Here is a 288,358-nt window from a genome sequence, read left to right on the forward strand (position 1 = left end):
TCGTTGTGCTGTGTTCTGTTTTGACTTTTGGTGTAGAACAGCAAAACAATATCTGTTTATTAAATTATTTTTACAGCTATGTTTATTTGGTATTTATAATAATTCTCTTCAAAATCCACTTTATCTTATTTATTTGATAAAAATATGTTGAAGTCATCACATAGGATGGCAGTCATGATCCCTTTGGAATCAAGTAGACCAGGGTTCAGAATAATGACTCAATCAATAACTTACTCATTGATTGACTTAAACTATCTCAGCCTTAATTTCCTTATCAATAAAATAGGTGTAATATAAGCTACCTTCGCATAACTGTGGTGAGCACCAAACACAAAATATGTAAATAGTCTTGCTCAATGCCGGAGATATAATGTATATGCCATAAATGATGACTACTATTATTTTATTTTCAAATAGGTATTTTCATGATAAATAGCATAGATGCTAATCAAATAAATCAATGACATAAATATATACTTTAATTTTAACGGCTATTTTGAGATGTAATTCACATACCATAAAACACAATCTTTTAACGTATACAATTCTATAGTGTTCAGAATATTCAGATTTGTTTAAGCATTGTCACTACCCAATTTTAGAACATTTTTATCACCCCAGGAAGAAAACCTATACCCGGTAGTAGTCACTCCCTACCCTACTCCCACCCCATTTCCCAGGCAACGACTAATCTACTTGCTATCTCAGTGAGAATTTGCTACTCTGGATGTTTCATAATAATGGGACCATACAACATATAGCTTTTTGTGTCTGGCTTCTTTCATTTAGCACAATGTTTTCATGGTTCCTCCATGGTGTAACATGTATCAGTGCTTCATTTATTGTTAAATAATATTCCAGTGTATAGTTCTACCACATTTGTTTATCCATTGATTTGTTGGTGGACATTTTTATAGTTTTCACCTTTTGGCTATTATGGAAAAGCTGCTGTGAGCACTCATGTTCAAGTTTCTGTGTGTGTATATGTTTTCCACTCTCTTGGGTGTGCACCTAGAAGTGGAGTCGCTGGGCCATACGGTAACTCCACAGGCAACGTTCTGATAAATTGCCACAACATCTTCCAATGTGGTTGCACCATTTTACAAGCCCACCAGTATCATATGAGGGCTCCATTCTCTCCATATCCTTACAAACATTTATTATTTGCCTGTCTTTTTTACTTGGGTGTGAAGTGGTATCTCATTGTGGTTTTGATTTGCATTTCCTCACTGAATGATGATATTAAAACATCTTTTCACGTGCTTATACAACACTTGTGTATCTACTTTGGAGAAATGTCTTTTCAAATCCTTGGCCAGTTTAAAAAATCACATTATTTGTCATTTTTTTGTTAGAGTTTCAAGTGTTCTTTATATATTCTGGATACAAGTTCCTTATCTGATATGATTTACAAGTACTTTGTCCCATTTTTTTTTCACTTTCTTGATGGTGTCCTTTGCACATATTTGTGCTTTCTGTTTTTTTTTAATTTTGATGAAGTCTAATTAATCTTTTTTTTTTTTTTCATCTGTTGCTTGTGCTTCTGATGCCATATCTAAGAAATCATTGGCTAATCCAAGGTCATGAAGATTTTCTTCTATTTTTTCTTCTAAGGGTTTAATAGCTTCAACTCTTACATTTAATTATATGGTGCAATTTAATTATTGTACATGGTGTGGGGTAGGCATCCATATTCGTTTCTTATACACTGATATCCAGTTTTCCTAGTATCGTTTATTGAAAAGACTTTTTCCTCATTGAGTTGTCTTGGAACCCTTTGTTGTAAATCAGTTACCCCATTGTAAGTATTCATTTCTGGGATCTCAATTTTAGTTCATTGATGTATATTATCTATCCTTTTGCCAGAACCATACTGTCTTGATTACTATAACTTTGTAGTCAGTTTTGAAATCAGGAGTTGTGAGTCCTCCAACTTAGTTTTTCAAGATTGTTTGATTATACTGGGTCCCTTCCATTTCCATATAAATTTTAGGATCATCTTGTAAATTTTAATCCCATGTTTTGTTTTGTTTTGTTAATATCTCTTCTGTCAATCTGTGTCTTTTGATTGAAAAGGTTAATTCATCTACATTTAAAGTAATTACTGACAAGGAAAAGCTTTCTTTTGCAATTTACTACGTATTTTCTGTGTCTTATACTTTTTTGTCCCTCATTTCCTTCAAAACTGCCTTCCTTTTTGTTTAATTCATTTTTTGTGGTGATCCGTTTTGATTCCCTTTTCATTTCATTTTATATATATGTTTTTAGATATTTTCTTTGTTGTTACCACGAGGATTATACTTGACATTCTAAGTGTATAATAATCTACTTTGAATTGAAACCAACCTATTTCAATAGCATACTTGCTCTTATACAGCTCTGTATCCTCCTCATTTTTTGGTCACAAATTACATATTCATATATTGTGTGCCCAATGGCACAAATTTGTAACTATTTTTTATACATTTGTCTTTTAAATCATGCAGGACATAACGAGTAGATTTTCATACCAAAAATATATTAAAAACTGACCTTTACATTTGCCCATGAAATTACTTTTACCAGAGATCTGTATTTCTTCACAGGACTTTCACAGGCTTTTTAGTGTCCTTTCATTTCAACCTGAAGGGTTTCCTTTAGCATTTTCTTTAGGGCCAGTCTCATGGTAATGTACTCACTCAGCTTTTGTTTATCTGGAAATGCCTTCAGTTTGCCCCCAGTTTTGAAGGGCAGTTTTCCCAGATATACAATTATGGGTTGACCTGTTTTTCTTTTAGCACTTTAAGTATGTCATCCTACTGCCTTCTGACCTCCTTGGTTTCTGAGAAGAATACACTGCTTAATCTTAGTAAAGATGATTCTCTTCTGTTTTGCTACTTTCAAATTTCTCAATTTATCTTCGGTTTTTGAGAACCAAAAAAACCAAACCCAGTGCCATCGAGTCAATTCTGACACCTAGTGACCCTATGGGACAGAGTAGAACTGCCCTGTAGAGTTTCAAGGAACGCCTGGTGGATTCAACTGTGGACCTTTTGGTTAGCAGCTGGAGCACTTAACCACTACACTTCTAGGGTTTCCTGGTTTTTGAGAGCTTGATTATAATTCATTTTGGTGTAGAACTCTTTGGGTTTATCCTATTTGGAGTTTGTAGAGCTTCTTACATGTGTATACTTACATCTTTTGTCAAGTTTGGAAAGTTTTCAGCTGTTATTTCTTCAAGTATTTCTTTTAACTATTTCTCTGTCTTTACTTTTTCTGGGACAACCATAATGCATGTATTGGTCCCTGTGATAGTGTCCCATAAATCTCTTAGGCTTTGTTCACTTTCCTCATTCTTTTTTTTTAATTTTTGTGGCTTAGACTAAAAAATGTAAATTATCTTATCTTCAAGTTTGCAGATTCTTTCATCTTTCTGCTCAAATCTGCTGTGGAACCCCTGTAGTGAATTTTTCATTTTAGTTACTATATTTTTCGGCTCCATTATTTCTGTTTGGTTTCTTTTTATAATTTCTATCTCTTTATGAATATTCTTATTTTATTCATGCATTGTTTTCCTGGTTTTCTCTAGCTTTTTGTCAGTGTTTTCCTTTAGGTCTTTAAATACACTTAATACTGTTCTTTTAAAATCTTTACACAGTAAGTTCATTATCTGGGCTTCCACAGAGACCATTTCTGTCAGTTTATTTTACTCTTTTGAGTGGGGTATCTCTTCCTGTTTCTTTGTATACCTTGTAATTTTTGTTGAAAACTGGATATTTGACTATTATAATGTAGTAACTCTGAAAATCAGAATTTTCCACTTCTCCAGGGTTTCTTGTTTTTTAATTGTTAAGACTATAGTATCTCATTTGTTTAGTGACTTCCCCAAGTCACTTTTGCAATGACTCCTTTCTAGTGGAGCCTGGGTGAAGCAGTGGTTAAGAGCTCAACTGCTAACCAAAAGGTCAGCAGTTCAAATTCACTAGCCACTCCTTGGAAACTTGATAGGGTAATTCTACTCTGTCCTATAGGGTCACTATGATTTGAAATTGACTCGATGGTACAGGTTTTGTTTTTTGGACCTTCCTGGTCATGCATGAATATTGAAGTCTTTGTTCTTTATTTTGCATTCAGGTAATGTTCACAGAGATTTCTTTGAATGGCAGAAAAAGCAAAACTAAACAAAACCTCTCTGAGTCTCTGCAGGTTGGCTTTATCCCAGGTCACTCCTTCAACATTTAGCCAGGTTTCCATTGAGTCTAGGGATGAGCCTCAAGTGAAACCATAGAGCCTTCTCAGATATTTTGTGAGTATGCGTTTTGTCTTGGACATGCATGTGATTTTCTAAATTTCCCCATTTAGATGCATGTTTTGTATGCATTAATTTCCCAAAGAAACTCTCTCCTTGGCCTCTCCTTCTAATCTGTAGGCTTTGATTGTATGCCTCATTCTCAATCCTTAGTCCATGGGAGCGAGAGGTAGATAAAGTTTTCAAGCATTGTCTGCTAACTTTGCACCCTGCCTGAGCTCTGAAATAGGTCAAACAGAGAAGAGCACTTTGCATCAGTCCTTCAGGCAATCTTCCAGACAGGTTAGAATAGAAACACACAATAATTTGTTAATAAAGTCTGTTCTGCTCCCTCTGGAGCTGGAGATCGGTGTTCAGCTCTGGGAATGTGGGTTGATGCAACTTTGAAGCAGCCACCAAGTTGGGGAGCTGAAGGGGCATGGGCATGTAGAAAACCAAAGATTTCCTACCAATTTGACTTTGCCCTTTCCTTGATTGAGCATTTCCTTAGTTGCTGTCAATCTTTGACTGTTTTCCAGATTCTGAAAAGAAATTTTCAGTTTCTCCTTTGTGTATGTGTGTGTGTATTTCTGTTGTGGGGAAGGGTGCATGGAACTGCTTACACTGCCATCTTGTTCCAGAGTCCCCAATTTATGACTTCTTTCTAACTTAATGATTTTTAAAAACAAACCTCAGTGAAACATCAGAAGTGCCAAAGTTAAACATACTTAGATTTAACACGCTCCACTGAAGAATGTAGATATGGCTAATAAATAATGAGATTAGCTAAGTAAGATGGCCTGATGTTCTATCCATAAATTTTATTCAAACTCTACACCATTCTTTAGAGTGTAAACAGACATTTAGCATCTTCCTGACTCTAACGAATGACTTATTGCTACATTTTCCTTGGCTCATTATTAGATATAAAATTGTAAACTAAAATTAGATGCTGTCGTATTAATATCAGCCTAGTACATGGGAAAACCAGGTGGCGTAGTGGTTAAGTGCTACGGCTGCTAACCAAAAGGTCAGCAGTTTGAATCCACCAGGCGCTCCTTGGAAACTCTACAGGGCAGTTCTACTCTGTCCTATAGGGTCGCTATGAGTAGGAATCGACTTGACAGCACTGGGTTTGTTTTTTTTTTACCATAATTTATCTAATCCAATATCTTTATTCTATAGATGAAACTGGGGGGCCGATGAATCAAATTCATTTCTGTAAGGTCATAAAAAGTTATTCCTAAAGTGAAAATGAGAACTCAATTTCCTCCCTATCTGTATAGCATTTTTGGACCTCATCAAACTGACCTCCACCTAATTCCTCACTACTCTATTGCTAATCATACACACACACACACGCACGCACTCACACACTCACAAAGTCAGGATGAATATATGCATACCCACATATTAGAGCTGAGGTGAATAACAGCTTAAGATCTAAGTTATTGTGAGGGCTTCCTAATATTTAGTTTGAAACAAAAGGCCACAACATTCTCACTTAAGGTTAGCACACAGCAGTTGGCTATTGTACTTTCTGATGAAATCACAAAATCCAACCATGTATATCTCAAAGACAGGCATTTTGTGTATTTCAATTCATACAGCACATTAAACAATTGCTAAGCATCAGCTCTGGAGCCCTGCTGGTGTAATGGTTAAGAGTTCAGCTGCTAACCAAAAATGGGCAGTTCAAATCCACCTGCCACTCCTTGGAAACCCTATGGGGCAGTTCTACAATAGGGTCACAATGACTCAGAATCAGACTTGACAGCAATGGGTTGTGTTTTTTTTTAATGGGTTTAAGCATCAACTATATCATAAATATTTTACTTTCAATTTTATATGTACACATTTTTGTGTTTGATTGTTATTTCTTTCCTAAGAAATCTTGAAATAATGGAGTGAATGATGTAAATTAAAAATTTATTTTTTTACTGAGATATAATTCACATATCATAAAATCCATCTTTTTAAAGGGTACAGTGGTTTTCAGTATATTCACAAAGCTTTGGTACCATCACCACTAATTAAAAAACATTTTCATGATCCTCAAAAGAAAACCCACACCCATGAATAGTCAGTCATTCTCTAGTTGCCCTTTCTACATCTGCTAACAACCATGTAATATACACATACATGCATACATATATATTACAGTCGTTTTAACTCTATGTATTTATCTATTTTGGACATTTCCTATAAATTGAATCATACAATATATAGCCTTTCATGTCTGCCTTCTTTCATTTTGCATGATGTTTGTGCTTGCTTATTGAAATCTTCTTTCATAGCTTTATGATTTCTTTAGCATTTTTAGTATCATTACCTTTTAGTATATTAGAGAAAGTGTCTTTCAATCACTATAATCAATGTTTTTAATTTGCTAGATGTTTTATTTACTATAATCTCAAATTTTAAATACAAGGAAACCTGTGAATGCCGGAACACAACAGGGCTGACTTGTTTCTCTGTGTCTCGCACTTTTTCCGCCTTTGACTGGGTACAGTCTTCCACCTTTCCTGCACTCTCTATTAGTGGAAGATATCTGAGCTTTCCTTCTCTGACAGCTTTCTGTCTTACATAGGTTCTGGCTTTCGCGGGTTTTACTGTGTTATGGTTTTATCCTTATAGTATGTTATATTGAGAAAAAGAAGTGGGCTATCAAATAGAAAAATCAAGAGAAATAGGGAAGTGTAATTAGACCTATTTCCTCAAATCTGTATTTGTTCTCTGTATTGGAATATATATATGTACATATGTATGAATTTTTATTTTAACGAATTGAATTTTTTTTTAATTAGGATATTATCAAGTCACTGTCCTTTTGAAAAGATTCCTCAGTTTCCTTAATATTTATACTCAGTTTTGTCAGTAAATTTGAATTTAGAAGGAAAAATACAGAGTTAAAACAGTTTTGTTTTTTTTTTTCATTAAGGCTTTAGGTGGGGTGGTTTTACTAGATGTTTAAAAAAAGGAGTAATTAAAGTTAGCAGGGCTAATAATCCCTCATCATTTCATAAAATTGAATATAAAGTTTTAAACACAAATTTTGCATCTAAATAAGATAGAATTCCATTTTTAAACAAAGCATGGAATCAATCCAAATTATACTGTTCTCTTTTCTATTTTAAAATGTTTATTGAACTATGCCCATAGCGCTACAAATTCAACCTGAAATCAAGTCAACAAATGAAATCTCTGTATGCAAATAAGTTGCAAAATAGCATTTGCTTATACAACAAAAACATTATTACAACAGTGTTGTGTCGTCCTGTGTTGTGGCTCATTGATTCGGCTCCCTGCTCGTTGTGATGCACACATCTGCTGACAAGAGATTTATCACCCACCCTGTAATTAAACTGGTGAAGAATGATGCAGGAGTCATGATTGCGGGAATAACGATTGCCTCCTATTCTCTTTTTTGGCAAATTTTAGGAGATTTTTAAAACTTTTGGAGATAGAACCCTAATTGAAACTTACTAAAGATTTTAAAGATATTACCATCTTTTTATATAAATCCCAGAATTACATTTCACGTCATCAGCTTTTTTGTGGTTCCTTGCTGTGTTATGGCTATGTAGGAAACCCTGGTGTCTGAGTGGTTAAGAGCTATAGATGCTAACCAAAAAGATGGCAGTTCAAGTCCACTAGCTGCTATGAGTCTGAAACAACTTGACAGCAATGGATTTCATAGTTCTAGGAGGAGCTATATCTACCATTAAAGGCAATCAGATACCTCTCCTATTTTTAAATGTTTTTATGCATGAAAAATCTCTAGGTTTTTTTTTTTAAATAGCCTCTTCCAATATGGAAATCCTGGTGGTATACTGATTAAGTGTTATGGCTGCTAACCAAAAGGTCAGCAGTTCAATTCACCAGGCACTCCTTGGAAACTCTCTGGGACAGTTGTACTTTGTCTTATACGGTTGCTATGAGTCGGAATCGACTCCATGGCAATGGTTTTTTTTTTTTTTTGGTTTATCCAAGATGGAGGTTTCTGGGTGGTGCAAACAGTTTGCTATCAGCCAAAATGTTGGTGGTTCAAATCATCCAGTAGTGCTGTGAACAAAAGGCTTGATGATCTGCTACCATCAAGATTATAGCCAAGAAAACCCTGTGGAGCACAGTTCTACTCTCAAACACAGGATCACCATAAGATGGAATCAACTGCATAGCAATGTGTCTGCTTGCTTTTTATTCCAATATGGAATAACATCAATGGCAGGTTGTTATAGTGGAAATGTTGCCATTGAAGTCCATGTATAAGATGATAGGGATCATTTATTAGGGTTTCAGGAGTTTGAAGCTGGGTGGTGGGGAGCAAATGGGGTACCATTAAGGGAAACAGGGTACTTAGCAAAGTTTTAGGAAAAGAGATAAAATATCTATAATGATGACAAGTCACCATTTGTTCATCTGCATTATAATTTATTGCCCTCTCGATTCAGACTCATAGCGACCCTACGGGACAGAGTAGAACTGCCCCATAGAGTTCCCAAGGCTGCCATCTTCACATTCCTCGGGGTGCCTGGTGGATTCCAATTGCAAACCTTTGGGTTGGCAGCCAAGCACTTAACTACCAGGACTCTTTTCTAGCACATAAATACTTTCGATGATATTTAGTATAATTTAAGTATTAAATGTACTTTTATCACATTAGAATTTTTAACTCTGTGAATTCATAAGTAAAACTCATGAAACATTTAAAAAAACAATTTGAGTAATTAGTTAGAATTCTCCATTTTCAACCACACCAGGCAATCAAACGTTTACTATAATTTCACATTGATATACATTATGGGCTGCTGTTTCATGTATGATAAAGAAAATATAGTTCTTGTTGATTTAAAATTGTCACTTCATACATTATTAACCCCTTTCTGTGTGAAACGTGAATGCCCCTGAAGTTTGCTTTATTTTCAACTAGAAAGACACTGCACATTTACCAAGTACTGCTACTTGGAAACAAGGGCAATATCATTGGACAAAACAAATCCCTGACTTAAAATGCCTTTTCTCTCATTTTTAAACATTCCATTTACATGACTCTTTCTACATCCCATATTCATTTTTACATACTTACTAATGAATAATGTTTTAGTAAAAATATCACTGTAGATTAAACCCCATTAATATCTTGATATACTGTACTTAAAATTAGAGTATCTTGGTTAAGTCATGGTTTTAGCCCAGAGAAATGTCCTTGGACTTATTTCTTACAAACAAATTTATACTCTTAAAGAGATGATGAGCTCTTGCAGGAAACTGGCTGGATTTGTCATAAGATTGTACCAATAAAAGTTAATGACTGATTATAATTTCAATTAAATACTTAATTTTGTTAACGTGAAAAAACCACATACTTCGTTAGCTCACCATTTGTAGTGGTTTAAAAAAGAACTATGCATCATTTCCTCCCTCAAAAACAACAAGTTTAAAATGAACACTTATTCAGTGAAATGAAATTAGTGGCATATGAAAACAAGTATATGAGTTACTTCACCAATGAGTTATAGGAGATAAATTAGGAACAAAGCCATGTACTTGGAGATTCAGTAACTAGCTTACTCATTAATTTGAAAAGGTGAAAGCCCCATATAACTAAAAAAAAAAAAGAGATAATTGAAAGGAAAGTAAAAATCAGTTAAATTGGTCACCTGTACCCTAATAAATTACAGCATTTTTAAATCATGAAAATCACCAACAAAAGTACACTTGTTAAGCATTCCGTAGCAACCTCTCATTTGTCTGAGCTCAGACGATTTGTCTGGCCCGATAAGAAAACAGGATAGTGAAATTATCTCTTCTGTTCACCTGGCTTCATAGCTTCCTTCCCATGGTTTTCCTGGCACCGTAGAACACTTCAATTATTTTCAGAATCTTGGAGATACTCTCTACACACTCCTGTGACCCTCTTGGATTCTTTTCTTATTTAAAAAATCGTCGCAGATCACTTGAATTAAATAGCTTTCATCGTTTGTCCCTATCCTTACCACGCTTCTACATAACTTCACTAAGACCGTTAGATTTTCTTAGAGAGTCTAGGAAAATGCTGAATGCATCCTGCCAAGAAGCAGCCAGATTTTGGAACTTTGACCTCCAAGCGTCTGATCTAGCAGGAGAAAATAATGCCCTTCCTCTTTCTCCCCACGTCGACCCTCACCCCCAATTCCTTGAGGTGATGTTTCTTGGCCCTAACCTATGCTCTGCTAGCCTCTCCAGCTACATGAAAAATGCTGAACGAACAAGTGAAATACCGTTTGTTTGAGATAATCGAATGTTCAACGCCACCAAGTAACATGCTGGTGGTTGTTTTTGAAAACATCCCAAACACAAACAGATTCTAAAAAGTAATCGCACAGGTGTATACTCCTTAGTACTATAATTCCATATAGTAAATCCTTTACTAGACTATTCCTTAATACTGCGTTTCAAAAACAAATTAATTCATCATGACTTGGATAGAACTTCTAGGGCACAAATCACACAATAACAAAGAGGTCATAAACAAAGGATTTCTATAAATGCCACTAAATTATAAGAAAAAAAGAAAACGACCTGCTTTAATACTAAGGGAGTGATGTTAGATTGAGGTTTAACGATATTATTAAAAATAATTTAATTACTGTTGATGGCATGGAAATAGCACTTCAAGATTTCAGGTATTTATTAAGATACAGTTTAAAAATAATTCAATAAAATGTTTCATAATATAGAAAAATCACATTATAGAATATTCTGGAATACGCATTACAGAAAATTTGTTTTAAATAGCCAACTGTTTAAAGGATGGCTAAGCATTTCCACTAGTGGTTTTCAAGCTGCATTTTTTTGGAGCTCTAGGGATTTTTCCAGAAACACTGGTGGCGTAGTGGATAAGAGCTATGGCTGCTAACCAAAATGTTGGCAGTTTGAATTTACCAAATGCTCCCTGGAAACCCTGTGGGGCAGTTCTACTCTGTCTTTTAGGGTTTCTATGAGTCGGAATCAGCTCGACGGTAACAGGATTGGTTTGTTTGTCTTTTAGGGGTTTCCCCCATACAATTGGCTCTGTAGAATACATATCAGCATCTATAGAATGGTTTTACGCTCCTGTATTATATCATATACACCTATACACTCTTGCTCCCTGGTAATCTATTCTCCACACAGCGGTTAGAGGGAAACATTGAAAAACTGAACTTTGCCACCAATCTGCTCTCTGCTCCAGAGGAAACATGCTGGCTATCTGTGTGTTTTCTTAGATTAGGACTATGACGATTTAGTTTTACCCAAAGTAAGGTGGTCTTTGTCCTGGGTTCCTGAGAAATAACCCTTGGAGTAACTGGGATACCTTGGTCTGGGATACAGGATGTCTTAGTTATCTAGTGCTGCTGTATCAGAAATACCACGAGTGGATGGCTTTAACAAAGAGAAATTTATTTCCTCACAGTACAGTAGGCTAGAAGTCCAAACTCAGGGCGACAGCTCCAGGGGAAGGTTTTCTCCCTTTGTGGGCTCTGGAGGAAGGTTCTTGTCCTCAATCCTCCTCTGGTAGAGGAGCTTGTCAGGCACAGGGACGCCGGGTCCAAAGGACACACTCTGCTCCTGATGCTGCTTTCTCGGGGGTATAAGGTCACCCCTCTCTGTTAGCTTCCCTTTCCTTTTATCTCTTGAGAGATAAACGGTGGTGCAGGCCACACCCCAGGGAAACTCCCTTTATATTGGATGAGGAACGTGACTTGGTAAAGGAGTTACAATCCCACCCTAATCCTCTTTAACATAAAATTATGATCACAAAATGGAGGACAATCGCAGAATACTGTGGATCATGGCCTAACCAAGTTGATACACACATTTTTGCAGGGACATAATTCAATCTATGACATTCCAAAAACCCTTCGGCCTCCACCAAATCACACCCTTGCAACATGCAAAACATATTAACCCCATCATATCATAGCAAAAGTCTTAACTCCAAGTCCAAAATTCAAAAATTCCTCCTCATCTGTCAAATCTAGAACAGAAGTTATCTGCTTCCAAGGGTACAACGGCAGAACAGGCACAAGCTAGATATTTCCATTACAAATAGGAGAAACTGGAGGGAAAGAAGACATAAAAGACACCAAGCAAGTCAGCAGAACACATTACATTAGCCCCCAAGGCTTGAAAATAATCCTCTGTTCTCTGAGACAATTTACACAATAACGCTGCCCTCCAAGAAACTCACTTCCGTAGAGTTGATTCCAACTCACAGCGACGCTATAGGACAGAGTAGAACTGCCCCATAGAGTTTCCAAGGAGCGCCTGGCGGATTCGAACAGCTGACCTCTTAGTTAGGAGCAGTAGCACTTAACCACTATGCCACCAGGTTTTCCAAACTCTAGGTATTGGCCACACTCTCCTGATTCTCAGTGGAGGCCCCTCGGCCCTGGGCATCTGCTCCGCCTTCCAGGCCCACTGCGACAGCAACTCCGCGCAACTCCGCTCCCTCGGCTTTAGGCCACCATTCTCCTAGTCCATCTGAGTGGTAACTCCACCCTTAGAAACACCAGAGGCCATGGCTCCACCCTTTGAAACCCCTGAGGTCATGGCCTTACCTTATGAGACTGAGGCAGCTCGGTTTCTTGTGTTCCTTGTCTCCTCAGCTTCTATTTCCTGGTTTCTTGGCCTCTCGGCTCCCGGATCTCATGCTCACATCTGCCCTGTTGGGGCAAGTGTTCCAAAGCTCTGTAGCTCCACCAACAAGTACCTGGAAGCACCTTACTCTGTCAGGAAGCCTCCTGCACACAGGCCCTCAGCTCGCTCTGTGGGTCGGCTCCAGCGTGTTTCACACTCATCTCCTGGTTCTGCGGCTGCCGCTTCTCTACAACTGCTGCTCCAGTCAGTTTCAAAACCGCTTCCACATTGTAGGTATCTGTTAGAGCAACTCCCCACTCTCTCAGTACCAAATTCTGTCGTAGTCATTTAGTGCTGCTATAACAGAAATACCACAGTGGATGGCTTTAACAAAGAGAAATTTATTTCCTCACAGCACAGTAGGCTAAAAGTCCAAATTTGGCGCTTCAGCTCTGGAGGAAGGCTTTTCTCTCTGTCGGCTCTGGAGGAAGGTCCTTGACCTCAATCTTGCCCAGGTTGAGGAGTTTCTCAGATGCAGGGACCCTAAGTCCGAAGGATACGCTCAGCCTCTGCTGCTGCTTTCCTGGTGGTAGGAGTTCCCCCTCTCTGGTAGCTTCCCTTTCCACACTCCAGTGAAACTCTTTCAACACGGGATAGGCTTGGTTCTAGGTTTAAAGAGTGTCTCAGGGCGATAGTCTTGGGAAGTCTATCTGGGATGTAGTAGAACTGCCACGAAAGGACTTCTAGGCTGTAATCTATGCTGGAGCAGATCGTCAGGGCTTTTCTCCAACGGAGCTGCTGGGTGGGTTCGAACTACCAACCTTTCGGCTGGTGAGCACTTTAACTGTTGTGCCACCAGATGTATTCATATCACAGTACGGTTGTTGCTGATATCTTGCAATATTGCTTATAATCCCCATTACTTTAAAATTACCATATTTATTAGAGCTGATGTTAGACATGCTGCTAGATTGCAAGGGATGCCAGAATTTTTCTAGAGCCTTCATGCCACTTAGTTGGCCAGATAACCTCGCAACCCTGTGCCTCCTGGGTAATCATAAGCCCACTGTAAAGCTGAAGCGGGCAGAGGGTTATTGACCATCCCATAATAGTTGTTTTTCAGAAAAGTCTACTCTTGTTACAGTTCTGTTACAACTTTTACAACACCTCACCATGATTGGTCGATTCCCCAGGTTTCCTCTTTTCCCCTGGCAGAAGGCCGAGGGGCAGGGCACCAACTCCAAATTTATAGGCTATATGACCTTCCTGGGTTGGCAGAAGCCAGCGGTCCCATTTTTTTAGGGCTGTGCGCAGTATTTTTAGAGCTGTGTGCAAAAACTCACTCACAAAAATTATGCGGACTGTGCACGCATAGCAGGCCTGAAGAGCCTCCCCTCACTGTTCATGCCTGTGTATGTCACTCCCTATATAAGGAGCAAATCTGCCTTAGTTCAGGGAGCTGGCAGCCTTAGGTCACGAGACCCTGCCTGCCTCCCAGTTTGCAAACTGAATAAAAGTTTTTGTTCTTCCAACCCCACGTCTGGCTGACTTCAATTTGCTAGTCTGCTGGGCAAGAACCTATTAGTTGTTGACTTCAAAGTTGCACGTTTATATGTTGGTTCTGACATCTTCGTTGTTTTCTTCTTGTTGTTAGGTGCTATAGAGTTGGTTCTGACTCACAGCGAGCCCACAGAACTTACTAATGAATAATGTTTTAATAAAAATATCACTGTAGATTAAACCCCATTAATATCTTGATATACTGTACTTAAAATTAGAGTATCTTGGTTAAGTCATGGTTTTAGCCCAGAGAAATGTCCTTTGACATATTTCTTAAAAACAAATTTATACCCCATAGGACTTCCAAGGAGTGGCTGATGGATTTGAACTACTGACTTTTTGGTTAGCAGCCAAGCTCTTAACCACTACATCACCAGGATTCCTCCTTTGTTTTCTAGTATTCCCAAAATACAACCGTTCGCCGATTAACATGTGAAATGAAGTTTGTTGTTTTTTTTTTTTTTGGATAATGGCATTTTGTTATAATTAATCTAATCTAGTCTGGCACATTTAATTTTATGCGTTTTGAAATCCTATCCTAAGGAGGGGTCCATAGGCTCCAACAGACTGTCAAAGTGTTCATGGCACAAATAAGTGAAGAAATCTTTGGGTAGAGGAATAAAACCGTACATATGAAACACTAGATTCTGGCCTATGTGAAATGTTCAATGAACAGTCAGCTGTTATTCTTAAAATGTGGGCTTTCAGAGAGCAGGAATCAAATCCTTCCCATTTCTGCATTCACAGTGCCCAATACAATGGTCTGTTGCTCAGTGCACGCTAAATGAACTGAGCGGTGTCTGGGTTGGCTTCTCAGGCCCCCAGTTAGGTCTGAAAGGAACAGCTGTGAAGTTGCGGGGTGGCATCTCAGCATCCAGGAGCCTATGGGGGTAACTGTTAGAACCTTTTAGAGTGCTCAATATGCAACACATAGCAGTGTTGCTAAAAATGTCCTAGTGGAATAGAGATTGCCAGTATCCAGAGGGATCAGGTCTTTAGTTATTTCTCAAAGCTTTCCCCATCTTCTAACAAGGCAATTAGGTCTGTCCAAAGCTCCAGGTAGTGGTAGAATAACAGGGCCCTTCGAGGCACAGTGGTTGAGAGATACGGCTGCTAGCCAAAAAATCAGCGGTTCAAATCCACCAGCAGCTCCTTGGAAACACTATGGGGTAGTTCTACTTCTGTCCTCCTGGCTTGCTTTGAGTCAGAATTGACTCAGTGGCAATGGATTTGGGTTTTTATAGGGTCTCTATGAGTCAGAACTGACTCCACTACAAAGGGTTTGGTTTGGCTTGGTTTTGGGTTTAGTATATCAGAGAGCCCTGGTGGTGTAGTGGTTAAGCGTTTGTCTGCTAACCAAAAGGTTTGCAACTCAAATCCACCAGCTGCTTCTTGGAAACCTTATGGGGCAGTGATACCCTGTTCTGTAGTGTCAGAATGAGTTGGGATGGACCCCACGGCAACACCTTTGGCTTCAGTTTTTTTGGTATAGGGTTGGTATGAGTTGGAATAGACCAGAGGTCAACAGTTTGGGTTTTTTTTTTTGTTTGTTTTTCCTGAGTTGTTTTAGTATATTTTCAAGGAGCCCTGGTGTCCCAGTGGTGAAGCTCTCCGCTGCTAACCAAAAGGCCTGTGGTTCAAACTCAGCACCCGCTCTGCAAGAGAAAGGTGTGATAGTCTGCTTCAGTAAAGATTACAACCTTGGGAACCCCGTGGGGCAGGTCTACCCTTTCCCATATGGTCACTGAGTCGTAATTAACTCAATGGCACTAGGTTTTTGTTTGGTTTTAGTACATTCCTAGGAGCTAGCAGTGATATGAAGTAGCCCTGATGGCGCAGTGGTTAATCCATCAAGTGCTAGCCAAAAGGTCGATGGTTTGAAGCCACCAGCGCTCCGCGGGAGAAAGACCTGGCAGGCTGCTTGCACAGAGATTGGCGTCCGGGGAACCCTAGGAGGTCCCTGTAAATTGGCACGGACTCAGCGCAGACAGCAGCCCAACCCGCGCGCACCAGCCCGGACCCGACGCCCGCAGGTCCGGGCGCAGCGCTGCGCGCACCGGCCCGCGCCCTCGCCACGCCCACTTCCTGCGCGGTCCCGGGCCTTTCCAGGACCCTCCGCCGGGGAACCGGATGCGCCGCCAGGCTCCTCCTCCGCCAGGCTCCTCCTCCGCGTCCTCGACCGCCGCCCGGGCTCCTCGCGAAACTGCTGCCAGCCGGCGGGCCCCGCGGGTCGCGACGCCGGGAGGAGCTGGGCGCGCACGGCTACCGCGCGTGGAGGAGACACGGCCCCGCGGCGATGGGGGCCGGGGGCGCTCCTTCACGCCGCAGGCAGGCGGCACGGCGGCCGCGGGCCCTGCCCACCGGGAGCTTCCCCTTCCTCCTCCTCCTGCTCCTCCTGTGCATCCAGCTCGGGGGAGGACAGAAGAAGAAGGAGGTAGAGCGCAGCCCCTGGCCTTTCCCTGCGGTCCCTGCGGTCGGGCGGCCGGGCGGGCCCCGTTGCTAGGCAGCGCGGGGCGTTGCTAGGCAGCGGGCGGCGAGCGTGGGCGGCGTGGCCGGGCGGGAGGCGAGCTGGTGGGCGGCCGTGGGGCGAGGTGGCCGTGGGTCGAGGTGGCCGTGGGCGCGCACCCCAGCCTCGGGTGTGCGGTCACCCCGCGCTTGCTGAACCACAGCGAGGCCCCCCCTTGTCCCCGCACTGTCACATCTCGGGGCGCTTCCTACGCAGAGCAGGAGGCTGCGCCCTGGGCACCTTGTGTCACCAGAGGGGGTGTGTTGGATGTGAAAATACCCTTCCAAGAATTCGTAAATCTTCAGGAAATTGGTCCCTTATCTCCATTGCTCTGCCCCCTGAGTTGTCTATTTGCAGAGGCTGCGAGCATGTTGAGAAGGTGCTTTTTTATTCTCTGTTCTTAATTATGCATTAAAAAAAAAAAGGTACATTTTTCTTTGGGTTGAACTGAGGGGATAATTGTGAGGAAAACCTTGTTTATCGAATGCACATTTATTTATGAAATTCAGATCATCTGATTTCAATCTTAGTCCTCTAGCACGTTGGTGAAGACTGAGTTTTAACGTGAATGACCAAATTATTTAAAGTAGTTGTAAAGTTATTTTTGGATTTCAGTTAGGCATCATTACTGGGATGGTTGATCAGCAGCATTCGGAAAAAAAGTTATTTTGGAAATGTGACTCAAGTGTGGTAAGAGTACTGTCCTCTGTTTATGGATTTCAAGATAGGTCTTTTTCCTGGTGAGACTGTACACCCACACATGGCTCCCAACCTGAATGGTGTAAAAATATTACCACAACTTTTTGAATAACTGGGTAAACCAAAAAAACCAAACCCATTGTCACAGAGTGGATTCTGATTCAGAGAGACCCTGTAGGACAGGGTACAACTGCCCCATAGGGTTTCCAAGGAGCAGCTGGTGGATTTGAACTGTTGACCCTAACACTAACCGCTGACCTTTTGGTTAGCAGTCCTAGCTCTTAACCACTGTACCGCCAGGGCTCCAGTAGCTGGGTAGAGATAGTGAAAGGGAAAAGATAGCCTCGCATGCAGAGTAATTCCGACTGTCTTTCTCTTTCATCTTCATCCACCTGGGTCAACCCTGCACTCAGTATGAACTCCTTCCCTTTACCTTTTTTATTGTCTTGAAGGGCAGCCCGTGTAAAATCCTTAAAGTTTTGGTAAGAGATTAGCAAAGGCCTGCTGTTAAATTAATTTTATTTACGAATATAAATTAAAAATATATTTCTTAGACCTTGGTATTTATATGTCACCTCCCAAGAATTTTAGATACCATAGTTATTTGTGAAAGAGGTAAGAGATGGAAAAGTGGTCAGTTTTTTGTGGATTACCAGAGCAGAGAGCAATAAAAAATGATGAGAAACTCCACGGCAGTTCTGATGTTTTATTTTCTAGAAGGATCACTGTGACCACACTAACTTTCAGTTAAAGGAAATACTGTCCTAAAATGTGTACATGTGCATAGCATATCCAAGTGTAACGCTGTTTTAACATGTGAAAACGTTTGTTAATTCAGTGTAATTAAATATAGATTATAACACCTGTTTCTATTAAAACTTTTTTGACAGAAAAGATTTAAAAAATGGAAAACTAAGGAAAATATTGAGGATTCAAAAAAGAATGTCTTCCAAAACTACTTTTATCTCTCATAAACAGTTGAACCTACTACTAAAAATAACATTTTAAATAGTTGAAGATTTGACACTTTACTCAATTAGCCCGTTTAACCTCTGAGCGTAGGCCAGTTCTGTGTTTTTGGTACTCAGTTCAAAAACGGTGATCTCTTCCAGTACTGGAAGAAAAACATCCTGTATTGGAAATACTGAGAAGTGGTTGGTCACCACTTCTCTAGGGTCTGTTTAGAGGGTGGAGCCCTGGTGGTGCAGTGGTTAAGAGCTCAGTTGCTAACCAAAATGTTAGCAGTTGGAATCCACCAGCTGCTCCTTGGAAACCCCATGGGGCAGTTTTACCCTGCCCTATAGGGTTGCTGTGAGTCTGGATCAACTCGATGGCAACTGGTTTGGTTTTTTGGTTTATTTAGGGCGTTGTTTTGACCATATTTAGAGCCCTGGTGGCACAGCGGTTAAAGTGCTTGACCGCTAACCAAAAGGTTGGTAGTTCGAACCCACCAGCCGTTCCATGGGAGAGAGATGTGGCAGTCTGCTTCCATAAAGCTTTACAGCCTTGGAAACTATATGGAACATTACTCTGTCATATTGGGTGGCTGTGAGTCGGAATCAACTCGGTGACAGTGGGTTGGTTTGGTTTTTGAGTTGGAATTGACTCAGTGACTAGTGGGTTGGTTTGGTTTTTGAGTTGGAATCGACTCAGTGACAGTGGGTTGGTTTGGTTTTTGACTGTATATGGTTTGTTTCTTCCTTCCTAATTTTAGAATGTGATGCCTAGTATAAGATTTGGCATCATCGTACCAAAAAGTATAGCAGTCAGAACTTAATTTACCACAGTAAATACTACTGAGACATATACCAGCGTGGTTGAGTTGGCAAGAACAGTGTAGTCTTTCCTTATGGGAAAGCCAAATTGAAGGTGAGCCTGGAATCTAGAGTGGACATGAGTTGCTTTTAAAGAAGTAACGGTTATGATGGTAATAGTTACCACCATGAATTCAGATGATCTGATTACAGGTTCCAAGCTAAAAACCCAAACCTGTTGTTGTCGATTCCAACACTTGGCAACCCCTTAGGACAGAGGAGAACTGCCCCCATAGGGTTTCCAAGCAGCAGCTGGTGGTTTCAAACTGGCGACCTTTTGGTTCGCAACCAAGCGCTTAACCGCGGCACCACCAGGGATCCAGATACGGGTTAGCCTCTGTCTGGTTGTATGGCCTTGGGCAAACCATTTAACCTCTTTCGAAATTTAGTTTCCTTGTTTTAGCTTTGTGCAGTGTGTAGAACCTAACACATGCTCAGTAATTGGTAGATACGTGTGTATTTGTATGTTATACGTGTGGTTTATGGGCTTGTTTATATGTATGTGTGTGTATGTGCTTGTTTATGAAGACGTTCTCATTCATTAAATGTAATTTTGTCATATTCTCTGTTTAAGGATATAGTCAAGAGAATTAGTTAAGTGCTAGACAAAGAAGATTGACAGGAAATTTTTTAGTCACTTTTCTTAATTATATTGAAAGCAATCATTAAAAACTAATTTTCGAACCCTCCCTCATGTTAAATGATGTGAATTTATCGGTGACTTTGCCTTCTTTGATGTATATCACCTGCATTCTAGGGCATCATGTGTTTTCTTTATTTTGGTGGTTTCTTATTTCATTAACACTTATTAGTTAATCAGCTCCATTTAGAATTATTTTAATTTTTAATGACCTTTTTCCTGGTAATGTAAAAGAGCTCAGATTCTATAACGATGAGCAGTAGATTTATTCACTTCATGGCATCATCCAAAGCAGCTGTCCTGTTCTCGTAGAATAATTTACCCTATCTGCGAGGAAAATTATTAGTTAGAAGGCCATGACATGTAGGTAACAGTGAGCATGCAGAATTTTGGGGAAAACTGAGAAGCTCATAAACGTTTTTAAGAAAGAAGTAAAATGTTTGCCTAAATGAAACATATGCCTCTGATATAACTTCCATGTGTCATTAATGCTTTCTAAGCACATTTTACGCCAGGATGTATAGATCCAAGTGTTTTTAGTGGCACGGTCATGAGCTTTTACAATCTTAGCAAATGATTAAAAGAGAGAAGATGAAGGTGAGCAGTGGAGCTTAGATGAAAGAGAATGTTTGCAAACGAATGAACACAACTTTAAGAAATGCACAGTGATTTTACAGTGATATCTGTACACATACACACTGATTGTGCTGGTGTCGGGCAGCTGTCTCATCCAGGTTAGGTTAGAAGTATGAGATCTTGAAGAGTGATTGGAAGTGACAAGCTTTAAGTACAATGGCCAGAGCTGCTTGTGAAGAACCATGACGGGTTAGCCTGCCGCGGTTTCACAGGTAATGAGGGGAGGATCTCCTCTGTGTCAGAGGTAAAGGCAGTTGATTACGCACAGCGGTAGAATTGTCAGCGTGTCAGCATTCACACTGGTTCCTTGATCTTCAGTTCCCACAGGGCAGCATGAAGAGGGCCAGATGATACCTGTATACCTAGCAAGTTGTGTACCAGGGGAGGAACCTCAAGCTTAGGGAACCCAAACCTTTTATATTGGGCAGTAAGCTTGTCTGACCTTTGCCCCATAGGGAGAAATTATTAAACTAGAAAGTAAACAAACCTACCCCTTGTTCTGGTGGGGGGTACTGTCTTCCAGGGGTGTGTGCTGTGCAGACATCCTTGAAAAGATGATCGGAACAAAGTCAGTCAGGACCTCTGTCTACAGGATGCACAGAAACCGTGAAGAACTGTCTCCCTAAGTAAGAGAGTAACTTTCCCAAAAGAGAACATTTTCAGGATATTTTCTGTCAAACACCAGCAGCACGTTCAGTCCCATATATGTGCTCTGTTCTACCTGTAAGACACAGAAGGGGAAAGAGCAGGAACAGGTAACTCGAGCCACACTGGTCCACAGATTCATTGGTTTTTAACATTTTGCCACATTTACTACATTTTTTTCTCTCTAGGCCTAAGTACTCAGTGATTTTAGGTGTGTGTGTGACCTGAATGCCTGTGATGGTTACCTTCCTTACTGGTCTCGGGGGTTTGTTTAGTGTATCAGACTATCTCGTGACTGCTTCTTGACCTAAGAATCCCTCCTGCAGCATTGTATTAATTCCAACAAAACAGAAGACTTGTGTTTTGATTAAGTATAGGAATAGCTGTGTTTCCCTGCTAGAAAAGAGGCAGGTGATGAATAAATGTATGTTTGTTATATAATAACGTATATGCTTGTGTGCCACAAATGGCTAAGATTTCTGCCAGTCTCCACCCAGTTTCTATTTCTATCTATTGGGCAGCATTTCAGCAGCTTTTCAAATTGAGCATATCTAAAAGGGATCTCAATCCTTCCCTCTGCCCATCTGGTCCATCTGTTTTCTTACTTTGTTAACAGTGCTATTTTATAGGGAACACATTTTAACATCCTACAACCTCATTTTGTATGTAATCATTTGCCAGCGTAATATATCTTGTAGCTCTTATCCTCATCTTGATGTGTGAATTAATAACCTTCCTTATTGTTTAAAACATTTAGTTTTTTTTATTTTTTGGTATCTGAAAGCATCCTACTAGGGATGATCTTGTTGGTTTACAGGTTTTGTTCACAGTTGTACAGTTTGTAAGTTTACAGCCTGCTCCAGAGTCCTCCTCCTTCTACTTTATGTTTTAATAACTTCCAAATAACTTCGCTAATATCTGCCCTATTTGCGGATTAGATGTTAAATGTTAGTAGAATACTGTTCAGGTTTCATCTAACTCTCGAATATCAGTGTAAGTGCTAAGTCTGTGTGTTGGGAAGTAAATTTTCTGTGTATTTCTTTTATTGAAATAATTTTGTTTTAATTGTATGAATGGGAGGTCTCTATCTAAATGTTGTATAAACCGAAAGATTGGGAATAAATTTAACATGTGCCTTAAAAGCTGTTAGCCCAAGAAAGGAGTGGAAAATACGTTATACCCCAGGTATCCTCTATGTTGTCTGCTTTCTACATGAATGCTTATTTGTTTACTTTTCTTTTTTTTGGTGTGTGTAATATCCTGGTAGGTGGTTTCATTTTAAAGGCATATCAAAAAAATACAGTACATGTAATTCTTATTTTTGAAATGATCATATCTTAATTTTTTTGGTTAACATTGGAGTTAGGAGAAGCAAAAGAAAAATTGGGACTTGTGTCAAGGAGAAGGGTAATGAGCAGTGCTGATTGGTTTGTGGGTTTTAGAGTTGGAGCTTTGAAAGCGAATGAAAGGCCTTTCTCATACTTGTGGAACTGGAGTGGCTGTACCATGTCTTGTCATTGTTTCCTGTATATTTTTCCCTTTGGAGCCTTTATGGGGAGGGAGGGTGGCCGAGTCAAGGTCTGACACCATCATAATGGTACTCGAATTCAGCTTAGCTTCCCACTGATAGCCACACGAATCACACGCTTTGACGCTTTAGCACGTTGCAGGTCATAAGAGAATAAATAACCGTATCCTGTGGTTCTTTAAAAACTGCATCATAGAGTATTAGAGCTGGAAAATCAGACTTCAAGCTAAACAGCAAAGCTGGGACTAAATATTAGGTGTCCTTACTCCGGGGTTTATATTTCCATGCTCAGTTATTGAGAATTTGCGACATCATTTTTTCTTATTTAATTTCTTTTCATTTTCATTACACTGTTCATTCTCTGTGTTTTCGTAGTTGATCTTTTATGTAGTGCTGATTAAACACCACTCTGTATAGGATGAAGCAGCCCTGGTGGTGCAGTGGTTAAAGCAATCAACTGCTAACTGAAAGGTCGGTGGTTCAAAATCACCATGGGCTCCATGGGAGAAAGATGTGGCAGTCTGCCTCCGTGGAGATTTACAGCCTTGGAAACCCTATAGGGTTGCTCTGAGTCAGAATCAACCTGAAGGCAGTGGGTTTGGTTTTGGGGTGTATAGGATGCAGTGCAGAGTTTAAATGCTGTTCAGTGATGTTTTTGAGTGAGCATCTTTCTGCCTGTCTTCTGTTCTATAGCTTACCACTTTTACATGCTTCCTTCTGGTCTCAAGTTGGGCCAGCCACCTCCTCCTTCATCTTGGACTGGGTACTCCTCTCTGTCTTTAATAGTTGGGTCTCTCTGCTTATTTCTTACAGCACTTCTGTGACTTGCTCTCTGTCATTCCCATTATTCTGTAAGCTCTTTGAGGAGGGGTTTTTTTTTTTTTTTTAATATCTTTATTCTCATGTTCAAATATACTGCTTTTGCGCTTGGCAAATGCTTAAAATTACTTCAGTCAGGTTACTGCTGTAAGCCTCATTTTCCTCATCTGTAAAGTGGAGATAGTCTGTTAGTAGCTACTGTGTAGAAGTTTGACTGTTAAATGGGATGATCCTGTAAAATACGTGGCATGGTGCCTGAAACATAGTGTGTGCTTTAGTGGTGATATTGGTGAGTGAATTCTCGGGAGGGGTAGTGTATGTTATTTTTCATATTTTTGAAGTGATTTTTCAGAAGTAGCACAAATTGATTTGGCATCATGAAATATTTTAAAAAATACTGCATTTGATATGCATAATTTTTAGTGAAATAACTTCATCCTGTTTGACAAGTTCTGCCATTGAATTGGCTCTTGATAAGTTCAGCAGTGATTTTCTCATTACCAGACTGTCTCAGTCATCTAGTGCTGCCATAACAGAAATACCACAAGTGGATGGCTTTAACAAAGAGAAATTTATTTCCTCACAGTAAAGTAGGCTGAAAGTCCAAATTCAAGGCGTCAGCTCCTTTCTGAGGTCAGTTTTCTCAAATGTAAAATGAGGGGGTTGGAGAAGATCAGGAGTTCTTGATCTTGGAGGTGATGGGATGAAGTGTTGCTGTAGAAGGCTTGCTCCTGCTGTGCTATGGAGAATAGCTTAGAAGACAGGGAAGCAAGCTTGGAGTAAGGGTGACGGCGTACTCAAGAGGTTACTGCAGAAATCAAGGTCAGAAGTAGTAATTACTTGAAATCGGTTGTGGCAGTTGAAAATGAAGAAAAATAGCCGTAGTTCTGAGCTGTTTAGGAGCCAGACTAGACAGTACTTGGTAATTGTGTGTGCTATGAGGGAAAAGGAGACAAGAATGATAACTGTCTTTCTTGGAAAAAGGGGAGTTTTATCTACTGGACTGGGAAACTTGGGGAAGGAAAGGATTTTGGAAGGAAGGTCATGTGTTCTCGTTTGAGAACGTGGAAGATCCCATGTGAAATCTGAACTGAGATGTTTGATGGGCAGTAGAATGTATGGGTATGGAGCTTTAATCTGGGCTGAGGAGGAAATGAATTTGCAGATCATTACTGTAAATGGTAATTGAATTTATGGTGGTGGATAAAAATCACTCAGCCAGAGAATGTGCAGTGAAAAGAGGACACAATGCAAAACCCTTAGTGATACTAACATTTCAGTGTTCTACAGCGAACAAGTTTGCCAAAGGTACACCAGAAAGCTGGAAAGAAAGAAACCTAGAAGATCTTGGATGTCACAGGAGGAAAATGTGTTAAGGGAGGTCTACCAAGAGGTCAGATAAGAACTGTGGGGCCCTTTGGATTTAGCAATAAAGGGGTCAGCATTGATGTGGGCCAGAGCAGCTCCACTGCAGTGCTAGGGTGGAAGCTAGAATGTAGTAGGTTCACAAATGGGTGGGCTCTAAGAAGTGGAAACAGCCAACTCCTGTTTTTAAGCAAGTTTGCTGAGAATGGAAGGAGAGAGTTGAGCAGGGTGGTAAATGGAGAAGAGGTTGAAATGAAGAGTGAAAACTGATGGAGCGCCAGGTGACTGAAAAGGTGGGAGGAAAGAAGGGAATCCGAGGACAGCTGGTGGGTTTAGCCTTATCCAAGCATGTGGTAGTTCTTAGCGGGCCTGCAGCCAGTTCAGTCAGGTTTGACCCCCTGCTGCGAATTTGCATCCAAACAAGTTCCCAGAAAGTCATACATGAGAATCACCTGTTTGAAGCCTTGGTTCTTAGGGTGTTCACAGGTAATTGGTTTTCGTGCCTGGGCAGGATAAGCATTATATCCCCTGGTGGCACAGTGGTTAAGAGCTCGGCTGCTAACCAAAATGTTGGCAGTTTGAATCTACCAGCTGCTCCTTGGAAACCTTATGATGCCACTCTACTTTGTCCTGTAGGGTCGCTATGAGTCGGAATTGACTCCGTGGCGATGGGTTTGGTTTTTTAAAATAAATGTTGGAATTCTAACCCCTATACCTGTGCATGTAATTTCGTTGGGGAATGGTGTCTTCCTTGTTATATTATGAGGCCCTGTCAGTGCGGGGTGTATCCTAAACCTAATCATTTCTGAGTTCTAAAAGAGCAGATTAGACCAGGGCTTTGAACTGGTTCCTTCTGGTTCAAACCTCTGCTGAGAATTTGCATTTCTAACAAGCTCACAGGCGATGCTGATGCTGCTGGCTAGGGACCACTTCTGAGAACTTCTAGTAGAGCAGTGGTTCTCAAATTTATTATACATCAGAATCACCTGGGGGTCTTGTTAAACTAGATTCTGATTCAGTATCTCTGGGAGTAGAAATGTAAATTCTCAGCAGGGGTTCAAATGGAAATGAACTGTTTTGAAGCCCTGGATTAGACACAGAAGCAGGCACAAACGGGGAAAGATAGACACCGTGTCCAGTTCACCAAGGACCCAGGAAGACTTCAGAAGAGACAAGATCGCCCCCCAGAGTGCGCAGAGAGAGCCTTTCTCTAGAGCCGGTGCCCTGAATTCGGACTTGACCTCCTGGGATCACTATGAGTCGATATTGGCTCTGTGGCCCTTAACAATAACAAGCCTCCTGAACTTAAGAACACAAATTTCTGTTCTTTAAAGCCACTCGCTTGCATTTCTGTTACGGTAGCGCTATGTAACTAAGGCCACAGGATTGCACTTTCCTATGTTTGTGGACTCGGGCATGGCCGTATGACTCACTCCGGCCCGTGAGATGTGAGCAATGTGTTGTGTGGTACTTCTGATTCTAAGCGGAAGCTTTAAGGGTCAGTACATGCTTTGCCATATCCTCTTTTTTTGGCACGGTGGTGGAATATTTGAGATGGTGGATGTGCCATCAGCCTGGACCTTGGAATGACAAGGATGAGGACTCTCTCTGTCAACCTGTGAAAAAAAAATGCATCTTAATTTTTTTTTTTTAATACTGACATTTGTAGCTGTTAGTGCGCCATAATCTACGGGTGTAGGTAGAGGTAGATTTGTAGGTTTGTTGGCAGAAACCCATGTTTTCTCTATAATATGAAAGGTCAGCAGAGAATGGAGGATAAGCTGGTAGGATGGGGAGGTTTAAAACAGTGAATAAAATTTGAAATAGCTACTGAGAAAATAGATAATTTGACTCAGGAAACCAACCAAACCAAACCCACTGCCGTCAAGTCGATTGCGACTCATAACAAGGCTATAGGACCGAGTAGAACTGCCCGCATATGGTTTCCAAGGAGTACCTGGTGGATTCGAACTGTTGACCTTTTGGTTAGCAGCTGTAGCTCTTAACCACTACGCCACCAGGGTTTCCAGGAAACAAAGAAACATTGCTTAGTCACAGGAATGGCCAATTAAGTTTGGAAATCATGTCTTTAATATAACCTTTATTTGATTTTTTTTTTTTCCTCCAGCGTAGTTCAGAAGGAGACCCACAGGGGCAGGAAGCATGTGTAGTTGGACTGATTCAGAGTTGGAGGTTTTCAGGTGGGTCAGATAGAAAGGAGAGTTTCGGATATCCAGTAGAGCAAATGAAACCAAACCAAAACCAAACCCGTTGCCGTCGAGTTGATACCGACTCACAGCGACCCTACAGGACAGAGTAGAACTGCCCCCTAGAGTTTCCAGGGAGTGCTTGGTGGATTTGAACTGCCGACATTTTGGTTAGCAGCTGTAGCACTTAACCACTATGCAACCAGGGTTTCCAGAGCAAATGAAGAGGAAAATAAAGACTATTAGGTGCTGACTGGGAGAAAGAAGAAAGGCCCCAGTGAGATTAGAGGACAGGTTCATTGTGGGGAGAACAGTAGTGAAAGAGCTAGAAGAATAGGTTTTTGTCACTAGTAATTGGCATTGTTTTATCATTTCAGATGAAACAGCACCAGGTGAGACCATGAGAGCTGAAGTGGGGTGGAGAGTAAAGTCACTGGGAATGATGAGGACAAGGAATTGAAAAGCTAGAGTGTCAGACTGTCTGCAAGGGCTTTATTCACTTCCCAGAATAATGGGAGGATGAAGGGTCGTGACAGGGGTTCCTGACATGACAGTGACTAAGGAGGGCAGAGAATGCTGTACTTTGAAGGTGGGATTCATGAAGGAGCTGGTGTTTTTATGTGAGTGTTAGGGGACAGCCCTAGCAAGGAAAGACCCTCACCGTAAGTCCTGGCAGATAATCCGAGGAACTGACACGTAGCCCTTTCCAGATTCATGAGTATATTCAGGGGAACTTTCTGACATGGGCAACCAGCTGCTTTCCAGTGGCAGCTGGCTGGAGTGTTTTCCGCAACCACCTAGCAAGGGACCCAAGTTTATATACCATTCTAGCTGGGACTAAGGCTCATTTTTTTTCTCCCACGTCCTTGGGCAGTCAGTATTCCCAGGGACTTCACATCTAGGCCCAGATGTTTTCCTTCTTGTTTCTAATGCATTCCTCGACCTTGGCCGCTGGCCCAGTCATGCCATTTCTGGCCTTCTACGTTAGCCTGAGTCCATCCCGAATTCATCCCCAGCATGCTTCAGGGAAGAGCAAAGCTGATTCCATTAGGGAGGGTATGCATGTAGCTGAATAGCATTACCCTACAATGAGGATGCAGAACTGAGATGCTAACTCCATCCCTGTCCCCAAGTGAAGTTTGGTACAGTGTATGATTTCCGTTTCAGCAGCTCTGGGAGTGCTAGCAAAGAGATGAAGGGTGGTAAAACCCAGGTGGAATTGTTCACTACAGATTAGTAAGTAAACACAAGTCAGCTCGTGCCTCCCTTGCTTACTGGTGTATTAGTTTTCTGTTGCGCATAACCAGCAACACATCAGTTTCTTCGTTTCTGTACACACACGTCTGCACATGGCGTAGCTGGTTCTCTGCTTAGGATCTCAAGGCAGGAATTAAGGGGCAGCCATATTCCAGTCTGGAACTCTGAGTGCTCTTCCCAGCACTCAGAATTCAGTTCCTTGCTGTTGTAGGACTGAATTCCTTGTTTTCTTGCTGGCAGTCAGTTGGTTGGGGGTTGATCTCAGCTCTTTGAGGCCACCCTCAGGTCCTGGCCACCTGGTCCCTTCTGTAGGCAGTTCACAACACAGCTGCCTGTATTCTTCCAGGCCAGCAGGAGTACCTTGCTGACACTTTGTCCTTTAACGGCTCACCTGATTAGGTCAGGTTCACCCAGGATACTCTCCCTTTTGAGTAACTCAGAGACAGCTGATCAGGAACTTTAAGTACATACACAAACCTTTGTCACATAAGGTAACATAATTATGGGAGTTTATAAATCTAGTGAAAATGAGGAGTGGTATTTTATAGTACTGAAAAAAAGAACTTTGCATTTCTTGATATTAAATTGAGCCACATTATAAAAATTAATTTATCATATTCTTAAAATTTAGGCTTTAATCGCAAGTAGTCACGATTTGTTAGAATGAGCAAAGAATGGGTAATTTTTTTGGTGTGTTTTTTTTCCCAGTAAAATTATTTGATAGTATGGTTGATATCAAGTCATGTTTGCTTTTGGAGCAAGATTCTAGAGGTCGTTTTTACGGAAACGTTTGAAGCTTCCCCATTTTCTCAGGGGCTTCTCTCAATTCGCTGGCATTCATGTTCGTTTTTGAAGCACCTCCTGTCATCCTTGTCGGTTTTCTCTTTTCATATGTTAATAGTTATAATTCTGACAGACCCTCGTTTGTCAGTGGCCTTGCATGTAATTTGAGCAGTTCACCTGCATCAATTTTTTAAAATCAACTTGATGAAGTCCTTTGCCATTTGCAAGATTTGCAGTCCAAGAATGAGAATGATTAAAAATAAAAAAAACAGCGTGGCATGATGGATTAGGATGGATGCCAGGGTCCAGTGAGGTTGAGTGTCTGTACAAGAACTACTTTTGTAAGTGGTTGTTTCATTGGTAAATATAACACCATAGCTCTTGCCTTTCTCTGCAGGTTTGTATTTTCTGAGCACATTAAATACTTCAGAGAGGATCTCCCCTAGCATCTGCAGGACTGACGGCCACTGTGAAACTGTTGAGATGAATAACTTGTTCATGCTTAGGTTGCTGGTAAAGAAGCCCACAGTTAGGGTTATCATAAGGTGTAGTACCTATTATGTCTGCCCTTCTGTAGGCCTCCCCTCCTCTTCCTCCTCTTTGCCTTCATCTTAACAACTCCCTCCATCATGACCAGCAGATAAAACTATGGCCACAGGAGGCTACTTGTACTACTCATCCCACTTGCGACAGTGATGGCATAGGGCTGGGCAAAGGACTTACGAGTCCTGCCCTGGAATGTCTTCTGAATGGAGCTAGCAGGGATTACCTTGCTAATTGGCTTATGAAATTGGAAGGGTGTAATTTTAGGTTAAAATCCCTGGGTGGTGCAAACAGTTAAGCACTCGACTACTAGGTAAAAGGTTGGTGGTTCGAACCTACCCAGAGGCGCCTCAGAAGACAGGCCTGGTGATCCGCTTCTGAAAGGGCACAGCCTTGAAAACCCTATTGAGCAGTTCTACTTTGCGCACATGGGGTCTCCGTGGGTGGGAATCGACTCCACAGCAACCAACGACAACAATTTTAGGTTGCCTGTCACTTCTGGCGCTAAAAACTCTGGTGTACAGAAGCTAAGCAGATACACAAAGAGAAGGGATATTCATTGATTTCAACAAATTTTTGAACATTTTGAAATTTTAACTTTGTGCCAGGCTTTGTTCCAGTTGCCACAGATACAGAAATAAAACATACAAAAAATACCGCCCTCGTGGAGGTTCTACGGCTTGAGGGTATACTGAGACCACTAATTAAATTCTTGGATCTAGTTATCCTGAAGCCAGATTTATCTCCATCCTTCCTTGGGTGGGGTAAAGTCCTTTTTTGCACAAACTAGATTGAATTAGGCTTATGTCATTTTCAAATTAAAGGCTCGTTGATGAATATGAAAGATGTTTACAATTTCTTTTACCTTGCATTAAGAAGATAACCACAGATTCAGAAATATATAAATTCGCTTTGGTGAATTTAGATAAACTTTGTCATGTATTTTTGGTAAGTGGAGATTACCTTATCCTTTATTTTCCTAAACCTCACATTTAATTCTAGGCTTTCACCGCGTGGTTTTCTGGTTGACTTCTTTAGTAGCCAAATAGACTGCTGTTACACAACTATTATTAGGTACTGTTACGTCACCAATGTACTATTACTACATTTATGTAATAAATGTAACTATTTGTTTAGTAAATATGTTGCCAAACAGACCTGCTTTAGGCTCCATAGATTTTCAGTAAATCATTGTTGAAGACTATTATTTGATTGCTTATCTAACGAATGAGCAAATTCTGAGAACTCATAAAGAATTAATACCTTAATTTCTTTTATTACTATTATATATGGCTAAGACTATGTGAAGTAGAAGCTTATTTATACTCTTAAAATTATACCATTAAAATATCTTTGAACCAGATGCTTCACAGTACCATAAGATAGATAAGCAACTTAATTATTTTAGTCACTCATCTGTTGCACTAGCTTACATCCATTTATATAGTTTTTTTTTCTTTTTAGTACCTGCTGGGAAATATATGGGCAATTTCTTTTCGTAGAAAATATAAACTCCTTAAATTTAGACTAATCGAGGTGTGAATCAGAAAATCTCCCCATATGAATTGAAGTAACAAATTATAGCATGGTAATGAAGTTACATTATACATAAAACAAAAAGTTTACTTAAACTGTCTTAGAATATCTGTATAATATCCTGATATCTGTGCCAGGACACAGGTAATAGCATCTGGCAAGAAGAAGCTAGATGTTTAGAAGTAGGATGGCCATGTAATTTATCATCTGAGCCAAACAATACTTGGGAGTGAAAACAAAAAAAACCCATTGCCGTCAAGTCCGACTCATAGCGACCCCATAGGACAGAGTAGAACTGCCCCTTAGAGTTTCCAAGGAGTGCCTGGTGGATTCAATCCGCTGACCTTTTGGTTAGCAGCTGCGGGTCTTAACCACCTGACCACCAGGGTTTTCCACCTTGGGAGTGAAAGGAGGTGCAATTAGAAATTTTGCTGAGATAATGGGAGCCAGCTGGGATTGGCCCGGGCTACCCAGGACATGTGGTCACCTTTTTTAGAGGTAGAGTGGAAGAGTTTTAAAATGGATACACGATGTCTAATACATTTTTATTAAAACAATATTTTATGTATATATGTTTATATCTGCATATATACATATTAACCTGCTTATTGATTGTTGAAACATATCTATTGAATGTTAAGTGATCTTAACGATATTTGATAGAAATTGGTTAAAAGATTGTATTCTTTGGTTCGAAATATTCTGCAACTATATAGCATATGAAACTACATAAATTCAAGAAAAAAAAAAAAAAAACCCATTGCCGTTGAGTCAATTCCGACTCATAGCGACCCTATAGGACAGAATAGAACTGCCCAATAGAGTTTCCAGGGAGCGCCTGGTGGATTCGAACTGCAGACCTTTTGGTTAGCAGCTGTACCACTTAACCACTACGCCACCAGGGTTTCCTAGGGGTCTTTTTTTTCTCCCTTCTTTTGTTAATCTAAAGAAAACTCAGTTTTTGTTTTTTTTTTTTTTTAATTGAGCAGCAACTACCAATAGTTTTGATCCTGGAAGAAGAAATTTGGAAATACTCTTAAAAGCATTTAATTAAATCAGGCACTAATATTTGTACTTTGTTGATATGATTAAACATAGTTATAATAAACTAATGATAATGGCTGCTATTGGTTGAATTCCTGCTATGTGTCATGCTCATTTAAGTACCACAACCTGGTAAAATTTTATTATATCCTTTTCAAAACCAAACCCACAGCTGTGGAGTTGATTCCAACTCATACCGACCTATAGGACAGAGTAGAACTGCCCATAGCGTTTCCAAGTCTGTAAATCTTTGCAGGCTGCCGTATCGTTCTCCCATGGAACGGCTGGTGGGTTCGAACTGCCAACTTATTTGAGTTCGCGTCCCTCCCTCCTGCTCTTGTCCCCACTTCAAGATCTATAGAGATTTAACCTGCTGCATTCTTCATTGCTGGTACCGAAATTATACAGTTAAAAGCCTGTTACCGTCGAGTCAATTCTGCCTCATAGCCACTCTGTGGGACAGAGTAGAACTGCCCCATAGGGTTTCCAAGGAGCCCCTGCTGGATTCAAACTTCTGAACTCTTGAGCTCTTAACCACTGCAGCACCAGGACTCCAGTTATACAATTATATGTATAAGAAAATATCATAACCAAAAACAAACCAAACCCATTGCCGTCGTGTCTATTCTGACTCATAAAATGTCAACACTGGTTACGTAATGTAGGTTATAAAACTGCCTTTATTCAGTGTTCAACTTTTTTGTTATCATCCCACTCTCCTTTATTCCATAGGATAGCTACAGTTGATCAGACTCTCTTGCTTTTTCCTATTACTGGAAGGTTCATTTTTACTTCTAGCTGGTAGTTAATGGTAGGCCTGGACAAGAGGTGTGGTTTAGTAAAACAGCTGCCTCTTAACTCCATGAGTAATGTATATGTTGGTAATTCTGCTGATGGCTTTAGGGTTTTTACCCATATTTATTTCCACGAGAACTGGAGTTCTCTTTATAACTAACGTTGTCTTATTCCTCTTGAGAATTTGGGAAAGTTTATACCACCTTAGAGAAATGGGTCAATCAAACATTATTATAAGCTGGATGTTCCGGTTTGTGTTCAGATGGGCTTTCATCTAGGTGTAAATCACTTGGAAAACATTTATAGGGATCAGCCAGTTAGAACTGAGTAAGCATGTTCACTTTATGCTTTCAGTTATAAGGAATGTCACCTGCTGTGGAACTAACTAGCCTAGGGTTATTATATTTTAAGGTTATTTTGAAGAAAAGATAGTCTGAACTTTGGGTATGGTTCTTTTTCTGTGGAGCCCTTTTTATTTAAGTTTTTTTTTTTTTTTTGAATTTGCTATTTGGAAAATTTTATATCTACTGGAAGCCTATGTATCAAAACCAATTGATGGTTTTTTGGAATGCAGCACATTGTTATTAAAATGTACATTTTATGGGGCATATTCAATCAGATATATTTTGGGGTAGCTACACAAACTTTTTTTGGTATTTAATCATATACTTATAAATAAGAAATTTTTAAAGTTCATTTTTGTGTTTGACTTTGTTTTAAAAATGGCTGCCTTGTAAAGTGGCTAATGTGGCATAAAAAGGAGTTGCCAGAGATTGTGGTTAAGCCTCCAGAGCGGCAAGTCCTCCACTAAAGGCTGGCAGTGTGAACACACCCAGTGGTCCTGGGAAGAAGAGGCCTGGCGATCTGCCTCTATTGAGATTACAGCCAGGAATACCTTGTGGAGCAGTTCTACCGTGTAACACATGGAGTTGCCTTGGGTTGGAATCGACTGGACAGAAACTAAAAAAACAACAGCTAGTATCTAATCGTTTCTCTAAAATCGCATTGTTTTCCACAGTGCCTTAGGCAATGCCATGTGGCTGCCAGTTTTCCCGTTTTGTCTCTTTTCTTAGACAGAACCTCTGTTCTCCTGTCCTGGAGCTGGGGATGGGGGAGGTAATGGCCTTCTCATGGGATAACACCTCCACACTATGCGTAGAACTGGAAGGGAGTGCTAGCCTGTGGTCTTTTCAGCTTGCCCCTCCAGTGTGCCACCACTCGCCTGTCAGTTTGTCCTACTGTGATGGCTGGCGTGTTGCTGTGACGCCGGAAGCCATACCACTGGCATATCAAGTGCCAGCAGGATCACCCATGGTGGACAGGTTTCAGCGGAGCTTCCAGACTAAGATAGACTAGGAAGAAGGACCTGGTGGTCTGCTTCTGAAAAAATTGGCCAGTGAAACCTTATGAATAGTGGCTGAACATTGTCTGATACAGTGATGGAAGATGAGCCCCTCAGGTCGGAAGGCACTCAGAATACTACGGAGGGAAGAGCTGCCTCCTCAGAGTAGAGTCGACCTTAATAACATGGATGGAGTAAAGCTTTTGGGACCTTCGTTTGCTGATGTGGCACGATTCAAAATGAGAAGAAACAGCTGCAGACATCCATTAATAAGCGGAACATGGAACGTATGAAGTATGAATCTAGGAAAATTGGAAGTTGTCAGAAATGAAATGGAATGTATAAGGATAGATATCCTAGGCATTAGTGAGCTGAAATGAGTTGGTATTGGCCATTTTGAACAGGGCAATCATATGATCTACTATGCTGAGAATGACACCTTGAAGAGGAATGGCGTCACATTCATCATCGAAAAGAACATTTGAAGATTTATCCTGAAGTACAGTGCTGTCATTGATAGGATAATGTCCATACAGCCAGAAACCAAAGGCAACTAGTCTGGTTTTTTATACTAGCAGACATCTCGTGTGTAATAATAGATATATGTAGACATGCACACATAGGTATGTACATACATATATTCACATACACATTAAAGATTTAATTGTCACAAAAACTGTTACCATCCCATTTACAAAGATTAGGCAGTTTCCCCAAGATTGCAAAGATAGCCACTTGTGCCTGTCTGAGTGCAAACCCAATGCCACTTATCTTAGACCAGTGCATTGCTTCCTCATTCCACCCTAAGATACTGTCTTTTCACAAGTAGGTGTAAAATGTGAAGATGGAAAAGATACAACCCCTAGGACAAATTGTTAATATAAATGTCATATATTCTGCGCTAGAATCCACAGGAAATAAGCATTTGCGTGTGAACAACAAGCAACAAAAAACAATGAACTGCTAGAAAATGAAATCCCACACAACACAAGGTGTAATGTAAAAGTAAACGCTGGTACTGTATTTCAGTTAATTCTGGAAACGAAAAAGACAAATCACAATGTACCTAACCACTATATAAAATAAATCTGAATAAATTTAAGGCAATTCAAATTCTAAATTGATTAATAGGGGGAAAATACCTTTAGTTAGTAATATGTATTGTTTTTAGATGTTATCACAAAAACCTGTTGCCATCGAGTTGATTCCTTCTCATTGTGACCCTATAGGACAGTCCCATAGAGCTTCCAAGGAGCAGCTGGTGGATTCGAACTGCCAGCCTTCATGGTTAGCAGCCAAACGCTTAACCACTCCACCACCAGGGCTCCTTTTACATAATACCCAAACCAAACCCAGTGCCATCGAGTCGATTCCGACTCATAGCAACCCTGTAGGACAGAGTAGAACTGCCCCATAGAGTTTCCAAGGAGCGCCTGGTGGATTCGAACTGCCGACCTCTTGGTTAGCAGCTGTAGCACTTAACCACTACGCCACCAGGGTTTCCCTAGTAAATGTTTATTTGTATATATGTATATTGTATGTATATATATATATACATATATTTGCATATATATACACATAATAAACCAAAACGAAACCCTGTCGAGTGAATTCCGAGTCATAGTGACCCTATAGAACAGCGTAGAACTGCCCCATAGAGTTTCCGAGGAGCGGCTGGAAGCTTTGAATTGCCGACCTTTTGGTTAGCAGACGAGCGCTTAACCAGTGTGCCACCAGGGCTCCACTGTACATGCATATGTACTCCTTGTGTGGCCCAGCACTGGTATTTTAGGAATGCTTTTCATATAAGGTGGTTTTTTTCTTGGTTCCAGCATAAATAATCTCTGAGCCTCTGAGATGTATGGACAGAACAGCCCCAACAATGGAATGAAACATGTTGCAGGACCAGGCACCTTTTCATTCTGTCATACATAAGGCTGATTGAATGGCAGCTAACAACAACATACATGTCTTTGTGTAAACAGTAACTAGCAACAGTGTATGTGTCTTTGTATAAATACATATTTTAAAGATGATATTTTCATCTGAGTTGGAGAGAAGAGAATAAGATGGGATAAAACAAAGTTCAGTTGTATCTGTAATGTTTTCATTGTTTTTATTTAAAAAACCTGAAAAAAAACAGACCTGACTCACTGATAATTATCGTTTCTGTGTGGTGGCTATATGAGTGTTTTATTATTTTTATTTTTCTGCATTAAAACAGTTCCCCAAGTTCTTAAAATAATGACAGGTATTTTATATAGTTATTATAAATAAATGTAATAAAAAAAGCGATGGTCCAAAGATAGAGTCAGAAGTGGAAAAAGGATTAGTTTCTGTTTATTTCAGGTACGGGTTTGGGGTATAGGCTACTCAGGTATATAATTACGAACTGATGTTTAAAATTCATCTAAGGGTTTGTTTGCTTTCTGATTTTTTTGTTTAGGCTGTTTAAGGGTAAGCCTTTGAACAGTGGTTGATGTTCATGGTAGCAGAATGTAAGCTCCCTCTGTGAAGGTGGTTAGGACTGTAGTACTCTGCAGTAACTTAATAGTTTAAATTTGTCTGTTTCTGGCATCTTTATCACCAGAAAGCTCCAGCCTTTATCATACTAAACCCAAGAAAATGGTTTTATTTGGGGGGGTTTATATTGGTTTCTTGTATCTCCTGTCTCTTAATCGTTCGCTAAATTAGATTTGAAATATCTGGGATAGGTTTTTTAGTAAAGAGCTACATAAAAGTCTGGTTATTGAAGAACTTTTGATATCTACTCCCGGTCATTTTTACTCAAACGGACTAAAATGTTCATCAACAAAGATGAATGTAGTAGTAACCGTGCAAGTTAGACTATGATGAAATGTTCTTATTTTCTCAGATAATAAGCTGACCCCAAAATAAGGATTAGATTGAAGGGGGAGTGTAGCTTCTGAGAGAGAGTGGAATCAATCAGTAGATATAGGAAGGTTATTGTAAGAATAGCAAAGAAGTATACAGTAACTGATTTAACACCTGGCTTGTTTCAGATTACTTCTTAGAGGAATCAGAATTTCTTGTCTTTTGTTGTTGTTGTTAGGTGCCATTGAGTTGGGTCTGACTCATAGTGACCCTGTACACAACAGAACGAAACACTGCCGGGTCCTGTGCCACGCTCACGATCCTTGCTATACTTAAGCCCATCATTGCAGCCGCTGTGTCAGTCCATCTCATTGAGGGTCTTCCTTTATTTTACTGACTCTCTACATCACCAAGCATGATATCCTTCTCCAGGGACTGATCCCTCCTGACAACATGTTTTAAGTGTATGAGAAGTAATCTCGCCGTTCTTGCTTCCAAGGAGCATTCTGGTCATACTTTTCCAATAAAGATTTGTTCTTTTGGCAGTTTATGGTATATTCAATATTCTTCTCCAGCACCACAATTCAAAGGCATCAGTTCTTCTTTGGTCTTCTTTATCGATTGTCCAGCTTTCACATGCATATGAGGTGATTGAAAACACCATGGCTTGGGTCAGATGCACCTTAGTCTTCAAGGTGACACCTTTGCTTTTCAACACTTCAATGAGGTCTTTTGTAGCAGATTTGTCCAGTGCAGTGTGTCCTTTGATTTCTTGACTGCTGCTTCCATGGGTGTTGATTGTGGATCCAAGTAAAATGAAATCCTTGACAACATCAGTCTTTGCCCCATTTATCATGATGTTGCTTTTTGGTCCAGTTGTGAGGATTTTTGTTTTCTTTATGTTGAGGTATGTGTTGAAGGCTGTGGTCATTTACCTTCATCATTAAGTGCTTCAGGTCCTATTCAGTTTCTGCAAGCAAGGTTGTGTCATCTGCATAACACAGGTTGTTAATGAGTCTTCCTCTAATCCTGATGCCCTATTCTTCATATAGTCCAGCTCTTGTCTTTTAGGTACTCTTTTGGATATCGAGTTCACTGTCTCTTTTCAACTGACAATGATTGTTGTTACGTTTATAAAGTAATATGGATAAAATGTCAAGCAATGTAGAAATTTATGAAGTAGAAATAGACATATGCCTGTAATCTCCTCCAGAAATAAAGTATTATCAATTTGCTATAGATCCTCCCATATATTTAATATGTAAAATAAATTAATGAAGGACTACACATATGTATTTTTAAAATATGAAATAGTACTTTAGACAGTGTTTTGATGGAGTTCCTGGGCAGTGCAAAGAGTTAAGCCCTCGACTACTAGCCAAATGGTTGGCCATTCAAACCCACCCCGAGGCACCTCGGAAGACAGGCCTGGTGATCTGCTTTTCAGAGGTCAGCTCTGCTCTACACACGTGGGGACGTCGTGAGATGGAATTGACTTGACAGCAACTAACAACAAAGATTGTACCAACGTGTCTCCATATTGTGTTCTTTAATATGGTTTTAATTTACATTTTATAGTGATTCATTTCATATATTTGTATATAAAACGAAGTAGATGTTTTTACTGAATGAATAAGAACACTAAATACTTTATATGTAGTCTACTTCCTAGTTTTCATGACCAGCTTTCACCCAGGGTGCTCTCTCGTCATAATAGCAAATGTTTTGCACACTCCTGCGACAAGTGGGGAAACCCTGAGGGTGTAGTGGTTAGCTGTTACAGCTGCTAACCAAGAGGTGAGCAGTTTGAATCCAACAGGCACACGTTGGGAACTCTGTGGGGCAGTTCTACTCTGAGTCAGTATGAGTGGGAATCAACTCGACCGCAGTGGGTTTGGTTTTTCGGTTTTGACCACAAGTGGGTAGGGAGAGATGGTGTGATGTTCCCTCTGTAAATAGAGATTGGTTAAAACAATTTTAGGGTGTCTAGCCCTTTCACCTCTGACAGAGCCATGTTAATTCCGTGTCTACATCTCCAGTAAATTGTTTCATTAATTAACTAAGTATTACTTAAGTAACTGATGATGAACTAATTAAGTAATTAATATACAAGTATTTATGAGACAGTCACTGGGCTGGGATTAGGGACAGAGTGATGAATAAGACATGGTTTGGGGCTTTACGGCGTTTCTAATTTAGTACTAGACGGTAAAAGTAACTGATAATATTCAACTCTTTTTAAAAACTACAACCGTAGTTTTAAAAGAATACGTGTTAATAAAGAGCAAAATAGAAATGTTCAAAGATAAGGGTAAAATGAAAAACCCACTAAAAAGCTCATCACTCAAAAGCAGTTGTCAGTAACATTAGATGAGCTTTATTTTTTTTCTCAACGTTTTATTATGAATATTTTCAAACATACAGAAAAGTTGGAAATGATTTTACACTGAGTACTCAAATACTGACCAGCTAGGTTCACCAGTTAACATTTTACCATACTTGTCTCGTCACGTATCTGTTCATCTTACCTGTCATTCATCAGTCCATCTTTTTAGATGTATTTGCAAGTGAGTTGCAGACATCAGTATCCTTCCTCCCCTTCAACACGTGTATCACTATTTTTTAAACAATGGTATATTTTTATTAAAGCCTGTATTGATTGACTGTATACTATAAAAACCAAAAAACCAAACCCACTGCTGTCAAGTCAGTTTCGACTCACAGTGACCCTGTAGGACAGAGTAAAACTCCCCACAGAGTTTCCAAGAAGCGCCTGGCGGATTTGAACTGCCGACCTCTTGATTAGGAGCCGTAGCATTTAACCACTACACCAACAGGGTTTCGTGTATACTATAAAGGATTCAGAAATCTTGTACTCTTCACATTTCTTCCCTAATTCTCTTCCCCATCTCTAAATATTTGGTAAATTAATGTCAGTGTTTTAAGTCTTGAGTAGCCATATAACATCCATTTTTAAGAGAGAAAGGGACTACTAGGCAAACCGTTATGGTCAGACTTATTCTATAACCATAATTGCTAGAGTTGTTTAGTCTTAGCTTTACCTTAAAATGTATTTACATTCAGTAGATTAAATACTATACTCACCATTTAGTCTTTTACCATAACTGCTGTTTTCGTGAATTCTTTATTTTGATTCATCTCTTGGTTGTATTTTCAAGTAGTTTCCCTCCTTCTCCATGAGGGTCTGTTTTTACTGAATTCCTTAATTTTTTGTTTGCTTTTTTACTTTACAGTATCTTTGTTCTTTTTATAAACAATAAATTTCAACATTGTTACGGATTGAATTGTGTCTCCCAGAATGATATCCTGACGTCTTAATGCCGGTAACTGTGAATGTGACCCTGTTTGGAAATTGGGTCTTTTTGACATGAGGTCACACTGGAGTGGGGTGGGTGCTGGTCCAGCCTGGGTGGTGTCTTTACTAAAGAGAAGACAGAGATGGACAGAAGGGAGACGGTCATGGGGAGATCGAGGCAGAGAGGCAGTTATGCTGCAGCTGAAGCCTAGAAACGCCTGGAGCCACCAGACGCTGGGGAGACAAGAAAGGACCCTCCCCTAGAGCTTCCAGAGAGCACGGGGACCCTGCTGTCACCCTGAATTCTGACTTCTAGTCTCCTGCTGTGAGACAATATATTTTTGGTTTTTTAGGCCCCCCACCTTGTGGTACTTCATTACAGGAACCCTAAGGAAGTAATGCAAATAAAATGCCGGTTGCCTTGGAGCCGGTTCCAACTCGTGGGGACCCCGTGTGCTGTAGAATAGGACTGTGCTCCGTGGGGTTTTCAGTGGCTGACTTTCTGGAAGTAAATCGCCAGGTGTTTCTTTCGAGGCACCTGTGGGTGGCCTTGAACCTCCAGTCTTTTGGTTAGCAGCCAAGTGAGTTAACCACTCAAGAACTCCAAATAAATTATGGTAAGTTGTTTTATAGGGATAAACATGACACTGGGGACATCTCACTCTCCTTCAGGGCCCGAGGTTAGAATATTGCCTCACATATTACTCAATTTCTTCCACACAAAGCCACACATAAGTTTTTCTGGCAATTTCGGTGACCCTCAACCTTAGAGGTCAGTAATACAGATACCAGGAGTAATATTTTAATAGTATGTCTTTTATACAGAATAACCAAAGGAAACGTTTTGTTCTTAAAAAACTTGACTTTTTCTTGCCATTTGAAAGTAACTTGGTAGGCCAAGTCTTATTTAAATGTTGATGAAAAAGGTGGTAGAAAACTTTTAGAGTACATTTAATGCTGTGCTCTTGGCTTTTTTTCTGTTGGATTCTATTTAAATTTTCTTGGTTTTAATAATCCAACCATCAGTGATTTACTGATTTGTTGTGTGGCTTAAGAGTGAACTTGCTGAAAAAATGGTCTCTCCATTTTGCAGTTTATGGATAGTTAATGTTCTTGCTTTTCCGTATTCTTGCGGTGAATTTTTACTTCAGGTGTAGCGCATAGTATGTTGCTGTAAACAGTGAAGGGTTATATACGTTGACTTCTGGAGCAGTGCGGATTATTTTATGATATAGTGTATTATGATAATAGGGTCCCTGCTATACTCGTTCACACTGGTCACGGCCCTCTGGCCTGGATCCGTGCTCCCAAGGGAGGAAAGCCAGATGGCCCTGTACGGTGGCAAGTAGATTCTCCTCTCTGCTGTTACTTATAGCTGGGGGGATTCTTTGTATCGGCACCTGTTTGAAAATGAGATATTTGTTTATACAGTAATACATATCCAGTAGAGATATGAAAGAGTTTGAGAAAGATAGTGACAGAACCTATTGTAGTAGTGGAATAGAAATGAGGTGCTCATTTAGCCCATTCTGTGATTGTCCCTTATTAAATGACTTCATAGTTTAATCCTTTAGAGAAAATACTGGGGCCCCCATTCTGATGCTGTTGTCTGTTGACAGGAGGGTGTTGTGTATAAACAGTTCTGAAGTCTGGCTATTAAAATTTCAGTCGTTCTCCAGTTTATAATCTCAGTCTCAGGGCTTCCTTCCTTCTTCATCTACACCTTTAAAAGTTATATCTGATTCTAGCATTAAGTGGTGCCCTGGGTGGTACACGTAGTTAAGGGTTTTGCTGATAACTGAAAGGCTACACCCAGTAGCACCTTGGAAGGAAGGCCGGGCAACCTGCTTCTGACAGGTCTCAGCCACGAAAACACTGTAAGGCACAGTTCTGCCCTGCAACGCATGGGGGCCACCATGAGTTGGAATTGACTCCATGGCAACTGGTTTGGTTTTGCTTTTTAATGACTAGTGATGTTGAACATCTTTTCATGAGCTTGTCAGCACTTGTATATCTTTTTTTGAGAAATGTCCATTCAAATCCTTTGTCTAATTTTTAATCAGGTTGTATTTTTTGTTATTCAGTTTTGGGTTCTTCATATATTTTGGACACTAGACGCTTATCACATACATGGTTTGCAATTTTTTTTTTTCTCTCATTCTGGAGGTTGTCTCTTCACTTTGTTTCTGAAGTCCTTTGGCGCAATTTATTTTTCTTTTTTTGCTGGTGTGTTGGTGCCATATTTAAGAATCCATTGTGAAATCCATAGTAGTAAAGATTGATAACGTATGTTTTCTTCTAGGAGTTTTATAGTTTAGCTCTAATACATAGGTTGATGATCCGTTTTGAGTTAATTTTTGTACGTAGTGTAAGTTAGGAGTCCACCTCCGTTCCTCCACACGTGGGTGCCTAATTATCCCAGCACGATTTTTGGAAGAGAACGTTTTATTCCCATTGAATGGTTTTGACACCCTTGTCGAAAATCAATTAGCACAAATACAGGCTTATTCCTCTGCTCTATATTCTGTTACATTGGTCTGTAGTCTATGTTTATGCAAATACCACACTGTTTTAATTACTGTAGCTTTTCAGGAGGTTTTGAAATCAAGAAGTGTGCATCTCCCAAACTTGTTCTGTTTTTTCCCAAGATTGCTTGTGTCGTCCTGACAATTTCATATGAATTTGAAGAACGGCTTTTCCTTATCTGTAAAAGGGCCGTTGGAATCTTTATAGGAGTCACATGGGATCTTTAGATTGCTTCGGGTGGTATTGCTATCTTAACAGTATTAACTCTTCTTATCCGTGAACAGGAATTTTTTTTTTTTTTTTAATTTAGGTCTTTAATAATCTTTCAGCAGTGTCTTTCACCTCCTTGGTTAAGTTTATTCACAGATAGTTTATTCTTCCAGCTGCTTTGGTAAATGGAATTGTTTTATTATTTTCCTTTTTGGAAATTACACTATGTCAAATAATTTTTGGTATGATTTTTTTTAATGTGTTTTAAATCTCTCGCTTTCACACCTTTGAATAAAATAATGGTTAAAGTTTCCTGACACTGGGTGGATTACGTTTCTGTAACAATACCGTGATTTGCAGAATTCTTAATTAACTCCTTGTTTGAATCTTTGCGCTTAGTATGGTGTACGTATACTAAACCCGAATATGTATACTGTGCGTTTTATAATTTTGGTAAAAATGGTCTATTTTTCCTATTTGTTGTGTAGCTCGTTGTCATCTTCTGGGTTTTCCCAAACTATTGGTGATCTTTGCTTTAGTGAACAATCAGGCCATAAAGTAGATGAGGTGGTTTAGTGTTTAACCACTGATATTTTGGTTTCTAGAAGCTTTAATTGTCCTTTACATTTTATTTTTATTCAATGTTCACATTCACTCAGGAGTCCCGTTTCTGCCAGAATCTATGAAACTTACTTGATAGCTTGCAAGTAGGGTAAAATCTTTGACCCTTCACCGTTATTTTGTGATTTGATAAATGCATATTAATGTAATGTAATTATCTAAACAAGAAAAAATAGAGTAAGATTATTGTAGGAATTCAAAGAGTAAGTAAAAAGAAACTGTATTTTTTTGTGTGTATTTAATGAGAAAAGTATACTAAAATATCCTAGTGTTTTTCTTTGTTTTTCTGCCTTTTTTATTTGATTCGTAGGTTTTGTATATAATCTGGATACAAGTCCTTTGTCAGATTAAGTATTGCAAATAATTTCCGACTGTTCGAGAAACCACAGCAGGTTCCACTTGACAAGCGTCACAGCCCAGTAAGGTCCTTGACCTTGACCCATGACTCTGCTGTTCTTCCTGATGGAGGTAGAATGTGGGATGTGTTTGCGTGCACACACGTGTGTGAAGATTTACATGAGCCCCATAAACCGGGAAAACCAAACCTGTTACCATCAAGTCAATTCCGACTCATAGCGACCCTATAGGACAGAGTAGAACTGCTCCATAGGGTTTCCAAGGAGCTCCTGGTGGACTTGAACTGGCGACCTTTTGGTTAGCAGCCGAAGCTCTTAACCACTGTGCCACCTAGTTTCTAATACAACCCTGGCAGCATTGCCTCATTACTGTCCCCTTGTGGCTCCCACTGACATGGCACGATGAGAGAGAGGGCCCCATTGCTGCTTCTCCCATGGCTGTTTCTGACAGCACCCTAGTGGGGAGGGGGAGTGTGGAAATCCAGGCCTCCTCCGCTGACACCGTGTGGGCTGGGATGAAAGTCCTGGCCCCCAGCTCAGGGAGGGCAGGCGTCGAAGCCCCCGACGCAGCCTTCCCTTCTGAGTCTGGAGGGGAGGAAGGGGGCTGCAGTTTTGTCCCCTGATGTTTGACTGGAGTAGAGCCGTTACTGTGTAAAAGTTTTTTTTTTTTTAATCTTGCTTTGCTGCCCTTTCCTTACCCCGTGGGGAGACAGTAGGCTGTCCTTAGGGCCTAGTGTCTGCTTTCATTGGCGGTCTTGGATCTGCCAGCTCCTGCAAGAACCAGTCAGGGCAGTACCAGGCAAGAGGACACCCAGGGAGCCTACTGCTGTGTGCTTCCCCAGGCCCTGCAGTCCTAGCCAGTGCGCCGCCTCCTCTCCACCTTTCAGAGTGAATGATAGAATTTTAAGCTGCATTTAGTGGAAGGATTGGAAAGCCCGGTGGCATAGCGGTTAAGTGCTGCGGCTGCCAACCAAAGGGTCGGTAGTTCAGATCCACCAGGCAATCCTTGGAAACCCTGTGAGGGCAGTTCTACTCTGTCCTGTAGGGTCGCTGTGAGTTAGAATTGACTCGACAGCAATGCGGTTGGTTTTTAGTTTTAGTGGGAGAATTAGGGAAAAGTACATCTATTCCATCTTTCTGGAAGTCAAAATAATTTTTTACTTTTCATATCCGTTTTATAAACCTTTGAAATAATTAGGAAAAATACTTTTTAATGCATATTTGGTCACTTAACAATGAGTATTGTATGCATATATGGTCACTTAACAATGAACATGTTCACCACCATGGACTTTTCACAGAAATTCATTTTGGGTAAAATAAAACTACATCATTTTGTTTATATGAAATACAAACTAAAGGACTTTAACCGTATGTTTAATTTCAGAACCTTTTAGCTGAAAAAGTGGAGCAGCTGATGGACTGGAGTTCCAGACGTTCCATCTTCCGAATGAATGGCGATAAATTCCGGAAATTTATAAAGACGCCCCCGCGAAACTATTCCATGATTGTCATGTTCACTGCTCTTCAGCCTCAGCGGCAGTGTTCTGTGTGCAGGTAACTTATGTATTTTTTAACTTTTAGAAATTATTATCCTAGACTTATATATGTTTATTTTAAGATACATATGTGTAAGAAAAACAATTATTTGGTGGTGTACTCAGGTATAACTATGTGCCTTTAAAAGTAAGCTTAAAATCAGTGTATTCTAGAAAGTGGCTTTAGTTGGCTAATATTCTTTTATTGAGAACATGTAAAATGTTTATTGACCAGTTACACATATAATTATGAAAACAAAGTTATGCTATCTTTATATCCTGTATAAAGGTAAAATATGTGATTCAGGCAGTGCCTTGTGGCTCACCTAATTATATCCGATGGGAAAGGAAATACCCACCCCCACCCCCACCCGCACCCAAATATCTTGTATGTTAACAGTTTAGTAGAGAGGATCACTTCTATTCAGGGAAGTCCATTTACTGAGTTTTCTTTGTGTATTCTATATACTAGTCCTTTGTCAGGTATGTTGTTTGCAAATATTTTCTCTCCGTCTGTAGCTTGTCTTTTCATCCTTTTAACAGGGTCTTTTACACAGAATATTTTCTCTGCCTCCCCCCTTTTAAGACAACATTTCATGCAGTAAAAGGTACTAATCTGAGGCCAACCCCCAAATCCAGATATAGAACAGCTCAGTCACCCCTGAAAGTTCCCTTATTGCTCACATCCAATCCAAGGCCATACCGTGTAGGCAACCAGTGCTCTGACCTTTATCACCATGGATTAGTTTTGCCTGTTGCTGAATTTTTTATCAGTGGAACCATAGAGTTGTTTCTCTCAACTTAGTGTTTTCACGACTCATCTAGGTTGGATACATCAGTAGTTACTCTTTTTTGTTGTTGTTGCAGAGAAATTTTCCCCTGTACGAATATACTAGTTTTTTATTCATTCTTCTGTCGATGGGCATTTGGCTTGTTTTTGACTACAATGAATAATGATCTTTTAAATGTTTGTGCACAGATCTTTTAGGCACATAATGTCTTTCTTCTTTGGGTAAATATCTAGGAGTAGCATTGTTAGTTCATAAGGGAGGTAGTTATTTACATGAAATTGGCACCATTTTCCACAGTCAGATGTATGTATTATAAATATTTTCTCTGAGAGCATTTTTGAAGAATTCTTTAATTATGATAGAGTCTAGTTTATCAAATTTTTGTTACGGTTAGTGGTTTTTGAATCCTAATAAATCTTTGCCTGTGCTTAGGATATGAAGTTACCCTCTCATGTTTTCTTCTAGCAGTTTGTTGTTTAGCATTTGCATTTCGGCCTTATCCATCTCTAATTAATTTTTGTGTATTGTTTAAGGTGTGGGTTAAGGTTCATTTTTTTCCTCATATGTTTATTCTGTTGTTACAGCACCATTGTTAAAAAGACTCCCTTTTCTCATTTAATTGTCTTTACTACTTTAAAAAAAAAAATAGTTGGCTGTCTATGCATGGGCCTATTTCTAGTGTTGATAAAAACAATCCAGGCTTAGTAAAGAAAGACTTTATTTGAAAGGATTATAGCAAGGGGCTAAAAGGGAGTATTGCAGTCAAGGGAGGGACCAGTGCAGTAGGGAGAACACACTGACCATAACATCAGCAAGCTTCTCAAGAGCTGGACAAAAAGGGTTTTTCTTTTATAGAGGAGCGAATAGAAGACAACACCTTCATATAAGGGTGATGCGGGGGAAGGAGCACAAACAAAGGTGATTAAGGTGAATTAGGGGAGAGCCAGTAAATAAATTCAGATGAAGAGAGCCTCAAGAATAAAGAATTTCTTGATTATGTCCATACTCAAGAGAACCCAGTTAGAATTAGAACTAATGAGAGACCACTGAGTTGGACAGTTAAAGGTAGCATCAAGGATGGACACCTTCAAGATTAGGCTTAGAAGCTAAGACTATGCTATTAGAAGGGTAGGTGGAGAAAGAAGAAATAGAGATGCTGAGTATGGACTAGATGATGAAGACTGACTACAATTTTAAGCATTCCCTGTCTTTTAAGAGGGAAGGAGAGATGCAGGATGAATAGGTTTTGGGGGAAGATGACATCTTTTTGATACGTAGGCCTTAAGTTGTTCTGCTGAGGTGGGGGTATCGGTAGAGAGAGAGAAAGAGATTGGAGAGATCAGACAAGGTGAGATCCAGTTAAGCTAGATTTTCACAAGGGTGAAGAACATGTTTTATATAAAAGTAGGAAGGATTGAAAATTAGGATGTTTTGTAAACGGTTTGTTATTTAATAAATGAGTGAATTACTGACGTGAATGCTGATGGAATAGAGAAGCTTGAGGAACTTGGAAGCTGTTACTGGAACTGGAGAGGAATAATGTAAGTGAGCTGATGCCTTGGAGTTGTTAGATGAGGTAACATTACATTACAGTTGGTACAAATTACAAAGTAGAATCTGTTAAATAATTGTCATTGAGCAGAAAGCATACTAACCTCATCCTGTGACCCGTACAGTAGTTGGCAGAGTAGATCAAAGAGAGTTCTTAGGTGGTAGCAGAGATGAAAAGGGAGAGAGAAGTTTCAAGAAAAAGAATTCAATTTATATTCCTGTATTGATTTTAAAACAAGTGTCAAGGGAAATTGTAGATGCATTGAGAAAGACACCCTATTTTCTTTTCTTTTTTTTTTAACATGAATTAAATTCTGCTGTGTCCTTCTGTGTCCAAGTAATTTTGGAGCCTTTCTATACTAGGAAACCCTGGTGGTGTAATGGTTAAGCGCTACGGCTGCTAACCAAAGGGTGGGCAGTTCGAATCCACCAGGTGCTCCTTGGAAACTCTGTGGGGCAGTTCTGCTCTGTCCTGTAGGGTCGCTATGAGTCGGAATCGACTCGATGGCGCTGGGTTTGGGTTTGTTTTGATTTCTATACTATGTAATCTTTTATTATTCTACAGACTCATTGAAAAGCTCATAGCCATAACTTAAAACTCTTAGTTGTTTTCTTTGTAAGACTTTTCTGCTTCTTTAAGAAAAATTGAAATTTTCTTCTCGGATTAGCTCACACTTAGATTTTCCAGTTACTGTGTTTGCTGAGAGGCTGGTGAACGGGCTATTGGCTTTCTTTTAATTCTCTTTAGCAAACCACTCCTTTCTTTCTTCCCACAGTCAATTTATTCACAAATTTCGGAATTCAATTCTCACTTCTCTCAGTGCTAACATCAAACTCCTTGGCCGAATGAAGTTGTTAATTAAGAGTACTCAATACAATTCTCACCTCCTTGAAGTGCTAACTCCGAACTTCCTTTATTAAATTGTCCTGTAGGGAATATTCCCCATAAGGGCTACATCCTTTAGATGTACTCTTTCTCAGAGTCACCTGTCTCTTCCAGAATTCACTAAAAATCCTAAAAAAAATATTGGCTATTGCTATGGATCAGTAGATTTAAGAAAAAATTTCTGATGAAGGAAATTTAAAAACTTTATGTAGACTCTAGTAGGGTGCATGTATAACCAAAGTTTTAGAGATTTGTGGGAGACGAATATATTATTGGACTCCAAAGGAATGAAGAAAATGAGTAACCCTAGAGACATTTTGAATAAATGGTGAATAAAATATTACATTAACATATTAAATATTAACTGGCTAAAACTCTTCTCTCCCCCGCTAAATAAAATTGTTAACATTGTAAATGGTAAAGCATTGGCGGTCTTAAGTCATTTATATATCTTTATTTCATGTAATTTTTACCACTCTGTGAGGTAGGTTTGAAAAATCTAATTTTATGGACCAAAGGTAATAATATAATGGATCCATAGTCACAGAGCTAATGCCTGCCAGGGTTGGGATTTGTGACTCCTGACCCGTTAGAGCTTAATGCTTCCCTTAAGTGCAGGTATTTATCATTTCCTTACCCTGTGAGCTGCAATTTGCATATTGCTTGTGCATTCCCAACTAAGATTATTGGTCTTTTAGGGCACAGACCCATCAGCCAATATGTCCTGAACTTATTAGACCATGAAAATCTTTTACTCAAAGTAGCACCTCATAGTAACAGGGACTGGCCAGTTGGAGAAATAGCTGGCTAAAGTCATGTGGGGAGAGTTTGTCACACTTTCCATTCATTACAGTGAGGGCACATTTCTCATGGGGTTAGAGTCTTAAGGTGAACAATGTGTATAAATAAAATTACCCCTGTATATCACATAAACCACCTGTCAGCATGTTACTGTACACAGGTAGTACCTGACTTATGTATTATCCTAGTTACGATGAGCCGCACTTACTTTTTTTTTTTTTTTTGGTGTGTGTGTACATCTTATCGTTAGTAATATGTACTGCATACGGTGTTGTAGCATGTAACTTGCTGATGTTATCATTCTCGTGCCAACCCCCAAAGACAAATGAAGATTGGGTTTATAAAGATACTGAAAATAAAAGGCAATAATAATGAAAAAAAATGAGGTATTTGACTTATGTCAGAACTGACTTAGGACAGAATTGTCGAGTTGTTGGAATGGAACCCCGTCATAAGTAATTGGTTTTGGAACTACAACCTTTATCATTTCCTCCTTTCCTTAGATAATATTTCTCTTCGGTCCGGAATTCTTCAGTTTCCATTATTTCTTGGTTAGCTGAGCAAGATATTTCACATCTTGGCCGGAGACTGGGGAATTCTCCTATCATTCACACCTTGTTTGCCTGGCTTGACTGATAACACAGGAACTGTTCCCGGCTTGATTGACAGCATTGCTGGTTTAATATCAATGATGCTCTAGGCTAGTGTTGAGCTCTCTGTCTAGGGTAATTTCTTTCTGTTGAAGGCATATGATGTAACCCCACTGTCTTAAATTTCTTCCTAGATGTCTCTTCCTCAAATGATTATCCCAGCTATTTTACTGTATTCGGGAATTTTCATTATACATGTGACATTGTATCCCTTGCTGAGCTGTTTCTACTTTCTCTATTTTTTAAAGTTTAGCTTTAGAACAGTGGGATGCAGACTTCAAATTCTCATAAAAAGACCAAACTTAATGGTCTGACTGAGACTAGAAGGACCCTGGAGGTCTTGGTCCCCAGACCTTCTGTTTGCCCAAGACAGGAACCATTCCCAAAGCCAACTCTTCAGACAGGGATTGGACTGGACTATGGGATAGAAAACGATACTGGTGAAGAGTGAGCTTCTTGGATCGAGTAGACACATGAGACTATGTGGGCAGCTCCTGTCTGGAGGGGAGATGAGAGGGCAGAGGAGGTCAGAAGCTGGCTGAATGGACAGAAAAATGTAGCATGGAGAGAAGGAGTGTGCTGTCTCATTAGAGTAACTAGGAGTACGTAGCAAGGTGTATATGAATTTTTGTATGAGAGACTTATTTGTAAATTTTTACTTAAAGCACAATAAAAAAAAAAAAAAAGTCCAGCTTTAATCCCCCTTCTTTTTACTCTCAAACCTACAGAAAGCTGAAGTAGTAGTACAGTGAGCATGTCTACCGTTTGCCACTTTCACAGATTTCTGACATTTTGCCACATTTGATTCCATTCTCTCTCAGGCCTAGGTCAGATATCAGCCAATGTGCTTATAGGTTGTAGGCATCATGAGGTATTACCCCAAAATCTTTCAGTATGCATCCTTTAAGAATAAGGACGTTCTTACGTAATCAGGGTACCATTATCACTCGTAGGTGGGTTAATGTTAGTTCAGGGATGTTTTATTGTAACATTTAATTTTCATATTTACATTTTATAACTATTTCTCAAATGTCTTTTATAGCCTCTTTTTTTACACGTATTGGAGCTGCAGTCAGGGTCTACACATTTGATTGTTAATTTATTTGTTACTACTCTTTACTGTCTTAATAGACAACATTCTTATACTTACTAAAATTTCTTTTTGCTTAAATGACATTAGACTGCCCTTTTCTTTTTAGGAATCCGTGCCACTTGCCTTGCATCGTGTCTCACACTCTGAACTTGTCTGACTGTTTCCTCTTGGTTAGATTCAGGTATTTATTTTGGGCAAGAGTGCTGTAGGAGTTATGTGTGTACTTCTTACTGCATCGTATCAGGAGGCGGATAATTGATTGTCTGCAGAGCGAGGCTGATCACTCGATTAAGGTGGTATGTGCGGGGTCTCCATTTAAAGATAGCTCTTTGTTGTAAGAAGTATTTGGAAGGGAGGTTGGTGGAACTGAGAGAAGAATTACTTTGAGATCATGTGACTATCCTGTTCTCTACCGTTTTTTTTACCCAGTGATTGTAGCATCCATTGATAATCCTTGCCTGAATTTGATACTAGTGACTGTGAAGTAGTGATTTTTAAACTTGATCACGTCTTCTGCATTCATAACTTGATGTCCTTCTGTAAAGGAGAGCTTTTCCTACTTCACTTCCCTTTTATTTTGAGTATCTCAACTCAAGGATTCTTTTGTCATTCAGTGTGTTATAATCCATTACTGTGATTATTCTTCTTGATGTTCAGATGACCCTAAAGTTGATCTGTGGTAACCGGCTGCTGTGTCATCTCTGACATACCTTCATTAGTCTTTGATTAGTAACTTGCATTCTGGTACAGCCAAGTACTGTTAACTTCCGTCTCACTTCCCCGGCCATGGACCTGCAGTCAGTACTTTTTTCAAGGAGCCCTCTCTCCTATTAGTGGGAAACAGTATTTATAAAGCTAGAGCAGGGCTATATGTATACTTCACGACTAGATAGCACCTTGGTTATCTAGTGCTTCTATAACAGAAATACCAAAGTGGGTGGCTTTTTAAGAAACAAATTGATTTTCTCACAGTTTAGGAGGCAAGAAGTCCTAATTTAGGGTACTGACTTGAGGGGAAGTCTTCTCTCTCTCTGGGCTCTAGAAGAAGGTCCTTGACTCTTTGAGCTTCTGCTCCTGGGCGATCTTCATGTGGCTTGGCATCTGTCTTACCCCATCTCTCTCCTGCTCACTTGTCCCATTAATCTATTTTATATGGAACTTTGGTGGCGCAGTGGTTAAGAGCTCGGCTGTGAACCAAAAAAGATCAGCAGTTCAAGTCCACCAGCAACTCCTTGGAAACCCTATGGGGCAGTTCTGCTCTGTCCTACGAAGTCTTTATGAGTCGAAATCAACTCCATGGCAATGGTTTTGTTTTTTTTAGTATCTCAAAAGAGATTGGCCCGATATACCCTATACTAATCTTGGCTTATTAACATAACAAAGACAGCCCATTCCCAAATGAGATTATAACCACAGGCATACAAACAACAACAAAAAAACCATTGCTGTCTAGTCAGTTTCTCCCCATAGTCACCCTATAGGACAGAGTAGAACTGCCCCATAGGGTTTTCAAGGAACAGCTGGTGGATTTGAACTGCTAACCTTTTAGCTAGCAGCCGAGTTCTTTCTTAACCACTGCGCCACCAGGGCTCCACGACCATGGGTGTAGAGGTTAGGATTTACAGCACATATTATTGGAGGCTGTAATTCAGTCCACAGCAGATTGTTTCATTGCTTTCAGGTTGTTTTAGTAGACAGAGCTAGGAAATAACGTGTATGTATAATTATGAGTTTAACTAGATATCTGTAATTTCAGTCTAACAGTACAAGGTCTTCCTCGCTTTTCCTCATTCTGTATTTTTATTTCCTTTCTTTCAAAATGGACATCTGAATCCCAGCAATATTGATATATTGGCTCATTTGCTCTGTCTTGCAGTGTACATAAAATAGAATGGTATCAGCGACACTTCTGACAATAAGCCTATTAACCAAAATTCTGTTATTTTTTTTAATCTTAGGAAATGTAAATGCACACTGGATTATGGTGTTTAAAAGTTATTTGAATTAATTCTTTTCTCTGCTGGTTATGTTTTTGCTTTGATATATGTTATTGTTGTGTGCCGTCGAGTCAATTCCGACTCACGGCAACCCTATAGGACAGAGTAGATCTGCCCCATAGGGTTTCCCAGGCAACATAAAGAAAACAAAAATCCTCACAACTGGACCAATGAGCAACATCATCATAAGTGAAGAAAAGATTGATATTGTCAAGGATTTCATTTTTCTTGGATCCACAATCAACAGCCATGGAAGCAACAGTCAAGAAATCAAAAGATGTATTCCGTTGGGAAAATCTGCTGTAAAAGACCTCTTTAAAGTGTTAAAAAGCCAAGATGTCACGTTGAAGACTAAGGTGTGCTCGACCTAAGCCACGGTGTTTTCATTTGCCTCATATGTGTGCAAAAGCTGGACAACGAATAAGGGAGACTGAAGAATTGACACCTTTGAATTGTGGCATTGGCAGAGAATATTGAGTATACCATGGACTGCCAGAAGAAGGAACAAATCTGTCTTGGAACAAGTACAACCAGAACGCTCCTTGGAAGCGAGGGTGGCGAGACTATGTTTCACATACTTTGGACATGTTGTCAGGAGAGGTCAGTCCCTGGAGAAGGACATCATTATTGGTAAAGTAGAGGCTCAGTGAAAAAGAAGACCCTCAATGGGATGGATTGACACAGTGGCTGCAACGATGGGCTTAAGCATAACAGCAATTGTGAGGATGGCGCAGGACTGGGCAGTGTTTCGTTCTGTTGTACGTAGGGTTGCTCTCAGTCAGAACCGACTCAGCAGCACCTAACAACAATCTGTATGGGAGCAGATCACCGGGTCTTCTGTGGAGCTGCCGGGTTGGTTCGAACCATCTACCTTCAGGTTGGCAGCCAAGCACTTAACCACCGCGCCACCAGGGCTCCTATTGATATATACTTGGGTTTATTTGTCTCTTTCTGTATTCAGTTTTGGGTTTGTTATGTTTATACTTGCTAATTTGATTTTACCATTGAATATGTAATTTTATCTTTTAAACGTACATCACTTATGTTGTACATATGTATGTATACATATATATACGTATACACGTACACGTGTATGTAAAGTCAGAGAGATATAAATATCTTCACGAAAGGGACATGTGCCTTCTACGTTTGCTTGCCAACCACGCCCTCCTCCTGTGAGGTATTTTTGTAAGCACACTATGCTTTTTTTTTTTTTTTTTTACTGCAACATTAAAAAATTGGCATAGAGGCACTTAAGGAAATACCTCGTGGGGGCCAGTGCCGTTGGCAAACACACGTAGGAGGTGTGTGTGATTTGCGTAAAAGTATGGTACTGAGGGAAATGTAACTTCAACCTCTTCCCTCTCCCCCATGCACACCCGTCCCCGTTAAACCTGTTGCTGTCGAGTCGATTCTGACTCATAACGACCCTCTTCGGTAACCACTTAATTAAACCAAAAACCAGTTTCAGTCGGGCGGATTCTGACTCACGGTGACCCCATGTGTGTCAGAGTAAAGCTGTGCTCTGTAGGGTGTCCAGTGACTGCTTTTCTGGAAGTGGATCACCAGGCCTTTTTCCCGAGGCACCTCTGGTTGGACTTCAGTCTTCACCCTTTCAGTTAGCAGCCAATCACGTTAACCTGTGGCACCACCCGGGGACTCAGACGTTCAGTGAGCATCTGGTCCATCCATTCTGAATATGTCGTAGTTTATCAGTTTCCAGCGGATGAGTGTTCAGGTGGTTTTCCATATTCTGCTTTACAGAGATGCCACAGTAAATAACCTTGTGCATATGTTGTTTTATATTTGTGGAGACGTATAGATGTCGGTTAGCTGCTTCACGAAGCCAGCGCGTGTGTAGATGAATTAGGGATTGTCTGCTTCCCTTCCAGAGGGTGGTTCTCCCCCAGCGGTGTGTGAGAGTGCCTGTTCTTTCTGTAGCCTGGCCAAGAGTGTGTGGCTGAGCTGTGGAATTCTTGCTAATCTAATAGGTGAGAAATGATATCTTAGTGTAATTTTATTTTGCATCTCTTATGACGTTCACCAGTTCTCATGTCTTTAGAGGCCATGTGTGTATCTTTTTCTTTTTTTTGTTAAGTGTCTGTCAGTGTCTTTTGCTCATTTTTTATTGTTCCCCCCTCAACTGTCATGAGTTTTTATATGTTAAAGAGATTTGCCCTTTATCTGTGGTATAAATTTCATGTATTTTCTCCTAGCTTGTCATTTGTCTTTTGAGTTTATGTTTTTTTTTTTGTCATTGTTGTTTCTTTGTTTTGTTAAGGAAAAGTTTTTTTTTTCTTTTAATTTTTATTTTAAGCGAAGTTGAATTTATCAGTTTTTTATTTTGTAGCTTTTGGATATTAAGTTACTATTGGCAAAGTTTTTCCAACACCTTGTTTGTAGAGAATTTTGAAGACAAAACAGAAAAAAAAAAAACAACTATAAAATATTGCATTAATACTTTTATATTAGTACATATTGAAATAATATTTTGGATATATTGGGTTAAATAAAATAAGTACTATTAAAATAAATTTCACCTTTTTAATTTTACTTTTGCTCATGTACCTGCTAAAAAATTAAAAATTGCCTGTATGACTCACATTGTTTACCTGTCAGACAGCAGTTTTATATAGAAGACATCCAGTTTTCTTACGATATTTTCGTATTAGTTTTCTCTTGCTGCTGTAACAAATTACCACAAACTTAGCAACTTAAAAAGAAAATTATTATTGTACAGTTCTGGAGGTAAGAATTACAAAATCCATCTCAGTGGGTTAAAATCAAGATATTAGTAGGACTGCATCCCTTCTGGAGTCCCTGTAGGAGAATTGGCTTCCTGGCTTTTTCTAGCTTCTGGTGGCTGCCCATAGTCATTGACTCATGGCCCATTTTCCATCTTTAAAGCCAGCATCTCCATATTTCTCCCTCTCTGACCTCTGCCTTTGTTGCCATTACACCTTCTCTGACCCTGTAGATTCCCTTTTCTTAGGAACCCTGTGTCTTAGTCATCTAGTGCTGCTATAACAGAAATACCACAAGTAGATGGCTTTAACAAACAAATTTATTCTTTCACAGTTTGGGAGGCTAGAAGTCAGAATTCAGGACATTGGCTCCAGGGGAAGGCCTTCTCTCTTTGTCGGCTCTGGGGGAAGGTCCTTGTCATCAATCTTCCAGGGGATCTAGGAGTTTCTCAGCACAGGAACCCTGGGTCCAAAGGATGCACTCTTCTCCTGGCTCTTCTTTCTTGGTGGTATGAGGTTTCTCTCCTCTCTGCTTGATTTTTTTATATCGCAAGAGATTAACTCAAGATACAACTGAATCCTGTATATTGAGTCCTGCTTCATTAACATCACAGAGATTGGAATTTACAACTCATGGGATGATCACGTCAGATCACGGAATGGTGGACAACCACACAATACTGGGAATCATGGCCTAGCCAAATTGATACACGTCGGGGGGATACAATTCAGTCCGTAACACCCTGTGATTTTATTGGGCCAATTTAATAATTTAAGATAATTCTCATCTCAGGATCCTTAATCACATCTGCAAATTCCTTTTTGTCATGCAAGGTAAAATATTCACAGGTTCTTGGAATTAAGACATACACAGTTTTGGGGGTCAAGTCAATAATTCAACCTATCATGGTTTATAAGGTTGCATTTGTGTTGCAGATCGTAACAAATTGTGGATAGCGCTAAAATAAATGGGAATTCTAGAACATTTATTTGTGCTGATGCGGAACTGGTATACAGATGGAGGCAGTCATTCGAACAGAACAAATGTATACTGCATGGTTTAATATTGGAAAAGGGTTGTGGCAAGGTTGTATTTTATTCAGTCTGTATACTTGACAGATAACCTGTGAAATTGGACTATATGAAAGACACGGCATCAGAATTATAGGAAGACTCATTAACAACTTATGATATGCAGATGATATAACCTGGCTTGCTGAAAATGAAGATGACTTGAAGTACTTACTGATGAAGGTCAAAAACTATAGCCTTCAGTATGGATTACTCTTGAACGTGAAGAAAATGACAGTCCTTACAACTAGACAGATAAACATCATGATAAATAAGAAAAAATTGAAGTTGTCGATGATTTCATTCTATGTGGATCAACGATAAATGCCTCTGGAAGCAGCAGTCAGGAAATCGAATGACGTATTCCATTGGGCAAACCTGCTGCAAAAGACCTCTTCAAAGTGTTGAAAAGCAAACATGTCACTTTGATGGCTAAGGTGTGTCTGACCCAAGCTGTGGTGTTTTCAGTCCCCTCAAGTGCATAGAGGAGCTGATGCATTTCATTGTAGTGTTGTTGAACATTGACTATATCGTGAACTGAAGAACGAACAAACCCACCTTAAAAAAAAAAAAAAGTCCAGAATGAAGACTAGTTTACTGTAGGAAGTAAACAAAGACTTTTGGGCCTGATACGGAGAGGGACCCTGAGAGGGAAATTAGCGTGGAGATGAGATTTGCAATAGATTTGGGTAGATTTTAAGCAAGGTGCTGAACGCACTGCGATTTACGTAACCTTTGCCATTTACAAAAGACTTTGGTGTGCCTCATGCTTTTAACCTCTTGACAGCTGCTGAGGGAAGAATTATTGTTATGCTAAAAAGGGGAAATAGAAAGTATATGTGACCTTTCCATGTACTTTATCAATTGCAAAGCCAGCACACAAGCCCAGGATTTTGAGAATTCAGATGTATGTATGTGGTTTCTGCTTGGCCCCAGTGGTGGTAATCAGAGCAGTATTAAACGTTGTTTGGAAGTCATATTACTAGTATTATGATTAGTTTTATATTTGTCTTATTTTGTACTATATAGTTATACTTTCATACATGGCTTTTCTTTTGAACATAGACTAATACCTTTTACTTGGGGGAAGAAGCCTACTCCAAGATTGTATGAAATCACTTCATCTAGGAAGCCTTGCCTTTTTTTCTTAGCTTCTTTTATACCAGCCTTTCTCATACTTCTGTGTGTACTTGGAAAACTGGGTAAGTATACATTCCTGGGACTCATTCTTAAAAGAATCTGACTAATGTAACATGATGAGTACTTAAGGGCCCAAGTGATTTTTGATCCAAGTGGACTGGGGACAACACTTGGAGAATTGAGCCTGCGTCTCTGTTTTTGTCTGTAGCTGTAGCTGTAGGCCTAACCCGTCTCTTACTGTCTGAGTTTGAATCCTGCTGGCTGCACTAATCCCTGGCTGTGAGACATGTACACGCTGCTTAACTTCCGTGCTTCAGATTCCTCATCTATGAAATGGCGGTAAAACTAGCGCGGGTAAGGCTTGTGAAGATTAGATATGTTTAAAGACGTAGAAAAGGTTCCTGGCCCACAGTACACCTTGACAGATGTCACCAACGATGGTGATGGTGTCACTTGGGCAGAAAGCACCCAGTATCCGTCTCACAGAACACAGCCTCACTAACCTCGTGCCTGTCCGTTTGCTTCGTCACGATGAAGTTCTTCCAAGTTTACAAATATTCTTCACTGCATTTAAAAGGTGGTAAAGGGTAGAATCGTGAGGAGTCTGCAGGATTTAAGGTCTGAATTAATGGTTTCTTAATTTCAACTTGTTGGGTTGTAAAAAATTAATTCATTTATTTAACAAATATTTTTCGAATATCGTGGTAGTTCTTGGGATTGCTGTCATAAACAAGACTTCCATTGTTTTGAACTTGTTCATTTGTTGTTTTGTATTTATCATTTACCATTGTACATATTTCTCTAATGGATTACATGTGTCCTGAAGCGGTGGCCTGTGGCATACACTTTCTGCTCGTTTTTCCCCTTGTAAACGTTGTATTCATTCATTCATATATTCATTCATCTGGGAAGTGTTTGTCCTTAGTTCCACAAATACTTGTCAAGTGCGTGCTCTAGTCCCCCGTCTATCGTATGTTTTTATAATAGGTGAGGAGACTTGGTAAAATGCATAGTGGACTATAGGTCGCTCTTCTTGGCGTAGAATATTTAAGCATTTTTATGTTAGCAATATTTAGCTTTTTTTTTTAAGAGAACTAAAACCTTTCGACTCTTATAAACTGAAGGCTAACTGTGTATGTTGCCTACAGTTCAATATATTTGATGTTCATATGCATTTTTGCCTGAGGGTATGTGTTTGAGTCAGACATACTATGTTAAGGGTTTTTTTCCAAGGAAAGGATATCTCCTTAGGTTTGATAAAGGAAAAGTAGACACAGAAATAAAAACTAAAACAAAAACCACATAGAGCTTTAATAGATGCAGCTTCTTTAATTTGTTATCTTACCAAGCATTGAATGATGTGCAGTCATTTAGATGTGGCATTGAATAACTCTTGATTCTTGAGCTCCTCGGAGGCATCGGGTGTGCTTACTGTATTTCCGTATATTCTGCAGAGTGTTGGGTATGTATAGCACAGTCAGAGAGAAATCACCCTGTGATAAAATCTTTGTGCACAGTGCCATTTGGCGGCTTTATTTTTCCTACTCAAGATACCAGAACCTTAAGTAGCAGGTGAGTGTGCTCACTCCAGGTATCTGTCTGTGTATAACACTATTTATAAAAATTCTTTAATTTTGGATTTTTTGAAGGCACACTTTGGAATAACTATGTAATATGCATGTGTATATAGGAAACCCTGGTGGCATAGTGGTTAAGTGCTACGGCTGCTAACCAAAAGGTCGGCAGTTCGAATCTGCCAGGCGCTTCTTGGAAACTCTGTGGGGCAGTTCTGCTCTGCCCTGTAGGGTCGCTATGAGTCGGAATCGACTCGACGGCACTGGGTTTTTCAGTTTTGGTATAAATTTAATCATAAATATGTGATTGTAAAAGGGATGCATTGGTAATCTTATATGAACTTGTTACCTTATAGGAAGTTGATTAAAATTAAAGAGACAAACCACACTTCTTAAAAATCCCCTCAGAGAACATTAAACATCAACATTTTGCTAATCATGGGCAATATATTGTTAATAATCCTTTTTAGTTTTACATAATCTTTTACAAATGATTATGATATAAAAAGTATAGGATTTGGGTGAAGTCATGACTTTTCTTGTTCAGAAAACAGAAAATGAAGACGACTTAACAGAACAGATTGAACAGAGTAGCACCCCGCAGTGACTGCCGAAGGCTTCGGGAAGACGTCTGACGCGGCTTGACTGCCCTCTTCAGGGTGCACGTGGAAAAATTAGAACAATTTACCATGTTCCCTAAATTCATAAACTTAGGCCTCTAATTCGCCTACGAACGGCCAAAACAGAAGGATTTTTTAGTTAGAAGTGTTGGAGATGTACTTACTTGAGTTAAATTTTTTGTGCATGTGTGGTTTTCAGCTTTCAATTTCATATGGCCATGAAGCCTGAAGTCAGCTGAGCACTAGTGATGCCTGACTTTGCGCAGTAGCATAAACTGATGTAAGTGTATGCAGGAATCCACTGAATGTCTTTACCTGCGATTAGTTAAAATTTCCCTCTCCCCTGTTCAGCATTAAACCCATTGCCGTCGAGTTGATTCCGACTCATAGCAACCCTATAGGACAGAGGAGAACTGCCCCATAGGGTTTCCAAGGAGTGTCTGGTGGGTTTGAACTGCCGACCTTTTGGTTAACAGCCATAGCTCTTAACCACTACGCCACCAGGGTTTCCTATTCAGCATCAAGAGACTGTAATATGGAAGAGGGGGGTAAGTACTGAAAGAATGGTCTGTGCTATTGGGGCTCCTTCCTTCGGCTCAGTTTTTTGTGCTCTGAATAGACATTATCGACATTGAAATACTTATTTCTCAGGTCCATTGAATTATTTTTAGAGACACACAGGTCTGTTTTCTGATCTAATTTTTACTGACTAACAACAAAGCCCTTATTTACCTTGTCAGTACTGGATTTCTTTTAAGTAATTTGTTTGTGCTGAGAAAAATTTGTCTCATTTGCTTTGGCTCCCCTGGAGTTCCTTATTCCACCTAAATATATTCATAAGTAAAAGTAGCTGGTCTAGAAAATTTTACTGGGTAATATGGCCCTGTAGATCCCAAAGGAGAGTTTGCATAAATAACTCATATCTTCAGCTATAGTATTTTAATAGCTTCTTACGTTTTCCCAACTGTACCACTGTAGTCATAGTCTAAGTGGATTCAAAACATCCGTTTTCTCCTACTTCCGTAAGTTAAACACACTTGCCAGATACAGCTTTTCTCATTAGTGTTTTGCGTAGTTCACATCTTTCAGAAGCACCCTTACTTGTTCACTGGTTATAGAGTCAAGGTCCTATTTGTCTTTCTCCCTCTTCTAGGCCCTCCATTCTCCATTCTCCATTCTGCCCCAATCCCCCCTGCCATTTTCTAACCTGAAGCTTGTATCCTAGTCTTTGAACATATAATACGCATATCAGAGTCTTGTTATTCTCTTTGTCACCTTAATATTCCCCCCATCTTTTCTTGCTTATTATACTTTTAGTTCTTCCAGACATTATTGTGGTTGTTATCGTTAGGTACCATTGAGTTGGTCTGACTCATAGTGACGCTACGTATAACAGAACGAAACACTGCCCAGTCCTGAGCCATCATCACAGTAGTTGCTATGTTTGAGTCTATTGATGGAGCCACTGTGTACGTCCATCCCGTTGAGGATCTCCTTCTTTGTTGCTGACCCTTTACCAAGCATGATGTCCTTCTCCAGGGACGGGTCCCTCCTGATAACATGTCTCATACTCACTTCTAAGGAGCATTCTGGTTGTACTTCTTCCCAGACACATTTGTTCCTTCTGGCAGTCCATGGTATATTCAGTGTTCTTTGCCAGAACCATAATTCAGAGGCATTAGTTCTTCTCCGGTCTTCCTTATTCATTGTCCTCCTCTGAACCTGGCTTGAATTTATGGCATTCTCTGTCCATGTACTGCTGCAAATGTTTTTGAAAGATCTTCAGCAAAATTTTACTTGCGTGTGATGTTAATAATATTGTTTGATAATTTCCGTCTGCATTGGATCACATTTCTTTGGACTAGGCATGTGTATGGATCTCTTCCAGTCAGTTGACTAGGTAGCTCTCTTCCAAATTTCTTGGCATAGATGAGTGAGTGTTTCCAGTATTTCATCCATTTGTTGAAACATCTCAACTGGTATTCCATCAATTCCTGGAGTTTTGTTTTTTGCCAATGCATTCAGTGCATTTTGGACTTCTTCCTTCAGTACCATCAATTTCTAATCACATGCTACTTTGTGAAATGGTTGGATGTCGACCAATTCTTTTTGGTACAGTGACTCTGTATATTCCTCCATCTTCTTTTGATGCTTTCTGCACCCTTCAATATTTTGTCCATAGAATCCTTCACAATTGCAGCTTGAGGCTTAAAATTCTTCTTCATTTCTTTCAGCTTGAGAAAGCCAGCCTTGTTCTTCCCTTTTGGTTTTCTGACTCCAGGTTTTTTTATATTAGAATACTTTACTTTGTCTTCTCTAGCTGCCCTTTGAAATCTTCTGTTCAGTTCTTTTACTTCATCATTTCTTCCTTTTGTTTTAGCTACTGTGCATTCAAAAGCAAGTTTCAGAGTCTCTTCTGATATCCATTTTGGTCTTTTTTTTTTTCCTTTTCTGTGTTTTTGATGATCTTGCTTTCTCCAAGTATGGTATCCTTGATGTCTTCCCACAACTTGACTGGTCTTCAGTCATTAGGGTTCTGGAATTCTTGCGATGGTCTCTAAATCTGTTCTTGCATGGTTTCTAAATTCAGGTAGGATATACTGAAGGTTATATTTTGGGTCTCATGAACTTGTTTTAATTTTCTTCAGCTTTAGCTTGAACTTGGATATGAGTAATTGATGGTCTGTTCCACAGTTAGCCCCTGGCCTTGTTCTGGCTGATGATATTGAGCTTCTCCATTGTCCCTTTCCACAGATGTAGTCAATTTTATTCCTGTGTATTCCATCTGGTGAGTTCCACATGTATAGTTGCTGTTTATGTTGTTGAAAAAAGATATTTTCAATGAATAGGTCATTGGTCTTGGAAAATTCTATCGTGTGATCTCCCACATTGTTTGTATCACCAAGGGCATATTTTCCAGCTATTGATCCTCCTTCTTTGCTTCCAACTTTCACATTCCAATCACCATTAATTGTCAGTGCATCTTGAATGCTTGTTTGATCAATTTCAGACTGCACAATTTGGTAAAAATCTTTAATTTCTTCATCTCTGGCATTAGTGGTTGGTGCATAAATTTGAATAATAGTCGTATTAACTGGTCTTCCTTGTAGGCATATGGATATTATCCTATCACTGACAGTATTTCAGGGTAGATCTTGAAATGTTCTTTTTGACAATGAATGTGACACCCTTCCTCTTCAGTTTGTTGTTCCTGGCATAGTAGACAATATGATTGTCTGATTCAAAATGGCTAATACCAGTCCATTTTAGTTTACTAATGCCTAGGATATTGATCTTCAGGTGTTCCAATTCGTTGTTCTTACGTTCCTATAGACATAGATTATGCATGTAAGTTGTTGCCAGAGCATGGAGGACCTTGACTTGTGTTCTGCCCATTGTTTTCACTATAGAGACAGGGGGGAACTTCTTAGGATTTTGGAGCAGAAGGTGGAATCTACAAAGTGATTATGGAGAAAATAAATCTGAACAATGGAATGAAGTAGAGTACAGAGTTTGAAGGCAAACTGAATTTACCCTCTTTGACTCTCATTGCTTCATCACATTTTCTTGTTTTATTTTCTTCAGAGTACTCATGATTATATGAAGTTATGTGTTTACTTGTATGAGGTCTCTCTTTCACAGTAGAATATAAGGTCCTCAAGAGCCAGGGACCTTGCACATATTTTTCACTGCTGATTACCTGATTTATTGTCAGTGTTAATTTGTATTTATGGGATGGATAAATGAGTGCAGGAACATAGGCATGGGAGACTGTAGTAGGTCTGAACTTCTGTACCAGTAGCAGTATGAGGGAAAGAAATTGAACATATCCTTGTGTTGTGTCATTCTACAGGAAACGGCGTATAGTTGTTGAATACTAACATATGACTGTCTTTGTTGCTTATTTTTTAGAATGAAGAATTTTCATTTCTTATACTATCACTGTCAGAAAAATGTCCATTTTCGCTGATTCACTAAGTTTTGTTTTAAAGTCAAATATTCTTTTCTGTAAAATACTTCAATAATGGAATTTTGTCTGGTATACTGTTTTTTTTTTTTTAAACTGGATTGCTACCTGTTTCATTATTTTTTTTAAAAAAGTAGCATTGGTTTCTTTAGGTTTATTAGTTTGCGGTGATGTTCAGATCTACCTAATTGTTGGTGCCAATTTACCGTGTAAAGTTAATAGACATTTTTTTTCTTTTAAAATCAATGATGAACATTTTGTTATATTAGATATGACAAAAATCTAAGTTTTAGGGCTCATATTGATTTTTAGCTCTGTTTTATTGTGGGATTGGCAGAGGAGCAGTGAGGTGCTGTTTTAAATAGATGAGGGAGAATATTGGCTGTGTATTCTGTGTGTGTGTGTCCTTTAATAGACAGAGAGCAAACGTGTACCTTTATATCACAGCTTCTGTCGGAAACCCTGGTGACGTAGTGGTTAAACGCTGTGGCTGTTAACCAAGAGGTCGGCAGTTTGGAATCTGCCAGCTGCTCCTTGGAAACTCTATGGGGCAGTTCTACTCTGTCCTATAGGGTCACTGTGAGTCAGAATTGACTTGACGGCAGTGGGTTTGGTTTTTTTTTTTGTTTTCAGTCTGCCAGTATCTTAAGTTCTTTCCTTCGTTAGCCCTTTGTGCTTGCTATTTCTGCTACCTGATATGTTCATTCCCTTGCCTTTTTCAGTGATGGTTCTTTCTCATCCTTGGAATTTGACTTTTCATGTCGCTTCATCCGCGAAGACTTTTTTGACCATACCGTTTAAGTAGTTCCTCTATTATTTTCTGTAATATCCCATACCATTTATTTTTTCTCAGCATGTATCTTAGTCTTTATTTTTTTATTTTACTTGTTTATTATTTGTCTTTTCTCTAAAACGTCAACTTGTGAGAGCAGAAACCTTGGCGATTAGCTTTTACTTCTTGCTATATGATAAGGTTCTCAGTAAACAGTTTTTGAGTGAATTAAATCTTCTTTTTCTTTTTTTAAATTTTTATTGTGCTTTAAGTGAAAGTTTATAAATCAAGTCAGCCTCTCATACAAAAATTTGTATACACCGTGCTATATACTCCTAATTGCTCTCCCTTTAATGAGACAGCCTGCTCTGTTCTTCCACTCTCTCTTTCATGTCCTTTCTGCCAGCTTTTCACCCCCTCTACCCTCTCACCTCCCCTCCAGATAGGAGATGCCAACGTAGTCTCAAGTGTCTACTTGATTCAAGAAGCTTATTCTTCACCAGCATCTTTTTCTATCCCATTGCCCAGTCCAGTCCCTGTCTGGTGAGTTGGCTTTGGGAATGTTTCCTGTCCTGGGCCAACAGAAGGTCTGGGGGCCATAACCACCATGGTCCTTCTAGTCTCAGTCAGACCATTAAGTCTGGTCTTTTTACGAGAATTTGGGGTCTGCATCCCACTGCCCTCCTGCTCTCTCAGGGGTTAAGAGTGATTAAATCTTATTTAACCACAAAGGCTTTAAAAGTTTGTAACTATTTTCATTTTAAGTGTTCTAAAAATATACTCTGTAGTTTCTTGCCATGCTGATCATTACGGTGATTAGTTTTTGTGCTGTGCTGTAATAAAATGATGCCCTTATGATCTTTGTGTTATTCTGAAAGGCCTCAGATTATAGTGGTGTTCATATATAGCTCTCTTAAAAATATATTTTAATCATGGCAATATTATGTCCTTCTTGTTAACAAGAAAACAGGAACCTAAAAGGAAGAAGTATAGTTCTTGGCCCCTGCGTGCTTCTGTTTGCAGATTTATGGTTCAGAGGTAATTACACACTCCTCACTTATCAACATGGTTAGATTCAAAAGACCAGGTTGTTATGTGACAATATGTGTTATGCACAATGGAGGATGACCACATCGGATCACAAAATGGAGGATGACTATATCAGATCACAAAATGGAGGATGACTACATCCATACATAACTGCCAAACCACTGAGAATCATGTTCCAGCCAAGGTGACACACAACCGTCACCTCCAGCCAGCGTTTCTCTCACCTCGCACTTCAGCACTCGTTACCATCAGATGTATGTTATCAATGCACAAAGTGGCTGGATAGTAGGTTTTTTACTATTGCTGTAAATGTCAAATGTCAGATAACGAGGTAGTCAGATGAGTGAGGAATAGGTATACTACTCATTCCTTTGTGTTTACTACTTTTGGTAATTTCTTCAAATTTCTAAATGTTATTCTCGTAACAGTGTTCCCTAATTTATTGACAGTGCCCTTCATCTTTTCATTCTTGATAGGCTATGTGCACATTTAAGTGATGTCACCCCTAGTTTTCGTCACTTTTACTTCTTTCATTTTTATAAAAGTAAATACCATCTTTGTGTTTCTTGTCTGTTGACTGTAGATGCTGTTTCTTGGTTCCTTAATTTACCATGAAGATTAGCTGACCCTCCCCTTCACCTCTTCTTTACTTGTACCTGCCAGCTCCTGTTAACTGTATTTCTATATTGTCGTGGTTGATAGCATTTACATTCATACTGTAACCGTAATTGTACCTTCAGGTTAATTTAGAAAGTTGAAAGCCAATAAGCAGCATTATGTTATTATTTCCACACAAATAATACCCGCTGCAAAGTAGTAGGTCGTGACTGTGGTTCCTTCTCTCCAGTCAGGTCGTTACGACCCCTGTGCCACTCAAAAAAAAATCTTAAAACAATTAACCTTTCTCATAACCAATTGATCAAAATTATGATACATTTTAATTTGCTTCTTGTCTGGACCTGGCCTTTGTGTTCTTTTTTTTTGGTCTTTTTTCCTGTTGTGAGAACAAATACGTCTCAGTATTTTCCAACTGAATGTCTTCCAACTCTTCTGAATTAGCCATTGCTTAGAGTCTATTCTCTTCACCTTGAAGTGTAGTTAAATTCTTGTTCTGATTTGTACTAGATGCTTCGTAGCTTCAGAGTTGGACTACAGCTTTCTCATACCTCCTCATCTATTCCTGCCTTTTCAGATTGCTAGTTGCCTTTCTCCTCTCTTGTAGTACCTCTGTCATAATCTCAGATTTTCTCGTTTTTTTATTCTTATCACTTATTCTGTCAGTTATATCTTTAGGTAATTTCCTACCAATGTTAGTTTCAGATTCCTTGTATTTCTGAGAACGAATTTTTTAAAGATTGATTGCATGAGTCAATGTAGAATTCTAAGTTGAAAATAATATTCCCTCAGATCTTTGAAGGAGTTGTTCTGTTACCTGCCAGTGTGTAGCATTGCTAATGACCAATCCTGTACCAATCTCAGGGATATCACTGCTGATGTGAGATGGATCCTGGCGAAAAGTAGAGAATACCACAAAGACGTTTACCTGTGTTTTATTGCCTACGTAGAGGCATTCGATTGCGTGGATCATAACAAAATATGAATAACTTTGCAAAGAATGGGAATTCCAGAACGCTTAATTGTGCTCATGAGGAACCTGTACATAGACCAAGAGGCAGTCGTTAGAACAGAACAAGGGGATGCTGTGTGGTTTAAAGTCAAGAAGGGTGTGCATCAGGGTTGTATCCTTTCATACTTATTCAATCTGTGTGCCGAGAAAATAATCCAAGAAACTAGACTATATGAAGAAAAATGGCATCAGGATTGGAGGAAGACTCATTAACAACCTGTGTTATGCAGATGATACAATGTTTCTTGCTGCAAGAGAAGAGAATTTGGAGCACTTACTGATGAAGATCAAAGACTACAGCCTTTAGTATGTATTACACCTCAACATAAAGAAAACAAAAATCCTCACAATTGCACCAATAAACAACATCATGATAAACAGAGAAAAGATTGAAGTTGTCAAGAATTTTGTTTACTTGGGTCCACAATCAACAGCCATGGAAGCAGCAGTCAAGAAATCAAAAGACATTGCGTTGGGCAAACCTGGTGCAAAAGACCTCTTTAAAGTGTTAAAAAGCAAAGGTGTCACCTTGAAGACTCAGGTGGCCTGACCCAAGCCATGGTATTTTCAGTGGCCTCATGTGCACGCAAAAGCCAGACAAGGAATAAGGAAGACCAGAGAAGAGTTGACGCCTTTGAATGGTGGTGTTGGCAAAGAACGTTGAACATATCTGGACTGCCAAAAGAAGGAACGAATCTGTCTTGGAAGAAGTACAGCCAGAATGTTCCTTAGAAGCAAGAATGGCGCTTATTTTGGACATGTCATCAGGAGGGATCAGTCCCTGGAGAAGGCTACCACGCTTGGTAAAGTAGAGGGTCAGTGAAAAAGAGGAAGACCCTCAACGAGATGAATTAACGCAGTGGCTGCAGCTGTGGGCTCAAGCATAACAAAGGATGGTGCAGGACCAGGCAGTGTTTCATTCTGTTGTGCACGGGGTCACTGTGAGTTGGAACTGACTCGACAGCACCTAACAACAACAACAACAACGTCAGTCTCATTATTCTCACTTGAGTAATAATTCTTTTATTCTCTGTAAACTTTTAAGGTCTTCTTTTTATCTATAGTGTTCTGAAATAGCATGTCTAGGTGTTAGTCTTTGCTAATTCCTCCAATTCAGAACCTGGAGAATACTTTTAATTTGAAGCCTTAGTCTACTTTAATAATATCTCTACACATTTCCCCTGTTTTACTTCTCTTCTGTTTCTGGGACTGCTTCTGAAAGTTGGACTTGACTATTTCTCTCAGTCCATTTCTCCCCCACCCCCATATGTTCCAGCTTTTTGTTGTTGTTGTTCTGTGATTTTAATTCACTTTATCTTCTAATAGTGGTATATAGTATAAACAATCATTTTAAATTTATAAGTGCGCTCTCTCTCTTTCGTTTTTATATGGTATCATCCTTTTTTGTGAATACTCTTGGTAGAAACAGCCTGCTGTGAGCCTTGAGCATCCCTGCGTGTTCTTGCTGAGTGTGCTAACAGTGTAAGGGCCTGAATGCTCTTAAACTGTGCCGTTTCTCAGCACTGTTTGTGCAGGGAGCAGCCTTAAGGGAAGAGATAATGTCTCCCACCAGACAAAGCACAGGCTTGTTATCAGTTTTCTATCAAAACAGTGAATTCCCCAAGCTCACTGTTCCTGTCCTGTAACACAGTCCGTCGTGCGTGCAGGCATTCATACAGGATCCCTTGTGGCACCCTTGAGACTTGGGCCATGGTGGACTGAGGCAAACGAAGTAATCACGTCCTTTGTCTCTGACCCAGCGGTCTCATGTCTCCTGCCAGCATCCAGGAAACAGTGATAGCCTAGCTTGTTAGCGTGTGTATAAGGTAAAATCTCAGATCCTGCACAGTTCTTGAGAAACCTGTCTTTGTGACTCTTTTCTAAGTGTTTTAGTTAAAGTCTCTTCCTGTATCAAAACTCTTATGCTAGCTTTGTTTTGCAGAAGCTTGTTGAAGTACCTCTTCTGCTGTCGATTCTGCTCCGAGTCTTTTTATTTTATGGGGTTTTCGTTTTTTTTGTTTGTTCGTTTTATTCCCTTTTTATTTCTTTACTGCCACTTTTGGAAGAGAGAGGAGGTTAAACTCCTGTGAATAGTCAACTATATGGAAGAAGCACTCTGAGAGTTTTTCCACTTGTTTTAACCTTTATTTATTCCTTCTTGGTTTTATTATTTTGCTCACATCCTTTCAGCAACATCATTTCCCCATCTGTACTCTGTCCCTACACTTAAATATAAAGTTTTATCATCTGGAGAATGAGCAAAATGTCCATTAGAAGTAGGTGTAAAATAAGAGGAGGGTTTGTTAGCCTTTCCGGGGGGGTATAATGCATGAAATCGGGTAAATAGGTTTCGTGGGGTTTAGTGCTCCGAGAAATTTCTGCTTACTTTAGCTTTGAGTGCAGGCGTGTTTTTAGATAAATGGAATATATTAAGGTGCATTATATTTGCAATTTTGAAACTGAAATTTTTGCATGGTTTTTGTTTCTCTATTAAAGTAAACTGCCAGTATTTTAAAAAATTGCTCCATGCCCTTTACTAAAAAACCATTGGCGGATCTAAGTTATATGTATTACCATAAAAACTGCTTCAAAAGTTTTTTTATCTTAGAACAAGCATTACCAGACTTTTTAAAGGTCCAGGTCCACGGACCATACAGACTCCGTTGTAACTACTTAACTTTACCCTTACAGCGCAAAAGTAGCCATAAGCAATACATAAATGACCCAGTGCAGTTGTGTTGCAGTAAAACTTCATGGATGCTAAAACTTGAATTTCATATCATTTAATGTGCCTTGAAATGTTTATTCTTTTAATTTTTTTTACAACTATTTAAAACTGTAAAACCATTCTTAGCTTGTTGTTCCTACAAACACCAGCAGTGAGCTGAATGTGACCCAGAGGCCACAGTTGGCCAACTCTTGCCCTAGAATTACCTGTTTTATTAACAGCTTCGTTACTGCTGCAGTATTGATATGTTCCTACTCTGCCCCGTTGTCTTCATCAGGCAGGCCAACGAAGAGTATCAAATACTGGCTAACTCCTGGCGCTATTCATCTGCTTTTTGCAACAAACTGTTCTTCAGCATGGTGGACTATGACGAGGGGACAGATGTTTTTCAACAGGTAAACCTGCTGTGTTTTATTTTGGTAATGTATTTAACAGTTGGCTATGGTTGATAGCTTTTTTTTTGCTTTGCCAGATAAAAATGCAGCTCATTGAATAAGTTAATACAGTAAATATCATAAATTCTGTGATGTAATTAAAATAATTACAGCTAATGTTAACTTTATCGTGGCTTGTACAATTTTGCCGTTAGTCAGTACGCTGAGCATATTCCAACTTTTGCATTGTCGAGGAAATGTGTTTTTTCAGCATGCATTGGGAGTTTGCATTTATTAATGTTATTTTAGTGTTATATGTGCCTTAGGTGGTATCTTTCCCAAATTTCTAAAATTTTGTATAAAACTCTACCCAAGTTTAACGTAACCTTTATTCCTTCCAGTGTGGTAGATTGAGAGAATTTTACCAGTAAAGTATTAAAATACGAATTTAAAAGCGCTGGCTGTCATTGACGCAGCCTCTTCTGTGGAACAGAGTGCGTGTTGAATTGCGGCGTAGGCTTACTGGTTTCCATCAGTGTTGCCGCCGTGGTCCAGCCCTCGTCACTGATGTTGAGAGCTTTTGTGCCAGGCGCTGGTCTCAGAATTTCCCATGTACTCTTTCATTTGTCTTCACAACAGTCCAATGACGAGAAGTAAGTGATGTTTTCTCCATTTCCCACATGAGGAAACCAGGGTATGGAAAGGTTAAGTCCCTTGTCCAGCACTGCAGAGTTGGTATAACATGGAGGTAGACTTTGAATCCAGCAGTTGGGTCCCCAGAGCTCTAGGTCTTCACCATGTCGTTACTTGCAGTTATTCATTTTTACATTGTCACTACTTAATCAGTGCCTTTCAGATGCAAAAAGTTATTGCAGTACCTGAGACTCATGGCTTTGGGTATCTTGTTTTATTTATCTCACATGTGAGACTGTTTGGCACAGTGCCGTACCAGATCACGGAAAAGCGTTTAATTCTGGGAAGAATCTAGCTCACTAATTATAAATTGGCCATTAGTGTGTATCTCTGCTTATTTGCTTTGAAATTGGTTATTCATTCATCTTTGCCAGTTTCTGAGTAAGAGAAATTCTCTCTTTTTGCCTTCAGCTCCCCTTGCCCTTGGTCTTTCCTATTGCTGTTCACTCATTTCTTCTCTCATAAGTTTATTTTACCTTTACTGGATATCTCTTTATATTTATCGATTCAGTAAATATGCTGATGATGAAAATGGTGATTCAGCAAGTATAGTAATGGTGGTGGTGATAATAGTAATATAAAAACCCATAAATAGTAATATAGTAAGGACAAACACATAAATACCCCATCTCAGGTGACCTTATAAAGGAAAATTACGGTGCTGTAAGAACCAAAGAATTCATAGGTCCCTATAGAATTGCAGGACAAGTAGCTTTAGAGATCACCTGATGAACGTGTTCTTCATTTTATAAATATCTACTTGAATTCTCTGGACCGTATTACCAAATAGTTAACCAGATCCAGCCTGACCGTGCTAGCTCAGAGGCTTCAAGCCCAGTTACCTACTCTGGCCAGACTACCCAAAAGACTAAATGAAGAAAGCAGATTGGGTTAGTTTCCTTGTGGTATCTCCGTTTATATACATACTTAGTATATTCATATGTTAGCTCTTTACTTGCTCCAATAAATAGGCTTTCTCTAATTTTTATTGAAACAAAGTCTTTCTTGGTCTTTCTAAAAATCTGGGATAGAAACACTCATGGTTCAGTTTTCTCCTGACTACTTTAAGAAATAAAGCCGTCAGAGCGTCGTGGCAGCTGACACTTGGTCTCATTGTTGAGTAAAGAGCATGGTGTGGTATGTGTGGCAAACTGGAGAGGGTGTGCTTGGCCTCAGTGAGAGAAATACATCTCAGTACTAGCTCTTCCCAGGGAAGGGACACCACATGCAGCCAGATATGTTTCAAGAAAAGACTCAAATGTGGGTATTTTTACTGAATTTTTTCTGTCTTTAAATTTTTGGCAGCTAATTCAGATTAAAAAAATAAAAAAAACTTCATGAGACAAATTAATTCTACCTTTGGGTTATTACTGACTATATGGCCAGTATATAGCCGTATAGCTATGTGCATGGTTAGATATAACCGTGGAATCCTTTTATATAGTTTAGACATAAAATTTTAAGAAAACATTTGGCAGAGGTAGTTTTCAAGGGAATATTTCCTCAGGTTAATTTTGATTCAGCAGAATTCTAAATATAGAATTGATTTTTCTTTTCCAGAACCTAGCCCCTGGCTTAGCAATAAGTTTTCATCTCAGTATGCAGATATGCATAAAAGTACAGCAGTTAATGGTTTTTATGGGAAATTAGAATCTACAGAAACAGGGAAATATGTATTTTGCCTTCCTGGCCTTACGTAAGGATCTTTAATGCTTACGCTGTTTTTCCCCTCTAACTATCGAATCATATTTTGTTGAAGTACTCTCTAAATGACATTTGAAAGCCCTGTCAGCAGTAGTGTGGTGTCTAAAGATAACATTAGTAACAAGCGTGGAAACTTGGTGATTCCCATCTCATTAGAGACCTGTCGGGAAAGGAACATTAAACCTGAGTCCCTTGTGGGTGGCTGGTGTGGAGTCCCTGACACAGGCCGGTGCGTTAACGCCTATGATGTTTTGGAAGGAGCACTGACCAGGAGTCAGGTTTATCTTGTAGCCTGCTTTCTCTCACCTTGGGGTATTTGTACATTTTAATTAAGAGACGTCCTTGCAATTGTAATTTTTTTTAAACTTTAAAATTCCAGGATGTTAAGCTTTTATATGTATTTGCCCCCTTTTCATCTTGGGTTACATGTTGATTGTAACTGTTTTTTATGCATCCATCAGCGAAACACACATGATCAAAATCTGGAGTGGGGAAAGCACGGGACAGAAAGGAACTGGTAACTGAGTGTTTCATTCAGTTTAACTAACGTTTACTAAATGTCCATAACATGCCAGCCCATCTCTGGGAACTGGAAAAAGACAGACTTCTGTTGTACAGAGGCATATTGTTACAGGCTGTGTGCTTTTGTAATTTGGTCTTTCAATGAACTAGTTCTAGATTGTATAAAAAATTGCCTATGACAAAAATATTAAACTTTTATTCAAAGGGTTCAAAAATGTTAAACGGTATACAGTAATGAAGTATCTAGAGTCAGAAGACTCTAGCTCACCTTCCATCTTTGTCTCTTCATAGCTTGTGACCTTCATAAATGGCCTAATCTTTCTATACTTACGTCTCCTCATCTGTGAGGGAAAATAGTAATGCCTTTCTCACGGGATGATTAAATGAGAGTTAATGTAGGTATAATGCTTAGCTCTGTGCCTGGCACGTAAATGTTTAGTAAGTGTTTACTTATTGTCGTTAGTTGCCGTTGAGTCAATTCCAACTCAAGGCGACCCCAAGATTACAGCCTTGGAAACCCTGTGGGGCAGGTCCACTCTGCCCTGTAGGGTTTCTATACGTTGACGTTGACTCGATGGCAGTGGGTTTTTGAGAATCTTTACAGAAGCCGACTGCCACATTTTTCTCCCACGGAGTGGCTGGTGGGTTCTATCTGCCAGCCTTTCAGTTAACAGCCAAGCCTGTAACCTGTGTACCACCAGAGCTCCTTTATTTTTTGTTATTATTGTTGGCAGTATTATATGATATTAGCAATAGTACTGGCATTCAGCCTTCTTTTTTCCCCCTACAGCTACTTTCCTTTAGCTGAAATTGGTTAAATCTATGTTCTTTATGGAAAGGTAAAGGAATGAGGACCAAACGGGGGGAGAATGTACAATAGTATTCTCTTGGAGAGAGTCATTACTTACACATGTTTAAAGAGTGTTCGTGTATAGATAGCCTGTAAGTGAATAATGGGAATTTAATTACATTTGCAATACTAAAAATGAAAAAGTTCTTGATGGAGACACATTTTTGGGGGGTCTTCAGCTCTTTTGTGCTAAGTGTATAAAGCTTTATAGAATGATTTGGAGCTGTCCTCTAAATGTGACAGCTATAGTCAGAGTTCATTATGGAACAGGAGCTGTTTGCGTCCTGACTGTGATACCTTGTTATTAGTGGTAGCTGATCTTTACTGCTGTGTCCTTACTTCCACATCAGTTGTCATCTTATGTGTGTGTTATTTGATGTGATTTTGCTTTTCATTCTCATTACTGGGAAACGCTGAACTATTGCAAGTCAAGGGCCAACAATCTCTTGGCCTTAAGACGTTTTTCATAATGGATTTTTACATCTGGGCAACAGGAATTTAATGTATATATGTACTTTTACAGTGTGCTTTGCAAGGCAGGTTCACCTGATATATGTTTTTGTATATTGTTAATAAAAAAAAAAAAAAAGAAACCTGTTCCTGTCGAGTTGATTCTGACTCATAGCGACCCTGTAAGACAGTACAACTGCCCCATAGAGTTCCCAAGGAGCACCTGGTGGATTCGAACTGCCGACCCTTTAGGTTAGCAGCCATAGCACTTAACCACCACACCACCAGGGTTTCCATATTGTTAATTCCATTTAATTAATAACACAAAATGGAAATCACCTATAGAAAATAATTAATTCTGTGGTGTAGCTATTTTAAAACAGTTGAAATAATTAAGGACTTGAGCAGAAAGACTATCGCTATGAATTTGTCCTCCAGTTGTTGGTAAATTTGTTTAGAGTTGTACCATATCGGAGTCATCATCATTAAAAAAAAAAGGCCTTTAAATTCTTAATAGGGAATTCAGCCTACTTATATATATATGTATCAATCCCATAATGTACTTTTTTAAAAAAATCAAGATACCGGTACTTTACTAACTGCTGTTAACAAGTGAAATACTCCATAACTGCAAATTGCAACGTTTATTTTTTGAACTTGTAGCAACTTTATTCTTATCACAGAGTTCTAGAAAGAAAAAGAACGAAGTAGCTGGTAAAATACAGAGGATACATCTGAAAATATGAACAATGCATATTAAAACAGTTCAGAGAACCTAGATTCACAAGTTCTTTTCATTCAATAGATAGTGTATTGAGATGAAAAAAACAATAATTAAACTCTGAAAAGCCACTTGGATTTTCATACTAAATGCTATCTTTCCAAAATTCATGAAGACAAAATAAAAAAAAGGTTAAGTTAATGACATGTATACAATGCTGGGATGATTTTAGCACTTTCTAATCTCGTGTTTTTTTTTTCTTTTAATCTCGTGTTTTACAGCTCAATATGAACTCTGCTCCTACATTCATGCATTTTCCTCCGAAAGGCAGACCCAAAAGAGCTGACACGTTTGACCTTCAAAGAATCGGATTCGCAGCTGAGCAACTAGCGAAGTGGATAGCTGACAGAACGGATGTTCACGTATGTTTTTATTGCTCGTGGCTTTAATCATAGGCTGATTAACTGGTTTGTTAGAGCAGCGTAATAAGGCCACAGGTGTATGCATGTGTGTGTGTGTATATATATATATATATATACATATTTTTTTTTTTTATTTCTTTGTGGACCATTTTTCCTTGCTTAGAGAAAACCGTGTTTGATAGCTATAAGATGTAAATTGATCTTTGAGTTAGGTGAACACAGAGAGCTTTCTGAATTATTGTCGTGAGGTGCCATTGAGTTGGTTCCGACTAATAGCAACGCCATGCACAACAGAACAAAGCACTGCTCAGTCCTGTGCCATCCTCACAGTCATTGCTATGTTGGAGCCCATTGTTGCAACCACTGTGTTAATCTGTCCCATTGAGGGTCTTCTTCTTTTTTGCTGACCCTTTGCTTTACCAGGCATGATGTCCTTCTCCAGGGACTGGTCCCTCCTGATAATGTGTCCAAAGTACACCATCCTTGCTTTTAAGGAGCATTCTGGCCATACTTCTTCCAAGACAGATTTGTTCATTCTTCCGGCAGTTTGTGGTATATTCAGTATTCTTCGCCAACACCATATCAAAAGGATCAGTTGTTTTTCAGTTTTCATTATTCATCATCCAGCTTTCACATGCATAGGAGGTGAATGAAAACACCATGGATCGGATCGGGCACACCTTCGTCTTCAAGGTGACATTTTTGCCTTTTAACACTTTCAAGAGGTCTTTTACAGCAGATTTGCCCAACTCTGTACGTTGTCTCATTTCTTGATTCTGCTTCCATGGACGTTGATTTTGGATCCAAGTAAAATGAGACCTTGACAACTTCAATCTTTTTCACGTTTCTCTGGATGTTGTTTATTGGTCTAGTTCTTTATGTTGAGGTGTCATCCATACCGAAGACTGTGGTCTTTGATCTTCATGAGTAAGGGCTTCAAGTCCTCTTCGCTTTCAGCAAGCAAGGTTGCGTCATCTGCATAACGCAAGTTGTTAATGAGTCTTCCTCCAATCCTGATGCCGCGTTCTTTTTCATATAGTCCGGCTTCTCGATATATTTGCTCAGCGCATAGATTGAATAAGTGTGGTGAAAGAATACAACCCCGATGCATACCTTTCTTGATTTTAAACCCTGTAATGTCCCCTTGTTCTGTTCCAACAGCCTTTGCGTAGTCAATAAAACACAGGTAAGCATTTTTCTGGTATTCTTTGCTTTCAGCCAAGATCCATGTGACATCAGCAATGATACTACATTCTTTTCTGAATCTGGCTTGATCTTCTGACAGTTCCCTGTCAATGTACTGCTGCAACCATTTTTGACTCATCTTCAGCAAAATTGTACTTGGGTGTCATGTTAATGATATTGTTTGATAATTGTCCACATTCCGTTGGATTACCTTTCTTTGGAATGGGCATGAATATGGATCTCTTCCAGTCGGTTAGGTAGGTAGCTGTCTTCCAGATTTTTTGGCATAGATGAGTGAGCACTTCCAGCGTTGCATCTTCTTGTCAAAACATTTCAATTGGTATTCCATCAATTCCTGGAGCCTTCTTTTTCGCCAGTGCTTCCAGTGCAACTTGGACTTCTTCTTTCAGTACCGTAGGTTCCTGATCACATGCTACCTCCTGAAATGGTTGAACGTTGATCAGTTCTTTTTGGAACAGTACCTCTGCGTATTCCTTTCATCTCCTTTTGACGCTTCTGGCATCATTCAATTTTGGGCCCATAGAATCCTTCAAAATTGAACCTGGAGACTTGAATTTTTTCTTCAGTTGTTTCAGCTTGAGAGATGCCCAGTGTGTTCTTCCCTTTTGGTTTTCTCACTCTGGATCTTTGCACATTTCATCATGATACTTTGTCTTCTGGAACCGCTCTTTGAAATCTTCTATTCAGGTCTTTTCATTTATTTTTTCCTTTCACTTTAGCTACTCTGCATTCAAGAGGAAGTTTCAGAGTCTCTTCTGACATCCATTTTGGTCTTTTTTTTCTTTTCTGTCTTTTTAATAGCCTTTTGCTTTCTTCATATATGATATCCTTGATGTCATCCCACAACTCATCTGGTCTTCAGTCATTAGTGTTCAGTATGTCAAATCTATTCTTGACATGGTCTGTAAATTCAGGTGTATATACTTAAAGTCTTACTTTAGTTTTCACAGACTTGTTTTTGTTTTCATCAGCTTCAACTTGAGCTTGCGTGTAATACTTTTATTTTAAGCTGCTATTCATTTTCCAAGTGTGTAAGTTGACCTGATAGTGTCCGTATTAGTTTCCCAGGGCTACTTAACAAAATACCACAAATTAGTTGGCTTCAGGATGGTAGCAGTTTCATGTTCTCTCCGGAGGCTCTATGGAAGCTGGGAGATCAAATTTAATTACCTTTCAAGATTTGAAAATAATTCTCTGTCCATTAGATCCACCCTGGCAGCATTCCTACCCTAGGTCCCAGGTGGTGGCCCCATCCCTCAGTCCTAACTGGCTGGCTGCTCCCCCTGCACCAACTCCTGGGTAGTGGCTTTACACACCTGGCCTGGGCAGTGGTGCTGTTCTCCTTGCCCACCAGGGCAGTTACCTCTCTTGCCTGCTGGGGCTATGGCCCGATGCCTTGCAACCAAGGTTGTGTCCATGCCCTCTGAAACCGTAGAGGTGACCCTAATTTCTGGAACTGAAGAGGCAAAAACCCTGCTTCCTGGGTCATGCCGTCTGAACCCATGGTGGCGGCAGCAACCCCAGCAATCTCAGAGCCACCCTCAGAGTTAGTGCTCCCTTTTCTTGAAGGACAACAGATATTCACAGCCAGGCAGCTCCATCGGCCCATTTCCTGCCTATAGAATCCCAATAGTCTTACGACCTTACTTCATTTCATCCCACCTCTGCCCTGCAGTCTAAGCCGGCAGCTTTTTTGGTTGATCGGTCCCTTAAGTCACATGCCTGATCTCTTTAGCAAACAGTTTTCCAGCCATTCCTTTGGTATTCTGTCCATCAGCACGCTTTTTCAGTTTTTACAATATGGATAGGCTGAGAATTTTCTAAATATTTAAGTCCTAGTTACTTTTTGCTCAACAGTTCATTTTTTAATTTATCTCTTTCCTCTCATATTTTACTATAAGCAGTAAAAACAGGCTGCATCTTCCACAGTTTGCTTAGAAATGTCTTTGGCTAAATATCTAAGTTCATCACTTATAAGTTCTGCTTTCCACAAAACATTCTAACATAATTCAGCAAAGCTCTTTGCCATTTTGTAACAAGGATCACCTTTCCTTCAGCGTCCAATAACGTCCATCATTTCCATGTAAGTCCTCACCAGAAGCACATATAATGTCACCATTTATAGTAGCATTCTGATCATGATGAAGGAAGTTTCTCTACAGCTCTCCTTCCTTCTTTCTGAGCTCTCACTAGAATCACTTTTAATGTCCATAATTCTACCAACAGTCTTTTCAAGGCATTAAGCTTTTACTATCCAGTGACTCAAAACTCTTCCAGCCCCTGCTCTTTACCCAATTCCAGAGCTACTTCCACGTTCTTAGGTATGTGTTACCACAGCATCTCACTCCCCAGTACTACATGCTATACGAGTCTCTAGGGCTGCTGTAACAAAGTACCACAAGCCGGGTGGCTTTAGGAGCAGAAGTTTGTCTTCTCACAGTTGTGAAGGCTGGTTGTCCAAGTTCAGGTATTGACAGGGCCATATTCTCTTAGAAGCTCTAGGAGGAGGTCTCTGTTTGTCTCTCCCAGCTTCTGGTAGCCCCTGGTATTCCTTGTAGCTTGTAGCTGCATTATAACTCTATCATCACATGGCTGTCTTCCCTCTGTCTGGCTCTCTGTGCCTGCTTTCTTTGATAAGGACACAGCTCAGATTGGGTTAGGACTTAACATATCTGTCTTAGCTGGGTTCTCTAGAGAAGCAAAACCAGTGAAACGTCTGTTTGTGTATATATACATATAGAGAGATATCAAGGAAATGGCTCATGTGGCTGTAGAGGCTGGAAAGTCCCAAATCCATGGGTCAGACTCACATAGCTGCAGAGGCTGGTGGGCCCAAGATCCGGACTGTGGAGGCTGACGGACCCAAAGACTGGCAGGCAAGCTACTAGCTCACGTCCAAAGAACTGGAGGTCAGATGAACAGGAGCCAGGTGTAGAATCCAGAGAGAACAAAAGCCAATTAGCCTTGCCAGAAATTCCACCTATATTGAATGCAGGCCACACCCTGAAGGAAACTCCCTTTCCACTGATTGGTTACTCGCAGTAGATCCCATCTTGAAGGTGATCCCATCATATCAGATCTCATCATGGAGGTAATTACATCATTATATGACTGCCAACCTACATTATAACTGCCAAACCACTGAGAATCGTGGCCCAGCCAAGTTGACACACAAGCTTAGCCATCACAGTATCTAACTATCTTAACTAAACCAACTTAACTGCTAACATCTTCAAAGATAGTATTTCCAAACAAGGTCATGTTTATAGGCACCTGTGATTAGGACTTCAACATGCTTATTTGTGGGGACACGACTCAATCCATAACTGTGTCCTTTATAGTATTTCCCGCTTTCAGTACAAGATCCAGTCTAGAATTAGTTATTGCATTTAGTTGTCGTGTCATTTTAGCCTCTTTTAATCAAGAACATTTCCATAGCCTTTGTCCTTTAAATACATTGACATTTTTAAGAATATTGTATTTTCCTCAATTTTAAATAAAATGTTCCTCATTTGGTTTGCATGATGTTTACTCATGATTGGACTCACTAACGCATTCTTGGCCAGAATACTGTACAGGTCCTGCTTTGTGCTTCTCACATTTAGAGTCAGATGTTGTCCGTTTTTTCCGCATTGGTGATGGTAATTTTGACTGTCTGATCAAGGTGTTACCCCTGCTTCTCCCTTGTATAATTATTGTTGTTTTTCCTCCTTGTAAGGCGTTGGTGTGGAGACACCATAACATCATGCAAGTATCCCACTCCTCGTGAAAATCTTCCCCTAAATTTGCCACCCATTGATGATGCTTACCTAATGCAGTCTTTGCCATGATGGGTGAAAATGGATGATAATCCAGTCCTCGCATCCCCTGCATTTCTCTGTGGCCTTCAGCATTCTACTGTGAGCAAGACCCCTTCCCTTCTCCCTCTCTTTCTTACACACAGACACACACAAACACACACACACACACAGTATTGACTCATGAAGTTCATCTTTTCATTGGTTTATAATTCATTACTATACTTAGTCATTTTAGTGCTGAAATGATTCTAGATTTGGCCAGTAGGAGCCCCTTCATGCTGGCTCCTTTGTCCTTGTGACATACCTCCATCACTTTTTAATGAATTTTCTTGCTTTCTGGCATAAGAATGTATCCCAGCCCTGTCTTGTATTTACCCTGTCCCAGCCCTTAAGTTGTCATTCCCCCAAGAGTCCTAGTTTCTTTTGGTGGGAGACCTTATTAAAGACCAAGTTCTGTACATCTTTTATAAAAGCTCTCACCAGTTAGATCTACCTTTTAAAAGTAGCCTTTAAAATAAATGTTCGAATATGAAATAATACAAATATTGCACCCCTCTCTTACCCCTACCATTTTCTAGTTTATCCCATGTTCCATGCTTGAACCAGAACAGCTCTGGGTTGAGCTATATAAGAAGGGTTTGCACGTGCTAAAGTATTCACTTAAATGAAGAGCAGTCTTTTTACAAAGGATATTTTCTTTTTTAACAACTATAATTATATCTTAATTATATATATTGAGATATAATTCACATACTAAACCATTCACCCATTTAAATTGTACAGTTCATTGGTTTTTACTATATAACATATGTGTGTAACCATTGTCCCGGTCAATTTTAGAGTATTTCCACCACCTCAGAAAAAAGCCCTGTACCCTTTAGCTATCACCCTAATATCACACTGTATCTGCCTCCAGCTCAAAGCAACCACTAATTTACTTTGTATAGATTCACCTATTCTGGACGTTTCATAAGAATGGAAGCATATAACATGTGGTCTTTTTATAACTAGCTTCTTCACTCAGCATAATGCTTTCAAGGTGTATCCATGTTGTAGCATGTAGGAAAGCCATCGTGTGTTAAGGCTTTTTAACAACTTTTAGAATAAAGAAGTGTTAGTGCCAGGTATGAAAAGTAGGATGTCACAATTCTGAGTTCTTTGTATTGAAGAATGGAAGAACTAGAATATGATCAAGGGAAAAATTTAATACTATTTTTCTTGTACTAAAAATATTTTCTTTGTATTTTGTAGGTTCGGGTCTTCAGACCACCCAACTACTCTGGCACCATTGCTTTGGCCTTGCTAGTGTCTCTTGTTGGAGGTTTGCTCTACTTAAGAAGGAATAACCTGGAGTTCATCTATAACAAGACTGGTTGGGCCATGGTGTCTCTGGTATGTCGTGACATTGGACTTTTTGTCTCATGTTTCTTACGTTTCATAGAAGAGTATATGTTGATAATATTAAGACAATGAGCCAGAACTTTACTATAGTAGAAATCAAGTCCTAATGGGAAGAATTAACTCTTTAGGACTTAGAAGATACAGTTTGGTTTCTCGACTGCAACTCCCTCCAGGAGACCGTATAGCACTGATCGTGCACCAAGCCTGGTGAGGCCATGTGAATGAGCAGCAAATAGAATTTAAGACAAAATGAAAGTTGTTAGAGAGATAAAGAGTTATGATGTAGTGGTTCAGGTTACTAAAAAACATACTGTGCATCTAAGAAACTTGGTTTGAAATATATTAAGCGAAAATTGAGAGTATTACAAGTAGAAATTGAAAGAGTCAGCAACCATTATGGAGTACACCTCTATCCGCAACTGATCAGTAGAGAAGACCAAAAAAATACTAAGGAAATGAACATCGTGAAGTTACATCTTTTATATGTTGGCATGTCTTTACACTAAACAAATAAATATTATGTATTTTTTCAAGCACATATGGAGTGTTTACAAAATTGATCATGAAATTCGTCATGAAGAAAAGGTACACAAATTTCAACAATTGATATATAGATTCTGTATTATATTTTGTGTTATTAATGTAGTTAATTTAGAAATTAGCAATACAATACATGAATGAAAAACAAAACCACATTTGTAAGCTAAAAAAGCACTTCTAAATAACTAGGAACTAAAAGTATAATAAAAAGTAAACAATGGAAATTGTGACGTGCACAGAGCTCAAACATCAATGAAAGTAGAATGTATTACAGCTTCTGAGATACTGCTAAAGTGCATAGCTAGGCTTTCAGGCAGTCATAGGTGCATAAATGCGTTTATTAAAAACACGGAGTTCCATTTAAGATAATATAAAATAATAAAATATAAAATTAAGGATGAAAAATATTTTAATGAAATAGAGGGTGCTTTATAAAAAGCCACCTCCATGAAATCAGTAATAGAATATGCATAATTAGTAAGGCCAACGAAGGGGAAAAAAAGAGAAATCACAAATAAGATTAAAATAAAAAATACACATACCTCTACAAACAGTCTTCAAGATTCAAAGAATGTCGTATGTTAACAATCTAAAAATATGTATATAAAGAACAGGTGTCTTGAAAAATATAACAAAAATTATTTCAAGAAGAACTACGAAGAACCGTATTAAACCGGTACACATTTAATAAATATAGTCACAAATTTCAGGTCATCCTTAAGAAAGTAAACAGACCCAATAGTTCTTTGAGTCATCTTTAAACAAATGTTCACGAAGGGATTATCCCTGTGTTAGGCTCTTTCAGGAAATAATAAAGGAGAAAACTCCCTCAACTTGGTTTACGAGGTTATTGTATCCTTCATATTAAAGTTTTTCTTCGGAGCATGGTTCAAAGCAGGCTTTCAGAACTACTTTAGTTCTGAAATTTTCCTCTCGGAAATTAAGAACAAGGCAAAGAACAACTGCAAAACCACTGCAAAGTTAATTTCCAAATAACTGGAAGACAAGAAAATGACATACTCCGAAATTTACTCCTGCAAATTTCGCCGGCAGCAGCTGAAACCAGCAGAGCCAGTGTAAGGAGCTCCCTTTTGGAAGGGACCTTTGTCACTGAGAAGAGCAGGGAATGCCAACAGGCCTAGTGTTACCTAGCGAGATGGCAAAGCATGGCCAGACAGTGCTGAGAAGCCTAGAGGTGGCAGGACTCAGAAAATACAAAGATTAAGTCACTAATAGGAGTGGCTTACTTTGGAAGGTAGTGATTGCATCTCTTGGTGGTAGTGCCTCACAACAAAATCAGAGGACTGAAGATTTTGTGGTAGAAGCCCACCTCAACTGGGTTAAGTTCTGTGAGAAAAAGGTGGGATGGCTTACATGGAGGTGTTATATTTTAAAGAAAGTTTCTGTATCAACTAAAAAGAATGACTAGAGATGTGAAATCTACTCTTGACCCTTAACAGTCAGTCTCTTTGCTAATAAAAAAAAAAAAAAATAGTCCAGGAAAAATGGACCTGATTTTAAGTATGAGCAATGAGTACAGGAGCCAAAAAAGGTTTTAGCTATCTGCACATAGCTACTATTGTGTTGAATTACGGAGTTGGCAAAGAGTATTGAATATACTATGGACTGCCAGAAGAACAAACAAATCCATTTCGGAAGAAGTACAGCCAGAATGGTCCTAAGAAGTGAGGATGTCAAGACTTAGTCTCAAGTACTTAGGATGTGTTATCAGGAGTGACCGATCCCTGGAGAGGGACATCATGCTTGGTAAAGTAGAGGGTCAGCAGAAAAGAGGAAGAACCTCAAAGAGATGGATTGACACAGTGGCTTCAACAGCGGGCTCAAGCATAGCAATGATTATGAGGATGGTGCAGGACTGGGCAGTATTTCGTTCTGTTGTACATAGGGCCTCTCGCTATGAATCAAAACTGACTCAACGGCACCTAAGAACGACACACAGCTACTGTAAGAAAATAATTTGTGAACAAGAGCAGCATATTCCTACAGATAAAGAAAACTTACCAGAAAAAGTTGCCACAAAGTTGATGAAAATTGTAAAAATATTCTTCCATGAATAGTGAAATGTTTACAGCTATCAAGAAAGATCTCAAGGCCCAAATATGAGAATTGAGAGAAGAAATGGCCAGAAAATAAAAGGAAGTGATATGGCACCTAGCAAATCTTGTTTATGAACATGGAAGCAAAAATTTGAAGAAAAGGTGTATTGCCAAACTGAATTTAGCAGTGTATGTAAGAAAAAAATAATGTTTGTCCCAAGGTTATAGGGATGGTTTAGCATTAGGATAAGTATAAGTGAATATAAACCATCACATTAATGGTGTAAAGAGGAAATGTTACATGACTATGACACTAGATGCCATAGAAATTAGTTAAAATTCATCATTCACGTTTTTTTAAATATCAGCGTACTATAAGTGCAAGTGAACTTCCTTAAAGAGTATCTGTTCCACCATGTGGCTGTCAAATATACTTAGCACTGAAAATTTAGAATGTTGGCCACAATCACCTACTCTAGCGGTCTTAGCCAAGGCATAAGACCAGAATAAGTAATGCAGGGAATACAAATTACAAAGGCGGTAACGTATGATCATTTACATATGGTATGATCTGCCTATGATACGATTTTCTACATGGAATATTCAGGGCAATCTGTAGAGAACTAATAGTAGAACAAATGTTAGACTTCAGAGGCTTTCCTAAATTCAAAGTGGGTATCTAAAAATCATTAGGACTTTTGTATACTAAATAATTTCGCAATTAAAAGAAAAATTCTAGTAAAGTTAAGTTTAAATTTAAGGAGTTTATTTGGTTTTAACAAAGATTCATGAATCAGGCAGTGTGGTCCCGTTTAAAATAGGAGGTACTCCTCCAAACAAAGAAAAATGACGTAGAAAACAAAACACAAAGCAAAGCACTTTTCATATACTTAGAGTGTTATTTTATCATACATTCAGGTCATGCAGGGAGCAAGATGTATAGGACACATAAAATCTAAGCCATTTCTGAGCACAAGCAGAAATGTTTGTAGATACCACTGAGGTCAGAGGTGATGGGGACTTCAGACGGGGTTCCCGGGGATGAAATCATCCAGGTTCCATTCCCGGCTCCATTCAAGTCTGGAGGATGAGGTACAGATTTAGATACATGTGTATATTCGAAGTTGACCAGACGACCATGGGCAATGGGTATGTATGGCTCAGTTAACTGTTAGCCTGTTCCCTTTGCCATCTTCTGACAGCCCTTTATTCTTCCTGTTTTATTTTCACCAAAGAATTAGTGGTCTTTATGACTGAGTGTGGAAACCCTGGTGGCGTAGTGGTTAAGTGCTACAGCTGCTGACCAAGAGGTCGGCAGTTCGAATCCGCCAAGTGCTCCTGGAAACTCTATGGGGCAGTTCTGCTCTGTCCTATGGGGTCGCTATGAGTCAGAATCGACTTGACGGCAGTGGGTTTTTATGACTGAATGTAAGAGGCAGGACAGACAAAGGAGAAGCCCACGGCAGTAGTTGCCACCAAGAGCTTCCATCTTCTGCAGTAATACCTAAAAAAAAAAGAGTCTGGAAATTCAAGTAGAAACTCTGGCTTTGTGGTAGATAATATATAAATTTGGGTGTTTAAAGTGTAAGGAAGGTAAGACTTTTTGAGGAATGTTTCTTAATATTATTTCCCCACTTTTGATAATTGATTAAAATGGATTCATTAACTATAAAAATATCTCATGGATCATGTGGGTGATCTTAATCATCTTTGTCATTAAGTTCGAAAGTGTTCCTTGGATTTGCGCAGGCTAATTTTCAAGTTGCTTCATTCAGTAATTTAACTTTACTAACAGTAAATTTTGAAACATACTATCTGGATGTACTTCTTTTTTTAGTGTACTTCTTTCAACGTGTTATTGGAAAATTAAAACTATTTCACTGTGCAAACATTGATACCATGCCAGATATTGTCGTCGAATGCTTCAGTTGACCAGAAAACTAATGTGACCTATGGTGTAATCTCCTCTCTGAATTAGACTCACATGACGTTAACGTACCTTTCATTATTCTGTCTTGAAGAAGAGCTCCCGAATTACTCTCTTGTAAGCCAGTAATAATCAGCATTGCTGTTTATTGAGTCTCTTCCTTCTTCAGGGTATGTTTTATAAACATGTTCTTTACAAAACTGTGCAAAAGGATTTGTGTAATCCACGTTTACAGGCAATGTAACCAAGGTTCAGAAACTCAATTTGCAGAAGCTCACAGAGCTGGAAAGTGATTGAACTGGTGTTTGGTCCCACACGCGTCTGACTGCAAAGGAACCGTGCACAAATCTGGGCCTCCCTAAATCTGGGCGCGTATCGCGTTTGTCGGATGTTTACCTCAGTGGATGCAGTGGGTTATTATGACTACAAATAAATGACTAAGAACGTTCATATGGTACATAAACGTTAACTACTTCAACAGATCAGTTTTCTTACACCCTTGGCTAAATCTTGCAGATTTATCTTTTTTTTTTTAGCAAACTTCTGTGCTTTATTTTTTTGTTCTTTGTACTTTGGATTCTTGAAAGCTAACTAACTTGGCATTGGCATCGGCATGTTAGACACTCTAACATTCACAGACGCGTCCTGTAGGATCTTGGCCAGCACGCCTGCTCCCCATGGACAGCCTTTTAGAAGTCAGTAACAGGCTGCAGGAAATAGTCACGCTTTCAGGTAGCAGGTTTTAAAATTCTACTCGGATGATAGATGTTGAATTAGAAAATAAAACAACAGGGTAATCCTGAAGCATGTTTCTGCATCTCTCTGTGTTCTTCTCATTAATATGGAGCTATCTGAATTTGTGCTAGTCTTTATTGTCTGTCGATGGCCCATGGAAGTTCTTTAAACAACGTGGTCAGATACACAATTTGAATCCCCTGTACCGTTTTCTGTCCCCACGTCACTACTTTTTTTTTAATACCGTTTTCTGTCCCCACGTCACTACCCAGTCTTGGTTTGTTTATAAAGAAAGACTGTTTTTAAGTGAAAAACCAGTTTGTTCGTTTCTAGTCCTTCTTGTCCTGTTACTTGAGATTTCCTTAAAAAGTTAAGAAGGTATCCAAAATGTTGATTTATTTATTCAGATTCTCAAACATTTTATCTGCCTAAAACAACTAAAATTCCATTTTTCTTTGGAAGTGTAACTATATAGTTTTGTTTTTTTTTTTAATTTTTGATAAGATACTGTCATGATTCCTAGGAACTGATGAAAGCCTTGGATTGCACAGTAAAAGGAAAACCCTGAAAAAGATCGATGAAATATACAACAGCAAACCACGTCAGTAATAAAAAAAAAAAGTTATGCAAAAGGAAGATTAATGAAAAAAATAGCCTGGCACAGAATCTCTGTCCCCATTCTGACTTAGTGTAGACTAAGCCTACGCACAAGTAGCAGTTGTGTCTTTTTGACATGAAACCTTTTTGAAAGTACTTCCCAAGGGACGTACATAGAATTTAGGAGCCTTTAGCTCACAGCTGACTGTGTCCTAAGGCTGGTGATTTTTTTTTCCATTCATGGCGTTACTCTCTGTGATGCATTAGTAGGAAAAGAATAAAGTGCATGCTGGGGAGAGGAAGGTGTTCATAGGGCATTAGAGTATGGGGTAGAGATTTGCAACTTCCTGACATAAAGGCACTAAGTATGCCTGTGATACAACATGCATAGATGTTTGAGCTTCCAAGTCAGAGCTTAAAAAACGATTTAAAAAAAAAAGGTAAAGGAGTACTCATAACTAAATCACTCTGATCTCTTCCTTTCTAAGGTAAAAAATCTTGATAACTGCTACTTATTGATGCTGGTCATTGATTAACCAAAAAATTAAACCTGTCGATGCTGAGTTGATTCTGACTCACAGTGACCCTCCAAGACAAAGTAGAAGTGCCCCAGAGATACGAACTGCCAGCCTTTGCTTAGCAGCTGAGCTCTTAACCACTGCACTACCTGGGCTCCAGTGACTGTTGAAGAAACCGAATATGCGTTATTGGTTGGCCCTGGTTTCATATTCCCCCCCGTCCCCACCCACACCCAATCACGCAGGATGAGGGACAGTAAGCATCCACCGTGACTTCTTTATGATGCATTAAAGCAGAATGGTCGAATAAATTATTGAACCACGCTGATCTGTAATTACAGGCAGTACAGGATAGATATATAGCAGTGTTGACTTGGAATTATCAAAATGAATTAAAATAGTATATTTTGTGGCCCATAATGCATATCTTCAGGGCAACTTGAAGGTCTGCATAGATGGCTGTCATTTCAGACCAGAAAATACTAGTGTGGTGAGTAGTAACATCCATCTCAAACATAAAGGAGAACATCCTAAAATCTGCTATTAAAGACATGAAAGATAAAACATCATTAGAAAATCTAATAACCCAGACTTTATTATCACAGTAAATCACAGTAGGATATAAGCTGTTTTCTGCCTTTTAACACTGATGGTCTGCATTGTAGGACGATTCACACACCCTAATGTTTCTTCTGTCTCAACGAAGTTATATCAGTTTAATTACTTAAGTTTTATGAAAAACCTATAAACTGAAGATTAGTACAAAATTTTCGCATTCACAGAAGGTTCTTTGGTACACAGTGCGGTTTATCAGTAAAAATGTATGTATTGGGACGATTCTAAACTACAAGACTTCTCATTTCAACAAACAGTCGAAAGAGCTTTTTTCTTCCAAATTTATTTCAGTAAAATTATATAGCTTTTTAATATCCTATAGATACCGTCTCTGTGGTTTATTATTTTGTTCTCCTTAAAAATGAGAAGTAATTGCTGACAATATTTTTTTCAGTGAAGTAACTCCTATTTATGGTGACCCTAAATAATTTTTTTACCAGGCAATTGAATCATTTGGTCTTTTGAAGACAGGTACGTCTATTTGCAAATAGGTGATTTTCATATGTAGCCATTTTTGTTTGCATTAGTAGTTGTGGCGACAGTGTAATGAAATGAACTCACGTGTTTAATTTAGAGCATACTGAATGAATCTAGCTCTGTAGAGAGAGGAGGCAATGGCCCCAGGAACTCAAGAAACACTTTAAAACTATTTGTATGTGGAATTTTTTTAGCGTTTGAATGCAGTTGCCTGAATCTTTTGCTTATTATAGATAGAACCCAGTGCCATTTTATTACAGATAGCCACAATTAAATAAGCCTTGCTGTGGAGACCGAGTACATGGAGTAACTGCTGAGCTTCGGCACTCTGTGCCATTGCGAATCTTGTTAGTCCAACTCAGTGGTGATTATAAATGTTGAAATAGCCATCGTTGATGTGTAATTGCTTTACATTCAATTAAGTCTTAAGTCTTAAGGGGGGTTTCTTGATAGCTGAAGTGCCCCTAAAGGTACTCCCCACCTTTGTTTCTTACAAATTCAGTATATAGGTTGAGTGAGGTGAAACAGTGATGGTTTTATATAACATAACCATGAGACCGAGCTTCAAAAAATTTGTTATAAACCATTTGTGGATAGTAGGAAATTAATAGTGTCTGCTTGTCTGATGTTACTCTGATCATTTACAACATTTGTTTATTAAGAAGAAATACATCATTAAAATATTTATAATTCAATAACATTATTGTATTTTAAGACATGGAATATACAGTGGAATTATAGAATATATTTAGAATTTTTTCTGGACAGCGAGCATTTAAATTCTCTTATCCGTTAACAGCTTGTTTACCACTCAACTAGTTAAGGGTGTCGTAACAAAATCAAACTTTGTGTTTTGCAGAAGAAAACTAAAGCTTTTGACCTCGTGTGTCAGAGTAGAACTGTGCTCCAAAGGGTTTTCAAAGGCTGATTTTTTGGAAGTAGATCCCCAGGATTTTGTTTTGAGGCACTTGTGGGTATACTTGAACTTTCAACCTTTTGCTTAGGAGCCAAGCGTGTTAACTCCATCAGCCACGGTCTCCAAAGAATCATACAAGATGTGTTTTCTTGAATATTGTATTGGAGACCCTGGCCAACACATTAATGTGTGGGTGTGCATATACATAAATTGCTTGCATTTCTATATGCCATCAACAAAAAAAAAAATGAAATTTAAAGATAGTCCATTTCCATATAACATCAAAAACACTCAAATGCCTATGAATCAGTCTAACGAAAGATACACTGAAAACCACCAAACATTATTGAAAGAAATTTTGAAAAGTCCTGAACAGATAGAGGGTGTAACATGTTCATAGTTTGGAAAACTCAGCATTTTAAATATGTTTATTTTTACCTGGAACAAAATCTCAGCAGCTTTTTTTGTTGTTGTTAAAATCAACAAGATTCTAAATTTCTTATGAAAAGGCAAAGCGCAAAGAATAGAATAGTCAACACAATATTGAATAACAGGAACAATGCTAGAGAATTGAAGAATTAATGGTGGAAACCAATGTCACAAAACAATATTTGTATTAATTGTTGAATGAGTAAATGTTCATCTATAGCACAATAAAAAAAGAATTAACACTGATGGAGATACCAAGATTTATTACAGACCTTCAATAATTAAGACTTGTGTTATTTCACAAAAATATATAGATCAATGAAATGGAGTTGGTAGTCTAGAAATAGACTGATGCTTATACAGTCATGTGGTTTATGACAAAAGTGGTCATGTATATACCTCTGGTTATATACAAAAAAAAAATTAACTCAAGATGAATTGAGAATCTAAATGTAAAATGTAAGATTAACTCTTTTAGAAGAAAACATAGCTATATATCTTCATGATTCCAGAATGGACACTGATTTCTTAAAACAGGATATAAGAAGTGGTAGCCATAATAGAGGAAATAACTGATAAACTGAAGAACATTCAAAATAGGAACTTCCACATGTCAAAAGGCACCATTAGGAAAACAATAAGAAAGGCAGGCCATCTGTTAGGTAAAGGTATTTGTCATATGTATATTTAATATCCAGAAATATCACGATCTTTTATGAACACTAAGAAAAAAGCAGATAATTGAATTTTATAAAAGTAGGCAAAAGACTTGCCAGCTACTTCAAAAAACAGCCGAAATTTCACTAAATATGTGAAAAGGTATTCAACTTCAGTGATGACCAGGAAAATACAAATTAGTTCTACTATATGACACTAGCATGTATCTACCTGTGCAGCTAAAATGAGCGCGCACACATGCGAATAGGTAATACCAAGAATCTGTGAACCAAGTGGAACTGTCGTACACTGCTGGTTGGGGTGTAAATTTGGTCCAGCCTCTTGGAAATGTGCTTGGTTTTATCTGCAAAAAGCTGAATATACACATACACTATGATTCAGCATTTTCCAGAAAATACTGTTACCCCTTCAGAGTGAATCTGGGTAGTGATTAGGAAGTGGCAAGAAGGGCTGCTACCTCTCTGCCAGTGTTCTGTTTCCTGATCTCAGTGATAGTTACATGGTGGTTCACTTTGTGACAAGTCATTGAGTGGTACCGTTACGAATCATGCCCTTTTTGTATGAATATTTTAGTTAAAACTAATTAAACGAACTGCAGCAATTGAAATTCCAGATTAATAAAAGCAACTAAGTGGACATTTCAGCTGTTAAAAACAAAAAAGAAAACATCAGTTAACACTTGTTTAGAGAAGAGCTTTTTTAATAAACCTGAGCTATTTTGTATTTTAGAAGTTAACGTTCATTCAGTATTTTGTTTGTTGTGAAAAGTGCCACAGTGATGTGAATAATTACAAGTACTGTAAATACATCTGTCAGTACTTCAGATGACTCAGCAGAGTGTACCGTGGTTAAGCCTGGCTTTATTTCCTGAGACAATTTCTTGGATTCTTGAGTAAATCATGTTTTAGGTGAGATTTAAAAAAAAAAAAAAAAAAAAATTCTCTAACAGACTGTAGTGTTGTTACTGCTATATAATTTTAAGATCTCAATTTTTTAGCGAATCTTGAGTATTTTTGTCTTATATTAGTAAAATTTGTGATATAGTAACATATATTTCCTTATGTATTAAATCACAAGAACCGTAGGTCTGATAACTAATGATGATTTTGTTGAGTATGAACTGTTTTGAGATTTTGACAGTAACTGTTGTGATATGAAAATATCTGCATTTCTCTCACTGAGAGAATCACAGGTAATTCTGATACTATTGTCGTCTGTCACCTGCCTTCATAATTGAAGGAAATTATAAATTTTAATTATGTTGTTGTTGCTAGTTGCCATGGAGTGTGTTCTGACTCCTGGTGACCTTATGCATAACAGAATGAAATGTGGCCTGGTGCTGCGCCGTCCTCCTGATCGCTGGTGTATCTGGGTCCCCTCTGGCTATTGTGTTAGTCCATTCCATTAAAGATTGGTCTTTCCTGATGACTTGTCCAAAGTAAGTAAGCTGAAGTCTCGTCATCCTCACTAAGGGACATCCTGGTTGTATTTCATCTAAGACTGATTTGTTTGGTCTTCTGGCAGTCCACGGTATATTTGGTATTTATTCTTCACCAGTACTGTAGTTCAAATGCATCAGTTCTTCTTCAGTCTTCCTTTTTCAGTATCAAACTTTCCCATACATATGAAGTGACTGAAAAGACCATGGCTTGAGTTAGGCACACAGTCATCAACATGACATCGTTGCTTTTTAAACTTTAAACAGGCGTTTTGTACAATGCAGTACATCATTGATGTCTTGACTGCTGCTTCCATGGACATTGATGGTTGACCCAAATAGAATGGAATCATTGACAGCTTCAGTTTTTAAAAAAATTTGCAGAACTTTAGTTATAGGTTAGTGAAAATAAAGATTTGTTTTTATCCTCTTCAAGTGCCCAGAACCTCTTTCACCACTGCATTCTCTGCACGGACTGTGTGGGGCTTGCGTATCGCTGCGTTACTTGAACTGTTTCTGCCCTTATCTAAGACTAGCACCCCCTCCTGCCCATGTACTAGGTAGCATTTCTTCTCACCTCTTCAGTGGCAGTACTCCAACCATTTTCCCTTCTTCCAATATCGTCGTTAAGGTTTCCCTTACTATTGAATCATTCCCAGTATTAATACAATCGTCCTGTGATTCATCCTTAAAGAGATGTAACACCACTGTCCTTTTCAGGTGTTATTCTATTTTTGTCACGCTCTTTATAGCAAACTTCTTGAAATGGTTGTGTATGTTGTTTCATTCTTTTTAAAAAGGATTTTGCCCCACTAGTCCATTGAAAATGCTCTTGTCAAGGGCACAAGTAGTTTCCAGGGAGCTAAATTCAAGTTTTAGTTGTAGATCTTAGTATTATGGATTTCTCATCAGTGTTGACACAGCTAATCTTTTCATCCCCACAAATTCACTTTCTTTACTTGTCTTCCAGTGTGCAACACTTTCCTATATTCTGTTTTCTTCTCCAGCTGCTCTTCCTTAATCTCCTTTGCTTTTTATTTTTGTCTCCTGCACCTCTTAATTTTGGAGTGACTGGAGGGTTCACTTCTTGGTCTGCTTCTCTACTCTGTGTACATTTAATTCCTTGGTGGTCTCATCCAGTTTTAAGGGTTTAAATATTGCAGAAGCACCACTGACTTCCAGATTTTGTCCCGGGGCCAGCTCTTCCCCTGAACTTCAGACTAATAAACTCAGTTGCCTGTGCTGTGTCTCTGTTTGGAATTATATCAGGCATCTCAAAATTATATCAGGTATAAAAATGAAGCTCCTCATGTTGGTCCCCAAATGTAATTCTCATATAGCCTTTGGAATTCTTAGTTAAGGGCAACTTTATTGTTCAGGTAAAAAGCCTTGTAGCCTTCCTTTACCACTTCTTTTCTCTCATACCCACATCTCATCCTTCTGAAAATTCCATTGACTTTTCCTCCAAAGTATGTCCCAATTCTAGTTCTCACCAGACCTACCGCCTTTGTTTAAGCTCTATTTATTTTGTAATTCACGTCTTCAAATAGCCTTTTAGCCATGTTTTAGGTTCCACCTTTGCCCACCCTATAGTCTGTTTTCAAAATTGCAGCCCATATGGCTCATAAGAGATCAGTCTCCTAATTATTTCACCCATCTTACCTATTTCTCCTCCTCTTAGTCACGGCCCTTCAACTATACTGGCTTCTTTATCTAGAGCATGCCAGACAGACATTCTCCTTCAGTAGGGCCTGTTGCACTGACTGTTCCCCCTGCGTGGGACACTGTTTCCCCAGATATTTACGTGGCTTGCTGTCCTCCTCCAGATCTGTGCTGTCAGCCCATCTTCTTGGGGAGGCCCCTCCTAACTACTGTAATAAACATTGCAACCCCCCTTCATTTCCCCTTTCCTGCTTTAGTTTTCTTCAGAGGACATATCATCCATTATATAATTTATTTTTTAACTCTTTTATTGTCTGTTTTCCCCTATAGAACATAAATTCCATGATGGCAGTTTTCCCCTTTATTTTGGCTCATTATTTTATCTCCAGCTTCTAAAACAATTCTTCAGCATATGGTAGACCCTCAGTGAATACAAGTTGAATAAATGAATATGAAAAATATTTTTCATGATTCAGGGTACACATTAGTTATTCAGGACTTCCAGCTGAGGGCAGAGCCATCTTTATCTTATTGTTATATCCCCAGTAAAATAGCTATCATAGAGTAGATCCTCAGTAAATAATTGGCAAATGAATAAGTAAACAGAAACTACTTCATGAGCTAACCCTCAGGTAGGAGTAAGCAGTGTTGATGAGATGTAGGCGTTGCCATCATGGGTATGGAGGGGCTTTTGGGAACTGAGAAGAGGGCCTTCATGGAGCAGGCAGTGCCAGTTATGGGGTGGTGGGACATGGTGCTATTTAGAAGTGTAAGACCAAATTGCAGAGAGCTTTGGAATAACAGTAAATAATACCCAAAACAAAACAAAACAAAGTTGTTGTGGAGTCAGTTCCAAGTCACGGCAAACACCATGCGTGTCGGAGCAGAGCTGTGAGCTGTAGCGTTTTCAGTGGCCGATGCTTTGGAAATAGATTGCCAGGCCTCTTTGAGGTACTTCAGAGTACATTCGAACCACCAACTTTCTGGTTAGTAGTGAAGCACTTAACCATTTGTGCCACTCAGGGACTCCAGATAATATTTATTGAGATTATACTGTGTATCATATACAATTTTAAGTCTTTTACATGGATTAATTTACTTAGAACCGCCACAGCTTAAAAGGATTGATACCAGTATTATCCCAGTACTATAGATAGGAAACTGAAGCCTGGAGGTGAGCTTTTCCAGGGTGGTACAGATGCTGAAGACAGGCCCGGAAGCCAAGCGTTCTGACTTAAGAGCCTGCTTTCTTATTAACTGTTACGATACACTGCCAAGCAAAGCACTTTAAGTATACCAATGGTAGGCCTTAAAGAGCTTGAAAGGTTCTTGGGCATGCATTACAATTTTTGAAATGTTTTTGTCTTTTAAGTATTTTGGTATCCTAAGTGAGTAGCTAAATTAATTTGAGAGAGGGACACTTAGACTTTTCTGGCAGTTTTGTATTAGGTCTTTCCCTAGCGTTTGACAGTAGCTGACCACCATTCCTTCTATCCTTGGCTTTTGTTATAGTACAGTACTTTCATAATTTCCTTCTTAATTCTCTGACTTCTCTGTCCTAGTTTTCTTTGCAGGCTCGTGTTCATTAACTAGCTGTATTTATCATGGTTCTTCCCTAGGCTGCCTTTTCTTCTCACCCTACCTACTCTTCTTGAGCGGTTTTCATCCATTCCCACGACCTCAGTAACCACCTCTGTGCTGAGGACTCTCAAATCTATAGCTTTTACCCAGACCTCTGTCGTTACATCATATATGAAAACGTCTCTGGGAAGCCTCACCACCCAAAGATGTTTTGATAGGAATGCTTTGAAAGCACATTAGAGTCAAACCATTCAGAACTGAACTCCGTTTCTTTTGGCCCCACTTCCGTTCACTCTCTTGTGCTTCTGCCCTGTTCTGTATCTTGTTGGTGGCAACAAAGACTACCTTTGTTGCCCAAATCAGATACCAGAAACACGGGAGTCAATTTTGATTCTTTATTTTCCCATCATATCCAGTCAATAAACCAATCACCAAGGCCTATTGGGAAGCCTTGGTGGCGCCGTGGTTAAGAGCTACGTCTGATAACCAAAAGGTCGACAGTTCAAGTCCACCAGGTGTTCCTTGGGAAACCCTATGGGGCAGTTCTACTCCGTCCCATAGGGTCACTGTGAGTTGGAATTGACTCTATGGCAGCCTTTTTTTTTTTTCCCCCAAGGCCTATTGACTCCACCTCTTAAATATTTCTCTTGTATGTCTACATCTCTTAATTCTTACTACTTCCATAGGTCAGAACAGTAGTTTCTTGTGTATTTATACATTAGCCTCCAAACTGATTTCTATGCTTCAAGTTTTACTTTTTCCCATCCTTTACAATCTTCCCACTCCGGGCTCCACTATAAGGGCTAAGTTCCTCCAAAATAGAATTCAGATATTTTGGGGTGTCTATAGAGAACACGGAAACCCTGATGGTGTAGTGGTTAAGTGCTGCGGCTTTTAACCAAAAGATTGGCAGTTCGAATCCAACAGGCACTCCTTGGAAACTCTATGGGGCAGTTCTAGTCTGTCCTATAGAGTTGCCATGAGTGGGAGTCTACTCGAAGGTGACGGGTTATTAAGAACAAAGCAGTCATTAGGTGTTGCAAATGGTTAAGTGGCTACAAACTAAAAGGTTAACAATTTGAATTCAGAGGTGCTTCAGAAAAAAAGGCCGTTCTGCTGCTAACTGAAAGGTTGGCAGTTCAAACCCACCAGTCTGCTGGAGAAAGATGTGGCAGTTCTGCTCTCTCTGCCCTGTGGGGCCACTAGGAGTTGGGATTGACTTGATGGCAGTGGGTTTGGTTTTGGTTTTATAGCAAAAATAACCAGCTTTAATATACTCGGTAAATTCAGTGGTGTGATACTCCTGTGAATTAGGTCTAGAATTTATTTCTCTCGTACAACAATTACATGTTTTTAATGATTTTTAGATGGTGAATCACTCTAATCTCTGAGCTTACCCTTGGTCTTACATTCTTGTATACTTCTAAATTTAAAGTGCATAGATTTTATAAAATCCTGACTTTAGGAAAATATCCTAACCTAGGATAAATCTGTACAGGCTCAGTGTGGCTTTTAAGAAATCTGTATTAATATCAGAGTTATTCTGAAAAAAGAAAGGCAGGGAGATTCGGATTACCCTCTCTAAACGCGTTGTATCATTTTCATTCTCTGTTGAAACACCGTAGCTCCCAAGCAGTTCTAGAACGGGATCCAAATTAATTCTCTGGACTCAGAGATCCTCCATAATCTGTTCCATCTTTCTCTTACTGTTTTGTATCCCCTCTTTCCGTTTGCACCCTGTGCATACGTGGGTTTAGAACCCAGTCTTGCCCTGAGCCTTTGCTGGCACTAGAAGTCTCAATCTCAGACACCTGCAGGAAGCTGGCGGCTAAATTAAAGAGTCAGTTGGACAAGATAAAGGGTAGTAGGATGTGCTGGTACTGCTTTAACCCAAAAAACACATCCCAATCTGAAGGCGTTCTATTTCATAAGTTTAAAAATACTAGGTGATTTAAGCAAAGCGTGCGTACACAGAAGTCACAGTGCGTGCCTCTGGCCCCGGGTTCGTCCTGTCGTCGTCCCTGCAATACCTGTATCTTCAAGGTGAGTTTTCCAAGTACAGCCTTTTCTGATAGATAACAGCAGGCATAGGACCTCTGAGTTTACTCCTTTTTTGTGATTTCTTCCATCTCTGAACATCCGAATTTGCTGTATCATCTTCTTTGCTGAAAGCATTTCTCTAGGGAACTGAGTACTGTAACCCAAGGATGTAGGATTTCAGTGATTCAAGGTGATATAGAAATGAAGTTTAGAAGATCTAGAAGATAGTTGTGTGTCCTTTAAACCGTCACTAAAACACCAAGTGTCTAACGTATGCTTTTGACTGGCTCTGATGAGCTCAGAGTCTCAGATTATCGCCATATCAGATGCTTCCCATATGTTACCAATTTAGTTATCAACATATTCTTGAACATAGATTATATCCTTGTTTTATAGATACAAAATCTGAGATGCAGGAAGAATAAGTAACTTACCTAGAGTCCGCCATAGTTAATAAGTGAAAAAAATTTTTAACGGGTGAGCTGATATATAATTTTTAAAAGGTAGTTTCAGGACCGTTATTTTTGAAAAATATGATATTCTGGTTTTCTTTTGTTTACATATTGTTTAACACCGAACCCTCTTTTTCAGTGTATAGTCTTTGCTATGACTTCTGGCCAGATGTGGAATCATATCCGTGGGCCTCCATATGCTCATAAGAACCCTCACAATGGACAAGTGGTAAGTGTACGTCGTAAGCATCAGTTCTCCGAGCCTTAATTTTGTTTAATATTGGAATCATGAATTGTGTTTCTTACTCAGTAAGAAAGGGTTCTTTTTGTAGATCAGTATAGATACTTACCGCGTCTGCCGCTTAGGTGCACGCGTGCACACACCGCAGACGTGCTGGCCTGTAGTAGGCTGGGGACCGCGCGCACACACCACAGACGTGCTGGCCTTCAGTAGGCTGGGGACCACGTGCACACACTGCAGACGTGCTGGCCTGTGGTAGCCTGGGGACCGCGTGCACACACCGCAGACGTGCTGGCCTTCAGTAGGCCGGGGACCGCGTGCACACACCACAGACGTGCTGGCCTGTGGTAGGCCGGGGACCACGTGCACACACCGCAGACGTGCTGGCCTGTAGTAGGCTGGGGACCGCGTGCACACACCGCAGACGTGCTGGCCTTCAGTAGGCTGGGGACCGCGTGCACACGCCACAGACGGGTTGGCCTGTAGTAGGCTGGGAACCGCGTGCACACGCCGCAGACGTGCCGGCCTGTGGTAGGCTGGGGAGCGCGTGCACACGCCGCAGACGTGCCGGCCTGTGGTAGGCTGGGGAGCGCGTGCACACGCCGCGGACGTGCCGGCCTGTGGTAGGCTGGGGAGCGCGTGCACACGCCGCGGACGTGCCGGCCTGTGGTAGGCTGGGGAGCGCGTGCACACGCCGCGGACGTGCCGGCCTGTGGTAGGCTGGGGAGCGCGTGCACACGCCGCGGACGTGCCGGCCTGTGGTAGGCTGGGGAGCGCGTGCACACGCCGCGGGCGTGCCGGCCTGTGGTAGGCTGGGGAGCGCGTGCACACGCCGCGGACGTGCCGGCCTGTGGTAGGCTGGGGAGCGCGTGCACACGCCGCGGACGTGCCGGCCTGTGGTAGGCTGGGGAGCGCGTGCACACGCCGCGGACGTGCCGGCCTGTGGTAGGCTGGGGAGCGCGTGCACACGCCGCGGACGTGCCGGCCTGTGGTAGGCTGGGGAGCGCGTGCACACGCCGCGGACGTGCCGGCCTGTGGTAGGCTGGGGAGCGCGTGCACACGCCGCGGACGTGCCGGCCTGTGGTAGGCTGGGGAGCGCGTGCACACGCCGCGGACGTGCCGGCCTGTGGTAGGCTGGGGAGCGCGTGCACACGCCGCGGACGTGCCGGCCTGTGGTAGGCTGGGGACCGCGTGCACACGCCGCGGACGTGCCGGCCTGTGGTAGGCTGGGGACCGCGTGCACACGCCGCGGACGTGCCGGCCTGTGGTAGGCTGGGGACCGCGTTAGTGTCCATTTTATTCGTCACGTACACACGCGCGCACTCGTTTTTCCTCTTTGTATTCTGCTGTGGCAGTAACGTGTAATGACACGAGAGGAAATAGTTTGTGGCCAGTGGTAAAATTAATTTACCACAGAAGAAATTAAAATATTAAGAACCCTGTCAGTCATTATATTAGAACATTAGGAACTGTTTAAGCCACACCATTAAAACACCACTGATGTTAAAGGAGCCGCCGAGTTCACGTGAGTCGCTGCCGCCGAATTCACGTGACTTGATTTGTTGTCTTCCCTTTCCTTTTGGTGGTTAGGAAGTATGGTGGTAGGTTATCATCACAAAATACCCTCCTCGAGGTTGCTGTTAGGTTGGCAAAGATTAATAAAAGATTGAAAATATGCTTTTTAAAAAAAACTTTTTAGAAAATATGCAGATGTTGAGAGAGTAGTATAATGATCCCTCCCCCACATACCTACAGCAAATTCGATCACGGACCAGCTTTCTCAGTTGTCAGCTCATAAGCAGTCTTGTTTGACTTATTCCCCAATCCAGTTATCATTTCATACATAAATATTTTGGTAGGTATCCCTAGAAGATAAGCTCTTATTTTATAAAACATCACCACAATGCCATTGTTACACCTTAATTTCTAAAAAAAAAAAAAAAAAAAGTGTTTCTGACTGGAATAAAATTACTGTGTGACAAAATATGTTATAAATTTTTAAGCTGATGACACTTCATTGCTTACAGTGTTTCAAATATCTTCAATATTAAAGAAAGCTAACAGGTTCTTCTCCCTGCATTGTTTGTGACTTTGTCTGGACTTCCTTCTGGAACTGTAATGTAGGGATATAATTCACTTCATTTGTTGTCTGTTAGCTGACTGCCCAATCAGGTTTTAGGGGCTAGTGGCGGAATTGTGGTCATTGATACCACATGATGACCAGTTTGGTCTCATATTTTTGTGAACATTTTCCTATTGCTCTCATAGATGGCAAGAGTAGAAAGTCAAGAGTAGATTCTGGGTAATCATCTGACTTAATAATCCAGATGTGGTTTGACTATGTCTACATATTGTTACATTATATAGAGGAAAACGTTATTTCACAGTGCCTTTAGGTTTTAATATTCAAAATTAAATTGTTACAAAGGAAATAAGGACAGCACAGTAAATTGTCCCCTTACTTTGAAGTCTTCAGACAGCTGCAGTCTTCTCAATGAATCCTTTTCTGACCCCCTTCTTCTCATCCTCCTCCCACCCCACACTCTCCTGTTATCTCTTCTCCGTAGCACTAACCACCTAGTATCTTCATTATAAGTTATAATACTTTATATACTTATTTTGCATTTTGTTTATCTACCTTTGCCATTACCCCACTAGGATATGAGCTCCAGGCAGCATGGGTTCTTACCTGTTTTGTTACTGATGTGTTCCTACTACATAGAGAAGGTCCTGACATTGACAGTCGTGTAATAAAAACTTTTCTAATGAACCAGTAATAATAGGTTATTTTGTTATATTCATAATATAAAACCTAATGTTTGGACAAGTAGATGTAGACAAAAAGGTGATCATTATTTTATTGATAATACTTAAAAGTGTATACTTAGGAAATCTCATAAATTTTGTTTATTCCTGCCTGTTAATACTCTTCTGAAAGAGTATTCTTTAAGTAGAAAATTAATATATTAAAGCCATACTTTCTATTTTTGTTTATGATTTGTTAAAGTATATGATAAATGGATCAACATTCTTATGCAATGTCTTGGTACATCACTGTATTCTCTATGGTCTTACCATTTCAACCAGTTGACTAATTCACAGGCCTGTAATTCCATCACCTGTGGTTTCCTGGAGTAAGCTCCAAAGAAGCTGTGCCTGTTAACAACAGCAACAATGATGATGCCATCTGCTGATTGCTGAGTGCGTTCCAGGCACTTGGCTTCCTAGATTAAAATTTTAGGCCACTAGACGAGTATTTCTGAAGCATAGCTTGATTACAGCTATAATGTTGATCTGTGTGGAGATCAGTTAACAGTGAAGTTAGAAATCCTAAGCAACTCTCCATTTCCTGTCCATCATAATCTCTGTTCTCAACCTTAAACCTCTACTACTTTGCAAAGAGAGCTCAGTGTTACCCAATTTTGTCTGTTCGTTGTTCCCTGAATATATGTTTTATTTTGCTGCTTCAATTCCTGGAATGTCCTCGAATTCTAGCAAATCACACCCGTCCTCTGTCTGTCCTTCCTCTGCGATGTATTCCTTATTAACTTCCATTAGAAGTTCTCCCTTCTTCCCTTTCATACGTATAAACATGTAGTTTGTCCATTTATGTATCATATGCATTCTTTTAGGTTAATAATTTTTGAGTTTTTGTGTATCTCATATCAGTCAAATCTTGAACATAGAGTTTCTCTTGAGCATAGTTCTCATCTTTACAACTTTTACATGTAACAGGTCCTCAATAAATGTTTTATTAAATGATTATAATGAATTCTTATTAGGATTTTATTGTCTTAAGTTCTTTTCTCAATTCTCTTTTTAAATTATTTGCTGACTAGTCAGAGGAATAATAGGATCAACATAAAGCAATCAGTAACCTTAATATGCGCATAACATTTATTTTTAAGACAGAGATTAGAGAGGTTTTCGCTAATAACTTAGAATTTTTGTGTGTGTGTTTTGTTTTTTAATTTCTTCACACCCTTTTTGCTTTAAGTGGTCAGCTGCTAACCGAAAGATTGGGGGTTTGAACCCACCAGCTGCTCCAGGGCACAAAGATGTGGCAGTCTGCTTCCGTAAAGATTGCAGCCTTGGAAACCCCGCGGGGCAGTCCTACTCTGTCCTATAAAGTTGCTATGAGTCAGAATCGATTCAACTGCAACGGGTTTTATATGTCTTGTAAACATCCCTACAGAAAAGGTGATAAAAAATGTATACAAATTTAAGATCTATCTGAAGTAATTTTAATCTTATTACACATTTTAACAGTCCATGTATAGATGGATAGATAACATGTTCCCCTATACCATGTTTTTGATATTCTGTCAAGAGGGCCTGTGTTTCAAATTTTATTTTCTAGAAGTGGTTGTAGAACAGTCTGAGCCATTCATGCCTACTGCCTCATTCACCTCCCAATCCCCAGTACACACCTGAGGAAAGGCTGGTCTGAATGGCGTATAGTTTGTGGCAACCGACAGAATCCACGTGTAGTAAACCTGTGTCAGCTCTGAACTTCTGATTCTGGCTTTCATAGCCCAGTTTTCTAACTGGATGAGCTAACTGGACTAATGAAAGACTGTGGAGTGCATTGTTGGGTCTTAATGTAGATATTACCCGAAAACCAAACCCAACCCATTGCCCATGAGTCGATTCCGACTCATTGCAGCCCTCTAGGACAGAGTAGAAGTGCCCCAAAGAGTTTCTAAGGAGTGGCTGGTGGATTCAAACTGTGAACCTTTTGGTTAGCAGCTGGGCTCTTAACCACTGCACCGCCAGGGCTCCTTAATGGTACTCAAGGAAAGAAATTGCCAGCCAAGGGTTTTATAATTACCTTTTCCTTCAAATAATTTAGCTATTGAAAAATCAAAAAATTAAGGTTGGTGACTCTGTTCACAGTTTCATATATTAATTGTGGAATAAAATATTTCTAGAAGAACCTGAAAGTGTTAGCAACGAAAGTTTCACTGTGCTGAACTGGAATGTAAATGAGCCCAGAGAATGTAAAGAAAATTAATAGTGCAGGGAGTATGACGCTCCGCTGATTGCACGTTTACTTGTTTGTTACTATTAAGATGCTCCGTAGTGGCACACGGCAAGCGCCAATAGTCCACGGAACAAAGTGAAAGTCATCACAAAGCCAGTCATTACTGTGTAGCTGAAGGGTAACTGTACAGCTATGGCTTCATGGGATCTAAAAACATTGCTGTTCAACAGTCATCTTGAGTAAAATGCATTCAACAAAATAAAGCTTGTACTTAGGTTATAACTCTCACCATAAATAAATATATTCCCTTCTGTTTTCAAGATTTGGCTTGTAGCACTATCTGAGGACTGCTCTCGTTTACCATATATAACCCCAAAAATTTTACCATGGAAATAATACTTCAGTTGTGAATGAGATTAAGAGCTGTGTTCTACGTGGACGTGTAAAAGTATTTTATTGCAAAGTGCTGGTTTAATGTAGAATTTATTGTTAATAAGGCACCTTTTCTATGTTTGAGACAGCCATAATGGTCTTACACTTTCCCTGGTGAGTTACCCTTTCATGCCTCAGGGATTTTACACGTTTTTTTTTTTTAGATTTTTGAGGGGTGGATTAAAGGTACTGCCCTACCATTTTCAGTCATGAGTTGGAAATTGTATAGGCATTTTTCAAGTAAATGCTGTTTTTGAACATATTTACAAAGGATGTTTGGTAGTTTTATTGTAATATTCATACTACTAGCAAAGAGAATGTTAACATTATCACGACATTTTTAAAGCAAAAAAGATCAGAAAGATATGAGGAATTGATACACTTAAGATGTGCAGTGAAGATGGTAGAGTTTAGAATTGGGATTCTGTATAAACCCAGTGCCATCGAGTCGATTCCGACTCATAGCGACCCTATAGGACAGAGTAGAACTGCCCCGTAGAGTTTCCAAGGAGCGCCTGGCGGATTCGAACTGCCGACCTTCTGGTTAGCAGCTGTAGCACTTAACCACTATGCCACCAGGGTTTCCAAAGACTCTGTATATCATCTATTAATTTCTTCAGCTTTTCATGCAATGAATGTTTATCAGAGACTATTAAATGCTGGCCACCGTATTTGCCATAGAGGGGCGTATATCTCTTGGAGCTCAGAGATTAGTGGGGATATGAGCCATTGTATGGTCCCAGAAACAGATTATTTTGCCATATACCTGAGTTACAACAGTCTCATTGTTGCTAGGGCTCTTCATCTGGCCTTGAAAGCGTGGCCCATCTTTTGATTCCTTTGGAATTTTTATATCTTGTCTGTTTAGTTGGCCATTGGCAAACTCTTTGCCTTCGTCTCTAGCATCTGTTGTTGCTGTTTTATGCCCTCATTCTACCAGTTTTGGTTTCCACTCACCATTAACAATGTGCATTCTTGACCCTGAACTCTGACTGAATCTTCTTTACCAAGGTCTGCAGTCACCCTACACCCAAAGTGCTCCTCTGCTTCAATTGTTGCTACCTGGGACCCTGGCAGTTCGTTAAAAAGGACCGTGTAATTTGTATCCTTACCTCCTAGCAAAGCATATACGAAGGACATTTAATAAATGATAGTTGAATAGATGAATAAGTCTTTGCAAATTGGTAGTCAGGTTCTATTTTTCAGCCTTCCCAAAATGTTAAATATGTCTGAAAAATGTTTTCTCCAGACTCGTTAGTACTTTAATTAAAACCTTGAAAACACATACACAGGGGCTTCTAGAACTGCAGAATGAGGATGCTTCTACTGCTGCAAGCTTCGTCTAATACAGTTAAATATTCTCTCTGAGAATCCAGAGATTTCCAAGGAGAAAATGTTAAAGTGAAAGAGAAGAAGCATTGCGTCTCCCACAGAGAAAGGAATAAATTACTTACAACTAGTTCATATTGTTTAATTTTTTTCCAATTATGGGAAATTATTTAGTACACTGGAAAGAGTAATGTCTAAATAGACCCCGGTGAGCTTTGAAAAACAAGGAAATTATTCTCATCCTACCAATAAAGTATAATTTTATTAGTCGTAATTCATAATAAGCTCATATACCCTAACTTGAAAAGAGTATTTTAAAGTTATATTGCTAAAACTTCAAATTAAGGCCATGCAGATTATAATAACTCAGAATCTTTTGATATAGTACTATTCAGTGCATATTTAGCAAGTGTCATTATATTTTGATTATATGAAATGCTTATCCATGATTTTAATACAATGAATTTTTCATAAACATAAAATAAAAACTCAAAGACTATCATTTTAATATTCATATTATCTACATTACTTTAGCTAAAAAGTTTAGAATCTATGAGAAAATTTGTTTAAATTTTCTAAAGGTTAGATTGTATTCATATATGTTATGTTCCTGTGTGGTTTAGGAAGATTTTTTATCATAAAGTCATAAATATCATATCACATTCACATAAATATGTCACAGAGTGCAATTTGACAGTCACATTCTGTTATTATCAAAACAGAACTAAATACACACTGTGTCCCTTTCTATAAAAATTCCAGAGTATGAGTTAGTCATATTATAGACCAAATTATGCTCTAGTTTATAGATAGGTCCTCAACTTTCAGAAAAGTTAATAACTCTGAAAGAAACAGTAGCTATGCGTTTGGGAAATGTCCCATTTTTTAGCCTGAGTCGTGTGGAATATTTAAAAATAAGAGCAGATCTGTCTCCCTCCCTTCTTTCTTCCTCTCTGACACTTTTTCCCACCCCATAAGTTTTATTAAAATCTTGGTATCATTTTTAACTAAATAATAAAAACCTAAAACATGCATTAGAATAAGATGCATGTAAATTTTATTTTAATTCTGGTTTACGAGGAGTAAATAACACATCTTCCATAACACATCTTCCTTCGTCGTAATTATTCTAATCTTGGAATGGCATTCTTTTCTTTGTGCGTCTGATCCCGCCTATCCCTCTACTCAGAGTATCACTTCTTTTGATACAGGTGTTTGTTTAAGCTTGGGCGGATATAAAATTGTTCTGTTCTGAGGTAGTTAATTATAAAACCCTCTGCTCACAGTTTCTTTCCTTGAGGGCCATTATGGAGCCCTGGTGGCCCAGTGGTTAATCTTACATATATTTGAATACCAAATTTTTAGGCAAATAATGCCCACCTTTTACATTTGTTTGCCAACAACTACCCCCCCGCGAGATATTTTCATAAGCATGCTATGCTAATTTTTTTTTTTTTTTTTATAGCAACATGTAAAAAAAATTGGCATACCAGTGCCTCTGAAAATACCTTGCAGTGAGAGGGAGCAACTGGCAAACAAACATAGGAGGCAGGTGTTATTTGCATAAAAATACAACAGTCATATCCACTAATAAAGTTAAATTATCTTGACCGTTGAATCGGAGTTTTACTCATCTTGGTACTCTTGGTAAGGCTATAAATATTTGCTGAGTGAATGAATGAATGAGCCAAAGAACTTGCACATAAAATTACCAGACCTAATGGATCTTTTACATTTAATTCTGTATTTAGAGGGATGATACTGCTTGTTTTCTCCTAGATGTTTGTAAAATGTAAAGAGTTTTGTTTTGTGAATATTTTTGTATTTTGTGAATTTTTTGTTTAATTATTTTTTGGAGTAATTTGACAAACTAAGTGCTTTAAATTCACTATATTTTTACTCACTAACTAGGAGACCACTGACAGCAAGCAACTCAGAAATTCTTTATGAAATGATTTCCAACTATGGAACAATATCTGTATTTACTTAATAAGCTATTTTATTCATGTTGTAATTGTTTTTTTTTCCGTACGTGTGCTAAAGCTCTGGTGCATCTGAAAGGTTTTGTGTTTATCTAAAACATTTTAAATTGGACTTGCTGCAAACTGTATGTTGAAATATATACCATAAAACGTGTTAAAACATTGCTTACGTATTGCCTGCCTCTGCTATAACTTAGAATCTTTGATTTTATCCCTGAAGGTGTAACTTAAAAAAAGAAAACAAAGCCACTGTTGAAGTTTATAATATTCAAAGTAGGCCTCTTTCCTGAAATGAAATTTATAACAGATGTACTAGCAGAGTTACTGTGTTAGTAATGAAAAAATGCTTTAATTCTCTCCCAAGAAGCAATTACCGTGAAAAGTCGCATTTTATTTCTGCCAAGAAACAAAATTATTCTGCCCTACATCAAATCTTGCAGGAGTCTGTCAAAAGCTCTGTAAGTTAGGTAACGTTACAGTTTTATTTCATTACGAGAATCACGGCAATCATTTTTACAATAGAAGGAACATTGTAAAATAAGTAGCCATTAACCATATATTACGTCTGAGATTTGATACGGAATTTGTATACTTACTAAATCTTTAGACTGTAGTTTCAGGTTCAAAATGTAAACTTTAGATCTTCAGAAATGCTTTTCCCATTATACAAGATGACATCACACCGCTGTACTGTATTTTTACGCAGATAGCTCATGAGGTCTACGTTTTTTTGCCAACTGTGTCCCCTGAGGTATTTTCATAAGTGTGCTATGCTAATTTTTTTTACAGCAACATGTATAAAAAATTAAGATAGAACGCTTACAAAAATACCCTTGGGGGTGTGTGGTTGGCAAAAAAAAAAAAAAGTAGAATGGAGCCTTATTACTTAAAAATACGGTACTCTTCCTTTTATGTGTATGTCTGTCAGACTCAGTTTAATTGGGTAATCAAACTAATACCTACAATTTCTTTTCATATTTTCAAAATTATATGGGACCAAAACAGTACATGCTTTTTTAAAAGTAGCATCCAAAAAATTTCTGAGATTGCACATACAGTTCAATACCACTTTCTGCTGTTGTTTAGGTCCATTCATGCAAGCTATCCTAAGCCTCATTTATGAAAAAGAAAGGGCTGTATTATCACTATGGCACCTCATCGTTTGAAACTATTAAATCTCAGAATAATATTTGTTGTTAGGAGATGATAGTTTCTGACTGCTTTAGTCAAAAAGAAAGGAAAAAATCGTACAGTATATGTCTGATTTTTTTTTTGTTTCACTCAACATGATGTTTTTGAGACTTAAGATTATTTATAAAAAGCCTTGTGAGTATATATGTTTTACTGTTGAAATATTTTAAACCATTAAATAATATATTAAATGTTGTGTTTTAAAAGAGGGTTGGTTTTCTAGTGGGTATAGAAGGTGTTTTGGGAGAGAGAGGGGTGATTGTTGGTTCAGTGTATAAGTAGATACATGTGATGTTGAACTCCCTACAATGTCAATAGTTGTTGTTAGGTGCCACCGAGTCGGTTCTGACTCATAGAGACCCTGTGTACAACAGAGCAAAACACTGCCCAGTCCAGTGCCATCCTCACAATCGTTGTTATGCTTGAGCCCATTGTTGCACCCACTGTGTCAGTTCATCTCATTGAGGGTCTTTCTCTTTTTTGCTGACCCTTCACTTTACCAAGCATGATGTCCTTCTCCAGGGACTGGTCCCTCCTGATAATATGTCCAAAGTACACTTCTAATGAGCATCACAGACAACTTGTTAATAAAGGAAAGCTAAGCAATAAGGAAGTCTTCCCAGGGTATCAGAAGGAGCAAGTTATGGGATACCTACAGGGCTTTGGGGTCTGGGCTCAAGTGTTTTAAGATGGGTTTTTTGAGGCAGGGAGCTGATTTAGCTTAGACACATTTTGTAATGGAGTAGTTTAGGTTTGCTGGACACTGCAAAGCGAGAATCTTAAAGTAAGCTGTTTGTCCAGGCGCAGCTAGTGTCTATGATAAATTGATCTGTAAGAATTTCCAGAAGCAAACAGTGAGGTTATTTTGTTTGTTTGTTTATAGCCTTATTTTGCCAGGCGAAGATTTTCTTCAATAAACTAGTAAGTCATGTTGAGACAGATGGTCTCAGTTCTCAGAGATAAGTTTAGAGGTTGTTGATGAATTGCAAGTTATGAAGTCCACAACCAAGGTAATGACAATGTGATGAGAATGGAAGAGCCATTATATAAGGAACCAATAGGGTGTGTGTGGGGTAAAAGTAAAAACATTCTGTTTACAAGGTCTGCTGGAGCTTGCTTTTGTAGACATTTAGATAACAGAGACTCCAGAAGTTGTCAGGGTGAGTATCCTAACGAGTCAGAATCCCTTGTGCAACATCCCTACCAAATAATGATTGTTGAGCCTTTTCTTAAACAATGTAGGTCCTGGGGAACTCGTTTTCTCATGAGACAGCCAATTTTAGCTTTCGAAAGCTTTAATTTGGGGGAAGATATTCCTTATACTGAACTGAAAACCGGTCCTTTGAAATGCTTAATACTAGCGCTCTCCTGTTCACTGCCTGGAATCTCATAGAATCAGCCCCATCTAAGTTCCTCATGGAGCCCTGGTGGCGCAGTGGTTAAGAGCTAAGATGCCAACCAAAAAGTCAGCAGTTCAAATCCACCAGTCACTCCTTGGAAACCTTGTGAGGCAGTTCTGCTCTGTCCTATGGGGTCACTATGAGTTGGAATCGACTCGATGGCAATGGGTTTTTTGGGTTTAAGTTCCTCATATCATCTCAACAAGTATTTGATGCTAGTTATCATACCGACTCTTTTTAAGAGATCTATTTCCAGCTCCTTCAACTGTGGCCGTAGGACAGATTTTGTAACTCCTTACCATGCTGGCTCTTGTTTTTGCTCTCAATTTTGTCCAAGCCACTTTTAAATGCTGGGTTTAGGTTTCAGTGCTATTCTCCAAATGTGTTCTGAACAGGAATGTGGAGAAGCAGAACCTTTCTTTGTGGGTACCAGGCTATGTGACTTAAAAAACAAACCAATGAACAACAAAAAAACTTTCCTCTTAGCTTTTCTAATAGCTACACAAGACTGCAGACTCGCCGTTCACTCGGTTTCGACATGAGGAGGCCTAGTCAAAGATAATAGGTAGTGGAGCTCCAGAGAGTTGAGCTGAAACTACCTGTTTACATTCCTGATCTAGGAAATACATCGTCCTTGTTCACCAATTTAGAAAAGAACAGTTGCTAATTGTTTGTTTTATATCTGTGCTGTCTAAAAGGGAGTGGTCTAGGAAAGTGTTCGCAATGAGTATGTGTGGATAAAAGCCACACTTCTTCAGGTTAAGAGAGGACAGCTGATGATATCCCTGAAGTGGTCCCACACCCCACAAAAGGGTTAGTGGTTTCAAAAGAGATTAGAAAGTATTGTCAGCAGAAGCCCAAATGAATAGGCAGCTTTTGAATTTCTTACTCAAATAATCCTATTTCCTCTGATAATTGGAAACCCTGGTGGCATAGTGGTAAAGTGCTGTGGCTTCTAACCAAAAGGTCGTTAGTTCAGATCCACCAGGCACTTCTTGGAAACTCTACCAGGTGGTTCTACTGTGTCCTGTAGGGTCTCTGTGAGTCGGAATTGACTCGACAGCAGCAGGTTTGGTTTTTATTTTTTTTTTTTTAGGGAGAGACACAACAGAAGGATGACCACATCTGACTCTTTTACGTAGTCCTTCCTTTTTGAAGCTGAAAATAGTAGCTAGGCAAAGAAGGCAGAACTGGGACTGTCTTGTTTAATTTATCCTCTAGTGCAGGGAAGAACTGCTGAGGTTCTTGCATGCTGATTCCCCAAATGATTACGAAATCTCATTTTAGGGAAGGAAGCTTCTTTCTTATCACTTTACCAGTTCAAGGACTTTGTTGAAGAAGTAACTGGGGACAGTGGTATAGCTATAAACTTTAAAGTGGTATGCTAGTTGAGCATAATTATAGAATGTAATATGTAAATAGAAATAAATAATATAGTCCAACTACCTTATACTTTTAATTTCTTTTTCTGAAGTTTTTCTAAATGATAATCTCATCTTGAAATTCAGTATACTTTCAGCTGCAATTCTCTTAGCTCCTAACTGAAAGGCCGGTGGTTAGAACCCACCCAGTGGCTCCGGGAGAGAAAGACCGGGTGTTCTACTGCCATAAAAATTACAGCTTGGAAAACACTATGGGGCTGTTCTCCTCTGTCACGTGGGATCAGTATGAGTCAAAATCAACTCAACGGAACCTAACAATAGCAATGTGTTTATAGGCCTTTGTCCGTTTCTTCTAAGTCGTCTAATTAGTCGGCATATCACTGTTCATAGTATTCTCTTATATTCTTTTTTATTTCTGTATGTTCAGTTGTAATGGCCCCACTTTCGTTTCCCATTTTAGTTATTCACATCTCTCTCTTTTCCTTTGTCAATCTAGCTAGAGCTTTGTTGGTTTTATTGATGCTTTCAAAGAACCAACATCTGGTTTCTTTGGTTCTCTTGTTTTTCTATTCTCTATTCTGTTTATTTCTACTCTATTATTTTCTTCCTTCTGGTAGCTTTGAGCTAGGTTTACTCTTTTTCCTGTTCCTCAATTTGTAGAGTTAGGTTATTGATTTCAAATCTTTCTCCTTTTTTAATGTAGGCATTTACCACTGTGATTTCCCTCTGAGCACCACCTTCATTCCGTCTCATAAGTGTTGGTATGTTGTGTGTCCATTTTCATTCACTTCGAAGTAGTTTTCAGCTTGTCTCTTGCTTTCTTCCTTGATCCTTTGGTTGTTTAATAGTATGTTGTTTAATTACCACATATTTGTGTATTTTCAAGTTTTTTTTTCTGTTACTAATTTCAAGTTTTACTTCATTGTGGTCAGAGAAGATATTTCGTTTGATTTCAGTCTTTTAAAACTTATTGTGATTTATTTTGTGACCTAGCATATATGGCCTATCCTGGAGAATGATCCGTGTGCAGTGGAGAAGAATGTATGTTGTCCTTTTGTTGCATAGAGTGTTCTGTATATGTCTGTTAGGTCTAGTTGGTTTACAGTGTTGTTCAAGTCCCCTGTGTTGTCATTGATCTTTTTTCTAAATGTTCCGTCCATTACTGGAAGTGGTATATTGAAGTCTCCAACTATTATTGTAGAAGTTTCTATTACTCCTTTAATCAGTTCTGTCAATGTTAGTTTCATATTTATTGGAGTTCTGAGGTTAGGTGCAAGGAACCCTGGTGGCATAGTGGCTAAAGCACTTGGCTACTTACCAGAAGGTTGGCAGTTTGAACCTACCGGCCACTCTGCAGGAGATAGATGCGGTAGCCTGCTTGCTTAAAGATTTACAATCTTGGAAACCCTACAGGGCAGTTCTACTCTGTCCTGTAGGGTTGCTGTGAGTCGGAATGGACTCGACGGCAGTGGGTTTGGTTTATATGGCAGTTAGGTGCATGTGTCATTCCCTCCTTCATGCTCTTGTCTTGTTTATAATCAAGTAAAATTCTATATTTATCTTCCTGCTTGTAAACCGTCGGGCCCTGTGCAGTGAAACAACAGAGGTCATCTTCAAGGCATCCATCTCCCACTACACCTACTCGCCACTTATCGAATATCTTATTATCAGACATTTCATGTTTACAACAATAGTAAAAAATCTACTGTCCACCTGTTTTGCGCATTAACAACATACGTCTGGCAGTAACGAATGCTGAGGTGCAAGGTAAGAGTAACGCTGGCTGTGATGGTGAAGGTTGTGTGTCAGCTTGGCTGGGCCAGGATTCTCAGTGGTTTGGCAGTTATGTAATGTGTCATTTGAAAGTTGTGTAATGATATAATCTGGCACTTACGCAGTGGTGTAATATTGGCTGTTATGTAATGATGTAGTCATCCTCTATTTTGTGATCTGATGTGGTCATCCTCCATTTTTACATAATACTGATTTTGTCATTGTGACATGGAATTTGGAACCTAACTGTATTGATAAGTGAGGAGTGAATGTATAGCCAATCCTAATTATTCACAGATTCAATATTTGCAAATTTGCCTACTTGCTAAAATTTATTCGTGACTCCAAAATCAACATTTGCAGCAGTTTCTCAGTCATTTGTGGCTGTATACAAGAGTGGAAAAAATCTGAGATTCTCAGTGTACACATACATACCTTGTTGTGAAACAAGGCAACACTCTGCCTCCTTGTCTCAGCTCTAATACTGTAATAAACAAGGGTCAGTTTTGTGGTCTCTTCAGCACCATATTTTTGCTTTCCATTAGTGATTTTATTGTTTAAAACGGCCCTCAAATGCAGTGCTGAAGTGCTGTCTAGTGTTCCTAAGCCCAAGAAAGCTGTAATGTGCCTCAAGAAAGCTGTGAGCTATAGTGCTGTTGGCTGAGAGTTCAATGTTAATGCATCAACAGTATATTAAATAAGCTGTTTAAACAGAAACACACATAAAACAATGTTATGCGTTGATTTGTTCACAAAAATATTGTGACCAGAGGCTTGCAGGAACCTCATCCTGTATTGTTCCTAAGATCAATGGTTCGGTATGCTAATTCAGTGTTCTTGGTGACTTTATAGACCATACCTACAGAAAATAATAAAAATCATCTCTCTTTGACTTCTTAGATGTTGCAAGTTTGGATTCTGGATTCCAATTAAATACACTTTCTTAAGACACTCATATTGTACATGGTTGAATCTCTCTCAAATTTTAGTAGTTAGTGTAACAAAAGTAGTTATCTTCTTTACATAATTGAATTAGATGTAATCTCCAGACGAGGATGTTACCTTGTTACCTCCTATTGATTTAGTAGTCCTTATATATAGTAACTCGACGGCGCTGGGTTTTCTTTTGTTGGGATATATAGTAAAGGAGCCCTGGTGATGCAATGGTTAAGCACGTAGCTGCTAACAAAACGGCCTGTTTGAACTAACCAGCCATTCCGCAGGAGAAAAGCCCTGGCGTTCTGCTTCTATCAAGATTACAGCCTAGAAAGCTCTCTGGGCCGGTTCCACTCTGTCCTGTAGGGTTTCTATGAATCAGAGTTGTCTTGACAGCACACAACGACGACAACATATAGTATAGTAAGATCCCTAGGTGGCACAGTTTAAACTCAACTACTAACCTGAAAGTTGGTGGTTTAAACCCACCCAGCAGTGCCATGGAAGAAAATCCTCATGATCTTCTTCCGTATAGATAATAGCCAAGAAGGCTATGGAGCAGTTCCACTCTGTAACACATGGGGTCGCCATGAGTCAGAATCTACTTGACAGCAACTAATTTATTTTTTAGATTTTATGTAGTATAGTGTAGCATAATGCTCCCCTGAATTTTCAATTATTAATGAGCGGCTATTAAGGTGAATGTGTATGGTTGTATCTTTGAATGTATAGTTGCATGTATGCTACTTATTTTCATTTTAGATCCTATTTAGTATTATTCTTTGTGTTTATTAATAAGTCAGTTAAGGAAGCAAAGGAAAAGAAAAAAATGTTATTTATCTTGAACAGCATTGTATTATGAGGTCATTTCTCTAGGAAATTATGTAAAGATTTCTCATAATATGTGATCTAACAAGGGTATTCAATTAGGTATTAAAATGCTGCTGGTTCTAAGTAACCTAATTAAGAAAGTACCCTTCAAACTTCCTTCATGACTTTGCTCTTATCAGTCAAGCACATGTCACAGTCATAATGAGAATACTTAAAAACCTTTGAAATGTCAATAGAAGAAGCTTCTGTTCTGAAATTATGTTTGCATGAGTTAAGAAAAGACAGCAATATTATCAGTGTTTTTCTTAGTACGATGATTTTGTGTTGCTTATACTAAAATGTGCGCTGTGATTTTTTGTGATACAAGATGGACGTTAATATAATGATAAATATTTCATAACGTGAAAAAAATTGGAACCCTGCTGGTGCAGTGGTTAAGAGCTCTGCTGCTAACCAAAAGGTTGGCAGTTTGAATCCACCAGCCGCTACGTGAAAACCCTGTGGGACAGTTCTGCCTTGTCCTGTAGGATCGCCATGAGTTGGAATTGGCTCCATGGCAGCAACGGGTTTGGTTTTTTATTTTTTATGGGTGGAACGTGAACCACATTGGACTCCTGATTGTGCAGAGATCTGACTGTGAATGTATTTTGGACAATCATATAATCGTCTTCTGTTGCACAATAATTCCAGTCTTTTAGGAAAGTCGAAGTGCTCCAAGGGAAGCATGTATCGAGCTGTCAACTTTAGTCTACCATTTGTGGTTTTAAATTTGGGATGTTATGTTGTAGGCAAACTTGTGAAATTGATTCATCCATCCAGACCAATATTATAACAATTCTAACTACAAGAACGCTACTTCTGATCATTCATTGAATTACATGAATTATCATTTGTTGACTATAAAAAGAGCACACCCACTTGGCTTTAGATGTTATCTAGTGTTGCCGTAACAGAAATACCGTAAGTGGATGACTTCAACAAACAGAGGTTTATTCCCTCACAGTCTAGTAAGCTAGGAGTCCAAATTCAGGGTGATAGCTCCAGGGGAACACTTTCTTTCTCTGTCGGCACTGAAGGAGGGTCCTTGTCATCAATCTCCACCTGGACTAGGAGCTTCTTCGTGCAGGGACCCCAGGTCCAAAAGATGCGTGCTCCTAGCTCTACTTTCTCGGTTATATGTGATCCCCTGTCTCTCTGCTAGCTTCTCGCTTTTATATCTCTAAAGAGATTGGCTTAAGACACAGTCTTGTAGATTGAGTCCTGCCTTGTTAATATAGCTGTCTTTAATCCTGCTTCATTAACATCATACAGGTAGGATTTACAACACATAGGATACTCACATCAGATGACAAAATGGTGGGTAATCCCACAATACTGGGAATCACGAACTAGCCAAGTTGACACACAGCCTTAGCCATCACAGTAAGTGTACCGTTGCGGTAAACAGGTGTGGTTTACTAAGCAAATTAAGGCTCTCTGGATCTTGTTTAATTTGTGTGAGAGAATCACTTTTAGAGAAGAATAGTGTCTTGATTACTTATATTCATAAGGATGATGCTAATTGCAAATGTGTTTTATCTGTTTATTGAAACGGGCTTTTCACTTGAGAACTTTTAGTTTGCAATTAGGGTTATTTGACTGTTTGAGAATATATTTTAAAAGTTAAAACCTGCTCCTCCCTGTAGTTGGATATAGTTAGGTTTTTACTGTGTTTTTAAAAACTAAACAAAAATCATAAACAAAAAACTAACTTTTAAAATACACATTGTTATGATTTGTTAAAGAAAAACAGTAGTAGCAAGCAGACGATATATTAACTTCAGTTAAGTAGGATAAATTATAATTGCTCAGCCTTTCATCTGTTAATCTTTTCTCTTAAAGAGAAAAAAAATTGATTTTCACAGTTTCTTTAAGTGTTGTTATAGTGATGTTATATATATATTTTTTATTTCTTAGCATTGAGTAATATAATCTTTGTGTCATTTATGCCCGTTTGCTCTGTGTGAATCGTAACAAATAATTATGGATAACATTGTGAAGAATGGGAATTTCAGAACACTTAATCGTGTTCATGAGGAACCTGTACCTAGACCAAGAGGCAGTTGTTTGAACAGAACAAGGGGCTAATGCGTGCTTTAAAGTCAGGGAAGTTGTGTGTCAGGGCTGTATCCTTTCACCATACGTATTCAATCTGTATGCTGAGCAGATAATCCGAGAAGCTGGACTGTATAAAGAACAGGGCGTGAGGATTGGAGGAAGACTCACTAACAACCTATGTTATGCAGATGGCACCACCTTGCTTGCTGAAAGTGAAGAGGATTTGAAGCACTTACTGATGAAGATCGAGGACTACAGCCTTCAGTATAGATTGTACCTCCAACATAAAGAAAAGAAAAATCCTCACAACTGGACCAATAAGTAACATCATGATAAACAGAGAAAAGACTGAAGTTGTCAAGGGTTTCATCTTAGTTGATCCCACAATCAATGCCCATAGAAGCAGAAGTTAAATCAAAAGATGTATTGCATTGAGCATATCTGCTGCAAAAGACCTGTTTAAGGTGTTGAAAAGCAAAGATGTCACTTCAAGACTAAGGTGCACCTGACCTAAACCATGGTGTTTTCAGTCACCTCATATGCATGAGAAGGGTGGACAGTGAGTAAGGAAGAGCCAAGAAGAATTGATGCCTTTGAATTATGGTGTTGGTGAAGAAGATTCTTGAAATCTGTAAAGAAAAAGTCCGCCCATCTATGAAAAAAATGGAAGTATATACAACAAAACCAATTAATGGGTAAGATGTTAAGTACATACAAGTGTTTCCATTTAAATAACAACTAGTGGGCAGACTTAGTTCTGCATTTTCAGAAACTTTGATGGAACACACTTTTGAAATCTTTGGAGAAATATATTTTAATTGTAAAAAATTAACTACCAGGTATCAAAATTATTTATATATTAAGAAACTTTAAATTTTTAACAAAAAAAATACTTACAGAAAACCAGACTATCATTTAATGAACTCATAAGTGTGAAAAGAGTAAATTCTGTTTTATTAATTAAAAAAAAAAAAAATCGCTATGTAATATCCTTAGTTTAACTTTTTCATGCCATTTAGAGAAATTTAACTTCAATATTAACATCATTTGAGAAGTTAGAAAATAAATATGGGATTGCGAACAGATGTTCGGGGTTTTAAAAAAATCCTTGAATTACCACGAATATACAAATCTTTATAATCATTTTTAATTTTATTTTAAAGTTTAATTGTATTTACGTTTCAGTTGTTTTAAAATATGTTGATGTAAGTTTTTGAAATCTGTTCTCTTTATAGTAACAATATTTCCTGTGTGTTTGTTGTATAAATAATACATTTCTTTTTCCCGAGACACATAGGGTTTTGGACTTAAGAGCACCATCAATAGCTGTAGCATTATAAATCTGTTATATGGTTGAGATATACAGTGAGTATTATAAACAATAAGTGTTTTAATAGCTTAGAGACAGTAAGTCTTACCCTGAGGCAGATTTGTCAGGAAAAGCTTTATTGAAGGAAGTGGAATTTGAGTTTCCCTTAAAATCAAAGTGAATTTTGGTTAACCAGTAAGAAGAAAGATTGTTCTTTGGTTTGGATGAAGAAGAAAATGAAACAACATTAAGAACTTGTATAGAGTTTAAAATGGGGACAGGATGTCTGAAGGCTGCGAAGAGACAGTTTTGACTGAAGCATATGACTTAGTTGGTAAAAGTAATGTGAAAAAAAGTAGTACTCAACCGAGCACCCCAATCATGTCTGCCTCCAAACTTCCTCTCAGTAAAATCAGATAAATAATTTTGCTTCCTGTCCTCTGTCATTCTGCTGATCTCTTCCTAGCTACTTGATGTTCCCTTACTTAGCTCCACAGAATCTACGTTTAAATACCCCGTTTACAGTTAACTCCCTCTGTAGTCTTTCCAGCCCTTTCAGTGGACAGTAATTTAACTATATTTCTCTAAAACTCATTGGACGCATAGCTAAATTGATAGCGGTTCATTAGCTAATCTCATTAATTTATGATCTGTTTAATCCTGGCAGTTCTCAGTAGAGAAAAATTCTATCGAACCCATTTGTAGAGGAGGCAGCCCAGGCACAGATTCAAATCCTGGCCTGCCGAATCAAGAGTGTTGAACGCAGAGCCCTCATTCTCTTTTGCCTTATATGATTTTTTTGCCTTCATGCATATGTACTATGTTTTCTTTAGAGCAAAGAAACCGTGTTTTATATTTAATTGTTTTTCTCATTTTATGGAGCACACTATCTCTTACCTCCTAAGCACTGAATGGTATTTGTCCACCGATTGATCAATTGATTGAAAGGTGTTTGAATTAGACTGCCAAGGGCTTTGATTGATGTCTAAGCGATTTTAAAATTTCAAAGTTTGTGAGCAATAGATTAATGAAAGTGGCAGTTTTGGAAGAATTAGCTGGAAGTGCGATACTGGAGAGCAAAGATGAAAGAACAGAGTCTGTAATCCAAGCATGATATAAACACATGAACAGAATATGTTCAGTCGAGTAACAAAAGTGACGGATATAGAACAGGGAGTGCTCAATGGCTTTATGATTGATTATAGGTAGAGAAGTCAAAGTTGAAGCTCAGGCTGGTAGGAGAAGGATTCCATTATTGACGAAAACATGGAAGGTTGGCAAAGATGAATTACTTTGTTGTGGAGAAGATTGCCATTTATTTGGAAAATTTGGATTTTAGAGTAATATGACATTCAGGTGGGCTATTCCACTAGAAATGTCCAATCAGCATTACTCTATAAAATGTGAAAATATAAAATTGGGGTGAGGGAGGTCATTCGTGTAGAGGCGCTCTTTAGGAGTGTGCCTCTTCCAAAGGAGAAAATGTAAAAAGAAAGTGGAACTTCATGGACAAATAACATAACAGATCGCTTTCATAATTAAAGTGTATTTTACCATTTCAGTGGTCTCTTTATTTTAATAAAGAGATATATAACAAGGAGCCCTGTGATATAACTTTCCGCTGCTAACCAAGAGGTTGGCAGTGCGAACCCACCCCGTGGCTCCATGGGAGGAAGACATGGTGATCTGCTGCCGTAAAGGTTACAGCCAGAAAACCCTATGGGGCAGTTCTACTCTGTGACATGGGTCACTGAGTCGAAAATCAACTGGATGGCACCCTACGACAGCAACAACAGATACATAAGTGAGAATGCAGATTTTATTTTAATTCCTGTATCTCCAGTTGACTCGAAATGTTCTTTGTATTCCTGTAAGTACTACAAAATATTTTTACTATGAATTTAGACTTTAAATTTTTTCTGCACATTCAATCAGTTATAAATGGTAGATTTTTACATGTGTAGTCCATCTCCTTCTACACAAAAATAAACAAGAAACAAGAAATCCTGTTGGCTCTTCCTTCATAATACATCCAGGATGAGGTCACTTCTTACCGCCTACCATCAACCTGACGAAGCTGACAGCGTCTTTGGTTTGGATTACTGTGGTAGCCTCTCTCTGGTCTCCTTGCCTCTATCCTTGCTCCATTAGAGTCTGTTCTCAACACAGAGGGTGTCACGCTTCTGCTGAAGCCTTCCTGTATCTCCCCTAACCCTCAACAGCCACACTGATCTTACTGTTCTTGAACACTTCAGGCCTTTGCTCTGGCTACTATTCCCTCTGCCTTGTGTGTGTTTCCCCCAAAATCAGTATGACTAGCTGTCTACCCTTGTTCAAGCCTTTGATCAAATGCCATCTTCTCTGTGGTGTTTATTCTGACTCCCACTCCCATTTAAATTACAACCGGCCTCCAGATCTCAACACTCTGACCTTCCTTACTCTGTTCTACGTTTTCTTTTCTCATAGCACTCCACATCTTTTAATATTTTATATTAAAGTTATATTATTTGTATACCTGTTGCCATTGAGTTGATTCTGATTCATAGCCACCCTATAGGACAGAGCAGAACTGCCCCATAATGTTCCAGGGAGTGGCTAGTGGATTCGAACTGCCGACCTTTTGTTCAGCGGCCTATCTCTTAACCACACTGCACCACATACTCTTTTATCTTCATCTTACAGATGAGGAGACTAAACCATAGGTTCCTTAAGTAATGTGCCCAATTCACACAGCCAGGATTCCAAGCCCGCAGCCTGGTTTGGAGCCGGGGCTTCTAATCATTAGACTACCTCTATTGAAGATGATGGAAACCCTGGGGGCATAGTGGTTAAGTGCTATAGCTGCTAACCAAAAGGTCTGCAGTTTGAATCCACCACGTGCTCCTTGGAAACTCTATAGGGCAGTTCTGCTCTGTCCTGTAGGGTCGCTATGAGTCGGAATTGACGTGACAGCGATGGGTTTGGTTTTTGGGTATTGAAGATGATTGGGTCCAATGCTATCAAATGCCTGTAATGGAACTACAAGTTGTAGATCAGCCTGTTAAATGCAGGACAGTTCTCATATATCTGCATTTATATTGATAAAATACAAAGTACACTGATTAAATACAATAAAGAATGTTGTTAATTTGTAGCCTTCAAATAATAAGCTTAAATAGAGAAGTGTACCAAAAATTTAAGGCCTCACTTGGCCAGTTAGCAGGCTCAGCCAGTAATTTCCATCATCAGTCAAACTCATTCTGAAGGCCAGCACCAAGCACTAGGTTTCACATCAGACGTCAGCGTAAAGTCTCAGAGGTCAAAGATTGAGAGACAGTGATTTCCCAGATTTGCTCATCAGAATGCAATGTTCCTGGACACACAGAGGAGATGGAAGACTGTGGACTTCTAAAGCAGTTGGTGTTAGGTGGACCTCAGGGGAAGTATCTTCCTTGGGACAATATGGGAAGTTTCTAGGATGTAAACTGAAGCCATCAGGAGTACTGGAGTGGGAAAGCTGTTGTAGCAGACAGTCCAGCAGGATGTAATGGAACTTCGATTCTGTAATATTTTGCTGGTATTGTGGTCAGTGAGGCAGTGACCATGAATAAATGCAAAGTCCAAATGATGATTAGAGGACGATCTCACAGATAAGCTGTAAGGTTCATTATTAACCAACAGCGAATTTATGTACATATATATTAAAGCCTTACCACGTGAGCCCCAGGGGTATTATGGACATCCATGTTCACAGGTACATCCACGACAAAAAAAGTATAAGGGTAAGATTGTACATCAGAGGAAAATATGATCCTTGTTTATTTTTGTTTAAACACGTTGTATAGGCTTTTTTTTTTATATAGGCTTTGTTTGGTAATAACATCCTTTTTATCTACTAATAGCGTCATCATGACAAAAAATAATCTGTACCAGGAAAATCACAGAGACATCAAATGACTTTACTGGGGGAATTCATTCCATTCTTTAGCAGAGCTGGATTAGGGCAGAGGTGCCCTGTTCCTAATGTGTTACTCAGATTTAGTCACAGGTGAAAAATAATTTGGTGATATAAAATTAGTGATTTTATTTTTTAACACAGAATGATGTAAATTTTAAGGTATATTAGTTGGTTTGGACACCCTGGTGGCGTAGTGGTTAAGTGCTACAGCTGCTAACCAAGAGGTCAGCAGTTGGAATCCACCAGGCGCTCCTTGGAAGCTCTATGGGACGGTTCTACTCTGTCCTCTAGGGTCGCTATGAGTCGGAATCAGCTCGACGGCAGTTGGTTTATTAGTTGGTTTTTTATTCTTAGGTTTTGGATTTAAATTTATAATATGACATGAGAATGTTTATCTTCCCCGAGAATTATTTTTTCCCCAAGATTAAAAGTTAAAAAAAAAAAGCCCACATGTTTAATTACATTAACCTCTCGTATATCTACATTTGCAATGTCGGTGTACAGATTTCACGTTAGAAGCTCTTCAGTTGGGCTTTAAAGTGGAAAAGAATATAACAGTTCTTTACTTTGAACTTCTTTTTACTTTAGTTTCAAGACAATTCTAAGAGAGTAATTATATTATGCATTTAAAATTTTCTTTTGCTACTGAATAAAATTAAATCAATAGTAAGTCTGGGGATATGTTCTTATCAATAGAGTACTAATTACTAAAATTATTTAGGTTAGTCATAGGACAATCTTTTAAACTTTTACTTTACACTTGGAAGAAATTTACTTATGTCTTACTATGTTGTTTTTATTTTCAACATTTATTTTGAAAGTACAGTTAATATTAGAAGTTCTTTATCTCATTGGCACTTTATTCAAAATGTAAAGGGGGGGGCCATGTCTCCAGACATAGTTTATCCCTAGTAGCTGTCTCACCAGCGTCTGGGGTGTAGGGTTGCTTTATATTATCCTAGGAATTTTCTAGCCCTACATTCTCTGGTCCCACCTGGGGCCACAATTACCCCAAAACTGTGGACTACTCCAAGTCACTGGTTAGGAGCTACTAGCTCAGCATTTTGTTCTTCCATTTCCAGTATGCTCCGTTTTTGCCCCCTTTAACTTTTACCATGTCTCATGTCGTATTCTGGACTATCTCTCAGAATACAGATATGAGTCGTTAGAGATACGCAGTGATATTATCTGTTGCTCATCTGCCTGATTAACCTCACATAATTTCTTCTGTTGTTTCAGCCCCACTTGCCGTCAGTAGTACTCTTAATACAGACTTGCATCTATACAAGTTGCACCTAAACTATTACAGTTGACAATAGCAACTCTTTTGTTTACAAAAAAAACTCACTAGTAAGATGTTGTTGTCGTGTGCCATCAAGTTGATTCCGACTCATAACGACCTTATGGGACAAAGTAGAACTGCCCCATAGAGTTTGCAAGGCTGTACAGGAGCCGCTGTGGGTTCACGCACTTAACCATTGTGCCATCAGGGCTTCTCACTAGCAAGATAGTTTCTCTTAATATGTATTCTTTCCGGCAATTTTTGCTGGATCCTCACTTCCCATACAGCCTCCCAAAAAATGCATAGGTATGGCTTGCAGGTCGTGAACAGTACCAGCTTCTGTTAGTACCACAGACCTGTTGTATTAGAATGTCCATAGGTGGACTCTGAGAATCTACTCTGTAAAAATGTATCCCAGGTGAATTTCATGCAAACACATATTTGAGAACGCTTTTTTGAGACCCACTGATCTAGGATGAGCAACCAACATTTTTGATCCTCAAATAGGATAAGAAAAATTGAAGGAGCCCTTTTTGGAGCATGGCTGCGCAGATAAGGGTTTCATATCCTTCCCACGTTCCACGTTCAGCTGGAATGGGGCTAAAAGATGTGCTAAAATTTCAGTAACAAGAGATTGGTGTCTGTTGCTAACGGCTGACAGAGACAGAGCACTGTGAGGGGCAAGTAATCGAGTTTTATCACTGTTTTCATGAATAACTGTTTTATTTATATCTCTTTTGTAATCATTTTTTAATTTAAGCCAGATATTTAATAAAGTGCTTAGGAATTTTGAGCACAAGATACATTCAACCTCTGGGGAAATTAAATCAAGCACAGAGTTGTTCCTCACCACCTGGATGTAGACGATACCTATTTATACCTCGTATTTCAGGCAAACCCGGAAGGACTTGGCCTAGCTATTGTGGTATCTGTCACATCTGCCGTTTGGTGCAGCAGCCTAGCAAGAGCTAAAGCTGCCTCAGAGAAGCCGATGTAGACTGATGAATAAAAAGAAGACCCCAAGGAATGAGCTAGAAATGTGTAACTCTCAAGCAATACAGGAAGCTTTTATTAGAATGTCAGAGTGATAAATACCTTGGGATTTAAGCTCACTTTGTGCAGTGACGACAGTGGCCTTTTTGCCACTGGTCCGATGGAAGACTGATTTCCTTCCTTCTTTCCTCCCTCCCTCCTTTTCTCTTTCCCTCTTTACCTCCTTCACTCACACTGTTTGGTTATTTTCAGTAAAGGCCCAGTTAATTGATTACATCTTAAGCAGGCTTGTAGTATCCTACACTGAGAAGTTAATAGGATCTCTTTGAGTATTTTTATTAATTTTAACACTAAATAACATGGTACATCTTGTCTCGCAGCAGTTCAAAAGTATCTTTTCCTGGACATTAATATTCCAAGAAAACAACTGAAAAGGAGATGATGGAGTAATAGTGTTTCATTTTTAGTATTCTAGGTACCTTAGCACACAGAGGAGGGTCAGGGCCATGTAACGAGGAGGCCACATTACTGGATCCCTACTAGCTGATACATTTTAACTGTCATCTGATTTACTTAGAATTTCATGGTAAAATGATGGATTCTATCATGCACAGAAAAATGGATCCCTCATTTTATGTAGGCTGGATCCAGAAAGCCATGTAGTTCTTCTACTGTGAATGTTAAATAGCCAAGATGAATTTCAAAGACTGTTTTGTTTATTTAAAGCAATGAGGCATTTCTTGGAAGTACTATCAAAGAAAAGACAAGATTTTCACCCTATGTTCTGTTTTTATGTTGATAGTGAATTACCATCTTTCCTGTTTTGCTATTGCAATAATTCTGTCACAAAGAGTATAGACTGATAAACTAGATAATTGGGAGAATATCACATAAGTTTTCTTAGGTTCCAAGTACCTTGATCCTTGAATGGGCAGACGGTGAGTGAGGACTGAAAAGGCTGAAAGGATTCACGCAGGGACTTTTTCATGATGGATGCAAGGAGGGGGAAAGAAAACAGACAGAATTTGCATGTCATTTCGTGTGGATTTGCATGAAAAGATTGGACAGAAAGAGTCCGCATAGACCTTGGAAGATAAGCACCGCGTTGTTTCCTGTAGCTGTTGATGAGCTCTTGGATCACTTTGCAGTCATGTATTTTAAAATGAAAGAAGGGACCAGAAGCACTTTTGTGGGTTTGACCTTGAACTGAGACAGATTAGCATTTGGGTGACACCCAACAATATCAAATCTTCGTTTTGTTCATTTGCCACTTGCTTGATATAATAAATGATCCTTTTTGAATAAATGATATTTTAAAAAATGATCAAAAAGTTAAATCAGTTATCTCTCTCTGAGAGTGGCATGGGCACATTTTTGTTTTTTTCTTTCTAGCATTGTACTTAATGCTAAAAGTAAATACATGTCAGCATGTATTTTATCAATGAATGTAGGAGGAATAATTAATTTGAGCCCTGTGTATTACTGTCTTCAAAAAAGCTATTTCTTGGCTTATGTGTATCACTGAGGAACTTTTTATACCCTGATTACATTAATATTTGGTTTTGCTCCAAAGCACATCTAACTGAAGTAATCTTTGTTAGGGGTCATCAGACGGGCTGGTTTTTCAAATCGTTTGCTCTTGAGGCTGCAAATTTTAATTTCAGTGTGGCATAAAGGGACTTGAACAAGGAAAGTTGAAAAAATAATTATTCAGTGTCTCTCCCAGGAATAGTCTGCTATTAGTTGACTAACAGTAGGCCTAAGCTGCTGGCCGCTGATTTCACCCTCTGTTTGTGGGATGACCAAAGTAGGAAGGAAGGGAGAGAAGAGTGAGCAGGGAGGGGGGAGACAAGGATGATTCCCAGATTTTGGCCTAAACAACTGGAAAAAATAAGTTGCTGTTCACTGAGATGGAGGAGAATGGGCGAGAAGTAGATTCTGTAATAGACCAAAACCAAACCAAACCTAGTGCCGTCGAGTCGATTCCGACTCTGTAATAGAAGGAGAGGCAAAATCAAGAGTTTGGTTTCGACCATTTTAAGCTTTGGATGCCTATGAGACTCCCAAGTGGAGATGGATATATATCAGACTGGACATACGAGTCTGAAATGGGAGAAGACTAGACTGGATTCGTAAATTTGGGAATCACCAATATAGAGATGATATATAAAGCCATGTGATTAACTGAGGAGCCCTGGGAAGAGTGAGCATAGGGAAGAGGCTTAAGTCTGTGACGCTCAGATACTCTAGGATTTACTCCATGAGAGGGAATGGCCAAAAGGCCTGAGGACGAAGAGCCAGTGAAATAGTAGAATCAAGACTGGTACTCCAGAACTCAGGTGAAGAAAGTAATACAATAAAATATAGGGAGTGATCAAACGTGGCAGTTTCTTCAGATAGATTGGGTAAAGTGAGATTGATATATGACCCTAGGATCTGCCAATGTGGAAGTCCACTGGTGAACTTGACAGAAGCTTCACTGACGAAGATTCTTACTTAAAACAAACAAAAATACTTGAAATCACTCACCTAGAAAATGTCTGGAGTTCTTGCTTCTTGCTTCTCTTAATGAGTGATTTTATTACAGGCAAACAATGAGAATCTCAGCCTAAAGCTGATTCCTATGAGGTGGAGGTCAGACATACCTCCTCTCTCCAACCTTTTTACCAATTCTGACACCAGCTGTTCCTCCCACAATGCTCTGTACTCTTCTGCTGGGTTCAGTAATTCGTTGCAGCGGCCACACACAACTCACAGACCATACTCACGATTGTGGGGTTTATTAGGGAAGTAACAGGTTACAGTTCAGGATCAGGATCAACTTGGAAGTAACAGAACAACTCAGGAGACAGGATAGAGTTCCTCGATCAGAACAGCTTCCAATCTCTCAGCTCCTTCTCGGCCATGCCCGCCATCGGCCCTTGCTCTTGGCCTCTGCCCTGCACGGGCAAGCGTTACAGCTCTTTAGCTCTGCCAGTAAGTGCCTGGAGGCACCCCACTCCATCAGCAAGCACCCTGCTTGAAGGCTCTCAACTCTCTTGGTCCGTGGGTTAGCAAGCCTAGCTCTGCCAACAAGTACCCACAGGCACCCCACTCAGCAAGCAAGCCTACTGCCCAAAGACACTTGGCTTTCTTGCTCCATGGGCCGGCAAGCTCGCTGCAGCCACTTGACTGTGGTCTGGGAAGCCCACCATGGCCATCTCGCACAGGTCTCCTGGTTTTCTTCGCTCGTGCCATTGTGCATCTTCTCATGCCATCTCCTTTGTTCAGCCTGTCATGGATTGAATTATGGCCCCCAAAAATATGAGTATCAGTTGGGCTGGGCCATGATTCCCAGTATTGTGTGACTTCCCTATATGTTGTAGATCCTGCTTCTATGATGTTAATGAGCAAGGGTGGGCGGCAGTTGTGTTAGTGAGGCAAGACTCAATCTACAAGATTGGATTGTATTTTGAGGCAGGTTCTTGAGATATAAAAAAAAGGCGCAAGCAGAGAGGAAGGGGAACCACATACCACCAAGAAAGTAGCATGGGGAGCAGAGCGCCCCTTTTGGACCTGGGGTCCCTGTACCTGAGAAGCTCCTTGACCAGAGGAAGTTTGAGGACAAGGGACCTTCCTCCAGAACCAGCAGAGAAAGACTTCCCCTGGAGCTGATACCCTGAATTTGGACTTTTAGCCAACTTTACTGTGAGGAAATAAATTTCTCTTTGTTAAAGCCATCCACTTGTGGTATTTCTGTTATAGCAGGACTAGATGACCAAGACATAACCGCTCTGTCTCTTGGGTCTAGAAGGTTCTCAGCGCAGAGACCCTGAGTCCATAAGATGTGCCCCACTCACAGCTCTTCTTCTTGATGGTAACGAGGTCCTCCTCAGTCTCTGTGGGATTGGCTCTTTAAAGTCTAGCAGGATGGCAAAACTGACCAATCCCTTCAGCAGGCCATAGCCACCTAGTTTGCATAGTAATTGACGAATCCCTGCAGAGTTTTTAATACACCTATTTGCATAATAGACTAATCAATCCCTTTGCAAGACTGTGGCCTAGCAAATCATCTTAGCACAACTACACACCCAGGGCTAGAAAGTCCGTATAGAGAAACCTGTTGTCCCACACTGACCTGAGTTCAAATCCCAGCGCATACATTTATGAGATGTGAAAACTAGGGTAATATTCTTCGCCTCTCTAAGTGTCAGTTACCTTCTCTATAAAGTGAGGGAAGTACAAATACATTGTAGAGTTATTAGAATTAAATGAGATATTGCATGTAAAACTCTTTAAGTGTCTCACACAAAACGAGTACCCAGAAAATGGTTGCCATTATTATTGGTACTTATTATATCTGTTTTTATTGCTGTTGTAACTATTCAAATAAAGAAGAATAAAGCCTTTGTCATAGTTTCTTAGTCTCAGTTTCTTAATTCTTAGGACTTTAGTTTCTAATCAGACTGGAAGCAATGTCAGTCATTAGAGTGTTTGTACATGTTGTGCTGTGCTTTTTAATTATTCTGCTTTTTGTCATCCATCGGTGTTAAAAACCTTAAATGGTTAATAGCAGCTAGTTTATCAATTTGAAAATTCCCATTGTTTTTGTGTGGGAACATCTGACTGAATAGAGCTGGGGGGGAAAAAAAGTAATGATGATACCTGAGCAGCTACAGTGTACCTGAGCCAGAAATGGCTAGTTAGCTAGTTTGCCCCAAGCTGTGCTTAATGCCTAAGGGATCATCTACTTCAGTTCCTAATTTGGTAGGTTAGGGAATTCTGAATTTCTAAGAGATTACGTGACTTGTCCAGGTTTAAGGCCAGAAAGGAGTAAGTTTCTCACTCCTAGTTAAATACTCGTTCCATTATGGTTTCAGTCATGCTTGCTGTCAGAAATAACTGACAGAAAAATATTGAACTAGCTACTTGGATCCTCCCAAATTGTACAAGTATGCTTCATAAGTGCTGTAAAATTGAGAACTTTGGTTTATATTGTAAGGTGTCATGTTTTTTCTTAAGTATTTTTTTTATAAGCCAAAACTCTAGAAAAGTATTTTTATTTTAAACAGCTCTCTAGTAACTCATTTTTACGAGAGACTCAACAACAGAAATGCTATGGGAATCAGTTTTTTTAGAAACGGTATTCTAGATGGTGATTAGTTTCAAGTTTTCTGTAATCGACTTATCAACTAGTATAGTTCATCCTGGGCATGGAAAAGTTATACACATTTCCCTATGCTCCAAAACAATTACAATAATTATATTTTGACTAAAAATCAATTTAAGTGCCCTAATGAAAATTTTTTTTTTTTTTTATGAAATGAATGCGTTTATAAAGCTAACTCCTTATTTGGGAACTTTTGATTGCTGGAAGGAATGATTTCACATTTGATAGATGATTTTTTGGCTTATCTTAAAGGATCAAGAATTAAAACAATTCTTTCTGTAATTTGTGCTTGATGCCCTCGAGTTCATTTTCACAGCAACTGTGGAATAATCATTACACTGTGTATGTGTGTTTGTGTGTGTGAGAGAGAAACCCTTGAGCAAGCGTTGTGAGGTTTACTTTTGTTCTAAGATGCTTTCTACAGTTCACAGTAGTGTTAACAACCACCGTTATCATCTGTTATTTTCAGTTACCTAGCAATTACTTGGAGTCAGAATCAACTCCACAGCAACAGGTTTGGTTTTTTGGTCAGTAATTATTCAAAAGAATATAAATAAGAGCTTCTTGAGTAGATTTGTCCGTTGTTTATCTCCCCAGATGGTAATTTTGTCCCCTCTCTCCTTTGACAGAGCTACATTCACGGGAGCAGCCAGGCGCAGTTCGTGGCAGAGTCGCATATTATTCTGGTATTGAGTATCCTTTAGCTTGCGGACGGATTGGAAAGGGCGGAGCAGAGCTGCCTGCTGTCACGTCGCCTTTTTCATGACAGTAAATAACAAGACTTTAAAAAAATATTAAATTTTAGACTTTATTATATGACTGATTTTCTGACTTCTAAGCTTTTTTTTAGGCTAATGAGTTCCTATTACAGTGTAATTTTTGTTGCTATTCTGAATCATTAACAGAGTTTTTTTTTTTTTTTTCTCTCTCTCTCTTTCACTATTAAATTTCAAAGCATAGTCTTTTTTTCTGCATTGATTACCTCTGGCTAGATTTTTTGTCATGTTTATGTACTATATTTTTATGTTGAAAACACAGGCCTTCTAGCTTTGTTTGCCGGCTTCCCCTCCCCCCCGACCCGTCTGTTTGTAAGCATGCTGTGCTAATTTTTTTTTTAAACAAAATTGGCATAGTAACGCTTATACAAATACCTTGGGGCAGGGGTGCGTGGCTGTCAAACAAACATAGAAGGTGTGCATTATTTGTGTAGAAGTGTGATAGTTTTCCCCGTTGGATCCTAATGGGGATTAAGAGAGAGTGCCCTACGAGTGGCTGAGTAAACAGTAACTGTCTTTTTTTTAGTCTTACTACCGAGTTCCATAAATGTCACGCCAAGCCAGAGAGGGAGATTTAGGATTGTGAGGCAGTTGCTTTTGGAAGATACCAGACAAAGTGTTGTGAGTCAGAAAGTACGGTGTAAATTACGGTTTTGAGTTTGAAGGGTAAAGAAGAGATAGCAGGACAGGCAAAAGCTGGATAAGATTCAAGTGTCTAATTAAAAGCATAAAATCTGAATATTCTTAGGATGGAGTAAAGTTCTTTTTTGGTAAACAAATATACTTTTGGGGGGGGACATTGGTATTTTTGTGAGTCTTGGGAAGATGTTCAAGGGTTAAATTTGTAGTGTTTCCTGAACATATTCACTCATTATCAGAATTTAAAGTGTGTCTAGTACACACATTGTAAGATTTGAATTACTATCCTGGCTTACTAAGATTGATATTCAAATGAAGCAACCTAGATAAAAAATTCCAGTATTTTATATAACCATAGTGACCTTTAAGGACCTTTAAAAAAAAAAATTTTTTTTTTTTTTTTTAAGGACCTTAGAACTCATATAAGTCAAAACTTCATTTTAGAGGCAGGAAAACCGAAGTGCAGAAGGTCACAGCCATGAAAACCCTGTGGAGTACAGCTCTAATCTTCAGTGCATGGGGTTGCCATGAGTCGGAATTGACTCAGCAACTGGTTCATGGTATTTATCAGAATTCTAAAATGCATAATGAGGGCATGTTGGAATGACTTGATTTTCCTGGAGTAAGATTTGTTGAACCCCATCCAAGCATGTGTAATTGACAAAGTAATAAAAAGACCCGTTTTCGAAGTTTGACCTGGGAAATGAAGCTTGAGAAGAGATCCTAAGAGTCCATTTTATACTGTAGGGACACTACACACTGTCTTTCTGAAACTCAGCAGTATTGACCATCTTCTTGCTCCGTATCGGTTCTCCATTTTTATTCCTTCCGCCCTTGAGTCCACATACTTGGGTGCATCCATGGAATTCTGCGTGTCTGCAGCCCATCCCTTACTTGTGTTTATTTAATCACCTCTGTGCTTCATAGATACAAAATGAAGAAGCTGCTCTGAGTATTTTTTGCTGTAGTTTGTCTCATAGAGTGGAATTAGAAATACTTGTATTTTAGTAAACATTTTAACTAGTAGGTTTTTGCTGTCCAGCTTCACTATGGTAAAAGATTAATACTTTCTGCACATCAGAGCGGCTTCAGGTAAGAAGATGAGATTTATGAATACATTTGTAGAATTAATCCTGAATATTTTTATGTTTATAGAACTCATTTTCTTATTACAAAATGAGATAAAGCCACTTTTAATTCTGTTTTTAAATTATTCATATGTATATATGAAGATAAATACACTTGTGTTAAAGTGAAATGGTGAGAAACAACAGTATTTATAGTAGGTAAGTTTGTAGCTGTGTTTATATATTATAGTTCCCTTTGCTTCTCTACCCTGTTTCAACCCATGATATACAGCATTTTAGCAGTATACCTTATTTAAAAGTAGCCAGTCTATTAAAGGAAACCCTGGCGGCATACTGGTTAAGTGCTACAGCTGCTAACCAAGAGGTCAGCAGTTCGAATCCGCTAGGCGCTCCTCGGAAACCCTATGGGGCAATCTGAGAAAAATAAGCATAATCCAGTATAACAAATGCTATAGTCAGTGCATGTGAAAGGAAGCAGCAAGATAGGAGCAACTCATGCTTGGAGAAGTTGAAGGACTGACTTTCATCTGAGTTTTGATGTATAAAAAGGAATTTCCCAGACAGAGAATGAGTGAAGGACAGGGTTCTAATACAGAGTATAACAGGCACAAAACATATATCGAGAGAGAGTATTCTTTATTGGAGGAGCATAAGAAATACATGAAAGCTAAAATATAGATGGCTGGGAGGAGACTGATGAAAGATTGATTAGGCTGGATAATGGAAATCTTTCTACACCTAGCTAAGAAATTTGAACCTTATTTTTTAATCTGAAGGTAATATGTGGGTTGTAATTGATGTGCCAGTTCCATTCCGTGTTCGGAATTGGCTGCTTTCTGATTGCTTTATGAAGTATTCGGAGGTTGAGCCCTAAGTGTCTCGTTAATAAATCTGGCTGTGGAAAGAAAAACATCCCGGTTTAAGCCAGTGGAGGGTTGTTCTGTTGACAGATTGGTGATAAAATGGAGAAGGGAGAACAGAGAAACAGACCGGGAGCCACTGGCGATTTTTCTGGCCACAGAGGTTAACCTGTAATGGATGAGTGCCTCCATAGCTGCACAAGAGGAAGAATTGCCAGAACCTTACAACAGGTGGCATGAACGAGGTTGAAGGAAGAGGAATCAGAGATGACTCTGAAGTTCAGATATGTGATAGGAGATAGGTTAATATAAATAAAATTAAGAAATACAGGAGGAAAACAAGGTTTGGAGAGAAAGATACAGCCTAACAAAATTCCTAAAATACATAGATTTCATATTTGATAAGAATGTTGTTAGGTGCCATTGAGTCATTTCTGACTCATAATGACCCTTTATGTACAACAGAACGAAACACTGCCTGGTCCTGCGCTATTATCACAATTTTTAAGTATAATTGAGCCCATTGTTGCAGCCACTGTGTCGTTCCATCTCGTTGAGAGTCTTCCTTTATTTCACTGACCCTCTCTACTTTACAAAGCATGATGTCCTCGTCCAGGGGCTGATTCCTCCTGATGACATGTCCAAAGTGGTAAGACAAGGTCTTGCCACCCTTGCTTCTAAGGAGCATTCTGGCTGTACTTCTTCCAAGATAGATTTGTTCATTTTTCTGGCGGTCTGTGGTATAGTCAGTATTCTCCAACACCATAATTCAGATGCATCGTTTTTTCTTAAGTCTCCCATTTGATGACATAGGGGCAACTTAAGTTGATTATGATCGTAAAGCCAGTTAGTTGAAGAGTCAGGAACTTAAAACTTTTAGCCCATTTTTCTACTGAGTAATATTTCTCCAGTATGCCAAAACTTCTATACCGAGTGGGTTGATATTCCCACAAAGGTCTGTAGTCTGTGTATTTGGTATGTGTTACTGAAAGATAATTTTCGTAAGCATCTAGTGGATAACACTGGTGTTTAATTATTCTGTTACTTCTATGTACAAAGCACTGCACCCTCTAGTATTACAAAAATGGGGAAAGAATATATAAATGTAAGTACACACATATATGTTACTGTGTATAATATGGAAACCCTGGTGGCGTAGTGGTTAAGTGCTACATCTGCTAACCAAAGGATCGGCAGTTCGAATCCACCAGGCGCTCCTTCGAAACTCTATGGGGCAGTTCTACTCTGTCCTGTACAGTCCCTATGAGTCAGAATCAACTCGAAGACACTGGGCTTATATATATCATAAAAAATAGTTGCCGTTGAGTTGAGTCTGACTCATGGCAACCCCTTGTGTGTGTGTCATATGTTATAGATATATATTAAATATACATTTATTTTATTTTTTGATTGTTCCTCTCAACTTTATTTTTTTTTTTTAATTTTTATTGTGCTTTAAGTGAAAGTTTACAAATCAAGTCGGTCTCTCACACAAAAACTTACATACACCTTGCTGCATACTCCCAATTGTTCTCCCCCTAATGAGACAGTCCGCTCCCTCCCTCTGCTCTCTCTTTTCATGTCCATTTTGCCAGCTCTAACCCCCTCTACCCTCTCATCTCCCCTCCAGGGAGGAGATGCCAACAGTCTCAGGTGTCCTCCTGATCCAAGAAGCTCAGTCCTCACCAGCATCCCTCTCCAACTCATTGTCCAGTCTAATCCCTGTCAGAAGAGTTGGCTTTGGGAATGGTTCCTGTCCTGGGCCAACAGAAGGTCTGGGGGCCATGACCACCGAGGTGCTTCTAGTCTCAGTCAGACCATTAAGTCTGGTCTTTTTACGAGAATTTGGGGTCTGCATCCCACTGCTCTTCTGCTCCCTCAGGGGTTTTCTGTTGTGTTCCCTGTCAGGGCAGTCATTGGTTATCACTGGGTACCATCTAGCTCTTCTGGTCTCAGGCTGATGTAGTTAGTCTCTAGCTTACGTGGCCCTTTCTGTCTCTTGGGCTTGTAATTACCTTATGTCATTGGTGTTCTTCATTCTCCTTTGATCCAGGTGGGTTGAGACCAGTTGATGCATCTTAGATGCCCACTTGCTAGCGTTTAAGACCCCAGACACCTCTCTCCAAGGTGGGATGCAGAATGTTTTCTTAATAGATTTTATTATGCCAATTGACTTAAATGTCCCCTGAAACCATGATCCCCAAACCTCCGCCCCTGCTATGCTGGCCTTCGAAGCATTTATTTTATTCTGGAAACTTCTTTGCTTTTGATTTAGTCCAGTTGTGTTGACCTCACCTGTATTGAATATGCATATATTTTAGAAGGCATATATTAAACATATATATTATATAAAAAGATACTAGTAAAAGGGTACTATTTCATATCTACCATAATATTGCAAAAGAATCATTTTGCTTAACTGTTCAACAAATATGTATTAAGCATCTACTGTGAGCCAGGTACAGTGCCATTTACTGAGATACAAAAATTACCAAGCCTGACAAGGTCTCTGATTCTGTACTTTAAGTCTAAAGAGAGAGTCAGATACGCAACAAATAATTGTGCAAGTAATTATTCAGTTACAATTATGTTCTAAAGATGTTTTCCAATGAAGTAATACTCAGGAATACTCAGACTTAAGGCACATGGATCTTACCTGGAATATAGTTTCAGCACAAACATTCAATTTTTGAAAGTATAGTTGCTTGAATTAATAGGTATGTAAAATATATTGACATTTGAAGTTACGGTATATAATACTTTATAGAATTTGAGTTAAAAAATTTGTATTGTGATCAAATGAAAAATTGTGGCAGGGTATGCTTTTGGTTATAGGATTTTCTTAAAATTCAACACCTCATAAAAAAAATTTTTTTGTGTGTCTTTAAGTAAGATAACTTGAAAGTTATTTTCTTACCAAACGCACTTATAAGTATATAGCACAGTAAAATGGACGTGACTGAAAGCATTTGTTTTCATTTTTAAAAAAGCACGTTCATTTCATTTTTAGAGAAACGTTTGCAGAAATGTGTTATTTTCTGTTAACTAGCCTGCCTTAGGCTCGGCTCTCTAGAGAAACAAAATCAGTGAAGCATATATGTGTATATAGAGAAAAAGGGAACGATTTATCTCAAGGAATGGCTCACACCATTGTAGCAGCAGGCTGCTGGCTCAGGCCGTGAAGACCAACAAATCCCAAGATCGGCAGGCAGTATGGCAGGCCTCTGGCTCAAGTTCCAAGAGCTGGAGGTTAGATGATGATGAGCCAGGTGTAGGATCCAGAGCAAGCAAGTGAGCTTTGCCAGACTGTCTGTGTATCTATTGGATGTAGGTCATATCCCTGAGTAACTCCCCTTAAAACTGATTGGCTGATCACATCAAATCACATCGTGGAGGATGACTACATCATTACATAACTGCTAAACTACATTACTGTATAACTGCCAAACTACTAAGAATCATGGCCCAGCCAAGTGACACTCAACATGGACCGTCACAGGCCACCCTGTCAACTTGGCACCTATACACACTTTCTCAAACCATATGCAGTCTCTAAAGACAAAGTCATACTTAAGCCTAACATGATACAACTGACAGGTACAACTGAAAATGTACTAACCCTGTTTACACCTTATATTTTATAAGTGAAGAAAACAAAAATATTTGATGCACACATACAGGGAAAAAATACTGATAACAATTACAGCCCTCATTTCTGCCACTGGTCACGTGGTTGGAACCGATATTTAGAACTACCTTCTTGCACCACTCATTCCATATTCCCTTTACCCTCAGCAAGTTGGTGAGCATGGTTTTGGCATAAAATATTGAGTAAGCCATGGACTACCAGAAGAACGGACAAATCTGTCTTGGAAAAAATATAGCCGGAACGCTCCTTAGAAGCAAGGACACGTTATTAGGAGGGACCAGTCCCTAGAGAAGGACATCATGCTTGGTAAAGTAGAGGGTCAGCGAAAAAGAGGAAGACCCTCAATGGCTTGGCAGAGTGGCAGTAACAATGGGCTGAAGCATAACAACAATTGTGAGGATGGCGCAGGACCAGACAGTGTTTCGTTCTTGTGTACATGGGTGGCTATGAGTCGGAACTGACTGGATGGCACCCAACAACAGTAGCAACAATCTGTCATTGTTTCTACCAATAGGCCATCTACTTTAAAACTTTAAAGTTCTGACCAGACCAAATTCTGGTTAGTCGCCTTTGTTCAGAGACAGGGCTGTTCCACTGAATTTACTAAGATAGACTCTGTTTATACTGGTGAATACAGAACACGGGGTTTATAGGGTTGGCTTTATGGTCAACCATGTAAGCTCTGACATGCCATGGTCCCTTAATTCTCCTCATCCTTTAAGTTCTGGGATTTCAAGATGAGATAATCATTTGGAAGTAAAAGTGCCCATGTAAAGGCAAAGGTTATAGTAGCAACAATAATGATAAGATTTATTATTTTTATTTTATCCTTATAAAGATTACATTTGCTTTTCCAGTGAGAATGCATTTGTTTTCCTTTCATTACAAAGGAATGCGATTTTATCCTGCAGTTGTTTTCAAACTGTGATAGAGAGCAAATGTTTCCTATGTTTTAATGTGTTACATCAAAAGAGAAAATAAATGATAAAAGAAAATTAATGATGGATGCAAGTTGAAGATAACTCTAGATTTAGATCCCTTTAAATCTTCCATAATGTGCTAACATTTCTTCCGACATCTGTTCTCATTTATCTTTAAATTGATAAAATTCTGACTCCCGTCCCAGGAGCAGCAATAAACTTATCATCCCGTGCAGTTGAGATTGGATTATAATGTAAACGTATGTGTCACTCACTCAGTAGGAGACTCAGTGCCTCTGGGTATTGTATATAACATACACAGATAACTGCTCCTGTTTTATGTGGGAGCACGTCAATACTTTGACTTCTTTTTAAGCTCTACGAAAGTGATGGACAAGATTGCAAAGGAACTGTGGAGTGCGCACAGTAGTTGAAAAATATTTTGCAGTGGTATTAGCCAACTCAAATGTGCATAGTGATACGTAGAAATACATGAACTAGACTAGGTTTCAGAAATTAGATGAACAATAGATAGAAGCATTAAATATCTAACAATGGACAGTTCAGGGTCTTTTCAGAATCATAGTGTGTCTACTACGTATTTACATCTCTTATTCTCTTTTAATGTTGTAGCACTTCTGTAAGGCGCAGCCATAAGGCCATCCCCACAGTTTAATGACAGCAATAAAACTGTTATTCCAGAGTTAGACATGACTGCTTCTCAGATTTGTAGAGGCTTTCATGACTTGTTCAGCCAGCCACACAACGAAGGAAGTGCTGCATGTCACCCTCGTGCTACACGTCACCCTTGGTGGAAGATCTCCTGGCTTCATCCTCTCTCTAAAGATTAAGGTTTCCTTGTTATAAGTGTAATTATTTGCCACAAATAAGTATCATATAGCCTCCTCTTAGCCAAAAATATGTTGTTTTAGTTGATACAACAGAACTCAAGCTGAAGGATTCTCAATTTTCAAGGGCCTTAAGTTCAAAGGATCTTTAAATAAAAGAGAGCAAAGGGTGCCAAGTTGAAAGCCACCTGAGTGTAGTTCATGTGTCTTAATCACATCCCCGTCAGGTTAATGTAGGTTCTCAGTTCATATCTTGCTAAAACCTAGAAAGCTTAACTTTTATGAGAAACCAAGTAAGGAACGGCTCACGCTTTACTGACATTACTGTTTTCTGATAAAATACAGCCTACTTTATGGTTATGCACAACCTGTGTCTGGAAATCCTTTGCTTTTAAATTCCTATTTTGGGGTTGTATGGACAAAGATTTACTAAGTTCTTGTATTTCTTTATTTTCCAGTAAGAATAAAGCTAAATACCTGTCCGATACAGCGGTATATTATATATGTACATGTGTATATATACGTATGAGTGTGTGTGTGTGTGTTTTGGCATTGTCTTAGATTTTCTATAGTAGGGGTCAGTAATCTACAACTGATGAGAGCCAAATCAGGCCCACTTCCTCTTCTTGTAAATAAAATTCTGTTGGAACAGAGCCATACTCTTTCATTTATGTATTCTCTATGACTACTTTTTTATGGTGGCCCAGTGGTTAAGAGCTCAGCTGCTAACCAAAAGATCGGCAGTTCACATCCACCAGCCACTCTTTGGAAACCCTATGGGGCATTGAGGCATTTCTACTCTGTCCTGTAGGGTCACCATGAGTCAAAATCAACTCGACGACAATGGGTTATGACTACTTTTGCACTACAGTGGCAGAGGTGAACACTAGAAACAGAGATTATATGGCCTACAAAGCTGAAAATAATCTGTTTCTTTACAAAAAAAAAAAGTTGGCCAAGTCCTAGTCTGAAGAATATGGTCGATAAAGTGAAGAAAAGTCTACGGTTGTGTTATCCTAAGAACAATTGCCATTAACTTTCTTCTTATCTTTCTTTCCTTACAATGATTTCCCTGTATTTGTTTTTAAAGAGATGAAATTATATTTTTTACATACCTTTTTTCATTTGGCATTATAACAAAATTCTGCTGTGTTATGAAGAACTTCTTGTCAGATTTTTAAAATGGGTACTTAATCTGTCACGTAAAAGCACAGTACATTATCCAACTACTCCTTTGTGGCTGATTAGGGCTCTGTGTGGCGCAAAGGTACAAACGGTTTACAATCAACTACCAGCCTAAAGGGTGGTAGCTCAAACTCACCCGGCAGTGCCGTGGAAGAAAGGCGTGGTGATCCGCTCCCATGAAGATTACAGCCAAGAAAACCTTATGGAGCAGTTCTGTTGTACACCACGTGGGGTCGCCATGAGTCGGAATTGACTGCACAGCAATGGGTATGCAGTTGATTTTACACAGCTTTTAGTTTTTCGTTATTATACATTTTTTCTATAATAAACATTTTTACGTGTATGCTGAGTTTATTTTTTGTTACGCCATGTTTCTCCACAGGAGTGGAGTTCCCGGGCATACACCTTTCACTTACAGCTATTCCTGGCACATACAGCCAATGATAACTGAAGATTTGATGAGATTTTTCATGTACTAACACCTGAAAACATCATGTGTTCTATTCCTTGTCTGCCTTCTCAATTTAATACAGTTACGGATTTTTGCATATTATGTAAACTTTCCTGATTTGGGAAATACTATACTCTAAGCCTGCATTGTCTTCCAACAGATACAGCACATTGTAAGAATTAGGCTTAAAGCAACATGAAGTGTAACAAAGTGACCTGAAGGTCAACCTGTACTCTAGACAGACACCTGAAGTGGCAGTGTGGTGGACAGTTTGCAAATGTGATGTCTGTAAATTCTGTAACGTGAATGTTTTTGAGGAGTAAGCTCTTTACACTTGTTAGGGCATCTGTTGTGTTCCTTTACTCCTTTCTCATTCTCATCTCACCCTGCATGCTTTACTGGTTTGCACTTTTCCTCACCAGTTTTGTGACTTGGAACTTAACCTCTCTGGGCTTCAGTTTCCTCTTTCAAAATGAGGATAATAAGGATATTTGTTGGTACTGGGGTAAGACAGTGAACAGAAGAGAGCCGCTGCCTTCCTGTGGCTGACATTTTAGTGGAGGGAGAGAGGCAGTAAGAAAATAAAAAATACACAATATGTAAATTCTCTCAAAAGTGAAGTCACGGAGAAAAGCAAAGCAGGATAAAGTCAACAGAGATACCGGAGGAGACTTCTCAGATAAGATGTCATCTGAGCAGAGACTGGATGGAAGTGAGGGAGTCCGGTGGACATCTGGAGGAAGAACACGTCAGGTGGTGAGGATTGGAAGTGCAGAGGTCCTGAGGCAGAGTGACGCCTGGCTTGTTGGGACAATGAAGACCAAACCTGTCACCATCAAGTCAATTCCGACTCATGCTGACCCTGTAGGGGAGAGTAGAGCTGCCCCATAGGGTTTCCAAGGAGTGGCTGGTGGATTTGACCCACTGACCTTTTGCAAGGACAAAAGTTAAAGGAAACAAGAGAGAGATAGGGGCGGTGGGTCGGAGTACAAACCATGTATGACCTTGAGGCAATTGTGAGGTCTAAAGATTTGACTGAGAGTGAAGTGCAAGAAAGCATTAGAGGGTTTTGAGTAGAAGAATAACATTACCTGACTTCTTTAAAGCTATTACAAAAAAGAAACTAGGGAGTGTTTTAAGACCTAGGAGTAGGAATTAATTTCATATGCAGGAAACAAAAACAAATCATAAAGGAAAATATTGATAAATTTGGCCCCATTAAAATTAAAACCTGCATGATAAAACAACTTTAAGGACGAGTCATAAAGTAGGCTATATATGCAACACAAATATCAGTTCATATCCAGAAAAAACTGAATATGCTCTACAAATCAATATAAAAAAGACAAGTATCTTGATGTGAAAAAAATGCGCAAAAAAATAAGCAATATACATAAGATTGAGCAAAAAAGAGAAAATATATCAAAATATGTTCAGACTCAGTATTAAGGCTCCACACGCATCAGTTTGAAAAAGTAAATTCTGCATGAGTAAAATGTTAGAAAAATGGGAATTGTTAACACTTCTGCTCTTGTCTCACAGAACAGTTTAATTATACTCAATACATTTGAAAATACACAACCTCTGAAAAATTCTACCTCTGTGTGTGTAGACCCAAACAAAGGAACCATTATCAACATCATGATAAATGGAGAAAATTTTGACAACTGTCAAGGATTTCATTTTACTTGCATCTGCAATGAACGCCTATTGAAACAGCAGTCAAGAAATCAGACGGCATATTGCATTGGGCAAATCTGCAGTAAAAGACTTCTCTAAAGTGTTAAAAAGCAAAGGTGTCACTTTGAAGATTAAGGTGTACCTGACCCAAGCCATGTTTTCTTTTTTTCTATTGTGCTTTAAGTGAAGGTGTATGGTTCAAGTTAGTTTCTTATACAAAAATTTATACACACATTGCTATGTGACCCTAGTTGCTCTCCCTATAACGTGACAGCACACTCTTCCTTTCCACCCCAAATTTCCCATGTCCATTCTGCCAGCCTCTGTCCTTTACTGCCTTTTCATCTCGCCTCAGGACAGGAGCTGCCCATTTAGTCTCAGGTATCTACTTGAGCTAAGAAGCGCTCCCTTCATGAGTATGATCTTATGTCTTATAGTTCAGTCTAATCTTTGTCTGAAGAGTTGGCTAAGAGTCTGGGGGCCGTGTCTTCTGGGGTCCCTGCTGTCTCAGCCCATTAAGTCTAGTCTTTTTAGTAGAATTTGAGTTCTGCATCCCACTTTTCTCTTGCTCTGTCAGGGATTGTCAGTTGTGTTCCCTGTCATGGTGGTCATTGGTGGTAACTGGGCACCATCTAGTTCTTCTGGTCTGAGGTTGTTGAAGTCTCTGGTTTATGTGGCCTTTTCTGCCTCTTAGGCTAATATTTTCCTGTGTCTTTGGTGTTCTTCGTTCTCTGTATCTTGAGGCAGGTTGGGACCAACTGAGGCATCTTCGATGGCCGCTTGCTAACCTTTAAGAACCCAGACGCCACCCAAGCCGTATTTTCATTTGCCTCTTATACATACGAAAGCTGGACAGTGAATAAGGAAGACCACTGAAGAATTGACACTTTTGAATAACGGAGTTGGTGAAGAATATTGAAGATACTGTAGACTACCAAAAGAATGAACAAACTTGTCTTGGGAGAAGTACAGCCAGAATGCTTCTTAGAAATAAGGATGGTGAAACTTCGTCTTAAGTACTTTAGACATGTTATCAGGAGGGACCAGTCCCTGGAGAAGGACATCATGCTTGGTAAAGTAGAGGGTCAGCGAAAAAGAGGAAGAGCCTCAATGAGATTGATTTACACAGTGGCTGCAACAGTGGGCTCAAGCATAGCAAAGATCGTGAGGATGGCGGGACTGGCAGTGTTCCATTCCGTTTTACGTAGGGTCACTATGAATGGGAACCAGCTTGATGGCACCTAACAGCAGCACATGTAGACCCTGGAGAAAATATTGCACTTGAGCACCGGGAGACCTGTTAAAAACATATTCTTGCCAATATTATTTGTAATAGCAAGCGTTTGAAAACTGCTTAAATGCCCATCAGTTAAGATAAAGTGATAAACAAAAGATGGTATAGGCTTATGCAAGTCTTACACATAATTTTCTCATGCATTTTTAAATTTGTTGCTCACATAGTTCTCAATATTTTGAAAATTCAGAGGCAGAGCGGTAAACATGGTGTGAAGATATGTTAATATGCATGTGTTAAACACTTGCCTGACCTTAGTTAATGTCCAATAAAATATGCTGTATGACCAAAATGTCAACAATTACTATGATGAAAAGATGAGAAGATAAGGGGGCAGGGAAACTAGAGTTCTGGAAATGAATCAGAACACAGAATGTTGACACGTTGTGAAAAACGGAACTAATGTTGCGGAACAGTTTGTGTAGAAATTGTCAAATGAGAACCTAATTTTGCTGTGTAAACTTTTACTGAAAAAAAACAATATGTACATGCATACTGTATGGCTTGATAGTCATTAAAATTTTAAAGCATTTAATTTTGTAAATTTTTGAAAATTTAGTGGTGTGTGTGTGCGTGTGTCGAGGGGGGTTGCATCGCGCTAGCAGGGACTTTTACGTACATTAGGCTTAAAATCAAGGTTTTTGTTTTTCCAGAAAACAATGCAATAAAGAAGTTGAGTAGTTTAAAGAGTATTCATTGAGATAGGTCAGTGTAAGCATAACTGGAAAGTTATGAATTGTTGAATACTATGGTTATAAAAACTCATTCTGAAATACCTACTCTGCAGAATTCCCCCCAGCCCCTCCACTAAAGCGTCCTGACCTCCCAGATGACATCCTTTGAGTTTCCCTTTCAGGAGTGGAAAGCACTTGGATACATTCCACACAGGACATTGTTGCTGGCCGTGCACAGTAACAGTGGAAATGAATACGAGGAAATCTTAATAAAATCAATTCAGCAAATTGACAAAATGGTTTTTTTTTTCCTTCTTTAAAAATTTTAATCCATTAGTCAGAATACATAATAAATACCAGAATTGGTGAGTTCTAAAATCTTAACAGTAGTTGATGTCTGAAATGGTTTAATAACATGGCAAGGAATATCCTTTAAAGGCAAAAAAAAAAAAAAAAACACACACACATTATTAGTCCCTGGTATCTTTCAGGAGCCCTGGTGGTCCAGTGCTTAAAGTGCTGGCTGCTAATCGAAAAGCAGGAGGTTCAAACCCACCAGCGGCTCCACAGGAGAAAGATGTGACAGTCTCCTGTAAAAATCACAGCTTTGGTTTGGAAACCCTGTAGGGTAGTTTTGCTTTGTCATGTAGGGATGCTATGAGTCAAAATTGACTGAATGGCAAGGGGTTTGGTTTGAGTTTGGGGTTGCAAAACAGACGTTAAGTACAGAAATAATTGTGTGTTCTCATTTTAAAATTTCACACAATTAACTGACACAATCTAGATCACGCTAAATTTGTTAGGTTGCTTTATTATGTTTTGTTTGCTTTTGTGCAGCTTCTAATTGGTTGCCAAAAATTTTGCAAGTGACACAATATCTGACCTTAATAAGAATCTTTTTAACTAAACAAAAATAATTTCTAAAACACACGTTTAGAAGTGAAGAAAAAGAAAACTCTTAAGATAGCTATTGACACAAACATGCACCCTGTGAAAATGAAAAAGAAAAAAATTATGCTGAATACTTTCTAATTATTTTCTATTATTACCTGTGAATGTGTCATTGTGTCTGTAACTAGTACATAACTTTGAAATGTCATAACTGGTTTTGAGAGTTCATGTAATTCATAAAAGCTGTGAAAGTCGTGGAATGTTGGACATTTAGAATTAAACCCCCAAAATCTCCCAAACTGAAGGTTTAGGTTTTAGGTTGTAAAAAATAAGGCATTTTTCATACACAGAGACTGGTAACTTCATGTCATATAACGAACTGTGTACACATACAGTAACTGCCGGAACAGAATACATTGTATTCATATCTAGAAGGATGAAAAGTTTTTATTCGCATCTATTTCTACTGTTTCCTTGACAACAGCTATAGATGCTGCTATCACCATGGGGATGGTTCTTCTAAATGAGGCTGCAACTTCCAAAGGAGATGTTGGGAAAAGACGGAGTAAGTCACTGCGTTGGTATTTTTTGCGGTATGGCTTTAGCTTCCAAACGGGAAATACATGAAAGCTCTTCGTAAACATAAACTTCGAAAGGTGTGTTCTAGTTTTAAGAAGGGGAAGATGTTCTTGTTTTTTTCTAGTTCCTAAATATGTACATACATAAAATTGAAACATGTTTTTTTCTTCCAAAATGGGATTGGGAGATTTACCCTGGGATTGCATGCAAAGGGGGGCTGCCATTCACCTTTGTCGTGGGTGTTCTGACGCTTCCCCATTGAAGCTGCCGCCTCTGTGGAGACATCCTTGTGACCAGAAGAAAAAGAGTTGTGGGCAGAGTCTTCAGAGGTTTTATCAGCAGTTGCTCTGCCGCTAGGCCGTGAGAATCGGGGGTCGACAGTCAAAGGGTAACTCATGCAGGTTTTGCACGCTGAAACATTAGAATACTTTTCCCTTTTGCCCAAACCGCCTTTTATCAACGTTAAAAGGGAGGCTGTTCTTAACCTTATCTTTTCCGTTGATATCCCAGGATTTACAGCTCCATCAAGGGGCCCAGCACTGTGCCTTTAAGCAACTTAACTATGTTTTCTTCTTTGATGGGACTATTTCCTCTCAGGAATTGTTGAAAAAACAGATTTTTCTAAAGTAACAAATTTTGGCAGCAAAAACAAGGAAAAAGATTCTGCCTTGAGGAGCGTGGGTTAGGATTGGACAGAGCCTTAGATTTAGTGTTTCCTGCAAACAACCTTTTTATAATTGATATCAAGCCTTAGTAGGATTTTATGATAATACTTCCACAGGCTTATAATTAAAACTTTTTCTCAATGTTTTATGTTTCTGAAATCTTTTTAAAAACCCCAGACTTGTGCATAAGAAGCATAGGTGTGTCTGAAAAAGGCTAATAATTTATTAAGACCACTCTACTATAACATATGCCCTGTGTTCCTTTGTAAATCAGGTGAATGTTAATTACAGCAACAGCAATACCTTTACACCATTATCTGCTCTGGAGAGGGATTTTCTCCCCTTTGGTTCATGAGGCATTATTTTCTCACTCTCCAGGCCTTTATTCATAGCCTTCTGTACTCTAGGATGAACTGTGTTGAAATAACATGCTTTTACAGAGACAATGTAATTAGTCTAATAATCTAAAATTAGATTTCTTTGTAAATTTTGCGTGCCCATCTGAAAAAAATAAAGTTCCGTTTTAGCATTCTAATAATGCTAAATACAGCCAGGCTCATGACGCAGATGTCAATAACCGTGTTTGTGGCTTATCACGTATTTTGTTTGTTTGGGGAACATTTCAGTACGTGAAAGGATTGTATACAAGAAGAAACCACCAGAAGACTACATCAGTTGATTTTCTTGTTTTCATAACTCACATAGTACATTTTCCTGAGGAAAATAGGCAAAATAATGAATACATTGTATTATGGGTTATCTGGTTTGTCCTGCCTGTATGTGCCATGAACTGTTGAATGTAAGTATATTGTAATAAATTGTATGCATTTTAATATATAAACGTCTGGGTTATTGTTTGCATGTTTCTAGACCGTTAATGGTATTTTCTTTCTCTAGTTATCTGCCTAGTGGGATTAGGCCTGGTGGTCTTCTTCTTCAGTTTTCTGCTTTCAATATTTCGTTCCAAGTACCACGGCTATCCTTATAGGTAGGTAATATCTTTATACTGTTGTAAACGTTTGCATTTTTAACTAATGGAATAAACACAATTTTAATGGTTAATAAACATTTAAGGATTAATTTAAATGAGATAACTCATTTACCAAATGAGTTTTAATTCAGTTAAGTAAATTTTTGAGCACCTGCCATGTGTTCAGCATAGTAGAGCTTACAAAAGAGCTATGAGGCATGGCCCCTGTTCCAAAACAGAGTAGTTTATTTTAGAGATACATATGCAAAAAAAAAAAAAAAAATTTTTTTTTTATGAATAGGTATTACTATGTAGTATATGCTATATAGTATATATTATGTATCATATTATTTTATAGTGTATGTTATATATACGTAAAACAAAATGAGTTTTAATTTTTTTAGGAATTCATTGAAATTTCTTCTTCTTTTGGTGTGTCTGTCCGTCATGATTTTGACTTGGTTTGCGAGATTTTTTTTTTCCGTATAATCTACTATTGAACGTCTCATAAACTTTGCGTCATCTTTTGCATTCTGCAAAATTTTAGCTTTTTGAAATAAGAAAAGTCCACTTGAAAGGTAAAAATCAAACGATAAAATAATCTCTGATCACCAGAAGGAATCATGACGCACATTTGGTAAGATTTCCACCTGCACGTTGTCGTAACTGGAGGAGCGGAGATGGTGAGAATTCATTCCGAGATCACATTTTTATTACGAAGCTCCACTTCTGCTGAAGGACACTGCGATGGGTGTATTCACGCTACATTCGTTCACTTTTGGAGTTAGCCCTTCCTTCTCTGCTGGAGCTTATTCCTTCCTCTGCCTTGCTTTAAGGAATAAATACTGGACTTTCTCAAGGGAGCCCTTTCACCAGTTCAACCTATGCTTCTTTCTGATGAAGAAATAGAACCAAAAAAAAACCTAAACCCATTGCTGTAGGGTTGATACTGACTTACGGCAGCCCCACAGGACAGAGCAGAACTGCCCTAGAGGGTTTCCAAGGCTGTAGTCTTTACGAAAGCAGACTGCCACATCTTTCTCCTGCAGAGCACCTGGTGGGTTCCAGCTGCCAACCCTTCAGTTAGCAGCCAAACACTTAACCACTGCACTGCCAGGGCTTCTTGATGATGAAGTCAAGGCCCTGTGTTTCCTTTCTCAGAGGTTTGGAAGACACTTTCTGATGCTGTAAGGACTAGTGACAAATAGTCACCATACATCACATCTCTCCCACATGTGAACCAGGCGCATATTTTGACAGAATGTTGCTGTGTAGATGATGGCAGAAAATCCATAGCTTTACCTGGGGGCCAGAATGGATCATAGGGAGGTCTGATTTTGGGGTTGTATGGAAGAATAAGAGTCTTCAACCCCGTCGCTGTTTTCTCCTGGGAAGCAGAGGCTTATTTACTGATTCTCTTTTTCTCACACGCATTAAAAATAAATAGTGTATAAGAGAATGGAAGAAATGTGTTTATCAGATCCAAGCTGTGGGATCATCTGCCTTAAATCCTGCCTGCAGCTTTAGTGAATTTTTAAAAACATCAATCTTGAGGGTAACGAGAGTACTAAAGGCAAGTCTCCAGGTTATTCATGCTATTATTCTTGAAGTTAGATAGCCGGCCAATTTTGGTTTTGAAAATGTAAAATGATCAACATAAACAGATTAATACCTAAGAAAGATGAAGTTATTTGCTCCTCTTTCCTCCTACTGTAGAATTAGGAATCATGGATATGTATGGTTTAAGAGGTTTAGTTTAACATGGATGCATTCTGTATTGGAATCTGTATATTAAGAGAAATATAGTTTAAAAATCTTTCATCCAAGATGCCGCAAACACTTAAAGGAGTTCATTTCATTCTGTAGCAGTCATAATATGTCAAAGGAATTTATTTTATTTTTATAAATAGGTAAATTGTAGTAAGGGGCATTGTGAGAACCTTAGACCCCATGTAGGTGACATTGAGGAGGTGGGGGAAGGTAACGGAAGGTTTTGAATTTCCCTTATATGTTCCTCTTCATTCATTCCCAGCATAGTGGACTATATGATTGTCTGATTCAAATGGCCAACACCAGTCCATTTCAGCTCACTAATGCTTAGGATATTGATGTTTATGCATTCCATTTCACTTTTGAAGATTTCTAATTTTCCTAGATTCATACTTCCTACATTCCTGGTTCTGATTATTAATGGATGTTTGCAGCTGTTTCTTCTTATTTTGAGTTGTGCCACATCAGCAAATGAAGGTCCCGAAAGCTTTACTCCATCCACGTCATTAAGGTCGACTCTACTTTGAGGAGGCAGCCCTTCCCCAGACATCTTTTGAGTGCCTTCCAACCTGGGGGGCTCATCTTCCAGCACTATATCAGACAGTGTTCTGCTGCTATTCATAAGGTTTTCACTGGCTAATGCTTTTCAGAAGTAAACTGGCGGGTCCTTCTTCCTAGTCTGTCTTAGTCTGGAAGCTCAGCTGAAACCTGTCCTCCATGGGTGAACCTGCTTCTATCTGAATACCGGTGGGATAGCTTCCAGCATCACAGCAACACACAGGCTCCCACAGTACAACAAACTGACAGACACGTGGGGGAAAGAGCAGCATAGTGTCCTAGAATTTTAGCACTGGAAAGGGCTATGAAGATCATCTCACTCAAGCTCATTTTACAGATGAGACCAGGAAGGCATCTCTAAGTAGATGCAGAACAGAACCTCTGGGTCCCAGCTCAGCTCTGCCTGTGCTGTGTTATCTTCTGTGTATGCCACCTGATTCCCATATTCCTATAAGTAGAAAATTGTCACAGAGTCAAAGTTGGGGAAAAAAGACGAAGCCCAATGTACGTGGCCTTGGTAATCTGATAGCCAAAGAATCTTAGAAAAATGTTGACCACTAAATACTTATCCCATCCTATTGAAATTTTTTGTGAGCTCCAGTAGCTCAAGAGGGGGAAGACAACTTTACTCAAGGATGTTATGAGTTTATCTTGATTTTTCCTTATGTGTTAAACAAAGTTCGGAATCAGAGATCTACGAAGTGAAACAAAATGAGAGGTACAGGAAGTCTAAGGGTCACTGACAAGAGTAGAGTGTTAATTAAATGAGGTATAAATTATTTTTTACATCTTACCCTTTGCTGAATGAGCTACTGTAGTTTATGTGGTGAATCCTTTTTTATTTTTCTTTCAATTCTTTATAATATTCTCTGTCTCCAATCTCTTCAGGTCTTTGCCTTGATTTATATTATTTCTGTCGTATCTGAATTATATGACTTGGTTATTCAGCTTTTCCACTCACCATTTTGAATAATTCTCCTAGCTTAATTATCTCTTCCCGTATCACAGTAAAGCCTTCGAATATTTCTCTTAAGCCACCTGAGAACTTTCACTTGTATCGTCTTCTCTGCAATCTGGCTTTTCCCTGGATGGAATGGTGACTCATTCATCAGGCTTCCATAAGTCCCCATGGTACCCATAGATCATCCCACTCTGTGATCGTTCACACTCAAATTCCTTTGCTTCGTCAGGTTTCTACAGGATACATGTTCCCTTCACTGCGTTTACAGTGTCCCTGTCAGCCGCCAAAATACAGTTTAGGGGAGCATTATGAGCCAAAAGGATACCAATTTTGCATTTGAAAACTTATTTTCTTTTGTTATTCTAGCACACGGATACATGCTGAGGTTATCTTCATAATGATTGCTGTTGCTTTAGGTTTTGTTTTTATTCCATTGCACTAATAAGATTTCAGCTTATTACTCATAAATTTTATTAACGCAGACAGATGATCATGGCAATAAATACATTATAAACATCAAGAGCAAATGTTACTAAAAGGGCTACAGAGAGGGTACACCAGAAGTTTGGTACAACCTTAAGTGCTAAATTCTAAAAACTCGACATTACCGGGATAAAATATACATCTGCACAACAACTAGTTCACTGTAGAAAGGGCAGAGGGGATGGCAGGAGCAAGAGTGAGAGAGGGAATAAATGAAAGAGGAAAATACTGCTGGGAATTGTTGAAAGCTGAGAGACTGACGAAGAAGAAAAAGAGACCTACATTTTCCAAATGAATTATCCAATGGGAAAAGCTGAGTTATGCACGCAGCCTCAGCGAACACCGTTGCATTCTCAGAAGCATTTATCTTGGGCACCAGCATTTTATTATTGGATTTTAAAGAAAAATATTGCTCAAACCAAATAAAGGCAGTTTTGGGGGAGTGAGAAGATGAATTTTTGCAGGAAAACTGCAAAAACCTATTCTGGAAGGTATGCCCTGGTCTTGAGTACTTCTGAAAACACATCTGTGAATGCCCGTCTTCAAAGAGACTTAGTCCCTACTATGTTGAACCACTTTTATCTTCAACAAAAGCTGAAGATAATTCAAAAACAACTCCATCTGTGATCAACAGGAGACGCCAGAAGTTCAAGCTGGATTCAGAAGCAGCTGTGGAGCGAGGGGTATCGTTACTGATGTCATATGGATCGTGGCCAAAACAAAGAATACAAGAAAGATGTTTGCTTGAGTTTTATCAACTATGCAAAGGCCTTCAATGAAATAATTGTAAATACCTCATAACAAATACCGTATAACATTATAAAGAATGGGACTTCCAGAACAGTTAACTGTCCTCATGCGGAAACTACATGGATGAAGAGGCACTTGTTTGACTAGAACAAGGGGTTACTACATGGTTGGAAATCAGAAAAGGTGTGCTGCAGAGTTGTACTCTTTCACCTTACTTATTCAGTCTGTGTGCTGAACAGATAATCGGCAAAGCTGGACTGTATGAAGAACCCAGCATCAAAATCGGAGGGAGACTCATCAACAACCTGCAATATGTAGGCGACACAACCTTCCTTGCTGAAAATGAACCCCTTCAAGCACTTACTGATGAAGGACAAAGACTGCAGCCTTCAGTATGAATTACGCCTGAACGTGAGGAAAATGAAAATCCTTACAATTGGATCAATAAACAACATCATGGTAAATGGAGAAAAAATTGAACTTTCAACAGTTCTACTTGGATCAACAATCAATGTGCATGGAAGCTGCAGTCAAGAAATCAAATGATGTTTTGCATGGGCCAAATCAGCTGCAAAAGACCTCTTGAAGGTTTTAAAAAGCAAAGATGTCACTTTTATGACGAAGGTGCACCTGGCTGAAGCCATGATATTTTCAGTCGCCTCATAGGCATGGGAAATCTGGGCATTGGGAAAGGAAGACAGAAGAAAAATTGATACATTTGAATTGTGGTGTTGGCGAAGAATATTGAATATACTGTGGGCTGCCAGAAGAATGAACAAATCCGTTTCAGAGAACAGCCAGAATGCTCTTTAGAAGCAAGGATGGAAAATTTTGGCTCACTTACTTTGGACTTATAGAGAAAAGACCAGTCACTAGAAAAGGACATCGTGTTGGACGAGGGCTAGCAAAAACAAAGGAAACCCTACATGAGATGGATTGATACCATAGCCACAACAACGGACTCAAATATGCCAGTGATCGTGAAGATGGCACAGGACCAGGCAAGGGTTCATTCTCTTATACATAAGGTTGCCGTGACTCAGAAGTGACAAAGGCAACTCGTTGAACCAAAACCCTAGGGACAAAGAGCTAAATCAAATCTAACCTCTTATAACACACACATGCTGAATTCGTCTTGCAAAGGGGAAGGAGGATGGTTTTTTAACCAAGACCATATCCTTGATTTCCCAGTTTAATACATGTATACATTAAACAGCAGATGAGCTGCAAGGACCGACACACACCCTTCCTCATCATAGCTGCCAGGAAAACCTCCCATTTCTGCCTGCTCAAAAATACTGTAATTTGGTTAAGGCTCTTAGTAATTCCCTACTGAAAACATACACTGGAACACAAGACCATCTACCGATTTAGAAATCGCTCTTAGCTGTGGCCTTAGAGCCATCGCCAAAGTACATTCTTAAATGTGATGCTTCCGTCTTTTGCAGTCCTCCTGGTCCCTCTCTGGAATTTCTGTGAACGATGACTGCTGCACTAAGAACTACCCAGTATACACAGACCTGTTTTCAGAATTATCCTTCAATTGTTTTTTTTTTTTTTGATTCTTTCCTCACAATTTTGAATTTTGTTTAAACTACAACATTTAATTTCTTCTATATAGAATGATTGTATTCTGTTTTGTTTCATTTTTTTTTTAATCCTGAACTTAGGAAGACTGATTCATAGATCATTTATGCCCTTCACCATGTTTTATAGGTACTTCATACTAACTGGAAACCCTGGTGGTGTAGTGGTTAAGTGCTACGGCTGCTAACCAAAGGGTCGGCAGTTTGAATCCACCAGGCGCTCCTTGGAAACTCAATGGGGCGATTCTACTCTGTCCTGTAGGGTCGCTATGAGTCAGAATCGACTCGACAGCACTGGGTTTGGTTTTTTTGGTTTTTCATATTAACTTCAGAATTGCTCGTTTCTTTGTTGATGTGTGTACCTGCACCAGTAAATTACTTAACATTGCCTGGTACATAGTAAATGGCAACTTATTAATTGCTCAATAAATGTTTGATGCCAGCTATTATTATTACCATTATTAATATTTTCTTTTTTTATATTTAATCAGCTTTTTTCTAAACAAGCTTTTGCTTTTACACTGAAAATTAAGTAACTTGTTTCACATTTACGTGATTCATTTGAGCCAATGATGGATTTTCCCTGAACCTTTTGATGAACTAAATTGGGCTCCTGTGTCCCTTACAACTCTCAGTGAGATATCACTGACCTCACATTTGACCTATTTGCTGTCAAAGACATGGTTCAAAAGAAGAAGAAATTTTATTTATAGCATTGAGTTCATTTTGTATATTATATGAAGATGAGTTTTACTGTTTTCTCGTTTTCTAAAAAGAGCAAAGTGCTAGTAGGGATAACATGATAGCCTTTCCTTATGGGTAATTACTTTCCCAGTATTTTCCACTGACGCACTTTAAAGCACAAAAGTTTTCTTCAGAAGACTTCTGCAACAGCATTACGGCACATCAAGTCTGTACTTTAGCAGGAAAATCACATGAAACGTTCTCTAATTTCTAACACTTTGTTTCTTGACCATCCATAAGACTCTTCAGCTGCCTTAGAGATTAGTGTCGTATAATGAAAAGATAACGGCATGTAGTGTCAGAAGACCTGAGTTCAGCTTTGGCATTTACTCTTCCTTAAATTAGTTAAGAGCTCCAGCTCTAGAGTCAGGCAAATCTAGGTTTGAATCCTGGACCCTCTCTTCATTAACTTTGGAACTTGGAGTCACCTGCTTAACTTCTCTGAGTCTCCTTTTTTCTCAACTCCGTTATTGTTCGTTGCTGCCCGGTCGGCCCCCAACTCGTGATGAGCCCGTGCACAGTGGGACGGGACCGTTGTGATCTACGGGGCTGGTTTCCATTGGCTGGTTCTTCAGAAGCAGATCACCAGGACTTCCTCCCTGGACTGGCTTAGTCTGCAAGCACCTCTGAAACCCGTTACGCCTCATAGCAACACGCAAGCCCACACGGACGGTAATGACTGTGCTTGTTGTGCGTTGGCCGGGAGTCGAACCCAGATCTGCTGCATGGAAAGTGAGAATTCTACGCCTGAACCACCACTGTCCCTTCAACTCTAAAATAGTATAGTGTTTTTATGGAGTTGGAGACAGGCTCAATTGTTAGATTATTTCTGTACCTTCAGAACTTTGTGGGGATAAATGGTAAAATCAACTTGTAGTACCTAAAATTGTAGCAGATTCTCAATAAATATTGATTACTTCATCTGCTTCTCTTCTCCTCTGCTAGCTGTTTTGACGCTTGATTATTTAGTAGCACTTGACTGCATTATATTTTTTAAAATGTTCACATATAACTGTCATTTTTTTTTTCTTTCTAGAAGGTCGTATGGTATTTTAGGGATGAATCCTTGACAGATACCTTTTGTATATCTCTGCAGTGCTATGCGCATAGCAGGTGCTCATCAGATACTTTCAATTGAATGTGTGTACTCTGAGTCATTTTTATTTATTCTTTAAAAAAAATACATATATATATATATTTTTTTACCAATAAGTGCAGCAGGAACCATTAAAATAGAAACTAAGCGAAGAACACTGGGTTGCTACATTGTACAACTCCAGAAGGTGGGTTTCACATCGAGTGACACCTCCTGTAATTGTTGAACGTAGCAGCCCTGAAGCGGTATGTGGAAAAATAATTATTCTAGAAACTTGAGCTCCATCTTTATTGTCCCTCACGACAGTGGAAAATTCCTCCAGTTCTTGGGTTTTTGGAAGCTAGGCTCCAAACAAGATTTCCACATTGCCTTTTTATTTTTAAATTGGTTCAGTCTGTCTTACAAGGAACATTCACCTATTTATCTTATAAAATGTCAAAATGTTCAGCATTTTGATACAGTAAAACCTGTGAAAGCCGGAACCTGTAAATGTCAGAAACCTGTCAGAGCAGGAAAACTCACTGGCTGTTCATGAGGTAGGGTTCTTAATATTGAGGGGGAAGTGGTAAGCAGACACCCCGTCGGAGGTGGAAAACAAGGCAGTCTCGTCAAGTTCCAGCTCTCACAGGTTTCACTGTATTTGTTTTATCGTGATTTTGTCTGCTTAGTTTGTCTTCTGTATTTTCTGTAAGGTAGACGTTGGGTCTCACACAGTTCTGTCTAATACAAATGTGATGCAAGTCAAAGCTGTAATTTAAAATATTTTATTGGCCATATTAGAAACTTAAAAGTGTAAATGTGGAATTTTTAATGAAAAATCTTATTTAACCCAATATATCCAGCTATTGCCAATGTAAAAATTATAAATTAAGAATTAAAGTAATCCATATAAATTTATTTATGGGGGGGGAAGTAGCTATTTCAACCCCAAATTGATTCCAAACTTTCTGACATCCAATAAAAACCAAACAGCTAAAATATATATTAATTAAGCTTACAACGGACACAGGAAGGTCCTTTCAGTGTTTTAAGTTTATATATATTATAAATATATATATATACACTTATAATTCATGATGTCCTTGCTTATTTTGAGAGATAACGAAGAACAATAAAAAGTACAGTGACATTCAGGAAGGGGAAATACAGAATAGCAACTAGCAAGGAAATCACTCATAAATTTTGAGAAAAGTATGATGGTGAACAAGCACAGCAAGGCAAAAAAAACCCTCAGGATTCATAATATATAGCAATTTCATATTCATTGGTGCATCTTAGATGTACATCTTTCATCTGAGGGGAAAATATAAAACATAATCTTGAGCTGGACAAACAGAAGAATGCTATAGAAAGTGTGTAGTGAAGAGCCTGAGCACGTGTTGCTGATAAGAGTTCCATAGGGATTGCCTTTCTCTTGCTGAGATCCAGTTTTGACGGATGACACAAGGGCCTGAAGATTTGACCCGCAGAAGAGCTCGAGTGCTGGGAAGGCACCATTGCCTGTCCCCTGCCTAGATGAAGAACCTAGTGCTAACTTTTGTAATAAAAAAATAAAAAAAATAGTGTTGTTCAAATGGAAATTGAATCTTAAGAATTATTTTTTTCATATTATTGTATTTCATTGTGGTGTATTGGAAAGTGATCTGGACTTTGAGTGAGAAGATGTGATTTGGACCATGGCCCTTAATAACTATAACCTCAGGCAAGTCATTTAATCTTCTTCGAGCCTCCGTTTTCCTCGTCTTTAAAATAAGGACGGTATATTCATCTCATAAGTAAGCTAGTGTGTATGTAGTTACTGCAAACTTGTTTTGCAAATGTAAGAAAACTCTTATAACTTCATTATCGGAATCAATCCCATATTCCAGCATTATGCTATTGTACTTAACTGTACAGGGACAAATTCTCAGATATTAAATTTCAAATACAGACTTTGACCCATGGAATTAGCCACTTGACAGTGTATTTGAAAAATAATCATATTCACTGTCTTAGTTTTTTACTGTTCTGTAATAGAAATGGAAGCCCTAGTGGCATAGTGGTTGAGTGCTATGGCTGCTAACCAAAAGATAGCATTTCAGGTCCAACAGGCACTCCTTGGAAACTCTGTGGGGCAGTTCTACTCTGCCCTGTATGGTCACTACGAGTTGGAATCAACAGCAATGGGTTTTATAGTAGAAAGACCACAAGTGAGTGGCCATAACAAACAAATTTATTTTCTCACAGTTTAGAAATCCAAATTCAGGGCACTGGCTCTAAGAGAAGGCTTTCTCTGTGGGCTCTGGAGGAAGGCCATTGTCTGTTTATCATCTGCCTTTTGGCTCCTTGGTGATCTTCACATGATGTGGCATCTGTCTTCCCTCATCTGCTTGCTTCTCCGTGCCTAATCTGCTTATTTTATATTTTGAAGGTGATTGATTTAAAACACTCTCTACACTGATATGGTCTCATTAACATAAAAAGAAAACCCTGTCCCCAAATGGGATTACATCCACAGGTATACCCACTGCCTTGAGTTGATTCTGACTTATAGTAACCCTATAGGACAGGGTGGAACTGCCCCATAGGGTTTCCAAGGCTGTAAATCCTTGGAGAGGCAGAGTGCCACATCCTTCTCCCACGGAGCGGCTGGTAAGTTAACAACCACTAACCTTTTGGTTAGCAGCCGAGTGCTTTAAACACTGAGCCACCAGGACTCCGTCCACAAGTATAGGGGTTAGGAGTTACAACACATTTTGGGAGGACAGTTGAATCCGTAACATTCATATACATGCATACGCCCTCCACCCTAAACAAAATATAATTTCATTTTATAATTTCTGTCTTTTATCACTTTGGGGGAAAAAAAGCAGCATTAAAACAATCAATGGAAATATATTTAATTTTACCCAGGAAAAATATAGTCAAATCCTTTTTCCCACTAGCGATATAAACCTTAATATCCAAGATTAATGAAACAAGTCTTTCAGAATGTTAACTTGCAGAAAATTTTGTTTTTACTCAACATGATATATTTGAGAAATAGGAACAAGGAGTCTCTCTATGAATTCAAAGTAGTTTTTTGTAGAAAGGTCAGAATCCAGTTATTTGGTTCTGCACTGTGCATCCCAACCCCTCCAGGCCAAGGAGCACAGGGCCTGAGCAGTCATACGCATCACAGGTAGTTCTGGAGGGTTATTTCCGTTGTGGAAACAAAACTTTTCTCGCTCTGGCAGAAACACCACACCATTCAGCAGCTCACTGAAAACAGGGAAGGGGTGGGAACCACATGTAGCACAAGAGGTCTGTTTTCTTTCTCTGTCTCCTAGGCTGGCCCACAGGACAGCCTTATTGTTCTTTCCCCCACACCTAGTGTCCATGTTTCTGTCCATCCATAATTACAAATAATCACATCATCACAGGCTCTTACTAAGTGTCCCTTTCTGTGCAGTTATTCACTGTCACTGTAGAGATAGAAAGGTATCATTCTCCAAAGTGTCTTTCCCTGCTCCTAACCATTTATTTGAGATTTGAAGACTGTTGTGGGTTGGAGCCCTGGTGGTTCAGTGGTTAAGAGCTTGGCTGCTAACCAAAAGGCTGGCAGTTCAAATCCACCAGCTACTCCTTGGAAAACCTATGGGGCAGTTCTGCTCTGCCCTATAGCGTTGCTGTGAGTCAGAATCATCTTAACAGCAACAGCTTTGGTTCTTTGGTTTTAATCTTCCATTAAGAAGCCCTGGTGGTGTGGCAGATAAGCATCTGGCTGCTAACTGAAAGGTCAGCAGTTCAAACCTACCAGACACTCCAAGGGAGAAAGATGCGGCGTTCTACTTCCATCAAGATCACAGCCTTGGAAACCCTCTGGAGCAGTTCTAATCTGTTTTATAGGGTCACTATGAGTCGGAATCAACCTCACAGCAACAGGTAGTAATCTTCCATTAAAAAGAAGAGAGCCCCAGAGCTTTTGGCTAAAGAGATCTGACCAACAGCCATAACGTGCTTCTCCGCACCGTTTACGACTATAGAGGAAAAGTTTAAAAATCGCCGCAGTGAATCAGTGAGCCCCAGCAATCTCAAGGCCAACGGAGCAGAAGGGAAAAATTCAACCAGTGGGCTATCCATGCTAAGTGAAGAAGTAAGGTCTTTCTTCCCTTTGGCACTGTTTTTAGGTATGAAAAGGACGTAGGTGATTTCTGGGAGACGGAGTCCTGTTACGTAACCATTAGGCTCCCCCAATTCCTTCCCCAGTATGGGAACAGGAAGTAAGAGCAGAGCAGAACGAAATACTGCTCAGCTGAAGATCCCAGCAGAGAATTTAACCAGCTCCCAATTGGACAGAATTCATTTGTTCCAGAGCCCTGAGCACCTTCTGCTTTTCCGCAAACCACCAGTAATAGGTAAAGCGGTTAGTTCACGATGAGCGAAGACGAAACAGCCAAACACACGCTCCGAGAGCGGAACACTGTTCGATGCCTGTTTAGACTATTTCACGGGAGCAGAACGGGAACAAACAGGCTTTAGATATGTCATAGGTCTCCAGTGACCAAGTCCAGAGGTTTCTTCTCATTCTTAACCTGCAGGACCTTCCTAGCATTCTAGTTACCCCGCCCCTCTTTGAGACTTTATACCCAGGATTTTGTACCATAGCACTCTAAACACCTTCCTTTTTCCTTTTAGATTACTTCTCAGCCCCAAATATTCCTTTCCCCTGAGGTCTAGCTCTAGACCTGAATATCACGTTAACACCTCACTCTCCACGTGCCCAAAGCTGCCTCAGCTCTTCCTCCAAACCTGTTTCTCCTCCTCTTCTCCCCCCTTTCCATAACCCACCATGGTTCTCACCGTCACACAAGGTAGGAACCGTGGAGTCGTTTTTCAGTCATTCCTTATTCTCAGCCTGCAGTCTGTCCTTTGGCTTGGCCTTCATTACTTTTCGTTTCACTGCTGCTGTCTTAACTCATATACTCAGCACCTTTTTCAGCCGGTTACCAGCCGCCTGACTTCTCTCTTTATATATAGTCATAATCCTGCATAATCCATCCCTTCGTCTAGAGCAGTGCGACAGTTATCATTCTGAGAAGTATGCCTGATCGTGTGGTCCCTCCATCAGAATCCAATAATGGCTGGTGAAGAGGAGGGAAAAGTGGTTAATACACGCTCCTTCTAGAAGATGTGACTAAGCAAAATGAAGGAAATAAAATTATTTATAATCTAAACACCCAGGTTAAAAAATGGCAGCAGTTCAGCTTATATGTATTTTTAAACTGGGAAAAGATTATACTTACATTTTGTTAGCTTCTCCTTTCTCTTTCACACACCTAGAGCACACGTCAGTGCCAGTAAGTATTATTCTACGATAGGATTTTACTAGCAGCATAATAATTCCATTGTATGAATCACCTTTAAATTTGGGCCCTTCTGTCTGGCCCGTTTCTTCTTGTAGGACAATCCTCACTGTACCCTGTGGTTCAGTGAGAGTCAGAGGCTGCTGCCTGTAGGCCAGATGCAGCTCATTGCCTGTTTTTGTTTGGCCCACAAACAAAGAATGGCTTTTACAGTTTTAAATAACTGAAAAAAATCAAAAGAATAATAATATTTTGTGACATGTGAAAATTGTGTGAAATTCAATTCATTGTCCATGTCCAACATACTTGAAGCAGTAATCCAGTTACCCAGACCAGGAGGGAGTGGGTACATTCCTGTAGGCTAGGGGAATGGGGAACTTCGGGCACGTCTGTCGTGGTTCCAGCTTGCTACCCAGTCTCTCAGTGTATAGTTCGCTGCCCTTGCCAGTTAGCCTCAGTCTTACTTTGCTACCTGAGTGAAGCTTACACCAGAATAAGCCAGTCACAGTAGTCAGCGTTATGCTTGTGCAGGCTGCTGTCAACTACAGCGAGATCCATGACAGAGAGGAGAGGGGGTCACAGGGGAGCGAGTGGTGGCACCCAGGGCAGCTTCTCCCTCTCTCAAGAAACGGATTGCAGCACTGAAAAACACATTCCAAATAAAAAGAACATATTTTGTTCTTAGTGTTCCTGACAGCTTTAAGTATGGAACAAAAGCATTTTGTACCTTTTTACAGTAAGCATTAGGAAAGATAATACCCCAGCACTATTAGAAGCATAAATCTGGGAGAGCCGTTGTACTGTGAGACCATCCATCAACATGATTAGACAAGTGAGTGTAAAAAGAGAAGAAACTCTATGTCAGATCCTGATAGATGGAAACGAGAAACTAATCCCTTGAGTGAAGATGTCAATATGAAACATATTGGAATGTACTGTGGACATTTAACATTTATATAAGGAAAATAAAAATCAAACGTGAAACGCTGAATGATTACCTAGAGAATAACAGTTCATATACTTTTCTAAGAAACATTTTAACCAACAAAACATGTGTGCGCTTCAGCTCTTTCTGTTGTCTTGAACAAACGCTTGTAAAGAACTTTTTATAACTCCTATTTATTTATTAAAAGAATCATCTTAAAGATAAAGAGGGAAGTACTAGACTTGTTAGATTTATCCTTTATTGTAAGACAATTATTAGAGTGATAAAATCAAGATTCAATATATATTTGTCATTTTATAAGATGTAAATTAGAGATTGTAATTTTTTTTATAATAAGCATTTCAGTATGGAAAAATATCTAGCATAAAGAAATAGCATGGTAACTAAGGGTTCTTAGTCTTTTTATACTAAGAAAATAATTCACAAAAATACTTTTTACTTATAAAACATAGACCATTTTTAACCTTCTGTCTTAGCTGTTTCCAAAACGTTGGAAAGTATGAAGGAATTATAAAGGGTCAAATGTATGCATGTGTAAAATCTCTGTTCTTTAAAGTTTCCATTTTTCCTGCTTTAATAACAATTTAAAATACATCATGGTCAAGTTTTTGTTATTCTTTAACCCTCATTCTTCAATTAGCCTTAAGGCAAGCTTGTAACTGAGGACAGAAAAGGCCAGAGTTTACCTACGAGTGACATATCTATCTGCTTTGCCATCAGTTTTGTGAAGGATTGCGTGGAGTGACCATCAAACTTGAACCGAATGCTCTGAGACAGGGTTTACTGCTGGCCTCCTTTCTCTTGAAGATGGTTACCCTTTGTCATCCTTCAGTCCTTAGCTCTTACCTTGAAAAATAGAAAGGGTGTCTGATTGTGTTTAGATATTGTCACATCATTTTCATCTTTTAATTTAGTAATTACTCAGAAACATACACAGAATAATTACTCTGGCCTGTATTGCGTAACTTATTTATATTTTAAATTATAAAATAGTTTATATATTTTAAAATATATATTTTATATTTTATAAAATGTTTTAAATAAAATATATTTTTAAATATATGCAACACTTAAAAAAACTTTTTAAAATAAATGATAACAATTACAAAGCAGAAAATGTTATTAAAGGTTAATTTTGAAAAAAAATTCCATTTTAATTTAAATATATTGAACTTGGAAACCCTGGTGGTGTAGTGGCTAAGTGCTACAGCTGTTAACCAAGAGGTCGGCAGTTGGAATCCACCAGGCATTCTTTGGAAACTCTACGGGGCAGTTCTACTCTGTCCTATAGGGTCGCTATGAGTCAGAATCGACTCGACGGCAGTGGGTTGGTTGGTTGGTGTATTGAACTTTGAAGTAAATATCTGTATCTATATCATCTATAGCTATATACTTGGAACACAGTGGAAATAACTTTGGAAATCATCTAAAACAAACCTCTTTTTTACTAATGAGGAAACTGAGGTTCAGAAAGGCAAAGCAATATATGCCTAATTTAAACATCCAGATATTAAGCTTACTGGTTTGAACACATTTCGAACTACATGGCTTTGAAACTATAGTAACCATTCGTTTCATTTTTGCTGTAATATTAGTTAAATTTGGTTTGTCTCTAGTTGTCCCACAAAGTCATCCTATATTGTCAGGAGTTAGAGCATGCCGCAAATTAGCAGAACTATAACTGTCAAACAAAAAGCTTAGTAAATGTTATTCACAAACTTAATTTATCTTCATAGAATTAAAAATTTGCTTACGCATGTTAAAAAGGAAGATATAATGGTTACCTCTTATTTTTACTTACCATTTTTATGTATAACCATCTGTGTTGATATTCCTTCAGAATCTGAAGAGTTTTATTATGCTTTATGTATACATCCTTTTTGACTGATCAATAGAATGAAAATATAAATTGCATTAACAATTTTGCAAGTAAATGATTTGGAGATTCAATGATGAAAAAATTTTTTTTCGTTGGAACATTGTAATGACCCACTTCAGATATGTGTTTAAAACCATCCCTTTATCTCCCCTACATTGCTATTTTAAATGTGGATTATAGCTATTGCTCTAGCCACAGAAATGAGAGATTCTCATAGAAATCTGATATTTTATATAAACTAAAACACCACAAGTCCAAATTCTTGTAGTATCCCCAGTGACCCCTTACCCCGTTCTCACCATATGCCTGACCCCACTACAGGAACTAGCCCAGAGAAATTGATACAAAAATTAAAATAAGGTGACTTTTAATATAAATATGACATTTTGTGTTACGTTTACATGTCCTGATTTAGAATGAAGTGTAAAGCATATACATATTCCTTATTTTCAGCATATAATACTTTTCTTTCTTTTTCAGCTTTTTGATTAAATGAAGCCAAGTGGGATATGCATAAAGTGAATGTTTACCATGAAGATAAACCATTCCTGACATTGTACTATTTTGAATTCCTGACTTTGTTTCTTTGTTGATTGTGATAAACTGGTTTATTCTTGTGTGATTTTTTTAAATGTGGATTTTGCTAGTAAATTTAATTTATAGAAATGGATGGTAAAATTTAATAATCTACACAGGAAGCCTAGAAGTGTTTTTCGCATATATTATATTCAGTGTATGCCACAGGATTGAGTAAATTACAATGTAATTATGAATTCATGCTTTAGAACTGCTCACTCATTAGGAAGGAAAACCACAGTGTTAGTAGTAAAGGAAACCTATGAAATGTATATTAAAGAATTCTTAGATTGCACAGGGATAAGGCGTATGCGTGAAAATATTTCATTACTGAAAATTGTACTTCTTGCAGTTTCAGTTATAAAGGATAATGTGTCCCATTAAAACAGTGTTCTGTTCTTATTAATCATAACTAGATAAAGTTGTGTGGGGCAGGGGGCTGGGGAACAGCACCTACAACTTGGACGCCTAACCCAAGAGTAGGAGGTTCTAGGAATGTCAATTCAAAGTAAATGTGCACTAAATCGGCATACCTCCGAGGCTCCCAGCAATGGGCACAGCACCCCAGAACTAGGACTTAGTTCCTCCCCGGCTGTAGAAGCCTCATCAAGGAGTCCAGACGTAACAGCAGACCTAACCTACCAGCGCCATTTTTCCTTGTGTTGTATGGAAGAAGCGTGCCCTCATGACCTCACTCCTTGAATCCGGGTAAAAGGTTAGTTATCTTATCCTAGAATGAGTGACTTTCTTGAAAAACAAATGTACAAATGAAACCATTATTGTGTTTTGTATTTTGTTTTTTAGTTTATAAAGCACTTTCACACGTTACGGTATTTCTTCCTCATAACGACACTGTAAACTATACAGGAAAGGCAAATTTTATCTGACTTGTAGAAGTACTAGGAGCTGAAAGCCGAAAATTATAAAGGCCAGAACTCATAACCAGATTTTCAAACGCTCAACCCTGAATTTATATTTTTCTGTGGTGCTGTACGGAAACCCTGGTGGCGTAGTGGTGAAGTGCTACAGCTGCTAGCCAAGAGGTCGGCAGTTTGAATCTGCCAGGCGCTCCTTGGAAACTCTATGGGGCAGTCCTATTCTGTTCTATAGGGTCGCTACGAGTCGGAATCGACTCGACGGCGCTGGGTTTGTTTTGGTAGTGCTCAACAAAGATGGGTATAGAAACCTAGTTCTTTAGTAAGTTTGGTGTGTTTTGAGGAGAAGGGGGTTGTCTCTCTCTCTCATCTAGTTTTCATTAAGTTCAGAATAGTAGACATGAAGAACTTTGTTCTTTGGGAGTTCCAGCTATACAGTCTAAAATAGGAATTAAGCATACATCCGCTGACTTTAAGTCTTTTGCACCTACAAAATTCAATAAAGAAAGGGAAAGGCCTACAGAGGCATATTTATCGAGTTATCACCCAGGTAATATGTATGCTAGCAGAATAAAAGCTATCTTCAAGACAGAATGCTATTTTTGTGATAATTATATAATTCAGAACTATGTTAACCTTAATCACATATTCCCAAATCTGTTATTAAAAATAACATTAATTCCACAGTTCTTGTTCAAAGATGAATAAATTTAGTATTGGAATGGCATTCAGGGAAACGCAGTAGGAGAGCATGCTCACTTGTTTGATGCCTATCTCTAGCTAGGCCTTGACATATAAATCTTAATCTATTGAGTATTTTTACATTGATATTGATAAAACACATCTAGTACCTCTGTAAAGCTTAATAATGTTTAATCGTTACCAAAGTCAAGTAGTTCTCAGATACTGTATTTCAGGTCAGAAGTAATTCTCTAGCTCATATTAGCATATTTTTACACAAATAACACGTACCTTCTACATTTTTTTGCCAACGGTGCCCCCCCACTGAGAGGTATTTTTGAAAGCACGTGTGATGATTAAGATTATGTGTCAACTTGTCTGGGCCATGATTCTCAGTATTCTGGCAGTTGTGTAATGTTGTGATCACTTCCCTGTTGAAATTTGATATGTGATCACCACCATGATGAAATCTGCTGTGAGTAGCCAGTCAGTTGACGGGGAGTTTCCTTGGGCGTGTGGCGTGCATCGAATATAAGCGGATGTTCTGGCAAGGCTTGTGGCTTTTGCTTGTTCTGGATCCTGCAGCTGGTGCCTGCTTGTCTGACCTCCAGTTCTTGGGACTTGAGCTAGCAGCTTACCACGGTCTTGCCTGCAGATCTTGGAATTAGTCGATCTTCACAGCCTGTGAGCAAGAGCCCTGCTCTTTGACCTGCCAGTCTTGGTTTTTGCCAGCCCCTGTGCCTGTGAATCAGGAGAAGCCTCCAGTCTGACCCACGGACTTGGGACATTCCAGCCTCTGCAACTGCGTGAGCCATTTCCTTGATACAGATCTCTCCTTGGAAACCCTATAGGACAGTTCTGCTTTGTCCTATAGGGTCGCTATGAGTCGGAATCAACTTGACGGCAGTGGGTATGTTTGTTTGTTTTTTAATGTATATATTTATACACTTTATGGGTCTTGCTTTTCTAGAGAACCCAGCCTAAAACAGTATGCTATGCTGATTATTTTACATGTTACTATAAAAAAATTAGCATAGTTGCACTTACGAAAATACTTCGTGGTGGGAGTGCATGGTGGACAAAAAGCATAGAACACATGCATTATTTGTGTAAAAACATGGTAGTAAAAGTTTTCTAGCCTGTATTACATAATTTTATCTGAACCTTAGGGAAAAAAAAATCCAACTAATAAGTATTTTTTCAGAATTTCATAGTTTAAAAGCTGTGGCTTCACTATAGGCAGTTGTCGCATTAGGGAAGTGACTTTAGAGAGAAATAAACTCCCCCCAGATAAGTCATTATTGGAAAGAGCTGTAGGCAAAAAAGACAAAGATTAGGTCAGGTGTAGTTTGCTCCCAGAATGTCGCTTGTGTAGAATCACATATGTGATAACACAATATGTTTACCTTTGCTAAACAATTAGATCTGCACAGTCTGTATCTGGTGTGTTTTATCCTCCAGTGTCATTTTTCAACCAGATTTGTGTTGACATATAAACATTTATTATATGTTTAAAAAAAAAAATCTCTAGTTAGAATAAAAAGAATTATATTTCTACTCAATTGTAGAGAAAAATATTAATACAAAATTCCATCTGAAGTAGTTTCATTTTCTACTAATCTCTGATGGATAACTTGTTGCATTTTGTCCAGCATACTGTTCCTTCCATTAGATATTCAGGAGTAAGCCCAATAATGTTGTGTTCTTACTGTAATTTTCTTTTACACATGAAGTCACATCCCTTGTCAATTACCATTCAGTAGGCATGGTGTTTGGGAAGATTAGATCATGTAACCACAGAGCATGACAAGTATTCCCTTCCTTGCTATGAGGAGAACCTCCCAAAGGTACATAAAGGGAGTGATTATGATAAGTAAGGCACAACATACTATTTTCAGAAAAGGGACATTAAATATTGTATTTTAAGAAGGACTGGTGATAGGGGTAAACAAATTAGCTAGAGCATTGAGGGACACAATACTTGAATGGAGTCTTGGAGACTTAGTGTTCTTCCGAACCCACAGAGCTCTTTAAGTTTAAATGTTAAAAGAAGGTGTTTTTCATAGTCCAGCAAGAAGCTATACTGCATCAGACCAATATATCTAATAGTATTTTTTCTAGTAGTAGCTAGTTATGCTCAAAGGTTACAAGTATGTACCCATTAACCCCTAATTTCCCTTATATAATTCATGAGCAGTCTGTCATTTATGAATTTTTCCAAACACCTTTTTTATGATCTTACATGCATAAAATATATACAAATGTTTATAACATAGAACTTAGGAGCTTGAATATTTATATTGGTATTAAAATTTTAATAAAGCATCTGACATTCAAACTATAACAGGGAAATCATGTCACATTCACTCAAATGTTCATGTGTCTGCTTCCATTAAAAAGTTTGCATGGATGTCTTAGTTAGAATTCTCTAGAGAAACAGAACTAGTAATAAATACATATATATATTTTTAGGAGCCATGATGGCACAGTGGAAACCCTGATAGCATAGTGGTTGAAAGCTATGACTACCATCCAGAAGGTCAGCAGTTCATATCCACCAGGTGCTCCTTGGAAACCCTATGGGGCAGTTCTACTCTGTCCTATAGGGTCGCTATGAGTCGAGATCGACTCAACAGCAATGGGTTTGGTTTGGTTGGGTGGCACAGTAGTTAAGCACTTCGCTGCTAACAGAAAGGTCAGAGATCGGCAAAGGAGGAAGATGTGGCAGTCTGCTTCTGTAAAGATTTACAGCCTTGGAAACCCTATAGGGCAGTTCTGCCTGATCATATATGGTCACTATGAATTGGATTCGACTCAGAAACAATGGATTATATATATTTTTATATATGTATTTTCTATATATATGTATATAGAAAAAAAATATATGTGTGTATATTTAAACACACCTTTTTTTATACAGAGAGAGTCAACTCGAGGGCACTGGGTTTTTTCACTGGGTTATACAGAGAGAGATTGATTTTGAGGAACTGGCTCACGTGATTGTGGGGGATGGCAAGTCCAAAATCTGTAGGTCAGGCAACAGGCTGAAGATTTCTACAGCCTTGTGTCCCAGAATTGGTGGGTCAGGAGATGGGAGCGGGGGGGGGGGAATTATAGTCTGTTCACAGCCTGGAGGCTGAATTGTTCCTCAGGAAACCTCCCCTTTTGTTCTTAAGGCCTTATGTCTGATTGCATTAGCCCCCTCACCTCCCCCCCCACCTCACATTATGGAGTGTAATCTTCTTTACTTTAGATCAACTGATTTGAAAGCTAATCATATGTAAATATGTCCTAACAACATCTAGACAAGTGACCAAAAACTGGGCACCATAGCCTAGTCAGTTTTAACCATCACAATAGATGCTACTGGAAATGCAGCATAGAGAGCACTTAAGGGCCTGTCCCTCTACAGAAACACTGGAAAAACTGCCAAAAACTGTCAGAATCAACTTGCTGAAATTCTGGAAAATAGCCAAAGGTTTATAGCAACCAAATGGATGTTTAATCAAGAGAAAGATGACTGAAACATTAGGAGAGCTTTATAGCGTGTTAACTTACTCTTCCATCCCCAACCCTGAGTTGGTGGCAATCGAAGACAGCAGGCTGGGTTCCTGGTTTAAGGAGAGGACTTTGTTCTTAAGGAGTTGGGATTGTCTGTTTGACCACTTTGGGGGCTCCCTTAAGGACTAATGAAGGGGTTTACTTCTGTTCTGCCTAACTGGGAGTCTCTCAGGGTGTAGAAGCAGCTACATGGAGGGTGTTCCTCAGAAAACTTCAAAGGCAAATGAACAAGCTGCAACCACCTGGGGAAAAAGATTACAGTTGGGACAAACTATTAATAGATATGAAGAAAACTTCAGGGGAAAAGCTGGAGAATGAGATGCTTCAGTAAATAAGGGATTTGAAAAGCTCCCATATATATCAGGGGATGTGGAAGACCACACATACACCCCGTGGCAGGATGCATGCTCAGAAAAGATCTGAGAAGACCACGAGCTTCCACCTCTTGCTGATCTCTAGGCTCGGTGCAGGCAGGAAGTGGAGGCTAAAGCAGAGTAGTAAACAGCCATAGTAAGTGGAAGGAGTGCCCCAACATAGTACCGATCTGCAAAGACCTGGAGAGTATTGTTTTTCTTTCCTTTTTTTTTTTTTTTTTTCATTTGTCTCCAGGCATTTGGTGCAAATGGTTTAATTCTCAACTAATAGCCAAAAGTTTGACAGTTCAAATCTACCCAGAGGTACCTCAGAAGACAGGCCTGGAAGTCTGCTTCCAAAGGTCACAGTCTTGATAATCCTATGGAGCAGTTCTACTCTGTACACATGGGGTCACCATGAGTCAGAATTGACTTGACAGCAGCTAACTAACTTTCGCCACCAGGGCCCCTCAGACCACAGTAGCTGACCAAAAAGCTAATGTCTCAGAGACTCTGCGTATCACACGTGACTAAGGATAGTCTTAACAAACAGTTTAGAAGTCAACAAACAAACAGCTTCAACCTACAGCAATCATCAACGACAAACACTATGGAATGGGGAGAATCTTATTTCAAGAATTACCACATAATACTCAAAATGTCAGATTTTCAAAAGTAATACGAAGCAGGAAAAGAAACAATGTTATGGCCCATTCACAGGAAAGAAAAAAACTCGCAGAAATGGTCCCTAAGAAAGCATAGACAGTGGACTTTCTAGACAAAGACTTTATATCAAATATTGTTAATATGCTTAAACAGCTAAAGGAAGCCATAGATGAACTAAAGGAGCCAGAAAAATGACATTTCACCAAATCTGGAATATCAAAAAAGAGGTAGCAATTATAAAAAAGAACCAAATGGAAATCTGGGACCTGAAAAACAAATGAAAATGAAATGAAAAGTTAACTAGTGGGGGTCAAAGCAAATTTGAGCAGGCAGAGAAGGAATCAGCAACTTTGCAGATATGTCAGTTGACATCTAGTCTGAGGAACAGAAAGAAACAAAAAAGTATAGAGCCTAAGGGATCTGTGGAATACCATCAACCATGCCATGTGTATAAAGGAAGTCCCAGAAAGAAAGGGGCAGAAAGAATTTTTTTTAAAATAACACAACTTCCCAAATTTGGTGAAGGACCTGAACTTAATATACAGGAATGTCAACAACTCCAACAAGATAAACTCTGAAATCCACACTAAGACACATTATAAAGAATCTGCAGAAAGCCAAAGACAAAAAGAGAATCTTGAAAGCAGAAACAGACAACTCATTGTGGACAAGGAATTCTCAATAAAATTAACAGCAGATTTCTCATCATTAACCATGGTGGCCAGAAGGCAATGGAATACTGTACATACTTTACTGAGAGAAAAAGACTGCCAACCAAGAATTCTACATCCAGCAAAATTATTGTTCAAAAATGGAGAAATTAGGACATCTCCAGATAAACAAAAGCTGAGGAAGCTCATTACCAATAGACCTACGCTGAAGGAAATACTAAAGGGAAGCCTTCAGATTGAAGTAAAAGGACACTAAACAGTAGCTTGAAGCTGTACCAAAAATTAAGATCTACAGTAAAGGTAACTATAAAAGTAAAAATAAAAACCAGAAGTATTATAGTTTTGATTTGCAACTCTGTACTTTTTATTCCTACGTGATTTAACTTAAAAGGCAAGTTCTTTAAAAACAATTATTACTGGTTGTCATTGAGTTGATTCCAACTCATGGTGATCGCATGTGTAGATCTGTGTTATTGGGAGCACAGTGGATAAAGATGTAATTTGTGACAGCGACACAATGAGGAAGGTGGGATGGAGATGTACAGGATCAGAGATTTGTGTGCTGTTGGAGCTAAGCTGGTTATGATTCTAACTACATTGTTAGAAATGTGGGATGTTAATTGTGATCTCTATGGTAACTGCTAAGAAAAAAATATATACACAAAAGGAGACCAAAACAGTATACCACAAAATGTCAACTAAACAGAAAAGAAGGCAGCAATAGAAGAATTGAACAAAAAAGATACGACATACAGAAAGCATACAACATGTGTAGAAGTAAGTCCTTATCTGTATTTACTTTAAACATAAATGGATTGAATACTCCAATTAAAAGCAGAGATTGGCTGAATGGGTGGGGAAAAAAATAGGATCTTAACTATTTATTGTCTAGAAAGAGACTCACTATAGATCCAAAGACATACATACGTTAAAAGTGATGGTATGAAGAAAAAAAAAAAGTATGTAAATAGTAACTAGCACAGCTGGGGTGGCTATGTCAGAAAAAAATGGACTTTAAATAAAAAATTGTTACAAGAGATGAAGACAGACATATTGATAAACCAGTGAATTCATCAAGAAGACACAACATTTAAAAACTTATTTGTACTTAATAGAAGGACCTGGTGGTGCACTGGTTAGAGCACTTGGCTGCTAACTGAAAGGTCAGCGGGTTCAAACACCAGTCGCACCATGGGAAGAAGATGTGGCCATCTGCTTCTGTAAAGATTTATAGCCTTGGAAACCCTAGGAGGCAGTTTTGCTGTGTTCTGTAGGGTTGCTATGAGTCAGAATTCGACTTGATGGCCACAGGTTATGTACCTAGCATCAGCACTAAAATAAACAAAAAATTGATAGAATTCTACACTAATAATTGGAAACTTCAATACCCTAGTTTCAGGAATGGGTGGAACAATTAGAAGATAAAGAAGGAAATAGAGGACGTGAGCAACACTGTAAACCAATATGACCTAATAGCCGTATACACAGTGCTCCACCCCAAAACAAGAGAATACGTGTTATTCTCAAGTACACATGATGCATTCTCCAGATAAGACTGTATCTTAGGCTACAAAACAAAAACAAAAACAAAACAAAAAAAAAAACAGGTCTCCATAAATTGAAAAAGACCGAAATCATATAAAGTGTCATTGCTGACCACAATTGAATGCAGCTAGAAATCAGTAACAGAAGGAAAACTCACAAATATGTGCAAATTAAACAGCACACTCTTATCCAGTGGGTCAAAACAGAATGACAAGCCAGTTGGAAAATGCCGTTTTTGTTTGTTTATGAGTGAAAACGCAAATACAACGTACCAAAACCTGTGGGATGAAGTGAAAGTGGTACTCAGAAGGGACTTACAGGTGTGAATGCCTAGATTCAAAAAGAGGAAAGATCTTGAATTAATGATAAATTTATACCTCAAATAACTAGAAAAAGATGAGCAAATTAAATCCAAAGTTAGCAGAAGGAAATAATAAAGATTAGAAATAAACAAAATAGAGAATACAAAACCAACTGAGAAAATCAATGATGCTGAAAGTTGATACTTTGAAACAATCAACAAAATTGACAGACCTTTAGCAAGACTAAGACTCAAATTACTAAAATCAGAAATGAAAACAAACATTAGTACTGACATTAGAGAAGACGAGGATTATAAGAGAACACTATGAAAAATTGTACACAAACAAATTAGATAGCCTAGATAATATGGACAAGTTCCTAGGTACACACAAACTAGCCAAAATGAAGAAAAAATAGAAAATGTGAACAAACCTATTACAAGTAAAGAGATTGAATCAGTAATTAAAAAAAAAAAAGCAGCAAAAAGTCAAGAACAAATGGATTCACTGATTTCTACCAAACATTTAAAGAAGAACTGACATTAATCTTCAAACTCTTACCCCCCCGCCAAAAAAAAAAAAAGAAAAAGAAGAGTAGGAGGAGGAGGGAACACTTCTATGGCATCATATGAGGCCAACGTTTCCCTAATTCTAAAGTCAAAGTTTGAAGAGATGCTCAACTTCATTAGTCATTAGGGAAATGCAAATCAAAACCACTATAAGTTACCACTTCATACACACCAGGATGACCATTAAAATATATATATATATATTAAGTGTTGGCAAAGGTGTGAAAATATTGGAATCCTCATACATCGCCAGTGGAAATGTAAAATGATACAGCTGCTGTGGGAAAAACAATTTGGTGGTTTCTCAAAAAGTTAAAGATAGAATTACCATATGACCCAGAAATTCCACTCCTAGATATAGTTCCAAAAAAAAAAATGAAAAATAGTTCAATAAAGAAAACTTGTACATGAATAGTCATAGCACAGTTCACAAATACCAGAATTGGAAGTAACCCAAAAGTCCATCAACTGATGAATGAATAAACAAAATGTAGTGTGTATCCATGCAATGGAATATCAATCCAAGGAATGAATACTGATAAGTGCTACAACACAGAGGAACTTTGAAAACATTAACTGAAAGAAACCAAATTCAAAAAGCCACATATTATATTCCATTCATATGACATGCCCTAAATAGGCAAATCCATACAACGGATTAGTGGTTGGCAGGGGCTGAGGGCTGAAAAAGAAGAAGTGAATAGTTCCTGGGTTTTCTTTTAGGGTGATGAAAAGTTCTAGGACTAGACAGCGGTGATGGTTGTACAACGTTATGAATGAACTTAATGCCACTGAATCGTACATTTTAACATAGTTAAAATGGCAGCATTTATTTGTACTTTATCAAAAGAACAACAAAATCCGTAGAGCTATATAAAGGTGCTCAGGCGTTCTATACCTGATACCATTCAAGAAGATGGTCCACCGATCTCGACTTTAGAGTCTAAATTAGGTAAATCATGACCAAAAAGGTAGATTTGCAGTTATATACGATGGCCGTGATGGTGAAAAAGCCGCATTTAATTATTTTAAAGGATTGAAGCATTGCTCCTGAATCTTTTTCCTATTCCATTGTGCCTTTGTACAGGGGTAGAGAGATTGATTAGTGTGGAAAGCAAGAGAAAATTGGCAGCAAACAAAATAAACCGATACAGGAAAAGTAGATAAATGATGGATAACGAGTTTAATAAATGGCTTTTCAGTGCTAACTTGTTTACTGTATACATTTCCGGTATAGAAAACATGTGTTTATCTAACCCACTTCTCTTCAAACGCTGAGTAGTTTCTCCATGGTGAAGAACTTTTACCTTGTCTTTATGGGAAGGGGAGTTCCCTGGCAGAATGTCTAACTGGGTGATTGCTTTACATGAGCAGCTTTTGAGCCAATAATGAAACAAGAATTCTATCTCATTTTAAAGCTTTGTTTTCTTTCTGTCTTTTTTATCCCTAGTCTCATGACCTCCTATGATCATGTAGCTACACGATTTTTCTGTGACCTATTAGGGAGGCAGGCATTTCCTTCTTTAGCATATATTTTCAGTTCCCTTTATGAAAGGGTGAAAATCAGAACAGTGAGCACATGGCCTGCCATTCCTCTGGGAGAAAAGGTCATTGCTTGATGCCTAGGGAATACCGTTTCCAAAACACCGTTGCAGTGCGCGATAATGTCATTGTGCTCTTCTCAAAGCTCAATCCTAACATTCTCAAAATGCACGATTCAGGTTTATTTGCCCATGTTTAATGAGTTATTTATATTTGTATGTTTCAACACAGCTAGCTTTTTAACCTTCTCTTTATTACCAGTATTAGTTTTCAATAAATATTAAAATGTAGCATAACTGTGCTAGATATTTAAATAAATTCTAACATTCTGTTGGGATTTGCACTAATATTTTTGTTTCATCCCTGTAGTCCAATTGGCAGTGAGTTATCACTTAAAAATATTTTTATGTTAAATTGTTTTATGTTATCAAATATATATTTAAGTTTGTTTATATTACAAATATATTTAAAGTAATATGTGTTTCATTATATATTACAAAGTATATATTACTTTAAAGCCTTTTTTTGGATATTGTAATCACTTTAATAAGTGGTTTCTTCCAAAAATATTTCCATAAATCTTTATAATATTAAACCTTTTCCTATTATGTGAAAAAGTCATGGTAACGTGATGGGAGAAAAAAATCGAGACAGAAATTTTACTTTCAACTGTAATAGTGTTATACATTTATGCTCATTGAAAAATCATTTAACTTCTTTCTTTGTTGCAATCTCCTCCTTTAAAAGAAAGTGGTAGTACTATACCTAACGCAGGCAGGTTCTAAAGTCCAGAAAATATATCTCAAGTGTTTCTTTAAGTCTCACAAAGCTCTTCCCAGCTAATCTTCCTTTGAAGAATGGAAGACACAACGGCAGAAGACTTTTTTGGCTGTATCTTAGGATGTGGAATAAACGTAAGGGATAAGTCAACTGCTGCTTCAAATCTCCAACTCCCAGCCATATCAAGAACAGCAGCTTAGAGAAAGCAGACCAACACCCCCAGAAAGTTTGAGGTATCATGATTACCTTCCCCCACTTCTTTTGGAAGGTGATGGGTGTTACCAAGCTGATCCCAAGGATGAAATCAAAAGGCATTGTCTCCACTGCTCCTCCCGTGATACACATTTCTTTTATCTCAGTCTTCAACCCGTAAAGGGAAATTTAATTTCATCGTATCTTGGTGTCAGCGCTCAAAAGTTAACGGTTGAAAGATAAACATCTCCATATATGCTGCTTAAATATAAACCAACAAATACAATTCAGGTTTGCACTGTGCTAGATGTTAGCCAATATAAAGAGGAAATACAGTTCCTGAGCTCAAGCAGATATAAGTATGTAAGTAATAATACTTCTTATAAGGCACCTCTACTTTTTGAAATGTTGAACATAAATTATCTCGTATGATACTTAAAATTTCTTGTAGTTGATAAGGCAAGTATGCCTTTATATTATATAGATGTCTAGGGCACAAACAGAAATGCCCAAAGGTTGACAGACTGATGCCAGTTACTGAACTGTTGCCTAATTCACCCTCTTTTCTTCTCTTTGAAATTCTCTTTTAAAATATCACACACACACACACACACACACACACAAATAGAAATTCATGAAACCAAAACCAAACCCATTCCAACTCATAACAACCCTATGGGACAGAGTAGAACTGCCCCTAGGGTTTCTAAGCCGGAGCTGGTGGATTCAAACTGCTGACCTTTTGGTTAGCAGCCTGAGCTCTTAACCACTGCGTCACCAGGACTCTTAAAAATTAAGGCTGTCGACATACAGTTCGCCAGTCTCTTGGAGGAATTAGTGTAACTTCAGTGTAGCTGGACCAGATTAGAAATGAGCATCAACTGACCTGCCTAGATTTCTGAGATGCCCCAACCCCCCCGCCCCCATTCCTGGTTAACACCAACTACTTAGAGTTTACTTCTGAAACACTGTCTCGGGCTGCCATAATGAAATACCATAAAGTTGGTGACTTTAAAGAACAGAAATTTATTTTCTCACAGTTCTGGAGGCTGGAAGTTGAGATTCAGAGTATTGGCAGAGCTATGTTGTCTCTGAAGGCTCTACATTAATATCCTTCCTTGTCTCCTCCATATTGTTAGGCCCAGGCATTTCTTGGTGTTCCTCGCCTTTTAGATATATCTCTGCATGATATCTGTCATCCCTGGGTGTCCCTGTGCCTGTGTCCTCTCAAAAGACACAACTGTGAAAGGACTGGGACCCACCATACTCCAGTATGATCTCCTTAATTGACAGCATCTACAAAGAAAAATCCTATTTCCAAATAAGGCCACAGGTGCAGGAGTTAGGACTTACAGCGTATCTTTTTGAGGGACACAGGGCTTTAAGAGACCATAGCTGTGGAGACCTTTGATCACAAACCAGTAGTATTTGGGAGAAGATTCTGATTTGAGAGATAACTGTAGCCATTGGGCACTAACTAAACTAAATCACAGTGACTTTTACATGAAAATACAGGCTTTCTTCCATCCTTGTGGGGGAGATGAGAAGTACTTACCTATGAGTTAAATTTTAAAGCTGGTTAAAAGAAAAGAGGAAACTAAAGGAAATCTGGTCTCCTCCATCCAGGCTGTCTATCTGGGAACTGAGGGAAACACCAAAGAAGAGGTCCATCAGGTGAATGCTTTGCCTGTTACTGAATCCATCTCGGATTTCAACAGTCTGCCAAAAATGCTGTAGGCATTCACTAAGCGGGGCTCACTGCCTGATGGTGTTGCTGAGAGATACCAGCCTCTTCATCATTTTAGAAAATGGTAAGTTGGAATGCCAGTCTCTTAGTAATGAGACTGAGTGGCTTCAAAGGCATTGTGGTTGCTATTTCTACGATTCTCAGCCACTTTGGGATACAAGATGAGTCTCACTGGCAGGTGTTAGATTATCAGGAATATTAAGCAGCCGGCATTGGCAAACTACACCTCCCTCTGCCTTCCTGCCAGGAATTCCTGCCCTCCGGCTTAGCGTCACATATGCTTGTTCACTAAAGCCCCTGTCATTTCAAGGAGACAGAATTGGTGTCATCATTCAAGCATGCTCAGAAACAATGAACAAATAACATCACCCGTATTGTCCCAGAGTCTTACACAAAACCCTTTTTATCTCCCCCCCCCCTTTTTTTTTTTGCTTTTTCCATGGGTCACTCATAACCTGCCACAGTGGACCCCACTGAGGTGAATCCTGTCTGGCTCAAAGGAGAAAGCGGGTCTCAGCGGTTGTTTGCAGCGTTCAGCATGCTGTAAAATGGATCCGATACCCTATGTCGGTGCGTGAGCAAGGGCAGCCAAGCCTCAGGTCTGCAAAATGAAATCAGAAAACAGCATTTCCAAGAACTCTGTCTCATACTGTCTGAACGCAGCCCACTTTGGTAACATCGTTTTTGCCTTTTAATCATAGGCTCCTTTGATTTATCAGCCACTCTTAAGAGAGAGCCCACAAGTTTATCGACTGGGAATCTCGCACAGATGCCTGATTAAGGCCATTAACATAATGAAGCTGTGAAATTTTCTGATTAAAAAAATTATGAAAATCCAAGCCGTCATAACAAAAATAATCACTTGACTGTATGTATCAATTATATATTTGTATATGCACATATAGAATTAAAATACAACCATGTATATATTATATATACATAGATATAATTAAAATACAATTATGTATAATTAAAACATTCTCACACCATTGCTAATACTGGAACATAAAACCATTTTCTTCTTACATTACGGTGGGGAGAAGGGGAGAGAATTGAGGTTGAGGAATTAAGGTAGCTAATTTAAGCTCTGCCTTTCACATTCGTAAAAATTTTCTAGTTTGACCTCTAATTACATTTTTTTTTCCTTAGGTTCATGCTTTTCTACTACTCTAGCTAAAAAAAAAAAAAAAAAAGTTTTTTTCTTTTTCTTAGCTTTTACACTGTGCTTCAAATGACAGATCTTCTTGGACACTATCTGTGTGGCCGTTCTTTATGACTTCCTCTCTCTTCCAGTGTGAAAACTTACCTATTGAAGAAAAAATTAAATACTGTGTTTCCAAGACTTTCCTTTTTCTTTCCAGAATAAAAAATGCTGCAAATGTGTTCTATTTCTATCACGCATCCTATCTGGATGAGCAGGAGAAGGTTGTGGTTGTGGGTTGGATGTCTACTTGCCGCCTTGGATTTATTGTTTAGAAAACAAGTAAATTATCTATTAGCCAACTCTCCTCTCTCTCTCAATCTGCCTGTGCCACTCACACACCAGAATTTAAAGGGAGACACCATTCGTTCAATATTTTTTGAGCATTTAACATATACCTAGCAATGTTTTAAGGCTTGGCGTGAATGAGGTAGAAAGTGTCTCTGCTCTCCTATCTCCGTATGAGAAAACAGATAAACAGCCAGACAACTAAATAAGCCAGAAAAATACACAGTGATCCATGCTATGCAGACAATTCAAAGAGGCTGGTGTTACTGAGTGGCCACTTTAGACTGGGGGAAAGAGACTTCTCCGAGGATATACCATTTCAGTTGAGATCTGAATAATGCCTAGCTTACTCTACACCTGCACCTACAGCTGAATTTAGCCTGGAAGAAAACACAACCATGCTGAGGGAGCCTCAGTTGAAATTCACGACCACAGACCTCTGGAGGACCCTTGGCACCGCTAGCAATCATGTTACGTTTTCCGAGTCCATTTCATATCTTCTAGTTCTTCAAGCCTCTGGTACCTTCTTTTCTCACTCTCTGTTAAGGCCCTAAGTGGTACAAATAGTTAAAGCACTCAGCTGCTAACTGAAAGGATGGAGGCTGAGTCCACCCAGAGGTTCCTTGGAAGAAAGGCCTGTCAATTTACTTCTGAAAAATCATCCACTCTGACACTCATGGTGTCGCCATGAGTCGGAGTCGGCTCAGTAGTAACTGGTTTTCGTTAAGGCTGTTATGTTCCATAACAGGAAATAGAAGCAATTAAGAGAGGTGTTTCCTAAACTGCCAATACTGCATCTGCCCATTTATGCTGTTTCTCCTGTTATTCTGGATGCACTCTCCGGGTTCCTATCGAAGGCCACTCCTTCCATTTCTGCACTAGATCCTTTGCCTTCTGACCTGCCCTGTGCCACGGCTTCAGCTCCACTCCCCTGTCTCTTCACTCCACTCCCCTGTCTCTTCACTCCACTCCCCTGTCTCTTCAGTCCACTCCCCTGTCTCTTCACTCTCCTACATCTTCAGTATTTACGTCACTCCCCAATCAGGCCAATCATCATTTCAACCTGAGTATGGAGACTGCTTCGCATTGCTCACAGTAACAGCCAAAGTTTTACGTTGTTTTTTATTACCGAGTTCTACAGGATCCGGCCTCAGTGCTTGTCTGATTTCCTCCATGACTTTCTTCCTCTGCTCCCACCACACTGGCCTCCTTGCTCTTCTGTGAACATGGCATAGCACATTTCCATCCCATGGTTTTTGTATTTCTGCGGTCTTCTTACTTGGCTTATCTTCCTCCAGTGTCTACGTGACTCACCCTCTTTGTTCAAATATTTCTTGTGAGATATTCCCTACACCTGTTTAAAACCCTCACCATTACCCTGTCATTCACTATATTCTTTGCTTATTTTTTTCTCTATATAATTTATCATTATTTGAACCAACATCCCAGTAAACCCGGTGCTGTTGAACCAACATGTGTTATTTATTTATATCCTTTATAGTCTTGCCTTTCACGGTTTACTAGACTATAAGTTCCAAAAGAGCAGGACTTATTTTTTTTTTTTAACTTAAATTCTTGTGTTTTTTGTTTGATTTTGTTTTACTATAGCTTTATCACTGGAGGGTAAAACAAAACTTTTCACAAAGCAGGGCCTCACTACATGTTTGTTCAATGAACTGACTCTGTTAAAGGATGAGCTAGTCTTACAGGGTTCATGAGAAGGAGCATTCCAGGCAGAAAGAATAGTTCAAACAAAGTCCCTTATAGAGAGAAAAAGCTTGGTGGGTTTAAGGAAGCCACAGAAGACCAACGTGGCTAATGCAGAGTGAGAGAGTTGAGAGTGGTCCAAGATACTTCCTCCTGAACAAGGCTTTGAAATGGTTCTAAATGGTTCACTCATGGCCAGTGGAAACAAGGCAGGGCTTCAAACAGGTCTAAGAGGTTCAGTCTTGGTCGAGGGAAACAAGGGCAATGTATGCGTTGCATAGTAACAAAATCTCTTGTGTGTCAGAAGAATTGAAGAGAGGAAGAAAGGTGGACACCGAGGCAGTAAATTATATAAGTCAAAACTTAGCTTTGTAACACTTTGATAAATCAGGTCCTTCAGTTTTTGATTATTGAATGAACTATACATTTAAATTGCCACACTTGGAAAACTATACCTTATACTACATAATGGTCTTTACAGAATCTGCTGTGGTACCTCAACACTACTTTGACCCTTGAAAATCACTCCTTGGTTCTGGTTTTTTCCCTCTTCTTGCCCATCTTATTTTTTTAAAGATCCAGCTTTTTGTGTGGGTAAATCTTCCACAATGATGCAGCCATTCTATAAACTCTTTTATTTTCTCTAATAAGCACTATTCTAGGATGGTGGCCATTGGGTCTTTAATCTTTCCAACTGGAAAATGAGATTACATTTTTATCACACAAAGTTGATGGTTCCTTCAAAATAAAAAAAATAGATCTAATGTATTGTCTTGGGCTGAGTTCTCTAGAGAAGCAAAACCAGTGAAGCATCTATATATTTATGCATAGAGATTTATATCAAGGAAATGGTTCATATGGTTGTGATATAAATGGTTCATTTTTATCAAGAAAGTTCCAAGTCTGTGGGTCAGTCAGGCAAGAGGCTTCTCCTGAATCATGTAGCTGCAGGTGTTGGTGATCAGCAGGTGAGACAACAGGCCTCTGGCACACAGACTGCAGATGTGGACAAATCCCATGACCAGCAGGTAAGCTGCTAGCTCAAGTCCCAAGAACTGGAGGTCAGATGAGCAGGAGCCAGCTGCAGGATCCAGAGCAAACAAAAGCCCACGAGAAAGTCCACCTATATTGGATGCAGGTCACACCCCCAAGGAAACTCCCACCCAACTGATTGTTTACTCACAGCAGATCCCATCTTGGAGGTGATCACATCATTATCCACCACATTATACCACTGCCAAACTACATCACAACTGCCAAACCACCGAAAATCATAACCCAGCCAACTTGACACACAACCTTAACCATTACACATATACTGTAGAATTCACTGGAAATTATTGTCAAGGGTGGTGAAGGGTTTGATATTTTAAGCTACTTGCAATCTAACAAGTTAGCTGCAACAGTTTCATGAATGTAAGTAGAAGACCTCAGACTCCTGGTCAGAGATAGAAATAGCTGTAGCTAGAGTATCTGCATTTTGGTATCATTTTCCTGAGCTCTGATTCCCACAGGAAATACAAAGAGAGCCAGATGGCACCTGAACATGCAGTGGGTTGCACTACAAGAGAAGGATCTTAAGCCTTGGGAACCCAAGTTTTTTGTACTAGGCAGTAAGCATGCCTGACTTTTGCTCCAGAGGGAAACATTACCTTTATTATACTGGACAGTAAGCATGACTGACCTTTGTTCCATGGAGACAAACTATCTTTCTAAGCCATAAGCAAGCCTGCTCTTTGCTCCAGAGGGAGACACTTGTACCTTCCATTGCTGTTTTCTGTACAAACATCCTTTTAAACGACAGCCCAGAACAAACAACAGCCCATGTCTCATTTGCAAGAAATGCAGAAATGTGAGATAGCCATGAAGAACTGCCTCCCCACAATATCTGCCCTGCATTTCTATAACGTACCAGATTCAGATGAATTTTCTCATGAGTATGCCACTTCAAAAACCACCTTATTAATCCTACTGACACAGTCTGGAGCCAAATCCTTCCAATTAACTGTGGATAGCATTTAATTAAGGCTATTGCCAACAGGACTCCAAGCAGCAATAGCGACCTCAACTATAGCCACTGGGACCTTGGACACAACCAGCTGAACAAATCCCGTTAACCATCAGGGTTTACCTTAGAAAGCCAGGTGGCTTCCTAAGTTTCTGTATGAACCTTTTCACTTGGCCCAAGGCATTAATCTGATTACTGTAGGATGTATTAGCATTTGCACAGCTCTGTCTTGGTCTGCAACAGAGTATAGGGAAATTCTACCATCCATAACAACCTACTGAGGTAAACCTGATTCTTCTGGGCCAAGGTGGCATCATTGGTCAGCTGAAGTCAGGGACAAATTTCACACCACCACTTCTAACTGGAGCACGCTGAGTGTACAGATAACTGCCTGAAGGTTGTGCCTGTATAACGTGCACAGGAAACTCCCTTGATTATTCAAACGTAGCTTCATTTTGGAGGGATCTGTGGAGTCATCTGATGGCTCTGTTATGAGAGCCCCTAAGGTGTGAGTCACTGTGTTTTCAAGTGGAAGTTGAGAAATGCCCTCCTTCCACACAAAAAGTACTGTCCCAAAGGTGTGCACGTGGTGTGCCTAGAAAGAAAGTGCTGGTTTTAATTGTAGGTTTCCCCACGTAGGACCTACATCGGTTTTTGTGCAAAGACTGAGATCGTTCCAGTTGAGTCTGGGCTTTGTTTTACAGGAATTGCTTGAGGATAGTCAGTCTGACCTTTCTGTCCATGCCACCAGCTGGGTAGCATTTGTCCACCCCGTGGAATGACTAAGTAATGGCTGTAGGAATGCATGTGGGGAAGCCATCTGGAGGTGTTGACAAAAAGTTTTGTGTGGGATGTGTAGGAGATGGAGCCATTCTTGCCATTTCTGGCAGACTTCTTGGTAAGGTTTAGGGGAATGTGATAGGATTGTGGTTAAAGTCATCAGGTAGAGGAAGGAAGATCTGGCAGTCAGTAGAATTTCAGGAATGTTTATAGATTCAGAGAGCCTCATTTTCTTTTGTGATGAAGGTTCTGAAGGAGATTTTAAAAGACAAAGATCATTAATGTTCCCTCCTCCTAAAAGCTAAAGGTTTCCTTTCCCAGGTGCCAAAGTCATTGCTCTTTCCACCACCGCAAAATTAGAGTGTTCCATCTGAGTAGCTACAATTTCACCTTTTTTCAATCATCCCTTAGGCTCAGACCTTTTTTTTTTTTAATCAAGAAGGATCAGGTGCAAAAGGGAAAAGGAATTTTTTTCCAAAATTTACGAAATATTATGTTGCCCACTTTGGTTCTCATAGGCCCATGTAGGGGGACTTGGCGAGCAGTGCAGTTAACCAAGTGGTCATCATTCTTATGATCTAGGACCAAGTCAATACAAGAGAATTAAGGTTAAATTCCCTAAGTTCTCTTTTGCCTAAAATGCCACCCAGAGGGTGTACCAAACAACTGGCCTAGGGGTGCTGCTAGGGGAAAGAAAAGAGGCATCATGTCCAAGAAGAGTTAAGGGCATACTCCCCAATTCTCAAATTCATTCTATTAAACCTCTACTCATTTTTTCCTAATCACTACTCAACGGGCAGCCAAGATGAGATGATTCCTTTGTGGCGACAGCTTTATTCAATGACTAAACTGACTTACTAAGGGAGGTAGACCAGAAGAAGGTGAGGGCGCTGAAGTTGGAAACCTTTCTGAGTCAATATTTTAGGAGGCCATTGAAATGCTCAAAATGCAAACTTGTCCTCAGCCCAAGGTCCTACTGGGCTCAAGCACTCCCTTCCTTCCTTCCTCTTTTCCTTCCTTCCTCCCTCCCTCCCTCCCTTCCTCCCTTCCTCCCTCCCTCCCTTCCTCCCTTCCTCCCTTCCTCCCTCCCTCCCTTCCTCCCTCATATTCTGGATTCCATGTCCTTTAACATTATGCCTTTAAATGTACCAAGTCAAAACCTCTGTTACTGGGCGGAAACCCCAGGTTTCGCTCAGCGTGACTCATATCGCCCAATCAACGAGACCCAGGTGGGAGAGTGTAAAGGTGAATTTATTTTGTTGTGCAAGAAAACGAAGCAATAGGGGCTGTTACTCCCAAGACTGAGACGGTGAGGGAAAAAAGTTATTTTTAAGGGATTTACAAGCAGTGAGTTCGTACAAGTTACATCAGCAACATTCTCAGTCATACCTTGAAGGCACCAGGATCTTCACAGGGTTGGCCAAGCAAAGAAACCGCATCAGATGCAGATTGCGAGGCTGACCAAGCAGTGGAACTGGAGATGGTGAGGGTGGGTCCAGCAAGCTGCAGTGGGATTTTCTGCAGCCTGGCGACCTCTGTATTACCTCCACTTAGGAATTCTTTTTGGAAACCCTGGTGGTATAGTGGTTAAGTCCTACAGCTGCTAACCAAAAGGTCGGCAGTTCGGATCCAGCAGGCATTCCTTGGAAACTCTATGGGGCAGTTCTACTCTGTCCTATAGGGTCACTATAAGTTGGTTTTTTGGTTTGAGGAATTCTTTGCCTGCGCTATGCCTCCACCAAGGAGCTGAAATTGGCTGAGGCAACAGAACAATGCCTTTGTGGCTAACATCAATTTAAATTTATAACCTACACACTGAAGTGTACTCTTATTGCTTCCCGATAATCCTGTATTTGCCTAATCCCACTCCCTTATGTGACTATTTCAAAACTTCTCCTCTGCCCTCAAACCTTCAACACCTACTCTCTGCTTCGCATTCTGTCCTGATAACCTTTCTTCCTATTTCATGGAGAAAATAGTATTAATCAAAAGAAAGTCCACAAAACTCCCACCACTGTCAGTATGTGCTCCATTTTCACTGCCTGTCCTCCTGGGTGACTTGCCTCTCTCTGCTCCTTTCCCAGGCAAACCACTTCATTGGGCTTTGGGTTCCAGCCCTTTTCACCTACTCAGGACATGGCTCTCATCATTCTACTTTCTCTCTCCTGCATTATTACATGGCACTTTTATTGTATCATTTTTAACAACAAAAAAATGTGTTGCTGTAGTTCACATGTTAAAAAAAAGTAAAACTCTCTCCATGTAATCTTCTGGTCATTACCCCATTTCTTTACATCTTTGTTAAGCGACTTTCGTGCTAGGGAATAAACAGTTCCCCATTGCCCCTACTGGAATGCTCGTGACCCTTTCAGACCTAATTCAGCCCCTCTGGAAGTAAGAGCTCACCTGCCACCTTCTCCTGGGTCACTGAGAATACACTATATTCCAAACCTTTGCTAAACAGTCTGTGTACGTCATTATCCTTAATTCTCACTAAAGCCCTATAAGGTCATTGTCTTTAGGTGCCGTCGAGTCAGTTCCTACTCATAGCGACCCTATGCACAACAGAACGAAACACTGCCCAGTCCTAAGCCGTCCTTACAATTGTTGTTATGCTTGAGCCCTATAAGGTAGATAAGTTTATTGCAATTTCCATTTTATACATTAAAAACAAAAATTAAAAATAAAAAGGAGGCCAGGAAAGGTGAAATAGCTTGCTCAGTGTCAAACATGTTAAAGCATCTGGATTTGAACTCAGATCTCTCCAACTCAAAATCTGTTGTCATAACCACTACATGACTGGTCCTCCCAATATACCAACCGGAATCGACTCAATGGCAGAGGGTTTGGTTTAGTTTTAATCATACCAAGTTAGACTTAGGCCATGGCTTATTTTTTAGGAGGACCTAGCTGTAATATTTCTGACACTTTTAATCCTTTATTACTAAATCTTTATTTAAAAACAACTTTTTGATGCTATGCATTTTCATTAATTCTGGCTTGCTGATTCAAAGACCAATTCAGAATTTTCGATGAGTTATGGATTTTGACATACATGATCTAGTAAGATCAGCCATCAATAACGTGAGTGGCACTGAGGCACCATCAATCTGTGATATGACTATATACCAACAAGAGCTAGTTTACTGTGAGCTCTTTTCTATTAGATTACATGGGGAACCTCTGGCTTTCCAAATACGACATAGAAAGACCAAAACAAACCATCAGAGCTCCCTAACAATCACATAGAAAGCCATAATCATGCTTGAAAGCCTTATCTCACAGAAATAAAGGTAAAAAGTCAAAAGTTGACAAAACTAACACATCCAGGAAGCATCACCTAATAGAATGCTCAGCCTACACAACTGTGCGTCTCCAACTCAGGTCTGCTGAGCTTCACGCATTTTAAAAGAGACCCACCTTGACGCTAAATGCATTAGAATCGCAATAACATACGACCTATGAGGTCCAGAGGCATGAAAATTGGCTGGTATACCGTTACATCAATAGTAACGAAAGGGTTTTAATATATAAGTCTGCTTTTGATATGGGTTTACAGTGGTGTTGTCCTGATAATAAAGACAAGGTTGACTGACTTGTTGCAGAAAAGACACACTTGGCTTCTGCTCTGCTAGGAAGCCCCTTTCCCCAGAAATAATTACTTCCACTACCACTTAAGACTTTAGTGTCTTTTAAAAATCCCAGTTCCTGGGAGATATTTAAGATATGTCATTCACGTGTTCAGAATTTTACCTAGAGGGCCACCAAATGGGATGTTAGGAGCAGCATCCCTACGCGAGAAAAAAGACCAGGTTGGGAAGTTAGCAGCCTCAAAGACACAATTGCCAAATTCAAAAGTCTGTGATACACAATTTTTTAAGGATTCATTTTCAGTAAGAATGTTTGTCTTTCCACATTTTGTTCCCTGTGTGAGAGGAATAAAAAATCTTAAACAAATGTAAATATTTGCATTGAAATGTGAGACTAAAAAAAGTGCTATTAAGTCTAGCTGGTAAGATCCTAAAAGCGGGAGCCGATATCAGGCATTTTCTGTGAATAATGTCTAGTAGACTGGCATGTGATCGTTACCGCACCATGGCAAGTGTGTGCTCTGAGCTCGCTTCCTAAATTAAGATGCAGAAAAGTCCACAGCAAAGTTGCCTGAAAATGAAGATGGGAGGAAATATAACTATATATCCCCTAGCTACAAATAAAATTGTAACTACAATTATTCCTGATGGCTCACAAAACAGTCATAGACTCCAAGATTACTACAAAGAGTGGTATTTAGTGAGGCAATCAAATTAATCTCTCTGTCTATTAAATCTTTTCAGTGAGCCTGATGACTGTTGTGTTTCTAAACTTTTCAGGGACACCTCTCTACTCTTTGGCTTAGTGTTTTCAATCCTGAGGGCATTTTGGGAGATCACCGGTACAGAGTTGAGGGGGAGTAAGAGAGAAAGTTTAAAGAAAAATATGACAATGTATGTGCCTGCTGAGAGAGCACGTTTATGGATGAAATCATATTTGTGTGATGAAATTCCTTCACAAATTATGTTGTAGAAATCATTAAGCTCTGCTATTTCTTGTTAAAGCTTTTTAAGTACCATTCATGAAAAGATAAAATGACCATCCGTTTTGGTATCTTGCAGCTTAGGTCTATAAATAGCAGAGTAAATGGGAGCAGCACTCAGAGGGTGAGTTGATTAAAAACTCAGAGAAGGACAAGACTTGAAAAGCCACGGTGAGGATTGTGAAAGAGTTGTGGGAGGCTGGGTGTGGTTCCCCTTAAAGGTCCACGATGCATGTACCCTCTCTGTGCCTTTGTCTTGTTCAAAAACAACAAGACAAACTTCTCCTAAAAGGTGGGATAATATTTGCCACATAAAGAAAGCCTCATAATACTATGGGAGGGGTTTCCTCTCACTGGATGTTGTCTTAGCTTGAGTTCTCTAGGAGCAAAACCAGTGAGACTGATACAGATTTACTAAAAGGGATTGGCTCACACAGTTGTGGGGCTGGCAAGTCCAATATCCATAGGTCAAACGGCAGACTAGACTTCTGCTGGCTTATGTCCCAAGATCCATAGGTCAGGTGACAGGAAGAGTGCAGGGTCACAATACAGAGCAAGTTCTGCCAGAATATCCATTTATGTTCTGAGGCAGACAACACCCCCAAGGACGCTCCTCTTTCAACTGACTGGTTGATCAAATCAGATGGCATTATGGAAAATGATTACATTGTATTATATTATATTGCATTACATTACGAAACAGGAATCAGCCCAGTATCTGGCTGTCTTGGTTATCTAGCGCTGTTATAACAGAAATAACACAAATGGATGGCTTTAACAAAGAGAAATTTATTCTCACAGTCTAGAAGGCTAGAAGTCCAAACTCAGGGTGCCAGCTCTAAGGGAAGGCTTTCTCTCTCTGTCAGCTCTGGGGAAGGTCCTGGTCATCATCTTCCCTGGCCAAAGAACTTCTCAGCACAGGGATCCTGGGTCTAAAGGCTGCGCTATTCTCTTCGCTCTTGTTTCTTGGTGGTATGAGGTCCTCATGTCTCTGCTCACTTTTCTCTTTTATATCTTAAAAGAGATTGGCTTAAAACACAACCTAATCTTATAGATTGAATCCTGCCTTATTAACATAACTCCTCTAATCCTGCCTCATTAACATCATAGAGGTAGGATTTACAACAAATGGGAAAAACACAGCAGGTGACAAAATGGTGGACAGTCACACAATACTGGGAATTATGGCCTAGCCAAGTTGATGCATATTTTTGGGGGGCACAATTCAATGCATGACATTGGCCAAACCACTGAGAATCATAGACTATCAAGCTGACACAGATGCCTTTATAGAAAAAGGGTGTAAGTGGATGATGCTGTTGAAGTTATTGAGTAATAAGGGCCATGAAGAAGGTTATGGTGGGGGAAAAAAAAAAAAAGGTTATGATGGGGGATTTGGAATGTGAGAGAGAATTCAAGAGTCCTGGTAAAAGACATCGCCAGCTGAAAGCAGATTTGCTTCTAGTCTTTAAGCTCTTTCTATCTGCCCCCTAAACCTTAACCTCTTATCAACTCTTCTCCTTAGAGAAGAATCTTCGATAATACCTGCATTACAGAGGGGACTAGACCCCGAAAACTGCGGTACCGGTAAACACCACTCTTGAGCCGTCCACTCCTTTTTTAGGAAATGCCACATAGGAATAGAATGAGGAATACTTGAGAGCTCAGTTAAGGCAGAACATTCATAAACCACATTTCTTAAAAAATATTTATTGTGTTTTAGGTGTATGTTTACAGTGCAAATTAGTTTCTCAAATTACACACGAACTATTTTGTGACATTGGTTACAATCCCCACAATGTGTTAGCACGCTCCCCCTTTCCCTTTATATCCCAGGTTTCCCGTGCCCATTCGTCAAGTTTTCCTGTCTCTTCCTGCCTTCTCAACTTTGCTTTGGGGCAGGTGTTGCTCATTTGGATTCGTATACTTGATTGAACTAAGAAACACATTCCCCACAAGTGTTATTGTTTGTTTTAAAGGCTTGTCTAATCTTTGACTGAAAGGTAGACTTAGGGAGAGGCTCCAGTTATTAAACACATTTTTAATGCCTATTTTCACAGAAGAGAGTGGCAGGGTGATGTGGGAGACACTGGGTGAAATCCCACATTGTGGGCATGAAAAGCCCAGACAATAACCAATCACTAGCTAATTAACGGAGCCCTGGTGGCACAGTGGTTGAGAGCTGGGCTGCTAACCAAACAGTGGGCAGTTCCAATCTACTAGCTGCTCCTAGGAAACCCTGTGGGGTGGTTCTACTCTGTCCTGTAGAGTCTCTATGAGTCAGAACCAACTCAAGGGCACATAACAACAATAGATAATTAACACTTTTCTTTCTTGTGAAAACATGTGGGATTAGTAAACTGATGGCTGGTCATTTTTCTCAAGTAAATTCCAGTAAGATTCAGGTATGCTTTCTCAAAAGATTAACTATACATGTTGCGATATGAAAATATGAATATTTGTTACATTTTTATAAAATGTTTCTTTGTCCAAAAATTAAGCCTGTTTATTTGACATTTTATATCTTTGTTAGACTATAAAGAAGGACCTGCCCCTTCCTACATCAAATAAAGCTAAAAAAAAAAAAAAAGTCTGGGATTGGACTTCACCAATAAACTCCAAATTTGTTAAGAGGGTTGTGACAGGCAGGGACGATTACCCAGTAGGTATGCACCAGCTTGCATTGAGCACGGAACACACGGGCTCGATGGTATTTACTTGCTAATCTGTGGTGAGCAATTTCACATGGGTTTCACAACATCTTTAACGTGGTGGGGGACAGGTGAAACTGTGCACCGCAGATTGATGGTGGGAAGGCACAATTGGGCCCATGCATACCTTGCTTATGGTGTAACCCAGCCCTGGGACAGGGATGCCATTTGGGGCCCACGATTTCTTCTCAAAGGGAGTTAATAAAAATGGCCAGAAGACCTCTCCTCTGTGAAGTAGTTGCCGAATCACAAGCTGTGTGCTATCCTCCTACTCCTGAGCCCAGTAAGCCAGCACAGCCATGGTGGGCTGAATAATGTACCCCCTCATGGCTGTCCATGTCCCAATCCCTGGAACCTGTGAATATATTACTTTGCAAGTGTGAGTAAATTGAAGATTTTGAAATGGGGAGCTTATCCTGAATTATCTAGGAGGACCCAAGGTAATCACAAGGGTTCCTATAAAGGAAAGAGAGGGACAGGAGAGTCAGAGAAAATGAGACGGCAGACACAGAGTTTGGAGTGATGCAGGCCCGCCAGTCAAGGAAGACAGGCAGCTCTGGAGTCTGGAAAAGGTAGCAAACAGAATCTACCCTAGAGGCTTCAAGGGAATGCAGCCCTGTGCAAACTTTGATTTTTAGCCCACTAGGACTGATTCTGGACTTCTGACCTCCAGTACTACAATTATGTTGTTTTAAACCACTAAATTTGTCATAAGGTTACAGCACCTCTAGGAAATGAATACAAATTTTGGTACCTGGAAGTGAAGTACTGCCGTAACAAATACCTGAAAATGTGTACGTGGCTTTGGAGTCGAGCAGTGAGTAGAGGCTGGAAGAATTTTAGAAAAGCCTAAATCATCACACCTGGCTGAGAAAAGAGCCAGAGCAAAGACAGGGAGGTGTTAGTGTGCTTGGCACCTGCCCTTTGAGGAGTCTCTTTTGTGTATGGCCTTTCTCGCCATGGTCTTGTAACTCCCACCTGTGACTGGATGGGAATAGACAAATGAGGTAATTGTAGCCCACCAACGGGATTGAACAGCTTGCTAATAATGCAGATAAAGTTCATGGCCCTCGTGTGGGGGTGGGACCATGCAAATAAGGCCTGTGGAATCCTAACGAGGGGATTGGTCAGTTTCGCCATCCCGTTCCACTTGAAATGAGCCATCCCAGTCACACTGGGCTTCCTAGTAAGAAAGCTGAGCGCTTTCGGGCGGGAGGGTTGTTCGTGGAATGGGGGTGTTCTGGGTACTTGGTGGGGTGGGGTTTGTCTACTTACAGAGCTAGAGCCGAGCTTCTGCTGAGGCTCCTTGGAAGGAGTGGGGTGTCTCAGGGCACTTATTGGCAGAGCTAATGGAGCTTTCCTAACACTTGCCCAAGCGGGGCAGAAACTGAGGGCCAGAGAGACGCGTGCCTGTGAGCACGCTGAGAAGAGGCTTCCCCATGGAAGAGCTATACTGCCAGCAGTTCTGAACCTGGGTTGTACCCTGTTACTTCTTGAAAAGCTGCATAATCGTGAGTATTGTCTACGAGTTCTGTATAGCCATTGCAATGGATTTTCGAACTAGCAGAGGGGCAGAGAGTGCTGGGGGGAAAGGATGGGGTCAGAATTGGTCATGATGGTGGAGAGAGGAGGCCTGCATGGTTTCCCCTCGTGGGAGTCAGCCTTGGGCTGCTGAGCTTGATTCTCTTTTCCCTTGTGAAGTTAGAGGTCAGAGGCCACCTCCACGCCGTTTTTACAGCCTGTTTAAGGGAAGGTGAACTTCAGAGGGCAGAAGCCACCAGCAGGTTAGCGGGAGGTCTAGGGATGTGGGAGGGCTGGGGAAGGTAACCCTGTGGTGAGAGGGAGGCTCTTGGTGCTGCCCCTGGGGAGACTCTGTCTCTGTGGCTCCAGGACCAGAGCAGATGGTCGCCCTGGTAAGTGGTGTTTCCTCGCTTTGTAGATCTATGTGGAAAATGCTGGGTTTTTTTTCCTTATATTAGGCATGGTTGGAAGTGTATCCATCAAATAACACATGGCTAATCACTTTCTTTTTGGTCCAGAAATCTATCTGTACTTGTCAAATAATCCGCACTGCGGTCAGTCTGAGGAAGGTAGTTGGGTAAGAGACAAAATTTTTAGGTTAACTCAAACAAAGTGTACCTTCTCCCCAAAGTTATTTGTGTAACCAAGTACCCAGGATTTGGCTAAATGTAGCAGAAAAATGCTAATTAATCATGCATTGATGGCCGTTCCAGCACTAAAATTTAAGAAGAAACGGATACATCGGAATTGTGTGCACTGTATTACCTGTAAATAATGCCGAATGAAAACCAATTCACTTCCTCGTTAGTAACCGTGTGATCTTTAGGAACAACCCCTGGGAATGTTGGGTGGGAAGAGGAATGTAAAAATGAGAACAAGGTCAACATCAAAATTTGTGCTTCTGTTCTGAAGACCTGATTCTGGAGGTCATCGTGGCAGCAAGTGAACGATGCTGGAAAGGTGTTTTCAAATTGCTCAAAAAGTGCTTTGTTTTGGAAAACAGGGTGGTTTTTCTCACCCAGTGTATTTGTGACTATTTTTGATCTTTTTTTCCTAGCAGAGAAGGCCTAATGAGCAATAATTATTGACATGCTTATATGTCACAGTAAGCTTAATATTACTCTAATTAGACACAAAGGAGTATAAAACCAGGATAAAATCTGTTAAGATATAAAATAATCTTATAAGCCTATATCTGACTGTAAAATTCTGTAACTTCTTCCAACATGCGTAATCACTTCTGAAATCAAATAACGTTTCTAATTTGGGGTAAGGAAGGTCATATTAAGCAATGAGAGCTGAAGAACTTAACATGACCACAAAATGTTCCTTCCACCAGACAAAAATCAGACGGAATTTTCAGCAGTGTAACAAGTTAGGTACGTTTCAAAGATGTTTCTGCCAGTAGCATTAAAAGCCTGTACATACGCTAGCTTAACGTGTTCAAGAACTAGCCCATATTTTACTGTAGAGATCAGGGATGCTTTATTTTCTAACTTGTATTAGAAAAAACTTTGATATACAAATGATTACCTAACTGTACTATGAACTTTATCTGGTAAAACATGTTGCCTAAGGAGCTTAATAATATTGAACAGACTTGTCAGAAATCTTAGTCTTATAATCCTGAATTTCATTTAAAGTACCTGATAATTTGAAAAAATGCTACATCGTGAGCACCAAGGAATAAGATGGGTAACTTAGATATTTAAATTGTTCTTAATACTCCTTTGTGTTTTATTACTATATTCTTATTACTGTCAATGAGGGATTTTTGTTGGACAAAGAAAACCTATGTAAAAAGGAAACTTCTATTCTCTTAAAAACTTTTCTCTGACCATTCCTGCCTCCTAACTTTTGAGTTAGATTGTTCACATTTGTTCTTTAGCTTAACACTTTCTCCTATTCTTAGACATGCCGTTATTTCTTCTATGAATCTAAGAACATAGAAAATGGAAACATCCCACATACAGGCTTTTGTTCCCTCGCCCATCCACCCCCACTTCAAGAGTTAGACTGCCAGGGGGAAAGTTAGAAATCCAGTTGGAGTCGTCTCCATTATGACGATTTCTTGGGGCAGGTATGGGTCATGGTAACACTGATCTACCAACAACAAAAATCAAACCCGTTGCCGTCGAGTCGATTCTGATTCATAGCGACCCTATAGGACAGAGTGCTACTGGTCATAGTTTCCAAGGAGCATCTGGGGCATTCGAATGGCCAATCTTTTGATTAGCAACTGTAGTAGTTAAGTACCACACCACCGGGGTTTCCATGTAATGCTGATAGTTTTCCACATTTGGCCTTCTTCAGACCCCAGCAATGCTGGACTTTGCCCAGCTAATTTTAGGGAAAGCAGTCAACCCTGTATACTTTCTGTTCTTTAGAACTGTAGTAACAAAACCCTAACTGTGAATATGAATCACTTGAGAATCTTGTTAATCCCAGAACTGTTAGTATCTGTATCAAGACTGAGATTCTGAATGTAACAAGCTCTCAGGTGGAGCCTGTTTCTGATCTGTGGACCGTACTTCAGTAGCAAGTCAAGAACAGTGGTTCTCAAAGTCTGGTCCTTGGACCAGCAACAGCAGCATCACCTAGGAGCCATAGTTCCAAGAAGTACCTGGTGGATTTGAACTGCTGACCTTTTGGTTAGCAGCCATAACTCTTCACCACTGCACCGCCAGGGTTTCTAGGAACTTGTTAGAAATGCAAATTTTCGGGTCCAATCGCAGACCTATTGAATCAGAAATGCTGGGCATGGGCCTCAGCAGCCTGAGTTTGAAAAGTTCTAGGTAATTCTGATTATACACTAAAACTTGAGAAACCCTGGCTTGAAGCACTGTACGTAAAAATGTGTTATTTCTTACATATCAAATTACTATGCAAGATGTTGAATTATAATAAAACTGTTTTCACAGTGTGAAAATAAAACATGCCTTATTTTAAACCAGGAGGCTACACTGTGAGAGTAGATTAAAATAAGTTGCAAACTCTGCATTCTCTATGGAGAGTTGGTATATGAATATTGTTTTTGTCTTCCACATGGCTCAAAAACTAAGGTATCTGGAATATCTTTCCTGATAAACATAGATTATATAAGTTATCTTCTGTCTTGGAAGTTCAGCCAGAATGCTCCTTGGAAGCAAGGATGCTGAGACTTGTCTCACATACTTTGAACATGTTATCGGGAGGGAACAGTCCTTGGAGAAGGACATGGTTGGTAGAGGTAAGTGGAGAAGACCCTTGAAATGGATTGACACAGTGGCTGCAACAGTGGGCTCAAACCTGATGGTTGTGAGGATGGCACAGGACCAGGCAGTGTTGTCATTCATTGTACATGGGGTTGCTGTAAGTCGGGACTGACTTGAAGGCACCCAGCAAGAAATGTAGTGTCCAGAAAGCACCACCTTTTTTCTGCAATTCCAAACACTAAGGTTAAAATGGTAAAGAAAAGGGCAAAATTATCTCTTATGACCATGTTCTAAGGGGATGTAGACATTTAATGGGATTAAAACAGTATTAGAACGTGATCAATGCAGGACAAAAGTCAAATGGACTAGGGAGTGTAGAAAATATTTTAAATACTGGAATTGGTGAGGGGAGGAGGTTGTTGGGGAAGGCTTCCCCGAGAAAGTCAATTTTGAACGAAGACTTTGAAGGAAGGCAAGGAGTGAACCGTGTAGGTACGAGACGTGGGGAAGAGCTTTCCTAGGCTGAAACAAGTGCATAAAAGGCCCTATAGCAGGAACATGTCATGCCTGTTCAAGGAGCAGTGCGGAGACCAGAGTGGCTGGTGAGAGAGCAAGGGCCAAAGGTGTTGGTGAGGTCAGACATAACCAGCAGTTTAATCATAGGGAGCCTCAGAGGCCATAAAGATTTAGGATATTACCCTTGGGAAATAAGGACCACTCAGGTGTAAAAAAGCAGAGGCTATTTTCAAATCTGTTATAGCAAGGGAGTCGGCCACCATCACCTGTGTTTGGCAGAGACTGGAGGGCAAGCAGGTGAGTGGAATTAGCTTTATATAGTAAAATAATAAGGCTTCAGATGTGCCCTGTTTGGAGGACATTGGCATGAGGAAGCTGGAGGCAGGCTAACTTAGAAGCGGAGCATCTTGTGTAATTAGCTGGGAAGTATAACTGACTTTCTATGGTGGTTCCTGAATTGGAAGCAGGGCCAAAAAATAGGAAAGTTGGCAATACTTGATCAAGTGCTGGCTATTCCTGGATCAGTTGCTCAAAGGTAGTGGTTTGGCTTTCTGGACTGGTTGCTGTGTCTGTGGGTCAGAGTTCTCTTGTCTTAAATGGTCTGGCCACTGCCTGTTATATATTCAGTCTCTCATTCTGGAGGAAATGTAGAGCCATTGTTGGATGTGGAACAAAAGAATATAGCAGTTTGGTTTATGCATTAAAACAATCTTCTGCTTCTTATTTGGAGAATAGGTCGTAGGGAGGCAAAGGTGGAAGCAGGGAAACTTGTTATGAGGTTAGTAAAATCTAGGCAAGATATACTGACTGCGATCAGGGTGATACTGGTGAAGGTGTGGGAAGCAGTTCAATTCAGAGAGACTAGAGTCAGCAGGATTTGCCGGCAGAGTGAACATGAGGTATCTGAGAAAGAGGAGTTGAGGATGATTACAAAGAATTTGGCTTGAACAAGTGGAAAGATGGAGGTGCCATCAACTGGGGGAAAGACTTCAGAAGAAGTTAGTGGCAGGGAAGGTAGGAAGTTCAGTTTTGGGCATACTAAGATGTCTACTAAACATTCAAGTGGACATGTCCAGGAGGAAACTGAATAGAGTACAGAGTTCAGGGGAGAAGTCTGGATGGCACATAAACTTGGGATTTCTTGATATATCAAGACCTATTGCCTTTGAGCTGATCCTGAAGGGCAGAGTAGAACTGCTCTGTAAGGTTTCCAATACTAATCTTTATGGGAGCAGATCGCCAGGTCTTTTCTCCCACAGAGCAGCTGGTGGGTTCTAACCACCAACCGTTTTTTAGCAGCCTAACCGTTGTACCACCAGAGCTCCTTTTCTTGATACATAGATTTTACACAGAGCCATGACATTGTAGTGGACTCCCAAGGAGTGAGGTGGGCAGGGCTCAGAACCAGGGACTGAGTCTTCAACCAATCCAAAATAAAGTCAGGGTGATGAGTCAGAACCAGGAAAGAAGACAGTGAGGCAGGAAGAAAACCATGAGAATGCAGTCTGGAAGCCAAGGAAGGACCAACCAAACGTGTCATTTGCTACTCCTATGCTAGCTGAATTTACCACAGGATTTGCAGGTTGGAGAGAGAAGCTTCCTCAGAATGAAGGGAACAGATACTGACTGAAGTAGCTAGGAGAAAACCTGGAAAAAGAATTTTAGACAGTAAATGTATATAACATTTTTAAGAGTTTTCTTGTAAAGATGACAGAAATAACAGCACGATAGTTGGTTGATAAGAAAAATAGGATTTATTTTTCCAGAGGGAAAAGGGATTGCTGGAGCAATGTGCTTGGACAGGTAAGATGGAAAAGGGCCCAGTGCACCTGGAGGGGTCGACTTTGATGGGCACTCACGGGAAGGCAGAGCATGTGAACACATGCTGGCAAAGTAGCCAGATGTAGGAGTATAGGATTATAAAAGTTCTTATGATTGTTCCTAGTTTCTCAGCCAGATAGGAAGTGAGATTATCACCAGAGAACGAAAGAATAACTGTGTTGGAGGTTTGAAGAACGAGAAAAAGTGTGAAAGCGTCATTTAGGAGAGTGGAGGTGTGAACAAGCTTGGGAAATGTAGCATGGTTGTCTTGCAGCCTTGTGTTATAATCAGAGTAAGCAAATGGCTCTAACCTCCACATCTCAGACTTAATAAAAAAGGCTTCTTTAATTCTCTATCTTGTCACATTTCAACAGTGTGGGCGGGGGAGTGGGGAGCTCTGCTGCACACAGTATTTCTGTCTAGTGTCTCCAACCCCATCTCCTCCCTACCCCATCCCCCAACTTCAAATTTTCTGCTGAAATTTCTGCTTGACTCAAAGTACATGGACAGAGTAATGGAAGACTTCTAGGAGTTAGACCAGGAAGTGGTATATCTCACTTATGCCCGTACTCCACTGGCGAGAAATCAGTCCTGGGACTTCACACTATAAAGGAGGTTAAGAAATGCAGTTGAGCTGTGTGCCCTAGAGGAAAAGGAAGCTGGATCTGGTGAACATAAGACGTGCTGGCTGTGGACATGACATTAGAGTGACACCAGACAGCATGGCTGTGTTTCTTTTCAGGTACACTCAGCTGCACGGGTGGTGTGAAGGATATACACACGGATTTAACCAGCACCAGGAGCCCCAGTGGTGCAGTGGCTAAGAGCTTGGCTGGTAACCAAAAAAGGCAGCAGTTCAAATCTACCAGTAGCTTCTTGGAAAACCTGTGGGAGTTCTAGTCTGTCCCATAACCAACACATAGCCTGTCCTGTAGGATCACTGATTCAGAATGGACTCGATTGCAATGGATTTGGTTTTGGAGGGCTTTCTAGAATGAATACTAAGAAGCATGTGAGAGGCAAAGGGGTGGAGGGTGTGGGCAACTGGGTGAATGTAATAACTGACCTCTGAATTTAAATTGAAAAGGGCCATATGAGGGGTGAACAAAGTGAACAATGGCAGGGTCAATGGGCTTCTCTTTAAAGCATACATAGCTCTTCGATAAAGTAGTAAAGACTAAAAGAACTACCTGGAATAAATGATCTCTTCAGGTTTCATTGAGGGTCGTCACTTTGAGAAACAAAAGCCTGCATAAAATGGCAGAGCCAGTTCTTCAGTTACTGATTTCTGCAAGACTGAAAATAGAACAGAAAAAAAATAGAGTGGCTTTTTAAATAAGAGGGTTTGTTCTTTTTGATGATGATCCATTAAAATATTTTGAGCATGTTTCTCATTGACTTAATTTGCATTATTTTTCTCCTAGGACACAGGATGCAAGACTCCATTTATTGGTTTTCTTGTCAAGGCTCTGGGGACATCCAACTTGGATGAGAAGTTTTAATTGTATCGTCAGCAGGCATTAAAGTGCATCTTAAGTTGAAATGTATTTGCTGCCATGAATATAAAGCTCATGAACAAATAAGTACTCAGTGTAAAATTATCTGAGTTTCTTCAGCTGGAGGATTGTAGCCTAAAAAAGGTTCAAAAGGATCACAAAACATTTAGAGGCAGTGGTAGAAAGGGACATTTCAGATAACTTTTCATGTATGTTTTAACTATCTGTATGGAAGTCAAAATATGAAGGAAATGAGGTACACGTTGATACAACCACTAGATGTACAATTTTGAAAAATCCTCGATTCTGATGTCTGCCTGTTAATGAAATAGTGCCAGAAGTAACAATAAATATGGATTTGTGACTGCTATAAAAATATGGACATGGTTGCAACCATTTAGCTCACAGGTTTCACCTGCCTGAATTTGAGAGAGCACATGCACTCCTGGCTGTCTACACCTCAATGGTTGCCATTAGTCCCAAGAAGTGCAGCGTATTGGCAGGAGAAAGAAGACGTGTTCAGATCACTCCCAATGGTAGAAATAAACAGAAACCCATTGGTAGTAGTGTGAGGGTGTATATGTAAATATACTTTCCTTGGCAGTGAAATTTTTTCTGTCGTGCTTTAGGTGAAGGTTTATGGAACAAATTAGTTCCTCATTAAATAATACGTGTAAATTATTTGTGACATTGGTTGCCAACCCCACAACCTATCAACACTCCCCTTTTCGGCCTTGGGTTCCCTATTACCAGCTTTCCTGTCCCCTCCTGCTTTCTTGTCCTTGTCCCTGGGCTGGTGTGCCCGTTTAGTCTCATATGTGGCTGAACTACATGTATTACGGTTTTATGGGCCTGTCTAATCTTTGGTTGAAGGGTGAATCTTAGGAATGACTTCAATACTGACTGAAGTGTCAGAGGGCCCTGTTCTCCAGGTTTTCTCAGTTCTTGTGAGACTAGTAAGCCTGGTCATCTGTTACGAGTTTGAACTTGGTTCTACATTTTTCTGTAGATCTGTCTGGGACCCTGTTAGAGCAGTCAGTGGTGGTAGCTGGGTACCATCTACTTGTGCTGGACTAAGTCTGGTGGAGGCTGTGGTAGTTGTGGTCCATTAGTCCTTGGACTCATCTTCCCCTTGTGTTTTTGGTTTTCATCATTCTCCCTTGCTCCAGATGGGGTGAGGCCAGTGGGGTATCTTAGATAGCTGCTCACATATGTGAGTACACCTTTAAAAAGTGTGCCTTATTTCACTAATCCTAATATGTCACAGAATATAACACACAGCGTTATTTAACGTAATGCTGGGAAAGAGAATATGTTAGCATAAATCCACAACACAACGTGTTCATGTCGCTGAGAATTTACATTTTATACTTGAAGAGTTTACTTAAACGTAGACATTGTGTGTTCAACTGAACTAAAATGTAATAGAACTAGATTGCTTAAATTACTCTAAAAGTTCTTCCAGTTCGGAGTGTGACTCATCTGAAATAGTTCTCAACTCAAGGTAGCTGGGTTCTCTGTGCCATTCAGAGTATAGGTGGTGTAACATTTCCTGAATGTGCCACTCCTGTCTCCAGGGCTGGCTTCTGAGCCTCTGATAATACCCTGCAAGTTCTGAGGCTGGATCTGTCTTGTGTTTACCAGAAAGTACAAGGCAATAGCAACTGCCATCTTTGTTGCCAGGAATTGGAAGATATAAATCTTAAGGCACATTTTGATTTTAGAGTTAAGATGTAAAAATGTTTTATAGAATCCATGAAATATTATACTTGGGGAAAATGGAGTCATTTTAACTCAAGTTCATACTGAGCAACTACTCTATACAGTCCTGGGATAGAGTGATGATTGAAATAGCTTATTCCCTAATCTGAGCGAGCTTAAGTTTTAGCCATCCAATTTTATCCTTCAGTCATTTAACGTTAACGTTTATCATCAAAGTGTTACGTTGAGGCACTATATTGAAGTTGTGAAGAGCAAAGTCTCTGGAGCCAGACACCCCGGTCTCAAATCTAGCTCTGCTATTCCTGGCTTAGTGACTTTAAGCAAATTACTGAACCACTGTGTCAGTTTCCTCATAGTGATAGTATCTGCCTCATTGGGTCGTTGTGATGAGTAAATGAACCAGTATATATAAAGTTCTTAAAACAGTACCTGGGCACAGGAGACTTCTGTTTCTATTTCAAAGAGCCCCTGGGTGGTGCCAAATCATTAACGTGCTCAGGCGCTAACCAAAATGTTAGAGGTTTGAGTCCCTTCAGAGGTGCCTCAGAGGAAAGGGTTGGCAATCTACTTCCAAAAAATCAGCCAGTGAAAACCCGATGGAGCACAGTTCAACTGACGTACCTAGGGTTGTCCCGACTGACTTGACAGAAACTGGTTTTTATGTTTTAAAAACTATGAACACTTAATCTGTATCTTTAGTACTTTATTTCAAGAATTTACTCATCATTCTAATATAGCAGTAGCGTGTTTCTTCTACCAGAGAGAATTATAAGATTAAGAAGTTAATTTAAACTTTTGCGTTATTGGTGGTTAGGTGTCGTCTTTCTGTGACTGTCTGTGTGTCTTTGTGTGTAGTACTCCTAAGTTTCATGATAAAAGTAACAAGAGCATCTTTTGGAAGCAGGCAGACATTAAATTTAATGTTGTATTACCTGGCCCTTTGCAGGAAAAAACTCACATTTAAACATGAGTAGCAAGTTGGGGAGGTGAGGGAAATGCATTTTTCTATCCCTAAGATGTAAATACAGATACCTCACTTGAACCATCTTCGTGCAATTCATTGCTAACTTCCATGCTCTTGAATAAAAAGTTAATTTTCTGGGGACTTGGGTGTCAGTGGATTTTAAGTGATTGAATTTGTTCAGGTCCACAAATGAAGATACTTTCATGTGAAGAAACTGTCCCTTAGTTATCGCGTGCTGCTATAACGAATACCACAAGTGCATGCCTTTAAAAAGCTTATTTTCTCACAGTAAAGTTGACTAAAAGTCCAAATTTAGGGCGTCAGTTCCAGGAGAAGGCTTTCTCTGTCAGCTCTGGAGGAAGGTTTTGTCAATCGTTCCCTGGACTAGAAGTTTCTCTGTTCAGGAACCCCGGGTCTAAAGGATGTGCTCTGCTCCTGGTGCTTTCTTGGTATGGTATGAGGTCCCCCTCTCTCTCTGCTCTTTTATATCTCGAGATTGCCTCAAGGCACAATGCAATATTGTAGGTTGAGCCCTGCCTCACTAACACAACTGCCACCTATCCTCCTTCATTAACATCATAGAGGCAGGACTTACAAACATAAAATCACACAATGCCTGGAATCATGGCCCAGCCAAATTGACACATTTTGGGGGAGGGGACATAATTCAATCTATGACAGAAAACCTACATGATACTGGTCCTTCTGGTTTCAATTGTTTAAAAAGTTGCCTTAGCCAAAGTTATTTTTGCCTGAGTAACACAAAGATTCCACATGACCCTTGGAGGTAAGAGTGGAGGATCTTATCAAATTAAGTAGTTGCACACAAATATTAATACCCTGGGATGTGCAGAAAACTTAAATGGCTCTGAAATCAAGTATATGTTGAGTGCCAACAGAATACTTAACATTGATGTAAGATTACTATTTTTAACTGTTACTGAGTAAAAGAAATACTAAGAAATATGACACATTGGTGACAAATTATCATTTGGTTAATAAAAAATATGAAAAATAGTTCAGATACAAACATGCCAATTAAATTCGACTATAATTAAACCGCTACTGATAACGAGAACAGTGTTTTGTTAGGTGCCATCAAGCTGGTTCCATCTCAGTGACCCTGTGTACAACAGAAACGTTGCCTGGTCCTGCGTCATTCTCAGTTGTTGCTGTTTGAGCCCATCGTTCCAGTCCCTCATCTCCTTGAGGGTTGTCTTAGTTGTCTAGTGCTGCTAAAACAAATAGCACAAATGGATGGCTTTAACAAAGTAGTTGATTTTCATAGTCCAGTAGGCTAGAAGTCAGAATTCAGGGCGCTGACTCCAGGGGAAGGCTTTCACTCTGTTGGCTTTTGGAGGAAGGTCCTTGTCATCAGTCTTCCCTTGGTCTGGGAATATCTCGGCACAGGAAACTCAGGTCCAAAGGGTGCACTCTGCTCCTGGTACTGCTTCCTTGGTGGTGTAAGGCCCCCCTATCTCTCTGCTTGCTTCTACTGTGTATTTTGGGAGAGGTAGACCTAAAACACTATCTGATCTTGTAGATCTCAGCAGTATAACTGCCACTAATCCATCCCATTACATCATAGTGATAGGATTTACAACACGGAGAAATCACATCAGGTAACAAAATGGTAGGCAATCATGATACTGGGAATCATGACCTAGCCAAGTTGACAGATATTTTGGGGGGACACAGTTCAATCTATGACAAGGGTCTTCTTTTTTTGCTCGGCCTCTTCTTTTCTAAGCTTAATGTCCTTCTCCAGGTATTGGTCTCTCCTAATAACATGTCCAGAGTACATGAGACAAAGTTTTGCCATCCTTGCTCTTAAGGCACATACTGGCTGTACTTCTTCCAAGGCAGACTTGTAGATTTTTCTCGCGGTCCTTGGTGTATTTAATGTTTTTCTCTAACACCTTACTTCAAAGGCATCAATTCTTCGATTTTTTTTTTTTTTTTTTATCTTTCAGCTTTTGTGTGCATATGAGGGGATTGAAAATACCGTGCCTTGGATCAGGCACACCTTAGTCCTCAAAGTGACTTCTTTGCTTTTTAATGCTTTAGGGAGGCCTTATGCAGCAAATTTGCCCAATGCAATATGTCATGTGATTTCTCTACTGCTGCTTCCATGGGCACTGATTGTGGATCCAGGTAAAGTGAAATCTTTGACAGCTTCAATCTGTTTATCATGACGTTGCTTACTGGTCCAATTGTGAAGATTTTTGTCTTACAGGGAGGTATAGTCCATACTAAAGGCTGGTTCAAGTTCTCCACTTTCAGCGAGCAAGGTTGTGTCACCTGCATACCGTAGGTCATTAACGAGTCTTTTCTCCAGTCCCGATGCCATGTTCGTCATGTAGTCCAGCTTCTCTGGTTACTTGCTCAGCATACAGATAAAAGGATGGTGAAAGGATACAACCCTGACACACACCCTTCCTGACTTTAAACTGTGCAGTTATTCTTTTGTTCTGTTAAAATAATTGCTTTTTGGTCTATGTACAGGTTCTGTGTGAGCACAGTTAAGTACCCTGGGATTCCCGTTCTTCTCAATGTTATCCATAATTTGTTGTGATCCACGTAGTTGGCTGCCTTCACGTAGTCAATAAAACACAGGTAAACATCCTTCTGGTATTCTCTACTTTCAGCCAAGATCCATCTGACATCAGTAATGGTGTCCCTTGTTCCAGGTCCTCTTTTGAACTTGGCTTAAATTTCGGCAGTTGCCTGTCAATGTACTGCTATAGCTGCTTTTGAATTATCTTCAGCAAAATTTTGTGTGTATGATATCAATGATAATTGTTCGATAATTTCCACATTGTTGGATCAGCTTTATTTGGGATGGGCGCAAATACGGGTGTTTTACAGCCATTTGGCCAGGTAGCCGTATTTCAGATTTCTTGGCATGTGTGAATGAGCACCACCAGTGCTGAGTACGTTGTTGAAACGTCTCACTTGGTATTCTGTCAATTCCTGGAGCCTTTTGCCAGTGGTCTTCAGTGCACTTGGGAGTTCTTCTTTCACTAGGATTGGTTCTTGATCATATGCCACCTTCTGAAATGGTTGAACATCACCCAATTCTCTTTGGTATGTGTTACATAAAAAGTATTAATAGATTGATTAAAGTCTCAGGAGGAAAGTAATTCTGAGCTTTCTGGAGGGGGGGGGAGGTATCATGGGAGATGGAACTGAAAGGAATTAAAGAAACATTCTGTCAAGTCAAATCCAACTCATGGTGACTCCTTGTGTGTCAGTAAAACTGCTCCACAGGGTTTTAACAGCTGATTGTTTGGAAGTAGACTCCTGGCCTTTCTTCCGAGGTGCCTCTGGGTGGACTCAAACTGCCAGCATTTTGGTTAGCAGCTGAATGTGTTAGCCATTCGCACCACCCAGGGATAAAAGATAAATAGAATACTAGCAAAAGAGGGATATAAAGGTATTCAAATTGGGGAAAGGTCGGGAGCAAATCCATAGGAAGAACCATAGAGCTTTCTTAGAGATATGAAAGAGAGAGTGAAGAAGACAGCATCCTGACCGAGATAGTTTCTGGAGGGAATGATAAAATTTAGTACTATAAAGACAATCAGATTTTAGAGACCTTTAAAACCTTGGTGGCATAGTGGTTAAGAGTTCAGCTGCCACCCAAAAGGTCGGTAGTTTGAATTCATCAGCCACTCCTTGGAAACCCCTATGGTAGTTCTACTTTGTCCTACGATCATTGAGTCAGAATCCACTCGAAGGCAACAGGTTTGGTTTTGGGGTAAAACAAGTGCTTTAATCAAAGACGGTAGACTTAGAAAAGCTAATGTAAACTCTTGAATAGGGTAGTAATAACGAAGAAACAGTTGTATTCAAAGCTCAAACCAAAACCTATAGGAGACATTCAAGCAGGAAAAGGAGGGAGTACAGTTAGAACTGGAGAGCAGGATCTGTTAGTAGTCTCTGTGGCATAATCTTTATCTACTTCCAAGACAAACACCAAAGAGATTGGTGTCTTCCCAACGATTAGTAACAACCACCTTCTTGGCATTCTGCCTCTTTTCCTTGTCCCCTGAACAATGAGTTCAGATCTCTTGATTCAGATGAAGTACATATCAATATCTTACTAAAGAACCTGTAGTTAGTATCACCAAACATTCTGAATGAGCTTTGAGAAATTGTGCTAGAAGACTCAATTTCCTCAAAGTGAGCACTAAAATTAATAGATTACAAAAGAGTTGGCTTTTTTTTTTTTTTCAGGGAAAGTTACACAATGAAGTAAGGCACTTATGATGGAAGGAGTATTCTCCAAAAAAGCCAACACGGGCACATGTAAATACGGATTTTTCCACAAGTAAATGCTGGGGCTACACAAATACTAAGAAAATAATGGGAGGGGGCAATGTCTTAGTTTTCTGGAGCCTGCTATACCAGAAATACACAAGTGGGTGCCTTTAACAAATTTTCTCACAGTTCAGGAGGCTAGAGGTCTGAATTCAGGGCACCCACTCTGAGAAGTCTGTCTGGGGGAAATCCTTGTCTCAGCTTCTCTAGGGTTCTTCTCAGTGTTTTTGGAGATCTCCATGTGGTGTCTCTCTCCCCCATTCCTGCTTGCTTGCTTCTGTGCCTCATATCCTTTTATGTCTCAAATAATTGGTTTAAAACACACCCTACACTTGATATAGCCTCATTAACCTAACAAAGAAAACCCTCTTCCCAAATGGAATTACATTCACAGGGATAGGGGTTATTAGGATTTCTAACACACCTTTGACGGGGGCGGTGCACAATTCAATCCACAACAGGTAACAATGTTTATTTTAACTGATTCTCTTGAAAACAAATGCTTCATTTGTGCCATCAATCTCACAGAATTCAGATAATTAGGAAGGGCAATATCATGGGACAAGAAGGATCGTCAAAGCATAGTTATTTACTGGGTACAGGTAGTTACCAGTGTATTGGATGAGCCAACTCCAAGGAATTTGTGGATTTTGCTGGCTCCTTTTATGGGAGACTTAATTCAATGGTGACTTTCCCAAAAACAGTTTACTCAGTACAAATGTCTTAGGGTGAAGCTCTTATCTACATTTGTATCTCTAACTCCTGAAACATAATGCTCTCACACACGTATCTTAAGAGCTTTTCCAATAACTTAAAGCCCCAGAGTAGCTGGATCTTTTAATACTTAGTATGTAATTCAGTGTCATTCAAGTGATACGAGGGTAAATAACATACTATGGTAGTTTAGACTGGGTTTGTGCAGAACTAGACTTAGTGTCGAGCAGCACCAGCTCTCTGATGTTACACATGAAAGGGAAAAAGTAAATTTCTGTTCTTGCTCCCCCCAAAGGTCCTCCACTCGTTATTTTGTTGGAAAATAGTCTAGGAAGTGAAATTACTGATTAGTAACTTGAAACTTGCTGTGATGCAGAAGGGCATTGCCCAGCAGTAATTGCCATAAAATCTTGTCATTATCTGAAAGGGAGCCTCGGTCACCAAAGACTACTGCTATTAATAAAGGTACCTACAGTGTTTCTCTTTTAAAAACTTGGGCTTTTCTGTTGCGTTGGAAATGTGAGCGCAATATGTGAAAACAACGGATACGTAGGTTGGTTGGTCTTGACATTTGGTGACTTGCCCATTCTCCCCGTTACACTCAGTACTTTAGTTACTGTACATTCGAAACAGATCAAGACTTGAAACGTACGTGCACAGAGGTTTGGAGTATCATTCAACAAGCACAAAAATGAGTGAAAAAAACAATACCTGTTGCTGTTAAGTCGATTCTGACTCAAACCCTGTGGGACAGAGTAGAACTGCCCCATAGGGCTTCCGGGGAGCAGCTGGTGAATTTGAACTGCCAATCTTTTGGGTTAGCAGCTGAGCTCTTAACCACTGTGCTGCTAGGGCTCCAATATAATACCAGCAGAAAATACATTCACAGTGGCTTTTAGGTTATTAGTCAGCATTCTAAGCTCTGTCCATGTGGAAAAACACTACCTTAAACATGGCTAAGTCCCAGTGCATACAGACACAAATATGGACTAAAACATGAAAAGCCAGACATAACAATTGTGTCTGCTTATGTCATCAAGAGATGCACTTTGAGCTTGTTGACATGTGTTTTGGGGTTAAGTAATTCTCATGTCTTATTTGAATGTCATTGGTTTAAAAAATCATATGAGATGAATTCCATTCACTTAATGACTTAAACTGTAAAGAAAAATTTTGTTTTAGGTGAAAGCTTACTCAGCCAGTTAGGGTCCCATTTAATAATCTACTCAAATTGTTCCGTGACATCGGTTACATTTTTACAGTGTGTCACATTCTCATTTCCATTTTGTTTGCTCTCTTTCCATTATTTAGCTTCCCTGCCCTCCTTACCATCTCATCTTTATTTTAGGGTAAATGTTGACTGTTCAGTTTCATATAGTTGCTTGTTTAAGGGTGATAGTTTTAGTCAGTAAATCTCAGAAATTTCTGTAGTTCCATAAAACCAAATGAAACCCATTGCTGTCGAGTTAATTCCAACTCATAGTGACCCTATAGGACACAGCAGAACTGCCCTATGGGGTCTACGATCCTTATGGTTATTGATCATATGATACCTCCTAGAATGGTTAAATGTAGACCAATTCTTCTTGGTACAGTGACTCTGTATTCCTTCCAGCTTTTGATGCTTCCTGTGGTGTTCAATATTTTGCCCATAGGATCCTTCAGTATTGCAACTCAAGACTTGAATTTTTTCTTCAGTTCTTTCAGTTTGAGAGATGCTGTCTTCGTTATCTAACCCTGCTATAACAAATACCACAAGTGGATGTTTTTAACAAAGAGAAATTTATTCTCTCACAGTCTAGGAGGCAAGGAGTCCGAATTCAGGGTGCCAGCTCCAGGGAAGCCTCTCTCTCTCTCTGTTGGTTCTGGGGGAAGGTCTTTGTCATTGATCTTGCCCTGATCTAGGAGCTTCTTAGCACAAGGACTCTGGGTCCAAAGGATGTACTCCCACCTGTTTCTTCATTCTTGGTGGCATAAGGTCCCTGTCTGCCACTTCTTTTTTGAGTCAAGACACGCCTAATCTTGTCGATTGAGTCCTGCCTCGTTAATGTCATAGAGGTAGGATTTACAACACATAGGAAAATGACATCAGATCACAAAATAGTGGACACAATCACACAATACTGGGAATTATGGCCTAGGTCAAGTTGACACACATTTTGGGGGGACACAATTGAATCCATAACACTGTGTTATCCCTTTTGGTTTTCTAACTCCAGGTCTTTTGTACGTTTCATTATAATACTTTTTCTTGAGTTTCTCTTCAAAATCTTCCGTTCAGCTCTTCTATTTCATCATTTCTTCCATTTGCTTCAGCTATTCTATGTTCATAATCAAGCTTCAGAGTCTCACACTGGTGAAAAACAAGGCTCCAGGAATTAACAGGATACCAATTGAGATGTTTCAACAAAACAGATGTAGCACTGGAGTTGCTCAGTTGTCTATGCCACAAAATTTGGAAGACAGCTACTTGGCCAACTGACTGGAAGAGATCCATAGTCATGCCATTCCAAAGAAAGGTGACCCAACAAAAGGCAGAAATTATTGAACGGTATCGTTATCACATACAGGTAAAACTTTGCTGAAGATAACTCAAAAGAGGTGGTAGCAATACCTCCACAGAACTGCTAGAAGGTCAAGCCAGATTCAGAAGAGGATATCAGTGCTGATGTCAGATGGGTCTGGGCTGAAAGCAGAGAATACCAAGAAGACGTTTACCTGTGTTTTGAGTATGCAAAGGCATTTGACTGTGCAGCCACAACTAACTATAGATAACATTATGAAGAATCAGAATGCCAGAACACCTGTGTTTATGAGAAACTGTACAAAGACCAAGAGACAGTCCTTTCAACATGAGAAGGGGATACAGTGTGGCTTAAAATCAGGAAAGGTGTGTTTCAGGGTGTATTCTTTCACCACACTTATTCAATTTGTTGCCATGAGTTGGAATCAACAGGACGACATGGGGTTTGGTAATATGGCTAAAGTGTGAAGCATGAATATTGCCCAGCTGCAGAGAGCCATTGTCAGCCTTTCACTGTCAACTCTTTCCCTGGTTGGTGTAAGTTGCAGAGAACTACCTTGCCCAAGGCTGTGCCATTTCTGGGGCTCCCATGTTCAGCAACCTATCTAGGTAGAATAGGAATTGAGGGCTTGGGGGTTGTAAGCAGTGGAGCAAAAGCCCAATAAGGGCACTCTCAGAGACAACACTTGTTCTTGAGCACTCAGTGAGGTTAACTAAGGATTTGTAGGGCTTTTATCATATTTGACCTTCACCAGTCGTTTCATAGACGATGATCTCACTAAAGATCTGGTCTCCAAACTGTGTCACTGTCTGCATCTGGAGAACTCGGCCTGAAATGCTAAAACAAACTGGGGAAAAGTGAGAGGCAGAGATACTCCATAGACTATAATAATCGTTGTTGTTAGCTGCCAACCATTCGGCCCCAGACGTAGCGACCCCATGCATAACAGAATGAAACTGTGCCAGGTCCTTCACCATTCCAATGATAGTGGATTGGATGTTGTGATTCCTAAGACTTTCATCGGCTGATTTTTGGAGCTAGATCTCCAGGCCTTTCTTCTAACCCATCATAGTCTGAGTGCTCTGCTGAAGTCTGTTCAGCATGATAGCAATGATCCTAGAATTGGGAAAGAAGCCCCTGACTCATATTGGTGACTCAAGGAATGGAAAGGAAGAGACAGCTGAGGAAATGGTACTGAAGGAAGGAAAGGAAGGATAGGTAAGGGTCACGGTGACTAAAATTTCTGAGCCTTGGAGAAGAGAGGCAAGACAAGTTGAATGAGTAGCGGAATTACTGAGATAACAAGATCCTGTCACAGGAGAATGTTAAGACAAACTTTTCTAAAGGTTTTCTTTTCCTCAGTTGATAAGCTGAGGGAAAAATGAGATGTGCTGTTCGTTCATTTTCAGCGAGAGCATGTATTCAGAAGCAAACATGTAAAGACTTGATGTATCATTGTCATACTTCAAAAGAAACCCTTTTCAAACAGCTTTCCGGCCTTAGAACTGGCTTTCATGTTCAAATTATTACTGTGCTTTCATTTGCTTCTTTAAAATACCTTCAAATGTACTCTATTCTTTAATTTTCACAAAATTAGAAAAATTGAAGGTTTTAGATCAGTTGACTATACAATTTCAATTTTCCTCATTGTCACCACTCAGCCTTTGCATTTGACAGTGATTAAAAATGAGCTGCTAAGAGTATATGAATCTTTAACTTCTCAAATCCTCTGTGATAATGGAAACTTAAGCATAATGGTACAAATGAGACGATTTCACCTTTTTAAGTTGGTAGATATGAAGAGAAACCACAATTACGTCCTACAACTGGGACACATTTTAAAGGACTTAATCTTTTAAGGGCTAAATACCATCGCATTTGCTTCCATTATGAATATGAATTAAGTTGTTGATACCTCAGCTCAGTATAATCACACACTTGACATTCTGGTTCTTACGATGCCATCGCTAAACTAATGGCGAGGACTTAATTGAAATGTGCAACGTGCTCACCTTGCCTTAAAGACAAGTCAGTATGGACAAAACTACTTTATCTGGTGACAATTCAGGGCATTTTTGATGCTGGCATTCATCTCCTCATCCTACATCAAGAAAAATTCCAATGGTTCTCTAGAAGTTTATATTTAAATGTAAGTTTAGAATTCTCCAGATACCATGTCAGTGCACTGGGCATCAACTATATCTTCAGTTCATCTCTAACCCCATCTCCACCCTAAAGCATCTGGCATATTTGTTACTTTTTATACCTCAATTTCATGCCCTTTTCCTATTTCACTACAAGCGCAGTCCTTGTGTTGCAAACAAGATTCATTCCTAAGGCTGTCTTTAAGTTGACTCTGTAGGTAAGTCAGAACACGTATGTACAGTTCTTAAGCATCTATAGTTAAATGTTTGTCCCAGTATATAGCATACTTTACTTTCATATGCATATAAAACCCTTAAAAACACTTCTAAACTACACAATTTCTCATGAGCATCACAAAGCAGTGCATGTGCTCGTTACTATGTACCATTGTGTATATTTAATTCAAGTTTTTAATAGAGGAGGCAGGGCCAAGATGGCTGACTAGGCAGATGCTTGCAACAAAGACTTGGAAAAACAAGTGAATCGATCCACATACATGACAATCCACGAACCCTGACCATCAAACACAGATCTAAAGAGTTGACCTGAGTGACAGGTGAGTGAAAAGCTGCCCCCGAACCAGCGACCGCTTCTGGGACCCACAACCCACCCCACAGCCTTGAGCCCCTGCAGTTCCCTGGTGCTGAATGGCAGGGCTGATTGCAGCTTGCTGAGGTGGGGCAGGCACGGGACACAGCCCTAACCCCTAGCCCACTGGGGTAACCTCTGTAGAGACTCAGGGAGCGCAAGCAGGCTGCACACTGACGGGGCTAATGAGAATGAACAACCATGGGGAATCAGTGACTGTTTTTGGAGCATGGAGCCAGGGTCCCAGTCAGAAACCCTGGGCCGCCAGGCTTTGGACTGGGTGCAGGGGAGCTGAGCACGGCATCCTGAGATGGCGTGAATATGGGGTGCAGCCCTAGCCCCCTGAAGTGACCCTAGGGGAAGCCCAGCCAGTGCATGCAGGCAGTGCAGCAACACGGCTGACAGGAGGAAGAGTCACTGGGAGGTGGCGACTGATTTTGGAGCTGGGAGTGTGGCATCCCAGCTGGGGAAACTTGGTACTGGGCTTCGGACTGGAAGCAGAGGAACTGAACATGGCTTCTGAGACAGCACAGGCACAAGACTCAGGCCTGACCCTCGCGGGTAATCTCTACCCAGCCAGCACACACAGCCTACATGTCCCTAGGGAATCTCAGATAAAACAGTCATCCCAAGCAAGATAAGTAACTTTGTCTATATTCCTGGGTATACTCTCTCCTATCGATCTGATCTCTCCCCTCCCCTTCCCAGGCGGCTTCATTAACATTGGAATTTCCTGAGCCAGGAAGTGAAGTGCTTGGTGTTTTTTTTTTTTTCTTTGTTTGTTTTGTCTTTTCCTAACCCATTCTCCTGGCCTGAGAGAAGTAGCTACAAAAAACCCAGGGACCAAAAATCCTTTGGACTAAAAATACAGAACCAGCTTCAGCCAAGCATTTGTGATCCACAGGCTTGGGCTTTCATCCCTACAGGGAACAAGGTGGCTATTACAATGCAAAGGCAATTCTGATAGTGATCTGACTGTAATTGTTTTAGCGGATAACTGGAAAGACAAGTTTCCCAGGTCTGATATCTCTGTGTATTCAACAGAGCCCTCACTGACCCATAACGGGGAACTGAGGGATGAAGCTCCACCCAAACCACCTAACCTCCTGCCATAGGGGTCTGAGGATAGTGACACCTACAAATCTGTAGATGTACATGCATTGGGTGCCTAAGGTACAGCTGCAGAGCCCACCCACCAAAGTGCTTTAGGAACAGACACACCTACCTCACTGGCACTTGGGGGAAGCCTGTCAGCATCCTGCTCCCCTGGAAGGTGACCCCCTGCTGCTACTAGAATCTGGTGCATACAACTATCACCACTACTCCTCTAAGTGAATAGGTGACAGTCTACCCCACACACTTAGTGACCCAAAATCAGATTCTAGTCAAGAATAGTGAATGGACTCTTAGGCTTATATTTCTGGTAATGGGCCAAACCAGCTGGTAAGAGGACATAAGTGATTCAAAGGCTACAACAATCAAGGCAGTGCAATCTAGCAGCCCATCTACGTATATTGAAAGAAAACAAAAGACTCTGAGCAAATACAGAATAAATCACGACAATATCTTATAAATGGCTCGGAGACAGCAGTTGATATCAAACCACATAAAGAAGCAGACCATGATTGCTTCTACAACCCTCCAAACTAAAGAATCAAAATCTTTCCCAAATGAAGATACAATCCTGGAATTGCCAGATGCAGAATATAAAAATAATTTACAGAATGTTTTAAGACATCAGGGATGACCTCAAAAATGAAATAAGGCAATCTACAGAAAAAGCCAAGGAACACACTGATAAAACAGTTGAAGAACTCAAAAAGATTATTCAAGAACATAGTGGAAAAATTAATAAGCTACAAGAATCCATAGACAGCGTTCAGAAATCCAAAAGATTAACAGTAAAATTACAGAATTAGACAATTCAATAGGAAGTCAGAGGAGCAGAATCGAGGAATTGGAATGCAGAGTGGTGGAGTTGGAGAATAAAGCAATTGACACCAATATAGCTGAAGAAAAATCAGATGAACTAAAAAAAATGAAGAAACCCTAAGAGTCATGTGGGACTCTATCAAGAAGAATACCTTGCATGTGATTGGAGTTCCAGAACAAGGAGGGATAACAGAAAATACAGAGAATAGTTGAAGATCTGTTGGCAGAAAACTTCCCTGACATCATGAAAGACAAAAGGATATCTATCCAAGATGCTCATTGAACCCCATTTAAGACTGATCCAAAAAGAAAAACACCAAGACATATTATCATCAAACTTGCCAAAACCAAAGATAAAGAGAAAATTTTAAAAGCAGCCAGGGATAAAAGAAAGGTCTCCTTCAAGGGAGAGTTAATAAGAATAAGTTCAGACTACTCAGCAGAAACCATGCAGGCAAGAAGGGAATGGGATGACATATACAGAACACTGAAGGAGAAAAACTGCCAGCCAAGGATCTTACATCCAGCAAAACTCTCAAATATGAAGGTGAAATTAAAACACAGATAAACACAAGCTTAGAGGATTTGCAAAAACCAAACCAAAGCTACAAGAAATACTAAAGGAAATTGTTTGGTCAGAAAACCAATATCAGATACCAGCATGACACAAAGTCACAGAACAGAACATCCTGATACCAACTCAAATAAGGAAATCACAAAAACAAGATTAATTCAAAAAGAAAAAAACGCTCAAAACAGGGAATCATTGAAGTCATTGTGTAAAAGATCACAATAATCAAAAAGAGGAACTAAATACAGGAGGCACAGAACTACCATATGGAGAGGAAAACAAGGCGATATAGGACAATACAAGTTAGGTTTTTACTTAGAAACATAGGGGCAATTATTAAGGTAACTACAAAGAGGTCTAACAATTCCATAACTCAAAGTAAAACCAAGAAAAACATAACGATGCAGCAAACATAAATTCGACTACTATGAAAATGAGGAACACACAATTTACAAAGAAAATCTCAGCACAAAAAAGTGGAAAAATGAAATTTTCAACACACAAAAAGGCATCAAAAGGACAACACTAAACACATTCTTATCTATAATTACACTGAATGTAAATGGACTAAATGCACCAATAAAGAGACAGTCTCAGACTGGATAAAGAAACAATCTGTCTATATGCTGCCTACAAGAGACACACCTTAGACAAACTAAAACTCAAAGGATGGAAAAATATCAAGCAAACAATCTCAAAAGAGCAGGAGTAGCAATATTAATTTCTGACAAAATAGACTTCAAAGTTAAATCCACCACAAAGGATAAAGAAGGACACTACATAATGATTAAAGGTACAAGTGACCAGGAAGATATAAACGTATTAAATATTTATGCACCCAATGACAGGGCTGCAAGATACATAAAACAGGCTTTAACAGAATTGAAAAGAGAGACATCTCCACAATTACAGCAGGAGACTTCAACACACCACTTTCGAAAAAGGATAGGACTTCCAGTAAGAAGCTCAACAGGGACACAGAATACCTAATTGCTACAATCAACCAACTTAACCTCATAGACCTATACAGAACACTCCACCCAACAGCTGCAAAATATACTTTTTCTAGTACACATGGAACTTTCTCTAGAATAGATCACATATTAGGTCATAAAACAAACCTTTGCGGAATCCAAAACATCAAAATATTACAAAGCATCTTCTGAGAACCACAAGGCCATAAAAGTTGAAATCAGTAACAGAAAAATCAGGGAAAAGAAATCAAATACTTGGAAACTGAACAATACCCTGCTCAAAAAAGACTGGGTTATAGAAGACATTAAGGAGGGAATAAAGAAATTCATAGAATGCAATGAGAATGAAAACACTTCCTATCAAAACCTCTGGGACACAGCAGAAGCAGTGCTCAGAGGTCAATTTTTATCGATAAATGCACACATACAAAAAGAACAGCCAAAATCAGAACTGTCCCTACAACTTGAACAAATAGAAACTGAGCAACAAAATCCATCAGGCACCAGAAAAAACAAATAATAAAAATTAGAGCTGAATTAAATGAAATAGGGAACAGAAAAACAATTGAAAGAATTAACAAAGCCAAAAGCTGGTTCTTTGAAAAAATTAACAAAATTGATAAACCATTGGCCAGACTAAAGAAATACAAGAAAGGAAACAAATAACCTGAATAAGAGATGTGATGGGCCATATCACAAGAGACCCAACTGAAATTAAAAGAATCATATCAGATTATTACAGAAAATTGTACTCTAACAAGTGTGCAAACCTAGAAGAAATGGATGAATTCTTAGAAAAACACTACCTACCTAAACTAACACAATCAGAAGTAGAACAACTAAATAGAGCCATAACAAAAAAAGAGATTGAAAAGGTAATCAAAAAGCTCCCAACAAAAAAAAGCCCTGGCCCGGACGACTTCACTGCAGAGTTCTACCAAACTTTCAGAGAAGACAACACCACTACTACTAAAGGTATTTCAAAGCATAGAAAATGACAGAATACTACCTAACTCATTCTATGAAGCTACCATCTCCCTGATCCCAAAACCAGGTAAAGACATCACAAAAGAAAATTACAGACCTATATCCCTCATGAACATAGATGCAAAAATCCTCAACAAATTTCTAGCCAATAGAATTCAACATATCAAAAAAATAATCCACCATGACCAAGTGGGATTTATACCAGGTATGCAAGATTGGTTTAATATTAGGAAAACCATTAATGTAATCCACCAGATAAATAAAAGACAAAAACCACATGATACTATCAGTTGATGCAGAAAAGGCATTTGACAAAATCCAACACCCATTCATGGTCAGCAAAATAGGAATTGAAGGAAAATTCCTCAACATAATAAAGGGCATCTATGCAAAGCCAACAGCCAACATCACTCTAAATGGAGAGAACCTGAAAGCATTTCCCTTGAGAACGAGAACCAGACAAGGATGCCCTTTATCACTGCTCTTATTCAACATTGTGCTAGAGGTCCTAGCCAGAGCAATTGGGCTAGACAAATAAAGAGCATCTGGATTGGCAAGGAGGAAGTAAAATTATCTCTATTTGCAGATGACATGATCTTATACACAGAAAACCCCAAGGAATCCTCCAGAAAACTACTGAAACTAATAGAAGAGTTTGGCAGAGTCTCAGGTTATAAGATAAACATACAAAAATCACTTGGATTCCTCTACATCAACAAAAAGAACATCAAAGAGGAAATAACCAAATCAATACCACTCACAGTAGCCCCCAAGAAGATAAAATACTTAGGAATAAACCTTACAAAGGATGTCAAAGACCTATGCAAAGAAAACTACAAAGTACTACTGCAAGAAACTAAAAGGGACCTACATAAGTGGAAAAACATACCTTGCTCATGGATAGGAAGACAACATAGTAAAAATGTCTGTTCTACCAAAAGCCATCTATACATACAATGCACTTCCGATCCAAATTCCAATGACATTTTTTTAAAGTGATCAAGAAACAAATCACCAACTTCATATGGAAGGGAAAGAAGCCCCGGATAAGTAAAGCATTACTGAAAAAGAAGAAAGTGGGGGGCCTCACTCTACCTGATTTTAGAACCTATTATACAGCCACAGTAGTCAAATCAGCCTGGTACTGGTACAACAACAGGCACATAGACCAATGGAACAGAATTGAGAACCCAGACATAAATCCGTCCACATATGAGCAGATGATATTTGACAAAGGCCCAGCGTCAGTTAATTGGGGAAAAGATAGTCTTTTTAACAAATGGTGCTGGCATAACTGGATATCCATTTGCAAAAAAATGAAACAGGACCCATACCTCACACCATGCACAAAAACTAACTCCAAGTGGATCAAAGACCTAAACATAAAGACTAAAATGATAAAGATCATGGAAGAAAAAATAGGGACAATGTTAAGGCTCTTATACAAGTTATAAACAATACAAAACATTACCGAAAATGATGATGAGAAACCCGATAACTGGGAGCTCCTAAAAATCAAACACCTATGCTCATCTAAAGACTTCACCAAAAGAGTAAAAAGACCACCTACAGACTGGGAAAGAGTTTTCAGCTATGACATCTCCGCCCAGCACCTGATCTCTAAAATCTATATGATTCTGTTAAAACTCAACCACAAAAAGTCAAACAACCCAATCAAGAAGTGGGCAAAGGAGATGAACACGCACTTCACTAAAGAAGATATTCAGGCAGTCAACAGATACATGAGAAAATGCTCTCGATCATTAGCCATTAGAGAAATGCAAATTAAAACTACGGTGAGATTCCATCTCCAACAAGGCTGGCATTAACCCAAAAAACACGAAATAAATGTTGGAGAGGTTGCGGAGAGATTGGAACTCTTATACACTGCTGATGGGAATGTCAAATGGTACAACCACTTTGAAAATCTATCTGGCATTTTCTTAAAAAGTTAGAACTACCATACAACCCAGAAATCCTACTCCTCGGAATATACCCTAGAGAAATAAGAGCCTTTACACGAACATATATGCACACCCATGTTTATTGCAGCTCCGTTTACAATAGCAAAAAGCTGGAAGCAACCAATGTGTCCATCGATAGATGAATGGTTAAATAAATTGTGGTATATTCATGCAATGGAATACTACGCATTGATAAAGAACAGTGAGGAATCTGTGAAACATAACATGGAGGAACCTGGAAGGCGTTATGCTGAGTGAAATTAGTCAGAGGCAAAAGGACAAATACTGTATAAGACCACTATTATAAGTTCTTGAGAAATAGTATAAACTGAGAAGAACACATTCTTTTGTGGTTACAAGAGGGGGGAGGGAGGGAGGGAGGGTGGGAGAGGGTTATTTACTGATTAATTAGTAAATAAGAACTACTTTCGGTGAAGGGAAGGACAATATTCAATACAGGGAAGGTCAGCTCGACTGGACTGGACCAAAAGCAAAGAAGTTTCTGGGATAAACTGAATGCTTCGAAGGTCAGTGGAGCAAGGGCAGGGGTTTGGGGACTATGGCTTAAGGGGACTTCTAAGTCAATTGGCATAATAAATTCTATTATGAAAACACTTTGCATCCCACTTTGAAGTGTCGCATCTGGGGTCTTAAAAGCTAACAAGCAGCCAGGCCATCCAAGATGCATCAATTGGTCTCAACCCACCTGGGTCAAAGGAGAACGAAGAACACCAAGGTCACACGATAACTATGAGCCCAAGAGACAGAAAGGGCCACATGAACTAGAGATTTACGTCATCCTGAGACCAGAACTAGATGGTGCCCGGCCACAACCGATGACTGCCCTGACAGGGAGCATAACAGAGAACCCCTAAGGGAGCAGGAGAACAGTGGGATGCAGACCCCAAATTCTCGTAAAAAGACCAATGTTCGATCTGAGACTAGAAGAATCCTGGCGGTCATGGTCCCCAAACCTTCTGTTGGCCCAGGACTGGAACCATTCCCGAAGACTACTCATCAGACATGGAATGGACTGGACAATGGGCTGGAGAGAGATGCTGATGAAGAGTGAGCCACTTGTATCAGGTGGACACTTGAGACGGTATTGGCATCTCTTGTCTGGAGGGGAGATGGGAGGGTAGAGGGGGTTAAAACTGGCAAAATTGTTGCGAAAGGAGAGACTGGAAGGAGGGAGTGGGCTGACTCATTAGGGGGAGAGTAAATGGGAGTATGTAGTAAGCTGTATATAAGCTTATATGTGACAGACTGGCTTGATTTGTAAACTTCCACTTAAAGCACAATAAAAATTATTTAAAAAAATTTTTTTAATAGAAATTTTGGTAGTTCTTAAGTACAAGTTGTCCATGAGTTGGATGTTCGTAACCTGGGCACTTGTATATTTCCCCTCTGCCTCTTGTTCCAGTCTCCTTGGTTCTATTGAACTCTCTGTAAATTTGTGTTCATCTCGTCTTCCTCCATTACCTTTAGGCAGATTATTCCAAACTTTTATGTCTTGAGATTTTCCTAATGTTAGACCTCAATTTTAACTGTGACAGGCTTACCTGCTTGACTGTCCCACCTACTTCTTGACACAATCTTGATGAATCAGACAGTAGATAAGACAGATGAGTTATAGAAAGCAAATAGTACACAACGGGAACAGGTTTGAGGTGAACCAAGCCCCTGCACTCTGATGAGTACCCCATTTAACATCTTAGGCAAGGAACACACTTATGTGTAAGAGGGGACTCACTCTTCTTTCCCAGATTACCCATGTCCATTTCTGTGTCACTGGGTGGGTACACTACGGACCAAGTATGAACAGGTCTCTCTCAGCAGGTATGTCGTCAGGTCACATCAGGTGTGGCCTGACCACGTTCACTTCTTTCTCTGAGGCTGTTCTTGGTTGTATCTGGCCCCCTGTGGATGCTGGTCCAACTTTCAACTACCAGCTTCAGGAAAACGATAGGCCAGTGTCAGACTGGCATTACGGTAGCTCTTAAGATAAAAGTTATAGGCAACCCCTGTATAAGGCGTATGGTCCAAGTCTTTGTTGATGATCTCTGATCTGAGGTGCCCAGCTCTGCTCTGTGGGTTCCCTAACCCACTGCTGCTAACTTCTCCATGGGCCAATTCTGCCTGCTACTTTCATCTGCCATTCTCTTGGTTCTTGCTGCTCGCACTGCTGCTGCCGTTACCTTGCCACATGGCTCTGCTGTGCTGCCGCTATTTCGGTCTTCAGCGTTATCAGCTCAGCGAGTGTTACCACTTCAGTGTTACAGCCTTTGACCTGTGTCACTGATTGTCTTCTAGGAGGTTCTCAGTTCAGGGCCCTGTGCCCAAAGGATGCACTTCTCTTCTGGCCCTTGTTGATCAGGAAGTTGCAAAAACTCCTCAGTGAGATTGACCACCTATTGTAGGAACACTCCTTGTCAATTTCAGGGTATGACTCTCAGAAACCAATCAACTCCTTAAATCATAAACCAATCAATCTCAATTGTGTGGATTGCAAGCCTCTCATGCAGGTAGTAAACTGACCAATTTCTTTGCATGATTAATGCCTGACCAGTAATTTGGGGGGAATTTACAGACCCAGGGCCAACAAAAACTGAAACCCATGGCCAAGGAGTCGATTCTGGCTCATAGTGAGCCTATAGGACAGAGTAGAACTGCCCCATAGGGTTTCCAAGGAATGGCTAGTGGATTCAAACTGCCCACCCTTTGGTTAGTAGCTGAACCCATAACCACTGTGCCACCAGGGCTCCAAACCCAGGACCAGAAACCAAAAAAAAAACCAAACCCACTGCTGCGAAGTCAATTCTGACTCATATTGTCGTAGTGACCCTGTAGGACAGAGTACAACTGCCCTATAGGTTTTCCAAGGCTGTAAACCTTTATGGCAGCAGACTAGTACATCTTTTCTCCTGCTTAGTGGCTGGTGGATTTGAACTGCTGAACTTCTGCTTAGCAGCTTGAGTGATTTTAACCTCTGTACCAAAAAACCCACTGCCATCAAGTTGATTGCAACTCATAGCAACCCAATAGGACAGAGTAGAACTGCCCCGTAGGGTTTCCAAGGCTGTAATCCTCACAGAAGTAGATTCCCACATCTTCTACAGAATTGCTGGTGGTTTCAACCCCCAAATCTTTCGGTTAGTAGCCCAGTGCTTTAACTGCTGCACCACCAGGGTGCCTTAAAAGAAAACCTAGCACACCACACTAAAACTTTAAGGTACTACTTATTTATAAAATGATTGGGTGATATTTCCCTAAGTTTCTGTGTTCTCCTAATTTTTAGGTGTAAGTCTTACAAACTCGTTATTGTGGATTACAGTTACCACATTATTGTTAGTTGCCACCAAGTTGGCTCTGACTCATGAAGCCTACATGTACAGCAGAATGAGATGTTACTGGTTCTGTGTCATCGTGATTGCTGGTACGCTCGAATCCATAATTGTGGCCACTGTATGTTGAATACCTTCCAACCCAGGGTACTCGTCTTCTAGCACTATATTGGTCAATGTTCTGTTGTGACCTATAGGGTTTTCATTGGCTAACTTCTAGAAGTAGATGACAAGGCCTTTCTTCCTACTTAGTTTGGAAACTTCACTGAAAAGTGTTCACTGTGGGTGACCCTGCTGATATTTGAATACCAGCGGCATACCTTTCAGCTTTTTATAGCAACACACAGTATGACAAATTGACAGGTGGTAGGAAAGATACCATAGTGTATTTGAAATATTTGACATACAAAAATCTGAATTTACAGAATTTTTTAGGTAAATATCTAGAGAATAATGGAAGCTTTTGGCAAAGAAACATTTCTTTATGTAAAATGTTTGTATTCACAGAACTGATGTCAACACTAACAACTAGAGAGAGTCTATCTGAAGTCATATCTGAAATAGCAATTTGGAAATCAGGTTTCTAAGCCTGTAGCCAAAACATACTGAAACCAGGAAGATCAGCTAAATGAAATATTTAACGACCAGTAAATAACACTTTGTTCTCTTAAAAATCTCTTCTATAAAGTGTTACCTAGTATTGTGATTTCTATAAAGACTCAATATGATCTATAATTGAATATGGCGCTTTTCCTATGTTGATTAAAGCACTAAGAAAAAGTGGTTATAAAAAGCAGTGTTTTCTATCTTACGAGGTTTTTGGTTCTTAATAAATTAAGAATATTAGGTCAAGAAAATACCTTAGAAATCAGCTAGCAGGAGGAGGAAGGACCAGTAAGAGCCTAGTGGTCCATGCTTGTGGCTGAGCTGAGTTTAGAACCATCCTGTTGTCTCATAGACCTAAATAATCAGACATGGAAGGACGCTTGAGCTGTTGTTAGTGTCCAACTGATGTCTGATACCCGGCTTGGCCCTCACCCACCAAAGTAAGGCGCTTTGTTTTGTACATAATGTTTAAGTGAACTTAACACCCAGCAATACTTTACTGAAGAAGGTAGCTATGTCATCAGGGCATGAGTATAAACTAACAGGCTTAATATATATATAATGTTCTAGGGCTGGCTTATGGAAATCCATGAAGACTTTTCTTGTCCTATCTCTTTATTAAGAAACCCTGGTGGCATAGTGGTTAAGTGCTACTACAGCTGCTAACCAAAAGGTTGACAGAATCCACCATGTGCTCTTTGGAAACTCCATGGGACAGTTCTACTGTTCTATAGGGTCGTTATGACTTGGAATCGACTCGATGGCCATGGGTTACGTCTTTACTTTGTGATTTGTTACAGAATTTTCATCACAAATTTAAGGTTTTAGTACCTGTGGGTGAAATCTCCGCTTAGATAAGCAACTCCCTACCTTGCTTGACCACAAGTTTGGCCCTTTTTGCATAAAATAGAAACTTGAGACAAAAATAAATCTCTGTAGTTGATTCACTTAGAGTTTCAAGGCTAATACAGGAGTAGTAACTCAGCCCTCAACCAAACCCTGGGGCAATGTTGCTATGTCCTTCCAGGCGTGGATAAATCATTTCATTCATTCATTTACCGACTTAATCCACGTACATTAATTACCTACTGTGTGCTTTAGGGTGGTAACAAACTACCTTGTTTTAAAATGGGATACTCAAGCTAAGGCACTAGAGAGGCACTTTATTCTTAAAAGGAAGTAAGGTCCATTAGAGGAAACCACACCCCCCCCCCAACCTTTCAGTTTGTAGTATCCTGTTAGCTTGCACGTTGCTATGGTGTTGGAAGCTATGCCACCAGTATTTCAAATACCAGCAGGGCCACCCATGGTGGGCAGATTTCAGCAGAACTTCCAGACTAAGACAGACCAGGAGGAAAGGCCAAGCAAACTAATTCTGAAAATAAGCCAAGGTTGCCCAATAATAGTGCTGGAAGATGTGCCCCCCTAGGTTGGAAGACATTCCAAAAACGTAATGGCCACAGCAGTGGACTCAAATATGATTACGAAGACGGTGCAGGATCAGGTAGCGTGTTTATTCTGTTGTGCATAGGGTTGTCATGAATCAGAGCTGATTCCACAGCAACTAAGAGATAAAGGCAGACCATACAAATAAACGCCCTGAGGTATCATAGATACTGTGAGATACACAGTGAGTTTACAGAAGAAAACCTATTTATCTTGCCAAGTTCTTTTGTTGGTAAGGTCTTAGCTATTTTAAGTTCGTTCTCTCTATAACAATTCTGATGGAACAATTCATGGTGATCAATTACTGCATTATTTAAGTTAAAAAAAAAAAAAGACCAATCTTTGCTGGGAAAAATTCATGTATAAACTTGAACAGGTCAAAATAAGTTGTCAGTGTGATCCAGTTCTTAGCTCCTAATAAAATGCCACCAGCATGACATTTTCCACATGACATTATTTTTCTGAGTATAGGTGTTGGTTTGTGAACTGAGCCGAGTTTATAGTGTATAAAAGTCATATATGACTCCGATTAGTTTAAATGTAGAGTTCATGCACCTTTTTTAAAATTTTAGGGATCACTTAGTACAATTCTAGAAGATGACATTTTGGGATGAAGTGGGCATTCTGAAATTTAGAGCTCTGGGTCACCTGGGTTATTCTGAGCACTAAGAGGATTTGGCCTGGCCCACTTCAGCTGTGTTCACTCTTTATCTTCCAGTCATCAAATATATAACAAGTGAAAATTAATTAGCATCCTCAAAGCGTTTCATTGTTTTTCTGTGTTTTCCTGAAAACATAGAAAATCAAGGATGTCCTAGCTTTAAAATGGTGGTACATACAAACACACATTTGCCATTGACAATTCCAACTCATAGTAATTCCATGTGTTTAAGGTGCCTCTAAAAAAAAAAAAAGTTGCCTCTAGGTGGGTTCAAACCACCAACCTCTTGGTTAGTAGCTGAGCACTTAACCATTTATATACATCCAAGGGATATATACATGTGCATAGCAACCTCATGTGTACAGAGTAGAACGGCTCAGTAGAGTTTTCAATGCTGTGACTTTTCTGGAAGGAGATGACCAGGGCTGTCTTTCCAGGCACCTCTGGATGGGTTTGAACCACCAACATTTTGGCTAGTAGTCCAGTGCTGAACTGACTGTGCCACCCAGGAACTCCTACACATGTGTGTGTGTGAGTGTACATGTATGTGTATATATGCCCTGGTGGAGAAATGGTTAAGCACTTGGCTGCTAACTGAAATGTTGGTGGCTCCAACCCACTCAGGGGCTCCAAGGAAGAAAGACCTGGAGATCTGCTTCTGTAAAGATTACAACCATGAAAACCCTATGGGGCAGTTCTGCTGTCACCAAGTTGCTGTGAATTGGAATCGATTCAATGGCACCCAACAAAACAACATGGGAGACGCTGTTGCTTGTTCCTGTGGGGAAGCTGTGCTGTGTTGCTGTCAAGAATAAATGGGTTCTGGGTCTGGATTTTCTTCTGAGCCACCTTGCCTTTTAAGGTGAAGTGTGGCTACCTTTGGCTGAAAAAAATGAAGACCACTGTTATGAATTGAATGGTGTCCACCAAAAAGATAGGTTCTAATCCCAACCCTTGGTACCTGTGAACGTAACCTTGTTTGGAAGTACTCTTTGAGGATGCCATCAGTTAACGTGAGATCATACTGGATTAGGTGGGTTTTAATCCAATCTTGGTGGTGTCCTGTAAGAGAGAAGATGCAGGGGTAGATAGAGGGAGGAGGGGCCATGAGGCCATGGAGTTACGCTGCAGCTGTGAGCCAAGGAACACTTGGCTACCAAAAGCTGAGACAAGAAAAGATCTCTCCCTGGGGACTTCAGAGAGAACATGTCCCTGATGTCACCCAAGAAACTAACACAGCTGCCGAAATGAGAACAAGCAGAAGCTATTATTCAGTCAACATCAATTGCATTTGGCACAGATTCAAAGGGAGGCACAGGAATGGGAAAGCTTTATAGGGAAAAAGAAGACTTCAGATGTGTTCTCTTTGGACATTGTTGACATGGGCAAGTTGGAGGTGGGCTAACTAGAAGCCAGGTATCTTACGTGTTTGGCTTACGGTGGATGTTTGGCCTTCTCTGGTTGGTCTTTGGTTGAAAGCAGGGACAGAAACTAGGGAAACTGGCAGTCATTGACCAAGTGCTGAGCATTCTGGGCTGATTTCTGCAGAGGTTACGTGTCAGAGCTTCTGTTGTCATATATGGTCTGGCTATTGCCTGTTTAGAAACCCTGGTGGTGTAGTAGTAGCTACAACTGCTAACCTAAAGGTGGGCAGTTCGAATCCACCAGCTGCTCCTTGGAAACTCTACGGGGCAGTTCTACTCTGTCCTGTAGGGTCACGACGAGTTGGAATCCACTCAACGACAGTGGGTTTGGTTTGTTTTTTTTGTGTTGCCTGCTTGTGTATTCAGTCTCTCGCTTTGCATTCCCTACGTTTCTGACGTTAGCATCCCACTGTCTTTTTTTTTTTTTTTTTTTGTCTCTGAAGTTTCTCTTACCAATAATCAGAAGCAAGCTGGGGACCAGGAGCCCATCCGTGTACATGATCCTACGAAGTTGATGGAGCAACATTGGGCTCCAGTTTGAGCATTTGCCATGAATGCGCGATCGCTTATGTAGCACAAACATTCTTTGATTATAACTCAGGTAAGACTGGAAAAACATTTTTGAGGAAGAATGTCTCATTTAAGTCATATTAGAAAAGCGTTCCTCAAATTATGTTCTACCAAACTCTAGTGCCATCTGTGGTATTTGTGGATATTCTGTGGACAGGGGGTTAACCATTCAAGTAAGCTTGAAGACTACAGGGTATATATTTGGAATAGCTTGAATAGGGTGGAGTAAGGCTTATGTCTTGTACTAAGTCTCAGTGGCTAGCATTCAGTTATGACTGCATTTTGATGTATGATACTGCAGCAGATCAAAATCTTCCCGTTGATTATTACACAGATAAAGCCTTGTCTAGGATAATGTAAGGAAACATGGTTTCAGAAAACTAGAAAATAGTAAGCTTCTATCCCTAGGCTTGGGCTTGAAGTCATTGCTTATAGTTTCACAGTTGTTTAACTTAAAACATTTTTTATCCCCAGATCTTATTCATATGTATGTTTGGTGTTTAGACTCAGGTATTCCATAAGCCAGAATCTCCTTAAGTTTCCTACTGAACTTAGGCATTTTGCTCTTCTTTGAATCTGCAATTATGTTGATGTGTTTTTAAGTTGACATCTGTAGGTACCTATATTTTCCTATCTCTTGTCTAAAGTCCTAATTCACATTACCATTAACTGAATGCTATTTGACTAAAGGAAACCCTGGTGGTGTAGTAGTTAAGTGCTAGGGCTGCTAACCAAAGGGGCGGCAGTTCGAATCTGCCAGGTGCTCCTTGGAAACTCTGGGGCGGTTCTACTCTGTCACTATGAGTCGGAATCGGCTCGATGGCACTGGGTGTGGCTTGGTTTTGGTCTTATTTGACTAAAAGGAGCCCTGGTGGAGCAGTGGTTAAGAGCTCTGCTGGTAACCAAAAAGGTTGGCAGTTCAAATCCATCAGCTGCTCCTTGGAAACTCAAGGAGGGAGTTCTGCTGAGTCCTATAGAGTCACTGTAAGTGTGATTGTCTTGATGCCAACAGGTTTTTTTTGGTTTGATATTAGAGCTCTGGTAGTGCAGTGGTTAAGGTGCTCAGCTGCTAACCAAAAGGTCAGTGGTTCAAACCCACCAGCAGCTCTCCAAGAGAAAAGAACTGGCGATCTGCAAACAATGAGATTTGTAATTTTATCACATCTCTGCTCTTCGCTACTAGAGAAACTGAAATATAAAAGCTTGCATTTGCTATTGCTTTTGGATCAAGAAGAGGATAAAATGGTAGCAAACAGAAAATATTTTCCGTAGGAAAAACATTGTTCTAAAACAGTGTCCGAGAATAACTAATACTTTGTTTTTCATTTAAACTGTGATACCAGAGACAGGAGGCTGGAACAATTGTTTGTCAGTTATTTATATCTTGGTGGCAAATAATTTTAGATGCTGGCTGTCTAACAAACTCATTAAGGCTGAAAACAGTTACTTGTTTTTCTTTGTGTGTTAAATCTTACTGTGCATTTATTTTGTCACTGGGGGAGAAATGAAAGCCAAGCAAAGAAAAGGCTGGAGCAAAAGAAAACATATTATGAATCCACTAAGTATTTAAATGGCAGTTTACCATGTTGAAAAAAACCATGGTACTTATCCAATTCTAGCTAAACTCATGCCACTTTGCCAGCTCGTGCTTTTTATCAGTCTTTCCCAAATTTTCATTTATATACTCTCATATCATTTCCCGATCTGTCTGTTCTGTTATAAAATATTCTATCAGTACTGTTCTACCATGTATTTACTGCCATTTAGTTAACCCGGTTCCATTCCATGTAAGGCAGTTGTTTCTGATCGTTTGCTGATAGAAACACAGTTGGAAAGAGTCAATTTACTTCCTGTATGTTTGAGCATATATGCTTGATAGAGGTCTTAGAGCGGAATTGCTAGGTTAAGATCATGTGGTTTCAGTTTCGGAACACGTTGCCAAATTGCCTTCCTCAGGCTGAGGAAGAGTTTCCTACACCCTCACTCAAGTATTATCAAACTTTCAGTATTTGTCAATCTGATGGCAGGGGAGCAGGGGTTATATATCTCATTGGAGTTTTGCTCTAGGTGACATTAAACATCTATTTCATTATCTTTGATTCTAGTAGATTTTGCTAGGCAAAAAATTTAATTTTTTTTCACTGATTTTATCAATCTTTTCATACTCTCTGGGCTTTGTGCAGACTTAGAAATGCCTTTCACTTTGTGATTATAAAGGTATTTTCCAATGATTTCTTGGACTACTACTCTGGTTTCAGTATCAAATATGGTACCACCTGTAGATATGGCAATGTGACCTGTCAAAAAGAGGCCCTGTTTGTGCTTCGAAAAGATCCTGCTAGCCTTTGACCCCATTTCCGTTGTTGTAAACAAAATACTCAGTGTCTCTTACCTTTGAGACATACTTTATGCTTCCATAGAGGTCAATATTCAGAGAGATGTCTTCTCTCTGGTTCATTTTGCAACACCAGCTAGATTAGCAGGGCTTGGCAGCTATTTGGAAACCCTGATGGCGTAGTGGTTAAGTGCTATGGCTGCTAACCAAAGGGTTGGCAGTTCAAATCTGCCAGGCGCTCCTTGGAAACTCTATGGGGCAGTTCTACCCTGTCCTTATAGGGTAGCTATGAGTTAGAATCGTCTCAACAGCACTGGGTTTGTTTTTTTTTTTTTGGCAGCTATTTAAGATACCTATTATTTTTTTTTTTAATGGTTCAGAGTTTTTGATGATTTCTAGTTTAATCAAGCCACAACTGTGATACCACGATAGTTGAGTTTTCAGACTTGGGCATATACCATGACAATGAACAGCCCTTATCCATTACCTCTTTTTCTAGGTTTTGAGTGACAAGGAAGTCTGCTCTGTAATCAGACCCAAACCTTGACCCATTTTCAGCTCCAGAGAGTTGACATGCCTTTCAAGAAACATCTTTACTTAGAAAAAAAAAAAAAAAAAAACAGCAGAAGTATAAATCTTAGATAGCAGTAAGAATGTATTTTAAGTCTGGGAGCAAAGAGCTTGGAAATGACATGACATTATTTAGAAATGTAAATATAGTGAAAGCAGAAGTGTGTAAGAGTATATGGAAGAGAACAAAGGTGGGTAGTGAGAGAATGAATGGTTCAGTGACTTTGGTGCTTGCTTCCTGACAGATCAGAAGTGTGAACTCATCAGCCTCTCCTTGGGAGAAAGATGTTTGTTGACAGTCGGCTTCCATAAAGATTTACAGGCTTGGAAAGCCCATGGGGCCCTCTACTCTGTCCTATGGAGTCACTGTGAGTCAAAATCACTTGACGACATGAGTTTTTTTTTTTTTTAAGGATTCTAATTTTTTAATTCTCTCAGGGTTAATTTCTAGTTAATGTTTTCGAAAGCTTTTTGAAATGTGGAATTAAATGTTTTTTGTTCAAAAACAATCAGAATAAATGTGATAATATTAACATAATTATTAAGAGCAAATACCATCAAGCCCATGATTTGCACAATTTGAAAGAAACAGTAAGGACTCTGTCTTTATAAATTAATCCCAGATTCACCTGGGTGCCAAAGCCAAGTGATATCTAAATATGTATGCCAGTCCCTGAGCTCAGTTAATGACGTAGTTATCATAAATACAAAGTAAAGTCACTAATTTAATGGCTAATGCACTACTCATATATGGGTTAGGATTGAAGTAAAAATTTTTCTTGGCCCATTGTTTTATTGAAAGCGGTTCCTAGAGGACACTTGCTTTGCGTGTTCCTAAACTCATCATTAACAGCACTAGGAATCCCTTCAGTCCAATCAAAACCTGTTTCTATTTTCCATTAGCTGAAGTTATTCCCGAGTTTGGCATTATTACAGCTGTGTAGCCTGTGTCCAAATTTATCATTCATCTGCTTTTCAGCCATTGTAAATCTTAAAATTGCGTAGAGGTATAGATTATACAAATAGTTTAAAAATTAGGTTTTAAGTTTATGTCCAGAGTTATGTTTCCAAACTCAGTTTTCTGTAGGTTGGCCAGAGTGCGGATCGGATTACTCATTTTACCACGATTCACTGTAGCAATTAATGAGCTTTGTAAAAGTATGTAGTAAATTTATTACCTAAAGTCAAAATCCTTTGTTCACTCTATTTATGTAAATCTAACTCATGTAAGTTTTAGTCTAATATAACTGGCCAAACGGTTGCCTTGGAGTTGATTCTGACTCATAGTGACCCTATAGGACAGAGTAGAACTGCCTCACAGGGTTTCCAAGGACGACTGGTGGATTTGAACTGCCGACATTTCAGTTAGCAGAGCTGTTACCCACTGTGCCAGTAGGACTCTGTATAATCAGCCAAACAGAACTAAATTCTATTTTTTAGGAAACTGTTACACTGATCATAGTACAAAGAAATTAATCTTTCCTGCACTGTTAGGAGACAATAATGTTCTTTAGTATGTAACCACAAATGCTTTTCATCTACTTCATTTGGGATAAACTCAGTTTACACCCAAGCCACATCTATCAAATCTAAGTGATTTTTTAACCTCTGGCTTTATTTTAAGGTTCTAAATATTTCCTCAATCTGTTCTTTGAAAGGAGCCCAGTGGCAGAGTAGTTAAGAGCTCAGCTGCTAACCCAAAGGTTGGCAGTCTGAATCCACTAGCTATTCCTTGGAAATCCTATGGGCCACCACCACCACCGTGCCCTGGTGGTGCAGTTGTTAACTGCTTTATGGGGCAGTTCCACTCTGTTTTATAGGCTTGCTATGAGTCAGAATTAACTCGATGACAATGGGATGGGCTTGGAAGATATAGAGCTATCCTCATGTCTTTGCCCTGATTTACCCATAAGATATCTCCTGAACTCTTAATCAAACCTCCTAAAAATAATTTCATAAGCCCTGAGCACAATCCTACCTTAAGCTCTATTTATAACTTTTGAGTTTAATAAATCAATTTATTTTGTTTGAGGGGAGAAGAGGGACATCTAATTTCTGGCAAATCCGTTAATTATCCCTTTTCAAATGTCCTAATCAATTTGAGCAAATCTGTAAACTTTGTCACCTTCCCAATCTATTGTCTCTAAAGGAGCAATGATCTTCCCTTTTTTGTGTAGCAGGATCGACATGACAGATTGGTTTAGATTGAGTTGAGTCATTTGGTGTAATCTGGGGATTATAAACCTGTGGATATAATCCTGTTTAGAAATAGGATTTCCTTTTGTTATGTTAATGAGACCATATCAGTGTAGGGTGCATCTTAAATTGTGAATCACTTCTGAGTCATAAAAAGAGATTAGACACACAGGAAGAATAGTGGGGAAGACAGATGCCATGTGACCATCACCAAGAGCCAAGGAATGCCTGGGGCTACTGACAAGGAAAGTCTGTACGGCCAAGACCTAGAATTTGAACTTTTAGCTTCTAGAACTGTCAGCAAATAATCTTCTGTTCTTTAGAGCCACCGATCTGTGGTATTTGTGTTACAGCAGCCCTAGGTAGCTGAGACTACCCAAAAACTAAGACTGTACTATCTTAAAGAAGGGGTGGCACGGTTTTCTACTCTGTGTTCTTAATTCTTTAGCATTTATGCTTGAATGTGCTTGTTATATTATTAAAGCTTTTATGTGACTGGTTACGGCCTCCTTTTGATGGGGTATGCAAAACATGAATTTATGCACCCCTTCAGTTGCTCCCTCAGTCATTGATTGAACAGATATTTAGTGTTTGGTATGTGTCAGGCACTGTGCTAGCTGAGGTGATTTCATAGTTGAATAAAACATAGCTTCATGGTCCATTTGAGGAGACAGAAACAGGAACAAAGAAACTATACATGAGAAGATCAATGATAGGATCGTTTTCAAGGTATGTGTCTTAGTTATCTAGTGCGGCTATAACAAATACCACAAGAGGACGGACTTCTTTAACAAAGATATTTATTCTCTCACAGTCCAGAAGTCCAACTTAAGGGCACCAGCTCCAGAAGACTCTCTCTCTGTTGGCTCTGGGGGAAGGTCCTTGTCAAGAGTCTTCCCGTAGTCGAGGAGCTTCTCAGTGCAGGAACCTCAGGTCCGAAGGACACACTATGCTCCTGGTGCTCCATTCTTGATGGTATGAGGTCCCCCTCCCCTGCCTCTCTGCTCGCTCCTATTTTATGTATCAGGAGGTTGGTTTAAGACACAATCTAATCCTGGAGATTGAGACCTGCCTCATTAACATAATTTGCTAATCCCACCTCATTAACATCATAGAGGTAGGATTTACAACACGTAAAAAATCACATCAGATAACAAAATGGTGGACATCCACACAATACTGGGAATCATGGCCTTGCCGAATTGGCAGCCATTTTGGGGAGAAATAATTCAATCCATGACAGTACAGGAGGGAAACAGGAGGGTGTGATGAACCCAACTGCTGGCTGGCTAAGAAGAGAGGGGAGAGGTCAGAGAAAGACTGCATGTCTGTAACTCAGGACTTTGGTGTGCACTTTAGTCCTGCTCATTCATGTTGCTGAAGTAACAGAGATAATGGCTATGTATAATTATACTAATAATCTCTATTATTGCAACAATAACAACCTCTAGTTGTCTGTTGATCCTAGGAAAGTCATTCTTTGAATCTGTGTTGGGAAGATAAGCATGCCCACCTCATCAGAAACCCGACAACACCTACTTTAGATTACCACCCTATGAATTTCAATAGAAGCGATACTGGCTCAGATATTTTAAAGCCTGTTTAGTCTTGAATCTCATTTTACTTTAAAGCAATTTAATGGAACAGTACGCATATCTGATACCTTGAGAACTATTCTTGGGATGATCATGAGTGGCCTTAAATTTTTTTTCTACCACCTCTTAAAGAGATACCTCACCTTGGCCTGTCAAACTAAGGAATAGAAATAATACAAGGGAAACAGTACATCAGAAAATGCAACCAATCAAATGGAAATAGTGCAAAGTAATTAAAATATCTTTTAATTTTAGCCCATCTAGAAAGTTATTAACAGATGCGGATAAGGGATAATCGTGAATTACAAAAATTAAAAAAAAAAAAAGGTTGATTATTGTGTAATCGTAAGTCCTTCTGATGGTGTAATTGTAAGTCCTGATGAGTTGCTGCAGTGCAGGTGGTAGCTCTAATCACATGTAGGCTAAGTATTGGGACACCGGGTTCTGCTCTGTCTTCAGGTGGCCATGTGTCCCTGGATAAGGAATTTAAGCTCCGAAAAGAGTTTTGATTTGAGGGTTCCACTTGCTCATGTGTTCTTAACCTGGTAATAAGGGGCTAATCCATAAACTCCCTAAAATTGTATGCAAACCTTTGCATTAGTATGCATTGTACGTTTTTCCAACGAGTCTCAAGCTTTCATTAGGCTCTCTTCACCCTCAGAAAGGTTAACCACCAAATCAGATGATCTCTAACGTTGCCTTTCACTCTAAAGCATCATAAGGTTCTGATTTTTTACAGCTTGATATTTCAGTCACATTTTTCCAGGGCCTAGGAAGCCTTTGGAGTGAATTGAATCCTTGAAACAACTGACCCATTTAAAATCCTAGGTTGTCTTTTCTTATTATTATTTAAGGGGGGAGTAGTATTTTTAGTATTTTGTTCTACTCTAGGGGTCTGAAAAAATGAATGTAATAGCCACAAAACTTTCATTTCCAGATTATGATTATTTCAAGTACACCTACAGTGGCTAAAGAGCTCAGTTCCTAACTAAAAGATTGGCAGTTCGAATCCACCAGCCACTCCTTGGAAACCCTATGGAACAGCTGTACTCTGTCCTATAGGGTTGCTGTGAGTAGGGCTCAACAGCAACGGGTTTGGGGTTTTTTTTGTTTGGTAAGCATATTCAAACATACATCTACATAAAGCCAGTGTTGTTGGCCCTCATTTATACGAAGAGTTACAAAACTGCCTTCAAGACAATTCTAGTAATTTGTGGGTTTTTTAGCTATAGATTACTGTGGCTACATATCCAGTCCAAGTTTACATGCCTCAATTTATTTTAAAGAGTGTTTCACTTAAGAGATGTAAACACCAGTCAGTAGATGGTAAACCCACAAATTTAAGCCAGAGGGAAAAAATATCTTATATGTGCTTTCTATTCTCCTCACTTCTACAAACTTGCCCAGCTCTGACTAACTAGAAAAGACCTAGTCCTGAAAAGTAATCTCTGGGCACTTCATTATAAGCCTCCAACCTGTACCAAACAAAATAAGGCAGATGATTTTTAAAATAGAATATACCCCATACCTACATTCCTTCCCATGGATTTTAAAGGCATTTATTGGCAGGTTCCAATGGATCTGCAAGGGATTAGAGGCAGGAGAAGAGGAGACAGAAGAAAAAATTTGAAATACTAGTTTCTGGAATGTATGTGAAGGTGTGTGACAGAGGAAAAAGAATTTTATTTTATGAATTTTGCAGTCAGAAAAAATTTGGGGGTGCGCTTGGTTTTAGTTTGCTAGAATTTGTTTTGGTAAGCTAGAAACAGTATGTGGCGCCTCTTGGAATTGCTTCCAGTTTCACATCCTTCTCTCTAGGTACAGATCTCTTGTGAAAGGTGGTTGGGTGTGAACCCATTTAACATACCTGTCACCTGAGTGCTTGGCCTGGACATGATGTGTGTGCATGCTGAACTCTTCCTCTGTGCTCTGCGCGTGTCTCCCCATCCATTTCTGTTCTTCTCAATTGTGTTTTCTAATAGAATTCACGCTACCTAGATGATGCCCTTTTCTTTGCTGCCTTCTCACATGGCAGGATATCACCTGTAATGGGAAGGCCATGGATTTTAAAGTATTAAAACATAAACTTCTATTTTTGTAGCTTTGTGATTTTGAAAATGTTACAAAACTTCTGAGTTTGTGGGAATAAAGCCGAGAGGCAGAGTGTACATATGAATCCTGGAATCTTGCTTGCAATATATCTACTTTCTAATAGAATAAGGAATTTGGGTTTTTTTTTTGTTACCCCTGTGTAGAACACAAGACCCTTTGCCAAACAACTAAGCCTCAGTTTCCTTATTGAAACTTCCAAGATTGTGAGAAATGAGGTCATTTGTTCTTTCATTCAGTAGACATTAATTGCTGCATATAAATCGCCAATCACTATGTCTGGGACACAGTGGACAGGAAGTAAATAGTAACTTGCTGTTTTCTCCCTCTCCCCTTCCTGTGACTCACCAGTGGGGTGATAGGAGTGCTCCTCTTCATTTCCCAGTGCTAATTCTGGCCTGTTGTGCTGTCATCCTCAGCTCCTCAACAAGTGAAGTAAGTACAGGCCATCTGTCTTATCTAGCGTTGCTGTAACAGGAAGACCACAAGTTGGACGGCTTTAACAGACGTTCTCTCTAGTCTACGAGGCTAGATGTCTGAATTCAGGGGACCAGCTCTAGGGAAAGGCTTTCTCTGTCCGCTGTGGGGGAAGGTGTTTGTCATTAATCTTTCCCTGGTCTAGGAGCTTCTCAGCCCAGAGACCTCAGGTCCAAAGGATGCATTCCATACTCGGTGCTTCTTTCTTGGTGGCATGAGGTCCCTGTCTGTGCTCAATTACCTCTTTTATACCTCAAAAGAGATTTGCTTGAGATAAAGCCTAATCCTGTAGCTTGAGCCCTGCCTCATTAACATAACTGCCTCTAATCCTGCCTCACTAACATAAAAAAAAACATAAAGGTTAGCATTTACGACACATAGAATAATCACATCAGATCACAAAATGGTGCACAACCACACAATACTGAGAATCATGGCTAAGTTGACATGTATTTTAGGGGAACACAATTCAATCCACGACATCTATCTATGGTCAAACGTAGGGAGCCAACTTCTCTGACATCTCAAGTGTTATGGACCAAGGACCTTCTTTGGCCCTAGTCTGCTGTTGGAATCATATGATGGCGAGGTTGGTGGGAAGGACATTCAACTTGGAGTTAGGAGACGTTGGTTTTGAGTTTCAGTGCTCATTTTGGAGATGACTTTCATAGGACTGATTTTTTTATTCCGTGAAAAAAAGTTTAACTAATTGGTACCTAAGGTGCTTCCTGCTTTGAATTTTAGAATTGTACCCAGTACTTAACCTCATGGAATGCTTTTATAGTACTTGCTTTTACTTCATCTAAAATTCTTCACCTTAATTAAAAGCTTTTTACAGGCAGAGATCATGCCAGATACTTCTATATCTCTTGCAGACCCAGAACAGTGTTTAATGAAGAGCTCAAATTCTTATTCTTTGACTAAAAAGAAGAGTAAAGAACTTTTGAGATTTGCTAACAGCCTCCAGGGCCTAAAAATCAAATACATTTCATTTGGTCAAGACCCAGACTGAGTATCTGTGATTTTAACAAACCCGAATATAACTTATCCTACTTCTGTCAGGGTATTTGGTGGTTGATTGTATTATAGATGCCATTTTATACATAAAATCATACATGAGGGCTAAGATTTATTCCACAGAGGGGATTTGCAGAGGCATAAATCTTATCTCTGGAATTCATTTTATAAAAGACAAATACCTTGCCAATAAATGTCCATCAGTTTCCTAACAAAGTTTTCACATGGAAAACCTGAAGATTAACCATGCTTGGCTCTGGGAAAAAACGTTGTGTTAAATAAGTAGTAGATAATAAAATAAAGTGTAAAAAAAAAAGAAGCCCAAATCAAAGAAATCCACTAGGGTGATCATCTTCCTGTCAGCGAAGTGATTTTGGCTTCGCATCCTTGAGCAGAGTCTTCTGTGTCTTTGAGCCTCCCTCTCATACTTGCACATCTGTTCAAACGCAGAAGGATAGGGATAAGGGTGGTTGTGGTGGGGACAGGTTTCGCAGAGCTCAGCGTGGTACCTGCCAGCTGAGGGACTCTGCTTTCTGCCCCGTCACATTGAAGCGTTCTGATCTCGTGGCCCTCCCTTGGGTTGGAGGCTGCATATGGAAAGCAAACCATCTTAAAAACAGACTTTGTGTGGCTCACCACTGTGCCAAGCTGCACATGTCACAATGTATTTACACACTAGTGTATCTGTTTCAAAGTGGTGACTAGAAGCAAGACAAAGGTTTCAAGGAAGCTGCAATAAAGAAGTCTCAATGCTTCCGCCATGTTTGTCCAGGTTGTTACCCATTAAAGGTAGCGTTTGATACTATACATCTTCAACTTCCTCTGTCTCCTTGGGGCCTCTATTTCTATATCTGTTATCCTTGTCCTATTGTATAGATCTGACAGCAATTTATCAACCTGTTAGATCTTGTTTATCTTTTTTTGCTATAGCTTGTTTTTCAAACATGTAAATATCTGAAATGTCCGATTTAGCTTCCTCTTCCAAAAAGGTATGGTACTCTGAAACCATGAAATGTTAAGTCAACTATTGTGTAACATTAATGTCTTAGTTATCTAGTGCTGTTATAACAGAAATACCACAAGTGGATGGCTTAAGAAACATTTATTTTCTTACTGTTTAGGAGGGTAGATGTCCTAATTCAGGGTGCTGGCTCTAGAGGAAGGCTCTCTCTCTCTGTCGGCTCTGGAGGAAGGTCCTTGTCTTTGAGCTTTTGGTGCTGCGTCATCTCCACATGGCTTTGTATCTCTCTTCCCCCATGTCTTTCACTTGTTTAATCTTTTATACCTTAAGAGTGATTTAAAATGCCCTACACTAATGCTGCCTCACTAACATAACAAAGAACCCATTCCCGAATGACTATAACCACAAATATAAAAGAAAAAACAAACCAAACCAAGCCTATTACCTTCTAGTGGACTCCAACTCCTAGCAACCCGATAGGACAGAGTAGAGCTGCACTAGAGAGTTTCCAAGGAGCGCCTGGTGGATTCAAACTGCCGATGTTTTGGTTAGCAGCTGTAGCACTTAACCACTCTGTCACCAGTGTTTTCCTAGCCACAGGCATAGAGGTTAGGATTTAACAATATATATTTTGGGAGACACAATTCAATCCATAACAACTAGTATCCATACAAAATGTTATTTCAGAAATGTGTTGACTCAGTGTCCTTAAACCTCAACATACTTGTTCTCAGTAAATCTTTCCATTTCCATTTGTTTTGTTTACCCCTCCTGCAGTTGATCCTACAAAATGGCTATTCCAATTTGGTTATATTCATTATATAGTAAATTTTTCTTGCTGACATATAATTATTTTTTAACTTGTTTAACTCAAACTTGTGATATTTTTCTGCTAACACGCTCATTGTTCAAATATTTTGATTTGTTCATTTCTCACATTACATTCAGCCTTATCACTGTGTTAAAAGGTTGTCTCTTCTCAACTCTTCCACTATTTCAATTCAATAGCTGTGAATTGTCAGCTTTTTACAAACTGTCTGCCCTAAATTGTCAACCAGCGTTAATTAAAAGAATAAAATGAAATAATCTAGAGAGAAATGGGAAGAGGGTATGATGACCAAATAATATTAAAAGGATACTATCTTTTTATCATAATAGGAATTTTTAATAAAAGTCCTAGATGATAATGATGGGGAGAAAATGAGTTATCTCTATATTGTGAGCAATAAAAAGGGCTGGATAATCATCAAACAGGCCAGTTCTGGTTCTAGCTTTTATGAACAAAAATCCTTTTTGAAGTCCTGTTCTCTGGGTTAATATTACTATGAATACTGCTCCCATACAATGGAAAAGCCTTTTGTTCTTAGGACTGAGAGCTAATAAGCATCTTCAGTACAGTCTAGGTCTTTATTATAGTGATGATGATAGGTTCACTGATTCAAAGTCCGGGTTACCCAGTAAGCAAGCTTTGCATGGGCTGATTGTGCTTACTTACTAATCTGCAGTGAAGAATGGGTGATCTGCCCTTTCAGGGATTATAAATTTGAAGAGAGGCTTTGACTCTGTAGGAAGGTGCTGTTGGGGATAGGGGAGAGACAGATGGCAGCCATACCTAGAAGCAGAAACTTTGATGTTATGAAAAATGTGAAATCATTCACTACAGTTGATCTGGTAAGCAAAGTAAGCACTGTGCTTACCTTGCCTGTTGGATAATCCACCCCTGCTGATTGGTTCTGGTGAATACAATTAAAGGACATGTGTAGCATATATAGTCAATGGACGGTGCTTTCTGGAAGGTAACTCTTTAATGACAGCTCAAAGTCATCCGCAAGTAAGTTTCATTATCTGGCCTCCAGAATCATGTTCCCTTCTGGCTTTATTTTGATCAAAGCCCAATTTTTCCAGTTACCAATGTTGAAATAATTTATTCAGCAAACTATTGAACATGTACTATGTGCCTGACACTTCCGGTTCTGGAGATACATCAATGAACAAAACAGACACAAACCCCTGTAGTTAGGAATCTTTCAATCTAGTAAAAAGAGAAAGATAATAAACAGATAATCATAATTTTAAAGAAAATGATAGCAAATATTGAGCAATTTACAATGATCAGAGACTGGTGAATTGTATTTACTTTTTTAAATAGACACACACAAACCGCTAGGTGCGTGCTGTTATGGTCATTTTACAGATAAACTACTTGGAGAGGTTTAAATAAGTTTTCCAAAGACAAAGGACAGCGAGAGGTCTGAGCACGGATTGAACTTGCATCAACTCCCAGCTCCAAATCTGGAGATTGAAACCATGATACTCCATTTGCCTTTCAAGTCAGGGTGAACAGTTTCCTCCATTTCTACTTTTCTCAGACAGCTTTGTGTTACATCGTTTACCATCTCCTCCTCATTCATTTCTTGTAAGTATTTTATACTGACCCATCTTATTTTTATTGCTGGTATCGCACGTTATCTCACTGGTTGCTGACTCGCTCACACATTTCCAGCATTTTCTTCTTCTCGTGTAGCCTCCATGTTTCAGTGAGTGATATTCTTAATGCGGCACGTTCATGATTTCTTTACATTTCATCAGTTACGTTCCATTGTGTACACGTTGTCTTCAGGAACCTTAATCTTGGCATTCAGAGATCTTCTCACTGTCACCCCAATCAACCTTTTCCACCTTATCTTCAACAATTATCATAATCAGAATTTTCACTCAAGATTTACTATTAATCCTCCCAAATACAACAGGCAAGTCCTGCCTCTTGAATCTGGCTCACGATAGTTAATTCTTCTATTTAAAACCTAGTTTAAGCACCATCTACCCCTGAAAACTTTGCCCACCCAGGTTCACATTGATTGTTGCCTCTTGTTTTGATGCAGTTTATCATGTGACTTACTTTACATTGGGACTTCTAGATATAATTTCAGGAATAATGAGTTCGAACTTTGATAAGCCAGATTTATGTACAACTCTCACGAATAAAATACTCGAATGAGCAGGTAACCATGGGATTGCTCATTACAAGACCACTCTGCAAACTTCTCGGCATTTGAACAGTTGCCCTCCTCTATTTCCCCCTTCCACTTTATTTTTTGAATTTGTAACTCCCTTATGCCTCCCATTACTCCTACATTGCTTTGGACCCCATCGCCCGATGTTCCTATTTCCCATTCCAGGACTGGTCTAAAGAAGGTGTGATCTGATGATACAGGTGTGGTGAGAAATAAGGGACAGGAGAAGTGGAAGCCTGTTTAGTCATTGCTTCTCTTGCATCTCTGCCGTTGGGCTGTTTCCGGTAATAATCCCCAGCCCTCTCCTGTCTACTCTAGCTGCCTCTCCTGACCCAAGGGTCAACTCTGTTCTGCTTTACTGCACCAAACTCGCCAGGCCACTTAAGAATGTAGGGAAAACTCATATTTAGAAATTACTGTATGACCTTGTTTCATCTACCATGTCTTAATGAGAAACATTAAGATACAACGTTGTGTTTGTTACTAAGGTGGCAAGATGGGAAGTTGAAAATATTTAATGACAATATGCCAAACAATATTCTAAGCATTTGCAGGCATTGGCTCAGGGACCCCAATAACCCAACAAAGCAGGGGCTATGATCGTTTTATGCGTCACTTACGTGTATGATCAGATGCAGCAGTTGAGGTACTGAGAGGTTACGTGTTCCAAATTACACAGATAGCAAGCAACAGAGCCAGGACAAAAACTGGGGTAATGGCCCCGAAGCCAGTTCTCTGATCCTCTGTGCTATGGCTTCGTATGCTACCACTGCCAGCAGAAAGGGAGGAAGGATAAGCCTGTCCCTGGAACCTCCTGAGGAAAGACTTGCAGTGTCCCCAAGTGTTTGCACAGCGTCTCCCCCCCCCGCCCCTTGTACCCTCTGAGGGGACCATCCCCACTTCTCATCCTCTGGAGTTCACACTCCAGGCCATAGGAGTCATCGTTCGACCTGGGAGGGACGGACGGAGTTCCACTTCTGTTGTGCTGACGGTTGATGGATGAAGTGCAGGAAGAAAGGTTCCATGTGTTACGGCTGATAAGTAAGGCGTACTGCTTCTTGTCTAGACACTTTATTTCAGATGACTTATGGATCAAATAAGTTTTTCTACAAAAAAAAATCTGTAGAATGCCCTTTGCATTCCAAACAAGCTTTTGGAAATTAGTCCCCAGTGCTTATACTTCTTGTATCCCATTAAAAAAAAAAACACCCTCAATAAACCTTTGCCAGGTGCTTATTGGATTTGTTTGAGAAATGCCTCAGTGATTTAGTTAGCTTTTCTCCGGTCCTCTAACTTGGCCAGCATGTCACAGACAGGCGCTGCTGGTTACTAGGAGATCAAGTGAGAGCCTTCCCTCACCACTATAAAGAAAGATGAACAATAAATGAATTCTCACTACAGCAGCTGCGTTGAAAAGACTCCTTCAGTCCATTTCCACCTACTTTCATTTAGTGCCTACCACTAGTGTATTAGAAGAAATACAGCCAGAATATTCCTTAGAAGCAAGGATGGTTGAGACTTCGCGTCACATACTTTGGACATGTTATCAAGAGGGAACAGTCCCTGGAGAATGACAGCATGCTTGATAGACAGTCAGCAAAAAAGACCCTCAACAAGAAGGAATGACACAGTGTCTGCAATGATGAGCTCAGGCATAGCAATGATTGTGACTACGGAGCAGGAACGGGCAGTGTTTTGTTCTGTTGCGGATAGTCTTGCTATGAGTCAGAACCGACTTGATGGCACCTAACAACACAATCTTAAAACAGTTATAATCATTTACCCCCCTTTGTCTTAGGATTAAAAACATAAAATAAATAATAAAAACATAAATCCATTTAAAATACTTCCATTGCCCTTTTTCCCAAGTAGCTTACAAGAAATTGAATTGTCATCTAACAGCAGATGTTTTGCTAAGAAACTAAAAAGATGAGATGAAGGAATAAAATTATTACTTTTTCATAAACGTAGCAGCGAGAGTTACAAAACATCAAATTGCTTTTGCTGGAATTAGCATAAGCAAAAAAAAGACGCATAACATAGTTCGCCTCCTAAACATAATGTCCCTTGTTAACAGGGTAATTAATGTTATCTTTATAAAGTGAAATGGACATGGGTGAATTTAGCACAAATTTTCCCATGAACAAAAAGGGCAAAATAACAGTATATTCCATCTCTTTTTCCCATTTATTGCTATACATGATTTTCAATTAATCTCAACATTATACCTAAAAGAATCACAGAAAATGTCACCTTAGAACAAATGAGATAGCTTTAAACCTTAATATATGAACTGTTTGAGCATTTCCTTACTGTTCCTGTTTTACACAGTATAATAGGAACTCTTGTTGGCTTTTTCAGAAAAATCAGAAGATTAATATGGCTTCTGCTTAGCGCTGGTCATACTTTGAAGTTTATCTTGACTCTACATAGTCTGCCTTAATAAGGTGTGAGGGCGAGTTTGTGATTTGAAAGTACTTTCCTGTCCCATCTGCTTTGGACTGTGAGAAAAGATGCACCTGACACCCTCAGCTTTGACTTGAACCCCACTGAACTGAACTGGCTCAAGGATATCCTTCTGTGTCAGCTTAGAATATAAATTAGTTGAAAAGAAAGGGAGTTATTGCCCTGTTTGTTTCCCTAAAGTTATTTGAGAACAAAAGGTAAAGAATTGATCACCAGGTTCCATAGATTGATTTATGTGCCCAATTTATCTTCCTATTCCAATTTGAAGAGAACTTCCAAACAGGCTGAAAGCCAGAGAAGAGCCAGGTGCTAGGGAAGCTCACGTTCTTTTGCTTGACAGACTACTTCATCAGCAAACAGGAAACAGTTGTTCCCCCCAAATGTCTTTCAGTGTGGCTAAATGGCTTCCTGGCTCAAAAATTTCCTTTCGTTTACCTCTCTGAATCCTATATTCTTAAATTTTGAAGGTGCCGTATGAGTTTTGGAGCCCTGGTGGCACAGTGGTTAAGAGCTTGGCTGCTAACCAAAAGGTTGGCAGTTCAAATCCACCAGCCACTACTTGGAAATGCTAGGGGGGAGTTCTTTGTCCTATAGGGTCGCTATGTGTCGGAATTGACTTGACGGCAACGGGTTTCTATGAGCTTTGAGCATGCTTTTACTCTTTTCCACTCAGGTTGATGATTAAAATAAAACACTCCCTTTAAGAATAAACTATGAATCATTATTAAAGAAGGGAACTTGAAGGACTGTACAAAGCTACATACAAATTTATTTGCCATTAGCGATACTATTATTTCTGAAAACTGGCTCAAGTGTTTTGTAGAGTTTTTGCTGTAGCGAATGAAGGAGTACATTAATACTGGAAAGGATACAGACACCTTAGCTTTTGTGCGTTCTGTTACTAAGGTTCTTCATCTTTTCAAACCTTATCTAAGTCACCTAAAAGAGCCTGGTGACACATTCTTCATTAGACTACAAGGGCGTATTGGCATCAGATACCAAGATGGCCCTGATTCTCAGCTACACCTGGATGGTCAGTTGACTTTACTATGAAAAGTGTATGCCGTTGAAATAAAGCCCATTCAGCAGAGCTTACAAATACATCGCAGTAGATGGAAATTTAAAAGGCTGGTAATGGGATCACCAAAGGACACTTTATTAATCATCAGATTTCAGAGATACATCACAAAATTGATCTCTTTCTATAGATACACTATGACTTTGGAGACAATGTGGTACCAAGGTCTTGGGTAGAGGCTGTCACTTTCCTACTTTCAGTTTTGACTTTGCACTCGTTGTTTATTCAATCTGTGTTAGTTTGCAAATTATTTTGCTGCTCAAATGATGTTTCCTTCTCCGTAGTATTACCATTTCCATGGATATTGTGGAGTTTAAAATACATACATGTGCCATGTCTATTTCCATTCTACCTCTTCTCCTTTCCAGCTTTTTGATGGCCAAGAGATAGTTATATCTGTGAGAAAAATCACTGTAAAAAATCTCTCTTGGGTACTGTGGGCATATTATGCAATATCTTTCTAGTAATTTGTGTTTCAGAACTCAAATTAGAAGAGGGATAGGATTACATGCCAGAGAGGAAAAAAACAAAAAAACAAAAAAACATGATTTTGTAAAGTAAAATTTTCTCCAGTGTGCTCTCACCTTCAACCCAGGAAGAATCAATTCCTGCATCCTGTATATTTCCTATACATATGGGTTGTCCTGCTCTGTGTATCCTATTAGTACTACACATTATACTCATTTTGTTACCATGCCCGATACCCGCCAGTAGACTGTTAGCTGCTTGGGATCCGGGTCTTACTCATTTCTTTATTCCCAAGTCCTAGCACCTAAACAGTTTTTAAAGCAAAACAAATGGATGAATGGGCAAGGAGGCAGGAAATGTGATGGGTGTTGTGTAGGGCACCATTGTTATTACTTAGGGCACCGATAGCTGTGCAGTAAAAGCCAACAGAGGAGCAGCCCTATTTCAAATAGCACTTCTTACAAGAACAAAGTTTGTCTTAAGACATTGAAATAATGTGATTTGGGTATTGCTGGGTCCTATTTCCTTTTTCAGTGAGTGGTCTTTGTTCACCGAGGAGCCATCAGGAGTTTGTTTTACTGTCTCTATCACCTGGCCCTTATCTGCTGTCCCCTGCAATTGCTTTCTGTCCTCACATCCTACACAATTTGTCCTATTCAAGTCTTTGTCAGTCACTTTACTATTTTCTCCACGTGGTTAAACCTCAGACCTTTTCTGCAAAAGTAGGTTTTTTTCCAAAGTGTTTTGTGTTGAGTGGAAATTCAGGCTTATTTTATACAAATCCACTGCCGTCGAGTTGATGCTGACTCACAGTGACCCCACAGGGTTTCCAAGGCTGTAAAATCTCTGAAGAAGCAGACTGCCACATCTTTCTGCCGTGAAGCCGCTGGTGGCTTTGAACTGCCAACCTTTTGGTTAGCAGTCAAGTTCCTTAACCACTGTGCCACCAGGGCTCCTTATTTTACCAGTGAAGTGAATATAACTAACAAAACAAGTTGTGTTATTTTTCTTAACCTAAAACCAGACTGAGTACAGAAATTCTCCTACTAGCCCAGCTCTGATCTAGCTTTCTGGGTAAAATAACCACTACCCTCCTCCTCCCTCTGTTATGTGGCATAGCACTTGATTTTTTCCTGCCCCAACAGAAGCTGACCATGCGAGCTATTAATTTGGGGTTAGGTTCTGATTTAATTCCTTTGATTCATTTTGTTAAAAATGGGAGGTGATACGGGGTAGAAGTGGAGCAAATTTGGGTAATCCATCTAATCACAATACAGATGACCATCTATTTACTTAAAAACTATCATGACCTAAGCAGTATGCCTGAAATATATTGCTTTTACTATTGTTTACCATGGAAAATAGTTTTCTTATTAATTAGAACTCTTTAATCCCGTCTCCAGTCACAGGTACATGTACTTCATTGCTTCCTTTGTTACTTTGTAGAGGAATAAGGACTGTGTACCAAAACCTGAGCATAATTTGTTATTCTCACTCATTGGTTTTATAAGAGCATTGATGACACTTCTTCAAGAGCTATTTTTATGTAAATGATTACATATTTAATCAAATGGGTATATTGTGTGATAAATATTTAATCAAGTTGGTTTATTTTAAAATCTAGAATTACCTACCCTCAGTAAACATTATCTAGGCCATATTAGTTAGGGTGAACTAAGCTCAAACAACACCCAAACCTCAGTAGATTTAAAATGAAGTTTATTTCTAGTTTACATGCAGTCCAATATGATCAAGCGAGATCTATAAAATAGAAAAGTAAGTTTTTAGACGACCAAAAAAAAATCAACTTGTCTCCTATTTGACATTCAATTGAAAAATATCTTTTTTTTTTTTATATATACCATGGTAGAATAGTCAGGTCCAACCTGAATGAACATAATACAAACTTATTAATATTTTTATGAATATTAGTGTACCAAGATTAAAATTATATATCTTATATATAGTCTACCCTCCGCAGAGAATTGCTAGCAAGTATTTTTTTTACAGATGTATGTGGCATTTTTTTAAATCGACTAGTTACATGTTTACCGAAAAAAATAGTTCCCATATGTCCTGTTACCCCCTGCACACTTTTTTTAATTGCACTTTGAAAGAAGGTTTACAGGGCAAATTAGTTTCTCATCAAACAGCGCACATACTGCTTTGTGACGTTGGTTACCAACCCCGTGGTGTGTCGACACACTCGCCTTCTCAGCCTTGGGTTCCCTGTTACCAGCTTTACTGTCCCCTTCTCCCTTCTCTTCCTTGCCCATGGGCTGGTGTGCCCGTTTAGTCTTGTTTTGTGGGCCTGTCTAATCTTTGGCTTGAAGGTTAATCTCAGGAGTGATTTCAGTACTGAGTTAAGAGGGTGTCTGGCACCCCTCTGCACACTTCTGTTATTAACATTGTATATTAGCTACTTGTTACAGTTGATGAAGCAATATTGATATTTACTTAAGTCCATAGTTTATATTAGAGTTCACTCTTTGTGTTATACAGTCCTGCAGATCTTGACAAATGTATAAAGTCATCTGTCCACTGTTACAGTATCACAGAGAATAGTTTCACTGACCTAGAAATGCCCTGTGTAGCATCTATTTTTTGTGTTTTTCTTGAGGAGATGAGAATTTGTAATTCAAAAGTGAACATCTAGTATATGCAAAACTGATTGGTAGAAACATTCAAAAAGTCAAAGCAATTCTCTTTTTCTTGTACTTCTGGCTAGAGTAAATCACAACCTTCCTTTTCTATCATCTCAGTGTAAGGATCCAGGATAAGACTTCTCTGGGAAACTGTATAGCATAGATAATGGGATTTTCATAGGAACATGTCAGTGACAGCCTTTCTACTCAAATGATAACAGTAGAGGCGAGGGGGAAGGAGGGGCGAGCAAAAGAATTACATTACTACAAATATACTTCTAGAAAAAGCTACCACTTTGAAAATGGGAGGAGAAAAGAAAAAGTAAAAAAAAAAAAAAAAAAAAGGGAGGGGAAAAGAGAAAGTACCAAATGCTTATTATGGATCTTCTACTCACAGCAGAATACCAGTCTGTCAATGTAAATTGGAACTGTGCATCTGTGGATCAATTTTCTATTTCAAAGTAACCCATGTGTTCAACTCATAAAGAACACACAAAAATAGGAAAAAAAAAGCGGAATGGTACAGAAAGCTATTGACCGGGTTCCAATTTATTAGCTTTTTTCTTCTTGGAAGTAGATTGTGAAATCTAGGATAAATGGCTGTCTAAATATTAGGTAGATAAATAATTCATTTTTTTAAACAGGCATTGTTTACTAAAAACGTCACAAATCCGTTGCCATGGAGTTGATTACAGCTCATAGCGACCCTATAGGACAGAGTAGAACTGCCTCACAGGGTTTCCAAGGAGTGCCTGGTGATTTCAACCTTTTGGTTAGCAGCCAAGCTCTTAAACCCTGTGCTTCCAGGGCTCCATTTGTTTACTGTATGACACAAAATATAGTTGGTAGAAAGAATTGTTATACTTAACCAAAGAAGGTAATATTTCAGGGTTAAAGCTAAAATCATCTTCATTTGCGATGATCTGTTAATATTTTTCTTTTCAGTCTACTGAATAGAATTTATTTTTTAGTTAGTTGATGGGAAAGAAAACCAAAGGTATTCCGTCTATGTCCCCCATTTGCAGGAACTATATCCCTATGTTTTGTTCTTCTGTAGGTGGGGTCACTATGAGTTACAATTGACTCAACGGCCAATGGGTTTGGGTTTTTTTTTTTTTTATATCCCTATGAATTTATCTTAATATTCCTTGTTTTCAATTATCCCTTTTTAAAAACTTTATTTTTTTGTTATTGAGAATATATGCAGCAGGATGTACACCAATCCAATAATTTCTACATGTACAATTCAGTGATATTGATTATATTCTTAGTTGTGCAACCATTCTTACCCCCTTTTCTAAATTGTTCCTCCTGCATTAACATAAACTCATTGGCACCTGAGTTTCTCAGGTAATCTTTTGAATTACTGCTGTTAATTTGACCCCACCTAGATAGTTCTTAATAGAGTACAATGCTCAGAATAGACATTCTTTACTAGTTAAGCTAAACTATTGTTTGGTTTTAAGAAGACTTCAGGGTATATTTTTAGTTTAAGATTTAAAGGTTAACTCAGGGAAATAGTTTTGGGGGTTCATCTAGGCTCCATGACTCCAGAAAGCTGGATTCCATGAGAATTTGAAATTCTGTTCTGCATTTTCCTCCTTTTGATACTCAGCTACCATTACTGAACGTTTCTATCTAAGATCCTATAGAAAACTACTTTGCCCGTTTTTTCATTGTGTTGTCTTTTTGTTGTTAAGTTCCCTATGTTTTATATATGTTTTGGTTATTAGATTCATATTGGATATATGGTTAGTATTTGATGGAATAACTGAGGATTTTAGCATAGCTAAATTGATATATCTTAAAGACCATCACAGTCAACTCCTTGTTAAACTTGACACCCATACACATTTCCTTGAACTATATTTAATCTCTAAATAAAGGCAATAACAAGGTCATATGTCTGCCTTAGATAATGCAACTTTCTTGTGTGTAAATGAAAACATATGCTAACCCCACTTCCAGAAAAAAAAAAAAAAAAAAACCAAACCCAGTGCCATGGAGTCTATTCCAACTCATAGCAACCCTATAGGGCAGAGTAGAACTGCTCCATAGAGTTTCCAAGGAGCACCTGGTAGATTCGAACTGCCGACCCTTTGGTTAGGAGCTGTAGCACTTATCACTATGCCACCAGGGTTTCCCCACTCCCAGAAGAGGACGCAAAATCCTTGGGTGATAGGCACTCTTCTCTTCTGATATTGTGTGTTATGGATTTGTCACTGGCCAAAAAAAAAAAGATGATGTTGAAGTCCTTTACCCTGGTACCTGTGAATGTGACCTTGTTTGGAAATAGGGTTTTTAAGCTATCAGTTAACAAGAGGCCATACTATAGTAGGATGGGTTCTGATTCCACCTTAATTGCTATCTTTATAAAAAAGAACAGACACAGAAGCAGAGGAAGAATGTCATGTGATACTATACCTACAAACCAGAGTGCCAGGCTACCAAAAGCTAGGAGAGAGGCATGGAACAGATTTCTCTCTCAAAGCCTCAAAAAGAATCAATATGGCTGACACCTTGATGTTGGATCCTCAGCCTTCAGAACTATGACCATATATACCTGTTGTTTAAAGCCACTCACTTTGTGGTATTTTGTTTTGGCAGCCTTAGGAAATGAATAGATCTTGTAACTTACATATTGTGGTGTTATCTACTATTAATAGATGTTATGTTAAATGGGTGGGAGAAAGATGAGGCAGTCTACTCCCATAAAGATTACAGCCTTGGAAACTCTATGGGGCAGTTCCACTCTGTCCTGTTGGGTTGCTATGACTTGAAATTGACTTCATGGCAATGGGTATGTTGGGGCCTAAGGAAATAAGAAAATAAAAATACTTGCTATATATATGTATGTATAAACTTATATAATAAGTACTTAGACATAATCAGTCTTTGTTTCTGAAACTGATCATGTGGTTGTAGATGGTATTTATATCTAGCTTCTTCCTTTACCCAGGGCAAATCCTCGTGGCATGGTGGTTAAGAGTTCAGCTGCTAACCAAAAGGTCAGCAGTTTGAATCCACGAGATGCTCTTTGGAAACCCTATTGGGCAGTTCTACTCCGTTCTCTAGGGTTGCTATGAGTTTAATCAACTCAATAGCAGTGTTTTTTTTTTCTTCCTTTTACCCATTCCTGATTCCTTTGCCCTCAGCAAGCACCTCAGCTGGTCATAGTTCTTGCTGCTGTGATGACCCAAATTTATATCCTGAACAGTCTGGACCATTAGAAGTTCTACTTGAATTAAGCTTTTTATAGTTTTTCTTCGACTTTAAATAAAGGATGCAATAGTACTAAGAAATACCCTAAGAGATCTCTGAATTCTGGACATACTCTTCCTTACCCCCACTGTGTACTAGTAATGCAATTTCCCCTTAGTATTCAAGATCAATCACCCCAGCCAGTACAGTAACCCCCTTTGTTGATTCAGAGGCATGAAGAGCCCCAAAGTAGTTGGGTGACAGTCTCAGTCTTCAGTGGAACTGGAACTATTCCTGTCTTTGGAATGAAAGAAACCCTGGTGGCGTAGTGGTTAAGTGCTACGGCTGCTAACCAAACAGTCAGCAGTTTGTATCTGCCAGGTGCTCCTTGGAAACTCTATGGGGCAGTTCTACTTTGTCCTATAAGGTTCACTATGAGTTGAAATCGACTCGACAGTGCTGGGTTTGGTATTTTGGTTTTGGGAATGAAAGCTGCTAAACCAGCAGAGCCTAAGCATGTATGGTTGAGAAGTAAAAATTTTGTTAGTGTATTAAAAAAAAAAATAGCTAGTGGTAATACTGGTGCCACTCCCATTTCCACCCCTGGATTCCTGAACCTCTGTGTCCTGGCTGTGGAAGAAACAATACCGTATGTGGGATGCTGATTTAGAGTATTTACAGCTTCACAGCCTCATGGAGAACATTGCCTCATCCCTGCGAGGTATTGCCACCTACCTGGCACCGTAATCAAGTCTTTGAAAGGTCATTCAACTGTTCTGTCACATCAGCTGGTTCAGGATGATGAGGAACCATGGGAAAGCCAGTGAATTCCCATGAGTATGGGTCTATTGCTGCACTGTATTTGTTAGGAAAGTGAGTTTCTTGATCAAAAGCAATGCTCTGTGAGATACCATGATGGTGGATAAGGCATCCTGCAAGTCCACTAATGGTAGTTTTGGCAGAAACATTGCATGCAGGGAAGGGCAAGTCTATATTCAGGATAAGTGTCTATTCTGGTAAGAACAAAGCACTTTACCTTCCGTTATGGAAGATAACCCAGTATCGACAACCTGCCGCTAGATAGCTGACTGATCATCCCACCGGGGACTCCCTCTTGGTCTCTGTTGTTGGCATACTGGGCACTAAGCAGTGACTGTACCCAGGTCAGCCTAAGGGAGTAGAAATCTATTTTGCTGAATCTGTGCGTGACCTCCATCCCTGCCACCATGGCCACTTTGACCACGAACCCGTGATTTTTAGTTTCTTTACATTCATTTTGAAAGAATGTACATTGTATCTCAGCTCCTTAAAATCTATTGAGTTACCTTATGATTCAACATACGCTTTCTCTTAGTGAAGAAAGGAATATATATTCTCCAGTTGTTGGGTGTAGTGTTCTAAAAATATCAATGAAGTCAAGTTTTGTTTTGAAGTTGTTCAAATGTGTATCCTAACTGATACCTTAAAAAATCTGTTTTATCAGTTACTGAAGATAGGGTTCAAATGTCCACAGTTTGGATTGGTGCATTTCTCCTTTAACTTCTGTTAACCTTTGCTTCACGTGTCTCAAAGGTACGATACTGGTTACATACACATGTGTGATCGTTATGTCTTCCTAACATGATAAGCCATTAATCACTTGAAAAATTTATCTTCATCTCTGGATCTCTGGTAATATAGGTAGTCCCCAGCTTATGTATTCAAGTTATGATGAACCATACTTCTGACCATCCTTTTTTTATACATCTTGTAGTTAGTAACATGTACTATATACAGTGTTGCAGCATGTAATTCGGTGATGCTATTATTCTCAGATGTAATGTTTCCAACCCCCAAAGACAAAGGTTGAATTTATAAAGATACTGATGATAAAAGACAATAATGATGAAAACTAAAAAAAAAAAAAAAAAAAAGGTATTTGACTTATCTGAGAACTAACTAGACAGTAGTCGGATCCGAACTCCATATGTCAGGGACTACCCGTACTTGCTTGATGCTCAGTTTGTCTGGTATTAATACAGCCTTCTTGTCGTTAGGTTTCACTGAGTTGGTTCTGACTCATAGCTACCCTATGTACAATAGAACAAAACATTGCCCAGACATGCACCATCCTCACAATCATTGATATATTTGAGCCCATTGTTGCAGCCACTGTGTCAATCCACCTCTTGAGGGTCATCGTCTTTTTTGCTGACCTCCTAAGTTATGTTTTATTTTCAAATGTGCTCATATTGGCATTTTCCAAGACTGTATGTTCTATTAGAGAAAAGTTGGTGAGTAAAAGAAAAAGTATGTGCCGATAGACCTATTTTTTGCGATTGTATGAAAACTTAGAAAGTTAAACTTTGTAAAAATTCTTACAAAAGGTTTTATTACTTAAGAGAAATAATTAAATCAATGATGCCAGAACTAAGGATTACCATCACAAATACACCACACGTGAGTTTTTCTCTTTTGTGGGTGAATTTAGCCCATGGCTTACAGAATAATGAAGCAACTGAATATAAAACTGAAGGAGAACGGCCATCGCCTGGAGATCGACTCCAAGAAAAGTTGCTCAATAACATCTCTTCTGGCCATAGTGGATGAATGGCCTCAGGACAGCTGAGTCATGGTAAATGGGTGCACCTTTGGGATTGCGTGTTTGGAAAGAACAGGAAAGTATGCTATAAAAGATAACTTTTTAGGGTTTCTGTACAGCTCACAACTCTTCCGAAAATCATACTACCCCAAATAGTAGTGAGTACCAATTGCTATGTTTGTGCTGTTACCATGCTAATATCCTGGCCAATACTCTTTGGAACTGACATAAAAGAGCAAACCAGATTCTTGGGAGGAGAATGAGTCATGTTAGCAGCAGAGCGATGATACGAAGATTTCGTGGGTTTCTGCCCTGAAATTCTAGAACTGCCTTGTTCCCATCTTTGAGTTGTGCTTAATGATAAACCACAGTGTACTTTGTCTAAAAATCTTTGTTGAAGCTAGTTTAATGTGGTTTTCTGTTACATGCAGCCAAGAGAATAACAAATACCCTTAGCTTTATCAGCAGTTTGAAATTCTCTTGAGTATCCCTTCCATTTTTTACATTAGTGAACTCTGAGACTTGAAGAGGCTTAATCAATTGCACAAAGTTACAACCTATCCAAAAAACACATCTTAGTCTTAAAGCTTGTTATTAACTTGAAAATGTGTTATGGGTATTATATCTTTCTATGTAAAAGAGAAAGCAAATTTACTTTCCGACAGGATCTGAAAATAAGGCAATGGAAGCATTAAATGATTTCATACCATTTAGCAAAGAAACTGCCATTAATTACTTAATGTGTTATTTATGTTGCATACATATGATGAAAACAACTGAGACATTAGCTTCTACAATTTAGAAAACTAAAGAAAAACGTGTTAGTTTATTCAGTGTTCTTGCTGGTAAATGCTAACAGATTTGGGATATGATCCCAGCTCTTGACTCCAGTGTTGATGCTCCATTTCTCGCTGCCTATGAAGTGAATAGAGTCTTAGAAAACCAAAGCTGAAAGAATCTGTTTATTTGCCAGTTAACCACATCTACACTTGTTTAGCGATGTGTTCTTAAAGGCAACTTTCAAGTGTCTGTAGATCCTATACAAGAATGTCTGGAAGTTGTCGTTGATAGACATGTCTACTTTATTCATAAATAAAGCATTTCTAATGACAGAAAAATAAAATGATTTACCAAAAGAGCTGAGAGTCATGAGTGAAAAGCGGAAAAAAGTAAAAATTTTTAAAAGGATTCTGAATAGCAAAATCAGACTTGAGGCATAGTGGAACATTTTCTGCTTTTTACTCTCAAAGCTTTTTTCTTCCCAGTCTTTTCACTTTTGACATTGAATTTTTCTTTCATTGAATCAGAATTACCTCATTTAAGACAGATTATTGATACTTTCATTATTCAGGGCCATGCTCCAGTGTTAACTCCTGGATAAACGTCCTGTGGATGTAGCTTTTCACTTCCTTGCACTCAGAGTTAAGTATATGTACGTGTCTGCCCGTAAAGCAAGTTCCTGTATGACACACTTCTAAACACTAGGCACACATTACTTACCCATCAAAGGAGTTTAGGATTTAGGAGGAATCACACACACACACACACACGTATTTACACACATTCCCATCATGAAAGATGAGAAATCTAGCAGTCTCATCTTTTTGATTCATCCTCCATCTCAGTTTTTTATCAAAGTCTGTGTTTTAAGATGAAGATTTTCTCTTAGGTTTACATTTATCTTCTCTTTCAAGATGATTCTATTAACACTTGCATTCACTTTTATCAGCTATTAACTAAAACATTACGACATAATTTTAGTCTTTAGTGGGGTTACTCTTTAAACCATTCCTTTCAAATCACATTTTTCCTTTCCTTAATTATCATTGATAGATATGAAGTATTTCTCAATATTATTAATATCAATACAAATAAAAAAAAAAATAGTGTGCCTTAAATCCTTGCCAGTCTGCTAATGTCATCATTTTGCTCCAGTATTTTGGCTGGGTGCTTAACCATTTGGGACAACAGGGCTCTCTACATAGGGTATACGTTAGTTTCTCCTGGATGCAAAGCTTAAAGGCTTTAAATTATTTCACAGTTTCATATAGTTTATAATAAAACTTATAAATATACTTGGCGTAAAATACCAATCAGTATATACTTGCAATGATGAATTCCTTAAGGAGAAATACATATGTATGCTTTATGTAAGAAGAAAGAAATGTGTACATCTATTAAAACTTTAATTTTTAATAATGTAGATCAGTGATGATATATCTAAGGATTTTTTCAGGAAGGAAGAGAATATTGAAAAATGAAGTTGCTATTTGCTCATGCATTCATTCATGACAGTCAATTAAATAAGATTTAGGTGCCAAGAGCAGTTTAGACACCGTCTTCAGCTGTCATCAAGTTCTTCCAACTCATGGTGACCCCATGTACAACGGAATGAAACGTTGCCCAGGCTTGTGCCATCCTCACAATTGTTGCTATGCTTGAGCCCACTGTTAAAGCCACTGTGACAATCCATCTCACTGAGAGTCTTCCTCTTTTTTTGCTGACCCTCTTCTTAACCAAGCACGATTTCCTTCTCCAGGTGCCTCCTGATAACATGTTCAAACTAAGTGAAATGAAGTCTTGGAATTCTCACTTCTAGGGAGCATTCTGGCAGTTCTTCTTCCAAGACACGTTTATTTGTTGTTCTGCCAGTCCATGGTATATTCAGTGTTCTTCACCAACACCATAGTTTCAGAGGCATAAATTCTTCTTCAATGTTCCCTTATTCACTGTCCAGCTTTCACATGCATATGAGGTGATTGAAAACAACCATGGCTTGGGTCAGGGGCACCTTAGTCCTCAAAGTGACATCTTTGCTTTTTATCACATTGATGTGGTCTTTTGCAGCAGATTTGCCCGATGCGATACATTATTTGATTTCTTGACTGCTGCTTCCATGGGTGGTTGATGTCGATTCAAGTAAACATTCTTTGATAACCGATATTCTTAGAGGTTCTTTGCCAACTATTTTGTAAATACCAGTCTTGCTATTCTACCATAAAGCAGACAAACATTGTACTAGGTTTCAGAGAACTGAAGATTAATAAGAGCATTTCTGTTTTCAGAGAGCTTATAATTGAGATAGGTAATACAGATATTTATACACCAATAACTATAATGAGAAAGGTGTGACTTTCAAGAATCAGAAGAGAAGGGGAAAGATGTGTTGTACTATCGGAAACACGAGAAACAATAGAAATACGTGCAGTGCTGTTCCATTCAAAAACTTTAATGGCGTCTCATAGGAAGAAGTTACAACTGCTTAAAAAAAAAAAATAGCTGACATTAAATTTCTTTCATCCCTTTTCCCGCTTTACCACTCTAGTCTTCTCTTTCCAATCCTCTGTATTAAATATATACTCTAACATAACAAATCTCTTAATGAGCCCAAGGACACTTTGCTCTTCTCTGCCTTCAGGCTTTTGCCCCTTCTTTGCTCTCCCTTAAAGGCCCAGTAAAAATCTTACCTCTTCCATTCTATGTACCTCAGGTACATTTTACTGGTTTCTTTTATACTTACGATGGAATAATTGTTCTGGCTTCTACAGTGGGTTATATGCACGTAAACACACTCTCTGCACACACAATCTCTCCCTCCGCTTGTTAGCATTTAGCACGGTGGTTTGTAGACAGTGGTTCCTTAATATTTAATTTCTTCATTGACACAAGTTTTTCTTGACAAGCTTTTCTGAATTTTCCTTCTCAACTCATATCATAAATAATATTTTGTTGCTGTATTTGTCCATCTTTCATTGTTACCCACATCTTCTGACCTAAGCCTGGATGTGGCTGAAAGTGTTCAAAGCACTCTCTACCAAACCTAACTTTTCTATTTCCTTTGAATGTCTTCGATGACTGTTGGGTTCCCTTTTGTGCCTTCTCTCCAAAATGCAATCAGCTTATATTTTACATTTCCTTTGCATTCAGGAACCATCCTTTATGACTCAGTTGCACATACTTAAAGGGTTTGCCTTCACTGTGAAAAACCTACCTGGAGTCTAGTCTCCAACCTAAAATACCAACTGTTCCTTCCCTTTAATGTCTGCTTTCATCATAACAGTTTAATATATAACCCTCCTTGGGATAAAATCTATCATTACTTTACTCATACTTAAACAAGTCTCAATTCTACTGTATAGGGTCGCTATGAGTTGGAATTGACTCCACAGCAATGAGTTTTTTTGGTATACCAAGAAAGAGTTTTCACTGAACTTTCAGCTGGATTATACACTTTGCTACGAATCGTTGCATTACTTTCACTACATTACTCCTACTCGATTTCCTGCTCCTAAATTCTCCATCAAAATACGAAGACCCATTCAACTATGTGGTTTTCCTGTTAATCATTTTTGTGTTTGTGCATAGTAATAGCTCACAGACAGAAAAGTTCACCAAACAAAAATGCAGTTCCGTGGTTTACCAGAAATCAGGCAGCTGGTGCTCCAACTGTAGGTCAAGAGATAGAATGTTTGGTGCTGACCAAAGAAACCCTGCTCACACCCTGCCCTGGTCATTGCCTTTCTCCCCGACAAAGGCAACCATAATCCTGATTTTCTTTTTATAATTTTCTTTCTCAAAACTGATAACCCTAAATTGTTTGTTAGGTGCCATCAAGTTGGTTCTGACTCACAGCAACCCTAGGTACCAGAGAGTGGAAACACTGCTGGTCCTGCGCCACCCTCACAGTCACTGTTATGCTTTAGCCTGTTGTTGCAGCCACTGTGTCAGTCCATCTCATGAGAGTCTTTTCTTTCTCACTGACCCTCTACTCTGCCAAGCACGATGTCCTTCTCCAGAGGCTGATCCCTCCTGACAACATGTCCAAAGTATGTAAGACGCAGTCTCGTCATCCTTGTGTCTAAGTAGCATTCTGGTTGTACTTCTTCCAAGACAGATTTGTTCATTCTTTTGGCAGTCCACGGTACATTCAATATTCGCCAACACCACAATCCAAAGGCATTAATTCTTCTTCGGTCTTCCTTATTCGTTGTCCAGCTTTCACATGCATATGATGTGATTGAAAATACCATGGCTTGGGTCAGGCACACCTTAGTCTTCACAGGTGACGTCTTTGCTTTTCAACACTTTGCAGCACATTTGCCCAAAGCAATGTGTCTTTTGACTTCTTGACTGCTGCTTCCATGGCTGTTGATTGTGGATTCAAGTAAAATGAAATCTTTGATGTCAGTATTTACTCCGTTTGTCACTGATATGGCTTATTGGTCAGTTGTGAGGATTTTCTTCTGTATGTTGAGGTGTAATGCATACTGAAGGCTGCGGTCTTTAAGAGCTTCAAGTCCTCTTCACTTTCAGCAAGGGAGGTTGTGTCTTCTGCATGATGCAGGTTAATGAGTCTGTCTTCAATCCTGATGCCCGGTGGTTCTTCATATAGTCCAGCTTCTCAGATTATTTGCTCAGCATACAGATTGAATAGGTGTGGTGAAAGGATACAACCCTGACACACAACTTTCCTGACTTTAAACCACTCAGTATCCCCTTGTTCTGCCCGAACAACTGCCTCTTGATCTGTGTACAGGCTCCTTATGAGCACAATTGAGTGTTCTGGAATTCCCATTCTTCATAGTATCTGTAATTTTTGACCCACACAGTCGAATGTCTTTGCATAGTCAGTAAAACATAGGTAAACATCCTTCTGGTATTCTCTGCTTTCAGCCAGGATCCATTTGACATCAGCAATGATATCCCTGGTTCCACGTCCTCTTCTGAAACCGGCCTGAATTTCTGGCAGTTCCTGTTATTATATCATTGCAGCTGCTTTTGAATAGTCTTTAGCAAAATTTTGCTTCTGTGTGATATTAATGATATTGTTCGAGAATTTCCACGTTGAGTCAATCATCTGTTTGGATCACCAGTCTTTGGAGAATAGGCATAAATGTGGATCTCTTCTAGGTGGTTAGCCCAGGTAGCTGTCCTCCAAATTTCTTGGCATAGACAGTTCTAATGCTGCATCTGTTTGTTGAAACATCTCAATTGATACTCCACCAGTGCCTTCAGTGCAGTTTGGACTTCTTCCTTCAGTACCATCGGTTCCTGATCATATGCTATCTCTTGAAATGGTGGACAGGTTTCAGCTGAGCTTCCCGACTAAGACAGGGAAGGACCCAGCAGTCTACTTCTGAAAGGAACGAGCCAGTAAACTTATGAATAGCAGTAACCCTATATAAAAAATAAAAAAAAATAAAATTTTTTTTTTTAACCCTATATAAAAACAGTTTAAATAGAATAGTATATTTTGTGATTTTTTCTGGCAGGCTTATTTTGCTCCATATAATATGTGTAGCAGTAGTTCATTGATATTCAGTTTTCTTTTACAGTATTCAGCTGATAAATACAGAGCCCTGGTGGCGTAGTGGTTAAGAGCTTGGCTGCTAACCAAAAGGTCAGCAGTTCGAATCCACCAGCTGCTGGAAACTCTGTGGTGTAGTTCTATTCTGTCCTGTAGGGTCTATATGAGTCAGAATTGCCTGGAAGGCAATGGGTTTTTATTGATAAATATAACACTATATTAATGCATCCTGCTGAGAGAGAAGTCCTGGCCGTTTTTTGTTTTTATCCTACAAATAATAGCACCATGAAAATTTTCTTATTTGTCTTTTTCAGACACATGCAATTTGTTGGGTATGCACCTAGGAATAGAATTTCTGGGTTACAGAATACACATATGTTCAGTGCTTGCACATATTGCCGAACAATGTCACAATGTCTGTACCAATTTAGTCTCGCCAACAGCACAAGGAGCTCCACCTTCCAGATCCTTACCAACTCTTCATGTTGTCATTCTTTTTATTTTTTTAGCAATTCTGGATGTGATTATGTATTTTATGGTCTGTCGTTGTAACCGGACTATTCCAGGTCTGTTTGGTGCAGGAACAGAGACAAGAAATGGATGAAAGTGAAAGAAGCAGCTTCATTTGGTTGGCTAAGCAAAGGAGCCCACTGAGACTAGGGTTGCCAAGGTGGCTCCCAGAACAATAGCCTTAGGGGTTTTTATGGGTAAAGTAAATGGGGTCTGGGGTCTTCAGGAACACCTCAAGGTGGGCCATCTGGCTGGTTGGTCTGACCTGAACAGGTGTTCCTGGGGCAGTCTGGCCTTTCTGCACTTGCTCCCTTTAAAAAGCTGGGGTTTCTCAAACTGTATCTTAGGCTTGGATCTGTTGCTTCTGAAAGTCTTCGTTCAATCTTGGGTTGCTTAAAGTTTGGTTCCATCCAATGGGAGAATAGTTCCGGGGTCACTCAGGATGGGGCAGATGGTTCTGTGCATATCAGGTGGGCCAGATCTAGTTCTTGCCAGTTTCAGTTCGTCCTGCTATACCTAGTCTGTTGTTTTTTCTCAACTTGGCTAGAAACAGGAAGCATACCTAAATAAGGAGATAGCTTAAAGATAGGGAGTTAGTTCCTATATCACAGAAGATGGCAGGCACAACCCTTTGCTTATTCAAGATGGTGGACAGGTTCTCGGTCTCATCATTGCACTTCTAACATGCGTTTTCTCCATGATTAATGTAATTGAGCATCTATTTGTATGTTTTACTGACTGGTATCTTTTATTAACAATCTCCTGCCCATTTTTCTATTGAGCTGCCTGTCTTTTCTTCGTAGCTCCCTTCTTTAAAATTCTAGATATAGGCCATTGTCAGTTACACATGGCTTGCTTTTCTCTTCATTTGTTCTTTCCATGAATATAGTATTAGTTTTGATGTTTACAAGTATTAAAAAAAATAATGAAATTTGAGCATAAGGTTTATTTTGAGCAGTTATTCTGTCTGCATATAGGGAGACCGTGTTGGTTCCAGAAAAAAGAACATGGCTCCCCTATTTGCTGGTTACAATGAAACTTAGAGGAGGGAGAATAGAAGATCAACCGCTGGCTGACCTGAATGTGATTCACTTCACACTGCCTTTCCCACTTTACTGAGATCAGCACATGACCAGGTTACTTCTGGTCTGGCTGCTAATACTTTGACCCTTCACCCATCTGCAGCCATGAGGCTTTTTGAGGTTTAAATTAAGAGGTAATGGTTTGAAGACTGTCCTTTTTCTAGCTGGATAAGACCAATTTACATTGCTATAGAGCAATTTCTGGCAGGCTTTTGCCATTTGGGTCAGGCTTTTTTTTTGGTTAATATTTGGTTCTATGGCCAGGAAAAACTTTAAAATCAAAGAAAGAGGTCCTTTATTTTCTTTTTCCACAAGACCTAACAATCTTTCCGTAGCCTGACTAGTAATTGTTCATATTCTTCTTAAAAAGAACCTACTGATTTAATGAAGATGCTCTTTATGATTTTAACGTGTGGTGTGAAATAGGCGTTAATCAAAAACAACAAACCATCCTGATGAATACCCGATTGTGCCAGGACCATTTATTAAGAAATCTGCCCTTAATCTCACTGCTCTGAAATGCCACCTTTATCATAGTACACACCTGGGTATGTTTCTGATCAGCAATAAATTGGTCTAACTTTTTTTTTAGCAATACCACACTTTGTTTTGATATCCAGTAGAGTGAATCTTCACACTTGGTTAGTTTTCACGAGCGTCTTGATTTTTCTTGCCTTTCCTTTTCATATGATTGTCATGATTAGCTTGTTAATTTTCACAAAAACTCTGAGGTTATGGATTGGGATTGCAATAAAACTATTTGGATAATTGACATCTTTAAATACTGACTTTTTAATGCACGAACACCTACCCCTTATCTTTATCTAGATCTTCAATTTCAATGTTTTATAATTCTTCTTGCAAAGAGGTCTGGCACATCTTAGGATTTGCTGAGAAATATTTGATATATTTGATGGAAATTTAAATGGTCTATTGTAAAAAATTTTTTTTATTTCCAATACATAAAAATGTAATTTTTTAATGAACCCTATATCTGTCAACCCTGTTAAACTCTGATAGCTTGTATATAGATTCTCTGTGTATACATTAATCTACAAATAGTTTTATTTCTGTTCTTTATGCTTTTTATTTCCTTTTTTTTTACCTGACTGACTGGAACCACCAGTAAAATGTTGAATAAAATTATAGTGACCAGCCTTGTTTTAGTCCAATCTAAAAGGGAAATTTTTAGAATTTCAGCATTACATATAATATTGGTCAGATTTATCAGTTTAAAGAAATTTAACCTAAGTGCTGAATGGCTTGGCTCTGGCCTGGAAAACTAGAGGATGGAATTTTAAAAGTTAATCATAGAGGAGACTCAGCCTATTGAGTTAAGGCCAAGATTGTGATACAAATCCTCCGTGGGCCGTGGGGAGGTCTCACAGGGGGAGAAGTGCCTCTAGAAGGGACCTGTACCTGTCTCTTCCCACAGCTGAATTGGGAAAGGTGATAGTTGGGTGTCTGAGGATCGTTCTCCAAAATTAGGGTGTCACTTCATGTGAGCAAGAATGGCTTCAAACAAGCTCCCCATGGGGAGAAGTCATGGGATAATCTTCTCCTGCAGCTGGGCTTCTCTAGGTCAGGGTGGGAAGATACACAATAAGGGTGCTGGGCTCTTTGGATAGGGTGGGCATTAAAAAAGTTGCTATTGAGCTAGTTCCAACTAACAGTGACCCTGTAGGACAGTAGAACTATTCCACAGGGTTTCTGAGGAGCAGCTGGTGGATTCGAACTGCCAACATTTTGGTTAGTACTCGAATGCTTAACAACAGCACCAGCAGAGCTCCATGGGGTGAGGGTGGTGGCTGAGGATTAGTGTTTCTCTAAGGTGATGATAGCAGCTTGGGGCTAGAGGACCCAAAACAGTCCCAGGAGTAAAACTCTGAAAGCCAGGGGCTACTCGTAAGTATTGCTGAGTTATAGAGTCATGGAACCAGCAGGAGATAAAGTAGCTGAGCTGCTTGAAAGCAATCATAACTGCCTGAGAAAAGTGAGTCACATGAGGAGAGGAAGACAAGGAATGTGACATCACATGGTAGCCAGAGGGGAGCCCTAGGAAGGACCCTCTCTGTGATGTTACATAAACTTTGCACCCAGATGCTGTGCTGGGGAGAGGTGAGGGACAGGGCTGGAAGCTTGCTAAAGAAGGGACAGCAGCTGGTTGGGAGCTTAGCCCAAGAGCAAATAATATTTAGAGAGGACAAGTTGAAAGATTCAGAATGGATGTGTTTTCCTAGGTATTCTGGGCAATTAGAGCAAATTTACAAGGCATCTGTTAGATTATCTATACTGACTTATTTTTTGTGATGTCATCCTTGTTGAAAAATGCTACCATAAAAAATTTAAAATTTGTCATTGCTTCTGTTGAGAGAAGGTTGTTGTGGACTTTTTTTTTTTTTGTTACTATATTTCTCAGTGTTCCTCTTACGGGAACCCTTGGGAAAGACTTCTGTCTGGCCTTAAAAACTTGTGAAATTTTTCTTTTTTTCCTATTTCTTTATAGACATAGTTGAATAAATTTTTCTTTGCCACTTGAAAACTTAATGGTAATTCTATGACCCATCTGTAGCAAAGTATTGAGTTTTTACAATCTACTTAAAAAATGCTTTATTATGGAAAATATATTCAAACATGTACAAAAGTAGAAAAGTAGCGTAAACATCCATTTACCTAGTATCCAGTTCAATGATGATAAACTCATGGCCATATACATACCATCTACACCCCACCCATGTCCTCCTACCCCACTGGGCTATTTTGAAGCAATGCTCAGTGTCATGGATTGAATTGTATTCCCCTAAAATGTGTATCAGTTTGGCCGGGACATGATTCCCAGTATTGTGTGATTGTGCACCATTTTGTTATCTGATGTTAACGAAGTGGGATAGGCTGCAGTTATGTTAATGAGGCATAACTCAAATCTGTAAGATTGGATTGTGTCTTGGGCAAATCTCTTTTGAGATTTAAAAGAGGAAGCGAGAAGAGAGATGGGTGGCGGGGGTCCTCATACCACCAAGAAAGCAACAGAAGCAGAGTGCGTCCTCTGGACCCAGGGTTCCTGCATGGAGAAGCTCCTAGTCCAGGGGAAGATTGATGAGAAAGACCTTCCTCCAGAGCCAACAGAGAGAAAGCCTTCCCCTGGAGCTAATGCCCTGAATTTGGGCTTCTAGCCTCCCAGACTGTGAGAAAATTAGCTTCTCTTTGTTAAAGCCATCCACTTGTGGTGTTTCTGTTATAGCAGCACTAGATGACTAAGACACCCAGACATCAAATCGTTTCATCTACTTTTTATCCAGTATGTATCTCTAAAGGATGAAGATTTCAACCAGGGAACGTCTACTTGCCCTTGAGGTGTAGAAAATTGCAAGACAATGTGGTTCCCACTCTGAAAAGAAAAGCAAACCGAGGAACCACGTAAAGAATGTGGAGGATGCAAATAACATAAACTCCAAAGATGAACCCCTTTTAAAAGAGCCCAAGCCCACTGCCATCAAGTTGATCCTGACTCATAGTTACCCCATAGGGCTTCCAAGGCTGTGAATAATCTGTGGAAACAAACTGCTAGAAGCTGACCGCCACATCTCTCTTGCAGAGCCGCTGTGGGCATTTTGGTTAGCAGTAAATTGCTTTAACTGCTGCAGTACCGGGGTGCCTTTATCAGAAGACTTCAAAAATGGCTTTTGTTCTTGGCACAGCAAGAGGGGTTGGTGGTGGGGGTGGGACAGGGGAGCCATCATAGATTGGGTAAAAAAACTTAGCATTTAATTTTTTGAAGACAATGTTAAGTTCCAGCCAAGGGGCTCACCTGTCAACTCTTTAACATGATTATTCAAGTGCTCACTCGGAAGATTGGAAATAGGGTAGGAAGACTGAGAGAGCATCTGAGGCAAGAGTGACAGGTCTCTTGCAGCTGTCCAGTTGTTTCTGACTCATAGCGACCCTGTAGGTGAGAGTAGAACTTCCCCAAGTAGGGTTTCCAAGGAGCGGCTGGTGGATTTGAACTGCTGACCTTCTGGTTAGCAGTCAAGTGCTTAACCACTGTATCACCAGGGCTTGCTTGCTTGCTCTATGTGTATATAGTCACTGAGTCAGAATCAACTGGATCACAAGTTTGGTTTTTTGTTATATATATATGCAACTATGTATATAGTTGTATATAGTATAAATGGTAATCTTGAGTCACTTGGTGTTTGTTGAACCTGGGTGGTCATTTGCATCACCTGGAAAGCTTTAAAAAAACAAACTGTCCCACCCATGGACATTCTGTTACTGTAGATATGGGTAAAGACCAGGATTCTGTTGTTAAAAGTCTTATGATGCTTCCCATCCAATCCAGAATTGACAGCCATCCATTATATAATTGAATCCTTTCTAAAACCTCATTGCTAAGTTATTTGGCCTCTAGTTGAACACCTGTGATGAAAGAAGTTTATATCTCCAAATGATTTAGACATCTGTTGAGATTGTTGTTGTTAGCTCTTATTCATTCAGCCCCCAACTCATGGCAACTGCATGTACAATGGGGCCATTGTGACCCATAGGCTTTTCATTGGCTGAATTTCAGCAGATCATGAGGCCTTTCTTCCTAGTCTTAGTCTGGAAACTGCTGAAACCTATTCAGCGTCATAGCAACATGCAAGCCTCCACTGACAGCCAGGTAGTGGCTGCGCTTGACGTGCATTGGCCAGGAATTGAGCACAGGTCTCCTCATGAAAGGAAAATACACCTGAACCACTGGTCCTCTCTTCTGTTAGGGTAGTTCTCCTTAGGTTGGGTGAAATTCTTTCTTGCTTCTGTCTAGAGGTCTTTGTTACAATTGGTGGCAAAAAAAAGTCTAATTCTTGTCCCACATGACGTTTTTTTTGCATACCTGAAGATGACTCGAATGTCTTCCTGAAGTCTCCTCCAAAAATAACAATCCCGATTCGAGCATATTTTTGTCTCAGATAATTTTTAAACTTTTCTCCTATTTGGTGGCTCTCCTCTGAGCAACTTTCCATAAAGTGTGGCTCTCCATGTGGTGTGAAGAAAGCTGTGTCTTATTCATTATAGTTCTCTGAGGCTCCCAAAGTTACATTAGATTGAAAATGGCACTATTGATTCATATGTTTCTTTTGACCAAAATTATGCTTTTTTCCTGGTATGTGCTAATGCCAAGCCATGTTCTCACCTAATGTGCAAATAATTTGTTTAGAAATTCAAGTGCTAAATCTTATACTGTAGTACTGATTCATCTTGTTAGATTTAGTCCATAAATTAAAATTAAAAAAAAAAAAATTTGAGATCTTGATTTTCAAATGTATTTGCTATCCTTCTGTCTTAGGCTGGGTTCTCTAGAGAAGCAAAACCAGTAAAGTGTATTAATATATGTAGAGATTTATATCAAGGAAACGGCTCACGTGGTTGTAGAGACAGGAATGTTCCAAGTCCGTGGGTTAGGCAGGAGGCTTCCCCTGATTGATGTAGCTGCAGAACCTGGCAAACCCAAGACTGGTAAGTCAGAGCGCAGGGCTGCGATCCAGGAATTCCAAGATCAGCAGATAGACTGCAGCTAAGTTTCTAGCACAGGCCTGAAGAACTGGAGGTCAGATGAACAGGAGCCAGCTGCAGGATCCAGCTGCAGGATCCAGCATGAGCAAAACCCATAAGGCTTGCCAGAATCTCCACTTATATTTGATGTAGGCCACATGCCCAAGGAAACTCCCTTTCCAGTGATTGCCTACTCACAGCAGATCCCATTGTGGACGTGATCACAACAAGGCTGTCAAACCACTGAGAAATATGGCCTGGCCAACTTGACACACACCCTTAACCACCACACCTTCCTAGTTTCATGCTATTGTTGAATTTGATAAATGTGTTCTATGTATCTGCATCAAGTTGCAAGGATATATAGAGCTGAGAACAGATCTTCGACCTTCGCCTAGAAACCTTCATAAAATATGACATCACTTTAAAGATCAGAGTCTTGTAAATGTAGTTTTGTAATGTGCTTCTAAATGTTCTTGGAAATGATCTTTATCAAAACCTTGCTGAAGTCTAGATGCCCGTTTATCTCATTTCCCTAATTTGGCAAACAAGTAGGACAAAGACGTGGGTCAAGTGTGACAAAAACTATTCTTTCATCTCAGTATTTTCCTTTCCAGATTCACCCAATCCACCTTTATACTCCATCCCAGATTTTGAACAGTTGTCATAGTTGCAGTCTTAGATTCGTGAAGTGCACCTTATCTCTATAGCTTATAGAATTGAACCTGAATTTGCTAATATGCAGCCTCCCAGTGGCTCTTACCAAGATTTCTTAAAAATAACTGACAATAGTGTCATGATTTCATTTGTAAGGTCTCTGACCCTGCCTGCTTTTCTAAATCCTTCCTAGGTAGTTTTGAACTTTCTTTGTGGCAGCAAGGGACAAGGAAAGAAATGAAGGCAGAAAGCTGCCATTATGATAAGTAACTTAAGCATGTTAGTTAGCCAGTTATCAGGAAAATGAGCCCAACCACTTTCCAGACAGTGGTTAAGCACTAGGCTGCTAACCAAAAGGTTGGTACTGTGAATCCACCAGCTGCTCATTGGAAACCATATCGGACAATTCTACCCTGTCCTGTAGGGTTGCTGTGAGTTGGAATTGACACCAGCAGGCTTGGACTGTAGTCGTTGGAGCCCTGGTGGTACAGTACTTAAGCACTCAGCTGCTAACAGGAAGATTGGCCTTTGGAACCCACCAGCTACTCCGCGGGATAAAGATGTAGCAGTCTTCTTCCATAAAGATTACAGCCTTGGAAACCCTATGGGGTAGTTTTGCTCTGTCCTATAGGGTCACTATGAGTTTGAATCGACTCAACTGTCAATGAGTTTTTTTGACTATGGCCATGTCTACAGTAGATGTAACACAAGTTTCTAAAGGCACAGTCTCAGTAAACTTACTTAAAATCTGTTTTCGTTTATTCCTGAGCTTCTTTTGTACACTGCACAAACCTATCCAAAACTTCTTCCCTGACCTTCTGACATAGCGGAATTAACTAGAATATACATTGTTCAGATCCCCATTATCGTCCACTGCAGTTTTACTCTACCATCTGCTCCTTGGAAACCCTATGGGGCAGTTCTGTGTCTCATAGGGTTGGTGTGAGTCAGAATCGGCTTGACAGTAATGGGTTATGGGGATTTTCCTCCTGTCTGTATGGGGAGACTCATTGCCAAGGCAGTGGCAGGAACTCCAGCCAATTGAGTCTTACTTTTGTAAGCACCGTCCTTTTCCTGTTTCCCTCAGTGTGTTGTTAGTTGCTGTTCAGTCAGCTCCAAGTAATTGTGACCTTATGTACCACCCTTAAACTTACGAACTTATATCCTATTAGCTAAATTTGATTCACTTTCCTGCTCAAATATAATAGATTGCTTTCTGGGGGGTTGGTGGTAGAATTCTCACCTTGCATGCAGGAAACCCCAGGTTCTATTCTCAGCCAATGCACTTCACGTGCTGCTATCCACCCATATGTTGGTGGAGGCTTACATGTTACTGTAATACTAAACAAGATTCAGCAGAGCTTCCAGTTTGACTAGGAACAAAGGCCTGGTAATTACTTCCGAAAATCAGCCAATGAACACTCTGGAACACAGGGTCGGAGGCAATTGTGCGTGGGGTCACCATGAGTCAGGTGCGTACTCAGTGACAGCTAACAGCACTAACCCTAGACTCTAGATCTGACTCTCTATAGATATTAGATATTCCTTCACACTAAAAAAAAGTGTGTGTGTGTATGTATCTATGGAAGAAGGGTAGCCAGAATGCTCCTTAGAAGGGAGGATGGTGTCATATACTTTTCAACACGTTATCAGGAAGGACCAGTCCCTGCAGAAGGATGTCATGCTTGGTAAAGTAAAGGGTGAGTGAAAACGAGCAAGAGCCTAAATTAGATGGATTGAGACAGTGGCTGTGACAGTGTGTTCAAACATAGCAACAATTGTGAGGATGGTGCAGGACTGGGCAGTGCTGGGATGTGTTGTACGTGGGGCTGCTATGAGTTGGAATCACCTTGATAGCACCTAACAACATAGGTGTGTGTGTGTGTATATATGTATATACACCCACACACATACACACACCCATTGCTCTAACCGAAATCCTGGCAAACATTTTTCTTTCTCAATTTCCAGTGTTTTCCTTATATTAACTCCTTAACACAGAAAAACTGCTCAGCTAGCCCACCTCGTAACCAGCTTCAGCAGCACTGCTCGTTGACTTTCCAGACACTTTACCTGTCCTGGCCACTCCTTTAGCACTCTCCCCACTAGGTTGTAGTCCCAATTTCTAAATGTGACATATTTACTTACATTACTTCTAAACAAAAGTTTAAGCAGTAGTTAAAATCTGAGTTCACCATCTTCATTCTCTCTTCCCTTTGTGGAGGTCGTCTTCACTGTCATCTCTCCCTTTGGTTCTTGAACTTCCGCTCTAATGTCCATCTCCCTGCTGGACTTTTACACTTGTACATCTCAGAAACACATGAAATTCAGTATGTCAAATACTTCTATAAGCTTTTTCAAAAACCTCTTGATTTTGCGTTCTGTTTCTGTAAATGGTATCAACATCCCAAAGAGACTGCGATTAGGAGGGGTCTAACGCTCTCCCACTTTCTTACCTCCCACATCTGACTCATGCCTAAATTGTTTGTTGTAACTTCACAATGTCCCTGAAACCTATTTCTTCTTTATCTCCCTTACAACTGCTCCAAATCAGGACTTTATTATTTCTTAAAATCACTGTTGTCCACATGACCTCATCCTTCTCTTCTCTTCTCTCCTTTGATTCACTCTAAACTGCTGCCCAAAAATCCCCCTAAAATATAGCGTTCTTTAGCGAATCCCTACTGTCTACAGAATAAAGTTGAAATCCCGTATTGTTTATATCTAATGATACAGGTTTAGCTGTATTTACCATCATTGCTCATCATGTATCCTAGGCCCAAGCTTTGCTGGCTGTTACTCCTGGAATACAGCCTGAACTTTACCTCCCCCAGGTATACTTTTACTTATGCTAAATGCTACAGCAGCAATGCCTTTCTGCATCTTTGATGCCACACAGTCCTCCAGGCATTGTTTGATTATACCAAGCGGCTCCATCAGGCCACTCCTCTTACACAGGACAAGACCACATTTCTTTCACAGCACCTAACGTTTTGGTATTGTTTATGGGTGTTCATTTTTTTTATTCACTGAGCCCACACATGTGCCAGGGCAGGAATTATGTTTTTGTTTGACTGGTTGGTTGGCTTTTGTTTTTTAAATCACACTTATACTCTCAGTATTAAGAAAGCTTTTGAAAGATGAAAATGTTTATTGCTTTTCTGTGTGCTGGGCATTGTGTTAGATGAAGGCAGGTAAACTTGGTCCACTGCTTAAACCCAAAGCCATTTTAGTACAATATTTTAGTAATTAGGTTAACATTGATAGATTTTCATCCAGAAGTTATATTCTGGAGATAAAATCCATGGAGCCAGTTTAAGTTTTTATTAATCGATACCAACTTTTCACATTTTTATTTAATTTTTATCCTAAATGCTCCCTTTTTTCTTTTAGGTTTTACAATTAAGATTTAATTCACTATTCAATTTTTTGTCTGTATCAAATTTTTAAATGTTACGTTTTCTGCTATTACGAATGTTTTTGGGGGCCATTCTCTCTTAGCAGGTTTAAATCCTCCTGGCCGTATTTAGCAATTTTTATGTTGTCAGGCTTATTTGCTTTTATATCTTCTTTTTAATCAAAAGAAAATGTTAAATTTTTCAGTTTTAACCAATTCCAGTTTAATTTTTTTAACTATTGCTACCAGTAATATTTACTCTGGATTGGAAATAACTGATAATTTTAGCCTCTCATTTTTTTTTTTTTTTTTTTTAGCTAGGCTATGAGAAAATCGTGGAAGAAGAGGAAGGGGGAGGAGGGAAAAAGAAGAAGCCTGGGGGTATGATGACAAATCTGCTCACCAGGAGGGATTCACTGACTAGAGAGAGAAGAAAGGTTGTGGCATTTCTGCTCACCCAAAACTCTCATCTCTATCTCCTGGCTCAGCCAGACCTCTGCGCTCTGGGTAAGAGTCCTGGTTATTTTGTCTTACGGCCCAGAAAGAGCAAAGATACCACCGTCTCAGTCATCTAGTGCTGCTATAACAGAAACACCACAAGTGGATTCCTTTAACAAAGGGAAGTTTGTTCTGTTACAGTCCTGTAGGCTAGAGGCCTGAATTCAGGGCACCAGCTCCAGGGAAGGCTTTCTCTCTCTGTCAGCTCTGAAGGAAGGTCCTTGTCATTGGTCTTTCCTTGGTGTGGGAGCATCTCAATGCCGGAACCTCAGGTCCAAAGGATGCACTCTGCTCCTGGCACTGCTTTCTTAGTATGAGGTTCCCAACTCTCTGCTTACTTCCCTTTCCTTTTATCTCTAGAGAAGTAAAAGGTGGTGCAGACCACACCCCAGGGAAACTCCCTTTATATTGGATCAGTGATGTGACTTGGTAAGGGTGTTACAATCCCACCCTAATCCTCTTTAACATAAAATTACAATCACAAAATGGAGGACAACCACAGAATACTGGGAATCATAGCCTAACCGAGTTAATACACACATCTTTGGGGGGACATAATTCAATCCATGACAATCACTTTGAGAAGTAAGGTGCACTTGACCTGAGCCAAGGTATTTTCAGTCACCTCATATACATGCAAAAGCTGAACAATGAAGAAGATTTGATGCCTTTGAATTACGGTGTTGAAGAATGTTGAATATACTGTAGACTGCAAAAAGAACTCTGTTTTAGAAGTACAGTTGGAATGCTCCTTAGAAGTGAGAATGGCAAGACTTCATCTTACAAAATTTGGACATGTTATCAGGACCAGCCCGTGGACAAGGACATCATGCTTGTTAAAGTAGAGGGTCAGTGAAAAAGAGGAAGACCCTAAATGAGAAGGATTGATACAGTGGCTGCAATAATGGGCTCAAACAGCAATGGTTGTGAGGATGGCACAGGATTGGGAAGTGTTTTGTTCTGTTTTACAGAGCTTTACTTTGAGTCAGAACCGACTTGATGGCACCTAACAACAAAACATAGACCAGAAAGTGCCTTGAACTGAAGGTCAGGGCAATTGTGGTGCTTACCTCATTTGTTTTCCTCTACTGAGGATCACACTGTCTATTATCCTGTGTCCAAAAACATTTATTCCATATGTTTCATCCTTTATAATTATTTTCAGTGGGAGGCCTACTTTATTTTTACTTAAGTGCCATGGTCGAAAGCAAAGGTCAGTTCCCATATGTTTCAGACCTACCTTTTGTGTTGGAGTTGGACTCTGGGATGAGTCTGTGCATAGCATGAGTAGTGGAATAGTTACTTTCACTGTCATTCAAGTGGATGAGATCCAGCAAAGGGGAACAGTTCAATCTTAGAGGAAAACTGTTGACTTCTCAGGGTGTGAAGATTGGTTGCCTAGCTGCTAGTTTTTTGGGAGACCATTGAGGGCATCTCTTTATTCAGTAGGTACTCTTTTACTCAGTCCCCTGTTTTTAGCCCATTTCCTCCATGGAACACCCATTGTGCCTGGTGTATCAGTTTCTTAGAGTTTCCATAACAAATCGCCACAAACTAGATAGCTTAAAACAACAGAAAGTTAAGCTTTTGTTGTGCTGGAGGCTAGAAGTGTGGAATCACAGTGTTGGCAGGGCCAAAGTTTGTCTAGTCTGCAGGCACTAGAGAAGAATCCTTCCTTTCCTCTTCCTACCTCCTTGTGGCTTTTGGTGATCCTTGGCATTTCTTGGCTTCCAGCTGCATCACTCCAGCCTCTGCATACGTCTTTCTTTGTCCTTCTCTCTATGTGTTCTTTTCTGTCTGTTAGAAGGATAGGCCCATCCTAATAAGTATGATTTCATCCCAGTCCCAACCTTAATTAGATCCATAAAGACCCTATTTCCAAATAAGGTCACATTCTGAGGTCCCAATGGATATGAATTTTGGGGCCACACTATTCAACCTACAACACTTAGTTGAGACCTTCTCTGTTTCAGTGTCTCCAGGGAACTCCTAATGGGGAGAGGGAGTGTAATCATCTGGCCACTTAGGGTAGAGGAGGTGACTTAGATGCCCTATTGCTTCTACCTTCAAACATTTAGAAACCAGTGACTTTCCAGCATTTCTAAACTGCTACACTTCTGTCCTAGCTCCTCATTTCTCACCTGGGTTTTGCCAACTGCTCTCTTCTCTCCTACTTGATCTTTTATAGTGTATTTTCCACATAGTAGAACATTCCCATCAGGTCGATTCTGACTCGTAGTGACCCTGTAGGACAGAGAAGAACTGCCCTGTAGGGTTACCAAAGAGCGACTGGTGGATTCGAACTGCCGACCTTTTGGTTAGCAGCCACAGCTCTTAACCAGTGGGCCACCAGGGCTCCCACTTAGTAGTTAGTCTCACCTTCTTCAGCCACAAGTCTCTAACCACAACCACAGAAACTCCTGTCTGTGGACAACAAGAACTTACACACTCTTGCCCCTACCAGCTGTCCAACCTTACCTCTTGTCATTCTAAAACCCGTTGCCATCGAGTTGATTGTGGCTCCTAGTAGAACTGCCCCATAGGGTTTCCAAGAGTAGCTGGTGGGTTTGAACTGCTGACCTTTTGGGTAGTAGCTGAACTCTCAACCACTGCACCACCAGGGCTCCATTCTAGCTTCTGCTTAACTCCGGCTAACCTGGCTTACCGCCTTGCCTCCACCACGGATATACACTTAATGTTTCCACTGCTTGAACTGTTCCTCAAGTTATTCGCATCTTTCATTCAGATTTCTGCTCAAAGAGACTGACTCTAATTTATCCAATGACTTGTCATCCTCTCCTTCCCCTACCATTAGCCTTCAGTCTCTTTGCTGATCGCACTTGGTTTTTCCTTCCTAGTATTTAATACAACCTAAATCTATAACATTTGTCTTCTTTCTGTTCTCTAACTAAAATGGAAGCTTCACAAGGGCAGGAAAAATGTCTTATTCCGTATTCTACCTTCAGTCCTAGAAAATACCTGTCAAGTAACAATGGCTCAATGTGTATTCATTTAGAAGAGTGACTTAACATTCTTTGCCTGCGATTTTACAGCATGCCGCTTTGATAATATAATTATAGAATTGTTACCATTAGGCTGCATTTAACAAATTAAAGATTTATTCTCATTTGAAGTAAACGTATTTTATGCAGTATATGAATATTTCCACATAATCTACATAATAAAACTACAAAGGGAAACACACCATTAATCAGTCTTATCTCACATTCTCGAAATCTGTGGGCTTCATTGATTTGACAAGTTCTCTGACATAATAGTCATAAACACTTTATAAACCCACCAGAACATTTTCTGTCATTACATTTTTACCTCTCAGAAAAGGATGTATTTCCATGTTTAAATAACATTGACCCAACTTTCTTCAATGTTTAAATCAGGTCTCTAATTTACTGTATAATTAGACCAACCTTATCTAGATTGACTGTATTTATCAAATTGTCAATTAGTCAAGCGATTCCTAAGGCAGAATGTGCTAGTAGAAAGAGCACTCGATGAGGAATCAAAATAGTGATGTCTTGAACAAACCTGACCTCTGGTAAGCCAAGCCACGCTAGGCAAGGCAGTTGGCCTCATGGAACCAAGCTTGACAATCATAACTGTGGATGAACTTGTGTGTGAATGTGTTAACCTGCGTAGGTGTAAAAGAGGTAGAAAAAAATCAAAGATATAACACATGGAAGTACTTTGACACTTGGTACTTAAAATTTCAAAGTAGCATTATTGAGAAATAAGAGCTAACATTTATCGAGTACTTATGTTCTGGAGCCCTGGTGGTGCAGTGAGCTATGGCTGCTAACCAAAAGGTTAGCAGTTCAAATCCATCAACCACTCCTTAGAAACCCTGTGGGGCAGTTTTGCTCTGTCCTGTAGGGTCACTATAAGTTGGAATCAACTCCATGGCAATGGGTTTGGTTTGGTGTGATGTTCTACACACTGTGGTTAAGAGCTTGGCTGATAGCCAAAAGGTCAGCAATTCGAATCCACCAGCTGCTCCTTGGAAACCCTATGGAGCAATTCTACTCTGTCCTATAGGGTCACTATCAGCAATGAGTTTTTGAGACACTACTCTAAGCATTAATATTCGTTATTCCAGTTAATTTCCCTAGAAACCACTATACAACAAGTATGATTATCATTCCCTTTGTATACGTGAGCAAACTTGAGGTATACCGAGGTCAAGGAACTTGCCCAAGGTCACTCAGAACGCGGGGGTGTCAGACTTCAGACTGAGACACTCTGCCTTCAGTTTTGGGCTTCTAGCTACTGTTTTATGTGTGCACATAGCCTTAGAAGGCATTTTGCAGGATGTTTTTTTCCTTTCAATGCCCTATCAAATGAAACGAGTTTATAAGATCCAGCACAGTCAGTGAGTCATAAACAAAAAAACCAAACCCGTTGCCACCCAGTCGATTCAGAATCATAACAACCCTACAGGGACCCTTTAAATATTGATGCCTTTCCTTCCTTTTAGTACAAACCCTACCTCTTGTAGACTTGTTTGGAAGTAAACAGTTGTTGCTTCCCACAGGCAGTTTCAGTTCCAGTGGCCAAGGGGTCACTCTGCTGAGTTTAGGTTTGTAACAAGATGGATTGATACGTGTGTGTTTCATGATATGCGTTCCCACCTTGGGAATAGTGAATATTGCTCACGGTAAATGCCATTTTTGTAGCCATTCCTAATTGCCAGAGACTATCCTAAGCACTTGCTCCATATTAACTCATTACCAAAAGGCTCAACATGACTTTCTTAGACATTTTCTTTAGCTTTTTAGAATGTATGTCCACTTCATGGGCTTGCTGGTAGTCATGGGACAAGGGAGTTGGTAGGGAGCAAAAGAAACCCCTGGCAATTACCTGCTTCCCTTCAGCGACCAGCATTCTGTCTCCTTACCAAACAGACTGAGCAAAATATAGGCTTATTCTCAATACTGAAAAAATACAAGATTTTCCTCCTTTCTCATATACAAAAATAAGCATTTTATTTTTCCTTACCCCTAAGGAAATGAGTCACCTGGGATTAGTTCATATTTAATTAAAATCCCTTTGGTCCCTTTGGAAATGGCTATCCGCAGGGACAGATTGAGTTTTTCTTACATGGAGAAGGAGGATTTAATTTGTTGATTATGAATATTTGTACAGATAAGTTCTCTCACAAAAAGGCGGGTAATGGTTCTAAGTTTCCCATTTTTTTTTTTTATACTCAAAGGAAAAACTGAGGGGGGCAGATAAAGCATTATTGTAAAGAGAGCGCGTGATAGTACATTATATGTACAGTGATTTTGTCGCCAAATAGGCCTCAAAGGGATTTGGGCTGTGATTATAAAATTAGGGTTGAATAATTTGAGCCCAGAATCTTGCTTTTGAGCAATTTGAGCCCAGAATCTTGCTCCTACCTCAGTTGCAGTTGCCAGTGAAGGCTAACACAGTAAGTCTTCACCTGGGGGGCTCCCTCAGTACCACCCATTCGTGCTAGCTTGGCAGATCAACCTAAGGAGGATTTTCTTTAAATTATGCTCTCAGCGCGCGCACACGCATGCATCCAGAATCCTAGCAGGTTTCTCAACACTAAACAGAAATCTAGAGAAAATGGCCAAGTTTTGAACACAATTCCTACCTACAGAAGCCCTTAAGCAGGACCCGGGCATGTGCTGATGTCACACAAACAATGTCTTCAATCTGTTACCAACAGAATTAGCCTCCATCTTTGACACAAAAATTAACCAAATATAAGTTATATGAAGAAACACCTCAACATAAAATGACCCTGCTGGGCATGCCCCGAATTACGTGAAAAAGAGAAAATATGAGGTTCTGAATGCTTTTCCTTGGGGGCGTTGGTGGGTCAGTGGCGGAATTCTCACTTTCTGTGCAGAAAACTCAGGTTCTGTTCCCAGCCCATGCGCCTTCAGGTGCGGCCGACACCGATCTGTCAGTGGAAGCTTGTGTGGCGCTCTGATGCTGAAAGGGTTTCAGTGAAGGTCCCAGGTCAAGACCGAGACAGACTAAGAGGAAAGGTCGGATAATCTACCGTCAAAAAGCAGCCAACAAGAACCCTGTGGATCACAACAGTCCAATCCACAACCCATCACGTGCGTGGCCTGGAACTGGGCGCCGTTTCTTTCCATTGTCCTTGGGATCACCGTGAGTCGAGGGCCATCTCCGCAGCAGCTAACAGTCACGGTTTTTCCTTGAGCTGAAAGATTTTGTTCTGTTATAAAAACAGTGGGCCGCATTCTCCCTTTGAATTATCTATTATTTTAATTAGAAAGCTGGGGAGATTTCTCTCTTGCTAAATTCTCTCATCCCTGTTGAACTATTATCGACTAGTCCCAAGCTGTCAGGGCAGAAATGATACTTGCAGCACCCTGTCTCACGTGGGTGGTTCTTTTTCTCCATGTCCAAGTCAGATCCTGTTCCTCCTTATTTTTTTTCCCCCTCATAAGTGAGCCAATTAGGAGGAAGGTAAAATGCATAAATCTTCATTAAACTCTGGAAAAGAAAAGCGTAAACTGCTTACTTAAGCTGTACCGGGCAAATTAAAAGGAGGGGGAAGCTCCTTGTTATACCAGAAGGTTTCAACAATTGGGAAGAGTCCCTGAGAGTGTAAATACTCTTAATTTCACACCTGGCCCAAATGTGTCAGGAGTGATCTACCTTTTACATTTGAAACATCATTCCATTTTACTGTGGAATGGAGTGGGTTGTACTTGATGTCAAGTTGTTAAAACTTTCTAGACTGCTTAAAATTCTGCTTTCTCATCACACTTACGAGCTTGCCCTCTTTCCTATACACTTTACTCTTCACCCAGGCTTCTCTACTCAGTCTGTATTAAAGAAAATAGGCTCATTTTCCCAAGAATATTTTTATTCCAATTTTCAATGTTATAAATATTAAATCTGATTTTTGTGTTATACCCAGTGGTCTGAAAGCAATTATATGATGCAGAAAATCAAGTCAGTAAGGTAGCAATGCACACGTTCCATCATCCTCCCACAAATGAGTTCAACACATTCGATCATTCGTGGTTAGGACAAAACTGTATATGCACGCAGGCTGATGTTACCCCAAGTATTTTCCCAGCTCCCTCTAAATACGGGCAAGTATATTCCGTAAAATTTAGGTTAGGGGTTGAATTGTGTCCACCAAAAATATATGTTGAAATCCTAAATTCGATACTTCTCAATGTGATGGTGTTTTGAAATAGGGTTTTTCTTGTGTTATGTTAGTGAGGTCATATCAGAGTAGGCTGGTTCTAAACCTAATCCTTTCTGAGTGTTTTATAAAAGGGGATGCAAACATAGAGACACAGATATGCACCCACGGGGAAGACAGATGCCATGTGACAATACGTCTACAGGCAGCCAGGGAATGTCAGGAAATGCCCAGGACTACAGAAGCAGAGTTTCTGGGTAAACAGTTAACGTGCAGTGCTGCTAACTGAAAGGTTGGCAGTTCAAGTCAACCCAGAGGAAACTTGAAAGACAGTCCTGGCAATCTACTTTGAAAAAATCAGCCATTGAAAATTCTTCGGAGCACAGTTCTACTCTGACACACATGGGATCACCATGAGTCAGAATCGACTTCATGGAGACTGGCTAGAAGCTGAAGTAGATACCAGTCTTGCCCGAGAGCAGACAGGAAGAGACAGCCTAGCCCTGCTGATGTCCTGAATTTGAACTTTTAGCCTCACAACCGTGAGGAAATACATTTCTGTAGTTTAAAATCACCCAGTTGTATTTTTTTGTTGTGGCAGCACTAGAAAGCTGGACAACAAACCTTCCTAAAACCTGCATCGTACACAGCCAGTGTGTGCTAGTGACATTCACTCTCACCCTCACTGTCACCCTCCCAATGTGCCACTAAACACCGCCTGAGAGAATTCTGTTGAATTCAAACATAATGTGGTGCATTATAAAATGCCTTTGTTTAATTATGTGGTGCTTCAAAATACAGGTTTATCTGTGTTTTGTATGGGTTTTAATTTTTTATTTTAACTTTTACCCTGGTAAAGATCATCCTGCACCATTTTATGCTTGTGGACTCTTTGCATGGCGCAAACAGTTAAGTACTTAACTACTAGCTGAAAGGTTGGCAATTTGAAGCCACCTGGTCAAGCCTGGTAATCTGCTTCCAAAAGCTCAGCCTTGCAAACCTTAAGGCACAGTTCTGCTCTGCACACATGGTGTCGCTATGAGCCAGAATCGACTCAAGGGCAGCTAACGACACAACATTATGCTTGTGGCAACATGTATTCTGACAACTATGCCAGTAAGTATTTAGCAGCACACTAAATTTCAGAAACTGTAAAGAAAATTTAGTGATACCTTCGTTACCAAAAGAAATACTTGGTAATTGTGGTGCAGTGGTTACGCGCTTAGCTGCTAGTAGAAAGGTCAGTGGTTTGAACTCACTCTAGTAGCTCTGCATGAGAAAGATGTGTCAATCTGCCTCTGTAAAGATTACAGCCTTAGAAACCCTGTGGGGCAGGTTTACTCTGCCCTACAGGGTTGCTATGAGTTGAAATCGACTCTATGGCAATGGGTATACGTTACCAGAGAGACAATCTGGCTCTTCTAGTTGTTAAATACTGACACAGAACAGTGGAGGAAATAATTTAATATCATTCCATTTAAAATTATTTCTTAATGTCCAGAACCACCACTTGTCTGTCAGTTCATCATACTATGTTGGCTTGTGTGTTGCTGTGATATTGGAAGCTGTGCCACTGGTCATTCAAATACTAATAGAGTCACCCGTGGTAGGCAGATTTCAGTAAAGCTTCCACACTAGGGCAGAGGTGAGGAAGAACGACCTGGCAATCTACTTATGAAAAATTGGCCAGTGTGAAACCCTTATAGATAGCAGCAAAACATTGTCTGATATACAGCTGGAAGATGAGGCTCTCAAGTTGGAAGTCACTCAGTACAACTGGGGAAGAGCTACCTCTTCAAAGTAGAGTCACCCTTAATTACAGGGGTGGAGTAAAGCTTTTGGGACCTTCATGCTGTTGTGGCAGGACTCAAAACAAGAAGAAACAACAGCAAAAATCCATTAATCAGAACTTGGAATGCACGAAGTATGAATCAATGAGAATTGGAAGTCATAAAAAATGAAATGGAGTGCTTGAATATCAAAGTCCTAGGGATTAGTGAACTGAAATGGACTGGTATTGGCCATTGCAAATCAGATAATCATATGGCCTACTATGCTGGAATGACAAATTGAAGAGAAATGGCTTCACATTCATCAAAAAGAATGTTTCAAGATGTATGCTGAAGTACAATACTGTCAGGGATAGGATAATATCCATACATCTACAAGGAAGACCAATTAATACAACTACTACTCAAATCTACACACCAGCCACTAAGGCCAAAAATGAAGAAACTGAAGACTTTCACCAACTTCTGCAGCCTGAAATTGATCACACATGCGGTCAAGATGCATTGATAAGTACTGGTGATTGGAATACGAAAGTTGGAAACAAAAAAGAAGGATCAGTAGTCGGAAAACATGATGACAGAAACATTGCAGGAGATTACGTGACAGAATTTTGCAAGACTAATATTTTATTCACTGTAAATACTTTTTTTTCAGCAACATAGATGATGACTATACACACAGACCTCACCAAATGGAATAACAGGAATCAAATCAACTACATGTGCGGAAAGAGCTGACGGAGAAGCGCAATATTATCAGTCAGAACAAGCCCAGGGGCTGAATGCGGAATGGACCATCAATTGCTCATATGCAAGTTAAAGTTGAAGCTGAAGAAAATTAAAATGAGTCCACCAGAGCCAAAGTACAACCTTGAGTATATCCCACCTGAATTTAGAGACCACCTCTAGAACAGAGTTGATGCATTGAACACTAATAACCGAAGACTAGATGAGTTGTGGGATGACATCAAGATCACCATGCATGAAGAAAGCAAATGTCATTAAAAAGACACACACAAAAAAGACCAACATGAATGTTGGAAGAGACTCAGGAACTTACTATTGAGTGTAGAGTATCTAAAGCAAAAGGAAGAAATGATGAAGTAAAAGAGCTGAACAGCAGATTTCGAAGGGTCGCTCCAGAGACGCAAAGTATTATAATGAAATGTGGAAAGACCTGGAGGTAGAAACCTATAGGCAAGAACGTGTCCAGCATTTCTCAAGCTGAAAGAACAGAAGAAAAGATTGAAGCCTCGAGTTGCAATATTGAAGGATTCTAAGGGAAAAATATTGAATGATGCAGGATGCACCAAATGAATATGGAAGGAATATACAGAGTCACTATATCAAAAAGTATTTCAACCATTTCAGGAGGCAACATATGATCAGGAGTTAATGGTACTGAAGGAAAGAAGTCCAAGCTGCACTGAAGGCATTGGCAAAAAACAAGGCTTCAGGAATTGATTAGGTGCAGTGAAATTTCCTTTAATTATCTCTCTTATTCAACTCGTAACCACTATTTGTCACATATTTACATTTTGGCAAGGGAGATAAAAAATAGGTATAATAAATTATATAACCTTTTAGGAGGTGAAAAAGGTTATGGAAAAAAAAAACAAAGGGCTAGTTAAGGAGGGAATCAGGACTGCAGAGTGGAGAGGTTACAATTTTTAATAGGGTGGTCAGGGAAAACTTCAATGCAAAGACGGCATTTGAGCAAAGACTTAATTTCGATTGTAATCATTGGAGTATGGCTAATTCTAAGATAACGGCAAATACCTACCAGAAGACTGGTTACTTAGTTTAACTGGGTGATGCTAAATTACTAAATGTTGGAATTCTATGAGCAGAGGCTTGCTTTTTTAATGGATGTATCTGGTATTATACAACCGGAAACCCTGATGGTGTAGTGATTCAGTGCTATGGCTGCTAACCCAAAGGCTGGCAGTTCGAATCCACCAGGTGCTTCTTGGAAGCTCTGTGGGACAGTTCTACCCTGTCCTATAGGGTTGGTATGAGTCGGAATCGACTTGACGGCTATGGGTTTTTTTTTTAATTACACAACCAACATGGAACCACGGCTGAGACGGGCACATTATTACCTATTATAGAACAATCCTGGCTGACTACGTCTAGTCACAATGCTCCTTTTCAGGGGAGATCTCTCATTAAAAAAGTTAATAGATTGGTTCTAACTCCAAAATTTGTGAATTAACTCTTCGTTTCAGTAAATACACACTTTCAAAAGGAAGGACACACCTGAGCTGAATATATTTTTTTTGTCCACCTGCCTATCATTGGGAGCCCTGGTGTCACAGTGGTTAAGACCTCGGCTGCTAACCAAAAGGTCAGCAGTTTGAATCTACCAGCTGCTCCTTGGAAACCCTATGGGGCAGTTCTACCCTGTCTGTAGGGTTGCTATGAGTTGGAATCGACTCAATGGCAACAGGTTTGGTTTTTTGGCCTGTAACTGGAAGCTCTTTTCCAGTATATTAAAAGATACAGAATTAGCACCTTCATCTCAAACCTACCAGATTGAGTAATGGGAAGTATCACCTCAGAGAAACTTTCCTTTGAAATCCAAGTTCTGTAAGTTTTTCCACAATTGTTACTGTTGTTAGTTGCTGTGGACTTGATTCCAACTCAGGGCAACCCCATGTGTTGCAGAGTAGAACTGCTCTGTAGGACTTTTTTGACTGTTATCTTAATGGAAGCTGATCACCAGTTCTATTTTCTGAGGTACCACTAGGTGGGTTAGAATCACCAACATTTAGGTTAGCTTACGTAGGCGTAAAGCATTCCTACCACCTATGAATCCTTTTTCCCCAATTAAAGATTGAAATACAGCCTTATGAATTTTACATTTTTTTTTTTCTTTCTAGCAAATACTGACAAGAAAATAAGCATTGCAGTTTCTGGAAAGGGACAGGTCAAGTAAACCTACTAGCGGATGCATTTCTAGACGTACGGGCTTATTTTGGATCAGTTAATGGTTTCAGCCATAAACAACCTACGGGTTGCTGACTCGTTTTTGTTTCTAATTCTAACTGACTCATTTGATAGGAGCAGCATATAACTTTGTTGAAACACAATTGTAAGTGACTTTTAAAACACACACCTTCCAGGTTTATAAGGGTTTGGAGCCTGTTCTTTCTACAGAACACAACAACTAATAAGAGATTTTCTCCATTATAAAAGGAAGAACCTTCAGTGGTAAAACGAAACTGTTACAGTTATTGTTTTACTGAGATCTGTGAAAATGCAGGCAGGAGATGAAATTCAGAGGCCTTCTGCTCATCAAACCCAGCTGAAGCTGTGCTACTTTCTTCTCTTTCGTTGTTCCGGATCTTTACGGTTCTTTACACAGACATACCCCAGCAAGAAACCTAATACAAGAAATCCGGACTCCGTTTCTTTATCACCCTGATTTAGAAGACATTGCAAATCAGTACTACGATCAAGATTAGAGGTTTTTCTACCTTTTGATGTGTTCACTGCATGAGGTTTTGGGGTAGCAGGTTCCTGTTTGTACTGTGCTGGTTATCCCATCTACTCTGAGTCAGATGTGTTGCTTCTGGCTATGAAATATAATTTAGCCCCCTGTGAATCCACAGCTTGTATGGAAGGTAAGGAATGTTTCTGGGCAACTGTCTCCATGTACCCGAGGTAGTGAAGGTTTGAGAGTTCCATCGTGGGTATACGTGTGTATGTATGCATACATGCTTAGAGGTGTTCTTCTGAGGATGGGCTCGGTTAATTCTCCCATCTAAAATAGTCTCTTTTGTCCTTTCAAACTGCAGGCATTCTGACCATCAATGTTTGCTTTCTTTGTGTACAAGAAAATTCACAGAAGTTTCCTGGTAACTTTACAGAAATATGAATTGATGCCTTTTCAGCAAGTTGGCAAATTTAAGTAGAGTTTAGAGTGCATATTAAAATAAAAAAAGTGCATTTCACATGAAGCATATTTTATGCCGAGGCTTACAAGAGCCAAGAAAAGTAACTTCAAGTCAGGCAGTATTTTTCTGTCTCCAAATGTTTTTGCTTCTTTTTGCTCTCTTTTAGAATGGAGTCGGCAGTGGGCTGAAGAAAAGTTATTTAAATTCACAATCTCAGTGAGCAGTATTGTTCTAAAATTGAAAGGAACAGCCTCTGAGGAGGCAAACTAAATATTGTGTGAAGAATATATCTCTAGGGCAAATGTTTCCCATTTTCGGTTTCTTAGAGCTCAGACCTCTCTAAGGAAGTTTCCTAATACTTTCATTTATAACCCGAGTGAGATTTTTGACAGCACATCTTTCTTCTCTGGCCTGCCACTTCTTCCTGCCACCTTGTACACTGGGTCATAGATGATAGCATGGCTATAGAAAAGCTTTCCTGGAATTTTAGACAGAATTTTGTGAATTTTACTGTAGCGTAGAGCAAGTAGAAAAAATATTTTCCACTTAGGTATTTACTACTCATATCTCATTAACTTTTTTATCCTCCCTCTGGGTTTTTGATATCGCTGAATCATGAGTTTGAGTCTGTAGCTTTTCTCTGTAAACACATTCCCAGGACAATGTATATACTTCAAGAGTTTCTCCTAATAAGAACTTACATTTGTGTACTTTAGAGTTTATCAAAGTACTGTCACTTGCATGGGCAACATGCACAGCAGCCCGAGGAGCCAGAAAGGATGCTCTTATTGCCCCCATTTTGCAGATGAGGGAGGGTGAGTGTAAGTGCCTTGGTCATCTAGTGCTGCTGTAACAGAAATACCACAGGTGGATGGCTTTAACAAAGAGGAATTTATTCTCTCCCAGTCCAGTAGGCTAGAAGTCCAAATTCAGGGCGCCAGCTCCAGGGGAAGGCTTTCTCTCTCTGTCGGCTCTGAAAGAAGGTCCTTGACATCAGTCTTCCCTTGGTCTGCGAGCATCTCAGCACAGGAACCTCAGGTCCAGAGGATGCGCTCTGCTCCTGGTGCTGCTTTCTTGGTGGTATGAGGTCCTCATGTCTCCCTGCTCACCTCTCTCTTTCATATCTCAAAAGAGAGTGGCTAAAACACAATCTAATCTTGTAGATCTCACCAATATAACTGCCACCAATCCATCTTATTACATCACAGTGATGGGATTTACAACACATAGGGAAATCACATCAGATGATAAAATGGTAGACAGTCAGACAGTCATACAAGGGAATCATGACCTAGCCAAGCTGACAGATATTCTGGGGGACACAATTCAGTCCATGACAATAAGAGAAGCTTCCAACTTAATGGTGGAACCAGAAATCAAATTTAAACCTTCTTATACAAGGTCCGAATGCTTTCTATTGCTAGTACTACCTGTCCCGTTAATATATAGCTTGATACATATGAAATCATAGAAGGCAATATGACTAACTTCCGTGGCACTAAAGCCTCAACTTGTAAACTCAAGTGTTGTTGAGATTATGTACCTAAAATTCTTAATCTGAAAAAAAAAAAAAAGAGTTTATACCTAGTGCAATGTATGATGTTTATTTCCAGTACTTTTTCATAATCATCTTGTCCATCACTGTATGTTGGTACAGTCCCTGAAAACCAAACCTAACAAAATCCATAGCCAAAACTAAATGATAAAGTATATCATCATGTCTGTAGATATAAAATATGTATTCAGATTACCTGTAATTATAAAATCTGTATTTAGGAACTGGAATATTTATTCATCCATTAAATCTATCATTAATGTACTAAAAACAACTTCATTTGGTACCCTTCATATTATTGTGTGGGAGTTGCTGGCATACCATGAAAATATAAAAATACTCTCAAGAAATGTGGAGTAAAATCTTGCTGATGTCATAATGTGGGCAAGATGTTACCTCTCATTGCAAGCAACCAGGAACTCTGACATAGTCACAGTAGTAATAGTTACTTTGTTTTCAGTGGTGATAACTTTCAAAGATTGTGTATAGTTATAGATTCAAGTTTGTTTTAAATTCTACCTGAACTTTTATTTTGAAGCTCATTCTTTTTCTGAACATAAGCATCATTTGTTCTTCCCATGAATCCTTAAAACCAAATCGCATTAAAAGCTTACTTCCAAGGCTTCCCAGGGGCCACGGTGTGATGTGTTTGGTACCCTCTTGTCTTAGGCTGGGTTCTCTAGAGATGCAAAACCAGTAAAGCATATGAATATATGTATATAGAGATTTATATCAAAGAAACGTCTCACGTGATTTAGAGGCTGGAACATCCCAAGTCCATGGATCAGGGTAGTGGCTTCTCTGGATTCACGTAGTTGCAGGGGCTGACGAACCCAACATCAGCAGGTTGGAGGGCAGGGCTCCCACTTACAGGCTGTGAATACTGACGAATCCCAAGATTGACAGGCAAGACCAAGAGGCTTCTCCTGATTCATGTGCTGCAGGGACTGGTGAACCCAAGATCGGCAGAGCTCCCGCGCACAGGCTGTGAAGATCCTTGGATCCCAAGATCAGCAGATAAGCTGATAGCTCAAGTCCGGAGGTCAGATGAACAGGAGGCAGCCACAGGATCCAGAAAGAGCAAAAAACCAGAATGTCTGCTTATATTTGGATGTAGGCCACACCCCCAGGGAAACTCCCTTTCCACTGATTGGCTACTCACAGCAGATTCCATCACGGGAGCAATCATTTATAAATGCTGAGAATCATGGCCCAGCAAAGATGACACACAATCTTAACCATCACACCCCTGAAGAATGATTTGGTAGGTGAAAAAATATGTGAAACCATTTCTTCTGCTTTAGGAAGCCAGAACTGAAGCAAAGCAGAGTATTGACGGTATTATTGGAAGGCCAGAAGAAAAACAAATCCACTTTTCATTATATACTGCCTTAAAAGTCCAAGAAAACGATTTTATTTTTCAGCCCAGAAGGTGAGAATTCTACCACCGAAATCCACTGCACCCAGACTCTAGGGTAACGCTGAAAAATAGATGCTTGATTTCTAATGAATTGATTTCTAATGAATGGGCTTAG

The 288,358-nt window shown here is 39.5% G+C and overlaps 1 protein-coding gene across 6 annotated transcripts; it reads left to right on the top strand.

The window, feature by feature from the left end:
* The first annotated feature begins 16,682 nt into the window (after positions 1-16,682).
* On the top strand, positions 16,683-167,954 carry TUSC3 (tumor suppressor candidate 3). 6 transcript variants are annotated; one of them, XM_010592494.2, is made up of 11 exons: positions 16,694-16,865; positions 45,842-46,011; positions 71,332-71,449; positions 76,650-76,790; positions 83,048-83,188; positions 99,999-100,088; positions 131,737-131,800; positions 146,553-146,627; positions 148,204-148,294; positions 157,864-157,926; positions 164,854-167,954. In XM_010592494.2, the coding sequence occupies exons 1-10, from the start codon at positions 16,728-16,730 to the stop codon at positions 157,880-157,882; spliced, it is 1,047 nt and encodes a 348-aa protein (XP_010590796.1). In that variant the 5' UTR covers positions 16,694-16,727; the 3' UTR covers positions 157,883-157,926; positions 164,854-167,954. The 6 variants fall into 6 exon arrangements, with proteins under 6 accessions (XP_064128941.1, XP_023406929.1, XP_010590795.1 ...); XM_023551161.2 differs by lacking the exons at positions 157,864-157,926; positions 164,854-167,954 and adding an exon at positions 148,892-154,238 and having other exon boundaries at positions 16,689-16,865; XM_010592493.3 differs by lacking the exons at positions 157,864-157,926; positions 164,854-167,954 and adding an exon at positions 154,247-157,627 and having other exon boundaries at positions 16,693-16,865.
* Positions 167,955-288,358: the final 120,404 nt, after the last annotated feature.

Source organism: Loxodonta africana, chromosome 19 (assembly GCF_030014295.1).
Source record: "Loxodonta africana isolate mLoxAfr1 chromosome 19, mLoxAfr1.hap2, whole genome shotgun sequence".
In the NCBI taxonomy this organism is placed as follows: Eukaryota; Metazoa; Chordata; class Mammalia; order Proboscidea; family Elephantidae; genus Loxodonta; species Loxodonta africana.

What these genes read in the sequence shown, in the direction of transcription:
- TUSC3 (XM_023551161.2), top strand. Translation starts at nt 16,728, where the DNA reads ATGGGGGCCGGGGGCGCTCCTTCACGCCGCAGGCAGGCGGCACGGCGG. An exon ending in ACCCTCACAATGGACAAGTG is followed by an intron (nt 100,089 to 131,736) that starts GTAAGTGTACGT and finishes CTCCTTTGACAG; the next exon opens with AGCTACATTCACGGGAGCAG. An exon ending in TACCACGGCTATCCTTATAG is followed by an intron (nt 148,295 to 148,891) that starts GTAGGTAATATC and finishes TCTGATCACCAG; the next exon opens with AAGGAATCATGACGCACATT.